The sequence below is a fragment of the Phyllobates terribilis genome, unplaced genomic scaffold (assembly GCF_046119375.1).
Source record: "Phyllobates terribilis strain yellow unplaced genomic scaffold, ASM4611937v1 Scaffold_11__3_contigs__length_659146591, whole genome shotgun sequence".
Lineage (NCBI taxonomy): Eukaryota > Metazoa > Chordata > Amphibia > Anura > Dendrobatidae > Phyllobates > Phyllobates terribilis.
Genome location: NW_027362771.1, coordinates 36,892,790 through 37,181,147, shown reverse-complemented (window position 1 = coordinate 37,181,147; position 288,358 = coordinate 36,892,790). Strand labels below are relative to the sequence as shown.

General features: G+C 47.4%; 1 protein-coding gene across 1 annotated transcript; it reads left to right on the top strand.

Annotated features, from left to right (window-relative positions):
* Positions 1-74,350: 74,350 nt before the first annotated feature.
* Positions 74,351-176,060, top strand: LOC141167215 (exocyst complex component 1-like). The gene is made up of 3 exons (XM_073654664.1): positions 74,351-74,483; positions 77,786-77,916; positions 175,758-176,060. Exons 1-3 carry the CDS (start codon positions 74,351-74,353, stop codon positions 176,013-176,015), a joined length of 522 nt encoding a protein of 173 aa, XP_073510765.1. The 3' UTR covers positions 176,016-176,060.
* Positions 176,061-288,358: the final 112,298 nt, after the last annotated feature.

Here is a 288,358-nt window from a genome sequence, read left to right as displayed (position 1 = left end):
CATGACCGCCATGAATTTCTAGTAAAGTATTTAAAAAAAACACAACACCCAGAATAAAGTCCTTTAATTGAAATAAACACACAATTCTTTATTGTTGTAAATTAAACCATACTTGCCATCACGCCCATTCCAGCTGAAGCCAATGATCTCCTGCAATAAAAGAAAAATAATAAAAAACCAACATCATCCTTACCTTTCCATGGTTCCCAGGACAGCTCCAGCTCTGCTACATCGAGATGACAGGCTGGATCGCAGCAGAAAGCTGCCATCCAGCCTGTCATCCCGCAGACACTGAGAAGCGCAGGCATGCTTGCTTTCCTCAGGGTCAGGCTGTGACGGCATCCATCTGGAGATGGTGACAGCTGTGCACGGCTGCTGTAAGTTCACGCTGCCGGGAACACGTCCGCTCCCGGCAGCGGGAGCCACTGACTGAGGTCACCGGAGTGCATTCAGGCAGCGCAGCTCCGGAGACCTCCTTTACGGCACTGCTGTACCGTGGGAATTTCTCACGGTACAGCAGGGCCGTAAAGGAGCTAACCGGCGCAGTGCTGCCTGAACTCCGGCGAACCCGCTTATGCAATGACGGGGCTGCTTTACGGCCCCATCATTCTAGCGGCGGCAGCGGTTTAGAGCGGTCACATTTTATGTGGCTGCTCTAAACTGGAGATCTTCGTTGGACACTCGTGGACTACTACGGAGGGGTAAGGATAAGGTTGTGGTTTATTATTTTATATTTTATTACAGGAGATCGATGGCTTCGGGGAATTAGGTGTCTAGGTGAGTATAGGTGTAGTTTTTTATTTTTTACTTTATTTTAGGTGGCGATCGGCGGGGACAGGTAATGTATAAACTAATTTATTTTAGGTAACCACTGGCCACCAATGACATGTATTTAAAATTTATTGGAGACACAGTAGGGCAATTTAAATAGCAGGATCAGGCTGATGGGAACTACTGCTCCCATCAAGCTGATCCTGCTGGCACGAGTGGACGGGGGACAGACATAGGCCGATGGGAGTAGTAGTGTCACATCGGCCTATGTCTGCCTGCACGCACACACACCCGCACAGACACCGCGCACACCCGCACACACTCACAGACACACGCACAGACACCCACACACACCAATCATGACGGGCTGATGGTCTGGGAGGTGAGGCTGACCTGTGCGGCCGTGGGAAAGTTCATGTGAGTTCATGCAGTCAAGCATGAACTCACATGAACCCTCTGAGGGCACCGCGGCGACTTCAAATAAACAGCTGATCGGCATCACCTGATACCTCAGCTGTTCATTTGAAATAACCGGCGGGAAAGCGCAGCACAGAACGGCAAAGCCCGCGGTGAAGTCTTTTCACTGCCGGCTTCCCCGCCCGGGTCCTTCGCTCCCTGCTCCTTGGTGCTGTGCTCCCCGCCCGGTACTAACTTACGATCGGGATGGGAGGTGGCGAGGGGAGCGGAGGATCGGGGTGGGAGGCTGCGGGGAAGCAGTATGGGGCTGTGTGATTGTTTAAAAGCCGGCGGCTTTTTACCGCCCGCCGGCTTTTAAACAATCAGGAGAATTCTCTCACGCTGGGATGGCATTCTGATGACAGGCTGGATCTCAGCTGAGCGCTGCCACCCAGCTTGTCATCCTTCAGAGACACTGCAGAGCGCAGGCATTATGGGAACTTCCGATTCCGGTATTCGATATTGTAAAAGTATCGGAATTAAGTATCGGAATTCCGATACCGCGAATATCGGCCGATACCCAATATTTCAGTATCGGAATGCTCAACACTAGTTGTGACTAAAAACTGAGACCGAGAATCACGTGTACTGTACGTGTTTTTCATGGACCCGTAGACTTGAATTGACCCTTGTCATCTGTGCTGCCAGAAAAAAATGGACATGTCTCTGTGTGGTTCACACGGGCACAAGGTCCATGTGAAAATCACGGACATGTGACGATCACCATAGGTTATAATGGGTACGTGTGGTATCTATGAAAAAAACGGATGCCACACGTACCGGAAGTACAGACATGTGAAGGGGGCTTTACAATACTAAGTTATGAATGATATTTATCTATGTCTCATTCCCAAACCTCTTTAAAACATCTGCAAAAATTGATGTGTGTTGTGGATTTGAAATCCATAGCATGTCACTTTATGCTTTTATGTCACTATGTACTTTGCCTTTTGAATTGCATAGCGTGAAATGTGCAGCAGTATTTACCACGGGGATACACATTGGAAATTTCACATGGGAATATACCCTGTATAGATGACCTTTCAGCAGTATGATTATCATCATGGAATTACTGACTATCTATGTGACTTCCAAAAAGGACAGGAAATACATGTTTAAACTTATTGGCCTGCATGAAAACTGCAAGAAGTCAGACTTTTATTTACTTAATTTTTCAAATCACTCTATCAGTCTATATTTTATAGGATTTTTAACATAAAAACCTGATTTAATGTGATAGCTTGGTTCAGAGGTTTATAGTGACAATAGATCTGATTTCAGACCTTGCCGTCAGGGTTAAACCATAACTTACTGGGCTTCTGGCCAATTACAGTGTGCAGTTAGTCCTTAAAACCAACAAGTGGGAAGAAAAGAGATAAAGCGTACCTGATATTTGACAGATATATTAACCCCTTAAAGACGAGGCACTTTTATCCTCATTTTATATTTTCATTCTGAAATTTCTACTTTATTTTACCACCGATGTAGCTGTATAAGGGCTTATTTTTTGCAGGCTCTATTCAGAACTCATATAGCAATGGAGAGAGACCATGCCCCGCCACCTGTACCTGTTCACTGGTGATCGATTGCCAACAGGAACGGTGGATCAGGGAAGCCTTGTTCTCGAGACACAAAGCTGCAATTACCAGGTGGGTGATGTCTGTGTAATACAGATGGCACTCACATGATACTGTGCCCAAGCCATCATTATTAGCCATCGCTTAGTTTTAGAGGATATGAGTGCTATATCCTAATAGAGTTGTACTGATAGATACAGTTGCATCCACTAAACCGCTCCCCAAAGTGTGAACAAGGTGACTGATCTCTTGCGCTAAAGTATTGTAGTTTATACTGAAAATAACAATCTCCTATGAAACTTAGCCGCCCATACAGGGAGCACTTTAAGCCTCGCTGTAGCGCCGGCATCCCTGCCCTCTGCTAGGCAGGGACGCTGTTCCCCTCACCCCTCTGCTCCGAGCCCGGCGTCCTCCTCCCGCTCTGCTGGCAGCGCGCGCTCCTTCCCGGCCACTGTGCTTAGGGCGCACGCGCTCCCTCCCTCTTAAAGGGGCCGCGCGCGCCGTCCTAAGGAGTCCCCGGCCAATGGCCGGAGGACTTCACCATATATAAGGCACCTCCTCCAAAATGGAGGTGCCCGAGCAATGTTGTTGCACTGTTCACTACTCTGCTTCAGCCCTCAGGTCCCGTTGCCAGTTACCTGCCAGTTACCTGCCAGAAACCTGCCAGTTTGCTGTCTGTTTCCTGCCTGACATTCCTCCTACCTGCTTGCTAGCCTGAGGTCCGACGGTCTGCCTTCCTACTCCTGTCAGTCTGTCTATGGACCAGCTTGCCCGCTCACCTGGGAGCGCACATCTGCTACCTGCCTGCTAGCCTACCTGGAGGCTCCGCCGTCACGTGCTGTGACCACCTGCCATTCCAGAGACTCCTGCCCGCTCACCTGGGAGCGCTCATCTGCTGCCTGTCTGTTGGCCTACCTGGAGGCTCCGCCGTCACATGCTGTGACCACCCGTTTATCCAGAGACTCTCGCTTGCTCACCTGGGAGCACACATCTACCATCTGCCTGCTAGCCTACCTGGAGGCTCAGCCATCACAGGTCGTACCTACCCTTTACCCAGAGACTGCCCCGGTCACTTGCCGTGACCTCCTGCCCGTTCATCCAGAGACTGCCCCGGTCACTTGCCGTGACCCCCTGCCCGTTCACCCAGAGACTGTCCCGATCACCTGCTGTGACTGCCTGCCCGTCTTCCCTGGTCGCCACCCGCTCCCTTACAAGGACCGCCCCCTTGTATAGTAGCTCAGAGGTTCCGCCTCCCAGACCCGTTACAGTTTGCTCGGGCCATGGAACCCGGTGGCACCCAAGCTCCCTCACTCTCGGACCTGTGTCATGAACTGTCCCGTCAGAGGTCCCAACAGGAGTCCATCCTGGGTCACCTGCGGAATGTGAATTCTCGCCTGGACACTCTGACTGCTCCACCAGCAACCACCGCCAGTGCCATGACTCGCAATCCGGCAGCTCCGCTGCCCACCAATACTATGGTATCCTACCCCGGACCCCGGCTTTCTGCACCTCCTCGCTTCGGAGGCGACTCCGCTCAGGCTCGGGGCTTTATAAATCAGTGCACCCTGCACTTTGAACTCCTTTCCCACCAGTTTAACTCCGACCGGGCCAAAATTGCCTTCATCATGTCCCATCTCACCGGGGAGGCCCTGGCCTGGCTAAATCCTCTATGGGAGAGAGGAGACCCCCTGGTGTCCGACTTGCCTGCCTTTCTCACGGCTTTCCGGAAAGTCTTCGACGAACCTGGACGGAAGACCTCATCCGCATCATCTCTGCTACGCCTCCGTCAGGGAAGTCTCACCGTGGGCCAATATGCCATACGGTTCCGTACCCTTGCCTCGGAGCTGGCCTGGGATAATGACGCTTTGGTATCTGTCTTCTGGGAGGGTCTGTCCGGCCGTATTAAAGATGAACTCGCCGGTCGAGACATTCCTACCACTCTCGATGACCTAATAACTCTTGCCACCCGGATTGACCTACGGTTCCAGGAGCGTGCCAAAGAAGTCACCCGTGAGAGGAGGTTTCCACGTCTAGCTCCTACTTTTCAGAAACCCGTCACTCCCTCCGTTTCTCCCCAGGTACACTCTCCTGAGCCTATGCAGGTCGACCAGACCAAGATGGTCAAAACCCGTCAGGACTTACGCTGTGCCGAGGGGAGCTGCTTCTACTGTGGCAGTAAGGAGCACCGGATCCGTACCTGCCTGGAGAGGTCGGGAAATGCCTGTGTCTAGGTTCGCTCAGAGAGGTCGACCTAGACAAGAATAAATCCTCTCCATCTCTGCTGCTGTCAGTCTCAATTATCTGCGGGGAGAATCGTTATTTCGAACTAGCCCAACTTGACTCTGGAGCGGCCGGGAATCTTATTTCACAGGCCCTGGTAGAAAAATACCGCATTCCCACCAAACCTCTGGCTATACCATTATCTGTCGCTGCTGTGGATGGGGGCCTCTTACCACGTCCCATCCAACTCATCACCGAATCCATAACTCTGCAGGTGGGAATGCTGCATTCTGAGAGCATCTCTTTTCATGTTCTGCCTGGACTCTCACGCCCTCTTACTAGGTCTACCTTGGCTCCAGAGACATGCACCCGTGCTTGACTGGCAGACCGGAGAAGTCCTTCGCTGGGGACAGGACTGTAATAAGACTTGTTTGGTTCCTGTTCATCCCGCCCATCCTTCTCCTACCCCAACTAATCTACCTGGACTTCCGATTCCCTATTGGTCATTTGCTGATGTTTTTAATAAAAAGGAGGCAGAGACATTACCCCCTCATAGACCATACGACTGTCCTATCGACCTGTTACCCGGTACTACGCCTCCCCGTGGGCGTATTTACCCATTGTCCGCTGCTGAGACCCGGTCGATGTCCGAATATATTGAGGAGAATTTGGCCAGGGGATTCATCCGGAAATCTACCTCCCCGGCGGGAGCAGGCTTCTTTTTCGTAAAAAAGAAGGACGGCTCTCTCCGTCCCTGTATAGACTATAGAGGCCTTAACCAGATCACGGTGAAGAATAAGTACCCCCTTCCGCTCATTCCAGAATTATTTGATCGTCTGAGGGGGGTTAGAATCTTCACCAAACTGGACCTCCGTGGGGCGTACAACCTGGTCCGTATCCGTCAAGGGGATGAATGGAAGACTGCATTCAACACCCGGGACGGCCACTATGAATATCTGGTAATGCCCTTTGGTCTCTGTAACGCTCCTGCCGTTTTTCAAGAGTTGGTCAATGACATCTTCTGGGACCTTCTCTACTCCTGCGTAGTGGTGTACCTGGACGACATCTTGGTCTTCTCTCCGGATCTCCAGACTCACCGGAGAGACGTTCGTCAGGTCCTGCTCAGGCTCAGGCAGAATCACCTCTTCGCTAAATATGAGAAGTGCCTCTTTGAGCAGACCTCGCTTCCGTTTTTGGGCTACATTATTTCTCAGACCGGCCTACGAATGGATCCAGAGAAACTGTCTGCCATCGAGAAATGGCCCCGACCGGAGGGGTTGAAGGCCATTCAGCGGTTCCTGGGCTTCGCCAACTACTACCGCCTCTTCATACCGCACTTCTCTTCCCGGACTGCCCCAATTTCCGCGCTCACCCGTAAGGGCACTAATCCCAGAGAGTGGCCGCCTGAAGCAGAGGAGGCCTTTCTTTCCTTAAAACAGGCCTTCTCTTCCGCCCCGGTGCTGCATCGCCCAGATGGCAACAAGCAGTTCTTCCTGGAGGTTGACGCCTCCTCCTCTGGAGCCGGAGCGGTACTTACCCAAAAATCATCTTCCGGGAGAATGGTAACTTGTGGCTTCTTCTCCAAACTCTTCTCCTCTTCTGAGCGCAACTATTCCATAGGAGATCGAGAGTTATTGGCCATCAAGCTGGCATTGGCGGAGTGGCGTTACCTGCTCGAAGGGGCTCTTCACCTGGTAATAATTTACACTGACCACAAGAACTTGGCTTACCTCCAGCATGCCCAGAGACTTAACCCGCGCCAAGCTCGGCGGTCCTTGTTTTTTGCTCGCTTTGATTTTATTCTTCATTTTCGCCCGGCTGACAAAAACATCAAGGCGGACGCCTTGTCCCGATCCTTTCTGGTGTCTGATCTCGAGGAAGAACCGAAACACATCATCGATCCCGCCAGAGTAATGCAGGTGGCTCCCGTGAGTCTAAATCGTCTCCCTCCCGGTAAGACGTTCGTATCAGTACCTGATCGGGAGAAGATCCTACACTGGGGTCACTCGTCTAAACTAGCTGGCCACGCCGGTCAGAAAAAGACCCTCCAGCTTATTACCCGGCACTACTGGTGGCCTACCCTGCACAAGGACTTAATAGACTTTGTTTCTGCCTGTGTGTCCTGCGCCCGCAACAAGGTTCCGAGACATCTGCCAGCCGGTCGCCTCCTTCCGCTCCCAGTACCTGCTGCCCCCCGGCAGCATATAGCAATGGACTTTATAACTGATCTCCCCGTCTCTGCCGGTTGTACGGTCATTTGGGTGGTCGCTGACCGCTTTTCCAAGATGGCTCATTTCGTTCCCCTGCCAGGCCTTCCGTCTGCACCCGAGCTGGCTAAAAACTTTATCCGCCACATCTTCCGTCTTCATGGCCTGCCCCTCCACATCGTGTCGGATCGTGGGGTACAGTTCACCTCACGCTTCTGGAGAGCCACTTGTAAACTGCTAGACGTCACCCTGGACTTCTCCTCCGCTTACCACCCACAGTCTAATGGTCAAGTGGAGCGGATCAATCAGAACCTGACCAGTTACCTCCGGCACTTCGTTAATGCCCACCATTCAGACTGGGTGGATCTCCTGCCATGGGCCGAATTTTCTTACAACAATCACGAGAGCGAATCTTCCTCCAAATCCCCGTTTTTTGTTGTCTTCGGTCAGCATCCTCGGATCCCATTTCCCGTCTCCACCTCGGTGGACAATCCGGCTGCGGAATCTCTTGTTAACAAATTTTCCTCCATATGGGAGAGTACCCGGTCCGCACTCCTTCTGTCGTCCGAGCGTATGAAAAGACATGCTGACAAAAAACGTCTGGATCCTCCTCAATTCCGTCCAGGGGATAAGGTCTGGCTCTCGTCCAAGTATGTCCGGCTCAAGATTCCTTCCTATAAGTTAGGGCCTCGGTTCATCGGTCCTCTGGAGGTCATCAGTCAGATCAACCGGTGGCCTATAAATTGAAACTCCCGGCCAACTTGCGGATCCCTAACTCCTTCCATGCATCTCTCCTCAAACCTGTGGTACTTAACTCTTTTTCCAAGTCTACAGGTATGCCTCCTGCTCCGGTTTCCGCTGAAAACGAATTTGAGGTAGAGAACATTCTGGCCACCAAAAGGGTAAGAGGGAAGACCTTTTTTCTAGTAGATTGGAAGGGGTTTGGTCCTGAAGAGAGAACGTGGGAGCCCCGGGAGAACATCCATGCCCCTCTCATCCTAGCTAAATTTCTCTCTGGCCTAAAAAAGGGGGGGCCTAAAGGGGGGGGTACTGTAGCGCCGGCGTCCCTGCCCTCTGCTAGGCAGGGACGCTGTTCTCCTCACCCCTCTGCTCCGAGCCCGGCGTCCTCCTCCCGCTCTGCTGGCAGCGCGCGCTCCTTCCCGGCCACTGTGCTTAGGGCGCACTCGCGCGCGCTCCCTCCCTCTTAAAGGGGCCGCGCGCGCCGTCCTAAGGAGTCCCCGGCCAATGGCCGGAGGACTTCACCATATATAAGGCACCTCCTCCAAAATGGAGGTGCCCGAGCAATGTTGTTGCACTGTTCACTACTCTGCTTCAGCCCTCAGGTCCCGTTGCCAGTTACCTGCCAGTTACCTGCCAGAAACCTGCCAGTTTGCTGTCTGTTTCCTGCCTGACATTCCTCCTACCTGCTTGCTAGCCTGAGGTCCGACGGTCTGCCTTCCTACTCCTGTCAGTCTGTCTATGGACCAGCTTGCCCGCTCACCTGGGAGCGCACATCTGCTACCTGCCTGCTAGCCTACCTGGAGGCTCCGCCGTCACGTGCTGTGACCACCTGCCATTCCAGAGACTCCTGCCCGCTCACCTGGGAGCGCTCATCTGCTGCCTGTCTGTTGGCCTACCTGGAGGCTCCGCCGTCCCGTGCTGTGACCACCTGCCATTCCAGAGACTCCTGCCCGCTCACCTGGGAGTGCTCATCTGCTGCCTGTCTGTTGGCCTACCTGGAGGCTCCGCCGTCACATGCTGTGACCACCCGTTTATCCAGAGACTCTCGCTTGCTCACCTGGGAGCACACATCTACCATCCGCCTGCTAGCCTACCTGGAGGCTCAGCCATCACAGGTCGTACCTACCCTTTACCCAGAGACTGCCCCGGTCACTTGCCGTGACCTCCAGCCCGTTCACTCAGAGACTGTCCCGGTCACCTGCTGTGACTGCCTGCCCGTCTTCCCTGGTCGCCACCCGCTCCCTTACAAGGACCGCCCCCTTGTATAGTAGCTCAGAGGTTCCGCCTCCCAGACCCGTTACACTCGCTTTTTAATATTTAAGTCTATATCAAGAAGATCAGCAGTTGTTTATTTTGTTACTTTGTACCATGTACTAAATTAGGAAAGCAGGTTAAATCTGCACCACATTTCCTGAATAGATACAGTAACTCATTCTAAAAATATTAATTAAAAAGACTTTTATGTGATGACATTTTCTTAAAAATGTAATATAATTTAAAGTAAATTGATATGTAATAAAGAGAATACATAAACTATATGTTTATGGCTGGGCTTCATAGTAGAACCACGTGGCAGCAATGGTGGCCTTCAGCAGATTACTGCAAGTAACAAAAGTACCTTATACCACTGTAAATAACAGGAAATGCCATAGACTACTTAGCCCATTCTAGCTAGTGCCAATCTGTTTGCCACCTTCAATAACAAACTCTTTAACCCCTTAGTGACCAATAGACTTTTTTTTTTACTGAACTGCGTTATTAGAGACTAGCATTCCCCGACAGGTGACAGTCCTGTAGCGGTCGACTGTACATTATAGCTGACAACGTGCTGCATCAACCACGATCAGTGTTGGCACCGACCATGGCTGTTTAACCCCTTAGATTCTGCTGTCAATAGTGACTACAGAATCTAAATAGTTAACAGAGTGTGGGGGCTTCCTTTTTAACCTCATCGGCACCCTGAGATCTTGATTGTGTGGTCCTCATGTTTGCCTTGGAAGTTCATGGACAAATAACGGCCTTAGAGTCTTCCGGCTCTAGCGGCCTGTTCAGAACTTATCAAAATTTAGGTGGTAAAAATAAACTTTTTAATTCTGGTCATGCCACTTTCCGTTACTTCTTGAAATGAACTGACACGCCCCCTGGGCCGTGTGTGCACGTGTGTGGGTTACCCAGAGTCGGGCCTCTGGGGGTTGTAGTCTCCGTGGCGGCGACCCGGTCCCGTGGCTCAGGGTGGTCAAACCAGTGGCAGTCTTTGTAGGGTTTTGTGGTTTAATGTCCGACTACGCCACCCGTGGATTGCGGTCAGGGTGTACCGCCGCTGCGAGGCAGACCGCTGAGGCTGGTGTGGTGTGCGCAGCAAAGGATGGGATAACTCCCCATGGGAAGAGTATAGCCTCAGGGCAGGGAATGTGGATGATGGGAGTGATGGTGCTCGGGCGCAGCAGGAACGACTCAGAGTCTTTGCAGTGCAGTTCAGAGTCTTTACTGGTGATAATAAGGCAGACCCTCCCGGGAGTACTGGCTAGCATAAGGGGCCTGGTCAGTCTGTGAGCAAACAGGAGTTCTCCTGACCAGGTGGAGTTGTAGGCCTCCCCTTCTGACTGCACTCTTCCTGGCTACCTTGCTGTAAGCGAGTGGAAGTAGCCCATGTCCCTGAGTGTACCGTGTGGTGCTCACCCGTATGACTGGTGACTTGGGGCCTTTTGATAGCCCCAACTCCTCGATGGCGGTGCTGGTCCCTTGCTCGTGACTGAGCCTCCGGGCTTCTATGGCCAGAGGACCTGAAATCCCCTGTCGGCGGGTTTCTGCTGCTGGGTATATATAAGTCCCCACAGCTTCAGACTCCTGTGTCCGGTTCTTAGCGTCTTCTGCCAGGACGAACTCCGCTTAGCTCAAGTCCCTGGTCTTCAGCTCCTGCTCCTACAGAGCTCCTCGCTGTTACTGTCCCTGTGTCTGGAATAAACTCCAGGCTCTGACTCTACTAACCCCGCCCCGATCCAGTTTATATAGGGCAGGTTCCTCCCCTATCTGGTCTGGGACAGGAGGTGTTGCATGTTTAAGGGCTCCTGACCAGGAAACCTCCCACTTGCTCTCAGACGTAATATTTCTATTACTGTGGTAACCAAACCCCTGGGGTGCCACATTCCCCCCTAGTGAATTTTAGTACTCCGGGACTAAACACATTTTTAAGAAAAACACAAATACAAGGGTATAAACAATAACAGGAAAAAGTACATTTTGTCTTGATGGTCACGGCATTTCCGTAACCAGGGTGTCCATATCACCCAAGGTGAAGTTTTAGAACGGACTAGGGGACCTGTCCAAATCAAACCCCAAACATTGGCCCTGGGCGTGGCTGCAAGGCGAAGCAAACTACTTTGGACCACACGGGACCACGCCAGACAGGTTTTTCTTCCGTGGCCGTCTTCGCAAGAAGCACCAAGTGTAACTATCTACAATGTAGTTCCGGTTATTCAGCGTCCATAACCTGTCAGTCCAAATAAACCTGAAGGGTAACTAGAGAAACATAATTAATAAACAGGCAGCAAACATAAACCATTTTCAACATTTGTAGTTTACAGGTAAATTCACATTATAGTTTAAATTCTCCAGCGAGCGGGCATCTGTCCTCTAGTGCTCCTGGTGGACCTATGTAACCCACTATCTGGCTCTGCACTACAGGGTGTAGGAGGTGCTGCGGGTAGGTCTGGCATCTTTCTGCGTACTCTTTGGCTTACTAGGGGCACGGCAGGCTCACTACTAGCAGAGGGTTGATTCTCCTGGGCTGCTGGTATGGATTCTTCTGCCTCCTGGGCCGGCTGCTCTCCCGACACTCCCTGTTCTTCTGTAGGCCCTTGAGGGGCTGGCTGGAGAAAAGTGAGGATGGGTACCACGACTGCGTTGTTAATTTGAGTCCAGGACCGGGAAAAGTCTCCGAGTACGGTACTGATCATTTCTTCCCTTTCCTCTGCGGGTTGAGGGTTCTCTTGATCTTCGTCAGTGCTTTGCAGCTGCTCGGGACACTTTTTCAGGTGGTCTCTGGAGACAATGGCTGTGGTTTCTCCTCCATCCTTACTAATTATACAGACTTTTGGATTCTCATGGCGTGAAGGCAGTACGGTGTACGGGTCCTTCTCCCACTGGTCATCCAACTTATGGAGCCGCCACTTTCTCTTCAAGACCTGCTCTCCAGGTACCAGGGGAACAGCGGGAGCATGCTGGTTATAAGTCTTCTCTTGCCTTTCTCTTGCTTGAGACAGACTTCGCTCGACGCTCTCTTGTACTTTCTGGTACTGCTGCTGCCGGTCTGTATCCCAGTCTGCCTCTGGCGAGGTGTCCTCGGGTGTCAGGACTAGTGTTGAGCCACCCCCGTAGTGTTCGAGTTCGGTTCGGTTCGTCGAACACCCGTGTGTTCGCCGAACTGTTCGTCGAACTGTTCGTCGAACACCTTCGAACACCGTTAAAACCAATGGCAGGCAAACAAAAACACATAGAAACACATAGAAAACACCTTCAAAGGTGTCCAAAAGCTGACAAACTGCTCAGAAGACACAACTAACACATGGAAAAGTGACAAGTACATATAGTCATGCGAAAAGAAAAGAGGTGGAGGAGTAAAAGGAGGGGGAGACACAGATATAGGCATGTCATGCCCTTCTAAAATCCAAAAAGTGAGAAGCCGAGACGGCCAGTCCGCTCCTGCCCGTGCCACCTCCGTGTCGCCGGGTTTGTGCCAGAGCCGCGGTGAACCCTGACGGCCAGCCCCCCTCTCCCAATACTGGTGCCTGTCCGCTGGTTGGTCGAGAGAGCCCCCCTGTGGTGGAGGCAGCTCTAAGCTTTTTAATTTAAATTGTCCCTCTAATTTGAATGAATACACTTTAAATCCATTTACAAGGATCTATTGGAGGGCAAGTCTCATGCCAGCAGCCGCGTAATTCCAGCTCCAGTAGCGTCCACTAAAGCTGCTGCAGTTAAAAAGCTTTTATAAGGATCGAGCTCGGCTGTCCACCGCAAGGCATCCTACTGCCAGTCCCAGCCCCTATGCCTTGGGGTGCCTCCTGATGCTCTTCACTAAGTATCCCGTGGTCCCGAAGCATTTCCTTTGAAAAAATTAAGTGTCCAAACTACAGGTGGTGTAGCTTGCTTAACAGCCAGGATAATCCGCTGACTAGCAGACACTGCTACTAGGCACAAGGTATTTCCTGGGCTAGATGCAGTTAAAAATTTGTAAGTAGATACTCTCGTTGGATGCTGAGAAAGCATTCCATAGAGTCTCCTGGCACGCCATATATGATTCTCTTAAAAAGCTTGGGGTAGGGGTCTAGGGGACCCTTTTATAGCCAAAATCACGGCCCTGTATCACAATACGTCACCTAGGCTGAAGATAAATGGAACTGTAGCACCGAGGGCTCGGTTGCTACAGACGTATTGCACCTCACCCAGAGGTGTGATATCTCACTCTCAGATAAGGATGGAGTGTGGATCAGGACCCGACACCTGCATGCATTACACCACATTGCCGTGGGGCAGGGCGACCAATATGCCCCTGAGATGGGCACGACAGTCCCTGTCCCTGGCTGGAGTGGGGGGAGGGAACACTGAGGAAGGGGAACCCTGCAGTGCAGGAGCAGGGAGGAAGCAGTTCCTGGGTGCATTGAGAAGGGAGTATAAAAGGTGGGCACCATCTTAGTTCAGTGCAGAGAAGTCTGAGCAGAAGTGGCAGGGAGCAGGGGCTCTGCATGAGCTCTGCTCCGGAGGCGGGCCTAGTAACAGAGGCCCAGGCCTGCAAGAGGGAGAAGGAAGGAAGAGGAGTGGAGAAGGCTCCAGGAACGAGGAATGAAGGGATCCCAGGGGTGCGGACGGGCGAGTCGCCACCGCACGCCCGAATCCACCTGCGTGGAGGGGTCAGGCCAAAGGGGGAGACCGGTCCCCGAACTAGTGGAGGCAGGAAACGACCCTCAGCTAGAAACCGGAGGCTCTGACATTTTATGTGGCGCAGCCCCTTGCTCCACCCGCTAGGAAGGCACCACATAGGGTCAGGGAAACTGGCGCCAAGTTTACCAAGAGGAGGCCCGAGGCAGCCGGACAGAAGTGTTGGTAAGAAAGGCCAGACAAAGGACACACAAAGGGGGTCCTGTGAAGCGCTCCAAAGTTATCTGGGAGTTGTCTGAGCCCCTCACCTGGTGAGCACAGTACGACGTGGGCAGCCGTTACCTGCAGACGTGGTCTGGATAATAAGAACTGTGAGTAAAGGCCCTGAACTGCATCACTGACTCCGTGTCGTTACTGCTGCTGCCCTGCACCATCACCCCCATCCTCCGCATACACTGCCCTGAGGCTATACTCCTCCCGTGGGGAGTTATGCTACGCTCTGCTGCACCCACAACACCAGCCTTAGCGGTCTGCCCTGTAGCGGCGGTTCACTCTGACCGCAATCCACGGGTGGCGTAGTCGGACATTTAAACATCAAAACCACATAAATAGTTCCGCCACTGGTTTGACCGCCCTGAGCCACGGAACCGGATCGCCGCCACGAAGACTACAACCACCAGCATCCACCAAAAAGGGTCCGGCTCCGGGTGTCCCAAGGCCCAGGGGGTGCGTCAGAACATTTTCATCACCTTTCACAATCACCAATGGGACAAGGCAGGGATGTCCTCTGTCCCCTCTCTTATACATCCTAGTGACGGAGCACCTGCTCTCATCAATTCGCCATAACCCCAATATTAGGTGGATTGAGGTGGGAGGCACCGAGTACAAGTGCTCTCTATTTGCTGATGATGTCCTAGTATATATCACTCAATCACATATATCCATCCCTGCTGTTATGGCTGAAATAGATCACTTTGTTACATGGTAAAATTTTAAAATCAATGCAGCGAAGTCTGAGGCCCTCGATGTCTCCCTCCCTAAATCCATATAGGATTCCATCCAGTCCAACTTTCCCTTTGCCTGGCCCTCACAGGGTATCAAATACTTAGGAATTCCTATTCATAGAGACCTCTCCCATCTATGTTATCTTAATTTTGGGCCCTTTATTGAACAATTCCATACAGACCACGGTTGGCAAGTTAGAACTGTAAGATTCACTACGTGAACCACTGGTGTTTTGTGGAAAAGCACATGTACACCGCGTTCCAAATTATTATGCAAAAAGTGTTTAGGAGTGATAAGGGAAGAATTTGTTTGTTTGTCAGTTAAACTCATTGATGGTGATGTGTGTCAGGGCTCTTTATATCACTGTAAGCAATTGCAGACACCTGTGCTAATTAGTTTGGCAGGTGTGTCCAATGAAAGGCAAGACTACTTAAGAAGGCTCTCTCACATTATTAAGCAGCCTACATTTTCTGCCAAAATGGGAAAGAAAAAGGATGTGTCGGCTGCTGAGAAGCAACAAATTGTGGAGTGTTTAGGTCAAGGCATGACTACAATCAACATTGTGCGATGATCAGGATGAAGTGTCTTGGCAATCAAGAAGTATGTAGCTGATTCACAGTACACACGTGTGCGTGCTGATAAGGGCAAATTGAGGACTCTTTCCTACAGGCAATTACGTCAGGTTGAAACAGCAGCGGCAAAAAAGCCTTGTCATAGCAGCAGACAAGTTTTTGAAGCTGCTTGTGCCTCCAACGTCCCCCGAACAACAAGATGCAGGGTCCTTCAGAGGTTTGCAGCTGTGCATATGCCATCCTGTCGACCTCCTCTATCCACTTCACACAAGCAGAAACGGCTCCAGTGGGCCAAACATTACATGAAGACTGATTTCAAAACTGTTTTGTTCACGGATGAGTGCCGTGCAGCGCTCGATGGTCCAGATGAATGGAGTGGAGGATGGCTGGTTGATGGACACCCCACGCAAACACGGCTACAGCGCCAACAAGGAGGAGGTGGAGTAATGTTTTGGGCTGGAATCATGGGGAGAGAGATTGTCGGCCCCTTTAGGATCCCTGAAGGCACTAAAGATGAACTCCATAATGTATGTGGATTTTCTCAAACAGCACTTCCTGCCATGGTTCAAGAAGAAGAACCGTGTATTTCACAGCAAGATCATTTTTCTGCATGATAATGCACCATCTCATGCTGCACATAAAACATCTGCATCTCTGGCTGATATGGGCATAAAAGGGGACAAACTTATGGTGTGACCCCCATGCTCCCCTGACCTCTACCCCATTCAGAACCTTTGGAGCATCATTAAAAGGAGTGTCTATGATGGCGGGAGGCAGTTCACATCTAAGCAACAGCTCTGGGAGGGTATTCTGTCCTCATGCAAAACAATTGAAGCAGAAACCATCCAAAACCTGACAAATTCAATGGACGAGAGAGTTCAGAAGCTCCTTTCGAACAAGGGGTCCTATGTGAAAATGTAACATCACCTAGAATAAAGTTTTGAGTTGAAAACTGTTTGATTTCAGTTTCTAACAACCTGCTAATGCTTATAATTTCAAAAATGACCATTTTTTTGGTCTTTATTAAAATGAAAAGGTTGATCGAAAAGTTTGGGGGATCTAAGAGTGTGGCAACCCAGTAGTCATGATTACTTCGAATTCTGACAATATGAGGGTCATGCTGCAGGTAGTGCAGCAAGAAGGCACTTATGTGTCTTGCGCATCTCGGAGCCCCAAAATTATTTTCCGGGCTAGATGCAGCTAAAAATTATTTTTAATTTTAAATCTGGTGAAGCTTATTATAGATGGCCTAATAGGATCAGTGCTGCACACTGCTACAAAGCCCAAATTATTTTCCAGTCAAGATACAGATAAACATGATTAGTAATTTGAAAGCTTAAAACGGTTGGTAGGGTGATTTTAACCAATCATCAAGCTTTTACTCTCCCCAGGATGACACAGGGGTAGAAAAGTCGTTTCGGATCCATGATTTGTTCATCTTTATGAACGTGAGTCTGTCTACATTATCAGTGGAGAGCCGCGTGCGCTTATCTGTCAGCACACCACCAGCAGCGCTGAACACACGTTCAGACAGAACGCTGGCTGCGGGGCATGACAAGATCTCCAAGGCGTAAGTGGCTAGCTCCGGCCATTTATCCAGATTGGAAGCCCAAAAAGAGCAAGGGTCCAGTGACACAGTCGTGGCTTCAATGTTTACTTGGAGATACTCCTGTACCATCGTTTCTAGGCGTTGACTATGTGTCAGACTTCTTGTCTCCTGTGGCCTTGCAAAGGATGGGCTAAAAAAGTGGTGAAATGATTCCGCAAAATTGATGTTACCAGCAGATACTGTGGTTCTGTTACGGTTTGAGTGCTGAACACTTGACGGTCCCACGGTTGGCAAGTTGGAACTGTGAGATTCACTACGTGCACCACTGGTATTTTGTGGAAAAGCACATGTAAGATTCTGCAACAGTCTCTGCTGATACTCCTGCATGCGTGCATCCCTTTCTATGGCAGGAATAATTTCTGCAAATTTACTTTTGTACCGGGGATCTAACAGTGTGGCAACCCAGTAGTCAGGATTATTTCTAATTCTCACAATTCGAGGGTCATGTTGCAGGTAGTGCAGCAAGAAGGCACTCATGTGTGTTGCGCATCCAGGAGCACCAAGTCCCTGTTGTGTTGGTGGCGAGGTAGCAATCATGCTTCCTTCCTCTGTCCTCTCCCCCCAACCTCGCACAACAGAAATGTGATCAAGGTCTCCCTCATCTGATGAGTCTTCCATCAGTTCGTCCTCCACTTCTTCCTGGGCTCCTGCACCTTCCTCACTAGTTTGGCTGCTACCATGCGCCCTGGTAAAATCATCTCCCCCACCCTCACATGCCTGCCGCCTTGGTGCTGCCGACCGTCTGGACCTTGCAGATGTTAGCCCTTCCGCATACAACTCCTCCTCCTCTACTTCCTCCACCTCCTCTTGTGCCACCACCTGACTCCGAATTCTGTTTAACATGTGCTCCAGCATGTAAATCACCGGAATAGTCATGCTGATAATGGCATCGTCAGCACTAAACATCTTCGTCGCCATTTCAAAACTGTGCAGAAGGGTGCATAGGTCCCTGATCTGAGACCACTCCTCCAGCGTGATTTGCCCCACCTCTGAATCTCGTTGGCCCAGGCTATACGTCAGAACGTATTGCACCAGGGCTTGTCGGTGCTGCCACAGTCGCTGCAACATGTGCAGAGTTGAATTCCACCGGGTAGGCACATCGCATTTTAGCCGGTGAAGTGGCAGGCCCAACGACTTCTGTAGAGATGTAAGTCGCTGAGCTGCGGGATGCGAATGGCGGAAGTGAGCACACAGCGACCGTGCCCTCTGCAGAAGGCCATCTAGTCTGGGATAGTGGGCTAAAAATTGCTGGACAACCAGGTTCAACACGTGAGCCATACAAGGCACGTGTGTGACATTGCCCCGGCGAAGGGCCGCACCCAGGTTTGCAGCATTGTCGCACACGGCCTTCCCTGGTTTCAGGTCCAGTGGAGACAACCATTCATGAAATTGGTTCTCCAGAGCTGACCACAACTCCTCAGCTGTGTGACTCACATTTCCCAGACATTTCAATGTAAAAACCGCCTGATGACGTTGAGCCCTACTGCCAGCATAGTAAGGAGGTGTGCAGGATCCCTTCTGCGCAGTTAGAAAGCTTGTGGCATGACCAGACAGGCTTTGGGTGCAGGTGGAAGACCGAGAGGAGGTTGAGGAGGCAGAAGCAGTGGAGGAACTTTGACATAAAGAGGATTGACGCACAACTCGTGGGGACGGCAAGACTTGGACAGCAGCCCCTTGTCCTGCTGTCACCATAGTTACCCAGTGCCCAGTCAGCGACATGTAACGCCCCTGTCCATGCCTACTCGTCCAAGTGTCTGTGGTGAAATGCACCCTGTCACACACAGAGTTTCTCAAAGAAGCGGTGATGTTGTGTGCGACATGCTGGTGGAGCGCAGGCACACCTTTCTTTGAGAAGTAGTGCCGACTGGGCATCTGGTACTGGGGCACTGCGACGGACATAAGGTCTCGAAAATCCTCTGTGTCCACCAGGCGGAAAGGCAGCATTTCTGTAGCCAAGAGCTTGCAGATGGTGAAATTCAACCTCTTAGCTTTCTCATGGCTAGGAGGAAATGGTCTTTTACTTGTCCACATCTGAGGGACCGAGGGCTGGCTATTGTGCTTAGACGGGGTTGATAAGGGTGTCCCCGGCAAACTGCCGGTCTGTGAGGAAGATGCAGGCGGACATGTTAGGTTGCCTTGATCCAAAGGTGGTGCTATCGATGTCGGACAGCGCTCAAGACCAGCTGGTGTTACCACCTCCAAAGAAAATGATGACCTGCCAATCACGCTGGCTGTTGCGGGTAAATAGGTGGCAGGTCTGCGCCCCAAAACAGGTGTGACTGCTGTCCCCCCAGTCACAGAGGATGAAGAGGCCGCGGATGCACAAGATATGGCAGACGGTGGTTGGCCCGGCCGGCTAGACCGCATTGTAGCACACTGAGCTTCCCACTGCAACTTATGCTTCATGTCCATGTGCCGGTTCATGCATGAAGTACTCAAACTATGTATTTTTTGGCCTCTACTTAGCTTTTGCTGACAAATGTTACAGATAACACGAGTTGGGTCATCTTTATCGATCTGAAAAAATGCCCAGGCTATGCAAGGCTTAGCACCCATGCGACCTGAAGAGCCACCACGACTTGTGGTGAGAGGCAGAGTTGTGTTTGAGGATGCAGTTGTTGACGTGCTTCCAGTACTACGTCTCTGTCCAGGAAGGCGCAACCTGACCTCGTCGTCACTAGCATCTTCCTCCACCTCCTCTGCTGACCTCATCTCTTGGCTGACTGTGGGTTGACAGTAAGTGGGATCTCCGACCTCATCATCATCACCCTGTGCGTTATCACACCCGTCGTCCTCAGAGCCAACCTGTTCCTGCCCTGACAAAAAACTAAAGTTGTCGCTCCAATCAGGTATTTGAGTCTTATCATCGTCTTCCTCATTGTCTCCACCAACAGGAGTTACAGTTTGGGAATGAGGGTCTACATTATGGTCAGAACCTTCTGCGTCTGGTCCTGGATCCGACTCATAAAGATTCTGGGCATCAGTGCAGATCATTTCCTCGTCTGGATTCACAGAAGCGCTGGAGTCGACCTCTGATTCCCAGGCTATAGTATGAGTAAACAGCTCTGCAGACTCAACCATCTGTTCTACCTCATACTCAGACGGGCAGCTGGAGATTTGGGAGCTGTGAGGAAGCAAGTGCGATTGGGGTGACACCTTTGAGGACTGGAGTATTTGTGATGTTGAAGTTGATGTGGAGGAGAGCCCACTTAAAGGAGCACTTGATATCCGTTGAAGCACCTGCTGTTTTTGTGCCTCATCTGGAATTTGTAGCGATTGGCGTGGCCGTAAGAAAGGGATCTTATCACATTGTCCGCTAAAAGAAGTAGACATTTTAGTTTGGCTGGAAGATGGTCTTTCTTCTGCACCTACCCCACGGACACAACCTTTTTTCCCCTTCCCAACACGCCTATTCCCCTTTCCACCAGCAGCAGGCCTTTTTCCACTCATTTTGGTGGTTAACTAATTCACAACTCTGGAGTTGTTTGCACAAAAAAACAATGGATGGTAACCGAGCAGAGCTGAGTGGCCAAACTGTGGTATTAGGCCAAAACTATTGGCTGGGTTAGATGCAGAAAAAAATTATTTTTAATTTGCAACCTGATGGAGGTCAGTATAGATGGACTAATAGACCAAGTCCCACACACCGCTAAAAGCCCAAATATTTTTTCAGAGCTAGATGCAGAAATTTTTTTTATTCAATTTGCAACCTGATGGAGGTCAGTATAGATGGACTAATAGACCAAGTCCCACACAATGCTAGAAGCCCAAATATTTTTTCAGAGCTAGATGCAGAAAAAAAATATTTTTAATTTGCAACCTGATGGAGGTCAGTATAGATGGACTAATAGACCAAGTCCCACACACTGCTAGAAGCCCAAATATTTTTTCAGAGCTAGATGCAGAAAAAAATTATTTTTAATTTGCAACCTGATGGAGGTCAGTATAGATGGACTAATAGACCAAGTCCCACACACCGCTAGAAGCCCAAATATTTTTTCAGAGCTAGATGCAGAAAAAAATTATATTCAATTTGCAACCTGCTGGACGTCAGTATAGAAGGACTAATAGAACAAGTCCCACACACTGTTAGAAGCCCAAATATTTTTTCAGAGCTAAATGAAGAAAAAAATTATTTTTAATTTGCAACCTGATGGAGGTCAGTATAGATGGACTAATAGACCAAGTCCCACACACTGCTAGAAGCCCAAATATTTTTTCAGAGCTAGATGCAGAAAAAAATTATTTTTAATTTGCAACCTGATGGAGGTCAGTATAGATGGACTAATAGACCAAGTCCCACACACCGCTAGAAGCCCAAATATTTTTTCAGAGCTAGATGCAGAAAATTTTTTTATTCAATTTGCAACCTGATGGAGGTCAGTATAGATGTACTAATAGACCAAGTCCCACACACTGCTAGAAGCCCAAATATTTTTTCAGAGCTAGATGCAGAAAAAAATTATTTTTAATTTGCAACCTGATGGAGGTCAGTATAGATGGACTAATAGACCAAGTCCCACACACTGCTAGAAGCCCAAATATTTTTCAGAGCTAGATGCAGCAAGAAATTATTTTTAATTTGCAACCTGATGGAGGTCAGTATAGATGGACTAATAGAACAAGTCCCACACGTTGCTAGAAGCCCAAATATTTTTTCAGAGATAAATGAAGAAAAAAATTATTTTTAATTTGCAACCTGATGGAGGTCAGTATAGATGGACTAATAGACCAAGTCCCACACACTGCTAGAAGCCCAAATATTTTTTCAGAGCTAGATGCAGAAAAAAATTATTTTTAATTTGCAACCTGATGGAGGTCAGTATAGATGGACTAATAGACCAAGTCCCACACACCGCTAGAAGCCCAAATATTTTTTCAGAGCTAGATGCAGAAAAAAATTATATTCAATTTGCAACCTGCTGGAGGTCAGTATAGAAGGACTAATAGAACAAGTCCCACACACTGCTAGAAGCCCAAATATTTTTTCAGAGCTAAATGAAGAAAAAAATTATTTTTAATTTGCAACCTGATGGAGGTCAGTATAGATGGACTAATAGACCAAGTCCCACACACCGCTAGAAGCCCAAATATTTTTTCAGAGCTAGATGCAGAAAAAAATTATATTCAATTTGCAACCTGCTGGACGTCAGTATAGATGGACTAATAGATTGATGCTATGCCCAAAAGATTTTACTTCACTAGGTGCAGTAAAAAAATTGGTATTCTATACACAGGTGGTATATCTTGCAACACAGATAGGCTACTCCACTGACTAACACACTCTGCAATAGGCCAAAAAGGATTAGCTTTGCTAGATTCAGCCAAATGCTGTGAAAAAAACTTGCACAGCACTGGCACAGACCTGCCTGGCAAAAACTGATAGGAACTGATGTAACCTAGTCCTGAAAAGGACTCCAATTACAATTAGTCTTTACTCCCACAATCTATCTATTTAAGAGCACAGACCTGCCTGATAAAAGTCGTAGGAAATGCTGTAACCTAGTCCTTAAAAGGACTGCAATCACAACTATTCCCTACTCCCAAGCTATCTGTATATTTGTGCGAAAATTGGCTTGAAATTAACAAGGTATAGCGCACACAGCAACAGCGGTGCCGTCTAACACGCAGCTGCAGCAGTGAGAAAATGGTGGCGACGGGGAAAATGGCTTGGTCTTATAGGGCAAGGACATGTGACATACACTGCCAATCACACATGCCCTTGCTTGTGTGAAAAAAAGCACTTCGCTCCGTGTGTGCGCTGCTGATAGGCTGACAGATTGCACCTCCCCACTGCAAATGCGGGAAAGAGAAAAAAAAATGGAGATCTTCATTGTTCCTGCAGAGATCCATCCCCTGCCCCTCCCCCCGCCCCGCTGTACACTCAAACTGCGTATTAACATTAATTTTCATCATTACTGAGAAAAAATCCAGTTATGATTTTGGTGCACGAACAGTTATCGAACATAACCTCGAACAGCCAAATTTTTCTCAAATTGTTCGTGTTCGCCGACCGGCTCGAACACCGCCCAAAACAGCTCGAATTTGAGATTGGCGAACAGTTCGAGTAGAACAACGCTCATCTCTAGTCAGGACTCCCATATCCAGGTCAATAGGCAGCTTACCAGGTCTTGCTCTCATTAGGTAAGCCGGGGTACAGTTGGTGGAACTCACCGGGATGTGGTTATACAGGTCCACCAGATCAGGCAGTTTCTCAGGCCACAGATTACGTTCTTCCAGGGGCAACGTTTTTAGCAAGTCTATCACCACCTGGTTCATTTTCTCACATAGTCCGTTAGTCTGAGGGTGATAGGGCGTTGTTCTTATCTTCCTGCAGCCAAACAGGTTGCAGAACTCCTGGAAGACCTCTGCTTCGAAGGCTGGTCCTTGGTCCGTCAACACTTGCTCCGGATACCCGTGTGGACGGCTGAAGTGCAGCTGGAAGGCTCTGGCTGCTGTTTGAGCCGTTAAGTCTTTGACAGGGACCACCACCAGGAACCGGGAGTAGTGATCTACGATTGTGAGGGCGTAGATGTACCTAGATCTGCTTGGAGCCAGTTTCACATGGTCCAGAGCTACCAGCTCCAGTGGCTGCCTGGTGATGATGGGCTGCAGAGGAGTCTTCTGGCTGGCACGGTCCTTCCTTTTTAGGTTGCACGGGCCACAGTCTCTGCACCATCTCTCGATGGCTCCTCTCATGCCTACCCAGAAGAACCGTCCACGCAACAGGAACTCCAGCTTCTTCCATCCGAAGTGCCCTGCTCTGTCGTGGTATGACTCCAGAACCATAGCTGCGTCTCGTCTCGGGACCACTACCTGCCAGGTCAGCTCATGTGTTCGGGAGTTGACCATTCTCCGGCATAGCTTCTCTTTGTAAAGAAACAGCTTACTTTTCTCTTTCCACAGTTGCTTGGTCTCCTCCGGAGCGTCTGGGTCAAGGCGGGCATCAACCTGTGTCAGCATTTCCTTCACCAGACGGACTGCGGGGTCACTGTCTTGAGTCTCTGCCCAGCTGTAGTGGGGTAAGGGATTGAACGTAACAGAGTGCCTGTCCCTTACACGGTGGGAATACTGGGTAATCCCACGACGGTGGAATGCAGGGAGTTCGATCTCTTCCAGTTCCTCTGGATCTTCCCCTCCGTCAAATAAGTTCGGCATCCTGGACAGGGCATCCGCATTGGCATTTGAGCGTCCCGCCTGGTATTTGATGGTGAATTCATAGTTGGACAGGCGGGCCATCCATCTCTGCTCCAGGGCACCAAGTTTTGCAGTGCCCAGATGTGTCAACGGGTTGTTGTCCGTGTACACGGTGAACTTGGAGGAGGCAAGGTAATGCTTGAAACGTTCCGTCACTGCCCACACCACTGCCAGGAACTCTAGCTTGAATGAGCTATAATTCTCAGGGTTTCTCTCTGTGGGCCGTAGTTTTCGGCTGGCATAAGCAATTACCCGTTCTCTCCCCTGCTGGATCTGGGACAGTACGGCTCCTAGCCCGATGTTGCTTGCGTCCGTGTGGAGGATAAAGGGCTGGCCATAGTCAGGGTACGCCAGGATTTCATCCCCCGTGAGGGCCATCTTCAGCTGACGGAAGGACTCCTCTTCCAGCTTTTCCCACCTGAAGGGTGGCTTCTGGTTTTTGGCCTTCCTGGAGTAGCCTATCAGGAGGTCCTGCATAGGAGCTGCCATTCTGGTGAAACCGGGAATGAATCTTCGGTAGTAGCCTACCAACCCGAGGAACTGCCGCACTTCCTTTATGCTTGAGGGTCTTGGCCAGTCCTTAATCACGGTGAACTCATCGGGGTCGGGAGCCACTCCGTCAGCACTCACCACGTGTCCCAGGTACTGTACTTTTGGTTTCAGTAGATGACACTTGGAGGGTTTCACCTTTAGGCCGTAGCTTGCCAGGGTGTCAAACACTTCTGCCAGGTGTTTCAGATGGTCCTCGTAGGTCTTGGAATAAACGATGACATCGTCCAGGTATAACAGGACCATCTCGAAATTCTGGTGTCCCAGACAGCATTCCATCAACCGCTGGAAGGTTCCTGGTGCGTTGCAGAGCCGAAACGGCATACAGTTGAATTCGCTGAGACCCATCGGGGTGGTGAACGCAGTCTTCTCCTTGTCCGGCTCTGCTACAGGTACCTGCCAGTACCCGCTAGTGTCGTCACTGAATTTTGGGTCTTCTATCCTTTGGATTACGAGCTCGGAGAGAATGAAGACACAGGACAGGATGTTTGTGTCTAAACATACTCTAAAAACTTTATTACAAAACACAGGGCTAATATACACCCTAAAGGCAGGAAACGGATTTGCCATATATGGTTCGATTATACAGTTTAGCTGAACAAGCGAAAAAAGCTAGTTTCTGTATGCTTTAAAATATTTAATTAGACTTATCTAGTTAGCAAGGTCATTTCATCTTTCTGCAAGAACACATTATTGCTACACTAGAAGAAACATCTGGCCAGGGAGAATCACGTTATCTTTTTAGCAAGGACACGCTATTGATACAAGAAGGAACATTTCAGCTTGCTGTTTTTTTACCTAAAATAACTGTCAGACTTATATAGCATAGATGAGGCCCTTAAACTTAAGCGACTCCATCTTCTTCTATAACATTCCATCCTTTTGTTCCTTCATTTATCAATACGAATCTCTATGTGTTCTTTTAGTACAACGCTGAATACACATTAGAAAAAGCTTAAAAACCAAATAAACCGCAAGACACATTAGCAAAACCTGTAAAATAGCTTGTACTATACCAGCCAACCACCCACCGATACCTTTAAACCAATTTGCGGGATTTAGAAAGGAAAATCTCTGTGTGGAATTATTGGCCAAAGTATCTGAACAGTTCACTCAAAAGTTTATCTCTTCCCATGAGACCGGGACAGCGAGAAAGGGTATGCTAGTGGACGTCACAGGGGCATGTGTACATATCCAACAATTAGCAATGGTCTGGTTTTGCTCCTTTAGTCCATCGATTAGAGCAAGATGGTGTCTAAGGAATCTATCCACGTCAAACCGTGGATCTAGGCTTTTCCTCACGTGTCTTTTTATAACCATCCAGTCTCCAGGTTGCAGCGTATGGCTGCTAGAGTCTTGATCTGGATCTGGAAGAGAACTGAAGACATTATCATGTACTTGCTTAATCTTTTTGTGTAAAGCCCTCACATAGGAACTTAGCACATGGTTGTTCATTTCTAATGCTTGCGGATAGAAACACCCTAGGCTGGGTACGTTGCCAAACAATATCTCATATGGAGAGAGTCCAGTCTTTCTATTAGGTGTGTATCTTACTGAAAACAGAGCAAGTGGTAAACAGTCCGGCCATGGTTTTCCTGTCTCAGCCATGGCTTTCTGAATTTTTAATTTCAATGTCCCATTCAGTCTTTCCACTTTACCACTACTTTGTGGGTGATATGGGGTGTGGAATGCTTGTTGAATTCCTAGAGCTGACATGACTTCATTCATTATTTCACCTGTGAAGTGTGTACCTCTGTCACTCTCAATTACCTCTGGTACCCCATACCTGCAGACCACCTCCGCAAGCAGCTTCTTTGCGGTTGCCACAGCCGTGGCTTTGGCAATCGGGAAAGCCTCTGGCCATCCTGAGAACAAATCAATACAGACCAACAAATATTCCCATGATCCTGACTTTGGCAGCTGAATATGATCAATTTGCAGTCTCTGGAATGGATAGAGGGGCCGGGGTGTGTGTTTGGGTGGTGTTTTAACTACTCTACCCTGATTATGTGTAGCACATATCATGCACCCTTGTACCAGGTTTTCAATACAGGTGGAGAATCCTGGTGCCACCCAATGTTTCTGCATCACACCCGTTTTAGATTGGTGTGTCGGCCCATGTAGTATCTGGGCAGCTGCTGGGTACAGTGCCCTTGGAAGGCATCGTCGTGTCCCTTTTCCCCATACCCCATTTGCTTCATTCAGGCATGCACCTTCCTTTAACCACTTATCAACCTCCTCCTTTTGAGCCTGAGCCTGTATTTGGGATAAGATGTCCTCCGACACAAAGGGGTTTTTAGGGGCACTTAACTGACGTACTGTTGACCCTTGTTGCGGCTTACAGGCTGCTGTTTTTGCCGCTGCATCTGCCATCGCGTTTCCTCTGCTTACCTGGTCGGTGCGTCTGGTATGTGCTCTTACCTTTATGACAGCTACTTGTTTAGGTAGTTGTAGCGCATCAATTAACTGCTGGACCGCATCAGCATTCTTAATGGGGTGTCCTGCTGCCGTCAGGAAACCTCTTGACTTCCATATTGGACCAAAATCATGCGATATATCGAATGCGTACCTAGAATCTGTGTAAATGTTAACAATACTACCTTCCGCTAGTTTACAAGCCTCGGTTAGGGCCCTAAGTTCAGCTTCTTGAGCCGACTGGTGTGGGAGCATTGGTTCTGCCTTGATTACTGCATTGAGGGAGACAACTGCATATCCAGTATGGAAGGTACCTGAATCGTCCTGATGACGGGATCCATCTACAAAAAATTCAAAATCTGCATTTTGTAATTCATGTTCAAATACAGTAGGTAAACCTGCCGTTTCTTGTGCCATCATTTGTACACAGTCATGAGGAACTTCCTCTCTTGGATCTTCCTTAAAAAGCACAGTACCTGACTCCTCCTTTAGATCCGAGAGAGGTAACAAAGTTGCTGGATACAGGGTAGTACACCTCTGTAAAGAAACATTAGGAGGCATTAACAGTGCACATTGTAACCTGAGATGACGTGCTGCTGAGAGGTGAGCGGGTTGCACTTGATTCAATATAGTGTAGACATGAGGTGTTAGAACGGTGAGCGGGTGGTCAAGAACAATGTCTGCAGATTTATGGAGTAATAGTCCAACAGCATGCAGAGCACGTACGCAGGATGGTGCACCTCTGGCTACCGCATCCAATCTGCCACTAAAGTAGGCAACAGGTCTCTGATTATCACCGTGTGTTTGAGTTAAAACTCCTGCTGCATGTCCAGCTTGCTCATGAAGGTACAGAGTAAATGGGAGCTCATAATTAGGGGTACCCAAAGCTGGAGCGGCCAAAATACGGTTCTTGAGAGAATAAAAACAGTCTATTGCCTCTGATGTTAGTACAAAAGGTGTTGGGGTAAGACAGTCATAGAGGGGCTGCATCAAAATAGAGACGGCATGAATCCACTGTCTGCAATAGGAAACAAGTCCAAGAAAAGTTCTGAGGGCTGCAACATTAATGGGGACGGTGAATGCCTGTACTGCTTGTTTACGTGCATTTGTTAAATGACGAGCTCCTGGTGTAATGCAATGTCCCAAAAAGGTGACTGAAGATTTACAAAACTGAAGCTTATCTTTCGATGCCTTGCAGCCAGCGCGATAGAGAAACAACATAAGCGATATAGTTGCACTATGACATTGTTTCCTGGAGGGGGCACAAATGAGCAGGTCATCGACATATTGCAGAACAACGATATGTGGTTCAGACCATCCCTCCAGTATTTCCTGCAGACTTGCAGTGTACATTGTGGGTGAATTCTGGGCACCCTGTGGCAACACTGTCCATGTATATTGACTACCCTGGAATGTGAAAGCAAACAGGTACTGGCAGTCAGGATGTAATGGTACACTGAAAAATGCATTTGCCAAATCGATCACTGAAAAACAAAGAGAGTTAGAAGGTATCTGTGACAGAAGAGTATGCGGGTTGGGCACAACTGGTGTTAGAAGTTCTGTGGCTTTGTTAACCAACCGGAGGTCATGGACCATTCTATATGCGGCTGGTTGTCCTGGCACACTCTTTTTCTTTACTGGGAACAGGGGAGTGTTGCAAGGGGACTGGGTTTTGACTAGGACTCCTCTCTGTAGAAATTTTTGGACCTGCTGGGCTATGGCATTCTCCTGAGCCGAGCTAAGAGGATACTGCCTCTGTTGAGGCAAGATGGCTCCTGGTTTTAATTTCACTATTACTGGTTGAACTCTTAACCTACCAACATCTGTTTTGTCTGAGGCCCAAAAATCATGTGGTACAGCCTGCTCCAATATCGGGGGAAACTCATTTGTCTCTTCTATGCTGGCAATATCTAGTGACATAATTTTGCAAAGGGTACTTGGTTTTAAACCTGGGGTCATGGTGACAGTGCCATCGGGATGATACTCTATATGTGCTTGTAATTGGGACAACACATCATTTCCCAAAAGGTTACATTGGCCTCGGGGCGATACCATGAGCTGGCTATGTACAGTAGCTCCTTGAATTTGCAGGGGAATTCTTTTAGTGACAGGAAGCAGGACAGACGGGGAATTGAAGGGGGTGGCAATGACATGATGTGAAAAATCAGTGTCAGTGTATGGCCAATCACCTTGCGTAATTACTGAATTGTCGGCCCCCGTATCTACTTGGAAATCGATTTCATGTCCCCCTGGTAGGTTCACCTGCACTATACAACTGGGAGTTGGGGGTAAGGAGATGAGGGGGTTCATGTGCAAGCTACCCTCATCCTATGGGGGCGTTGTTTGGTCGGCTGGAGGACCCGTACTCTGAGCATTTGGATACGGGTTGGTCCTACAGTTCTTTCTAAAATGTCCTGGCTTTTTACATCCGTAACATAGTCTCTGTCCCCCTCCTGCAGTCCGTCCTCTGTCTCTGTTGTTTCTGGGGGTCGTCTCTACTATATGTATTCTGGCAGCTCTTTTTGCCTGCGCTATGTCATGTTGTGCCCCCTGAGCTATTCTAGCTAAATCTTCTACCTTCACTGATCTCCAGTCCGGTCTACTTGCTTTTACCTTCTCTGCAATCTCTTTCTTTAGTCCATTCATGAAAGCACTTGCTAATACCCTCTCACTAGTCTTATTCCCGGGGTTGAACCCCATTTCTGACCAGGTTTTCTTTAATGCATAGAAATAATCCTTAGGATCTTCCTCCTTTCCCTGCACTCTATCTTCTAGTGTAACTTGCTTTTCTGCTTGCCTGTCTTGACATGCTTTTACCAACGCTGCTGCGAATAGGACGCCAGCTGCTGCATCATTAGATTCTGCATCTACGGGTCCGGTCCTATTGGCATACTGTTTTTTTGTCTCATCTATCAACCTATCATAGCGGGCTTCATCTGCCAATTTTCCCTTAATTACCCCCTGCAGATCTATTCTAGTGGCATGATACGTATCCTGTATGGTGGTGATCATTCTAGCGAAACCCATAGGGGACTGGGACGGATCTGGCAGCTGGGAGATCAGTGCCAACTGCTCTGAAGGACTCCATGGTCTATACATTAACATTGTACGAGCTTCGTGACCTGGAACCACTGCATCCCCCCCTGCTGCTGCTGCTGCTCCCAGTGCTCCTGGCACAACTACCGTCCTCATTGGGAATTGTCTAGCTGGGTGGGGTCTCGGTCCTCCACATGCCACACAGATGTCTACTGTCAAGGGATTCTGCTGTCCACATCTGGGGCAAACCCAACAGTTAGGTTCCTGGGAATTCTGGTACTGGGGTGGGGGTGACGTCGGGAGCGGACAGGGAGGAAAATCTGTCATTCCAGTTTTTGTCAGTCTGTAACGTCCATCTCCTAATTCTTCAATCTTTCCTTCAAAATAAGCGCATGCATTCATCCATACATCTACTGTCCCTAACAGACCCTTATCTTTCAACCATCCATGATAGGAGTTAAAGAAGGATTTTCCATTTCTCTCCATTCATCTCTCCATTCTCATTCATTCCCGCTTTACACAATATTTTGTCAATTCCAATCAATGCCTGTTTCCCTTCTCTGCGTACCACTAAGTCTTTGGCTATAATGCCTTCCTTGGCATTTTGGTTCCTCATTTTTTTCGGTTCTCCTCACCTAAAAGAGACTCCTCAGTCACTTAGACAATGGGCCACAAAGGTTTCTGAACCATTCCACTACTAGCCTCTCTAGGACTTATACGCCAACCAGAAAAACAGACCAAAAACATCAATCCCGGGACACATCCACAACACAATCATCGGATCCATACTTTCATTCTTAAATTCTCCAAAGGATAGAAGGCAGGACTGTCAATTTATCTGAGGGATTCTACTGGTTCAAAGGGACCTGAGCCAGACAACAATCTGTTGAATTACCTGGGGAGCCGACCGCTCGGGGGTGAGGGAGTCTCTTCTATGCAGTGATATAATTAGGTAGAATATAACAGTTATTCTTACCTCAGCGCTGTATATATCACCAACAGAGAGCTTCACTCGTCCCACGTCTCGGACCGATCGAGCACCCTTGGGTAGATTAACTCAAGGTCCCTGTTCGAGGCGCCAGCTGTCGTCACTGAATTTTGGGTCTTCTATCTTTTGGATTACGAGCTCGGAGAGAATGAAGACACAGGACAGGATGTTTGTGTCTAAACATACTCTAAAAACTTTATTACAAAACACAGGGCTAATATACACCCTAAAGGCAGGAAACGGATTTGCCATATATGGTTCGATTATACAGTTTAGCTGAACAAGCGAAAAAAGCTAGTTTCTGTATGCTTTAAAATATTTAATTAGACTTATCTAGTTAGCAAGGTCATTTCATTTTTCTGCAAGAACACATTATTGCTACACTAGAAGAAACATCTGGCCAGGGAGAATCACGTTATCTTTTTAGCAAGGGCACGCTATTGATACAAGAAGGAACATTTCAGCTTGCTGTTTTTTTACCTAAAATAACTGTCAGACTTATATAGCATAGATGAGGCCCTTAAACTTGAGCGACTCCATCTTCTGCTATAACACTAGTAAGATCCAAAGTGGAGAAGAAGTTAGCAGATGTTAATGCAGCTAAAGATTCTTCTATCCTAGGTAACGGGTACGCATCTTTGTGTGTGATTCGGTTGACCTTTCTGTAGTCTACACACATTCTCATGGTGTTGTCTTTCTTTTTCACTAGAACTAGTGGAGCTGCCCAGGGGCTACAGCTGTCCCTGATTACCCCAGCCTCCTTCATGTCCCGCAACATCCTCTTTGCATGCTGATAGTGTGCAGGGGGTACAGGTCGGTATCTATCCTTTATGGGTGGATGGTCTCCTGTGGGGATGTGATGTTCTACCCCCTTTACTCGCCCGAAGTCTAGCGGGTTTTTACTAAAGACTCTTTCATACTCCTAAACCACCCGGTAGACTCCCTGCTTTTGGTGTGAGGGAGTGGAGTCAGTACCCAAATGCAGTTGCTGACACCAGTCCTCCATTTGTTTCTTAGAGCCGTTACCTTCCTCTGGTTGAGATGGAGGCAAGGGTTCTACGGCCTTTACAGAATTTTGGTTTATGGTGAACAATTTGGCTAGCGTGGCATACCGGGGCAGGTATACTTCTCTCTCCCCGATATTTATGATGTGGACGGGCACCCTCCCATGGCGTACATTGACCACTCCCCGTGCTGTCAAAATGGTGGGCCTACTACAGAGTAGATTGGTTCGACCATTGCTTGGTAGTCTCTACCTCTTAGACCAATAGCTGCCCGGCACCATATCATCATCTCACTTTTCGGGGGCATGGCAATAGGGAACGGGTCACACATTCTCATGCTACCAATCTCACCACCAGGTAGTTCCACTTGTTGCCGTTTCATCAGTGCCCGAATCTCTTTTTGGAGAACACGCTGCTGTCTGGAACTGGCATTCTTGGCAACCTGCTGCAAAATGAGAATTAGCTCTGCAAGACAATTTTCAATCACGTTAGTTCCCAAGGTTATTTTAGGGTGACTCTCATGACGGTCAATGTCCACAATAATCAGTCCTTGTGCCGCCAGTTCGACTTTACCGACCTTAATGGTCACCTCTTTGAACCCCACCTGCGGCACGGGCTGACCATTGCTGGCGATGATACTCAGGTCGTCATCTGGGTAGCGGGTTATGTCCGAGTCATTCCAGTATCGCTTAAAGAGCACGTACGGGATGGTAGTCACCTGTGACCCAGTGTCTAGTAGGGCACTCATAGGAATGCCATCCAGTACCACAGGCAAGACCGGATGTCCCCCTACGTATTTATCATGCCAGTTCGATGGGCCTGATGATCTTATGCCTGGGGGTTGGCCCTCTGCCCCAGGTTGTGCCCATTTAAATGACAGTACCTTGCCATATGTCCGGGTTGATTGCAGCGGCGGCAGATGGGTTGTCCGTCCTCGTTTTATCTGTCGCTGGGTCTTCCTCTGGACGTTGGGATCCTCCTCTGTCGGCGCCACGGGACGTCCTCCGGTCCAGACGCCAGCTGGATCTTTCCTGGAAAGGATACCTGTAACGACTGCACAGTCCTGGTTAATGCGGCAACGCTTTTGGTCAGTTCTTGGACCTGATGGTGCAAGTCTGTAGTCGGGTCTTTATCCAAAGCCTGCGCACCAGCTCCCACAGGCTCTGCAGACAAGGGCGCCGCTTCCTGGTGATAGGCAATAGCAGGGCGCCGGTTGGTTACCGCGCCACCCAGTGTCGGTTCTCGGAGCACCCGGATGGCCCTGTCTTTGAACTTTGCAAAGTCTAGCCCAGGGTTCTGCAAGGCCATTGCCGGTAACTGGGTTCGGTGGGCGTTGGACAGCAGACCCTCAATGAATTGCTCAGTCAACAGTTCATCCGCATTCCGCACACTGTCAGGGTCTGCCTGTTTAATGGCTCCCAGAGCCTCTTTCAAATTCAAAGCATAGTCTCTTATACTGTCTTGGGCCCGCTGCTTGCACCCATAAAATTTCATTTTGATCTCTGCTGAGGTGCGGGTATCAAAAGTGTCCCTCAGACGGGCTAAGATCTCCTTCACGGTCTCCTTGTCCCTGACTGACCAGGACTTTACTTCGCGTTGGGCTGCGCCGATTAGCTGGCCTATCAATATGCTCACTTTCTGGCCCTCCGTCAGGGGGTATACCTTAAATAGGCTGTACAGTCTCTCTTTAAAGTCGCTTAGGGTATGCGACGGCCCTGAGTATTGGGGCAGCCAGGCCGCTCCGGGGATGTAAGGCATTGTGAACGGCATTACTGCGGCAGCGGCCGCGCTGATGGTAGAGGGTCCCTCAGTGTCAGTCATCTTCCTCCCCCCTAGTTAAGTGTGGCCTACCTTCCGTCGATTCTCTTCCGTAGGCCGCGGCTCCGCTGGAGCTGCTCCTGACGAGGACCTTGCGTCGCGTCCTTGTGACATCATCGTCGCTCTGTCTCCCTTCCAGGACCTTGCGCAGCGTCGGTGCGTGGGGCGGAGCTTCGGGTCTCGCACGCTTTCGGCGTCCACGCCCCTCTTCTTCCCGCGCGGCGTCCCGAAGATGGCGTCCGATGGCGGGAAAACGACTGCGGATGGCGGGAAAACAGCTGCGGATGGCGGGAAACTTCACCACAGCAGGTATGACAGTCTTTTGAAGGCGCGCAGTACCCTGGTTGCGGGCACTTAATCCTGCCGACTACGCCAAAGTTGACGTGCCCCCTGGGCCGTGTGTGCACGTGTGTGGTTTACCCCGAGCCGGCCCTCTAGGGGTTGTAGTCTCCGTGGCGGCGACCCGGTCCCGTGGCTCAGGGTGGTCAAACCAGTGGCAGTCTTTGTAGGGTTTTGTGGTTTAATTTCCGACTACGCCACCCGTGGATTGCGGTCAGGGTGTACCGCCGCTGCGAGGCAGACCGCTGAGGCTGGTGTGGTGTGCGCAGCAAAGGATGGGATACCTCTCCACGGGAAGAGTATAGCCTCAGGGCAGGGAATGTGGATGATGGGAGTGATGGTGCACGGGCGCAGCAGGATCGACTCAGAGTCTTTGCAGTGCAGTTCAGGGTCTTTACTGGTGATAATAAGGCAGACCCTCCCGGGAGTACTGGCTAGCATAAGGGGCCGGGTCAGTCTGTGAGCAAACAGGAGTTCCCCTGACCAGGTGGAGTTGTAGGCCTCCCCGTCTGACTGCACTCTTCCTGGCTACCTTGCTGTAAGCGAGTGGAAGTAGCCCACGTCCCTGAGTGTACTGTGTGGTGCTCACCCGTATGGCTGGTGACTTGGGGCCTTCTGATAGCCCCCGCTCCTCGATGGCGGTGCTGGTCCCTTGCTCGTGACTGAGCCTCCGGGCTTCTATGGCCAGAGGACCTGAAATCCCCTGCCGGCGGGTTTCTGCTGCTGGGTATATATAAGTCCCCACAGCTTCGGACTCCTGTGTCTGGTTCTTAGCGTCTTCTGCCAGGACGAACTCCGCTTAGCTCAAGTCCCTGGTCTTCAGCTACTGCTCCTACAGAGCTCCTCGCTGTTACTGTCCCTGTGTCTGGAATAAACTCCAGGCTCTGACTCTACTAACCCCGCCCCCGATCCAGTTTATATAGGGCAGGTTCCTCCCCTATCTGGTCTGGGACAGGAGGTGTTGCATGTTTAAGGGCTCCTGACCAGGAAACCTCCCACTTGCTCTCAGATGTAATATTTCTATTACTGTGGTAACCAGATCCCTGGGGTGCCACAGAACCAGAAGAGTTAATGAATTACCTGAAAGAAATTTTAAATACGTTGAGGGGTACGGTTTTTAAAATGGTATGACATTTGTGTGGTTTCTGACGCGCCCCCTGGGACATATTCCTTTTTGAGGGGAATACCCGGCACCGGATCAGATGGGGGGTTGTAGTCTCCGAGCGGCTGTGACCCGGCCCCGTGCCCAGGGCGTCAAGCTCAGTGTTATGTGGCAGCTTTACAGATGTTACTAAAGTTCTTTTGTGTCGACTACGCCACCCGTTGTGATGCGGTCACTGTGGCCGCCGCTGCTGCAGGGTCCGCTGAGGCTGATGGTGGGTGCGCAGCTTGGTGAGATAACCCCCAACGGGAGGGGTATAGCCTCAGAGGGGACAGGCGCAGAGGATGGGGGTTGTGGTGGTGCGATGCAGCCGGCAATGAAGACAGACTCGGGTTGTGCAGTTAAGGGTGTTTACTTACTGCTGATGTTGTACTGGTCACTCCAGCTGCTAGTGACCACCCGAGCCGTGCTGCGTCCACCAGGTCCTGGATCCAGCCAACCCCCAAACAAGTCCGGAGCGTGGCCCTGAGCTCTCCCTCTGTCCTTTCTTCAGCCGTCCCCACCAGTGATTCACCTAGGTCCAGCTCCCTCGGGCCTTCTTTTGGGACACCCTTGGCCCTGGGTTCCCTGACCCTTCATGTGGTGTGCCTTCGGGGTGAATGTGGTGGGTGACCGTGACAGACACTGCCCACGGTCTCCGGTCTCTGGCTGGGGAATGTCTTTGCCCCCACCAGCTTGGGTTCCGGTACCCTCTTGCTGACTCCTCACCCGGTGCTCTAATTTGGGTTCTTGGGTCCCTTCAGTCTTCCCCCTCTGGGTCTTTCTCTTTCTTTCTCCTCTCTCTCTCCAGGGCTGCTGTTTCCTTCTCTCTCCTCTCCAACTGACTTGTTCTCAGCGTCTGACCCTGATCTAAGTTGGTGCCCTCCTTATATATCCCTCTATGTGTGAGCTCAGGTGACCAGCACCCAATGAGCTCCTATCACTACCCAGACTGCTCCCCCTATCTGCCCCTACACTACATGGGATGTACCACCCCCCTCCCACTCCAGCCAGGAACAGGCTCGGTTGTACCTGCACATTTCTAAGTGGGAGTACCGTCGGCCTGCTCCTCTGGAATGGGATGTATGTAGTGCATGCAGTCTATCTGAGCTCAGTTCCACACTCCTTCCTTACCCGGGAGTGGAATATCACACCTCTGGGTTGAGGTGCAATACCCCTGTAGCAGCCGAATCCTCAGGGTGCTACATTCCCCCCTGGTAAATCACAGCACGTCCTCGGGCTGTAAGACAAAAACACCAAAACATACAAAATTTTTCATATAAACATATAAAACATATAAAACATTATATATATAAAACTTTTTTATATAAAACATTCTCGTAGACTTCTCTTGTCTCTGGTTCCTCCTCCGGACACTGGGCAACGTGTGTCCGGGAAAAGTGCGACAGTCTCTTAGAAAAACTGGTTTTCCTATAAAACCGGTAGGGGGCGCTTTAGGAAGCGCAACTATATACAGGGAAAGTTGGCCGCTCTCAGTCCTCGGCCAGGTAGAGGGAAGGGAATGGCTGCTCACAGTTCTCAGCCTGTGGGATGAAGGGGTTAACGGGTAACAGTTCACTGGTCCCAACGGGGACTATATATATATGTATCAACAGTTTCAGTTTCTTTATACCCCCCCATTGGGTAACTTATTTACATCACTTGCTCTGCCGCACTCAACGGCGTCTTCCTCCTGCTCTTTGCTTACAGCTGGTTGTTACTTCAGACCCGTCCGGGTCCTCTTGCTCCTCCTCCCAGACGCGGCACCCTTGGTATTGCGGGCGCGGGCGCGGTGGTGGTGGCGCCCGGGTTGCCCAGGCCTTGCGGCCAGGCCTGGGGCACCTGGAAGGTGAAGGGCACCGTTAATACGGCGGCGCCCTGGGCTACCTGGCCTTGCGGCCAGGCCGGAGGCTCCGCGGAGGTAGGGGGCGCTGTTGGTGATGCGGCGCCCGGGGGTACTAGGCCTTGCGACCAGGCTGGTGGTATTTCCTGCTTTGTCACGCTCCGGGTCGAGGCGCGTGACGTCACAGGGGTCGCGGCGGCGGCTTCCGGTTGGGGCCTAGTCTGCGTCGGTGACATGGCGTTTTCGGGCACAGCAGGGGGACTTTCGGGCTCTGCGACGGGGAGCTGGGGCAGGTAAGCGGTGTCACGGCTTGGGGTATAGGCGTCCCCTTTACCTGCCTCCATGCGTTCGGCTCCCTCCTCGGCGCCGTCTCCGGCCTTGGGTCCTCCCGCGCCATCCTCAGAGGCGGTCTGCTTCCTCTTCCAGGGTAGCGTGCTCCGCTGACTGGTCTCTGCGTGCTGAGCCATCTCCCGGCTCCACTCCGCCAGTATCTCCCGCTGTACCCGGGCCATCCTCCGTGCGAGGCCCTCCAGGGCAGTTTGTGCACACTCCCGGTCTCGGGGGAGCTGTGCAAGGACCTCCACTAGGCCTAGTGGGGTCGTGGTGTCCAGCAGGCTCCTGACCAACGGGTCGGTGCTGCTCTGCTCTTCTTCCAGCAGGCTCCTGGCCAGCGGGCCGGTGCTGCTCTGCTCTCTGGACATCTCCGGGTGAGCTTTTCTGCTGCTCCTTTCCAGGCTTCCTGCCTCCGGGTGCGCTCGCTCCAGACAGCTCCAAGCGACACCCATCTTTTCTCTTCTCTTTCGTCTCCTCCCACTTCGAGGGCGGTCCCGGGGCAACTCGGTGACTGTCAGCTCCAGGGGGAGTTCTTTCACGCTGACAGACACCTCCAGCATCACAGTCTCTGTTGGTGGGGGCGGTTTCCACTTTTGGCGCCATTTTCTGTCCTGGCCCACGATGGGAGGTGGCCTCTTGCCCTCCTTTGGCACGCCCATAATGGCGTCCGCTGCTCTTCCAAGGCGGGAAATCTGCGGTTTTGGCGGGAAGCGTCGCCCAGTGGCGGGAAACTCTGCAGATGGCGGGAACAAGTTGGAAATGGCGGACAATCGGCGGGAAACGACTGGTGATGGAGTCCGATGGCGTGGACCCTCCGGAACCGGCGGGAGACTTCTTTCTGAGGTAAACTTGCACTTTTCTTCAGGCACGCAGTACCCGGGTGTTGCGGGCACGTAATCCTGCCGACTACGCCAAAGTTGACGCGCCCCCTGGGACATATTCCTTTTTGAGGGGAATACCCGGCACCGGATCAGATGGGGGGTTGTAGTCTCCGAGCGGCTGTGACCCGGCCCCGTGCCCAGGGCGTCAAGCTCAGTGTTATGTGGCAGCTTTACAGATGTTACTAAAGTTCTTTTGTGTCGACTACGCCACCCGTTGTGATGCGGTCACTGTGGCCGCCGCTGCTGCAGGGTCCGCTGAGGCTGATGGTGGGTGCGCAGCTTGGTGAGATAACCCCCAACGGGAGGGGTATAGCCTCAGAGGGGACAGGCGCAGAGGATGGGGGTTGTGGTGGTGCGATGCAGCCGGCAATGAAGACAGACTCGGGTTGTGCAGTTAAGGGTGTTTACTTACTGCTGATGTTGTACTGGTCACTCCAGCTGCTAGTGACCACCCGAGCCGTGCTGCGTCCACCAGGTCCTGGATCCAGCCAACCCCCAAACAAGTCCGGAGCGTGGCCCTGAGCTCTCCCTCTGTCCTTTCTTCAGCCGTCCCCACCAGTGATTCACCTAGGTCCAGCTCCCTCGGGCCTTCTTTTGGGACACCCTTGGCCCTGGGTTCCCTGACCCTTCATGTGGTGTGCCTTCGGGGTGAATGTGGTGGGTGACCGTGACAGACACTGCCCACGGTCTCCGGTCTCTGGCTGGGGAATGTCTTTGCCCCCACCAGCTTGGGTTCCGGTACCCTCTTGCTGACTCCTCACCCGGTGCTCTAATTTGGGTTCTTGGGTCCCTTCAGTCTTCCCCCTCTGGGTCTTTCTCTTTCTTTCTCCTCTCTCTCTCCAGGGCTGCTGTTTCCTTCTCTCTCCTCTCCAACTGACTTGTTCTCAGCGTCTGACCCTGATCTAAGTTGGTGCCCTCCTTATATATCCCTCTATGTGTGAGCTCAGGTGACCAGCACCCAATGAGCTCCTATCACTACCCAGACTGCTCCCCCTATCTGCCCCTACACTACATGGGATGTACCACCCCCCTCCCACTCCAGCCAGGAACAGGCTCGGTTGTACCTGCACATTTCTAAGTGGGAGTACCGTCGGCCTGCTCCTCTGGAATGGGATGTATGTAGTGCATGCAGTCTATCTGAGCTCAGTTCCACACTCCTTCCTTACCCGGGAGTGGAATATCACACCTCTGGGTTGAGGTGCAATACCCCTGTAGCAGCCGAATCCTCAGGGTGCTACATTTCCAACATATAGGACCCCTAAAGTGGCTTCAAAACTGAACAGGTCCCTATAAAAATAAGATTTGTACTGTAAATTTCCTTGAAAAAATGAAAAATCACTGCTACATTTTTAAACCTTCTAAAATACTAACAAAATAAAACAACATTTTACAAATGGTGCTGATGTGAAGCAGACATGAGGGAAATGTTATGTACTAATGTTTTTGAGTGGTATGGCTATTGGGATTAAAGGGATAGTCATTCAAAGTTTGAAAATTGCAATTTTTAAAATATTTTTTCAAATTTCTGATATTTTTATAAATAAACGCAGAACATATCAACCTAAATTTACTATTATTATAAAGTATCGTGTCACAAAAAAAAACAGTCTTAAAATCAATAGGATATGTTGAAGCATTCCAGAGTTATTACTACATAAAGTAACACTGGTCAGATTTCAAAAAGTTGGCCCGGTCACTAAGGGGTTAAAGGGAAGCCGTCAACTGCCAAACCATGGGCAGCATGAATCCCAGCCTGCATGAAAGAATCTGACTATCAGCTGGAGAGGGCGATGAGAAGCTGGCTTGGGGCGTCATCAGACTAGTTGGGTCTTTCCCGATCTGCTCTTCAAACTATATTTTCTATGAAATGCCAGAGTGTTTTGAGGAAAATATACCTGGCTGCAATTGTGCAACCAGGTCTAATTCATGCTACCTGCGATTTAGGCAGCATGAATCGAATGAAAGGCTCCCTTTCCCTTCCCTTCTTTTCTCACCAGAAATTCTATTATTTCTTCAATGCTACTAGTAGCATTTCTGGGTAAAAAAAATGGCGTCACTTTTGCAGAATTTGACAGGCGGTCTTAGCCATACCCTGTCCTGCCCCAGCGCCTCCCCTATGCCCATTTTAGCAGATTTGCTTCACACTGGAATGAAAATGCCAAAAGTTCCACAAATTTTTTGCAACTTTTAAAAGCTTTTTACACAAGTTTTCTGGCGTAAGAACTTTGATGAATCCGCACATAACTTTATGTTTTTCAATATTTAAGCCTATATCAGAAAGATCAGCAGCTGTTTTCTTTACTTTGTACCCTGTACTACATTAGGTAAACAGATACAATCTGCACCACATTTCCTGAATAGATAACTCTAATCCTCTTATTTTACAAATATTAATTTAAAAAAACTTTTGACATTTTCTTAAAAATTCAGTATATAATTTAAACTAGCTGCATATGTATTAGGAGATGTATCAAAAGAACAAAAATACCACTGTAGTGTGGAGAGGATGACGTGGCACCTCTTGACCCGTGGGACCCTGTACCCAGAAGATGGAGTTTCCCAAATTGTCCTGCTGTTCATCTGTAACGTCCACCACAAATATTGTGCTGCCATCTAGAACAAATAAGAATGTGCCTTTGTATTGTGCCTTTGTATTGTCAGTTAAAAGGACTTTATTTTTATAAACTTGTCTGTTTTCCTCATCGTGAGTTTAAATGGGTCCGGTGCCACACAAATTGTGGCAGAGTTGAAGTTGAAGGTGTCAACAGCAGTAATACAGTGCTGGCCAAAAGTATTGGCACCCCTGCAATTCTGTCAGATAATGCTCAGTTTCTTCCTGAAAATGATTGCAATCACAAATTCTTTGGTATTATTCTCTTCATTTAATTTGTCTTCAATGAAAAAACACAAAAAGAATTGTCCTAAAGCCAAATTGGATATAATTCCACACCAAACCTAAAAAAGGGGGTGGACAAAAGTATTGGCACTGTTTGAAAAATCATGTGATGCTTCTCTAATTCGTGTAATTAACAGCACCTGTAACTTACCTGTGGCACCTAACAGGTGTTGGCAATAACTAAATCACACTTGCAGCCAGTTAACATGGATTAAAGTTGACTCAACCTCTGTCCTGTGTCCTTGTGTGTACCACATTGAGCATGGAGAAAAGAAAGAAGACCAAAGATCTGTCTGAGGACTTGAGAAACCAAATTGTGAGGAAGCATGAGCAATCTCAAGGCTACAAGTCCATCTCCAAAGACCTGAATGTTCCTGTGTCTTTCGTCCGCAGTGTCATCAAGAAGTTTAAAGCCCATGGCACTATGGCTAACCTCCCTAGATGTGGACGGAAAAGAAAAATTGACGAGAGATTTCAACGCAAGATTGTGCGGATGGTGGATAAAGAACCTCGACTAACATCCAAACAAGTTCAAGCTGCCCTGCAGTCCAAGGGTACAACAGTGTCAACCCGTACTATCCGTCGGCGTCTGAATGAAAAGGGACTGTATGGAAGGATACCCAGGAAGACCCCACTTCTTACCCTGAGACATAAAAAAGCCAGGCTGGAGTTTGCCAAAACTTACCTGAGAAAGCCTAAAACGTTTTGGAAGAAAGTTCTCCGGTCAGATGAGACAAAAGTAGAGCTTTTTGGGAAAAAGCATCAACATAGAGTGTACAGGAAAAAAAAAGAGGCATTCAAAGAAAAGAACACGGTCCCTACAGTCAAACATGGCGGAGGTTCTATGATGTTTTGGGGTTGCTTTGATGCCTCTGGCACTGGACTGCTTGACCGTGTGCATGCCATTATGAAGTCTGAAGACTACCAACAAATTTTGCAGCATAATGTAGGGCCCAGTGTGAGAAAGCTGGGTCTCCCTCAGAGGTCATGGGTCTTCCAGCAGGACAATGACCCAAAACACACTTCCAAAAGCACTATAAAATGGTTTGAGAGAACGCACTGGAGACTTCTAAGGTGGCCAGCAATGAGTCCAGACCTGAATCCCATAGAACACCTGTGGAGAGATCTCAAAATTTCAGTTTGGAGAAGGCACCCTTCAAATATCAGGGACCTGGAGCAGTTTGCCAAAGAAGAATGGTCTACAATTCCAGCAGAGCATTGGAAGAAACTCACTGATGGTTACCGGAAGCGGTTGTTCGCAGTTATTTTGGCTAAAGGTTGTGCAACCAAGTATTAGGCTGAGGGTGCCAATACTTTTGTCCGGCCCCTTTTTGGAGTTTTGTGTGAAATGGTCAATGATTTGATTTTTGCTTCATTCTCTTTTGTGTTTTTTCCTTGCAAGCAAATTAAATGAAGATAATAATACCAAAGAATTTGTGATTGCAATTATTTTCAGGAAGAAACTGAGTATTATCTGACAGAATTGCAGGGGTGCCAATACTTTTGGCCAGCACTGTACAACCACACACACCCAGTCATGACCCTCGTTTTTATGTTTCGTGCCAGGGCGTGGAAGATGGAAGAAGAGTACCTTGCCCATGGCTACCGCCCCGTGCCACGTTACAACACTATACATGGAGTTTGGCTCCTTCAGAGTGATCACTAGTTCTTCCATGCTCAGCTCATGGTAGCTGTCTGACAGCACACAGCTGGCACAATGTATAACCATGGCCTACTAATAGGGAGCCTTCAGAGAGGCAGGACTTAAATTTGTCCCTTGCACGTGTATCACCCATTATAAAGCTCCCATCGGATGTGAGCAGTAAGCAGAGGCTGCAGAGAAATGTGTTTTTCTGCATCAGATGCTGCCTTTCACTTAGTACCTCCATTTCATAGTTACATAGTTACATAGTTAGTAAAGCCGAATAAAGACTTGCGTCCATCAAGTTCGACCTGTTAGTTCTGTAATTGCTAAAGTTGATCCAGAGGAGGGCAAAAACCCCAAATGATTTAGCCAATCTTCACCTGAGGAAAAATTCCCTCCCGACTCTGAAACCAGCAGTCAGAATAAATCCCTGTATCAACCTACTATTTTATTTTATTTTTAAGTATATGCAGAAATCTGCCTGGTATCTAGAAATGCATCCAGTCCCCGCTTGAACTGGTTTAGTGAATCCGACATTACCGTCTCCTCACTCAGTGAATTCCATATTCTCACTGCTCTTACCGTAAAGAACCCCTTCCTATGCTGGTGCTGAAACCTTTTCTCTTCCAGTCTTAGTGAATGCCCTCTTGTTACCGTAATATCCCTCCTTTTGAACAAATCCCGGGCAAGGTCTCTATACTGTCCCCTAACATATTTGTACACATTTATTATGTCCCCCCTCAACCTTCTCTTTTCCAGGCTGAATAGTCCTAGTTTTGCCAACCTCTCTGGGTATTGCAGTCCCTCCATTCCCTTTATTAATTTTGTTGCCCTCCTTTGTACCTTTTCAAGCTCATTTATATCCTTTCTATATATTGGGGCCCATAACTGAGCACAGTATTCCAAGTGTGGTCTGACCAGTGCTTTGTACAGTGGAAGAACAATGTTCTCATCCTTTGCAGCTATACCTCTTCTGATACATCCCATTACCCTGTTTGCCCTTACAGCAGCGGCCTGACTTTGGGCACTCCAATTTAGTTTGCTATCAATCAAGATGCCCAAGTCCTTCTCCATCTCTGAATTCCCCAATGATTTCCCATTCAGTGAGTACTGGTGACTTCCATTTTTCCTTCCCATATGTATGACCTTACATTTCTCCTCGTTAAACCTCATTTGCCATTTAATGCTCCACCTACCCAGCTTATCCAAATCCCTCTGTAGGTCTGCACTGTCCTCTTTTGTATTAATTGTTTTACATAACTTTGTGTCATCTGCAAATATTGATATTTTACTATTTATCCCGTTGACCATGTCGTTAATAAAGATATTAAATAACATTGGGCCTAGTACAGACCCCTGTGGTACCCCACTAGTGACGCTTACCCAATCTGAGTATATTCCATTTATAACCACCCTCTGCCTTCTATCCTTTAGCCAGTTAGCTACCCACTTGCAGACATTTTCCCCCAGCCCCATCATTCTCATTTTGTATACCAACCTATTATGTGGCACGCTATCGAACGCTTTTGAGAAGTCGAGATACACGACATCCACTGGTTCCCCCTGATCTACTCGAGAGCTAACCTCCTCGTAGAAGTCAATCAGGTTTGTTTGGCAGGAGCGATTCCTCATGAATCCATGTTGGTTCGGGGTTAATAGATTATTAGCATCAAGATGCTCCATGATTGCCTCATTAATAAAGCCTTCAAAAATTTTGCCCACAACGGACGTCAGACTCACCGGCCGATAGTTTCCGGCGTCACTTTTCGCTCCCTTTTTGAATATTGGCACTACATTCGCCTGTCGCCAATCAAGTGGTACAGACCCAGTCTCAACAGAGTCCTTAAATATAAGATATAACGGTCTGTCTATCACATTACTTAGTTCCCTTAGTACCCGTGGGTGTATGCCATCAGGTCCTGGTGATTTGTTTATTTTAATGTTACTGAGGCGTTTCTGTACCCCAGCTTGGGTTAGATTTGTCATACTTAGTGGAGGATTAAGTTTGTCACTTCTCATTTCGCCTGTTAGTTCTTTTTCCTTTGTGAAAGTTGACGAAAAAAATTTATTTAATAGATTAGCTTTATCCTCATCTTTCTCTATGATTTTGCCTTCATCACTTTTTATCGGTCCAATATTATTCGATTTAATCCTTTTACTATTTATATACGTAAAGAACAGTTTGGGATTTGATCTACTTTCCCTAGCAATACGTCTCTCTGTTTCCTCCTTTGCTATTTTTATTTGTTTTTTGCAGGTTCTCGTTTTTTCCTTGTAACATATTAGTGCTTCCTTACTGTTTTCCTGTTTTAATCTCTTGAATGCCTCTTTTTTGCTATTTAACGCCCCTTTTACGTTCTTGTTCAACCATATTGGTTTCCTCTTATTTCGGGCCCTTTTATTCCCATACGGTATATACCTCTCGCACTGAGTATTCAGAATTATTTTGAAGGTTTCCCATTTACTATTCGTATTTCCTTGATTAAGAACTTTGTCCCAGTCTATAAGTTGAAGGTTTTCTTTCAGCTGATCAAACTTCGCCCTCTTAAAGTTTAATGTTTTAGTTGTTCCCTTATTGATAACCCTACTGAAGGGCATTTTGAAATTGATAATATTATGATCACTATTACCTAGGTGCCCTCCTATCTGTACCTCAGTTATTCTATCAGGCCTATTAGTCAATATTAAGTCCAACACGGCCTTCCCTCTCGTTGGTTCCTGCACTAGTTGGGAGAGATAATTATCCTTGATATTTGTCAAGAACCTTTTTCCTTTCTGCGATCTACAGGTTTCTGTTTCCCAGTCAATATCCGGGTAGTTGAAGTCCCCCATTACAATCACCTCATTATGTTTTGCTACTTTGTCTATTTGTCCTAATAGCAGTTTCTCATTCTCCTCTGTTATATTGGGTGGCTTATAGCAGACCCCCAGTAATATTTTATTATTATTTTTTGCCCCCTCTATCTCTACCCACATGGACTCGACCCCCTCTTCTCCCTCTCCTATATCTTCCCTTAGTCTGGGCTTTAGACGTGACTTTACATATAAGCAGACTCCTCCGCCCTTCCCCTGTTTCCGGTCCCTTCTAAATAAACTATAATCTGTTAAACTTACCGCCCAGTCGTAGCTATCGTCTAGCCAAGTCTCTGTTATACCTACGATGTCATACCTCTCCTCCGATATAAGTGCCTGCAGCTCATCCGCCTTATTGGTCAGGCTTCTTGCGTTGGTCAGCATGCAAGATAAAACTTTGGGGTTATTTAGCATCCTATTCTTCTCTAACGATCTAACTGTACTATCCCCACCCCCCTCTCCACCCTCATTATATTCACTTCTCCCCTTCCCCCTTGCTTGCCTCACATCCCACCTATTTCCTTGGTTCCCCCCCCCCGTCTCTAGTTTAAAAACTCCTCCAACCTATTAGCCATCTTCTTCCCCAGCACCGCTGCACCCTCCCCATTGAGGTGCAGCCCGTCCCTACGGTAGAGCCTGTAGCCGACAGCGAAGTCGGCCCAGTTCTCCATGAACCCAAACCCTTCTGCCTTGCACCAACTCTTTAGCCACTTATTCACCTCCCTAACCTCCCGTTGGCGCTCCTGTGTGGCTCGCGGGATTGGTAGTATTTCTGAGAAAACTACCTTGGAGGTCCTTGCCCTAAGCTTCCTACCTAGATCCCTGAAATCATTTTTAAGGACCCTCCATCTACCACTCACTTTGTCATTGGTGCCAATGTGGACCATGACCGCTGGGTCTTCGCCAGCCCCACCCAGTAACCTGTCAACCCGATCCGCGATGTGCCGGACTCGAGCGCCAGGGAGGCAGCACACCGTTCGGCGATCCCGGTCTTTGTGACAGATTGCCCTGTCTGTCCCCCTAATAATAGAGTCACCCACTACCAGGACCTGTCTAGCCTGCCCTACACTTCCCCCCTCCCCCTCATTACTGGAGCATACACTCCCCCGGCGGTCAGAGGATCTGTCGTGCTCCAATAATGCCGGTTCTGAACCAGCCTTCCTATACTTCTTCCCTCTATCCCTTCTAACTGTTACCCAGCTCCCTGCCTGTTCAGCCTGCGCTTCCCCACTAAGCTCCACCCCCAGTGTTGACCCATTGAGTGTCTGCTCGGTGAGCAGCAAACTCCGTTCCATGTTGTCGATGCTCCTCAGTACCGCTATCTGAGCACTTAGATCCAGGATTTGGGCTTCCAAGTGCACGATATGCTCACATCTCTCGCAGCAGTATGGATCCCTGAGCGGTAGCTCAGGGAATGCATACATTGCGCAAGATGTACACTGCACGGCTCCGGCCAACATGGACGTCATTCTAAATATGGGGATACAGTCAGTATATATGTACAAGTACAAAACACAATTATTTATATATAGGTGTATGGACGGGGATCAATTAGGGATGTGCAAGTGTATCGATTAGATATCGGCGCGGGATCAGTTAAGTATGGACGGGGGATCAATTAAGTATCAATTAAGTATGGACGGGCATCAGCTGAGTGGGTCAGGTGGATTAATTAAGTATGGACGGTGTGTCAATTAACTATGGACTGGGATCAATAAGTATGAACTGGGGAAATAATTAATTGTGGACTAGGGAATCAATCAATTAATTATGGACAGGGGGTTTAATTAAATAGGATGGAGGGTAAAGCAAATAAATAGGTATGGACGGTGGGTCTATTAACTAAGGACTGGGGATCAATAAGTATCAATAATATCAATAAATATGGACTGGGGAAATAATTAATTGTGGTCTGGGGAATCAATCAATTAATTATGGACAGGGGTTAATTAAATATGGTGGGGGATAAGGCAAATAGATAGGGACTGGGGATGAGTAAAAGTGGACAAGGGGAATCTATTAAATAGGACAAGGGGGATCACTCAATTATGGGCTGGGGGGGTCAATCATTTAAATGTGGTCAGGGGGATCACTTTAATATGGACGGGGGGTGGTCGGGGATCAATTAAATGAGGACGGGGGGGTCAATTTAATGTGGTCAGAGGGATCAGTTAAATATGGACAGGGGTGTTCAGGGGAATCAATTTAAATATGGACGGGGGTGATCAATTAAATATGGACGGGGGGTAATCAATTAAATATGGACTAGGGAATACAATACAATTACAATACAGATACAAATACAATACAGTACAGTACACACTTGGGTTCAGTAGGGCCGCTTATCGCGGCCTCCTGCCCCTCACTCACCTCCTCTAGGGACGCTGCACGCTATCACAGCGCGCTTGTCCCTCCGGTCGCCTCTTACCGGTCCTCCTGATCACCTCCTGGTCACCACCACCTGGCACCCTCCGCTGGCCGGCACTGCACGCTGCCACAGCGCTCTCTTGCGCTCGTCCCTCCGGTCGCCTCCTACTGGTCCTCCCGGTCCGCTCGGTCACCTCCGCCTGGCTCTCCTCCCTTCCCAGGAGCTCTCTCCACACACAGCACAACTCTTGCAGCACACGGCAGGCTCCGCCTCCACCACTTCCAAGCAGAGCAGAGGCTGCAGAGAAATGTGTTTTTCTGCATCAGATGCTGCCTTTCACTTAGTACCTCCATTTCACTAGCCTACGGCAAAATACAACAATGTATTCATATTTATAATAGATGAAGGAATCAGACACAATCAGAATTTGCCTGTCTTTTCCCGGGAAATTCAGTATGCAGAGAAGTTATTCCCTGCACATTTAATGTCCCTTATTATACTCTGGGGTCTCTCCAGACCCTAAAGCATAATAAACGTAATATGTAAAAAATAACAGAAAATCCTTATACTCACCTTTCTGCTCTCCCCTCTGGCCCCTCTGCTCCTCACCGTCACCTGTATGGTCCACATCTCATCTTCTGATCACCGCTGCGAGCGTTTAAATTCTGCATAGGGTCCTGCACACTAAAAGTCATTATGTCACGACATGCGCTATGACCTTGTGCATGCATCAGCACAACCATAACAGGCCTTATCAGAGCCGGAAGTCCCAGCCTTAATGACAGGCCTGGATATTTCCATGAGATACCTGGAAATTTGTGCAGAATTCAATTCCACTCGAATATATTTGCTCATCTCTAATATTTATGCATCTTTCATCTCTTCTTATTTTATGATGCTAGATTTATGTTTAATTAATTTTCAGTACATTGAGTATTTATTTTTAGTATTTTGGTGGCAGCCATCTTGACTGAGCTGTTGACAGCTATCAGAGATATGCTTTACAGCAGCCACATTGCCCATAGGATTTTGTAGACTGGAGGAGATCATTGACTTCTTCAAGAGTATTTTCGATGCATAGTCTGTGACCTGCGCAGAGGTCACTGTGCAAGGAGGGTGAGGAGGTGAAATGTTACTATCAGGGGACAGCCGGGAGATCATGCCAATATCCCACCGCTGTCACCAATTTGTCAGGGAACAGCCAAGGGACCAAACAGAGATCCCATCGCTGCCACCAATTTGTCATGGAACAATCAGGGGTTTTGCAGATATCGCCATCAGTTTGTCAAGGAACAGCCAGAGGGCCATGCAGAGATCACACCGCTGCCACCAATTTATCAGGAACCAGCAATCCACTGTCTCCAATCGTCATGACAAGTATGCATTGATTGATGGACGAGGCCACAGCTGCTTTCGCTACTACGCAGGTTATTGTGTGATTCACAGTGAACATATAGTATATACACATCTGATTCCAATGCACAAAATACATATTAATACAGTCACCGTTAAGCTTCTCAATAACCCAAGAAAAACTAGATGCCACCACCGTTTGTTTATACAGGCCGATTGTACACCCGTGACCGTTAACGTATAACCTCACGAGACTTCAGTGATGCGGTTTATAGAGCAATGATGCAATTCAAATTTCATATACATTACATACTATAGCACTACAGAGTGCAATTTTATTTGTTTCTTATGTTTGAGATGGCTACTCTTAGTTTGCACCTGTACACACCAGTTTTCTGTTTGAAAATGACAAGTCAGTCTTTTGTTATTTGTATATTGGCTCTCTGTCTGAGCACTCCACCCAACAGCCCCGTGCAGTTTTAATTGCAGCAGGATCCTACCTACCCATAAGTGCAGGCTTCAGCCTAGGAGAGAATTCACATTAGATAGGTTCCCAGCAACTGGAGATCGCCTTGTCTTTGGCTGCTAGGCATGCATGAATTTACCAAATTATGTGCTAAGCATCTCAATTTTTTCTTATTATCTAGAGCAGTAATGCAATTCAAATTTCATATATTTTATGTTTACATGCTATAGGACTACAGAGTGTAATTTTATTTGTTTGATATGCAAAGAAATGTACTAAATCTGATGTTGCAGGAATGATCTCATATGTTACTGGTCCATGGGATGTGGTTCCGGTCCCCAAAAATTATGAGATTCCCAACCCTCAGAATATCTGCCTTCACCGGAATGTCACAGGCGGGAGATAGTAATGCCATACTTCCCATCATTATTTTAGCTTACTATAGATAGGAAACATGTGGGCACCTACCCCATTCCTAGAACTAAGGGCGACCTAGGCTATGCCTGTCCCTTAGATTACCCCGGATGGTAAAGATGTCGGGGTCTCGTACCTTGCTATGCTCCTATCTTAACCTTATCTGTTCCCTCCCCCATGCAGGGAGATGTGAGGCGAAGTGTATAGGCAAACACTAACCAGACAGACAGGAGTAAACATACAGGGATAAAAGAAAACTACAATCATGCAAATACACTCACAAAATAACAGAGTGGGAAACGGGAGGAATAGTAAGTAAAAAAAAAATTGGGAGAGGATAAGGATTAGCATGCAAACCAACTCCACGTAGCAATCTCCTGAAAATCTCGCCAACCGCCTACTGCAAACACTGAACTGTCTCTTTCAACTCCAAACCAGGTAGTGGTAACTATCACTGGCAAGGTCAGAATCAAGGAGGAGGATTCTTATACCTGCTGGGAGTAATGAACTCAGAATAGCTGATACAACCCAAGACGGAGAACTCCAGGAGTCCAACTAAGCAGTTTAACCCTTACAGCACCAGAGCAAAGAAAGTCAGAGCTGCTAATAGGACGGTGAAGCCTTTCTAACTACCGCAGGTGTAATTGTCACCAGACTCTGCGATTGTCTGACCCCACTCTGCCACGCTATCTCAGTGACACATGGCATATATAAAGTTATCCATTTGGCCAATATTTATTCGGGATTGATCGACAGGCCGCACTGTGATGTAATTAAATGTGTTACATTCACCTCTTCGTCACAACGCCGAAAATATGCCTGTCACAAAAAAAAACAATATGTATATATGGACTTTGGCTGCAAAGGGTCTGCTTGTAGTTCTTTTGAGCATAACAAGCTTTATATCCACAGGCGCTAAAGTGTCACCTCAACCCTGTTGTACACACTGTGCCTGGACTTCGTGTCTATTCTCCAGCAGATAGCCCATTTCAATTACCTGTTCACAGCAGAAGTTCAAAACTGAACAGGGGTCATGTGGAATGTTTAGAGTGATAGCTCTTTTTTCCTTTCCAAGTTATAAATTAAGCCATGCTTCAAGGCTCAATATGAAGGTTACACGTCCTCGCTCAAGAAACAATTTAGATATTGGTCCCATTTTACCATTACATCTATGGTAGTTACCATAACTTATTGTGAATAGTGTGATCCTGCTTTTGATGATAATGTCATGGCCACTGAAAATTATCTCTTCAATAGTGATGAGCGAAGCCATGGAAGTTCAGGTTTCGCAGGTTCGGCTAAACTTAAAAGTTTGGTTCAGGTCTGAACTTGACCCCAAACCCAAACCCAATAGACATCAATGGGGATCCAAACTGTGGTGCTGTAAAATGGTTGTAGTAAGGGCTAAGGGCTGCAAAAGGAAGACAAATGCGAGTAAGAGCCTGACAATTGCCCTGCAAACAAATGTGCATGGAATAATGACTTCATTCCCCTAAATTAGTCAGTAAACATTGAGATAATTAGTTTACCCAACAGGCTGGATAGAATCAATAGGATAGTGTGAGGCTAGACAACACACAGTTCAAAATCAATATAATTCAATGTAGACTATTCTTATCAATGTCATGTGTAAATATTCATCCATTCATTGAAACATTCACATTAGTAAGAAAAGCAGACAGCTGTGAGCTGGGAAGGGGCCAATATCCATAAAGGTTCCGAGCCTATTAATATCAGCTCACAGCTGTCTGTTTAGCCTTTACTGGTTATTATAAAGGGGGACCCCCAAAAAATAAAGTGAAGTCCCACCCAATTTTTAATAACTAGCAAAGGCTAGGCAGACAGCTGCAGGCTGATCTTAATAGGCTGGGAAGGGGCCATGGATATTGGCCCCCTCCCAGACGAAAAACTCCGCGGGCGGGTAAATGAACACGCCAGCGTCCCTGCTGAGAAGAGGAAGGGGGCTAGCTGCTGCAGCGCCGGCGCTGTTCTAAGAATCAAAACCTTGAAATTGCAACATCAAGAAAGAGAAATCGTGGAAATATGGAAATCAAAGAATCAATAGACATGTTAATGATATGCAAAAGATGAAAAAGTGGAAACAAAATTTTCAAAACATCTCGACTTAATCTGTATTGAGTGAGTGCCAAGCCCAGAAATACATGCACTTACACACCTTGGCATGCTGTCGATAAGGTTATTAATGTATGTCTGAGGAATGATGAGCCATGTTGAATGCACTTGGCTATGCAGATCATCAAGATATGCTGCTGGCAGCTCCTTTTGCATTTGCTGACCAATGCCATCCCAGATGTGCTCAATGGGAGAAAAGTCCAGAGAAGCTGAAGGCCATGCTAGGACATTTAGGTCACACAGCCTGGCTTTGTGTTGAGAAATGGCTTCAGGGACACTTACAAATTTCCTCATCTCTTCATGATGTTGCCAAAGTGGTCTCCATACCATTCTCCAGCTATCATTGTGTAGATGACAAAAGTGGGACTCCTCACCGAAGAGAATAGATGTATTTTCCAGCCTACACTGTCATCTTGCTCTGCACCATGAGAGTAGTAGCTTGAGGTCAGTAGAACACCTGTAGCTGTACATCTGTCTTGTAGCCCAATGTCATACAAATGCCTACTAATGGTTGCAGACACTGTTTGACGCACTAGGTTCGCCAAATGACATCCTTATAACATCCAATTTTACTTGCAGTGCAAATTGAATCACTGGAAATCTTTTGTTTAAGACAACAAGGGAAATGCCAAGAAAGGGCCTTTACAAGGAAGCATCACATGTCCTATTCCTGGGATTATGGTGTATGGTAGTTTAATGTACAGTAGCTGGACCACTCTAGTCTTCATTCCAGATATACAACAACTCATTGTTATATTTATTTGGTTGTGGAACCTGTGGTATAGCCGTTCCTCAGGTCCCAGGAGCCTGTTATTCAACAAATACATGTTGCTCATGCTACTGTGAGAGGCCTGTGTGGCCTAAACGTGCTACTATGGCCCAAAAGAATCTTCAAACTTATCTCCCATCGAGCACATCTGGCATGTCATTGGTAGGCAATTGCAAAGGGTGCTGCCAACAGTGGATGTTGATGATTATATTGCTAAAGTGGATTCAGAATTGCATAACAACCATTGATAAATTCATTGATAGCATGCTAAGGCTGTGTGCCCACAATGCGTTTTTTAAGCGTTTCCGCAGTAGCAATTCCGCTGCAGAAACGCTTAAAAAACGCTTGATATAAGGTCTGCCATGGTCCCCAATGATAATCTGCATGTGCTATGCACATGCTGCGGAAATTTCCGCTGCGGATTATCATTGCGGAAAAATCCGCAGCACTACCAATTATTTTGCAGAAGAGCGGCGTTTTTGCCGCCATTGACTTGCATTGAAAGGCATGGAATCTGCATCACTGGATCTGTACATGCGGATTCCATGCGTTTCAATGTGCGGATGGTTTGGAGAAGAGGAGACTCTCCTCCGGACTCGGGTACCATAGTACCTGTAAAAAAAAAAGAATGAAATAAAAAATAAATATTTTACTTACCTTCTGATGGACCCCGGTGTCTTTGTCCTGGCTTGCCGGCAGCTTGCGGTAGACTAAAGGACCTGCGCTGACGTCATTTAGTTATGTGATGGGTCATGCGACCGCTGACGTCGGCAGGTCCTTAAATCTACCGCGAGCTGCTGGCAAGCCAAGACAAGGACACCGGGGGCCATCAGAAGGTAAGTATAATATTTATTTTTTACCATTCTTTTGGTCACACTATATAAATCTGACGCGCCCCCTGGGCCGCGTGGGGAACCCGGAACCGGGCCTTTTGTGGGAAGCTGTGGGTTGTAGTCACCGTGGCGGCGACCCGGTCCCGTGGCTCAGGGCGGTCAAACCAGTGGCAGTCTTTATAGGGTTTTAAGTTAATTGTCCGACTATGCCACCCGTGGATTGCGGTCAGTGTGGACCGCAGCTGCAAGGTAGACCGCTGGGGCTGATGGTGTATGCAGCTGAGGTAGCGTGACTCCCCACGGGAAGAGTGCAGCCCCAGGGCAGTAAGAGTGGATGATGGGAGTGATGGTGCACGGGCGTCCCAGCACTAGTAGTGCTGGTGCGGCGATGAAGCACAGAGACGTGGGGTTGCAGTTCAAGTTCTTTACTCACAGTTCTTTATATTCCAAGTCACTCCGCCGACAATGACTGCCCGAGCCGTTCTGCGTCCACCAGATGCGGGGCTCGGTCAACCCCCAGGCAATTCCAGAGTGTGTCACAGGATTCCCTTCTATTCCTTTCTCTGGCCGTGCCCCACCAGTGACACTACGTCTGTCCAGCTCCCGCGGGCCTTCTCTTGGGAGGGCTTCGTGCTCACCTCCCTGACCCTATGTGGTGTGCCTTTCTAGTAGGTGTAGCGAGGGGTCGCACCAAGATATGATCACGACCGCCGGTCCTTGGCTGAGGATTAGTCACCTCCACCAACTTGGGATCCGGTACCCTGTTCTGCCAACCCGTCACCCGCAATCTCCTGGGTCCTTAGGGTTCCTTCTGCCTTCGTGTCTCTGGGCCTCTCTTGGTGTTCTGTTCCTTTCTGTTTCTGTTCCTTTCTTCTGGCTCTGGCCTTCACTCTAGGCCTGCCTCGTGGAGCTGGGCCCAGACTCCCTGTCAGCCCTCTCTGGCTGAACTCCTTCTCTTCTCCAACTCTCTGCACTGACTTCTTCTCTTTCAGTGCTGGCTGGGCCTCACAGGCTAGGCCCGCCTCCGGAGCAGAGCTCCATAGAGGCCCTGCTCTGTCACTTCCTCTCTCAGACTGAACACTGTTCTAAGATGGTGCCCACCTTATATACCTCCCTCTCTGTGTATGAGCCCAGGTGACTTGCAACCAATGGGCTCCTACTTATGCCCAGAAACCTTCCCCTCCTGCTCCTACATCACTGAGTTTTCTTCCCCCCTCCCCACTCCAGCCAGGGACAGATTCTGTCGTGCCTGCATTACTGTCTAATGGGAGCACCATTGAGCTGTCCCCCGGAAATGGGGTGTGTGTGATGCATGCAGCCTACCGAGCCCTGGTCCACACTCCATCCTTACCCGGGAGTGGAATATCACACCTCTGGGTGAGGTGCAATACCTCTGTAGCGACCGAACCCTCGGGGTGCTACATTTCCCCCTGGTAAACCACAGCACGTCCTCAGGCTAGAAAAGAGTAAAGACAATTCAAAAACATGCAATACTTTTTCAAAACTTTTCACATTAGAAACCGGCCGGCATTATTCAACTTCCCTTTATGGGAAACACTTTCTCTTTACTAGACATTATACTGCACTTTTAATATTACGGGAACTCTTTTGTCATATAACATTTTCTAGCAGCATATAAAACTATTCAGTATGTCAAACTTTTTCAGGTAAAACATTTTAGTAAATTCTCTTCTTCACTGGCCACTGTGCAACTTGCGACCAGGTGTCCATTTTTCTATTAGGGGAATGGCTGCTCTCAGTCCTCAGCCAGGTAGGGAAGAGGGATGACTGCTCTCAGTCCTCAGCCAGGTAACAGTTCAATCAGGATCAACTTTGTATCAGACAAACAGTTCCTTTTACCCTGACGGGCAACTATGTACACAGGTACTCTGCCATTCACTAGTAGCGGTATCCTCCTGATGCTCCTTCCTCATATTGATCTTCAGACCCGTCTGGGTCCTCTGAAGTGTGACTCTCTGCGCCCACCCGGTGGATGTTGAGTAGTGTTGAGCCACCCCCGTAGTGTTCGGGTTCGGTTCGTCGAACACCGGGATGTTCGAGGAACTGTTCGTCGAACTGTTCGTCGAACACCTTAGAACACCGTCGAACACCGTTAAAACCAATGGCAGGCAAACAAAAACACATAGAAACACATAGAAAACACCTTCAAAGGTGTCCAAAAGCTGACAAACTGCTCAGAAGACGCTTTCTTTAAAAAAGCCGGCCGGCAATTCAGCAGCGGCATACACCGGTACCCGACAATTTAGACAAGAAGGAATAGAGCCTCACACATAGATTAGATAGATAGAAACATGTCAGTCACATATATATGAAGTACAGTGACAGTGTTGCTTACTGTACTTGTCATTTAGTGTAAAGGATTTATTAAAAAATATAATAGTGTTTTCATGCACCGTCTCTTTAAAAAAGCCGGCCGGCAATTCAGCATCTGTACCCGACAATTTATAACAGACAGAATAGAGCTTCACACATAGATTAGATAGATAGAAACATGTCAGTCACATATATATGAAGTACAGTGACAATGTTGCTTACTGTACTTGTCATTTAGTGTAAAGGATTTATTAAAAAAAATAATAGTGTTTTCATGCACCGTCTCTTTAAAAAAGCCGGCCGGCAATTCAGCATCTGTACCCGACAATTTATAACAGACAGAATAGAGCTTCACACATAGATTAGATAGATAGAAACATGTCAGTCACATATATATGAAGTACAGTGATAGTGTTGGTTACTGTACTTGTCATTTAGTATTAAAATAAAGGATTTATTATTAAAAAAAATTGGCATGGAGTTCCCCTTAATTTTAGTCTCTAGCGGAGGTTAAGCAGACAGCTGGGGCAGATGTTTGAAGCCTGGGAAGGGGGTAATACCCATGGAGCTTCCCAGGCTACTAATATGAGCCCCCAGCTGAATACATAGCCTTTACTAGCTATTAAAATGGGGGACCCCCCAAAAAAAATGACGTGGGGTCCCCCCTAATTTAATAGCTAGCAAAGGCTAGGCAGACAGCTGGGGGCTGATATTAATAGCCCAGGAAGGGAGCCATGAATATTGGCCCCCTCCCAGGCTAGAAACAGCAGCCGTCAGCCGCCCCAGAAATGGCGCATTCATAGGATGCGCCAATTCTGGCACTTAGCCTCGCTCTTCCACGCTGCCCTGTAGCGGTGGCAGGGGGTAATAGGGCTGGGGTTGATGTCAGCTTATAATGCCAGCTGACATCAAGCCCAGGTTAGTAATGGAGAGGCGTCTATAAGACACCCCCATTACTAACCCCATAGTCAAAGTTAAAAGAAAACACAAACACCCAGAATAAAGTCCTTTAATTGAAATAAAGACACAATCCTTTATTGTTCTAAATTAAACCATACTTACCATCACGCCCATTCCAGCTGAAGCCAACGATCTCCTGCAATAAAAGAAAAATAATAAAGCAACATCATCCTTACCTTTCCATGGTTCCCACGACAGCTTCAGCTCTGCTACATCGAGATGACAGGCTGGACCGCAGAAGAACGCTGCCATCCAGCCTGTCATCCCGCAGACACTGAGAAGCGCAGGCATGCTTGCGCTCTGCAGTGTCCGGCTGTGACGGCATAAAGATGAGACGAGTTCATGTCCAATGAACTCGGCGCACCTCATGCACGTCACTGACAGCGTGGGAAAATTCTCACGCTGAAGTGCTGAGTGCAGGAGAATTCTCCCACGCTGTCAGTGACGTGCATAAGGTGAGCTCATGTCCAATGAACTCAGCTCACCTCCTGCACGTCACTGACAGCGTGGGAGAATTCTCCTGCACTCAGCGCTTCAGCGTGAGAATTCTCCCACGCTGAAGCGCTGAGTGCAGGAGAATTTTCCCACGCTGTCAGTGACGTGCATAAGGTGAGCTCATGTCCAATGAACTCAGCTCACCTCCTGCACGTCACTGACAGCGTGGGAGAATTCTCCTGCACTCAGCGCTTCAGCGTGAGAATTCTCCCACGCTGAAGCGCTGAGTGCAGGAGAATTTTCCCACGCTGTCAGTGACGTGCATAAGGTGAGCTCATGTCCAATGAACTCAGCTCACCTCCTGCACGTCACTGACAGCGTGGGAGAATTCTCCTGCACTCAGCGCTTCAGTGTGAGAATTCTCCCACGCTGAAGCGCTGAGTGCAGGAGAATTTTCCCACGCTGTCAGTGACGTGCATGAGGTGAGCCGAGTTCATTGGACATTAACTCGGCTCATCTGGATGCCCTCACAGAGAGACACTGTGGAGCGCAAGCAAGCCTGCGCTTCTCAGTGTCTGCGGGATGACAGGCTGGATGGCAGCGTTCTGCTGCGGTCCAGCCTGTCATCTCGATGTAGCAGAGCTGAAGCTGTCATGGGAACCATGGAAAGGTAAGGATGATGTTGCTTTATTATTTTTCTTTTATTTCAGGAAATCGTTGGCTTCAGCTGGAATGGGCGTGACGGTAAGTATGGTTTAATTTAGAACAATAAAGAATTGTGTGTTTATTTCAATTAAAGGACTTTTTTCTGGGTGTTGTGTTTTTTTTAAATACTTTACTAGAAATTCATGGTGGTCATGTCTAATATTGGCGTGACCCCATGAATTTTGGGCTTAGGGCCAGCTGATAATGCCAAGCTGGCCCTAACCCCTTTATTACCCAGTGAGCCACCGCATCAGGGCCCTGGATGAGTTGGGTACAGCGCCAGAAGATGGCGCTTCTATGAACGCGCCATTTTCCGGGGTGGCTGCGGACTGCAATTTGCAGCGGGGGTGGCCCAGAAAGCTTGGGCCTCCCTGCGCTGCGGATTCCAGCCCCCAGCTGCATAGTTGTACCTGGCTGGACACAAAAACAGGGCGAAGCCCCACGTCAATTTTCTTTAAATTATTTCATGAAATAATTAAGAAAAAAAGGGCTTCCCTATATTGTTGTGTCCGGCCAGGTACAAATAGGCAGCTGGTGGTTGGGGGCAGCCCGTTCCTGCCTGCTGCACCTGACTGGACACAAATATAGTGCGAAGCCCCACGTCAATTTTTTTTTAATTATTTCATGAATTTCCTGAAATAATTAAAAAAAATTGAAGTGGGGCTTCGCACTATATTTGTGTCCAGCCAGGTACAGCAGGCAGGAACGGGCTGCCCCCAACCACCAGCTGACTATTTGTACCTGGCCGGACACAACAATATAGGGAAGGCCTTTTTTTCTTAATTATTTCATGAATTTCATGAAATAATAAAAAAAAAAATACGTGGGGCTTCGCACTATTTTTGTGTCCAGCCAGGTACAACTAGGCAGCTGGGGGCTGGAATCTGCAGCGCAGGGAGGCCCAAGCTTTCTGGGCCCCCCCCCGCTGCAAATTGCAGTCCGCAGCCACCCCGGAAAATGGCGCGTTCATAGAAGCGCCATCTTCTGGCGCTGTACCCAACTCATCCAGGGCCCTGGTGCGGTGGCTCACTGGGTAATAAAGGGGTTAGGGCCAGCTTGGTATTATCAGCTGGCCCCAAGCCCAAAATTCATGGGGTCACGCCAGTATTAGACATGACCGCCATGAATTTCTAGTAAAGTATTTAAAAAAAACACAACACCCAGAATAAAGTCCTTTAATTGAAATAAACACACAATTCTTTATTGTTCTAAATTAAACTATACTTACCATCACGCCCATTCCAGCTGAAGCCAACGATCTCCTGCAATAAAAGAAAAATAATAAACCAACCTCATCCTTACCTTTCCATGGTTCCCACGACAGCTTCAGCTCTGCTACATCGAGATGACAGGCTGGACCGCAGCAGAACGCTGCCATCCAGCCTGTCATGCCGCAGACACTGAGAAGAGCAGGCATGCTTGCGCTCCTCAGTGTCTCGCTGTGACGGCATCCAGATGAGCCGAGGTCATGTCCAATGAACTCGGCTCACCTCATGCACGTCACTGACAGCGTGGGAAAATTCTCCTGCACTCAGCGCTTCAGCGGGAGAATTCTCCCACGCTGTAAGTGACGTGCATGAGGTGAGCCGAGTTCATTGGACATGACCTCGGCTCATCTTTATGCCGTCACAGAGAGACAATGTGGAGCGCAAGCAAGCCTGCTCTTCTCAGTGTCTGCGGGATGACAGGCTGGATGGCAGCGTTCTGCTGCGGTCCAGCCTGTCATCTCGATGTAGCAGAGCTGAAGCTGTCGTGGGAACCATGTAAAGGTATGGATGAGGTTGCTTTATTATTTTATTTTTATTACAGGAGATCGTTGGCTTCAGCTGGAATGGGCGTGATGGTAAGTATGGTTTAATTTAGAACAATAAAGAATTGTGTCTTTATTTCAATTAAAGGACTTTATTCTGGGTGTTTGTGTTTTTTTTAACTTTGACTATGGGGTTAGTAATGGGGGTGTCTTATAGACGCCTCTCCATTACTAACCTGGGCTTGATGTCAGCTGGCATTATAAGCTGACATCAACCCCAGCCCTATTACCCCCTGCCACCGCACCAGGACAGCGTGGAAGAGCGAGGCTAAGTGCCAGAATTGGCGCATCCTATGAATGCGCCATTTCTGGGGCGGCTGACGGCTGGTGTTTCTAGCCTGGGAGGGGGCCAATATTCATGGCTCCCTTCCTGGGCTATTAATATCAGCCCCCAGCTGTCTGCCTAGCCTTTGCTAGCTATTAAATTAGGGGGGACCCCACATCATTTTTTTGGGGGGTCCCCCATTTTAATAGCTACTAAAGGCTATGTATTCAACTGGGGGCTGATATTAGTAGCCTGGGAAGCTCCGTGGGTATTACCCCCTTCCCAGGCTTCAAACATCTGCCCCAGCTGTCTGCTTAACCTCCGCTAGAGCCTAAAATTAAGGGGAACCCCACGCCAATTTTTTTAATAATAAATCCTTTATTTTAATACTAAATGACAAGTACAGTAACCAACACTATCACTGTACTTCATATATATGTGACTGACATGTTTCTATCTATCTAATCTATGTGTGAAGCTCTATTCTGTCTGTTATAAATTGTCGGGTACAGATGCTGAATTGCCGGCCGGCTTTCTTAAAGAGACGGTGCATGAAAACACTATTATTTTTTTTAATAAATCCTTTACACTAAATGACAAGTACAGTAAGCAACACTGTCACTGTACTTCATATATGTGACTGACATGTTTCTATCTATCTAATCTATGTGTGATTCTCTATTCCTTCTATTCTAAATTGTCGGGTACCGCTGCTGAATTGCCGGCCGGCTTTTTTAAAGAGACGGTGCATGAAAACACTATTATTTTTTTTGATAAATCCTTTACGCTAAATGACAAGTACAGTAAGCAGCACTTTCACTGTACTTCGTATATATGTGGCTGACATGTTTATATCTATCTAATCTATGTGTGAAGCTCTATTCTTTCGGTTCTAAATTGTCGGGTACCGGTGTATGCCGCTGCTGAATTGCCGGCTTTTCATGTTTCATTGTGAGCACTGTTCCCATCGATTTGGGCAATCACTGTAATGCCACAACCACCATGACTGTGGCATTACAGTGAGTGGCAGACAATCCCTGCATGATTGGTGCTCTAAATAGCACCAGACATGCAGGACACGCTTTTGGTGCACGAACAGTTATCGAACATAACCTCGAACAGCCGAATTTTTTGCAAATCGTTCGGGTTCATCGAACAACTCGAACACCGCCCAAAACAGCTCGAATTTGAGATTGGCGAACAGTTCTAGTCGAACACCGCTCATCTCTAATGTTGAGGGCATACCAGCCCCTTGCGCCGCGGTGCAGTGGGCCTTGCGGCGGGGCCTGGAGAGGGCCGCTGTTGATGACGCCCGGGGTCAGAGGGCGCGGGCTGGTGGTGGCAGCGCCCAGGGCTTGAGGGCTCGGCTGCAGGGCTTGTTGCAGGGTCTGGAGCAGGTCGGTGTCTGCAGCGCCCAGGATCGGCGGCTCCACCAGGGGGCCCGGGAGCAGGCTGACGCTGGCAGCGTCCGGGACAGGGAGACTCCTCTTACCTGCTCCTGCGACCGCTCCTGCATCACACGTCTTCTCCTGGCGCTGGTCGGGACCCGCGACGGCTGGGGCACTGCCGATGCTGGGAAGCTTAGTCTGCTGCTGGTCCGCCATCTTGCTCTCCGTTCCTGAGGTCTTCCTCCCGCCCGGTTAACCGTGGCCTACCTTCTGGCGATTCTCTTCTGTAGGCCGCGGCTCCGCTCGCGATGGTCTGCGTTGAGGACCTGGCGTCGCACGCTGCTGACGTCAGCGCTCGCTGGGCTCCTTCCAGGACCTTGTGCGGCGTCAGCGCGTGGGGCGGGGCTTTGGACTTCGTGCGTTTTTGACGCCCACGCCCCTCTTCTTCCCGCGCGGCGTCCTGAAGATGGCGTCCGATGGCGGGAAAACGGCTGAAGATGGCGGGAAACGACTGAAGATGGCGGGAAACTGCTCCGGATGGCGGGGAACCTCTCTCAGGTAAGTGCAAAGTCTCTTTCAGGCACGCAATACCCGTTTGTGGCGGGTTGGTAACGATCCTGCCGACTACGCCAAAGTTGACGCGCCCCCTGGGCCGCATGGGGAACCCGGAACCGGGCCTTTTGTGGGAAGCTGTGGGTTGTAGTCACCGTGGCGGCGACCCGGTCCCGTGGCTCAGGGCGGTCAATCCAGTGGCAGTCTTTTTAGGGTTTTAAGTTAATTGTCCGACTACGCCACCATGGTGGATTACGGTCAGTGTGGACCGCCGCTGCAAGGTAGACCGCTGGGGCTGATGGTGTATGCAGCTGAGGTAGCGTGACTCCCCACGGGAAGAGTGCAGCCCCAGGGCAGTAAGAGTGGATGATGGGAGTGATGGTACACGGGCGTCCCAGCACTAGTAGCGCTGGTGCGGCGATGAAGCACAGAGACGTGGGGTTGCAGTTCAAGTTCTTTACTCACAGTTCTTTATATTCCAAGTCACTCCGCCGACAATGACTGCCCGAGCCGTGCTGCGTCCACCAGATGCGGGGCTCGGTCAACCCCCAGGCAATTCCAGAGTGTGTCACAGGACTCCCTTCTATTCCTTTCTCTGGCCGTGCCCCACCAGTGACACTACGTCTGTCCAGCTCCCGCGGGCCTTCTCTTGGGAGGGCTTCGTGCTCACCTCCCTGACCCTATGTGGTGTGCCTTTCTAGTAGGTGTAGCGAGGGGTCGCACCAAGATATGATCACGACCGCCGGTCCTTGGCTGAGGATTAGTCACCTCCACCAACTTGGGATCCGGTACCCTGTTCTGCCAACCCATCACCCGCAATCTCCTGGGTCCTTAGGGTTCCTTCTGCCTTCATGTCTCTGGGCCTCTCTTGGTGTTCTGTTCCTTTCTGTTTCTGTTCCTTTCTTCTGGCTCTGGCCTTCACTCTAGGCCTGCCTCATGGAGCTGGGCCCAGACTGAGCCACAGCTCCCTGTCAGCCCTCTCTGGCTGAACTCCTTCTCTTCTCCAACTCTCTGCACTGACTTCTTCTCTTTCAGTGCTGGCTGGGCCTCACAGGCTAGGCCCGCCTCCGGAGCAGAGCTCCACAGAGGCCCTGCTCTGTCACTTCCTCTCTCAGACTGAACACTGTTCTAAGATGGTGCCCACCTTATATTCCTCCCTCTCTGTGTATGAGCCCAGGTGACTTGCAACCAATGGGCTCCTACCTATGCCCAGAAACCTTCCCCTCTTGCTCCTACATCACTGGGTTTTCCTCCCCCCTCCCCACTCCAGCCAGGGACAGATTCTGTCGTGCCTGCATTACTGTCTAATGGGAGCACCGTTGAGCTGTCCCCCGGAAATGGGGTGTGTGTGATGCATGCAGCCTACCGAGCCCTGGTCCACACTCCATCCTTACCCGGGAGTGGAATATCACACCTCTGGGTGAGGTGCAATACCTCTGTAGCGACTGAACCCTCGGGGCGCTACAAATCCATGCCGGTTGCATGGATTTATATAGTGTGACCAAGTTGTCAAGCACTTTCCAAGTGATGCTAAAATTGCATGCATTTTTTTCTGCCAGGGAGATGCAGAAATGCTCAGTAAAAAATCCGGAGCATTTCTGCATCATGGGCACATAGCCTAAGGCATGTATTTCTGAGCTTGGTGCTTTTACTAGATTTTAATAATTTAGTTTATATTTTTTATAATTTGCATATCATTAACATGTCTAACTATACCCTGAGTTCCATAATTCCTCAACTTTTCTTCTTGATGTTGCAATTTCAATATTTAAGTGTGTATTCTATGTGGGACAGCCAATTCATGAGGTCAATATAGGAAAGGTTTATTTGCAGTTAAACAGAAAAGCCCTATCACAAACAGTAGTAATGGGAGATATAATGACAGCATTAAAAAAAAAAGAGCTAGATGCCTATCTAATAATGAATGGCATTGAGGGGTTAAATGATTTAGCAATGAATTATTTTTAATTAATCTGAGATAGATTGAACTTAATGGGCATGTATAGTGTGTACCTGTTTGTTGCTTTTGTAGCGCCCAGGGGATGGGGACTACTCGGCGCCCGGGCCTTAATGCCTGGTCTTGGGGGATGTCGCGGTGGTCGGCTCCTGGGCCCGTACCCTGGGGTCTCTCTTAAAAAGGGGGAAAAAGGAAAATGAAATGTCGAAGTTCGTGACGCCACCTGTGGTGTCTAGTGAGGACCACCAGCGCTGCGGCAGTCCACTGAGGCCGGTGTTACGGCAGCTATGATGGTGTAGCTCCCCACAGGTGGAGCTAGGCCTCAGGGCAGCGGTGTTTGGTAAGGTGCACGATATGGCGGTGACCCAGCCGGGTCCAAGGAAAAATGGGAGACACACTCACGTTTGGCTTCAGTACCTTTTTACTGGTGGAGTTGCGGTACCGCCCAGAGCACTGTAGGGTGAGGGGTGCACTGCAGGTCTCTCCCCAGTGAGCAGGTATAGGGCCTCCTGTATCCTTGCCGCTTCGTGTAGTTTATGGCCCGTCTGAAACTAGGCCCAACTTAGTCCTTGTGATGCGCCAGCTGACTTGGTGTTAGGGCCTTTTGCTGAAGAGCACGCTCCTGGTATGGCGGAGCCTCCTTGCCTCCTGGTCCTGCTACGTGTCAGCTCCTGGGCTATCCTGAGACCTGAAGTCTTCCAGGAAAGATCCAGCTGTTTTCCACAGAGGGTATACTGCTCTGCAGACTCGGAGCCGGTGTCTGGTATATTTCTGGGGTGAGCCTATGAACCTCCTCTGTCCCCAACACTACTATTCCACTAGCCATCGGCCTACTCTGGGCCCTCACAAGGCTATACACACTGGCAGTTAGCTGGCTGCCTCTTCTGCCGCTCTCCAGAGCGTCGGCAATGCTCCTAGCTGTCTCCTCCTCTGCTCAGGCTGCAGCAGACTCCAGACTCCTCTCTCACTGCAGAAACCTGCTGAGTCTCCTCCTGCCTAGCTCCACCATCCCTATTTATATCTCCTTGTAGGGCTCCCTCTAGTGGTTCTGAGGTAGGGTGGAGGTGTGTGCATGCTCTGAGGGCCTCTTGTGGAGAAAACCTGAAATGCACCCCCCTTGGGTCTGTGACTCCATGCGCAGCAGGGCGTCACATTCCCCCCTAGTTGAACTCAGCACTCCCGGGCTGAAGCACATTTTGTAATAACAAAAATAACAAGCTTCCCTTTATGGGAGGTTAGGACACTCGAACGTTGCATAACAAGTTAGTAATGAATACATATATATAATGCAATAAATAATTGGCAATGAGCAACTAGAAAGTTCAAGTCTCTTCCGGAGAGGTTGCTCAAAGGGGCACTCCAGGGAGCGCAAATATTTACAATACAAAGTCTTTGGGCTGCACAAAGTCCTCAACCTCAGAGTTCATATATGAGGAATAAGCAGGTTAGGGTTAAAGTGTCCATTTCAGTTAGATTGTCCAATCAAAGGGAAGAAATATAAGTTAAATACACACATGAATACAATATGCAGTATAATACATAATACCCCAGGGGTAACTATCTACATGAATCATTGCTTCTATTTTAGATTCTATATCTAGCAGGGGTTTGACCTTGTGTGGTGTGGGTTGATCTGCGCAGAAACGGGGTGCGTGAGACACTAGTGTTTGCACTATTTCCCATGTGGTCAATACTAGATATAGATGGACTGCTGGTGTGTTTTGACCTCCCTAACCGACTGGCAAGTATACCGTTTGCTGGGCCTTCTTGCTCTGCTCCCGCCGGTGAACCTTCTTGAGCAGGCTCTTCTCCAGTATTAGCAGGTTCAACTTGCTGTGGGGAGTTTTCTGGTTGTTGGAAGAAGTGGAGTACTGGGACGATTACCGCTCCTCCTATTTGAGGTCAATCTGCCTGGAAGTCGCCTAAGTCAGTATGAATTACTGCTTCTTCAGGTTCCTCCTGGATGATGAGAGGCACTTCTTCTTGGGGTTTAAGCAGATCCGGACACAACTTCAGGTGGTCCCGAGATACTGTTGCAGTGGTTCTCCCTCCATCTTTGCTGATCAAACACGTCTTCCTGCTGTCAAACCTTGAATTCAACACAGTGTAGGGTTCTCTCTCCCACTGGTCATCAAGCTTGTGGTTCCTCCGCTTCCTTTTCAATACCACTTCTCCTGGTGTGAAGGGTTCTGCTGGTGCACTTCTGTTGTATTGTGCCTCTTGTTTATCCCTCACCCGAGTGAGACTGTCTTCGACACAGGCTTGGATTCTCCTGTACTGCTCCTGTCTGGTCGTGTCCCAGTCCTCAGTGGTCACATTAGCTTCAGGTTCTACAACACCAAGCTCCAAGTCCATGGGCAACTTCCCTGGTCTTGCCCGCATGAGATATGCCGGAGTGCAATTGGTGGAACTTACTGGTATGTGATTATACAGATCCACTAGGTCAGGTAGTAGGTCTGGCCACTGGTTTCTCTCTTCTAGTGGTATGGTCTTCAGTAGATAGATGATGATGTTATTCATCTTTTCACAGAGACCGTTAGTTTGGGGGTGGTACGGTGTAGTCCTGATCTTTTTACACCTGTACAGATGGCAGAACTCTTTGAACAATTCAGCCTCAAAGGCCGGGCCTTGGTCAGTCAGTACCTGCTCAGGGTATCCATGGGGTCTGCAGAAGTATGCTTGGAACGTCTTCGCTGCTGTCTCTGCTGTCAGGTCTTTGACAGGGGCGACCACCAGGAACCTGGAGTAGTGATCCACCATGGTCAGGGCATAGGAGTGTCCTGACCGACTGGGTGACAACTTGACATGGTCCAGGGCCACGATCTCCAGAGGGCGAGTCGTCTTGATGGGTTGCAGGGGTGCCTTCTGGCTGCTGTAGTCTTTTCTTCTGAGGCTACAGGGTCCACAGTCTCTGCACCACCTCTCAATGGAGCTGCGCATCCCCACCCAGTAGAATCGACACTTCAACAGGGTCTCTAGCTTTTTCCAGCCAAAGTGCCCCGCCTGATCGTGGTAGGCCTCCAACACCATCTGGATGTCCGTCTTGGGGACCACTATCTGCCACACCATCTCGTGGGTTTTGGGATTGACGTACCTCCGGCACAACTTCTCACGGTAGATAAACAACCGGCTTCTCACATTCCACAGCTGCTTTGCTTGGAGAGACGCATCCTTCTCCAGGGAGGAACCTTCTTGGGTTATCAGCTCCTTGATATGGCTGACAACCGGGTCGCTGTCCTGAGTCTCTTTCCAGCTGTGGTGAGGCAAGGGGTTTAACATCTTACCGCGTTGCTTCCTGGAGGCTCGTAGCTCATGGGCCATCCCATTCCGGTGGAAGGCAGGTAGTTCAACCTCTTCCAGGTCATCCACTTCTTCTTCTGTGTCTGACTGGTGATTCATCCTGGACAGGGCATCGGCGTTGGCGTTCTTGCGGCCCGCCCGGTACTTTATGGTGAATTGGTAGTTTGACAGCCGAGCCATCCATCGTTGTTCCATGGCTCCCAGCTTGGCTGTTTCAAGATGAGTTAAGGGGTTATTGTCAGTGTAGGCAGTAAACTTGCTGGAGGCTAGGTAGTGCTTGAACCTTTCTGTGATGGCCCAGACCAAGGCCAGGAACTCCAACTTGAAGCTGCTATAGTTCTCTGGGTTCCTCTCGGTCGGACGGAGCTTCCTGCTTGCATACGTGATGATTTTCTCCTGGCTATTCTGCTTCTGACTTAGGACAGCTCCCAATCCTTCATTGCTGGCATCAGTATACAACAGGAACGGTTGGCTGTAGTCAGGGTAGGCTAGGATCTCATCACCTGTCAAGATCTCCTTCATTTCTTGAAATGATTCAGCCTGTTCTTTACCCCAGTAGAACGGGGGATTTCTGCCTTTGGGGGACTGTCCTACCAGGAGGTCTTGCAGAGGTGCTGCTCTCTTGGTGTAATCTTTTACAAACCTCCGGTAGTATCCTATCAGTCCCAGGAACTGACGCACCTACTTGAGGTTCTTCGGCTCCGGCCATTTCTGGATGGCAGTGACCTTCTCCGGGTCTGGTGCTACCCCTTCTGGACTGACAATGTGTCCCAGGTACTGTACCTTCTTCTTGAGCAGGTGGCACTTGGAGGGCTTCAACTTCATCCCATACTGGGACAGTGACTCAAATACCTCCGCCAGGTGCTTCAAGTGGTCCTCATACATCTTGGAGTACACAATCACGTCATCTAGGTATAGTAACACAGTCTCGAAGTTGCGGGGTCCCAGGCAGCACTCCATCAATCTCTGGAACGTTCCGGGGGCATTGCAGAGTCCAAACGGCATACTGTTGAACTCGCAGAGTCCCATCGGGGTAGTGAAGGCCGTCTTCTCCCGATCCTCCTCAGCCACAGCTACTTGCCAGTACCCACTAGTGAGGTCAAGGGTGGAAAAGTAATTTGCAGACTTCAAGGCAGCCAGTGATTCCTCAATACGTGGTAAAGGGTATGCATCTTTATGTGTAATGCGATTTACTTGTCTGTAATCTACACACATTCTCATGCTTCCATCCTTTTTCCTGACTAGAACTAGGGGAGCTGCCCAGGGACTACAACGATCCCTTACTGCCCCTGCCTTCTTCATGTCATGCAACATCTCCTTGGCTTTCTGGTAGTGTGCTGGAGGTATAGGCCTGTACCGTTCTTTGATGGGGGGACGGTTGCCTGTGGGGATGTGATGTTGTACCCCCTTAATCCTCCCAAAGTCAAGTGGGTGTTTGCTGAATACCTGCGCGTATTCCTGAACCACCCGGTGTACTCCCTGTTTCTGGTGGGCAGGAGTGGTGTCTGTCCCAACGTGGAGCTGTTGACACCAATCCTCCACCTGTATTGTAGGGTCATTATCCTCCACTTGGTCTGGGGAGGTTAAGGACTCCGCCGTGTGAATAGAGTTATTATTTACAGTGTAGAGTTTGGCAATAGTGGCATAACGTGGTAATCTGACCTCGTCTTCCCCATAGTTAAGAAGGCGGACGGGCACCCTCCCATTGCGTACATCTACTACCCCCCTCGCAGTCAAGAGTGTAGGTCTGTGCTCTGAGCTAAGGGGTTCTACTACCGCCTGGTAGCTCGCCCCTTTAATACCTATTGCTGCTCTACACCAGATAAGCATTTCACTCATTGGGGGAATTACAATGGGTATCGGGTCTGTTACCCGCACATTACCAATCTCACCACCGATCAGCTTCACTTGCTGCTGGTACGTCAGGGCTCGGATCTCCTTCTGGATCGCTCTCTTCTGCCCTGGTCTGGCAATGTCAGCGAGCTGTTGGAGTAAAAACACAACCTCCTCCAAACAGTTACCAACAATGTTAGTGCCTAGTACCATATTCAGTCCATTTTCCTCATGGGCAGTCTTCACCACAATGAGTCCCTGGTCCTTTAACTCCACTCTCCCCACTTTTACTGCTACATTCTTAACCCCAAGTAGGTCAAGAGGGAGGCCGTTAGAGGCATATACTGAAAAGTCTGGGTTTGGGGGCTGGAGACTGTCCATGGACCAGTATTTGCTATAGAGGATATCAGGTATGATTGTTACCTGGGATCCGGTGTCCAGCAGGGCAGGTATCGCAATGCCGTCCAGTATGATGGATAGGAAAGGTCTTCCTCCCACGAACCTGCGGTGCCAGTATGAGGGGCCTGCTGAGTCTATTCCTGGGTGCTGGCCCTCGGACCCAGGGTTCGCTCTTTTAAAGGACACTGGTGCACTGTGTGACCTGCCTTCTGGCAGCGGTGGCAGATGAACTCTTGGCGAGGATGATGCTGGTTGTTTGCCCTTCCTGGGGGTGGCGTTGTCCTCCTCCGGGGTGGTGACGTCCTCCTTCTCCTCCGGTTCATCCAGGGGACGTCCTCAGGGCGGACGGCTAGCAGGATCTTTCCCTCCGTCTCTGGCTCCGTCCGTAGTTGCAGGGCACTCATCACAGTGGCCAGGTTTTTGATCAGCTGGCGCACTTCTGAGCGCAGACAGTCCAGCTCAGTAGGGGGTGCAGCCTGGACTTTGGCTTCAGCAGCCAGCGGGAAAAAGGTGGGTGCTGCTGGTGTTGGAGTGGCCCCACCCTGGTAACGCTGGATAGACGTATCTGCTATCTCCAGGGGTTGTAGTCCCTTGATAGCCATGTCCTTAAGGGTGTCAAAGGTAGCATCTGGATGGTCCAAGGACCACCAACGCACAGTCTGGCTCTCCGCTTGGGACCTCAGCCCCCGGACAAATTGTTCTTTTAGCATTTTACTCTCATTAGTTATGCTAATTGGACTAACCTGTTTTACAGCCCGCAGGGCCCCTTGTAAGCGGCAGGCGTAGTCCCGAACGCTGTCCTCCGGTTTCTGAGAGCATTGGTAGAACCTCATCCGGAGATCTGCTTCAGTGCGGTCCTCGAAGGCAGTCTGTAACTTTTCGAAAATTACGGACACTGATTCCTGGTCTGCGGCCATCCAAGTCTCTACTTCCCTCTCCGCAGCACCAGTCAATTGTCCCACAACTACTGCAGCTCTTTGTTTGCCCGTCATAGAATACATGTCCAGGATGCTGCATATTTTGCGCTTGAATCCAGACAGGGTGTCCGGCTTGCCGCTGTACTGGGTGAGCCACTTTGCTCCAGGCATGTACGGTAAAGTCAATAGTACGATAGGGGCTACAGGCCCTGGTAATGGGGCGGCTGCTCCGTCCTGCGCGGAGGCGGCTGCGGGTGCATCATCGGGGCTGTCAGCCTGGGCAGCGACGTCGGGCTGTTGCTGCAACATCTTGGCGCCCCCCTAGTGAACCGTGGCCTACCTTCCTTCTGTAGGCCGCAGCTCCGCAGGTGACGGTCTGCTGATAGGACCTTGCGTTTCTTAAGTTCCACGTCAGCGCGTTCGCTGGGTTTTCCTGCCAGGACCTGACGCTGCGTCAGTGCGTGGGGCGTGTCCTCAACTTCACGCACTTTCAGCGGTTACGCCCCCTAGTTTTCCCGCGGTTACGCCCTTCTTCTCGCGCGGTGACCGGAAAGATGGCGGCCAGTGGCGGGAAACTCCAGAAAATGGCGGGAAAAGCTTCACCACTGTGAGTTTTACAGTTTCTTAAGGCGCACAGTACCCGGTGGCAACTGGCACAACTCTTTCCGTTGCCGCGGGCATGCAATCCTGTTCGTGACGCCAGTTAGAGAGATGTAGCGCCCAGGGGATGGGGACTACTCGGCGCCCGGGCCTTAATGCCTGGTCTTGGGGGATGTCGCGGTGGTTGGCTCCCGGGCCCGTACCCTGGGGTCTCTCTTAAAAAGGGGGAAAAAGGAAAATGAAATGTCGAAGTTCGTGACGCCACCTGTGGTGTCTGGTGAGGACCACCAGCGCTGCGGCAGTCCACTGAGGCCGGTGTTACGGCACCTATGATGGTGCAGCTCCCCACAGGTGGAGCTAGGCCTCAGGGCAGCGGTGTTTGGTAAGGTGCACGATATGGCGGTGACCCAGCCGGGTCCAAGGAAAAATGGGAGACACACTCACGTTTGGCTTCAGTACCTTTTTACTGGTGGAGTTGCGGTACCGCCCGGAGCACTGTAGGGTGAGGGGTGCACTGCAGGTCTCTCCCCAGTGAGCAGGTATAGGGCCTCCTGTATCCTTGCCGCTTCGTGTAGTTTATGGCCCGTCTGAAACTAGGCCCAACTTAGTCCTTTGTGATGCGCCGGCTGACTTGGTGTTAGGGCCTTTTGCTGAAGAGCACGCTCCTGGTATGGCGGAGCCTCCGTGCCTCCTGGTCCTGCTACGTGTCAGCTCCTGGGCTATCCTGAGACCTGAAGTCTTCAAGGAAAGATCCGGCTCTTTTCCACAGAGGGTATACTGCTCTGCAGACTCGGAACCGGTGTCCGGTATATTTCTGGGGTGAGCCTATGAAGCTCCTCTGTCCCCAACACTACTGTTCCACTAGCCTTCGGCCTACTCTGGGCCCTCACTAGGCTATACACACTGGCGGTTAGCTGGCTGCCTCTTCTGCCGCTCTCTAAAGCGTCGGCAACGCTCCTAGCTGTCTCCTCCTCTGCTCTGGCTGCAGCAGACTCCAGACTCCTCTCTCACTGCAGAAACCTGCTGAGTCTCCTCCTGCCTAGCTCCACCATCCTTATTTATATCTCCTTGTAGGGCTCCCTCTGGTGGTTCTGAGGTAGGGTGGAGGTGTGTGCATGCTCTGAGGGCCTCTTGTGGAGAAAACCTGAAATGCACCCCCCTTGGGTCTGTGACTCCATGCACAGCAGGGCGTCACACTTTACTACTGATATGGTACATAACCAGCTTGACTGCCATTTACATATGCAAAGTGTACTAGGGACCTCACCTGGGCCATTACCAAGCTGTTATCTGGGTAATCCAGAAATGTCATGACTGTACTGTATGTTGGTATTTTTGTTAATTACATTGCTTAGTTGCTATTTTTCATGCTATTATTAAATAGTGATGTGTACTATCCTCTCTATTAAATGGAAACAGAGTCCTTCACTGATAACAATTTTTCTTTTTATACTTTTTACTCTGGATAAGGATGCCCTCTCCTGTAAGGCTATGTGCCCATGATGCAGAAATGCTCCGGATTTTTTCCGCTTCTCCCTGGCATGCGGATTTTACATGCGTTTTTCCCGCCAGGTAGAAGCGTTTGTCAAGCGTTTTTGCATGCATTTCGACATGCGGGTTATCAAGCGCTTTTCCAAGTGATTTTAGCATCACTTGGAAAAGTGCTTGACAACTTGTTCATACTATATAAATCCATGCAACTGGCATGGATTTATAGTAGCGTGACCAAATTAGTTAAACAAAAAAGAATAAGAATATACTTACCTTCCGATGTCCTCCTGGTGTTTTCTCTGCTGCGTCCGGTGTCTTGGGCGGCTCGCGGTGGTGTGAAGGACCTGCGGTGACGTCATTGAGTCATGTGGCAGGTCCTTCACAACACCGCGACCCATAGAGCAGACCAGACGGAGGGGAGAAAACACCGGGAGGACATTGGAAGGTGAGTATAATCTTTATTTTTTATTTTAAATTCTTTTTTTTATAGTTTCTATGGTACCTGGGTCTGGATGAGAGTCTCCTCTTCTCCAGACCCGGGTACCATCCGCACATTGAACCGTGTGATATCCGCATGTGCACATGTAGTGATGCGGATGTCACCCTGTCCAATGCAAGTCAATGGCGGCGACTACGCTGCGTGTCCGCAAAATTAATGGACATGCTGCGTATTTTTCCGCAATGATAATCCGCAGCGGAAATTTCCGCAGCATGTGCACAGCACATGCGGATTATTATTGGGGACCATGGGGCACGTATTAGCAAGCGTTTTTTAAGCGTTTTCGCTGCGGAAATTCAGAGGCAAAAACGCTTGAAAAACGCATAGTGGGCACGCAGCCTAAGAATATACACTCTGCAAAGGTGATATTCATACTCCCTTATCCTGACAACTTTACTTCTATGGTTTCCTTTCCTAATTACTTGCATAATATATCTTTTAGCTTCACTGAATTGACAGAGCATTGATCTAGTGGTCTGGAAAATATTGAGTGGAACTTTAATATGGAGAGCTATGGGAGCATGTTATATTACACACAATATATTTCAACATAAGCACTGAGCTTATATTCTACGTCTTCTTATCATTTCACCGGCATCATGACATTAGTATCTGTCCTCAAAAGTAACCTGCAGAAGGAAGTCTTCCGGAACAAAGGCGATAAACTTATCCATATCCTGCCACTGGCGAAGCTAAATAAGGAGGATGAGGGTAATTATCTCTGTGTGTCGGGTAAGTATTTCTGCTTCTGTTTTTTCTATGATCAACATAATTCATGTTTAGTTTTAAGGAAGAATCTGAGTTGGGATATCAGCTAACGTGTGAAAAGGCATTTGAGGTTTACAGTTTTGATATGAACTATATGCAAATAGTTTGAGTTTACTGTGTCATTTAAGTGTAAATAGGCTCAAAAGACTGGAGGTGAAGGGATATCCTTTGATCATTGTTATGCCAAATGTCCTTTACAACTGTGAGTATCTGTTTTATAGTAAATTACAGGATTTCTAGCATAATACATTTATTAATATTGTTTTGCTTCCATGTGTAACTCCTCGGTGCTGCTGATCTGTGATGCTGGGCTCCAGCCCTGGACAGTATCAGTATCCTTTCCCATCTGACAGCTAACAATATACCATAGTTCCTTCTTACTTCCCCTGCATAAGGAGTATGTACTGCCATGCTGCTGCAGAGACTGGTAGTTTTTTGACAAGAGCAGAAAACTATTTCTGTTGACTGCTTTGCAGTGAACACAGGATCACCATGTAGACTTAGGGCTCATTCAGATGTTAGTTATTTTTCTTGTATCCAAGAAAGTACTGATTTTCTTTTAATTTTTTTTTATTAAATTCTCATCAGTGTTTGGTCCATATATCAGATCATATCATCAGATTTTCATCAGTATTTTTTTTTTTGCTTATGAGATGGTTTCTCATACTTCTAAAACTAAGGATGACATCCAAGTTTTTCACAAAGTGCTGACTGAGTATTTGGCACACCCATAGATTAGCAATAAAGAGTTTGATCCATAAGTGGGATCAAAATTGGACCAGTCTTCATTTTTTTTCAGTCCGCAAAAAAGCTTAGACATCTGAACAGACATATTAACTATAAGGGCTATGAGCAGGGTCTGACTGGGTTGACTGGGGCCCACATGACGAATTGACTCCCACCCTACAAGTATATGCGAATACCAGATGGCCGTTGTCCCTGTAATAGTGGAGCATCCACAGTAAAACACAGGAGGCCCCTGCACATCTACTGTGCACACACCATAACTGGGACGTACAATCAAAGTAGTTTGGGCCGACCATTGGAAACTGCACCGATCGGAAGAATGGGGAACTTTTATCCCTGACATGGAACTTTTATTCCCATTTTAAAATGAAGGGGCAGGTCGGATGTCTGACTGCAGCCCCTTTCATCGTTTTTGGGGCTTCCAGAAAAAGCCAAGTGCAGCCACTTAGGGAATGAATGGATCAGTGAAAGTGATTGAGTCGTACATATGCCGCTCCATACTAATGGGGATAAATGTTGCATAGTCTGCCGATCTGTGCGAGTCTCAGCGGTTGGACCTCCACCAATCAATAACTTATTACTTATCCTTCAGTGTGCTGCCTCTGATAGAGACTGCGGTTACCGGCGTGCCCACTCTGTTTCCAGCACGGGGGCCCACCGGAGGATTGTCTGGTGTCCTGCCGGTCTAGTCTGATGCTGGCTATGAGTTCTATCAGTGAAAATCATGGAAAGAAATTGTATGAAAAAAAACAACAGATTTCTGAATGAACTGACTGCAGGGGAAGTGACGGTTCACGTTTGAGTTATCCAGGTTTGAAATTAATGCATATTCCTTGCTCTTTCCTCTGATCCCCTGTGTATTCTCCTGTGGTTCAAAGGGTTAAGGTTTTACACCAACTTTAATGCACACCAGAGTTTTACTGTACATCGAATCAATTTTATAAACCACTTTTTGACATAAAGGTTGTTAACCTAAACAGATAATGTATGTGAATACACTAAGCCACTGAAAAAAAAATTAAAGGGATGGGCCAAAGCTAACATTGATTTTAATTCTAAATATCTGTCTATTTAATGTAATAATCTAATAGCTTTTCTAATATACTTTACTTAAAAAGTCCCTACCATTCCCTTTCTACACTAACAGGTTTTTTGTTCACCTACTTCCTGTTTCATGACATTTCGCTTCAAAATCCCCTGGGATACTTACAGTTGAAACCAGAAGTGTACATACACTATATAAAAAGACACATATGCATGTTTCTCAAAATCTGACATGAAATCAGAATAAATAAATCAGAATAAACCTTTCCCCTTTTAGGTCAGTTAGGATTACCATAATTTTTAATATTTGCCAAATGCCAGAATAATGAGAGAGAGAGAGAGAGAGAATGTTTTAAGGCATTTTTATTACTTACTGCAAAGTCAAAAGTTTACATACATCCATACATACCATTAGTATTTGGTACCATTGCCCTTAAGCTGAATGACTTGGGTCAAACGTATGGGATATCCTTTCACAAGCTTCTGACAAAACCGGTGTAACTGATCCAGGTTTGTAGGTCGCTTTGCTCACACCTGCCTTTTCAGCTTTGCCCATAAATTTTCAATAGGATTGAGATCAGGGCTTGGTGATGGCCACTCCAAAACACTGACTTTGTTATCCTTAAGCCACTTTGTTACCATTTTGGCAGTATGCTTTGGGTCATTGTCCATTTGGAAAACCCATTTCCGCCCAAGCCTAACTTCCAGGCTGATGTCTTGAGATGTTGCTTCAGTATTGCCACATAATCTTCTTTTCTCATGATGCCATCTATACTGTGATGTGCACCAGTCCCTCCTCCAGCAAAACAACCCCAGACCGTGATGCTGCCACCCCCGTGTTTCACAGTTGGGATGGTGTTCTTAGGCTTCCAAGTTTCTTTCTTTTTCCTCCAAACGTAACGATGGTCATTAGGCCAAAAAAAGATCAATTTTAGTTTCATCAGACCACAGGACATGTCTCCAAACATTGATCTGGCTTTATGTTTCTTTTGGAATTGACAATTGATGCATGCTCAAAAGAGCAGGGACTAACAAAGCCCTTCAAATGGACGACACTTATTATGCTTTGTTTCAGGGTGGGGATAGTGAACGCAGCCTCTGCCCCCTGATGATGTTTCGTTTCAGTATCCCTACATCAAACGAGAAGTAGGCAAAAAACAAAAACAGTTAGATAGGGTAGAGAGGGAACGGTAGCGACTTTTTAATCAAGGTATATTAGAAAAGCTATTAGATTCTTAAATTAAAGATAGACATTTAGGATTAAAATAAATGTTACTTTCGGATCACCCCCTTTAGTAGTATTATTTCAATAAAAACGTATTACCACTCTTATTAGAATAATGGATTTTTGGCATTACCATAAATGTTGGTATTGTTATAGAAATGTATTATTTTCTGGCTGGATGAATGATTTATATCTGACATGTCATAATCTGCACATAAAAATAGTGCTGACAAACTGTTTGTAATTACAGTATCTTCTACGAATGATGTCCACATAACTGTGTTAACTGTATTGGAAGAGAAAATGCTGTTAAAATGTGAATCAAGTAAGATGTGGATTCTAAAGGATCTAAAACTTATAGATGGAATAGATCATTCACAGGTAAATATCTTCAATGTTATATTCAGCTGCTGTAGCAAAAGGTCATTAGATCAATATGGTATCAGATTTTTTAATTTGGTAAATTCTCATAGAGCTAGAGGCAGATTGTTCTCAATAGTCACTTCACTGAGTTACTTTCTATGTTTTGTGATCTTGTTTAATGTATTGTGAGAGTGTACAATGGAAGATTCCCCAGCGGTATGCACAATTTTTGATTGGAGACTGCCATCTACTGCTCAAATGGAACCCTGCAGAACTAGAAGAAAGAGGAAGTGTTGCAGGGAGGGCGGGTCCAAAGAGCACCAATGACTTCCGTGACGCAGCTCTCCGATAGAAAAGATCGGAGTGACCAGTTTGGCGCTAATAAGTGAGACTAGCGGGACATATGCTGAGAGAGATGCCGCAGCCGAGTCACCAGTACGGCACTGGGGACACTGAGTGTCAGTGAGCGGGACCCAGACAATGACAGTCGAGACCCCCAAGCAAGACTACGCCTGTGAAGACCTTAGGCTTAGTTCTGCGCTGGTCAAGACCCACGAGCCAGTCTATGCCTGTCAAGACCCGAGGCCTAGCCCTCATCCGTCCTGGCCCTATGCACAACTGTTGCAAGTCAAGCACAGAAGACCATGTGTGGACTCTAATCCAGAAGTGGACGTCCACTGCTATGATTTGGAGGCACGACTGAACCGGGCCGTTACTTCCTACGCTAAAGTATGGTACAGGGTTCGATCTGGGGCTGTGCAGCTGATGGGATGGGGACCAACCAGTGTGAGGAAGACCCAGAAAGCTTTAATTGACTTTGTTAGAAAGACTTGCGGCCTAGCGTGAAAACCCATTGACCCACATTAGAGCCTGTAACTTGAGTAGAACCATGTTAATGACACCTTTATTCCTGTGCACTCTACACTCACTGGGAATCAGCTAGATAGGGAAGAGGAATTTTGCTGTACAAGTTATTTTGTGTTTGATGTCAACTTTGCTGATATTGTATTCTGACATTCTGTTATTACACGATTTACTTCCTATTCAAAACTATCCCTCCCTATAACTGTATTAAGAAGAATAAATTGTTAACTTTATTACTTCCACTTTGTCCCTATCCACGTGTTGTATCCCAATAACCTGCTTACAGTACTACTACTGTTTGTAGAAGAATTACATTATATCCCAAACTTTTTCTGACATTGATCATGCTAAAGTGCTCATATACCAAGAATTTTATAGTCCATTTTAAAAATATTATACTATATTATATAGTAATATTACACTGCTCAAAAAATAAAGGGAACACTTAAAAAACAGAATATAACTCCAGGTAAATCAAACTTCTGTGAAATCAAACTATCCACTTAGGAAGCAACACTGATTGACAATCAATTTCAAATGCTGTTGTGCAAATGGAATAGACAATAGATGGAAATTATTGGCAATTATCAAGACACCCTCAATAAAGGAGTGGTTCTGCAGGTGGGGACCACAGACCACATCTCAGTGCCAATGCTTTCTGGCTGATGTTTTGGTCACTTTTGAATGTTGGTTGTGCTTTCACACTCGTGGTAGCATGAGACGGACTCTACAACCCACAGAAGTTGCTCAGGTAGTGCAGCTCATCCAGGATGGCACATCAATACAAGCTGTGGCAAGAAGGTTTTCTGTGTCTGTCAACGTAGTGTCCAGAGGTGCTACCAGGAGACAGGCCAGTACACCTGGAGACGTGGAGGGGGCTGTAGGAGGGCAACAACCCAGCAGAAGGACCGCTACCTCCGCCTTTGTGCAAGGAGGAACAGGAAGAGCACTGCCAGAGCACTGCAAAATGACCTCCAGCAGTCCACAAATGTGCATGTGTCTGCACAAATGGTTAGAAACTGACTCCATGAGGGTGGTATGAGGGCCCAACGTCCACAGATGGTGGTTGTGCTCACAGCCCCACACAGTGCAGGACGCTTGGCATTTGCCACAGAACACCAGGATTGGCAAAGTCGCCACTGGCGCCCTGTGCTCTTCACAGATGAAAGCAGGTTCACACTGAGCACATGTGACAGACGTGACAGAGTCTGGAGACGCCGTGGAGAGCGATCTGCTGCCTGCAACATCCTTCAGCATGACCGGTTTGGCAGTGGGTCAGTAATGGTGTGGGGTGGCATTTCTTTGGAGGGCCGCACAGCCCTCCATGTGCTCGCCAGAGGTAGCCTGACTGCCATTAGGTACCGAGATGAGATCCTCAGACCCCTTGTGAGACCATATGCTGGTGCGGTTGGCCCTGGGTTTCTCCTAATGCAGGACAATGCCAGACCTCATGTGGCTGGATTGTGTCAGCAGTTCCTGCAAGATGAAGGCATTGAAGCTATGGACTGGCCCGCCTATTCCCCAGACCTGAATCCGATTGAGCACATCTGGGACATCATGTCTCGCTCCATCCACCAACGTCACGTTGCACCACAGGCTGTCCAGGAGTTGGCGGATGCTTTAGTCCAGGTCTGAGAGGAGATCCCACAGGAGACCATCCGCAACCTCATCAGGGGCATGCCCAGGTGTTGTAGGGAGGTCATACAGGCACGTGGAGGCCACACACAATACTGAGCCTCATTTTGACTTGTTTTAAGGACATTACATCAAAGTTGGATCAGCCTGTAGTGTGTTTTTCCACTTTAATTTTGGGGGTGACTCCAAACCCAGGCCTCCATTGGTTAATAAATTTGATTTCTATTGATGATTTTTGTGTGATTTTGTTGTCAGCACATTCAATTTTGTACAGAGCTAAGTATTCAATGAGAATATTTCATTCATTCAGATCTAGGATGTGTTATTTGAGTGTTCCCTTTATTTTTTTGAGCAGTGTATAATAGACTCTATAATTAATTATTATATAATATTCACCTTAATATTCACCTGAAGTGAAGCAAAAATATTAATCTCAAAGAAATTAACATTTTCCAATTATTGTTACAAGATTTATCAGTGGTGTTAAAATCTCATTTTTCAAATTTAGAGTTGTAACTGGTCCCTAAAAAACACCCAAATCAGACAGTTTGCAAGTAAGGGCTAAGGCTATATGCACACGATGTGGTTTTAATGCATTTCCGCGGCTGTTTTTCCGCCGCAGAAATGCATTAAAACCGCTTGTTAATAATAGGTCTGCTATGTATAGCAATGGTAATCCGGATGAAATTTCTGCTCCGGATTACCATTGCAGCAAAAATCACAGCATTACCATTGTTTGGGCGTTTCTAGTGCAAATTCGCGTCCATTGACTTGCATTGAATTGCAGAAAACCCGCAGGTATAATATCTATACCTGCGGATTTACTGCGTTTCAATGAAAGTGAACGGACGTAAATTTGCGCAAGAAACGCGCTGCGGGTGGTACCTGGGTCGAGAGAGGAGGTTATTACTCCTCTCATCCGACTGCCGCTCTGGCTGATAACAGCGTTATCAGCCAGCTCTTCCCAGCCCGCCGTGCCCACTGTAAAAAAAAAAAGAATAAAAAAAAGAAAAAAGTAAAAATAAAATAAACCTCTATACTCACCTGTCTGGTGGCCCCCGGTGGCGATGTCTTCAGCCCGGTGGCCAGTGGTATACTGCGGGGCGTGGCCTCGCGCTCCGCAGTATACTGTGCTTCCAGGACCTGCGCTGACGTCAGCGATCAGCTGATGGTCATGTGACCCCAGTTCTTATGGTAATCCAAGGGTTTAAGCAATGTCCCACCAAATAACTTTATTTAGCTCCAAAAAGCATTCATTGATGTACAAAAATGTTTAAAAAAAACGCATGTAAAAAACGCATCAAAAACGCATGTAAAATCCGCATGCCTTTTTTCTGCCAGGGAGAGGCAAAAAAGCTTAGAAAATTTCTGCTTCAAATCCGCATCGTGTGCACATAGCACTTGTACATGAAAAACTGACGTCTGAATAAAGCTGTTTCTTTCCTGAATAGAACTCGTACCTATGACCAGGGTCATAACGATCGCAATCGCAGAGGGTGCATCGCGACTGGGCCCAGCAGGAGGAGGGCCTGCTGATGCCAGTGCCAGTTTCACCTAGATGCGCGTCTTCGGACTCAAATGAAGCTGAAATGTCTTGTGGTACATAGACCAGCCGGCTCCATGCCCTTCAATACATGCTGCCAGCCAATCAGAGGTCTGAGCAGACATTGAATTGCAAATGTTGTCGCCACATAATGTGGGTCGTTCTGAGACATTGCGCCTGTTCCAAATTAAAATGTAAAATCCAAATACGTGCACGTAAGAACTACACTGATACATTGAGAATCAGGGCAGGTCTCTCTTTATTTCCTCATATGGTCAGGGTTTTATAGGTTGTTAATAGTCATACATGGTAACAATATAATTGGCTTAGCTTATCTCTAAATATGTGTTGGCATTAGCATTCATACATTTCATTGGCTAAAGGTAATTCTGTCTACACCCATAAGAACAGTCTAGGTGTCTCTCTCACTTAAAGTTTAGTTTCTTCTACTTTCCTATGCTTTCTCTAAGTCTTTAGACAAAGACGTTCCTAAGAGACCCCTTATCTCACAGATACATACTGGCTCAAACTGCATTTCAGAAAGCAGAAGATGGACTTAGAATATCCAAGATGGAGTCAGGATAGATGATAAAGTATAAATCCTGCTCTAACACAAGTGACAGGCGGCACATGGCAGTGATGTCATGCATTGCCTGCACTGACACACCGAAGTCAGCTGCCGGCTCCTGCACATGTGGGAGCCGGGAAAGGAAAGAATACCGTAATTGTTTGTTTCTTTTTAAAATGTGCTAGAGAAAAACAAAAGCGGCCCAGGATGAGGGACATTGTTAGAGGATGTAGCCCAGGATGAGGGACATTCTTATCGGATGGGGCCCAGGATAGGGGGCATTACTGGAAGTACCAAGGACAGTGGACATTATTACTGGTAGGGGCCAGGATGGGGGAAAATTGTTACAGGATGGGGCCCAGGATAGGGGGCCTAACTAGAAGCCAGAACGGGGAACATTATTACTGAAAGGGGCCCAGGATGGGGGACATTATTACATGATGGGGGACATTATACCAGGAAGGCACCCACGATGGGTGATATACCAGGAAGGGGCCCATTGTTATACCATGTGGCCCATGATGGAAGGCATTATTACTTGAAGGTTCCAGGATGAGGGAGATTATTACAACAAACAGCCAAGACGGGTGACATTATTACATGGAGTGTGAACCTGTGAGGGGTGCAGTGTGGTAGTGTAGGTGACGCGCCCCCTGGGCCGTGGGGTACTCGGTGCCGGGCCGGTCGTTGCTAGGGGAGATGTCACAGTGGTGGTGACCCAATCCGTGACCCAGAGCTGTCAATCAAAAGGGGAATATTTACAGGGGATTATAGTTTATATACAAAGTTTGTGACGCCACCTGTGGTATGCGGCTAAAGGGAGCCGCCGCTGCGGAGCAGGTCCACTGGAGCTGGTGTGGCTCTCCACAGGTAGAGCTTAGCTCCAGGGCAGTGTAGATGTTATAGGTGATGCTGGGTGTTGTAGTGCAGGGGTGATGGCGCAGATAATAATCACAGAGACAGTGGGGTGCAGTCTTCCAAGTTTACTCACAGTTCTTAAGTTCCTCAGGTTACAGGTTCCGGACTACCACCTCCCATGTCGTGCTGCGTTCACCAGGCAGGGGTTCAGCAATCCCTCAGGTAGTTCAAGAGTGCCTGACAGGACCCCTTTCTATGTGCCATCCTCAGTTGTCTTCCTGCGCTGGCTCTTGCCCTCCTGCCCTGCGCCTCACAATCAGTGTCCCAATCCGGTAGCCTCGGGTCTTGTCAGGCGACCTGCAGTCCCCTGGACCCTCTGTGGCCACCTTCTCAGCGATATAATTGCGGATGTGGCCACTGCACCTTACAAGTACAGCAGCCTCCAGTTCCTACCTGAGCCTTGTATTTCTCCACTAGTTTAGGGGCCGGTCCCCTCTGCGGCTCGATCCCTCCACCGTCTGGCAGATTCGGGCGTACGGGTGGCCTCCAGCACTGCCCGTACCCCTGGGATCCTTTCTGTTCCTGGAGTCTTTCTCCTGCTCCCTCTCCTCTCTCAGTCCTGGGCCTCTCACTAGGCCCGCCTCCGGAGCAGAGCTCCTGCAGAGCCTCTGCTCCCCTCACTTTCCTCCTCTGACTGGCTTGTCCTTCTAAGATGGCTCCCCTTTTTATACAGCTTCCTTTCATGTGCTCCCCTGATCTATGTCCTCCACCCACACCCACTACATGGCTCCCCTCCACTCCAGCCAGGGACCAGGGACTGTGCTCTCCCTTAGGAGCAATCTCGCCCTGCCCTCCTGAAGTGGACATGTTGGATGCAGGTGTTAGGGTCCCGGGCAGCACTCTATTCTTACCTGAGAGTGGGATACCACACCTCTGGGTGAGATGCAGTACCTCTGTGGCGACTGAACCCGCAGGGGCGCCACATAGGCGAGGGGCTGCTGTTCTCCTCCCACACCCTGGCACCCCACAAATAAAAGATAAATTCCTATTCTTCGTGTAGTTTGTGTGTATTCGATAACACTCAAACTTTTCCTTGAGGGTCCCACCTGCTCCGGGACGCCGACCTCAGCTGCAGGTAAATAATCAAGCACAGTCTCTTGTTAATTATTTAACAGTTCAACTTTACTTAAACCGTTCAGTTCTGCTTTGGTCTCAGTTACAGAACATTGGAGTACCACAGACAGTTTCAGCCTTTTTCAATACCCTTTCACTCCTAACTTTTTGTTCCCCAGGTATGATACACCTAGTACGGCAGCTTTCCAGAACCCGGTTCTGCTTCCTACAGGGACGTCCACGTCCATTTCCCCTTCTTGGGAAGTGAGTAAGGCTGGCTCCTCCACGCCTTCTCTGGGCCGTTGACCCCGGACGTTTAGGGAAGTTTCCTTGCAGTTTACCGCTCCTTTTTTCATAGTGCTGCTTCTCTCTTTTCTGCCTCTTGCTGCATCATTGTCGACCTTCAGCCCACTGACTCTGAACTTCGCCCTCCGGCACTTACTTTAGCATTTCAACCAACAACTACATCCCTGACTGACTGAAAAAAAACATTGCTCTACTCTGACCCAAACCCCTCACACTTTTAACTGGACCAATCACCAACTGTCTCCGTTGGTTGCTGGGAATACTTTACCCTTCACTACTTAACTGCAGTCACTACCCTGTAACATACACTGAGCTTCTTATGTCCTAAATGATGCCTTAAATCTTATACACTAATAGGCCCACCACTGCCTATCAGCCCTAATGTTTTTATCTGTCACTAACTAAACCCTAAACTATATCCAACAGAAGAATGGAAAAAATCTTCAGGCAACACTGTGTGATATTTATGTTGTTGAACAACAGCAGTGGTAACGGACAATAATGGTGGTGCAAAGGTTAAAGTATGGCATCTATGCAACAAGTAGAAAAATGAGTAGCAGCACTCACCAAGTCATTTGGCTAAAAAGTCCTTTATTTCATAGTATTCTGGACAATCAGATGGACCAGTAGAAGCGTTTGTAAGGCGCGGAACACCCGTCGTCCTCTCATCTCCCCGAATTTCTCCCCAGCACCTCAGATAGAGCTCTGCATCTGATTGTCCAGAATACTATGAAATAAAGGAATTTTTAGCCAAAGGAATTTGTGAGTGATGCTATTCATTTTTCTACTTGTTGCCTAAACTATATCCTATGCTTTCCCTATACACTATACATGAATAACATTATACATTAATCACATTACATTGCATTAACTGTGTACATTAGTGCCTATGAAACAATGCATATTCACATAATATAGTTACAAAAATATAATAAAACCATGCACTTGGTATAAACACTGTTTAGAGAGGGAGAGGCATATGACAGCCTCTGTCACGCTCTTACAAACCACATACATCTGACCAATATGCAGGTACAAATTTTGCATCGGGGCCCGTCAGAGCCCACGTGGGCCCATTGGACTAGTTAAGCCGCTTCCTATGACAGTCTAGGGGGCTATTCACATCTTAGATTCTTTCTTTGGACTGAGTGGTCCATGCAAAATTATGGAGACATCCAATATTGATTCGAGTGTTGGATCAAAATTTTCAATGCAAATCTATGGGTCAGTGAAAAAAATCTTAAAGCACTCGAATATCATCCATGTGCTGTTTGTTTTTCACTGGCTGATAGAAGAAGGTTGAGAAACTTTTTTTCTTCTCATCAGTGAAAAAAACTGATAAAACTTGATAAAACTCTGACCAAACTCTTCTGAAAATCTGATGACACTCTGATAAAAATCACTGGTGAAACTCATTGTCATGATTTATGATGGCAAAATTGCATGTGACCTGTGTTTGAACAAGTGACCCAGCTCTCTTGATCCTCAGTATAACTCACATTGCCAACTGTCATATGTAGCTGGATTGACAGCTGGGCTGTGGAGTGGTCGAAAGCTTACTACAAGCACCACTAGCCCTGCACAGAGGGTGGTATCTTTATAGTGCTATGCACCCAGCATGCTCTCTTGAAACCACCCATGTAGATGTGTCCATCCAATAAACCTCAGGGATCTCTGTTTTGGTAGTGACCCTTGATGTTCCTAATCGGGCACAGCAGTACATCCCATGATCGTGGGCTGTTGTCAAAATTGGCTGATAAAGTGGGCTCAACTCACTGGCCCTTCCAAAACATGTGTGTGAAAATCTAGAGGGAATGTAGCTCCGGTTGGCCATATAAGGTGGTAGCATATCTCCTGCATTGACAACACTATAGGTCAAGAGACTCTGCCACATTGCAAGCATGCTATCTGACAAAAATGAAAATCTTTCTTTCAATCCTAAAATAATATTCAGCATTGGTATAGGTCTTTCACAGAGAATGGGAGGTGTTTCCAGCTGTTCTTTTATGGGCAAGGACCTGAGAAACTATTAGGGTGAAAGAAGGAAAAAACCTGAAGGTGTGAACTGGAACATAAATTGATGTGCATGCAAAATGTAAATGCATGTTCACACAAGGCCATTAGACAAAGAGAAACCAAAGACAAGAAAAATACCCAAATGATTAAAAGTGAATGTATAAATCGCACAGTGCAAAAATAATAATAAATAATAAAGGGTATTTAGTTAACATAATTTTGATCAAAATAATGTAAAAGCTGTCCCGCCACGTCACGGCATCCCTTGTGGGACAGTCCTAACTCTAATATTAAAAACCTTACCATTTGTCAAGTGACATACATATGGACAAGGACAGAGAGACTGGATCCCTGGTGCAAGCATAAAACCGAGGCAGGATCAGCGTCCCAGCCCAGACAAAGGGCGGCCACACCCTTTTATATGCACTCAAGCATACTAACTGCAAAGAAAAAACCTGAAGGTGTGAACTGGAACATAAACTGATGTGCATGCAAAATGTAAATGCATGTTCACACAAGGCCATTAGACAAAGAGAAACCAAAGACAAGAAAAATACCCAAATGATTAAAAGTAAATGTATAAATCGCACAGTGCAAAAATAATAATAAATAATAAAGGGTATTTAGTTAACATAATTTTGATCAAAATAATGTAAAAGCTGTCCCGCCACGTCACGGCATCCCTTGTGGGACAGTCCTAACTCTAATATTAAAAACCTTACCATTTGTCAAGTGACATACATATGGACAAGGACAGAGAGACTGGATCCCTGGTGCAAGCATAAAACCGAGGCAGGATCAGCGTCCCAGGGTGAAAGAAGGGCCTGCATTATTACTCCGAACTATTGTGACTGTCCTTTATGGTGCTCTTTGCATGCCCATTCCCATGAAGTTCTCCCTGGACTGCATCTTAGTATGGGGAGATCTAAATTATTTTGTGAAACATACTATGACTCCCCCTAAAAGATAAACATATTGCTTCTATACTACTGTACCATGTAACATTATGGTCTACTTCAATGCTTAAAAGTGTTTGGAACCATAACGCTGACTTGTGAAAGAGTCCTCATATGTTTGGATTTTTGGGGAATTTTCTTTTGTATTTTTTTTTTTTAAACAACTATTCCCCCTTCAAAACAAGAATTGCACAAGAAATGCAAAAACTCAGTACCGTCGCTTGTGACAATCAAGCGACACAGTTTTTTTTGTCCAAAAAATATTGTGCTTTGCTGACGTTTTCTTGTGCATTAATAATGAAATAAAATATTTCATTATAATTCAAATGCAGCCGGACAGATGCCAGCTACACCATATCATTGATCAATCACACTGAGTCTGACTTTGATTCTGGCACCTCTTTTGTCCTGTACTTGCCCCCTATCTTATGTCATGAAAATAAAATTTAAATCTAGGAAAAGAAAATGTAAACACATAGATGAAATAGTAAATATGTGTTACTGTTAGAACCCTCCTGTTAGTTTTTTCTATTTTGCTGGTCACATGACTTTTTGCCTATTTTATCCAGCTCCGCCCTCCTGGCCTTGCTGGACTTCAGTGTTACAATTACTCTTAAGCTAGCCAGGTGCCTTGTACCATACTCTGTAGTTTGCTTGGTCTTTTGACCACTAGTACTTCTGTTTGTTTGTTTGTCTTTGCTCTGCTACAATTTCTGCTAAGAGGTGTCCAACTATATCCCAGTCCTTAGTTCTTGTAGGGACCCCTCCCTTATATCTATAGGTCTGCGTTCAGACTAGCCGAGGACTTAGGTGGGTCTGTTCACAAGGAACAGGTCCCCCGCTGCCTCGTAGGGAATCAGCTTAGTCCTACTGTAGGGACAGTTTTCCTATCTTTCCTTAGTGTTTGTAGCAGTTCTTAACAGTAAGTCCAGCCCAAAAAATAAAACACTCTTAGGAAAGAAATCCTGATTTCAGCATGGTGTCAGTTCAGGAGTTGGCTCAACGCCTGCAGGGACTGTCTTTGGAGGTGGCCGAGCTCCAGCAACACGTGAGTAGCTGTCCTGGAGCGCATTTTGTCGAACAGAAGGTAGGACTGCCAGATTTTTTTTATGGTAAACGGCAAGATTTTTTTTTCTTTAAAAACGCTTGTTTATTATATTTTCGTTTAAGACCCAGATCCTCGGGGAATGAATCACAGCGCATTGGGTTTATAATGTCACTTTTGCGCAAAGAACCACAGGGATGGGCCTTTTCTCTACAACCTAATGATCCGTGTTTTAGATCAGTGGAAGATTTTTTTTCTGCTATGGGGTTGTTGTGTGATGATCCTGATCGAGTCTCATCTGCTGAAACTGAATTAAGATGTTTGAAGCAGGGATCAGGTGATGTGGAAAATTATTGTACATACTTCAGAAGATGGTCGGCTGAAGTGGAATGGAATGACTCCGCATTAAAATGTTTGTTTCTTGATGGTCTTGGTGAAAGGGTTAAGGATCTGCTGATTGCCTTCCCAAAACCTGGAACCTTGCAGGAGGCAATGCAATTAGCCATACGTGTGGACAGGAGACTCCGTGCTAGGATTAATGAAGAGAAATCTACTGCTATGGCAGCTCCTAGTTTTCAGAGGGTCTGTTCAGAGGGTGGTGAACCGATGGAGATTGGGGCGATGTCACCCCACTCTCAGGAAAAAGACCGCAGGTTTGCTAAAGGATTGTGTTTTTATTGCGGTAAATCTGACCACTTTATTAAGAACTGTGTGCTTCGTTTGAACAAAGAAAAAAAAAAAATGTCAGTTACGCCCGCATAGCTTGTTTAAACTCAAAAGGAGTATTTCTTTCTGGAAGCACCTCATTCCAGGAGGAGTTGATTGATTTTCGGGTATTTGTGGATTGTGGTTCTACACGCAATGTGATTGATGAGGGTTTTTTGGAAAAATTTAAATTAGAATCCAAACTTTTGTCATCTCCTATTTCTGTGGTTGCTGTTGATGGCTCTCCCTTGAAATGTATTACTCACAAGGTTTTTGAATTTCCCCTCACCATTAATGGTATCCACCAAGAGAATTTGGATTTGGCGGTATTAAATAATTTGCCTGCTCCAGTGGTTTTGGGATTACCTTGGTTAAAATTGCACAATCCTGTACTGGACTGGTCTACCAATGAAATTAAGTCTTGGAGTCCTAAGTGTTATGATAGATGTTGCAACGGTCGCATTGCTGTTGTGGAAAGAGGGGAATTACCTGTACCTATTCAGGATTTTTGGAAGGTATTTTCTGAGGAGGAGTCGCAAGTTTTGCCTCCTCATAGGGACTATGATTGTACTATTGAGTTTGTCCCTGGAGCAACTCTTCCCAAGAGTCGCTTATTTAATCTTACTATCCCTGAGAGAAAGGCCTTGGAGGAATACATACAGACAAGCTTGGCCGCCGGTCACGTTAGACCTTCTAAGTCACCTGTGGCTGTTGGATTCTTTTTTGTAAAAAAAAAGGACGGCGGTTTACGTCCATGTCTGGACTTTCGCGAAATTAATAAAATTACAGTACGCAATTCCTACCCACTGCCATTAATTCCTGACTTGTTCAACCAGTTAGTGGGGGCCAAGTGGTTCTCTAAGATTGATCTCCGGGGGGCATACAATTTGTTACGTATGAAGGAAGGTGATGAGTGGAAAACTGCTTTTAACACTCCAGTGGGTCATTTTGAGAATCTGGTTATGCCCTTTGGTCTTACCAACGCACCAGCGTTTTTTCAGAACCTTATTAATGACATCCTAAGACCGTTGATCGGTAAGAATGTGGTGGTGTATTTGGATGACATTTTGATTTTTGCGCCGGATCTGGAGTCTCATTGGCAGAGCGTACGTGAGGTATTGCAGTTGTTAAGCGACAATTCACTTTTTGCTAAGCTGGAGAAATGTGAGTTCGCTGTGCAGAGAATTAGTTTTTTGGGCTACATTATCTCCAGCGAGGGCTTTGAGATGGACCCGGTGAAGGTTCAGGCGGTTCAGGAATGGCCTAGGCCTATTGGTTTGAAACCAATACAGAGATTTTTGGGTTTCGCCAATTATTACAGGAAATTCATTAAGAATTTTTCTATAATTGTTAAGCCGCTGACCGATCTCACCAGGAAAGGTGCGAATACGGTCCAGTGGACTACTGAGGCCATTGAAGCTTTTGTGTATCTCAAGGAGAGGTTCAGTTCTGCTCCTATCCTTTTGCAGCCTGATGAGACCAAGCCTTTTTTGGTCGAGGTTAATGCTTCTTCGGCGGGCTTCGGTGCTGTTTTGTCTCAGGAAAACAAGGATGGAGTACATCCCTGTGCTTTTTTTTTCAAAAAAATTTTCTGAGACCGAACTTAATTACGATGTCGGTAATTGGGAATTGCTGGCGATTAAACTCGCATTTGAACATTGGCGTCATCTCTTGGAAGATGCTAAATTTCCCATTCAGGTTTTTACTGATCATAAGAATCTGATCTATCTTGATGCTGCCAAGCGCTTGAATGCCCGTCAAGCTAGGTGGGCACTTTTTTTTTCGCGGTTTAATTCTTCTGTTACTTACATTCCGGGTACCAACAATGTAAAAGCTGATGCTTTATCTCGCAGTTTTTCTCCCATGGTTGGTACCGAGGAGGAGGAGAGCATTTTACAGGAAGGTGTTGTGATAGCAGCATTGGACTCCGTTTTGGAAGATGGGATTCTGAAAGCCCAGTAGGATGTCCCATCTAACACTCCCCATGGGAGGTTGTTTGTGCCTAGGAACTTTAGGAGAGATTTGTTTGTGGAGTGTCATGAGTCTCGGTTGGCAGGTTATCCAGGAATTTCGGAGACTAAGAGACTTGTAGGTCGCAGTTTTTGGTGGCCTGGGTGGCAGAAGGAAGTCATTAAGTGGGTGCGTCAATGTACTGTGTGTGCTAGATCTAAGTCTTCACATGCTCCTGCTGCGGGGTTGCTTTGCCCTCTGGAGGTTCCTAGTGCTCCTTGGACGCATCTTGCTATGGATTTTATTACTGACCTTCCTGCCTCTGAGGGTTTCACTGTTATCTGGATGGTCGTGGACCCTTTTAGCAAGATGTGTCACTTGGTTCCCTTCATCAAACTGCCATGCGCCAAGACACTCGCTAAGGCTTTTGTTAAAGAAATTGTCAGGCTCCATGGCGTTCCTACCGACATTGTTTCCGATAGGGGACCTCAGTTTGTGGCTCGTTTTTGGCGTGCCTTTTGTGACAGGTTGGGAGTCCATTTGTCATTTTCATCTGGTTATCATCCTGAGTCTAATGGACAGACAGAAAGAAAGAACCAGGATGTTGAACAGTTTTTGCGTTGTTTTGTGGCTGACAATCAAGAGGGGTGGTCTGAGTTTCTGCCACTGGCTGAATTTGCTCTTAACAACCATACATCCTCTTCTGCTGGGTGTTCTCCTTTTTTTTGTTGTACTGGGAGACATCCGTCGTTTGGGTCATTCTCCAAATTGGTATCGGCTGTGCCGGAGGAGGAGAATTTTTCCGGTGATTTGGAGAGAGTTTGGACTGATGTACGTCGTAACCTTCAAGAGGCTCACAAAAAATCCAAGAGGTACTTTGACAGGAAACGTCAAGAGGTTTTGTTTACTGTTGGTGACATGGTTTGGTTGTCCTCTATAGTGTTGAGCCACCCCCGTAGTGTTCGAGTTCGGTTCGGTTCGTCGAACACCCGTGTGTTCGCCGAACTGTTCGTCGAACTGTTCGTCGAACTGTTCGTCGAACACCTTCGAACACCGTTAAAACCAATGGCAGGCAAACAAAAACACATAGAAACACATAGAAAACACCTTCAAAGGTGTCCAAAAGCTGACAAACTGCTCAGAAGACACAACTAACACATGGAAAAGTGACAAGTACATATAGTCATGCGAAAAGAAAAGAGGTGGAGGAGTAAAAGGAGGGGGAGACACAGATATAGGCATGTCATGCCCTTCTAAAATCCAAAAAGTGAGAAGCCGAGACGGCCAGTCCGCTCCTGCCCGTGCCACCTCCGTGTCGCCGGGTTTGTGCCAGAGCCGCGGTGAACCCTGACGGCCAGCCCCCCTCTCCCAATACTGGTGCCTGTCCGCTGGTGGGTCGAGAGAGCCCCCCTGTGGTGGAGGCAGCTCTAAGCTTTTTAATTTAAATTGTCCCTCTAATTTGAATGAATACACTTTAAATCCATTTACAAGGATCTATTGGAGGGCAAGTCTCATGCCAGCAGCCGCGTAATTCCAGCTCCAGTAGCGTCCACTAAAGCTGCTGCAGTTAAAAAGCTTTTATAAGGATCGAGCTCGGCTGTCCACCGCAAGGCATCCTAGTGCCAGTCCCAGCCCCTATGCCTTGGGGTGCCTCCTGATGCTCTTCACTAAGTATCCCGTGGTCCCGAAGCATTTCCTTTGAAAAAATTAAGTGTCCAAACTACAGGTGGTGTAGCTTGCTTAACAGCCGGGATAATCCGCTGACTAGCAGACACTGCTACTAGGCACAAAGTATTTCCTGGGCTAGATGCAGTTAAAAATTTGTAAGTAGATACTCTCGTTGGATGCTGAGAAAGCATTCCATAGAGTCTCCTGGCACGCCATATATGATTCTCTTAAAAAGCTTGGGGTAGGGGTCTAGGGGACCCTTTTATAGCCAAAATCACGGCCCTGTATCACAATACGTCACCTAGGCTGAAGATAAATGGAACTGTAGCACCGAGGGCTCGGTTGCTACAGACGTATTGCACCTCACCCAGAGGTGTGATATCTCACTCTCAGATAAGGATGGAGTGTGGATCAGGACCCGACACCTGCATGCATTACACCACATTGCCGTGGGGCAGGGCGACCAATATGCCCCTGAGATGGGCACGACAGTCCCTGTCCCTGGCTGGAGTGGGGGAGGGAACACTGAGGAAGGGGAACCCTGCAGTGCAGGAGCAGGGAGGAAGCAGTTCCTGGGTGCATTGAGAAGGGAGTATAAAAGGTGGGCACCATCTTAGTTCAGTGCAGAGAAGTCTGAGCAGAAGTGGCAGGGAGCAGGGGCTCTGCATGAGCTCTGCTCCGGAGGCGGGCCTAGTAACAGAGGCCCAGGCCTGCAAGAGGGAGAAGGAAGGAAGAGGAGCGGAGAAGGCTCCAGGAACGAGGAATGAAGGGATCCCAGGGGTGCGGACGGGCGAGTCGCCACCGCACGCCCGAATCCACCTGCGTGGAGGGGTCAGGCCAAAGGGGGAGACCGGTCCCCGAACTAGTGGAGGCAGGAAACGACCCTCAGCTAGAAACCGGAGGCTCTGACATTTTATGTGGCGCAGCCCCTTGCTCCACCCGCTAGGAAGGCACCACATAGGGTCAGGGAAACTGGCGCCAAGTTTACCAAGAGGAGGCCCGAGGCAGCCGGACAGAAGTGTTGGTAAGAAAGGCCAGACAAAGGACACACAAAGGGGGTCCTGTGAAGCGCTCCAAAGTTATCTGGGAGTTGTCTGAGCCCCTCTCCTGGTGAGCACAGTACGACGTGGGCAGCCGTTACCTGCAGACGTGGTCTGGATAATAAGAACTGTGAGTAAAGGCCCTGAACTGCATCACTGACTCCGTGTCGTTACTGCTGCTGCCCTGCACCATCACCCCCATCCTCCGCATACACTGCCCTGAGGCTATACTCCTCCCGTGGGGAGTTATGCTACGCTCTGCTGCACCCACAACACCAGCCTTAGCGGTCTGCCCTGTAGCGGCGGTTCACTCTGACCGCAATCCACGGGTGGCGTAGTCGGACATTTAAACATCAAAACCACATAAATAGTTCCGCCACTGGTTTGACCGCCCTGAGCCACGGAACCGGATCGCCGCCACGAAGACTACAACCACCAGCATCCACCAAAAAGGGTCCGGCTCCGGGTGTCCCAAGGCCCAGGGGGTGCGTCAGAACATTTTCATCACCTTTCACAATCACCAATGGGACAAGGCAGGGATGTCCTCTGTCCCCTCTCTTATACATCCTAGTGACGGAGCACCTGCTCTCATCAATTCGCCATAACCCCAATATTAGGTGGATTGAGGTGGGAGGCACCGAGTACAAGTGCTCTCTATTTGCTGATGATGTCCTAGTATATATCACTCAATCACATATATCCATCCCTGCTGTTATGGCTGAAATAGATCACTTTGTTACATGGTAAAATTTTAAAATCAATGCAGCGAAGTCTGAGGCCCTCGATGTCTCCCTCCCTAAATCCATATAGGATTCCATCCAGTCCAACTTTCCCTTTGCCTGGCCCTCACAGGGTATCAAATACTTAGGAATTCCTATTCATAGAGACCTCTCCCATCTATGTTATCTTAATTTTGGGCCCTTTATTGAACAATTCCATACAGACCACGGTTGGCAAGTTAGAACTGTAAGATTCACTACGTGAACCACTGGTGTTTTGTGGAAAAGCACATGTACACCGCGTTCCAAATTATTATGCAAAAAGTGTTTAGGAGTGATAAGGGAAGAATTTGTTTGTTTGTCAGTTAAACTCATTGATGGTGATGTGTGTCAGGGCTCTTTATATCACTATAAGCAATTGCAGACACCTGTGCTAATTAGTTTGGCAGGTGTGTCCAATGAAAGGCAAGACTACTTAAGAAGGCTCTCTCACATTATTAAGCAGCCTACATTTTCTGCCAAAATGGGAAAGAAAAAGGATGTGTCGGCTGCTGAGAAGCAACAAATTGTGGTGTGTTTAGGTCAAGGCATGACTACAATCAACATTGTGCGATGATCAGGATGAAGTGTCTTGGCAATCAAGAAGTATGTAGCTGATTCACAGTACACACGTGTGCGTGCTGATAAGGGCAAATTGAGGACTCTTTCCTACAGGCAATTACATCAGGTTGAAAGAGCAGCGGCAAAAAAGCCTTGTCATAGCAGCAGACAAGTTTTTGAAGCTGCTTGTGCCTCCAACGTCCCCCGAACAACAAGATGCAGGGTCCTTCAGAGGTTTGCAGCTGTGCATACGCCATCCTGTCGACCTCCTCTATCCACTTCACACAAGCAGAAACGGCTCCAGTGGGCCAAACATTACATGAAGACTGATTTCAAAACTGTTTTGTTCACGGATGAGTGCCGTGCAGCGCTCGATGGTCCAGATGAATGGAGTGGAGGATGGCTGGTTGATGGACACCCCACGCAAACACGGCTACAGCGCCAACAAGGAGGAGGTGGAGTAATGTTTTGGGCTGGAATCATGGGGAGAGAGATTGTCGGCCCCTTTAGGATCCCTGAAGGCGCTAAAGATGAACTCCATAATGTATGTGGATTTTCTCAAACAGCACTTCCTGCCATGGTTCAAGAAGAAGAACCGTGTATTTCACAGCAAGATCATTTTTCTGCATGATAATGCACCATCTCATGCTGCACATAAAACATCTGCATCTCTGGCTGATATGGACATAAAAGGGGACAAACTTATGGTGTGACCCCCATGCTCCCCTGACCTCTACCCCATTCAGAACCTTTGGAGCATCATTAAAAGGAGTGTCTATGATGGCGGGAGGCAGTTCACATCTAAGCAACAGCTCTGGGAGGGTATTCTGTCCTCATGCAAAACAATTGAAGCAGAAACCATCCAAAACCTGACAAATTCAATGGACGAGAGAGTTCAGAAGCTCCTTTCGAACAAGGGGTCCTATGTGAAAATATAATATCACCTAGAATAAAGTTTTGAGTTGAAAACTGTTTGATTTCAGTTTCTAACAACCTGCTAATGCTTATAATTTCAAAAATGACCATTTTTTTGGTCTTTATTAAAATGAAAAGGTTGATCGAAAAGTTTGGGGGATCTAAGAGTGTGGCAACCCAGTAGTCATGATTACTTCGAATTCTGACAATATGAGGGTCATGCTGCAGGTAGTGCAGCAAGAAGGCACTTATGTGTCTTGCCCATCTCGGAGCCCCAAAATTATTTTCCGGGCTAGATGCAGCTAAAAATTATTTTTAATTTTAAATCTGGTGAAGCTTATTATAGATGGCCTAATAGGATCAGTGCTGCACACTGCTACAAAGCCCAAATTATTTTCCAGTCAAGATACAGATAAACATGATTAGTAATTTGAAAGCTTAAAACGGTTGGTAGGGTGATTTTAACCAATCATCAAGCTTTTACTCTCCCCAGGATGACACAGGGGTAGAAAAGTCGTTTCGGATCCATGATTTGTTCATCTTTATGAACGTGAGTCTGTCTACATTATCAGTGGAGAGCCGCGTGCGCTTATCTGTCAGCACACCACCAGCAGCGCTGAACACACGTTCAGACAGAACGCTGGCTGCGGGGCATGACAAGATCTCCAAGGCGTAAGTGGCTAGCTCCGGCCATTTATCCAGATTGGAAGCCCAAAAAGAGCAAGGGTCCAGTGACACAGTCGTGGCTTCAATGTTTACTTGGAGATACTCCTGTACCATCGTCTCTAGGCGTTGACTATGTGTCAGACTTCTTGTCTCCTGTGGCCTTGCAAAGGATGGGCTAAAAAAGTGGTGAAATGATTCCGCAAAATTGATGTTACCAGCAGATACTGTGGTTCTGTTACGGTTTGAGTGCTGAACACTTGACGGTCCCACGGTTGGCAAGTTGGAACTGTGAGATTCACTACGTGCACCACTGGTATTTTGTGGAAAAGCACATGTAAGATTCTGCAACAGTCTCTGCTGATACTCCTGCATGCGTGCATCCCTTTCTATGGCAGGAATAATTTCTGCAAATTTACTTTTGTACCGGGGATCTAACAGTGTGGCAACCCAGTAGTCAGGATTATTTCTAATTCTCACAATTCGAGGGTCATGTTGCAGGTAGTGCAGCAAGAAGGCACTCATGTGTGTTGCGCATCCAGGAGCACCAAGTCCCTGTTGTGTTGGTGGCGAGGTAACAATCATGCTTCCTTCCTCTGTCCTCTCCCCCCAACCTCGCACAACAGAAATGTGATCAAGGTCTCCCTCATCTGATGAGTCTTCCATCAGTTCGTCCTCCACTTCTTCCTGGGCTCCTGCACCTTCCTCACTAGTTTGGCTGCTACCATGCGCCCTGGTTAAACCATCTCCCCCACCCTCACATGCCTGCCGCCTTGGTGCTGCCGACCGTCTGGACCTTGCAGATGTTAGCCCTTCCGCATACAACTCCTCCTCCTCTACTTCCTCCACCTCCTCTTGTGCCACCACCTGACTCCGAATTCTGTTTAACATGTGCTCCAGCATGTAAATCACCGGAATAGTCATGCTGATAATGGCATCGTCAGCACTAAACATCTTCATCGCCATTTCAAAACTGTGCAGAAGGGTGCATAGGTCCCTGATCTGAGACCACTCCTCCAGCGTGATTTGCCCCACCTCTGAATCTCGTTGGCCCAGGCTATACGTCAGAACGTATTGCACCAGGGCTTGTCGGTGCTGCCACAGTCGCTGCAACATGTGCAGAGTTGAATTCCACCGGGTAGGCACATCGCATTTTAGCCGGTGAAGTGGCAGGCCCAACGACTTCTGTAGAGATGTAAGTCGCTGAGCTGCGGGATGCGAACGGCGGAAGTGAGCACACAGCGACCGTGCCCTCTGCAGAAGGCCATCTAGTCTGGGATAGTGGGCTAAAAATTGCTGGACAACCAGGTTCAACACGTGAGCCATACAAGGCACGTGTGTGACATTGCCCCGGCGAAGGGCCGCACCCAGGTTTGCAGCATTGTCGCACACGGCCTTCCCTGGTTTCAGGTCCAGTGGAGACAACCATTCATGAAATTGGTTCTCCAGAGCTGACCACAACTCCTCAGCTGTGTGACTCACATTTCCCAGACATTTCAATGTAAAAACCGCCTGATGACGTTGAGCCCTACTGCCAGCATAGTAAGGAGGTGTGCAGGATCCCTTCTGCGCAGTTAGAAAGCTTGTGGCATGACCAGACAGGCTTTGGGTGCAGGTGGAAGACCGAGAGGAGGTTGAGGAGGCAGAAGCAGTGGAGGAAAAATGACATAAAGAGGATTGACGCACAACTCGTGGGGACGGCAAGACTTGGACAGCAGCCCCTTGTCCTGCTGTCACCATAGTTACCCAGTGCCCAGTCAGCGACATGTAACGCCCCTGTCCATGCCTACTCGTCCAAGTGTCTGTGGTGAAATGCACCCTGTCACACACAGAGTTTCTCAAAGAAGCGGTGATGTTGTGTGCGACATGCTGGTGGAGCGCAGGCACACCTTTCTTTGAGAAATAGTGCCGACTGGGCATCTGGTACTGGGGCACTGCGACGGACATAAGGTCTCGAAAATCCTCTGTGTCCACCAGGCGGAAAGGCAGCATTTCTGTAGCCAAGAGCTTGCAGATGGTGAAATTCAACCTCTTAGCTTTCTCATGGCTAGGAGGAAATGGTCTTTTACTAGTCCACATCTGAGGGACCGAGGGCTGGCTACTGTGCTTAGACGGGGTTGATAAGGGTGTCCCCGGCAAACTGCCGGTCTGTGAGGAAGATGCAGGCGGACATGTTAGGTTGCCTTGATCCAAAGGTGGTGCTATCGATGTCGGACAGCGCTCAAGACCAGCTGGTGTTACCACCTCCAAAGAAAATGATGACCTGCCAATCACGCTGGCTGTTGCGGGTAAAGAGGTGGCAGGTCTGCGCCCCAAAACAGGTGTGACTGCTGTCCCCCCAGTCACAGAGGATGAAGAGGCCGCGGATGCACAAGATATGGCAGACGGTGGTTGGCCCGGCCGGCTAGACCGCATTGTAGCACACTGAGCTTCCCACTGCAACTTATGCTTCATGTCCATGTGCCGGTTCATGCATGAAGTACTCAAACTATGTATTTTTTGGCCTCTACTTAGCTTTTGCTGACAAATGTTACAGATAACACGAGTTGGGTCATCTTTATCGATCTGAAAAAATGCCCAGGCTATGCAAGGCTTAGCACCCATGCGACCTGAAGAGCCACCACGACTTGTGGTGAGAGGCAGAGTTGTGTTTGAGGATGCAGTTGTTGACGTGCTTCCAGTACTACGTCTCTGTCCAGGAAGGCGCAACCTGACCTCGTCGTCACTAGCATCTTCCTCCACCTCCTCTGCTGACCTCATCTCTTGGCTGACTGTGGGTTGACAGTAAGTGGGATCTCCGACCTCATCATCATCACCCTGTGCGTTATCACACCCGTCGTCCTCAGAGCCAACCTGTTCCTGCCCTGACAAAAAACTAAAGTTGTCGCTCCAATCAGGTATTTGAGTCTTATCATCGTCTTCCTCATTGTCTCCACCAACAGGAGTTACAGTTTGGGAATGAGGGTCTACATTATGGTCAGAACCTTCTGCGTCTGGTCCTGGATCCGACTCATAAAGATTCTGGGCATCAGTGCAGATCATTTCCTCGTCTGGATTCACAGAAGCGCTGGAGTCGACCTCTGATTCCCAGGCTATAGTATGAGTAAACAGCTCTGCAGACTCAACCATCTGTTCTACCTCATACTCAGACGGGCAGCTGGAGATTTGGGAGCTGTGAGGAAGCAAGTGCGATTTGGGTGACACCTTTGAGGACTGGAGTATTTGTGATGTTGAAGTTGATGTGGAGGAGAGCCCACTTAAAGGAGCACTTGATATCCGTTGAAGCACCTGCTGTTTTTGTGCCTCATCTGGAATTTGTAGCGATTGGCGTGGCCGTAAGAAAGGGATCTTATCACATTGTCCGCTAAAAGAAGTAGACATTTTAGTTTGGCTGGAAGATGGTCTTTCTTCTGCACCTACCCCACGGACACAACCTTTTTTCCCCTTCCCAACACGCCTATTCCCCTTTCCACCAGCAGCAGGCCTTTTTCCACTCATTTTGGTGGTTAACTAATTCACAACTCTGGAGTTGTTTGCACAAAAAAACAATGGATGGTAACCGAGCAGAGCTGAGTGGCCAAACTGTGGTATTAGGCCAAAACTATTGGCTGGGTTAGATGCAGAAAAAAATTATTTTTAATTTGCAACCTGATGGAGGTCAGTATAGATGGACTAATAGACCAAGTCCCACACACCGCTAGAAGCCCAAATATTTTTTCAGAGCTAGATGCAGAAATTTTTTTTATTCAATTTGCAACCTGATGGAGGTCAGTATAGATGGACTAATAGACCAAGTCCCACACACTGCTAGAAGCCCAAATATTTTTTCAGAGCTAGATGCAGAAAAAAATTATTTTTAATTTGCAACCTGATGGAGGTCAGTATAGATGGACTAATAGACCAAGTCCCACACACTGCTAGAAGCCCAAATATTTTTTCAGAGCTAGATGCAGAAAAAAATTATTTTTAATTTGCAACCTGATGGAGGTCAGTATAGATGGACTAATAGACCAAGTCCCACACACCGCTAGAAGCCCAAATATTTTTTCAGAGCTAGATGCAGAAAAAAATTATATTCAATTTGCAACCTGATGGAGGTCAGTATAGATGGACTAATAGACCAAGTCCCACACACTGCTAGAAGCCCAAATATTTTTTCAGAGCTAAATGAAGAAAAAAATTATTTTTAATTTGCAACCTGATGGAGGTCAGTATAGATGGACTAATAGACCAAGTCCCACACACTGCTAGAAGCCCAAATATTTTTTCAGAGCTAGATGCAGAAAAAACTTATTTTTAATTTGCAACCTGATGGAGGTCAGTATAGATGGACTAATAGACCAAGTCCCACACACCGCTAGAAGCCCAAATATTTTTTCAGAGCTAGATGCAGAAAATTTTTTTATTCAATTTGCAACCTGATGGAGGTCAGTATAGATGGACTAATAGACCAAGTCCCGCACACTGCTAGAAGCCCAAATATTTTTTCAGAGCTAGATGCAGAAAAAAATTATTTTTAATTTGCAACCTGATGGAGGTCAGTATAGATGGACTAATAGAACAAGTCCCACACGCTGCTAGAAGCCCAAATATTTTTTCAGAGATAAATGAAGAAAAAAATTATTTTTAATTTGCAACCTGATGGAGGTCAGTATAGATGGACTAATAGACCAAGTCCCACACACTGCTAGAAGCCCAAATATTTTTTCAGAGCTAGATGCAGAAAAAAATTATTTTTAATTTGCAACCTGATGGAGGTCAGTATAGATGGACTAATAGACCAAGTCCCACACACCGCTAGAAGCCCAAATATTTTTTCAGAGCTAGATGCAGAAAAAAATTATATTCAGTTTGCAACCTGATGGAGGTCAGTATAGATGGACTAATAGAATGATGCTATGCCCAAAAGATTTTACTTCACTAGGTGCAGTAAAAAAATTGGTATTCTATACACAGGTGGTATATCTTGCAACACAGATAGGCTACTCCACTGACTAACACACTCTGCAATAGGCCAAAAAGGATTAGCTTTGCTAGATTCAGCCAAATGCTGTGAAAAAAACTTGCACAGCACTGGCACAGACCTGCCTGGCAAAAACTGATAGGAACTGATGTAACCTAGTCCTGAAAAGGACTCCAATTACAATTAGTCTTTACTCCCACAATCTATCTATTTAAGAGCACAGACCTGCCTGATAAAAGTCGTAGGAAATGCTGTAACCTAGTCCTTAAAAGGACTGCAATCACAACTATTCCCTACTCCCAAGCTATCTGTATATTTGTGCGAAAATTGGCTTGAAATTAACAAGGTATAGCGCACACAGCAACAGCGGTGCCGTCTAACACGCAGCTGCAGCAGTGAGAAAATGGTGGCGACGGGGAAAATGGCTTGGTCTTATAGGGCAAGGACATGTGACATACACTGCCAATCACACATGCCCTTGCTTGTGTGAAAAAAAGCACTTCGCTCCGTGTGTGCGCTGCTGATAGGCTGACAGATTGCACCTCCCCACTGCAAATGCGGGAAAGAGAAAAAAAAATGGAGATCTTCATTGTTCCTGCAGAGATCCATCCCCTGCCCCTCCCCCCGCCCCGCTGTACACTCAAACTGCGTATTAACATTAATTTTCATCATTACTGAGAAAAAATCCAGTTATGATTTTGGTGCACGAACAGTTATCGAACATAACCTCGAACAGCCGAATTTTTCTCAAATTGTTCGTGTTCGCCGACCGGCTCGAACACCGCCCAAAACAGCTCGAATTTGAGATTGGCGAACAGTTCGAGTAGAACAACGCTCATCTCTAGTCCTCTAGGAATCTGCGGTTGAGGATTCCTTCTAAGAAATTGGGCCCGAAGTTTGTGGGTCCGTTTAAGGTACTTCAGGTAGTTAACCAGTCTGCTGTTAGGTTGGAGGTTCCTACCTCCTGGAAGATTAATCCGGTGTTTCATGTTTCCTTATTGAAAAAAGCTGATGTTTCTGATAGGGACGCCACTGTCTCTGTTCCTCCGGTGGAGGAAGACAGTGAATATGAAATTTCTCGCATTCTTAATTCCAGATGGCATAGAGGGAGATTGCAGTATCTCGTCGTTTGGAAAGGTTTCGGTCCTGAGGATAACTCCTGGGTAAGGGCGGATGATGTCTCTGCTCCTAGACTTGTCGGAGCCTTTCACAGGAGGTTTCCAGATAGACCTGGACCTGGAGGATCCGGAGGATCCTCATAGAAGAAGGGGTACTGTTAGAACCCTCCTGTTAGTTTTTTCTATCTTGCTGGTCACATGACTTTTTGCCTATTTTATCCAGCTCCGCCCTCCTGGCCTTGCTGGACTCCAGTGTTACAATTACTCTTAAACTAGCCAGGTGCCTTGTACCTTACTCTGTAGTTTGCTTGGTCTTTTGACCACTAGTACTTCTGTTTGTTTGTTTGTCTTTGCTCTGCTACAATTTCTGCTAGGAGGTGTCCAACTTTATCCCAGTCCTTAGTTCTTGTAGGGACCCCTCCCTTATGTCTATAGGTCTGCGTTCAGACTAGCCGAGGACTTTGGCTGGTCTGTTCACAAGGAACAGGTCCCCCGCTGCATCGTAGGGAATCAGCTTAGTCCTATTGTAGGGACAGTTTTCCTATCTTTCCTTAGTGTTTGTAGCAGTTCTTAACAGTTACACCCTTGAGTATAACATGTAGAATCATTTAGGGAACCCAAAGCGTACTAATAAAAGTTTCAATCTGTGATAAGTCCTTGATTGAAGCCTCAAATTTGAATATCTAATTTGTAGACTGAAGAATTTTACAAGTTTCATACCCCTTTTGCTTCAATCTCCAAGATCTACAAACTTTCATAAAATCTTCAAACTAATCTATTTTAAGATATGATGATTTCATTAAGAAAAACGTGAGTGTAAGGCACATGTACAAAACAGTCACATCATTGTTAATAGAAGTTATTATTCTATTATAATTAACCTAAAATATCCAAAACCAAATGTTGCATGTTTTTGGCGATGTTAAAAAAAAGCACAAAGCAAGCTTTGCACCAATTTCTAAATTGGTTCCTAACACTAAAATACACTAATATACCAATAAGCATTGTTCTTTTGGTAACTTTGAACTTTTGACATGTTATAAATTCATTACACATGGAACACACTTAGGCCATGTTAACGCGTTCAGTATTTTACATCAATTAGTAAGCCAAAACCAGGAGTGAAAAAAATCAGAGGAAAAGTATAATAGAAACACATCACCACTTCTGTATTTATCACCCACTTCTGGTTTTGGCTTACAAATGCTGAGATAAAATACTGACCAAATACTGAATGTGTGAATGTGGCCTTAGTAGTACTTCTCTCCCATGACTGATGAGGTGCAATGACTTCTCAAGCCAGGCTTTGTTCATCATTTTTATTTTTAAACTTTGCTTTCATTGCATACTTTTTATTATTCTTGCCTTGATGTTTATGCAAGCTAAAACTGCATCAGTCACCTCTCATGTGGTCTAGCTGTGAAATATGATAAGATCTGAATTCACGATAAGTGGTATGAAGATGATATGGAAATCTGTCCTCATATCTCATTATTGCATGAGCTGTCATGTACAGTATCTCTCTTCCAAGATTAATGATTTAATTTTGAATATTACATTTTACACCCAAGTGCCCTTGTCTATAATAAAAAGTCATTATATTTAGAAGAAGATTAAGGCTATGTGCGCACGATCAGGATTTGAAGCAGAAATTTCCTGAGCGTTTCTGTATCTCCTTGGCAGGAAAAACACTGCGGAAATTCTGCACGTTTTTTTGAAGTGTTTTTGTAGATCAATGAATGCTTTTTGGAGCTAAATAAATTTATTTGGTGGGACATTGCTTAAACATCAGAACTACGGTGAGTATATTGGTTAATTTAAATGATTAAAGAAAGTGTCTGTTTTATTTCAAATAAAGTGTTTGCTCCATGTTTGTGTGTTTATTTAACTCTTTACTTTAATTAGGTTTGATCATGAAAAGGTCTGATTGACACCTTGTCATCACCAAGAAAAAGAGCTAGGTGTCGGCTAGTACCATTCACCCAATCTTCATTAGCATTTCTATTCATGTAATTTATGCGGATGCTGTGAGCTGCTATTTTTAGCCTAGGAAGGTGCCATTTGAAAGCATGGTCACTGGCTATAATTAACAGCTCACAGCTGGTTCGCTAGCCGCTACGTCCCCCCGATCAGCACTCAGCAGCGCTTTGGACACAGCGCATTTTTGTTGCGTCCAAAACGCGGTGTCCTAATGCCGCACTTTTGTTGTCGGTAAATATGAATCCACCGCATATGACACTTCAATCGGTCAAAATCTGCAGCGGAGACTAGCGTGTCCACTACAGGAATTGATATGCTGCGGGTAAGTTTGGGTACGTGGCCACAATCAGGAGCCGCTGCAGGTTTGACGTTGCGTGTTTATACAGCGTCAAACCTGCAGCGTCCAGATGTTACAGCATAGTGGATGGGGTTTCAAGAAATCCCATGTCCACTATGCATGCACCAGAGGCTGCGAATCACTGGTGGACACTGACATGCGGCGCGTCTTTCAGGACCGCAGCATGTCAAATTCTCTTGCGGAGTCGCTTGTCTCTACAACAGAAATTTGACCACTAGAATGTATTGAATGCTGTAAATACGCAGGGTTTAGTGAACACGTGTGGATTTACCTGCGCTCAATAGAATGTAAGGTTTTGGACGCAACAAAAATATGCATCCAAAGCGCTGCTACGTTCGGATCGTGGGCACAGAGCCTAAAATGGCGTGGGCTCCTGCGTCATTTTTATGACCAGCAGAGGGAAAGTCGACCACTGGGGGCTGATATTACTAGCCGGGGAAGGGGCCATTAGCCAACAATGTTCCCTGGCTATTAATATCAGCCCACAGCTGTTTGTTTAGCCTTGACTGGCTAGATCACAGGGGGACCCAAGAAAATAATTGACATGGGGTCCCCCTATAAAATCTAACCAGAAAAGGCTAAACTAGACAGCTGTGGGCTGATATTAATAGCCAGGGAAGGGGCCATGAATACTAGCTCCCTCCGCGGCTATTAATATCACCCCTCAGCAGTCCCAGAAATGGCGCATCCATAAGATGCACCAAATCTGGCGCTTAGCCTCCACTCTTCCCACTGCCCTGTAGCGATGGCGAGTTGGGTAATGGCGGCTGACGTGAAGCCCAGGTTAGTAATGGAGGGCGTCTATGAGAAGCACCCATTACTAACTGCGTAGTAAAATGGTGGCCGCTTTTCAATAAATATACGGCCAGAATAAAGTATTTTAATGAAATAAAAAAAAACACACACGTTTTTTTATATTTTTTTTTATTGTACTAGGTCCATGAAGCCATCGATCTAATGAAAAAAAAAGTAAAAAAAAACAGCCATATTCCTCACCTGTCCGCCGTCAACGACAGTCCAGATACCGCCAATGATTGTCCCACTGCGATCCGGGTCACTTCTATAGCAGTGACATCAGCAATCACTGATGTCACTGATGTAGAAGACAGCATTGTATACTGACAGGAGTGTAAAATCACTATCAGTATACATTGCTGTGCAGCTGGTCACTGATCAGCCTTGGTGAGCTCTCACCACCATCACCCTGGGAACATTCTTCAGAATGCTACTACGGTGAGGTCATGAGAGCAATCAGCTGATCGCTCACCTGACCGCAGGTCCTGGAAGCACAGTATACTGCTGGGAGAGAGCGCGCTCCCTGCAGTATTGCGCTGGCCGCCGGGGAGAAAGCAGCACCGGAGACCAGGAGGACACTGGAGGGCGCCGGATAGGTGAGTATAAGGATTTTTTTTTTTTTTACAGCGGGCATGCCGACTTGGCTGGGAAGACTACTACTCCCCCCAGCAGTAGTAGTCCTCCTCTTCCGACCCGAGTACCACCCGCACCGCGTTTCTGCCACAAATTCATGACCATTGGCTTTAATTCAAACGCAGCAAATCTGCAGGTATAAATAAATTATACCTGCGGTTTTGTTGCAGTTCAAGTCAATGGGCGCAAAATTGCAGCAGAAACGCCCGCACATTGGTCATGTTGCGGTTTTTACCGCAATGGTAATCCTGAGCGGAAATTTCTTCACCATGTGCACAGCACATCAGGATTACCATTGCTATAGCTGGCAGACCTATTAACAAGCATTTTCGCAGCTTCTCCACAGCAGGAAAACCTCCGCAAAGACGCATCAAAAACGCTTCATGTGCACATAGCCTTAAGAGGTATTTTCAGCCTGATCATCATGATGTATAGCTAAAAGCATTAAGGGGGTTGTCTTGGCAAAATAAAAATCTTAGCCCAGGGGATTGGGTATGTAAAAAATAGCTCAGCCATATTTACCTACTGGCAGGGCTGCCACTAGGAATTTCAAGGCCCCATACCGGCAAAATTTTCGGGCCCCCTTGAGACTCTGCCCAGGCTCCATTGCAGCTCCACCTCCACCCTTCGAATCTTCCACAGTCCCGCCAACCACTCTTGGAAAAACTCTTTCTGCCACACCGTGACCAGACCACATTACCACCACATAGTGATTGAATAATACCACATACAAGGGACAAATACCGCCACACCATGCCCAGATCAAGTCTATGAGAGAATTGTTCAGGCTTTCAGACTTGCATTGAGAGATCGTGATGTAGCTTTTGACTTCCAGCTAGTCAGAAGCTGCGCTCACAAGATGGTGCCGCAAGACCGGAGCGGTGCTGAAAATTGATGAAGACGCCAGAAGGTGAGTATGACTTATGTTTAAAGGGACTCTGTCAGCACAGGATGACTGTCAGGGAGATATTAAGAAAATATGAACCATTTCTCCCAAACCCATCTTCACCCCTCCCTTATCTACCATTTGTCACAAGAGAAAAGCTGACAGTCCAGCATCTGTCTCTCTGCAAATTATCACCTACAGCTGAAGTGATTTGTAAAGCTATAACCTAATTAAAATGCGAGGGTCTTTCTCACTGGCAGTGGCAGGGGATGATTAGACACAGGATTGTGATCAATTTACACGTATCTGTTGAAGCTTGCTTCAGAGGACGAAAAGGGAATTTAATAGAGGGTCCCAGGACGCCCGGCACCGATACAAAATATGGAATAGCTCAAGTTTCATAATTCTGATAATAATGGGACCCATATTTTTAGTGGCAGGGTCAGTCAAGGAAAAAGATGCTTATTTTTTCGTAGCCGTAAGCCCATCCGGGGAGCTGTAGCGCAAGAGCACCAGAATAATGGACCGCAGCTACACCATGTGTGGTCTCTAAATTAAGGTAAAATCATAATAGAAAATATGGCATCACTTTTGGGCTTCTGGGATCAACCAGTGATAAGTTATCCCTAAAACCAGATATCTTAAATAAAATGTGCAGGCTAAGGTCCAGCCCCGTGATGTCAGTGCAGGGGCTGTGTGGGCAGATCTTTCCTTAGGCATAAGAGTCCAAGGAGGATAGATGAGCATTCTTTGCCAGGGGGGTATAGATACTATAAGCAATGGATTGCGTTCGATAACGCTCAAATCAAATCGGGGTGACCCTCCTCCAGCTATACTGATTCGTCTCTGCGAACTAAATAGTAAGTTTCTTCTGTAATCCTGTTTATTTTATGTAACTGTCTATTCTGTATTGTAAATGTCCATTTGTAAAAGGTTGTATATTTTTCATAACACTGCCTCCCTTTTGGATTAAATATAAAATTTAATAGTTCTGTTTCTTTTGTCCTGTAATCGTTCCCTCCCCCGTAGCCATATAAGCTACCAGAACGCAGGCGTCCGACCAGGCCTGTATTATATTTCAAATCTGGCCGGTGGTGGCAGAGAATAATAATAATTGGGCTATTGTGAAGCTGACAGTGACCGTACGAGGGGCGTATACACATATTCCATGCGTTGGAATCCGGAGGTGTGACGCCATATGCTCACTGGTCGCTTGCCGATACCTACGTAGTGAGTAGTGGATACCGTGTGCTTGCGGATCCCTGACAAAATCCTGACAGTGTGACGGCAACGGTGAGATATTGTGTCATCTCCACAGTGTCGTCCCTGTGGAATACCTGACAATGACTGTTCAAACAAAGTCCTGCCACTCGGGACTTCACAGCAGAGCTAATCCTTTAAATTCACCTGCCCACCTGTTAGAGGAAAAACAATCTTCACCCCCTCTTTTGGCCAGGAGTCTGCATTTCACATTCTTGAAGCCACATGACCCCTGTTCCTGGCTCTGACACCGGCGATTGCTCACAGCGCACAGTGTGTACGATGCAAGGATTCACAAGTCTGCAGTCAGTAACACAGAGGAACTGCAGGCTTGTGAATTTAGACTGGACAACCTCTTTAAGGCTCATTCAGTCGTTGGTGAATATCGGTCTGTGCTTGGACCGCAGTGCATGGACTGACCGTGGGTCTTCTGAACTGAGCTCAGCAGCCTCTCAGCATGTATGAGGATGGGGGTCAGGAAATTGGCGCCCAGTCCATGCACTGCAGCCCGAGCACAGACTGATGCCCCCCCCAATAATTACACTGCCATAATAAAGATGTTTCCCAATCCTATATACCCACCTATAGCAATCATTCCGTCCTCTCTCCCCTTCCAGGAAGGGAGGAAATGATTGTATCAAACAATCACGTACTGAAATAGTGGACAAATTAATACATGGACTTAAGTTAGCTACTCACACAGCCAGTGGCACCGCCACGCCTGCCGTCTAGTTAAGAAGAATCTAATGGCCACCTTAGCCTGCCCACCGCCGCCACCTGCGATCATCGAATTAATAAATGTTAACATTACATACAGTACAGACCAAAAGTTTGGACATACCTTCTCATTTAAAGATTTTTCGGTATTTTCATGACTATGAAAATTGTACATTCACAATGAAGGCATCAAAACTATGAATTAACACATGTGGAATTATATACTTAACAAAAAAGTGTGAAACAACTGAAAATATGTCTTATATTCTAGGTTCTTCAAAGTAGCCACCTTTTGCTTTGATGACTGCTTTGCACACTCTTGGCATTCTCTTGAAGAGCTTCAAGAGGTAGTCACCCGAAATGGCTTTCACTTCACAGGTGTGCCCTGTCAGGTTTAATAAGTGGGATTTCTTGCCTTATAAATGGGGGTGGGACCATCAGTTCTGTTGTGCAGACGTGTGGTGGATACACAGCTGATAGTCCTACTGAATAGACTGTTAGAATTTGTATTATGGCAAGAAAAAAGCAGCTAAGTAAAGAAAAATGAGTGGTCATCAGTCAGTGCGAAAAATTAGGAAAACTTTGAAAGTGTCCCCAAGTGCAGTTGCAAAAACCATCAAGCGCTACAAAGAAACTGGCTCACATGAGGACCGCCCCAGGAAAGAAAGATCAAGTCACCTCTGCTTCTGAGGATAAGTTTATCCGAGTCACCAGCCTCAGAAATCGCAGGTTAACAGCAGCTCAGATTAGAGACCAGGTCAATGCCACACAGAGTTCTAGCAGCAGACACATCTCTTCAACAACTGTTAAGAGGAGACTTTGTGCAACACGCCTTCATGGTAAAATAGCTGCTAGGAAACCACTGCTAAGGACAGGCAACAAGCAGAAGAGACTTGTTTGGGCTAAAGAACACAAGGAATGGACATTAGACCAGTGGAAATCTGTGCTTTGGTCTGATTAGTCCAAATTTGAGATCTTTGGTTCCAACCACCGTGTCTTTGTGCGACGCAGAAAAGGTGAACGGATGGACTCTACATGCCTGGTTCCCACCGTGAAGCATGGAGGAGGAGGTGTGATGGTGTGGGGGTGCTTTGCTGGTGACACTGTTGGGGATTTATTCAAAATTGAAGGCATACTGAACCAGCATGGCTACCACAGCATCTTGCAGCGGCATGCTATTCCATCTGGTTTGCGTTTAGTTGGACCATCATTTATTTTTCAACTGGACAATGACCCCAAACACAACTCCAGGCTGTGTAAGGGCTATTTGACCAAGAAGGAGAGTGATGGGGTGCTACGCCAGATGACCTGGCCTCCACAGTCACCAGACCTGAACCCAATCGAGATGGTTTGGGGTGAGCTGGACCGCAGAGTGAAGGCAAAAGGGCCAACAAGTTCTAAGCATCTCTGGGAACTCCTTCAAGATTGTTGGAAGACCATTTCTATTGACTACCTCTTGAAGCTCATCAAGAGAATGCCAAGAGTGTGCAAAGCAGTCATCAAAGCAAAAGGTGGCTACTTTGAAGAACCTAGAATATAAGACATATTTTCAGTTGTTTCACACTTTTTTGTTAAGTGTATAATTCCACATGTGTTAATTCATAGTTTTGAGGCCTTCAGTGTGAATGTACAATTTTCATGGTCATGAAAATACAGAAAAATCTTTAAATGAGAAGGTGTGTCCAAACTTTTGGTCTGTACTGTATATATTCATAGATTATACACTACTAAAAATATCTTTATTGGTATTCATCAAAAACCTATGAATTCTACAATACAAATACACCTCAAAACATAACTCAAAAAGTAATAATAAAAATTAAAAAAAATAAGTAGTCAAGATTAAGAGGGTGGGGGGGAAATCACCCTGTTTGTCAACTACTCTTGTTCCTTATACCTTTCCGGGGAGGTTGGCATCCTCTTGATATGTAATTGGCTCCCCCGTTCCTCATCAACTAGCCCTGGTAGTCCTTGGCGGTGCCTCCTCAGCCTCACCCTGCCAGAGGCAGCCTCCCCTCAGCACCAGCCTCGCTCTGCTGGAGGCAGCCTCCCCTCAGCACCAGCCTCGCCCTGCCGGAGGCAGCCTCCCCTCAGTACCAGCCTCGCCCTGCTGGAGGCAGCCTCCCCTCAGCACCAGCCTCGCCCTGTCAGAGGCAGCCTCCCCTCAGCACCAGCCTCGCCCTGCCGGAGGCAGCCCCCCCTCAGTACCAGCCTCGCCCTGCTGGACGCAGTCCCCCCTCAGCACCAGCCTCGCCCTGCCGTACGCAGCCCCCCCTCCGCACCAGCCTCGCCTTGCCGAACGCAGCCTCCCCTCAGTACCAGCCTCACCCTGCTGGACGCAGCCTCCCCCTCAGCACCTCACCCCCTTCAGAACCACCAGACCCCCCTCAGCATCAGCAGGCCCCCTCTCACCATCACCAGCAGGCCCCCCCCATCATCACCAACAGGCCCCCCTCACCATCATCAGCAGGCCCCCCCCATCATCACCAACAGGCCCCCCTCACCATCATCAGACCTCCCATCATCACCAGCAGCCTCCTCTGACCATCAGCAGGTCCTCCATCACCACCAGCAGGCTCCCTCGTCACTAGTGATGAGCGAGTATGCTCACTATTGCTCGGTGCTCGCCCGAGCATCTCACTACTTGAGATGCTCGGTGCTCGCCGAGTATTTCCGGGATTGCTCAGTATGAGCTCAGGTCCCCTCCCTGCATGTTAGGCGCTCTTTAGAGCGCCAATCAACATGTAGGGATTGCCTGCCACTCACTGTCATGCCGTAGCCAAGTTGATTCTGGCATTACAGTGATTGGCTGGCTGCACAGCGTCATCAGGTGTATATCAGACCTGATACCGCCGTGCTCGTCACAGTCACTCTGGATCAGACAGTGTAGGGAGAGTTGCTGCTGCGTCAGGGAGAGATTTGCTTGTGTATTAGGTAGTGTAGGGAGAAAAACCGTACATTACACATATCCATCTTAACAAACAGTCCTTTTGAGGACTAACTAATCCATCTGCAGAGATATCAGGCAGGCAGTGTACATATGCAGGCAGGCAGGGTATATAGCAGACTGCAGTGCATATAGCACAAGAGGCTCCATTCCAATTCTGCCTTCTGCTGCTGTTAGATATTTCTATACAAATGCCCAGGTCTCAGGGGCCAGGACTACTTTTCTTTGGATCTTAATCCTCATTATTTGCTTAAGGCTATGTGCCCGTGATGCAGAAATGCAGAGCCGTGGGGTACTCAGCAGCCGGGCCTTTGGATGCTGGTGGGGGATATCATGGCGGCTGGCCCAGTCCGTGGCCCAGGGGAAATATTTATAGGGGATTATAAGAGTTCGTGACTCCACCTGTGGAATGCGGCTAAAGGGAGCTGCCGCTGTGGAGCAGTCCTCTGAGGGAGATGTTAGGGCAGCTTATTATGGAACGGCTCCCCACAGGTAGAGCGGGCCTCAGGGCAGCATGGGGGTAATGGATGGTAGTGCAGGGGAGAGACGGCCGGGACGGTTCAGGAAGAAATGACAGACACTCACACGGGGGTGCGCTTTGGTACCTTTACTGGTGTCGGTGCAGGTATGGTCCAGGGTACTCGGTGGCAGGCTGCACTCCTGGACCTCTCCCCAGTGAGCAGGTATAGGGCCTCCTGATCCTTTTGCTTCCACTTGCTAAGCTTCTGACCTGCCTGTAGCTAGGCCTGGCTTGACTACTGTCTCTTTCTCTTGCACCTGCTGACCTGGTGGTAGGGCTTTCTTTTGGAGATCACTCTCCCTGGACGCTGGGGCCTCCGTGAATCCTAGCCCTGGTGCGGTAGTCAGCGTTGGTAGACCTGGGACTTGTAGTCCTCCAGGTATCCGGTGAATCCTACTGGGTATGAAGGGGCCCTGTAGGCGCGGACCCGGTGTCCGGTGTATAGTTCGGGGTGAGCCTGGTACGCTCCTCTGCCCCCATGTTGCTCCTTTCTCCTCTCCTCTCGCCTTCGGCCACACTCGGGGCCCTCACTAGGCTTCAGTGCGTGCTGGAGGCCTAAACTTTCCTCACACAGCAGCCTGCGTGCTGCTCTCTCACTGAGCACACTCTCTCACACTGATCTCTGAACACTAACTGAGCTGCCTGGCTCCACCTTCCATATATATCTGTCCCTAATGGGCTCCCTCTGCTGGTGTGAGGTGGAAGGGTGGAGGTGTATGAATGAAGTGAGGGCCTCTTGTGGAGAAGTCCATCCATGCACCCTACTGGCTTCTGTGGCACCTAGGCGTAGCAGGGCGCCACATTCCCCCCTAGTACAATTCAGTACTCCTGGACTGAAGCATTTTGTTTCAAAACAGGTAACAACAATAATAACAATAACAAGTATAATAACATTAAAGTTACAGCAAGTCCCGTAACCTGGTGTCCATTTCACCGAAAGAAGAACATGAGGGACCCGCCTGAAAACCCTCAACGTAGGCCCTGGGCGTGGCTACAGGGCATAAGTGATCCAGGTGATGGACCACGTCTTCGGCCACGCCAAATGGGTTTTTGTTCAGTGGTCACTTACGAGGCACTCCAGGGAGTGCAACTATTTACAGGACAGTTTTTGGGCTGCTCACAGTCCTCAGCCTACAAGTCTTTATACCCTTACGGGTAACTAAATGCACATATAAATTTCAGTTTATATAATAAACAATGACAGTAAGCAGTGCACAACTGGGTAACTATTTACACTGCAGGTATTTCTAACTTATTCCTTATACCTGACAGGGACCTGGCCTTTTGTACTGCGGGTTGACCTACGTAGTACTGGGATGTTGCTGATGTCCGTGTTTTCACTGTCTGCTACCCTGTCAGATCTACGTGTGGGTAAATTGCAGAACTGTCTTAACCTCTCTACGGGACTGGTAAGTCCACTGGTTACTGGTCCTACTGGCTCTACTTCTACCAGTGATCCTTCTTCCGGGGATTCATCCTGAGCAGGCTCTTCTGGGGCACTTACAGGTCTTACTTGCAGTGGAGGGTCTTCTGGCTGTTGGCAGAAGTGCATCACACGTATTATTACAGCTCCATCCAGTTGAGGCCAATCTGCCGGGAAATCTCCTAAGACAGTATGGAGTACATCTTCTTTGGGTTCTTCAGTCACTGTAAGAGGTTCTTCTTCCTGTGGCTTCAACAGACCTGGGCACAACTTCAAGTGGTCTCTTGAGACTGCTGCAGTTGTCTTACCTCCATCTTTACTGATTAAAAAGGTTTTTCTATTGTCGAACCTGGAATCCAACACAGTGTAAGGCTCTCTTTCCCGCTGGTCATCGAGCTTGTGACTTCTTCTCTTTCGCTTCAGCACAACTTCTCCAGGTGTTAAGGGTTCTGCTGGTGCACTCTTGTTGTACTGTGCTTCCTGCTTATCTCTCATCCTATTTAGACTGTCTTCGACACAGGCTTGTACTCTCTTGTACTGCTCCTGTCGGGTCATATCCCAGTCCTCAGTGGACATATCTGCTTCCGGCTCTACCACTCCAAGCTCCTGGTCCATGGGCAACTTTCCGGGTCTAGCTCTCATGAGGTACGCTGAAGTACAATAGGTGGAACTCACAGGTATGTGATTGTACAGATCTACCAGGTCAGGTAGTTTGTCTGGCCACTGATTCCTTTCTTCTAGAGGTAAATTCTTCAGCAGGTCTATGACAATATTGTTTATAGACCATTGGTTTGAGGGTGGTACGGTGTAGTCCGAATTTCTTACACCCATACAGAACAGCTCGGCTTCAAATGCAGGACCTTGATCCGTCAGCACCTTATCCGGGTATCCATGGGGCCTGCAGAAGTATGCTTGAAACGTCCTTGCTGCAGTTTCTGCCGTCAGATCCTTGACGGGGGCTACCACCAGGAACCAGGAGTAGTGATCCACCATGGTCAGGGCATAGGAGTATCCTGACCTGCTGGGTGACAGCTTGACGTGATCCAGAGAGACGATCTCCAGGGGTTGGGCTGTCTTGATGGACTGCAATGGTGCTTTCTGGCTGCTGTAGTCTTTTCTTCTACGGCTACAGGGTCCACAATCCCGGCATCACCTCTCTATGGAACTCCGCATTCCAACCCAATAAAACCGACTCTTCAGGAGGGTTTCCAGTTTCTTCCAGCCAAAGTGCCCTGCTTGGTCATGGTAGGCCTCCAACACCATCTGGATGTCTGTCCTGGGCACTACGATCTGCCATACCATCTCATGGGTCCTAGAGTTTACATACCTCCGGCACAGCTTCTCTCTATAGATGAACAGCCGGCATCTCTCATTCCACAGTTGCTTGGCTTGTGGAGGAGCGTCCATCTCCAAGGAAGAACCTTCCTGGGTTATCAGTTCTTTGATATGGCTGACAACCGGGTCGCTGTCCTGGGTCTCCTTCCAACTGTGATGAGGTAACGGGTTTAGTGTCTTACCGCGATACCTCCTGGAGGTGCGCTGCTCGTGTACCATCCCATTTCTGTGGAAGGCAGGTAGCTCAATCTCCTCCAGGTCATCCACTTCTTCTTCAGTGTCCGACTGGTGAGGCATTCTGGATAGGGCATCGGTGTTGGCGTTCTTTTCGCCTGCCCTGTATTTGATGGTGAACTGATAGTTTGACAGTCGGGCCATCCAACGCTGTTCCATGGCTCCCAACTTGGCTGTCTCTAGATGCATCAAGGGGTTGTTGTCAGTATAGGCCGTGAACTTAGTGGAGGCCAGGTAGTGCTTGAATCGTTCAGTGATGGCCCAGACCAAGGCCAAGAGCTCCAACTTAAAGGAGCTATAGTTTTCTGGATTCCTCTCAGTAGGACAAAGCTTCCTACTGGCATAGGCTATCACCTTCTCTTTGCCATACTGCTTCTGGCTTAACACAGCTCCTAGTCCCTCGTTGCTGGCATCAGTGTACAGCAGGAAAGGTTGGCTGTAGTCAGGGTAGGCCAGGACCTCTTCGCCAGTCAGGATTAGTGTTGAGCCACCCCCGTAGTGTTCGAGTTCGGTTCGGTTCGTCGAACACCCGTGTGTTCGCCGAACTGTTCGTCGAACTGTTCGTCGAACACCTTCGAACACCGTTAAAACCAATGGCAGGCAAACAAAAACACATAGAAACACATAGAAAACACCTTCAAAGGTGTCCAAAAGCTGACAAACTGCTCAGAAGACACAACTAACACATGGAAAAGTGACAAGTACATATAGTCATGCGAAAAGAAAAGCGGTGGAGGAGTAAAAGGAGGGGGAGACACAGATATAGGCATGTCATGCCCTTCTAAAATCCAAAAAGTGAGAAGCCGAGACGGCCAGTCCGCTCCTGCCCGTGCCACCTCCGTGTCGCCGGGTTTGTGCCAGAGCCGCGGTGAACCCTGACGGCCAGCCCCCCTCTCCCAATACTGGTGCCTGTCCGCTGGTGGGTCGAGAGAGCCCCCCTGTGGTGGAGGCAGCTCTAAGCTTTTTAATTTAAATTGTCCCTCTAATTTGAATGAATACACTTTAAATCCATTTACAAGGATCTATTGGAGGGCAAGTCTCATGCCAGCAGCCGCGTAATTCCAGCTCCAGTAGCGTCCACTAAAACTGCTGCAGTTAAAAAGCTTTTATAAGGATCGAGCTCGGCTGTCCACCGCAAGGCATCCTAGTGCCAGTCCCAGCCCCTATGCCTTGGGGTGCCTCCTGATGCTCTTCACTGAGTATCCCGTGGTCCCGAAGCATTTCCTTTGAAAAAATTAAGTGTCCAAACTACAGGTGGTGTAGCTTGCTTAACAGCCGGGATAATCCGCTGACTAGCAGACACTGCTACTAGGCACAAAGTATTTCCTGGGCTAGATGCAGTTAAAAATTTGTAAGTAGATACTCTCGTTGGATGCTGAGAAAGCATTCCATAGAGTCTCCTGGCACGCCATATATGATTCTCTTAAAAAGCTTGGGGTAGGGGTCTAGGGGACCCTTTTATAGCCAAAATCACGGCCCTGTATCACAATACGTCACCTAGGCTGAAGATAAATGGAACTGTAGCACCGAGGGCTCGGTTGCTACAGACGTATTGCACCTCACCCAGAGGTGTGATATCTCACTCTCAGATAAGGATGGAGTGTGGATCAGGACCCGACACCTGCATGCATTACACCACATTGCCGTGGGGCAGGGCGACTAATATGCCCCTGAGATGGGCACGACAGTCCCTGTCCCTGGCTGGAGTGGGGGGAGGGAACACTGAGGAAGGGGAACCCTGCAGTGCAGGAGCAGGGAGGAAGCAGTTCCTGGGTGCATTGAGAAGGGAGTATAAATGGTGGGCACCATCTTAGTTCAGTGCAGAGAAGTCTGAGCAGAAGTGGCAGGGAGCAGGGGCTCTGCATGAGCTCTGCTCCGGAGGCGGGCCTAGTAACAGAGGCCCAGGCCTGCAAGAGGGAGAAGGAAGGAAGAGGAGCGGAGAAGGCTCCAGGAACGAGGAATGAAGGGATCCCAGGGGTGCGGACGGGCGAGTCGCCACCGCACGCCCGAATCCACCTGCGTGGAGGGGTCAGGCCAAAGGGGGAGACCGGTCCCCGAACTAGTGGAGGCAGGAAACGACCCTCAGCTAGAAACCGGAGGCTCTGACATTTTATGTGGCGTAGCCCCTTGCTCCACCCGCTAGGAAGGCACCACATAGGGTCAGGGAAACTGGCGCCAAGTTTACCAAGAGGAGGCCCGAGGCAGCCAGACAGAAGTGTTGGTAAGAAAGGCCAGACAAAGGACACACAAAGGGGGTCCTGTGAAGCGCTCCAAAGTTATCTGGGAGTTGTCTGAGCCCCTCACCTGGTGAGCACAGTACGACGTGGGCAGCCGTTACCTGCAGACGTGGTCTGGATAATAAGAACTGTGAGTAAAGGCCCTGAACTGCATCACTGACTCCGTGTCGTTACTGCTGCTGCCCTGCACCATCACCCCCATCCTCCGCATACACTGCCCTGAGGCTATACTCCTCCCGTGGGGAGTTATGCTACGCTCTGCTGCACCCACAACACCAGCCTTAGCGGTCTGCCCTGTAGCGGCGGTTCACTCTGACCGCAATCCACGGGTGGCGTAGTCGGACATTTAAACATCAAAACCACATAAATAGTTCCGCCACTGGTTTGACCGCCCTGAGCCACGGAACCGGATCGCCGCCACGAAGACTACAACCACCAGCATCCACCAAAAAGGGTCCGGCTCCGGGTGTCCCAAGGCCCAGGGGGTGCGTCAGAACATTTTCATCACCTTTCACAATCACCAATGGGACAAGGCAGGGATGTCCTCTGTCCCCTCTCTTATACATCCTAGTGACGGAGCACCTGCTCTCATCAATTCGCCATAACCCCAATATTAGGTGGATTGAGGTGGGAGGCACCGAGTACAAGTGCTCTCTATTTGCTGATGATGTCCTAGTATATATCACTCAATCACATATATCCATCCCTGCTGTTATGGCTGAAATAGATCACTTTGTTACATGGTAAAATTTTAAAATCAATGCAGCGAAGTCTGAGGCCCTCGATGTCTCCCTCCCTAAATCCATATAGGATTCCATCCAGTCCAACTTTCCCTTTGCCTGGCCCTCACAGGGTATCAAATACTTAGGAATTCCTATTCATAGAGACCTCTCCCATCTATGTTATCTTAATTTTGGGCCCTTTATTGAACAATTCCATACAGACCACGGTTGGCAAGTTAGAACTGTAAGATTCACTACGTGAACCACTGGTGTTTTGTGGAAAAGCACATGTACACCGCGTTCCAAATTATTATGCAAAAAGTGTTTAGGAGTGATAAGGGAAGAATTTGTTTGTTTGTCAGTTAAACTCATTGATGGTGATGTGTGTCAGGGCTCTTTATATCACTGTAAGCAATTGCAGACACCTGTGCTAATTAGTTTGGCAGGTGTGTCCAATGAAAGGCAAGACTACTTAAGAAGGCTCTCTCACATTATTAAGCAGCCTACATTTTCTGCCAAAATGGGAAAGAAAAAGGATGTGTCGGCTGCTGAGAAGCAACAAATTGTGGAGTGTTTAGGTCAAGGCATGACTACAATCAACATTGTGCGATGATCAGGATGAAGTGTCTTGGCAATCAAGAAGTATGTAGCTGATTCACAGTACACACGTGTGCGTGCTGATAAGGGCAAATTGAGGACTCTTTCCTACAGGCAATTACATCAGGTTGAAAGAGCAGCGGCAAAAAAGCCTTGTCATAGCAGCAGACAAGTTTTTGAAGCTGCTTGTGCCTCCAACGTCCCCCGAACAACAAGATGCAGGGTCCTTCAGAGGTTTGCAGCTGTGCATACGCCATCCTGTCGACCTCCTCTATCCACTTCACACAAGCAGAAACGGCTCCAGTGGGCCAAACATTACATGAAGACTGATTTCAAAACTGTTTTGTTCACGGATGAGTGCCGTGCAGCGCTCGATGGTCCAGATGAATGGAGTGGAGGATGGCTGGTTGATGGACACCCCACGCAAACACGGCTACAGCGCCAACAAGGAGGAGGTGGAGTAATGTTTTGGGCTGGAATCATGGGGAGAGAGATTGTCGGCCCCTTTAGGATCCCTGAAGGCGCTAAAGATGAACTCCATAATGTATGTGGATTTTGTCAAACAGCACTTCCTGCCATGGTTCAAGAAGAAGAACCGTGTATTTCACAGCAAGATCATTTTTCTGCATGATAATGCACCATCTCATGCTGCACATAAAACATCTGCATCTCTGGCTGATATGGGCATAAAAGGGGACAAACTTATGGTGTGACCCCCATGCTCCCCTGACCTCTACCCCATTCAGAACCTTTGGAGCATCATTAAAAGGAGTGTCTATGATGGCGGGAGGCAGTTCACATCTAAGCAACAGCTCTGGGAGGGTATTCTGTCCTCATGCAAAACAATTGAAGCAGAAACCATCCAAAACCTGACAAATTCAATGGACGAGAGAGTTCAGAAGCTCCTTTCGAACAAGGGGTCCTATGTGAAAATGTAACATCACCTAGAATAAAGTTTTGAGTTGAAAACTGTTTGATTTCAGTTTCTAACAACCTGCTAATGCTTATAATTTCAAAAATGACCATTTTTTTGGTCTTTATTAAAATGAAAAGGTTGATCGAAAAGTTTGGGGGATCTAAGAGTGTGGCAACCCAGTAGTCATGATTACTTCGAATTCTGACAATATGAGGGTCATGCTGCAGGTAGTGCAGCAAGAAGGCACTTATGTGTCTTGCGCATCTCGGAGCCCCAAAATTATTTTCCGGGCTAGATGCAGCTAAAAATTATTTTTAATTTTAAATCTGGTGAAGCTTATTATAGATGGCCTAATAGGATCAGTGCTGCACACTGCTACAAAGCCCAAATTATTTTCCAGTCAAGATACAGATAAACATGATTAGTAATTTGAAAGCTTAAAACGGTTGGTAGGGTGATTTTAACCAATCATCAAGCTTTTACTCTCCCCAGGATGACACAGGGGTAGAAAAGTCATTTCGGATCCATGATTTGTTCATCTTTATGAACGTGAGTCTGTCTACATTATCAGTGGAGAGCCGCGTGCGCTTATCTGTCAGCACACCACCAGCAGCGCTGAACACACGTTCAGACAGAACGCTGGCTGCGGGGCATGACAAGATCTCCAAGGCGTAAGTGGCTAGCTCCGGCCATTTATCCAGATTGGAAGCCCAAAAAGAGCAAGGGTCCAGTGACACAGTCGTGGCTTCAATGTTTACTTGGAGATACTCCTGTACCATCGTCTCTAGGCGTTGACTATGTGTCAGACTTCTTGTCTCCTGTGGCCTTGCAAAGGATGGGCTAAAAAAGTGGTGAAATGATTCCGCAAAATTGATGTTACCAGCAGATACTGTGGTTCTGTTACGGTTTGAGTGCTGAACACTTGACGGTCCCACGGTTGGCAAGTTGGAACTGTGAGATTCACTACGTGCACCACTGGTATTTTGTGGAAAAGCACATGTAAGATTCTGCAACAGTCTCTGCTGATACTCCTGCATGCGTGCATCCCTTTCTATGGCAGGAATAATTTCTGCAAATTTACTTTTGTACCGGGGATCTAACAGTGTGGCAACCCAGTAGTCAGGATTATTTCTAATTCTCACAATTCGAGGGTCATGTTGCAGGTAGTGCAGCAAGAAGGCACTCATGTGTGTTGCGCATCCAGGAGCACCAAGTCCCTGTTGTGTTGGTGGCGAGGTAACAATCATGCTTCCTTCCTCTGTCCTCTCCCCCCAACCTCGCACAACAGAAATGTGATCAAGGTCTCCCTCATCTGATGAGTCTTCCATCAGTTCGTCCTCCACTTCTTCCTGGGCTCCTGCACCTTCCTCACTAGTTTGGCTGCTACCATGCGCCCTGGTAAAATCATCTCCCCCACCCTCACATGCCTGCCGCCTTGGTGCTGCCGACCGTCTGGACCTTGCAGATGTTAGCCCTTCCGCATACAACTCCTCCTCCTCTACTTCCTCCACCTCCTCTTGTGCCACCACCTGACTCCGAATTCTGTTTAACATGTGCTCCAGCATGTAAATCACCGGAATAGTCATGCTGATAATGGCATCGTCAGCACTAAACATCTTCGTCGCCATTTCAAAACTGTGCAGAAGGGTGCATAGGTCCCTGATCTGAGACCACTCCTCCAGCGTGATTTGCCCCACCTCTGAATCTCGTTGGCCCAGGCTATACGTCAGAACGTATTGCACCAGGGCTTGTCGGTGCTGCCACAGTCGCTGCAACATGTGCAGAGTTGAATTCCACCGGGTAGGCACATCGCATTTTAGCCGGTGAAGTGGCAGGCCCAACGACTTCTGTAGAGATGTAAGTCGCTGAGCTGCGGGATGCGAACGGCGGAAGTGAGCACACAGCGACCGTGCCCTTTGCAGAAGGCCATCTAGTCTGGGATAGTGGGCTAAAAATTGCTGGACAACCAGGTTCAACACGTGAGCCATACAAGGCACGTGTGTGACATTGCCCCGGCGAAGGGCCGCACCCAGGTTTGCAGCATTGTCGCACACGGCCTTCCCTGGTTTCAGGTCCAGTGGAGACAACCATTCATGAAATTGGTTCTCCAGAGCTGACCACAACTCCTCAGCTGTGTGACTCACATTTCCCAGACATTTCAATGTAAAAACCGCCTGATGACGTTGAGCCCTACTGCCAGCATAGTAAGGAGGTGTGCAGGATCCCTTCTGCGCAGTTAGAAAGCTTGTGGCATGACCAGACAGGCTTTGGGTGCAGGTGGAAGACCGAGAGGAGGTTGAGGAGGCAGAAGCAGTGGAGGAACTTTGACATAAAGAGGATTGACGCACAACTCGTGGGGACGGCAAGACTTGGACAGCAGCCCCTTGTCCTGCTGTCACCATAGTTACCCAGTGCCCAGTCAGCGACATGTAACGCCCCTGTCCATGCCTACTCGTCCAAGTGTCTGTGGTGAAATGCACCCTGTCACACACAGAGTTTCTCAAAGAAGCGGTGATGTTGTGTGCGACATGCTGGTGGAGCGCAGGCACACCTTTCTTTGAGAAGTAGTGCCGACTGGGCATCTGGTACTGGGGCACTGCGACGGACATAAGGTCTCGAAAATCCTCTGTGTCCACCAGGCGGAAAGGCAGCATTTCTGTAGCCAAGAGCTTGCAGATGGTGAAATTCAACCTCTTAGCTTTCTCATGGCTAGGAGGAAATGGTCTTTTACTTGTCCACATCTGAGGGACCGAGGGCTGGCTATTGTGCTTAGACGGGGTTGATAAGGGTGTCCCCGGCAAACTGCCGGTCTGTGAGGAAGATGCAGGCGGACATGTTAGGTTGCCTTGATCCAAAGGTGGTGCTATCGATGTCGGACAGCGCTCAAGACCAGCTGGTGTTACCACCTCCAAAGAAAATGATGACCTGCCAATCACGCTGGCTGTTGCGGGTAAAGAGGTGGCAGGTCTGCGCCCCAAAACAGGTGTGACTGCTGTCCCCCCAGTCACAGAGGATGAAGAGGCCGCGGATGCACAAGATATGGCAGACGGTGGTTGGCCCGGCCGGCTAGGCCGCATTGTAGCACACTGAGCTTCCCACTGCAACTTATGCTTCATGTCCATGTGCCGGTTCATGCATGAAGTACTCAAACTATGTATTTTTTGGCCTCTACTTAGCTTTTGCTGACAAATGTTACAGATAACACGAGTTGGGTCATCTTTATCGATCTGAAAAAATGCCCAGGCTATGCAAGGCTTAGCACCCATGCGACCTGAAGAGCCACCACGACTTGTGGTGAGAGGCAGAGTTGTGTTTGAGGATGCAGTTGTTGACGTGCTTCCAGTACTACGTCTCTGTCCAGGAAGGCGCAACCTGACCTCGTCGTCACTAGCATCTTCCTCCACCTCCTCTGCTGACCTCATCTCTTGGCTGACTGTGGGTTGACAGTAAGTGGGATCTCCGACCTCATCATCATCACCCTGTGCGTTATCACACCCGTCGTCCTCAGAGCCAACCTGTTCCTGCCCTGACAAAAAACTAAAGTTGTCGCTCCAATCAGGTATTTGAGTCTTATCATCGTCTTCCTCATTGTCTCCACCAACAGGAGTTACAGTTTGGGAATGAGGGTCTACATTATGGTCAGAACCTTCTGCGTCTGGTCCTGGATCCGACTCATAAAGATTCTGGGCATCAGTGCAGATCATTTCCTCGTCTGGATTCACAGAAGCGCTGGAGTCGACCTCTGATTCCCAGGCTATAGTATGAGTAAACAGCTCTGCAGACTCAACCATCTGTTCTACCTCATACTCAGACGGGCAGCTGGAGATTTGGGAGCTGTGAGGAAGCAAGTGCGATTTGGGTGACACCTTTGAGGACTGGAGTATTTGTGATGTTGATGTTGATGTGGAGGAGAGCCCACTTAAAGGAGCTCTTGATATCCGTTGAAGCACCTGCTGTTTTTGTGCCTCATCTGGAATTTGTAGCGATTGGCGTGGCCGTAAGAAAGGGATCTTATCACATTGTCCGCTAAAAGAAGTAGACATTTTAGTTTGGCTGGAAGATGGTCTTTCTTCTGCACCTACCCCACGGACACAACCTTTTTTCCCCTTCCCAACACGCCTATTCCCCTTTCCACCAGCAGCAGGCCTTTTTCCACTCATTTTGGTGGTTAACTAATTCACAACTCTGGAGTTGTTTGCACAAAAAAACAATGGATGGTAACCGAGCAGAGCTGAGTGGCCAAACTGTGGTATTAGGCCAAAACTATTGGCTGGGTTAGATGCAGAAAAAAATTATTTTTAATTTGCAACCTGATGGAGGTCAGTATAGATGGACTAATAGACCAAGTCCCACACACCGCTAGAAGCCCAAATATTTTTTCAGAGCTAGATGCAGAAATTTTTTTTATTCAATTTGCAACCTGATGGAGGTCAGTATAGATGGACTAATAGACCAAGTCCCACACACTGCTAGAAGCCCAAATATTTTTTCAGAGCTAGATGCAGAAAAAAAATATTTTTAATTTGCAACCTGATGGAGGTCAGTATAGATGGACTAATAGACCAAGTCCCACACACCGCTAGAAGCCCAAATATTTTTTCAGAGCTAGATGCAGAAAATAATTATATTCAATTTGCAACCTGCTGGAGGTCAGTATAGAAGGACTAATAGAACAAGTCCCACACACTGCTAGAAGCCCAAATATTTTTTCAGAGCTAAATGAAGAAAAAAATTATTTTTAATTTGCAACCTGATGGAGGTCAGTATAGATGGACTAATAGACCAAGTCCCACACACTGCTAGAAGCCCAAATATTTTTTCAGAGCTAGATGCAGAAAAAAATTATTTTTAATTTGCAACCTGATGGAGGTCAGTATAGATGGACTAATAGAACAAGTCCCACACGCTGCTAGAAGCCCAAATATTTTTTCAGAGATAAATGAAGAAAAAAATTATTTTTAATTTGCAACCTGATGGAGGTCAGTATAGATGGACTAATAGACCAAGTCCCACACACTGCTAGAAGCCCAAATATTTTTTCAGAGCTAGATGCAGAAAAAAATTATTTTTAATTTGCAACCTGATGGAGGTCAGTATAGATGGACTAATAGAATGATGCTATGCCCAAAAGATTTTACTTCACTAGGTGCAGTAAAAAAATTGGTATTCTATACACAGGTGGTATATCTTGCAACACAGATAGGCTACTCCACTGACTAACACACTCTGCAATAGGCCAAAAAGGATTAGCTTTGCTAGATTCAGCCAAATGCTGTGAAAAAAACTTGCACAGCACTGGCACAGACCTGCCTGGCAAAAACTGATAGGAACTGATGTAACCTAGTCCTGAAAAGGACTCCAATTACAATTAGTCTTTACTCCCACAATCTATCTATTTAAGAGCACAGACCTGCTTGATAAAAGTCGTAGGAAATGCTGTAACCTAGTCCTTAAAAGGACTGCAATCACAACTATTCCCTACTCCCAAGCTATCTGTATATTTGTGCGAAAATTGGCTTGAAATTAACAAGGTATAGCGCACACAGCAACAGCGGTGCCGTCTAACACGCAGTTGCAGCAGTGAGAAAATGGTGGCGACGGGGAAAATGGCTTGGTCTTATAGGGCAAGGACATGTGACATACACTGCCAATCACACATGCCCTTGCTTGTGTGAAAAAAAGCACTTCGCTCCGTGTGTGCGCTGCTGATAGGCTGACAGATTGCACCTCCCCACTGCAAATGCGGGAAAGAGAAAAAAAATGGAGATCTTCATTGTTCCTGCAGAGATCCATCCCCTGCCCCTCCCCCCGCCCCGCTGTACACTCAAACTGCGTATTAACATTAATTTTCATCATTACTGAGAAAAAATCCAGTTATGATTTTGGTGCACGAACAGTTATCGAACATAACCTCGAACAGCCGAATTTTTCTCAAATTGTTCGTGTTCGCCGACCGGCTCGAACACCGCCCAAAACAGCTCGAATTTGAGATTGGCGAATAGTTCGAGTAGAACAACGCTCATCTCTAGTCAGGATCTCTTTCATCACTGCAAAGGACTCAGCCTGCTCTTTTCCCCACTGGAAGGGGGGGTTCTTGCCTCTGTTGGACTGTCCTACCAGGAGATCTTGCAAAGGTGCTCCCTTCTTGGTGTAGTCCTTTACAAATCTCCGGTAGTACTCGACAAGTCCCAGGAACTGACGTACCTCCTTGAGATTCTTTGGTTCCGGCCATTTCTGGATGGCAGTGACCTTCTCCGGGTCTGGTGCTACTCCTTCTGGACTGACGATGTGCCCCAGGTACTGAACCTTCTGTTTGAGCAGGTGGCACTTGGAAGGTTTCAATTTCATCCCATACCAGGACAATGCTTCAAATACCTCCGCCAGGTGCTTCAAATGGTCCTCATACTTCTTGGAGTACACTATCATGTCATCCAGGTATAGCAGCATGGTCTCGAAGTTACGGTGTCCCAAACAGTACTCCATCAATCTCTGGAACGTTCCAGGGGCATTGCAGAGTCCGAACGGCATACTGTTCAACTCACAGAGTCCCATCGGGGTAGTGAAGGCCGTCTTCTCCTGGTCCTCCTCAGCAACTGCTACTTGCCAGTACCCACTAGTGAGGTCAAGGGTAGAGAAGTAATTTGCAGACTTTAGTGCAGCCAGGGATTCCTCTATACGGGGAAAAGGGTATGCATCTTTATGTGTTATGCGATTTACCTGTCTGTAATCTACACACATCCTCATGCTTCCATCCTTTTTCCTGACCAGGACCAGGGGAGCTGCCCAGGGGCTACAGCTATCTCTTATTACCCCTGCCTTCTTCATGTCATGCAACATTTCCTTCGCTTTCTGGTAGTGTGCTGGTGGTATGGGCCTGTAACGTTCTTTGATGGGTGGATGGTCACCTGTGGGTATATGGTGTTGTACCCATTTAATCCTCCCAAAATCAAGTGGGTGTTTTCTGTATACCTGTTCGTATTCATGAACCACCCTGTGTACACCTTGTTTCTGATGGACAGGAGTGGCGTCAGTCCCAACATGGAGCTGTTGACACCACTCCCCCACCTGGGTTTCTGAGTCATTACCCTCCACAGTGTCTGATGAGTTCAAGGACTCTACTGTGTGTATGGCATCATCATTCACAGTATACAACTGGGCAACAGTGGCGTATTTTGGTAATTTAACTTTGTCATCCCCACAATTTAGGAGACGTACGGGTACCCTCCCATTGCGTACATCAACTACCCCTCTGGCCGTTAAGAGTGTAGGTCTGTGCTCTGAGCTAATGGGCTCTACTACCGCCTGGTAGTTCTGTCCTCTTAGACCTATTGCTGCTCTACACCAAATCAACATTTCACTCATTGGGGGAATCACAATGGGTATTGGGTCTGTCACCCGTACATTACCAATTTCACCACCTGATAGCTTTACCTGTTGCTGGTACATAAGGGCTCGGATCTCCTTCTGTAACACCCTCCTCAGCTCTGGCTTGGCAGTGTCAGCCATCTGTTGGAGCAAGAATAACACTTCTCCCAAACAGTTACCAACAACATTAGTACCAAGTACCATGTACAAGTCTGTATCACTAGGATTAGTCTCTACTACAATTATTCCCTGGTCCTTCAGTTCCACTCTTCCCACCTTTACTGCCACATCCTTAACCCCGACTAGGTTAAGGGGAAGGCCATTGGAGGCATACACGGAAAGGTTTGGATCTGGCGGGTGAAGTTCGTCTATAGACCAGAACCTTTTGTAGAGGACATCAGGCATAATGGTTACCTGAGATCCAGTGTCCAGCAGGGCAGGTGTCGCGATGTCATCCAGCACAATGGACAGGAAAGGTCTGCCGCCCACGAACCGATGGTACCAGTTTGATGGGCCTGGTTGGTCTACTCCTGGGTGTCGGCCCTCGGCTCCAGGGTTTCCGCGTTTAAAGGACAGTTCCGCGCGGTGTGGCCTGCCTTGTGGCAGCGGTAGCAGATGAAGTCTCCTGGAGGGCGACGTTGGTCGTTGGTCCTCCCACGGGGTGGCGTTGTCCTCCTTCTTCTCCTCATCCAGGAGACATCCTCAGGGCTGTCGGCGAGTAGGATCCTTCCTTCCGGCTCGGGCTCCACCTGTAGCTGCAGGGTGCTCAGGACAGTGGCCAGAGTTTTACTTAGCTGACGCACTTCAGAGCGCAGGCTGTCCAGCTCACTAGGGGGCACTGTTTCCATCTTTGTTTCAGCCGTCAATGAAGGAGCAGCGGGTGCTGCGGGCACTGGGGTGGCCCCACCCTGGTAACGCTGGATAGCAGTATCTGTTGTTTCCAGGGGCTGCAGAACCTTTATAGCCATGTCCTTAAGGGTGTCAAAGGTGGCATCTGGATGATCTAAGGCCCACCACCGTACGGTTCTGCTCTCCTCCTGGGACCTCAACTCCTGGATGAACTGTTCCGTCAGCATTTTATTTTCATCTTGTATGCTGGCTGGACTAAGCTGTTTCAGGGCCCGCAGGTCTTCCTGTAAGCGCCAGGCATAGTCCCGGATACTGTCCTCAGGTTTCTGGACACAGTGGTAGAACCTCATCCGGAGATCTGTATCAGTGCGGTTTTCAAACACAGTTTGCAGTCTTTTAAAGATGATGGATACTGATTCCTGGTCTGCGGCTGGCCAGGTTTCAACTTCCAGCTCTGCGGCACCAGTCAATTGTCCTAACACAACAGCGGTTCTCTGCTTGCCAGTCATAAAATACATGTCCAGTACACCGCATATTTTTCTCTTGAATCCAGACAGGGTGTCTGGTTTGCCATTATACTAGGGAAGCCATTTCGCTCCAGGCATATACGGCAGGACCATGGGTATCAACGGGGTCACGACCCCTGCTGGTGGAGCGGCCGCTCCGGCCTGTGTAGCGCCGGGCGCAGGTTGGGCATCAGGAGCGTTAACCGGTGCTCCGGCGGCTTGCTGGTCGTCGGCCATGGTTGCGCCCCCCTAGTAAACTGCAGCCTACCTTCTTCACTTCTTATCAGGTAGGCCGCAGCTCCGCGGGCGATGGTCTTCTTCCAGGACCTTGCGTCGCTCACGTCTGACGTCAGAGCGTCGTCTGGACTCCTTCCAGGACCTGACGCTTCCTGGTTCAACGTCAGGGGCGGGGCGTGTCCTAGGCTTCGTGCGCTTACAGCGATTACGCCCCTCTTCTTCCCATGCAGCGACAGGAAAATGGCGTATAATGGCGGGAAACTTTGGGAATGGCGGGAAACCTTCACCACAGTGAGTGTTCTTTTAAGGCGCACAGTACCCGGTGGCAATGGGCACGGAATCCTGTTCGTGACGCCAAAAGATGACTCGTCCCCAGAGCAGTGGGGTACTCGGCAGCCGGGCCTTTGGATGCAGGTGGGGGATATCACGGCGGCTGGCCCGGTCCGTGGCCCAGGGCGGTCAACAAAAAGGGGAAATATTTATAGGGGATTATAAGAGTTCGTGACGCCACCTGTGGAATGCGGCTAAAGGGAGCTGCCGCTGCGGAGCAGTCCTCTGAGGCAGATGTTAGGGCAGCTTATGATGGAATGGCTCCACACAGGTGGAGCGGGCCTCAGGGCAGCGTGGGGGTAATGGATGGTAGTGCAGGGGAGAGACGGCCGGGACGATTCAGGAAGAAATGACAGACACTCACACGGTGGTGCGCTTCGGTACCTTTACTGGTGTCGGTGCAGGCATGGTCCAGGGTACTCGGTGGCAGGGTGCACTTCTGGACCTCTCCCCAGTGAGTGGGTATAGGGCCTCCAGATCCTTTTGCTTACACTTGCTAAGCTTCTGACCTGCCTGGAGCTAGGCCTGGCTTGACTACTGTCTCTCTCTCTTGCACCTGCTGACCTGGTGGTAGGGCTTTCTTTTGGAGATCACTCTCCCTGGACGCTGGGGCCTCCGTGAATCCTAGCCCTGGTGCGGTAGTCAGCGTTGGTTGACCTGGGACTTGTAGTCCTCCAGGTATCCGGTGAATCCTACTGGGTATGAAGGGGCCCTGTAGGCGCGGACCCGGTGTCCGGTGTATAGTTCGGGGTGAGCTCCTCTGCCCCCTTGTTACTCCTTTCTCCTCTCCTCTTGCCTTCGGCCACACTCGGGGCCCTCACTAGGCTTCAGTGCATGCTGGAGGCCTAAACTTGCCTCACACAGCAGCCTGCATGCTGCTCTCTCACTGAGCACACTCTCTCACACTGATCTCTGAACACTAACTGAGCTGCCTGGCTCCACCTTCATATAAATCTGTCCCTAATGGGCTCCCTCTGCTGGTGTGAGGTGGAAGGGTGGAGGTGTATGAATGTAGTGAGGGCCTCTTGTGGAGAAGTCCATCCATGCACCCTACTGGGTTCTGTGGCACCTAGGCGTAGCAGGGCGCCACAAATGCTCCGGATTTTTTCCTGAGCGTTTCTGCTTCTCCCTGGCAGAAAAAACGCATGCGGATTGTACATGCGTTTTTCCTGTCAGTGACATGCGGATGTGAAGCGTTCTTCACATGCATTTCCGCATGCGGGTTGACAAGTGCTTTCCAAGCGATTTTAGCATCACTTGGAAAGTGCTTGACTACCTGGTCACACTATATAAATCCATGCAAACGGCATGGATTTATATAGTGTGAACGAAAGAATGGTAAAAAATAAAAAATAAATATTATACTTACCTGTCCTGGCTTTGCTCTGTCCTGGCTGCCGACAGATCGCAGTACACTGAAGGACCTGCCGTCACATGACTATGACGTCAGCGCAGGTCCTTCAGTCCATCGCGAGCTGCCGGCATAGGAGGACGAGCGCAGCTGGGGGGCCATCAGAAGGTAAATATAACATTTATTTTATTCTTTTTTTCACAGGTTCTATGGTACCCGGGTCCGGAGGAGAATCTCCTGTCCTCCCCACCCGGGTACCATCCGCACATTGGAACGCTTGGAATGCACATCTACATATGCAGTGATGCGGAATCCATGCGTTCCAATGCAAGTCAATGGTGGCAAAAACGCAGCGCTTCCGCAAAATTAATGGACATGCTGCGTTTTTGTACGCAATGATAATCCGCAGCGGAAATTTCCGTAGCATGTGCACAGCACATGCGGAATATCATTGGGGAACATGGCAGGCCTTCTACCATGCGTTTTTTAAGCGATTCTGCAGCATTTTTGCTGCTGCGGAAACGCTTAAAAAATGCATCGTGGGCACACAGCCTTAAAAGCAATCCAGAGAACACCGTTTTTCTGCGCCATTTGCTTGTTGGCACTGCAGAATACAGCCAGGTCCTTTCCATATTACAGCGCTAGAAATCCAGCTATTTAAAACTGTGTTTTCTCCCTCACACGGATCACATATACGTTGTTAGAAAATACTGGCGTTCCTGGCCTCCATTAAAAATTTCTTTCAGTGTGTCAGTGAAGCAATTCACACTAGTTTGCTGCTCAAACTACTTACCTACAGGTCAGGTATTTAAAACTCTGTTTTCTCTGTCACACGGGTCACATATAAGTTCGCTCCAAACTCAGTCATTTGTAGTGAGCGTGGAAGATACTGTCCTCCATTTAAAATGGGCAAGGCACGTGGCAAGTGACGGGGAACTGGACGTGATGGTAATGGTGCATGCAGAGGCCGAGGACAAGGCCGTGGGCAAGCTGAAATTGTGCCACAACAAACACCCACATCTTCTCGCCTGACCTTCCTGTCCCAATTTCTAGGGGACCGCAGCACACCACTATTGAACCCAGAGCTGTGTCAAAACGTTGTTGGTTGGATAGCGGATAATGCTTCCAGTCACTTAGCCACCACCACCACCACCACCCTATCTTCCACATGGTCAAGTCTCAGTAGCCGTGAGTCTGGACCGCATATTCCTCACCCAGATCCTCCTTCCTCCCACCATGCCGAGTGCCCTGAGACAACTGATCCCACACTTGGACACTCTGAAGAACTGTTCACTTTTCCATTTATAGATTCGGGCCTCTCGCCCGGTCCACTTGAAGCGGGGCAAGAGGAGATGCAGCGTGCAGCGATGCCCAAATATTTGAGCAGCCACGGTCACACGAAGGCGACGGTGGGAAAGTGTCACAAGAGGTGGACAATGATGAGACACAATTGCCAGAAAGTCAGGAGGAGGACCAGGGTGCGGAAGTGGAAGACGAGGTGGTGGATGATATAGTAACTGACCCAACCAGGCAGGAGGACATGCAGAGTGATGACAGCAGCACACAGGGGGAGGGAGGCAGAGCACCCCAACAGGCAGGAAGAAGCAGTGTGGTGGCCGCAGACAGAAGGCAGGCAACCATTCCCCGTAACACAAAATCAAATGAAGTTGCCAGTACAACTTTTAGGTCTTCCCGAGTCTGGTTGTTTTTTAAAGACTCTGCCGATAACCCCAAAAAGGCCATTTGCACCACCTGCCAGGCCAGCATCAGCAGGGGCGGCAAAACGACCAGCCTGACCACCACCAGCATGATCAGGCACATGGCAGCAAAGCACCCGACTTTGTGGGAAGAACCCCAGGGTCCAGGAACAGTGACTGCAGGTCGCACCATTGCTTCTTCCGCTGTTGTGCATGCAAGCCAATCCCCTGTCCATGGTGCATGCGAAGATGCCTCCTGCCCTGCACCTGTCGTTGCGCATTCTCAAGTAGCGGCATCAGGAAGCACATCCATGTCCTTGTCCCAGCGCATCGCTCAGTTGTCCATACCCCAGTCCTTGGAACGCAAGCGCAAATATGCAGCCAACTCCCCACAGGCCACACTACTAAATTCTCACATTTCACGACTGCTTGCACTCGAAATGTTGCCTTTTAGGCACGTGGAGACAGAAGCATTCCGCAACCTCATTGTGGCGGCCGTCCCTCGGTACTCGGTCCCTAGCCGCCACTATTTCTCCCGGTGTGCCATCCCCGCATTACACAAGCACGTGTCACAAAACATTGGCCGTGCCCTCAACAACGCAGTTACCGGGAAAGTCCACCTAACCACGGACACGTGGACAAGTGCTTGTGGGCAGGGATGGTACATCTCGCTGACGGCATACTGGGTTAACATAGTGGAAGCCGGGACCCAGTCGGACCTTGGGACGGAACACGTCCTCCCGACGCCAAGGATTGCGGGCCCTAGGTCAATCAGGGTTGCCCCCACAGTCTACAGTTCCTGCACCTCATCCTCCTCAGCCTCCTCCTCCTCTTCAGCCTCCATCTCCAAAATTACCACATCAGTCACAAGCTGGAAGCACTGCCTCGGCCAAGTGGCAACAGGCTGTGCTGAAGCCAATATGCTTAGGTGACAAACCGCACAATGCTGAAGAGTTGTGGACAGCTCTGAAACAGCAGGCAGATCTGTGGCTCACACCGCTGAACCTACAGCCAGGCATGGTCGTGTGTGACAATGGCTAGAACCTGGTGGCGGCTCTGAGGCGAGGCGAGCTCACACACGTACCATACCTGGCCCATGTGCTTAACCTCGTGATTCAGCGGTTTCTCAAATCCTACCCGGAGCTGCCGGATCTGCTTGTTAAGTTACGCTGCCTGTGTGCCCATTTTAGAAAGTCAGCTACAGCTTCCGCCGCCCTTGCCGTGTTTCAGCAGCGTTTCCAGCTTCCGGCTCACAGACTGGTGTGTGATGTCCCCACGCGTTGGGAAGGATTTGTGAGCAGAAGAGGGCAGTTGTTGAGTACCAGCATCAACAAGGCCGTCGGTATTCAGTTCAGACTGCACACATAAGACCTCAGGAGTGGACATGGATGTCAGACATATGTACCATCCTCCAAACTTTGAGGACTCCACCAAGATGGTGAGCGGCGATGATGCCATAATTAGCATCACCATCCCGCTTCTCTGTCTTCTGAAACGCTCTCTGCTCACAATCAGAGGATGCATTGCAGGCGGAGCACGATGAGATGGAGCAAGGAACCATACAGGGTTGATTACACACAGCCAAGCCTCATCTCATCCCAACGTGGATTGGGTGACAATGAGGAAGAGTGTAACGGGTCTGGGAGGCGGAACCTCTGAGCTACTATACAAGGGGGCGGTCCTTGTAAGGGAGCGGGTGGCGACCAGGGAAGACGGGCAGGCAGTCACAGCAGGTGACCGGGACAGTCTCTGAGTGAACGGGCTGGAGGTCACGGCAAGTGACCGGGGCAGTCTCTGGATGAACGGGCAGGAGGTCACGGCAAGTGACCGGGGCAGTCTCTGGATGAACGGGCAGGAGGTCACGGCAAGTGACCGGGGCAGTCTCTGGATGAACGGGCAGGAGGTCACGGCAAGTGACCGGGGCAGTCTCTGGATGAACGGGCAGGAGGTCACGGCAAGTGACCGGGGCAGTCTCTGGATGAACGGGCAGGAGGTCACGGCAAGTGACCGGGGCAGTCTCTGGGTAAAGGGTAGGTACGACCTGTGATGGCAGAGCCTCCAGGTAGGCTAGCAGGCAGATGGTAGATGTGTGCTCCCAGGTGAGCAAGCGAGAGTCTCTGGAATGGCAGGTGGTCACAGCACGTGACGGCGGAGCCTCCAGGTAGGCTAGCAGGCAGGTAGCAGGTGTGCGCTCCCAGGTGAGCGGGCAGGAGTCTCTGGAATGGCAGGTGGTCACAGCGCGTGACGGCGGAGCCTCCAGGTAGGCTAGCAGGCAGGTAGCAGGTGTGCGCTCCCAGGTGAGCGGGCAGGAGTCTCTGGAATGGCAGGTGGTCACAGCGCGTGACGGCGGAGCCTCCAGGTAGGCTAGCAGGCAGGTAGCAGGTGTGCGCTCCCAGGTGAGCGGGCAAGCTGGTCCATAGACAGACTGACAGGAGTTGGAGGGCAGACCGTCGGACCTCAGGCTAGCAGGCAGGTAGCAGAAAAGCGCTCCCAGGTGAGCGGGCAAGCTGGTCCTTAGACAGACTGACAGGAGTCGGTAAGCAGACCGTCGGACCTCAGGCTAGCAGGCAGGTAAGCGGAATATCAGGCAGGAATCAGACAGCAACTGGCAGGAATCTGGCAGGTAACTGGCAACGGGACCTGAGGGCTGAAGCAGAGTAGTGAACAGTGCAACAACATTGCTCGGGCACCTCCATTTTGGAGGAGGTGCCTTATATATGGTGAAGTCCTCCGGCCATTGGCCGGGGACTCCTTAGGACGGCGCACGCGGCCCCTTTAAGAGGGAGGGAGCGCGCGCCCTAAGCACAGTGGCCGGGAAGGAGCGCGCGCTGCCAGCAGAGCGGGAGGAGGACGCCGGGCTCGGAGCAGAGGGGTGAGGGGAACAGCGTCCCTGCCTAGCAGAGGGCAGGGACGCCGGCGCTACAGTACCCCCCCCTTTAGGCCCTCCCTTTTTTAGGCCAGAGAGAAATTTAGCTAGGATGAGAGGGGCATGGATGTTCTCCCGGGGCTCCCACGTTCTCTCCTCAGGACCAAAGCCCTTCCAATCTACTAGAAAAAGGTCTTCCCTCTTACCCTTTTGGTGGCCAGAATGTTCTCTACCTCAAATTCGTTTTCAGCGGAAACCGGAGCAGGAGGCGTACCTGTAGACTTGGAAAAAGAGTTAAGTACCACAGGTTTGAGGAGAGATACATGGAAGGAGTTAGGGATCCGCAAGTTGGCCGGGAGTTTCAATTTATAGGCCACCGGGTTGATCTGACTGATGACCTCCAGAGGACCGATGAACCGAGGCCCTAACTTATAGGAAGGAATCTTGAGCCGGACATACTTGGACGAGAGCCAGACCTTATCCCCTGGACAGAATTGAGGAGGATCCAGACGTTTTTTGTCAGTATGTCTTTTCATACGCTTGGATGACAGAAGGAGTGCGGATCGGGTACTCTCCCATATGGAGGAAAATTTGTTAACAAGAGATTCCGCAGCCGGATTGTCCACCGAGGTGGAGACGGGAAATGGGATCCGAGGATGCTGACCGAAGACTACAAAAAACGGGGATTTGGAGGAAGATTCGCTCTCGTGATTGTTGTAAGAAAATTCGGCCCATGGCAGGAGATCCACCCAGTCTGAATGGTGGGCATTAACGAAGTGCCGGAGGTAACTGGTCAGGTTCTGATTGATCCGCTCCACTTGACCATTAGACTGTGGGTGGTAAGCGGAGGAGAAGTCCAGGGTGACGTCTAGCAGTTTACAAGTGGCTCTCCAGAAGCGTGAGGTGAACTGTACCCCACGATCCGACACGATGTGGAGGGGCAGGCCATGAAGACGGAAGATGTGGCGGATAAAGTCTTTAGCCAGCTCGGGTGCAGACGGGAGGCCTGGCAGGGGAACGAAATGAGCCATCTTGGAAAAGCGGTCAGCGACCACCCAAATGACCGTACAACCGGCAGAGACGGGGAGATCAGTTATAAAGTCCATTGCTATATGCTGCCAGGGGGCAGCAGGTACTGGGAGCGGAAGGAGGCGACCGGCTGGCAGATGTCTCAGAACCTTGTTGCGGGCGCAGGACACACAGGCAGAAACAAAGTCTATTACGTCCTTGTGCAGGGTAGGCCACCAGTAGTGCCGGGTAATAAGCTGGAGGGTCTTTTTCTGACCGGCGTGGCCAGCTAGTTTAGACGAGTGACCCCAGTGTAGGATCTTCTCCCGATCAGGTACTGATACGAACGTCTTACCGGGAGGGAGACGATTTAGACTCACGGGAGCCACCTGCATTACTCTGGCGGGATCGATGATGTGTTTCGGTTCTTCCTCGAGATCAGACACCAGAAAGGATCGGGATAAGGCGTCCGCCTTGATGTTTTTGTCAGCCGGGCGAAAATGAAGAATAAAATCAAAGAGAGCAAAAAACAAGGACCACCGAGCTTGGCGCGGGTTAAGTCTCTGGGCATGCTGGAGGTAAGCCAAGTTCTTGTGGTCAGTGTAAATTATTACCGGGTGAAGAGCCCCTTCGAGCAGGTAACGCCACTCCTCCAATGCCAGCTTGATGGCCAATAACTCTCGATCTCCAATGGAATAGTTGCGCTCAGAAGAGGAGAAGAGTTTGGAGAAGAAGCCACAAGTTACCATTCTCCCAGAAGATGATTTTGGGTAAGTACCGCTCCGGCTCCAGAGGAGGAGGCGTCAACCTCCAGGAAGAACTGCTTGTTGCCATCTGGGCGATGCAGCACCGGGGCGGAAGAGAAGGCCTGTTTTAAGGAAAGAAAGGCCTCCTCTGCTTCGGGCGGCCACTCTCTGGGATTAGTGCCCTTACGGGTGAGCGCGGAAATTGGGGCAGTCCGGGAAGAGAAGTGCGGTATGAAGAGGCGGTAGTAGTTGGCGAAGCCCAGGAACCGCTGAATGGCCTTCAACCCCTCCGGTCGGGGCCATTTCTCGATGGCAGACAGTTTCTCTGGATCCATTCGTAGGCCGGTCTGAGAAATAATGTAGCCCAAAAACGGAAGCGAGGTCTGCTCAAAGAGGCACTTCTCATATTTAGCGAAGAGGTGATTCTGCCTGAGCAGGACCTGACGAACGTCTCTCCGGTGAGTCTGGAGATCCGGAGAGGAAGACCAAGATGTCGTCCAGGTACACCACTACGCAGGAGTAGAGAAGGTCCCGGAAGATGTCATTGACCAACTCTTGAAAAACGGCAGGAGCGTTACAGAGACCAAAGGGCATTACCAGATATTCATAGTGGCCGTCCCGGGTGTTGAATGCAGTCTTCCATTCATCCCCTTGACGGATACGGACCAGGTTGTACGCCCCACGGAGGTCCAGTTTGGTGAAGATTCTAGCCCCCCTAAGACGATCAAATAATTCTGGAATGAGCGGAAGGGGGTACTTATTCTTCACCGTGATCTGGTTAAGGCCTCTATAGTCTATACAGGGACGGAGAGAGCCGTCCTTCTTTTTTACGAAAAAGAAGCCTGCTCCCGCCGGGGAGGTAGATTTCCAGATGAATCCCCTGGCCAAATTCTCCTCAATATATTCGGACATCGACCGGGTCTCAGCAGCGGACAATGGGTAAATACGCCCACGGGGAGGCGTAGCACCGGGTAACAGGTCGATAGGACAGTCGTATGGTCTATGATGGGGTAATGTCTCTGCCTCCTTTTTATTAAAGACATCAGCAAATGACCAATAGGGAATCGGAAGTCCAGGTAGATTAGTTGGGGTAGGAGAAGGACGGGCGGGATGAACAGGAACCAAACAAGTCTTATGACAGTCCTGTCCCCAGCGAAGGACTTCTCCGGTCTGCCAGTCAAGCACGGGTGCATGTCTCTGGAGCCAAGGTAGACCTAGTAAGAGGGCGTGAGAGAGTCCAGGCAGAACATGAAAAGAGATGCTCTCAGAATGCAGCATTCCCACCTGCAGAGTTACGGATTCGGTGATGAGTTGGATGGGACGTGGTAAGAGGCCCCCATCCACAGCAGCGACAGATAATGGTATAGCCAGAGGTTTGGTGGGAATGCGGTATTTCTCTACCAGGGCCTGTGAAATAAGATTCCCGGCCGCTCCAGAGTCAAGTTGGGCTAGTTCGAAAAAACGATTCTCCCCGCAGATAATTGAGACTGACAGCAGCAGAGATGGAGAGGATTTATTCTTGTCTAGGTCGACCTCTCTGAGCGAACCTAGACACAGGCGTTTCCCGACCTCTCCGGGCAGGTACGGATCCGGTGCTCCTTACTGCCACAGTAGAAGCAGCTCCCCTCGGCACGGCGTAAGTCCTGACGGGTTTTGACCATCTTGGTCTGGTCGACCTGCATAGGCTCAGGAGAGTGTACCTGGGGAGAAACGGAGGGAGTGACGGATTTCTGAAAAGTAGGAGCTAGACGTGGAAACCTCCTCTCACGGGTGACTTCTTTGGCACGCTCCTGGAACCGTAGGTCAATCCGGGTGGCAAGAGTTATTAGGTCATCGAGAGTGGTAGGAATGTCTCGACCGGCAAGTTCATCTTTAATACGGCCGGACAGACCCTCCCAGAAGACAGATACCAGAGCGTCGTTATCCCAGGCCAGCTCCGAGGCAAGGGTACGGAACCTTATGGCATATTGGCCCACGGTGAGACTTCCCTGACGGAGGCGTAGCAGAGATGATGCGGATGAGGTCTTCCGTCCAGGTTCGTCGAAGACTTTCCGGAAAGCCGTGAGAAAGGCAGGCAAGTCGGACACCAGAGGGTCTCCTCTCTCCCATAGAGGATTTAGCCAGGCCAGGGCCTCCCCGGTGAGATGGGACATGATGAAGGCAATTTTGGCCCGGTCGGAGTTAAACTGGTGGGACAGGAGTTCAAAGTGCAGGGTGCACTGATTTATAAAGCCCCGAGCCTGAGCGGAGTCGCCTCCGAAGCGAGGAGGTGCAGAAAGCCGGGGTCCGGGGTAGGATACCATAGTATTGGTGGGCAGCGGAGCTGCCGGATTGCGAGTCATGGCACTGGCGGTGGTTGCTGGTGGAGCAGTCAGAGTGTCCAGGCGAGAATTGACATTCCGCAGGTGACCCAGGATGGACTCCTGTTGGGACCTCTGACGGGACAGTTCATGACACAGGTCCGAGAGTGAGGGGGCTTGGGTGCCATGGCCCGAGCAAACTGTAACGGGTCTGGGAGGCGGAACCTCTGAGCTACTATACAAGGGGGCGGTCCTTGTAAGGGAGCGGGTGGCGACCAGGGAAGACGGGCAGGCAGTCACAGCAGGTGACCGGGACAGTCTCTGAGTGAACGGGCTGGAGGTCACGGCAAGTGATCGGGGCAGTCTCTGGATGAACGGGCAGGAGGTCACGACAAGTGACCGGGGCAGTCTCTGGATGAACGGGCAGGAGGTCACGGGAAGTGACCGGGGCAGTCTCTGGATGAACGGGCAGGAGGTCACGGCAAGTGACCAGGGCAGTCTCTGGATGAACGGGCAGGAGGTCACGGCAAGTGACCGGGGCAGTCTCTGGGTAAAGGGTAGGTACAACCTGTGATGGCAGAGCCTCCAGGTAGGCTAGCAGGCAGATGGTAGATGTGTGCTCCCAGGTGAGCAAGCGAGAGTCTCTGGAATGGCAGGTGGTCACAGCACGTGACGGCGGAGCCTCCAGGTAGGCAAGCAGGCAGGTAACAGGTGTGCGCTCCCAGGTGAGCGGGCAGGAGTCTCTGGAATGGCAGGTGGTCACAGCGCGTGATGGCGGAGCCTCCAGGTAGGCTAGCAGGCAGGTAGCAGGTGTGCGCTCCCAGGTGAGCGGGCAAGCTGGTCCATAGACAGACTGACAGGAGTTGGAGGGCAGACCGTCGGACCTCAGGCTAGCAGGCAGGTAGCAGAAAAGCGCTCCCAGGTGAGCGGGCAAGCTGGTCCTTAGACAGACTGACAGGAGTCGGTAGGCAGACCGTCGGACCTCAGGCTAGCAGGCAGGTAAGCGGAATATCAGGCAGGAATCAGACAGCAACTGGCAGGAATCTGGCAGGTAACTGGCAGGTAACTGGCAACGGGCCATGAGGGCTGAAGCAGAGTAGTGAACAGTGCAACAACATTGCTCGGGCACCTCCATTTTGGAGGAGGTGCCTTATATATGGTGAAGTCCTCCGGCCATTGGCCGGGGACTCCTTAGGACGGCGCGCGCGGCCCCTTTAAGAGGGAGGGAGCGCGCGCCCTAAGCACAGTGGCCGGGAAGGAGCGCGCGCTGCCAGCAGAGCGGGAGGAGGACGCCGGGCTCGGAGCAGAGGGGTGAGGGGAACAGCGTCCCTGCCTAGCAGAGGGCAGGGACGCCGGTGCTACAAATAGGAGTAGGAGGAGGGAGGAGAGGAGCTAGTTTCATGCACTATAGACGGTACTACCTGCACAGCTGTCATACCATCTGTTCAGCGTGGATGGCCAGAGGACAGAGAGGAGGAGGAGGAGGAGAGCATGGTCAGTCATCCTCTTGGTGAGGACACGGAAGTCTTGCCTGTTAGTAGTTTGGCACGCATGGCTGAGTTTATGTTACGCTGCCTTTACCATGACCCTCGCTTTCTCAAAATTTTAGGTGACAGTCATTACTGGTTGGTGACACTTCTAGACCCACGCTACAAGGAGAACTTTATATCTCTTATTCCTGAGGCCGACAGGTCTACAAAAATGGGGCTGTACCAGAAGGCCCTTGTTGCGGAACTATTAAAAAAATTCCCATCTGAAAATGCTGGCGGCAGAGGGCACACTTCGTTGGACAACCAAGGAGTACAGGCGAGAGAGACACAACTCCAATCCAGCAGAGGCAGGGGAACACTGTCAAAGTTCTGGGAGAGTTTTCTCAGACCCTCCCATCGCCCAGGCCCTGAGGCGCGGGGTACTCTCACAAGGAGTGCCAATGTCCTCCGTGATTCCTCTGTGCCTTTTAATTATTGGGTATCCAAGCTGGATACATGGAATGAACTAGCTCTCTATGCCTTGGAGGTCCTGGCCTGCCCTGCCCCCAGCGTTTTATCAGAGCGGGTTTTTAGTGCCGCTGGTGGAATTATAACTGATAAGTGCATCCGCCTGTCAACTGAAAATGCTGACAGGCTGACTCTTATAAAAATGAACAAGGGCTGGATTGGGCCAGACTTCTCAACACCACCGAATTATAGCAGCGTAACATTAACTCAAATCCAGTGTCTTTTCTTGGGAGGTGTATTCCCATGCACCTTTTCACACCCAGACATGGGTATACACTTCCTGATTTTGGCTATTTGCTCTTGTCCTCCTCCATCTCCTCATCCTTCACCACCATATCACCAGGGTGACCGTGGTCCGTGATGCAACACCCACATAATTTTTTTAAAGGGTGTTTATGATGTCCGTAAAAAAATTTTTTATACAGTATGTTCATGTATACCCCCCAGGGGTAAATGTTTGTCAGCCCATACACTTAGTGCATGGGCATTACAAGTATAGGAGACCCGCTCCTTTCTAATGGGAACATTTTTTTATGAGGCCCTCCTCCATGTCTCTTCCAAGGGGCATTGAAGTGCCTCCAAATTTTTGGCAGCCCTTGCATTCACTGCATAGGCCAACACTATGGGAGACTCTCTCCTTTCTAATGGGAATTTGTTGTTACTGTGGCCCTGCTCTATGTGTCTTTAAATTCTTAGTGGGGCTTTTCCTAAAATTGTTCAGCCGTTGGACTCACTGCATACCCTATAACTGTATAGCAGACCCTCTCCTTTCTAATGGGAACATGTCGTACTTGTTACTGTGGCCCTGCTCTGTGTGTCTTTAAATTCTTAGTGGGGTTTTTCCTAAAGTTGGTCAGCCCTTGCAGTCACAGCATGGGCATTACCACTATAGGAGACTCGCTCCTTTATAATGGGAACATTTTTCTTTACTGAGACCCTCCTCTATGTCTCTTCAAAGGGGTATTGGGTTGCGTCCAAATTTTTGGCAGCCCTTGCAGTCACTGGATACTCAATAACAGTATAGGAGACCCACTTGTTAATAATGGGAACAACAAAGCATAGCCGGCTGATGGCTCTCTCACAATAGCGAGGGCCGACTGCTGGCCTTTTAAGAATAGTAAGGGCCGTCTGATGGCCCTATAAAAATAGGCTTTATGACTTTCAGAGTCCCTCCATCATAAATAAAACAGGATGTGTCTGATGTGTCACATGACTTGCCCAGGGGGATATGGGGGACTCTCGGTACCCAGGCCTTTACCTTCTGTGGGATGTCACGGCAGTCGGCTCCCGGGCCGGTACCCTGGGGTCACTCTTTAAAAGGGGCTTTGTTACTTGATGGGATGAATAACAGTTTTGTCTCGTGACGCCACCTGTGGTTCCCGGTAATGGGTACCAGCGCTGCTGCAGACCTCTGGGCCAGATGTTAGGGCAGCTGGGTTGGTGCGGCTCTCCACAGGCAGAGCACAGCTCCAGGGCAGTGTAGGTGCAGATGGTGATGCTGGGCATTGTAGTGCAGGAGCGATAGCATGGTAGAAATAACTGACAGAAACAGTGGGGTGCAGTCATCCGAGTTTACTCACAGTTCTTTAGGTTCTTCAGGTGGCACTGTACAGGTGTCAGCCTCCCACGTCGCGCTGCGTTTACCAGGCAGGGGTTCAGCACTCCCTCAAGTATTTCAAGAGCACTTAACGGGACCCCTCTCTTTATGTTCCTTTCTTAGCCTACTTCCCGCGCTGGGTCTCTCCCTTCTGCCCTGTGCCTCGCCACACAAAGTCCCAAACGGGTACCTTGAGATCCCTCTGGGCAACTTGAAGTTCCCGGACCTGACTTGGTGCCCTTTTCTGCAGCTTAGGTGCGAATGTGGCAACTGCACCCTGAAAGTGCAGAAGCCTCCGGTTTTCCAGTCGAGACTTGAAGTACAGTCATATGAAAAAGTTTGGGCACCCCTATTAATCTTAAGCTTAATGTTTTATAAAAATTGGTGTTTTTGCAACAGCTATTTCAGTTTGATATATGTAATAACTGTTGGACACAGTAATGTTTCTGCCTTGAAATGAGGTTTATTGTACTAACAGTAAATGTGCAATCTGCATTCAAACAAAATTTGAAAGGTGCATAAGTATGGGCACCCTTATCATTTTCTTGTTTTAAATACTCCTACCTACTTTTTACTGACTTACTAAAGCACTTTTTTTGGTTTTGTAACCTCATGGAGCTTTGAACTTTATAGCCAGGTGTATGCAATCATAAGAAAAGCTACTTAAAGTGGCCACTTGCAAGTTGTTCTCCTATTTGAATCTCCTCTGAAGAGTGGCATCATGTGCTCCTCAAAACAACTGTCAAATGATCTGAAAACAAAGATTATTCAACATAGTTGTTCAGGGGAAGGATACAAAAAGCTGTCTCAGAGATTTAACCTGTCAGTTTCCACTGTGAGGAACATAGTAAGGAAATGGAAGAACACAGGGACAGTTCTTGTTAAGGCCAGAAGTGGCAGGCCAAGAAAAACATCAGAAAGGCAGAGAAGAAGAATGGTGAGATCAGTCAAGGACAATCCTCAGACCACCTCCAGAGAGCTGCAGCATCAACTTGCTGCAGATGGTGATTCTGTGCATCGGTCAACTATACAAGGCACTTTGCACAAGGAGAAGCTGTATGGGAGAGTGATGCGAAAGAAGCCGTTTCTGCAAGCACGCCACAAACAGAGTTGGCTGAGGTATGCAAAAGCACATTTGGAGAAGCCAATTTCTTTTTGGAAGAAGGTCCTGTGGACTGATGAAATCAAGATTGAGTTATTTGGTCATACAAAAAGGCGTTATGCATGGTGGCAAAAAAACACAGCATTCCAAGAAAAACACTTGCTACCCACAGTAAAATTTGGTGGAGGTTCCATCATGCTTTGGGGCTGTGTGGTCAATGCTGGCACTGGGAATCTTGTTAAAGTTGAGGGACGCATGGATTCCACTCAGTATCAGCAGATTCTTGACAATAGTGTTCAAGAATCAGTGATAAATATGAAGTTACAAAGTGGATGGATCTTTCAGCAAGACAATGATCCAAAACACCGCTCCAAATCTACTCAGGCATTCATGCAGAGGAACAACTACAATGTTCTGGAATGGCCATCCCAGTCCCCAGACCTGAATATCATTGAACATCTGTGGGATCATTTGAAGAGGGCTGTCCATGCTCGGCGACCATCAAACTTAACTGAACTGGAATTGTTTTGTAAAGAGGAATGGTCAAAAATACCTTCATCCAGGATCCAGGAACTCATTAAAAGCTACAGGAAGCGACTAGAGGCTGTTATTTTTGCAAAAGGAGGATCTACTAACTATTAATGTCACTTTTCTGGTGAGGTGCCCATACTTATGCACCTGTCAAATTTTGTTTGAATGCAGATTGCACATTTTCTGTTAGTACAATGAACCTCATTTCAAGGCAGAAACATTACTGTATCCAACAGTTATTACATATATCAAACTGAAATAGCTGTTGCAAAAACACCAATTTTTATAGAACATTAAGCTTAAGATTAATAGGGGTGCCCAAACTTTTTCATATGACTGTAACTCGGCTAGTCCAGAGACCGGTTCCCTTCTTGCAGCCTGATCCCTCTGACACTTGGCAGATTCGGGCGTACGAGTGCCGTCCAGCACTCACCGTACCCCCTGGGATCCCTTTTATTACTGGAGCCTTCCTCCCTGACTCCCCTCTCACTCGTGGACCTCTCTTACTAGGCTTCACTTTGGAGCAGAGCTCCTGAAGAGACTCTGCTCCTCAGACTGCTCCTCTCCTCTTCTCTCTCTCTGAATCCCCCCTACACATGATGGCTTCCCTTTATATACTACTCCTGACAGTGCTCCCCTGTTCTACGTCCTCCACCCACACCCACTATTTGGCACCCCCTCACTTTTGGTTCCTCCCACTCCAGCCAGGGACGGGGCAGCAAAAGAAGTGCATAATGCCCTTCCAGCCGGCCTGGAGTAGTGTAGTGTTGAGTGCAGGTGTTGGGGTCTGGGGCAGTACTCCATCCTTACCTGAGAGAAGGAGATGCCACACCTCTGGGTGAGGTGCAGTACCTCTGTGGCGACTGAACCCTCAGGGGCGCCACACACACACCGCATTGCCAGATAAGGTTGTAAAATGTTAAAATGACATTTCCCGGTGAATGCATTTGTCTTAAAAAATAACATAAAAACCCCAAAACAATAGGATATTTCTTTAGTATCAAAAACAGCGTCACCAATTTAACCTCAATGTAATCACATTGTTCAGCTCCTGCACCTTCTCTTCCATCTCCGAAATGACCACATCAGTCACAAGCTGACAGCACTGCAGCACTGCCTTGGCCAAGCGGCAACAGGCTGTGCTGAAGATAACATACTTAATGCTTAGGTGACAAACCGCCCAGAGTTGTTGAAAGCCGTAACACAGCAACCTGATCTGTGGCTCTCACCGCTGAACATAGAGCCAGGCATGGTCTTGTGTGACAATGGGCGGAATCTGGTGACGGAGAAATGACACCCAGAGTAGATATGGTTTCCCTCTATGCCAGTCCTTTCACCGAGCTAAATACAACTCTCATCAAAAAAAACTGTGGGCTGGCTCCGTACCGTCCCTGGCCACATTTACCTGTCCACGTGTTTTGTGGGTAGGCGGTCATTCCCAGTAAGTGCACTGGGGAGGGCACGGATAATGTTGTGGGACCCGTGCTTGTGGAAGGCGTTGATGACACCTGGGAAAACAGTGGCGGCTGGGGACCGAGTATGGACACCCGGCCGCCGCCGGCATGAGGTTATGAAAAGCTTCCGCCTCCACGAGCCTAAAAAGCCACATTTCAAGTGCAAGCAGCTGTCAAAAAATTGGCAGTATAGTATTGCAGCCTGTGGGTGGGTGGGTGGCTGGCTGCATGCTTGCACTTGCATTCCAAGGAATGGGGTAGGGACAACTGAATGCTGCACTGGGACAAGGATGTGGACAGTGATTATTGCAAGTCTGCAATGACAGGTGCATGGCGGGAGGCGTCTTCGCATGCGCCAAGGATCACTTATGATGGGCACACTTTTAGGCAGTGACCTGGGAGTCAGAAATGCTTCCAGAGGTCTTCCCCATGCTGTTCCCATGTCTTTTCAGCACTGTATGCATGTGTCTGATGATGTGTCACACACCACATGGCCAGATAAGGTTGTAAAATGTTCAAATTACATTTCCCAATGAATGCATTTGTCATGGTTGAAAGCAATGCAAAAGTGAAAAAAGGCATCAAAAACGCTACATGTGAACATAGCCCAAGGTGTGGAGGAGTATTTTTGGTTTTGGTTAATTATTTTGCCTTATATACAAGTCGTAATCCCTGGAAAGGATGTTCCTTAATATATTTCCCAGGAAAATCCATTTTGGTTTTGTATGTTTTATTGTGAGTCCGTAAAAGTGGTGTAATACTCTGACAACGTTGTTGACCGCAGTGACCTGGGAGTCAGAAATGCTTCAGGGGTCTTCCCCATGCTGTTCCTATGTCATTTGAGCACTGTTCCCATCGATTTGGGCAATTTTTAGGCCCTCTGCAGACCGCTGTGGGGAGCTGCCTGAAAAATGCTCGAGTTTCCCATAGACTTACATTGGGCTCCTTGCTCGGGTCGAGCACCCGAGTATTCCAATTTGCTCGACCTGAGTAATGAGTACCCGAGCAATTTAGTGCTCGCTCATCACTACTCCTCACCATCAGCAAGGCCCCCCCCTCACTATCAGCAGGGCTCCCCCATCATCACTAGCAGGACCCCCCCTCCTCACCATCAGCAGGCCCCCCCTCCTCACCAGGCCCCCTCCTCACCATCACCACCAGCAGGCCCCCCCTCTCTCACCACCAGCAGGCTCCCCCTCCTCACCAGGCCCACTCCTCACCATCACCACCAGCAGGCCCTTGCCTCTCAGCACCAGCAGGCCCCCCCTCTCAGCACCAGCAGGCCCCCCACCCCTCTCAGCACCAGCAGGCACCCCCCTCTCAGCACCAGCAGGCCCCCCACCCCTCTCAGCACCAGCAGGCCCCCCCACCCCTCTCTGTACCAGCAGGCCCCCCACCCTCTCTGCACCAGCAGGCCCCCCACCCCTCTCTGCACCAGCAGCCCCCCCCCTCTCTGCACCAGCAGCCCCGCCCCTCTCAGCACCAGCAGGCCCAACTCACCCCCAGACTCAGCAGCCTCTTCCTCCTCCTGCTCACACACTGCCTGCAGCCGAGGCACGCTGCTCTGCTCAGGAATGAAGATGAGCGTGCAGCGTGACAGGAGATTGGCGTCAGGACCATGATGCACCCGACCGCGGCTTAAACGTACAACGCCCATTTCCGTCTGCTGGGTGCATCATGCATCTGGCATGCGATGGCTCTGAACTGTTGCCCCTGAGGCCTGGTGAGGAGAAGCAAAGAGTGGGGGGGCCCCGGGCTGCCAGCATTACCGGGCTCCCCCTTCTTGCTTCTTCTCACTGGGCCCCATACAGTAGTAAGGGCAGTAATGCCCTGATGGCGACCCTGCCTACCGGCACTTGAGTCCAGCGCAGGCAGCACCATGGTCTGCACAGAGACAGGCAGTGTTGATGTCATAGTTGCATTAGCTGATGAATTGCTGCAACCTGTGATTGGCTGCAGCTGTCAGTTGACTTTAAGTAGGACAGCATTATAAAATATCCAATGACACGTTGCATAATCCACCTGCCCTCTGTTGACAATCACAGACTGCAGCGGACTGTCTGCTGTTGGAATGGTGACATCATCATTTACTGCCCTTGTGCAGACTATGGAATGGCCTGTAATTGTCATTCACAGAGCACACATTACAATGCCAACCACACAGTCAATATTGGACTGGGGAACATTGGAGCTACCAGAGGATATGATTCTGAGGGCCCACCTTTCATCTTTATAAACCCAATGCATGATTATTAAAGGGGTTTTTCAGACCAGGGCTAGTTCCCATCAGGCACTGTATCTTACTGTATTGCCATAAGATTTACCACGTTAGGATTTGGCTGTTCTTGCCGGTTCGACCAGTCATCACATGAATGCTAATATGCGATTTTGCACACTTGTGGTCACATGCCAACTAGTTCTCTTCCTGCTTCTCCGAAAGTTAGTGTTGAGGCTATGTGCCCACGTTGCGGAAATGAAGCAGAAAATTTCTGCTGCATTTCCGCATGTCCTCTCCCGGAAAAACGCATGCGGAATTCCGCACGCGTTTATTGCACGTTTATCGCGCGCTTAACGCGCGTTTACCACATGCGGAATTGCCTTGCGTTTTTAATGCATTGCACAAGGCAATTCCGCTTGCGGAAACGCAAAATTAATGAACATGCTGCGGATTTTTGAACGCAGCATAAACGCTGCGGAAAAATCCGCAGCCTGGGCATAGAACTTGTGGAATCCCCTTGGGGACCATGGGGAGCGGATTACCTAGTGTTTAACAAGCGTTTCCGCTGCGGAAATTCCGCAGCGTAAACGCTTGAAAAACGCTACGTGGGCACGCAGCCTGAAGCGTTGAAAGAAGCAGGAAGCACAGTTAATCAGCATATGACCACAAGTGTGCAAACTCATACCTCCCAACTTTTTAAGAACAGAAAGAGGGACAAATAATGCGGTGCGCATAGTGCGCTGCGGCAAATTTTGGCCACGCCCCTGGCCACACCCCAATCCACGCTCATTTACCATTATCTTTTCCCCCTGCAGGCAAGAACACTCCGCATTTATTTTAGTGCCGCCACACACATGCAGCCACTGCGGCTCAAACGTAGATGTCAAACACTCCGAAAATACTCGGCGAACACCCGAGCATGCTTGCCGAAAGGGTTAACAATACACACTCGCTCATCAATACTCTGCGTTTTTGGTGCATTTTCTCTCTAATAATAATCTTTATTTATATAGCCCAACATATTCCGCAGCGCTTTACATAAGGTTCATATTCAACAGTCATAGGTAACATAGCTAAAGATGATACAACAATTAAAGCAAAAATAATGACGACCCTGCTCGTAAGAGCTTACAATCTACAATGAGGTGGGGGTGACACAAAGTACAGTGGCCTATTTACAATGATGGTCCAGTCATCTTGAGGGGGATGAGGGCTAGATAAAGGTTGCACAAGCTCATCACCAGCCAGTACCTGTAGTGCTTTTGGGTTCGCTGGAGATTTATGTTTGGAGAAATGAGCGATGGGCTATAAGAATATAAAAGGACTTTGATAAGGGAACGTGATAGGCCGCCCTAAACAGGTGCGTTTTTAGGGAGTGCCTAAAACTGTGTAAGTTGTGGTTCGTCCTAAATTCTTGGGGTAGAGCATTCCAAAGAATAGGTGCAGCTCGGGAGAAGTCTTGAAGCCGGGAGTAGGTGGTACGGATTAGTGCGGATGTTAGTCAAAAGTCGCTTGTGGAGCGTAGAGAATGGGTAGGCCGATAAACAGAAATGAGGGAAGAGATGTAGGGGGGTGCCACACTGTGGAGAGCTTTGTGGGTGAAAACAAGTAATTTAAATTGGATCCTATAATTCATGGGCAGCCAGTGCAATGACTGGCACAGAGCGGAGGAGTCTGAGTAACGGTTAGCCAAATAGATGACCCTGGCTGCAGCATTAAGGATGGACTGGAGAGGGGAAAGTCGAGAGAGGGGGGGGCCAATTAATAGAGAGTTACAGTAGTCAAGGCGGGAGTGGATCAGGGCAACAGTGTTGTTTCCAAGGTGAGAAAGGGGCGGATTCAACAGATGTTCTTCAGATGCAAGCGACAAAAGCGGGCAAGAGATTGTATATGGAAGGCGAAGGAAAGATTGGTGTCAAACACAACGCCCAGACAACGCGCCTGCTGGCTTGGCGTTATTGTGGTGCCACACACGAGAGAGATGTCAGATTTAGAGAGGTGAGCAGACGGCGGAAGCAGAAGAAGTTCAGTTTTGGAAAGGTTGAGTTTCAGATAAAGAGCGAACATGATGTTAGAAACTGCGGCCAGACAGTCACTGGTGTTCTGTAGTACAGTGGGGGTAAGGTCAGGGGATGAGGTGTATAGTTGTGTGTCATCAGCACAAAGATGGTACTGAAAACCAAATTTGCTGATGTTCTGTCCAATTGGGGCTGCGTAGAGAGAGAAGAGGGCCAAGGACTGAACCCTGAGGAACCCCAAAAGTGAGAGGAAGGGGCGGAAGAAGTGGAGCCAGCGAACAATACACTGAAAGAGTGGTCAGATAGGTAGGAGGAGAACCAGGAGAGAGCAGTGTCCTTTATGCCGATTGAATGGAGCATAGAGAGTAGGAGGTGGTGGTCAACAGTGTTAAAAGCTGCAGAGAGGTCAAGAAGAATGAGCAGAGAGTAGTCACCATTACGTTTTGCTGTCAGAAGGTCATTGGTTACTTTGATGAGTGCAGTTTCTGTAGAATGTAGGGGCCGGAAGTCGGACTGTGATGGGTCTAGAAGAGAGTGAGTGGAGAGGTAACTGATAAGGCGGGAGTAGACCAGGCGCTCCAAGAGTTTATAGAAGAAGGGAAGATTGGAGACTGGTCTGTAGTTTGTGCAGGAAGGGTCAAGGAAGGTTTTTTTTTAATAATGGAGTAATGATGGAGTGTTTGAAGGAAGAGGGGAAGATACCAGAAGAGAGGGAGAGGTTGAAGATTTTAGTTAGGTGAGTAGTGACAACTGAAGAAAGAGACTGGAGTAGATGTGAGGGGATGGGGTCAGTGGTGCATGTAGTGGGACGAGAAGAAGAGAGGAGCCTGAAGACTTCTTCTTCTGTGACTGGGTCAAATGTGGAGAGTGATCCAGAGTGGTTGTGGGGAGGGATGGGAATCATGGCACTTGGTGGCTGGGAGCTGATTTCCTAACGGATAGTGTCTATTTCTCTGTGAAGTAGGAGGCCAAGTCCTCAGCTCAATTGTCCATGATGGGGGTCTGGGCTTTAGGACTGAGGAGGGAGTGAAAGGTGTCAAAGAGTTTTTTGGGGTTGCTGGATAGTGAAGAGATCAGGGTGTTGAAGTAGGTCTGTTTGGCGAGGTGAAGGGCAGAGTTATGTTTTTAACATAAATTTATAGTGGATAAAGTTTTATAGTGTGCGAGTTTTCCTTCATAAGCGTTCGGCACTTCTAGAGCATCGCTGGAGAAATCGGGTTTGCGGTGTGAGCCAGGGCTGTTTTACTCTGTGTTTAGAGGTTCTGAGGGTGAGGGGCGCTACTTGGTCAAGCATGCTTCTGAGAGTGTCATTGTAGTGGTTTACAGCCAGATCAGGACAGAGAGGAGATTGGAGACAGTGATGAGTGAAGGGAGTTTGTAAGTGTATGAGGGTTAATGGCTTGTAGATTTCTGAATGAGTGATAGGTAGGAGTGTGCTGGGGCAGGCGAGGATTTGTGAGCGTGAAGGAGAGAATGTTATGATCAGAGAGGGGAAGAGGGGAGTTATCTAGGTGGAGGATTGAACAAAGGCCAGATCAAGGGTGTTTCCATCTTTGTGTGTCTCAGAGGTTGAAAGCTGTGAGAGGTCAAGAGAAGTGGCTAAAGATAGAAGCTGGGATGCGGATGAGGAGGTGGGGCTGTTTATGGGGATGAGAGGATAAGAGTTGGTAAATCTGAGGACATGAAGTGCGTCAGCCAGGCAGAAAAATGGTCAAGGAACTGGGTGGGTGAGCCTGGGGGACAGTATACGATCGCTACTCTGAGGGAGAGGAGGTGGAAGATGGTGTGGACATCAAAAGAAGGGAATGAGAGTGATGGAACTGGGGGGGGTGGTGAAGTGGAAGGTGCATTGTGGGGACAGATGTATGCCGACTCCACCACCAACTCTGTTCGCAGGTCTCGGGGAATGGGAAAAATGCAAGCCGCCATGAGAAATAGCGGCATTGCGTTTTTCAAGCGTTTTTGCTGCGGAATTTCCGCAGCAGAAACGCTTTAAAAACGCTTGGTAATACGTGCCCATGGTCACCAATGATAATCCGCATGTGCTGTGCACATGCTGAGGAAATTTCCGCTGCAGATTATCATTGCGGAAAAATCCGCAGCATGTCCATTATTTGTGTGTTTCCGCATGCGGATTTGCCTACACAATGCATTTGAAAAACGCATGGCAAATCCGCAAGTAAAAACGCTTCAAAAACGCGTGTAAAATCTGCATGCATTTTTACTGGCAAGGACATACAGAAATGCTGCAGAAAATTTCTGCTTCAATTCTGCATCGTGGGCACATAGCCTCAGAATCCTGGATCCAGGTTTCAGTAAGGGCCAGCAGATTGAGAGAGCCGGTCAGAAAGTAATTGTGCAGGAAGGGAAGCTTGTTGCATACAGACCATGGATTCCACAGTGCACAATTGAAGGAGGGAAATGAAGGAGTACAGCTGATTTTTAATAAAGGTTCGCAGGGTTTCGATGTGAGGTGAGGGAGAGGTTGAGGTTGGCAGAGGGTGGACAGGGGTTAGGAGAGATATCCCCTGAAATGAGTAGTAGCACTAAAAAGAGAAAGAGCAGATAGTTTTTGGATTTGTGACATGGTTTCTTGTTCAATATCTTTGGATAAGACAGAGTGAGATTTTTCAGGAAGCTCAGAAGAGCATGGGAGCTGTACATAGGAGAGGGAAGGAGTGAGGGGCAGATATGGATGAGTGGTGATGGGGCCATGAATGTGGATGAAAAAAAGCAAACAGGAATATGGATGCAGGAATAAAGTACATAGTTAGAAGAGAGTACAAAGTGTGGGTTACCTGACTCCTGCCCTGAATGACTGCCATTGAAATGACTGTCAGACACTTGTCGACTAGGACACTTTGCTGAAGAGGACACGATCGTGCACCCCTTATGGTGCATCTAGATTTATAGGAAGGACTAAAGCATCAGGTGAGAGGGATTGTGGGAGCTGCTTGTGACTAAATTGGCAGCTGCTCAGCTCACCAGGGGGTCAGGAGATGATCAAAGACACAGACCTAACACCTTATGCCTGACACAGTATATTACCTCCCATCAGATAGAGTTTACAATGATGGAAGGACAGACATATATCAGTAAATATTGAATACAATGCATCAAATAACAGAGTGTAATGACCGGAGGTCCGAGAGAGATCCAGTGAGTCACAAACTGAGACAGAGACAGAAATAAACAACACTTTCTTTACTAAAACAGGGATTAGACTAAAATTCAGTATTGCATGAATCAGTCTCAGGTTCTACCTGGGACTCTGTCCCTACTAAATACACACAATCAGCAAAAGCTGATATCAATGTGCCAATCTCAAGGTTTCCAGTTTATGTGAATTATTCTAAAGATCTGGAACAATTTTACCTAAACACTGGGTCAATCTAGTGAGGGTGTTCTAGGGACCCCTGAGATGGCACACTGAGTACAATCCTACGACTATTAACAATAACAATGCATGAAACTATACAAATTGCTCTTATTCCTCTAGTATAGGGATACCCGGGTATCTTAAAGTTACGTTACAGTTAACCTCAGATGTGGTCTATCACAGGCCTGTGAATCGTGGTGGCTGCAGCTAGTCCCGAAAAACTTTGGCGCCATATAAAAAGCAACGTTCACAAAAACAGCAAAGGTTCCTTGTCTTGTTGGCCAATGCCGAGCCCACACGCCGGGGACTTTAGTCCTGTAGCCTCAGGTTAAGGTCTGGGAAGAACTCTTCACAAGGCTTGTCAGTATCCTCTCAATGTGAATGGCATCGGACCCCTTCTCTCCTCTCGCAGTCACTCACTGTTTTCCAGACCACCGACCACGCGCTCCGTCACAGAGATGATATCCTCAGTCTCTTTCCCTTCTCACTCAACACTTGGCTCTTTCAGCACAAAATCTCTAGTCACTCAGCATGGTCTTCCACAAAACTCCAAAGAGCCACACAACTTTCGCCAGCTCAGCACTCGTTCTTAAGCAGGGACACAGCTTCACCAGGGCCAGGGGTTATCAACCCCCACAGGAAAGCTTGTAAAGAGAGAGTCTTATTGCAGTTCAGTCCTTGCAGTTCCCCTCACACGCCCCGTCCAACGTCTCACACAGCAGACACCCTCAGAACACACAGGGTCTCCTGCTCTGCCCCTGCTCTGAGCTCAGCCAGGCAAAACTCACAGGGTCCTAATGCTCTTCTGCTGCTATCACAGTTCACACTCTCACAAAAGCACAAATACAGCAAGCAGACACATTATACCATAAAATTCTTTCAAGATGAGAATTCAGCAGATGACATAGATACAGCAAGCAGAGATGTTATACCTGTGTGAAGATAGAAGAGATAGATGGACGTTAGTCATTTGCCATTGAAATGACTGTCAGACACTTGTCGACTAGGACACTTTGCTGAATAGACTTCTTCTGAAAAAAACGAATGAAGAAAAAAAACGCCGCTTCATTTTTAAGCGCAGAATTAAAGCTTTTCTGTACTATTAAAAAGCTTTAAAAATTCGGCTACACATCTTCCCCAAAATCATATCAAATAAGCGGGAAAACGCATAAAAGAAACGCAGCAAACACACAATAGTCAGAGAAGATTGTTATTGTGCCTGGGGTGCGAACACCTGCATAAAAAAAGCATAAAAAAAGAAGGCGGCATTAATGCTACATGTGAACATGGCTTCAGCATTACAGTTTTATTACATTTTTTATGGTTTTAATATATAAAAAAAATCAATCACGCCATTTTTTTTACGCCATTTACCGATCCCCATAAATAATCTGATCGCTGTGTTCTGCGGGTCGTTACGATTACAGGGACACCAAATATGTCCATGTTATTTGCTGATTTGTGATGTTTATTATTCTTTACAAAACTCATTAAAAATGACTATTTCATTATCAAGAGTTTTTCTTTATTATTTTTTGGCAATTTTATAGGATATAAAAAAAACTCTTATTCTGCTGTGTACAATGTATGTATAAAATACATTCATTGTACACAACAGTGTTTTTCTAGCCTAGGCTGAGCCTGCAGTACAGCTGAAGTAGACAGAATTCTAGCAGTAATCTCAATAGAGCTGTTGGCTCAGCAGGTTGTGTCTGTGTCCGTAACATTTTAAGGTTGTGGGTTCAAGATCAGGGACTCACAGAAATAAAAAAAAAACATTTTTAATTGCTCATAAATTCACTACTTTTATTTATAGGACCAAAAAAAAAATTTTTCTTCAGCTCAGTATATAGGCACAATGTATTTCTATGGACTTATATGAGCAGCTTCTGGATGCATTGACTGCATTGTAGAGTCAAGTTAATTTCAACCTCTGGATACTGAGTTACTGGTGAGAGTCCTGGGAAGGATCACAAAGAGGTGAGTAATATAATTTAATTTATTCACTGACCAGTGAGTGGCCCCACCCACCGAGGAGGAGGAGCTACACCCCCACATGGGTGAGCATAAATAGAAGCTAGGAGAACAGCTGAGCCATGACGGGACAGTCCCGCAGGATATCGGTTGGTTGGGAGCTATGCAAACTGCATATGAGCAATCACATGACAACTGATCAAACCAGCGAGCAGAGTTGAATCCTAACAGTGTATATTATATAAATTGATGGATCAGTGTTACACACTGTTAGGATTCAGCATAATACAGTGTCTAAAGATGATTAGCCCTGGTCTGGAAAACCCCTTTAATGACAATACAAAATTACACTTTGGTGAGAGCTGTGAATTGTAGCTCCAAAATTATTTATATCCGGCAAGTGCCAGAGGATTTTGCAGCTAATTGACACCCTGGCAATCTATGGTTTTTGGAAGAAATACAGTAAAAAGCCAAAGCACAAAAAGGAAAATGTTATTCTTTACAGCTTGTTGAAAAGGGAATAAGGCATAGATGTAGCCTGGCAATGGTGACCGAATATGCAAAGTGCTTGTAAGCATGAGTGAGCTTGTAAGCACTGCACTGAGGCTGGCTGGGATAATTGGAGATCACTCTCACCTCCTGATCCTTGCCAGCTTCAAACCCCACTGCGCTTTTGATTCTGCAGAGGCAGAAGTACACATTTCAGGTTGCTACTTAGACAGCAGTGCCCGCCCCCCAGCAATGCCTACCTTCCTAAAGACAGCAGATAAAAATAACCTTTTAGAAGTTGGCAATACAGATCACCATAATGTGAAATAAAAATTATACTTAGTTACCGATATCCCACTGGTCTTCATGCTTCCATCTCTGGCATCTTCTATCATTGAAGCAGCCAATGACTGACTGCAACGGTGTCCGTGCATCCAGAACAGGATGTACATAGAGAAGCTCTGTACATCCTCACATATGAATAAAGAGTCCAGATTTAGAAATATGTGAGGGAGGGGTGTAATAGAGTTGGGGCTCAGGGCTTATTGTTAATCCTCTCTTGGTAAATATCTAGTTAATTTAATCATTTGAAATGTAGTTTTGCCAAACCTTTACTATAGCTTTACCTATGACATAAGCCATGCTTACACTGGTGTTGGGTTCTAGTTCATCATGGTTCTGATGCCAAGAATATCTCAGAGTGCAGCACTATACATATGCATTGGACACCATGATGGTGGTGTGGAAAGACCTTTTTGGACGATTTTATATTTTGAGTGAAAATTCTATTTAATGAAGATAGAAAATTAACACCAATTAAATCAAAGTTTTTAGAAATGGAACACATTTTTTAAGACTGTGGCCCTACATTTTCCGTTTAAAAAACATAAGTCAGGAGGGGAGTAGCTAGCCATGGCGGAGTGAGAACGCACACTGCTCAGCTCCGCACTATTCCTCTCAAAAATCATCACAGGCTAACTCACCAAGATGGGCCAGGTGGGCAAAAAATCCAGGGCGCGATTCTCATCCTGCACCCCAGCCTCCCGTTGGGACATTGAGAGTTTTCTGTGCCACCAAAGACCACAGCAAGACCGCACGTGTTGAGGACACGGAGAATCTGAGGGACAAGATGGCGGTGCGACCGACGGATCCCCACCCTTCCTGACCTCCCAGATGGTGATAATCGGCTCCCCCCAGACCCGAGGGCAGACGCCGGTCTGAAGGTAACTCAGCCAGCTCCCAGCGCCATGTCTGTCCTCTGGGATCCCATAATGCTGTCACCGGAGCATACCACTGCAAGTCCACAAGATTGCCGCCATCTCCATTGCGGCGGACCCCCTCTGGGCGCTCGGGAACCTGCGAGTTCCCCCCTTCAGTGTCCTCCCCGATAACAGAGGGCTCGCACCCTCTTTCCGTGTTCCCTGGGGAGACGCTGAATAGCTCTGCCTAGGGCGCTGCTCCTGTCCTCTATGAGGGGATTACACAAAATGGCTGCTGCTGTGGAAGCCAAGAGCTACCTCACGGCTCTATGAGGTGTCCAGATGAAGAGGCTTCACCCTCCTTAATAAAGTCTCATCTAGAGCCCTCACTTGCTCATCAAGTTTCACCTCAAAGTTCAGTTATATATGATCCCAATTTGCATTTACCAGAGACTTCACCATCATTTCACCACTGCCTTAAAGGGGAGGCTATCCTCCAGATGTCTGTCTCCCATACAACTGAGGAAAGTTTGCTAAGCACAACATTAAATGAGCAAAAACCTGGTCCTTGCCCAGTTCCATCAGTCTGGGGAGATCTACAAGATCAACCTCCTGCACTAGTTCCCCTGGGCCAAACTGTCTCGCCAACCTGATCCACTGGATCTTCTTGGAGTGCCGTGTCCCCACTTCACTCCTTAAGGGACCCACCCTCTCCAGAATGTGCCCCTATTGTCTTTTCACAAACTAACCTGGGCTCACCTGCTTCACAGCTTTGGCTTTCTACTGCATCTACACATACTGTAGCCATACAGGATGGAAATATTACTCATTGCAATCAACAAATATCCTACGGCCCTTTTTTCCAAATTCTATTCCTATACCACTAATGGACGACAGCAGACCGGCCTCTCTGGCGGACCTCCATGCACTTTTGCAATCCATTCCAACGAGAAATGACATACTAGCGCTTGCCAACCAAGTAGTCTCAGAGTGCAACCAAGAATTTTCCTTTTTTCGTTCAAAACTGTCTTCAGTTTCAACTAGAGTCGATGCTTGCTCAATCTCAGGCCACTGATGCTTCTGCCATCCAAATTCTTCAGGAATCAGTTCAGGCGCACTCGGCACAGCTTTCTTGCTCTTGGAAACTGAGCACTTTGTCCTGTAGACCCTGATGATTCTCGTCCTAGGGATATAATCTGTAGAATACATTTTTACTCTCTCAAAGACCAAATTCTCCAGACTGCAAGGAGGAAACTAGTGATTAAATACAAACAACACCCTGATTCGCATTCTGCAGGACCTCTCCCGCCATACACTGGCGCAACGGGCAGCCCTCAAACCGGTCTGGATGTGCTAAAGTCCAAAGAAATTCCTTTCCTTTGGGGTTTTCCTTTCTCTTTAAACTTGCAAAGAGGATCCAAGATCTACACTATGCGATATCCAGGGGATTTACCATAATTTTTACAGGATCTGAATCTACCCAAGATATGTCTCCTGTTTTGGCCGACTTTGTCTCTTGATTCCCTGGGTCTGGGAAGGAGAATGAGACAATCAACCTCCCCGCCTACCGCTGCTGCACAGAAGGGCCTTCCTCCACGTGAATCCCGTTGTGATAGTCAAAGGAGAAGCCAGCCACTGTCCCAGAGACCTCAGGACGCTGATTGATTGACTCTGAAGGGTGTTATGCTGCATCTGTTTACTTCTTCCTCCCTGAGTCCTAATACTTCAGTATTGTGGTATTTGCCCTATTCCTTGCCTTCAGAGACTAATTTTATGACTAGCCAATAATACTTTGCCTTCCCTTAGGTTGAGTTTATATCTCGCCGATATTCATCCTTATATGTTGGTTGTGTGATAGTATCTCATATGTCATGTCATCTGTCGGAGCTGTGCCCCTATCCCTGTCATGGCTTCCATTTTTTCCCCTTAATAGGTTGGGAGCCTGCGTCGCATCCGTTAGCGACCCTCATGCATCTACTGTAAGTGTTGAATTTTCCTTCTTAGCTTATGCTATAGCAACTGTTCTACTGCTTTTGTTTTATTGTCTTAATGTTTGTTTTTCTTTTTTCTTACTTTCCCTTCATCGTTTTCTATGTAAAGACGAGGCCCACCCCAAACGAACACCCCTCCCCAAGGTGTATTTAAGAGAATTCCCGGATAAAAACACAGCCTAAACCTAAACATTGTCTCTTTCAATGTGAAGGGTCTCAACACCCCGGAAAAAAGAGCCCAGATCCTGCACCACTGCCACAGATGAAAGGTAAACATCATCTGTTTCCAAGAAACCCACTTTAAAACTAACCATGGCCCCAAGATCAAAAATAAACTTTATACAAACTGCCACTTTGCAAACAATCCTGCCTCACGCTCAAAAGGGGCTATTGGTATTCATAGATCCCTCCCCACAAAACAATTAACTGCTTTATCGACCCCAATGCCAAGTTCATAATTCTATCTGTATCCATAGAGGGCCAAATCTTGACCATTATTAATGTCTACTCTCCAAACCAAGACCAAATAACCTTCTTATCTAATTTAATTGACCAATCTATCCCATTAGTAAAAGGCTCCGTCGTTCTCTGTGGTGACTTTAACATCATCCTAGATCCAACTTTAGATAATTCTAAGGGCAAATCTCACCTCTCCTATACAGCTTTAAAACGAGCCAAAAATCATTTTCTCAGTTGCAACTATTTGACACCTGGAGAATCCAGCTCTCCTCTGACAGAGACTATAGTTTCTATTCAACCCCACACGACTCGTACAGTCGCTTAGACTATATATTATTACAACAAGGGGCTTTACCTTGGTTGGTCTCTACCAGGATAGGAAACATCCTTTGGTCCGAGCACGCTGCAGTGTATTGTTCACTAAAAATCCCCTCTGCTCCTTCCAAAACCATATGGTCTTGGCGGCTGAATGAGTCCTTACTCCTGGATCCACTATGTAACTCTGAGTATGGAAATAAGCCAGCCAGAATGTTGGCGAGAGCATTGATAGCTAAAACAGCACAAAATTATATCCCTTCCATTAAAGACGTTCATGGTTCCCAGGTCCATACTTCCTCTGGAATTGCTAAAGTATTCCAAGCCTACTATTCTAAGCTCTATAATCTTAACGCACAAAAATCGAATCATATCCCAGCTGATGCTTCCTCTTCACCTTGCAATAAATTGTCCAGTGAGGTCCTTGAGAGTTTGGAGTCTCCCTTCAACCCGGGCCCTGATGGCCTTACCACCAAATTCTATAAAACATTTCCTCTCCCAGTTAATCCCCTTGATGCTTCAAGCTTTCAATCACATCTCGGACACATCTTCCTTCCCATCCCAAACCTCCTCTGCACATATTACAGTTATCCCCAAACCTGGAAAAGACCCTCTTTTGTGTGCCAGCTATCGGCCAATCTCACTATTAAAGTTAAAAGCCAAATTATTTGTGAACAGACTAAATCCACTCCTTCCAAAGCTTATTCATTCGGACCAGGTTGTCTTCATTCCAGGATGGGAGGCCTGGGATAATAACCCCAAAACCCGAGATAGCATCTATTATGCCACTTCACATAAATCCCCACTTATGATTTTATCGTTAGATGCCGAAAAGGCCTTTGACAGAATCTCATGGCATTCCATTGAGCAGACTTTACACCTCATAGGTCTAGGCCCAGTATTGAAATCTAGAATATTAGCCTTATATAAGTCCCCTTCTGCCAGAATTAAAATTATCGGCTCCCTTTCTGACCAGTTTTCAATCCGTAATGGTACACGCCAGGGCTGCCCTTTATCGCCATTACTATATATTTTGGTCATGGAAAGTTTGTGTGCTATTTGGAATAACTCTAACATTGGAGGGGTCATCATTGGAGATCATGAATACAAATGCTCTACATTTGCGGATGATCTTTTGGTTTATCACTCTAATCCCCACATATCTCTTCCATTCCTGTTGGTAGAGCTAAACGAATTTGGGAACTGGTCTAATTTTAAAATTAACACAGACAAGTCTGAAGCGCTCAACATATCATTATCCCCTCAGACAATCCAATACTTGAAGCGTAATTTTCCCTTTAGATGGCCTTCCAATATATCAATCACGTATCTGGGAGTTCGCGTCTCTTCTGACCTCACCAAGCTATTTGATTTGAATTTTCATCCATTTTTGTTCAGATTGGAGAGAGAGTTGACTTCATGGTTCTCATGGTTTGGAAGGATCAACATTATAAAAATGACAGCCCTTCCTAGGCTGTTGTACCTTTTTCAGACCATTCCAATCTATATTCCCTCTCCTTTCTGGAAAAGAGTTCAACGTTTATTTAGCTGCTTTGTGTGGTCCTCGGGCCATCGTAGGATTAAGTTTAACATATTATCTAGATCTAAAAACACAGGTGCCACTGGTTTACCTGATTGCCATAAATATTTCTTAGCAGCTGCTTACGCACGGGTCTTGGACTTGGCTCAGGGGTTGACCTCCAAGTGTTGGGTCACTATTGCCCAGGATTCCTGTCCCTTTTCCATTCCTGCCCTCCCCTGGATCTGGTCTCATGTCCCCTGTAATAGGGATGTCTCACTTTCTTTTAGTACAAGACATACGCTCAAAATTCTACGTCTTACCAGCAAAGTCCCCTGATTGATCCCTCTGGTCCGCTATCCTCTATTATAGATAACCCTGGATTCCCTCCTGGTAATTCATCTTGTTTATTGCTAAATAGTTAAAAAAAGAAGCCCCTGGGCTTTTTCCAGATTGCTCCTCAGGGTCGGCTCCTACCCCTCACATCCATTCTCCATGGAACCCCTTCCACACAGCATCATAGCTTTCAATACATCCAACTACAACACTTTTTTTGATCTATAACTAACAGGTCGGAAATGACAAGATCCCTGTCTTCATTTGAAAAGCTGTGTATCTCCTCAACAACAGTGAAACATGCAATCTCCATTTTATATAAATTACTTTCTTCTTCGGACCTAGAGTCTCTTTCCCACTTTTGTAGAGCCTGGGAGTCAGAACTACAACAATAACTATCAAGTGACCAGTGGCATAGGTGTTTTCAACACATAGGTCGCTTGTTGCAACTAAAGCCCAAGAGATAAATTATAAGACTGTCTCAAGGTGGTATCAGGTCTCATCAGTTCTACACAAGTGGTTCCCAAACATCTCTAACTTATGTTTGCGCTGTGAGGTTTGCGAGGGTACTCTGGTCCACATCTGGTGGTCCTGTGGGACTCTGGAAGCATTCTGGAAAGATATTCTCAGGGTAATCCGGGAGGTGACTGGCATAGCTATTCCTAACAAACCAAAAACTACTCTTCTATTAATGTTCCCCATGTCGGGATCTAATTTTAAAAAATCCCTCCTAAGGCATCTGCTCCAGGCAGCAAAAACAATTATCACACGACACTTCTGTCTCTTGAGGAGTGGTTCGCACAATTTGCAAGAATCCACCAAGTGGAATTATTAATTACACATTGTTACACGCACGCCACTAGGTTCAGATAGTCAGATAGGGTGAGACAGGTTTCATGAATTTGTTGGAATCCTGGGGGAACCCTTACTCAGGGTGACCATAGGCTGCAGCTTCTCTCAGGCACACGATAGATTCAATTGCTGACCGAACACATCTGACACTAATCTTTTTCAACAGTTTAACAGTGGAATTTAATCTGAAGCACGGCCAATGCAATTTATGGATATTGCAGCAACAATCTTCATTATAGTACAGTGTAATAAAGCTGACACAGTAACATCAGTCTCTTCAGTAGCATAATTCAGCACAGATTAGATCTCTTAGCAGCACACTTTTATGTATACACAACCACAGGCTTTTCCTTCACAAGGGCTCCATAGTACACAGCATTCTTTATCCTACATGGAGATGAAGGCGGGGAGGGTTTGATGAGGGAGAAGATCCCTATGACACAATTCCTTCCAGTCCTTATCTTTCTACCCGATAATACTCCACACTGTTAGCTCAGGGAGTCTATCTGACCTGTTTAGCTTCCCTCCTGACCTGAATTCTGTTCCCTTGCCTTCTGTGAGATACAGATCACACACCACCTTTCTCTTCGGCCAGACAGTAAACAACTTCCCCACAATCCCTCTGGGGCTCTGCTAAAACACTCCCAGTCTCCTGTGACTGTGTTAACTCCTCTAGTTGCTGAATGCTTCTGGAGCACAACACTTCCTGTCTCCTGTGCTTGTGTTACTTCTAATAGTTGCTGGATGCTTTTGAAGCAACAGCAATATTTCTGCATGTCACAACATACTCAGGAAGAGAGGAATAAAATATCCACCAAGTGGTTAAATTGGGACTCCTTTTTAGCTTCTTCCTTATATAGATCCATTGGAAACCAGTACTCTTAATATATCCCTATTCTAAATCCTTGCACCTCATCATTATAGCTTCCTTGCGAAGCCTGCTTTTCACCTGTGGCCCCTACCATTTTGTTTCTTTGTATGTCTCCTACCCTTTTCTACCCTTCTCTCCTTTCCTTTTTATTAAGGTTATTCTACACTTTCTTGTTATGTGTGGTCTGTTTCAGACCATCCTTCAGGTTATTATCAACCCTTAAAATATTTTCCTCTTGATGTTTTATTCGGATACGCGGTATAAGAGTTTTAATGTCTATCACTACATGTCTCTCTAATCCTAGTGATTATTACAGTTAATTTGCCGATAATGTGGTGTCCTCTTGTTTCGATGTTACCTTGTTTATTATCTGTTAAGAAATTCCTTTCTTTCTAATAAACTTTGAATTTGAAAAAAACCCCAGAAGTCAGATTGCAATCAATTGCTTCTTCTTTATGTCACATCTTAGTTATGGCTTTTTGTAAAGGCACAGCCTTTTTTGTTTGCTTTTCCCATACAGTAAGTTTCACCTTCAGTCACAAACAGTTATTTTTTTCCATGCTAATTAAAGTGCAAAAAGGCATATGAAGAGGCTGAATGAGTCACTTCCAAGAATTGTCTCTAATTGTGACATTTTCCATGTTTTGATGCTACTATTTTGCATTATTAAAAAACTCAGTTTATGCCATCATCTAAGTAACCGCAGAAGGGCAACTCGCACAATTCACATGGCACTATGGAAACTAACAGTTGTAAGTGCTCAGTGTAACATCATGGTACACACAATAACGTGCTTACTTAGTGGTCCTTTTCAAAGTATTTCGGTATCTCTTAGTAGACATTAGTGTGTATTTTTGGCATTATTCTATTCAACCCTTGTGTGAATAGACCTCCTGAAGGGTTGTTCCCCTTTGGGGAGATAACTTTTTACTTACATACATGTATTTGGGGCTAAAAATAATTTTTACTACTAGGTATTATTTAAACTTTTACACCATTTTTCTTCTATAGCCTCTGTGTTAGGGCTCGCTCACACCACCATATTAATTGGATGAGTGCTATCCGATTTTTAATCGGACAGCACTCGGACCAATGATATGTAATGGGGAAATGCTGATCAACATTTTTTTTCTCATACTGATTTAGTATGAGAAAAAAATTGCAGCATGCAAAACTTGCCCATTCAAGTTTATGGGTGTGTGCACATCCAAGTGCCGTCCGATTTTCGTGGACTCACACAATGGAGAAGATGGAGAAATTTTGTTCTCCATTTACTCCACAAAGTGTGCTCCAATTCTTACATGCGAGAGAATCTGATCACACTATGCGGACACTCGGCTCAAACTCTGATCAGAGTTTGATCGGAGTGTCAATAGCATAATCGGCCTTATTCTCTCAGATGAGAAAATCCACGGTCGTGTGACTCTGGCCTTATACTATCTATTGTTAGCTGTAGAATGAGTTAGCTGAGAATCAGTCAGCCTTTTTTATTTGTCTTTGAGTGCCTCTTTGCTGCTTTATGCTCACAGACGACATCAAAGCTGAATGTGCAGGGAATCAAACAGTCTGTAAAAGGCAAACGGTCCAAAATTTTTTAATGAAAACCAACTGCTAAACTGATTTTAGTCCCAAGTACATGCTTGTAAGTAAAAAGAAGTATCTCCCCAAAGGTGGTAAATCCCCTTTACGCTACAGACATATTAAAGAGGACCTATCACCTCCACACATATTATGGTATATTACAGTAAGGAGACTGTAGATATAAATAAACATGAAATAAATTACCTTTGGAAGAATTACTTGCGTTATGAAATAAGAGAATCACAGTTATGGGAGCGGCCATCTTGGGATTGGCAGCTCAGCGTGCTGTGTTCTGAGACACGTCCCCTGATGCTGGTTGCTAGGCAGCGCCTCTGATCAGAAGCAGTGTAGTGACCCTAAGAGCTCATTTATCAAGTGGTCGTAATAGAAAGGGGGACAATCTATATAAGGGACCTCCTGTCTGTATATACTGTGTGTAGAGCCAGAGAAAAGGCTACAGAGTAACCATAGTGTGACACCCTGCTGTTCACCACAGGGACCCAAAAGGGTGCATGGATGGACTTCTCCACAAGAGGCCCTCACTACAAACAAACACCTCCACCCTTCCACCTCATACCACCAGAGGGAGCCCTGTTAGGGATATATATATATGGAGGGTGGAGTTAGGTAGTTAGTTGAGTCCGAGGAGAGCGTGCTGACGCTGAGAGCAGTGAAGATGCAGCACGTCTGCTGCTGTATTGAGGGCCCCGAGTGTGGCCAGAGGCAAAGAGGAGAGGAGAGAGGAATTGAGGGTGCAGAAGAGCATCATAGGCTCACCACAAGACACAAACCGGACACCGGGTCTGCGCCTACAGGGTCCTCTATACCCAGTAGGGACTACCAGCATACCAGGAGGATTACAGATCCCTGGTCAACCTGAAACTAAACCCTTTACAGGACTAGGAACCACGAAGGCCCCGGCGTCCAGGGATAGTGGTTGCCAAAGAAAGGTCCTTCTACCAAGCGGTCAGGTGAGAGAGCAACACAACACAGAAGCTAGGCCAAGTTCCAGGCTGGCCAGAAGCTTAGAGAGAGGAAGACACGGATCAGGAGGCCTTATACCCGCTCACTGGGGAGAAGTCCTGAAGTGCACCCTTCCTAGCAAGTACCCTGGACCATACCTGCCGTTACACCAGTAAAGGTACTGAAGCGAACCCCCCCTGTGTGCGTGTCCGTCATTCCCCCTGACCTGGCCATCTCTCACCTGCATCCCTTCCATCAACTCTGCCCCGGGGGTCTGCTCCGCCTGTGGGGAGCAGAAACATCCCAGCTGCCATCTCATCACCCCCGGAGGTCTGCAGCAGTGCCGGTAACCATTACCGGAAACCACAGGTGGGGTCACGAAACAAACTATACACTAAAAACCCCTTTTTCAAGAGAGACCCCAGAGTACAGGCCCAGTAGCCGACTGCCGTGACATCCTAAGAAAGGTAAAAGGCCCGGGTACTGAGTCCCCTATATCTCCCCCTGGGTGACACAATAGCATGTATCACCCATATCAAAAAAATAAAGGGAACACTTAAACAACAGATAACTCCAAGTAAATCAAACTTCTGTGAAATCAAACTGTACACTTAGGAAGCAACACTGATTGACAATCAATTTCACATGCTGTTGTGCAAATGGAATAGACAATAGATGGAAATTATTGGCAATTATCAAGACACACTCAATAAAGGAGTGGTTCTGCAGGTGGGGACCACAGACCACATCTCAGTACCAATGCTTTCTGGCTGATGTTTTGGTCACTTTTGAATGTTGGTTGTGCTTTCACACTCGTGGTAGCATGAGACGGACTCTACAACCCACAGAAGTTGCTCAGGTAGTGCAGCTCATCCAGGATGGCACATCAATGCGAGCTGTGGCAAGAAGGTTTGCTGTGTCTGTCAGCGTAGTGTCCAGAGGCTGAAGGCGCTACCAGAAGACAGGCCAGTACACCAGGAGATGTGGAGGGGGCCGTAGGAGGGCAACAACCCAGCAGCAGGACCGCTACCTCAGCCTTTGTGCAAGGAGGAACAGGAGGAGCACTGCCAGAGCCCTGCAAAATGACCTCCAGCAGGCCACAAATGAGCATGTGTCTGCACAAATGGTTAGAAACCGACTCCATGAGGGTGGTATGAGGGCCTGACGTCCACAGATGGGAGTTGTGCTCACAGCCCAACACCGTGCAGGACGCTTGGCATTTGCCACAGAACGCCAGGATTGGCAAAGTCGCCACTGGCGCCCTGTGCTCTTCACAGATGAAAGCAGGTTCATACTGAGCACATGTGACAGACATGACAGAGTCTGGAGATGACGTGGAGAGCGATCTGCTGCCTGCAACATCCATCAGCATGACCGGTTTGGCAGTGGGTCAGTAATAGTGTGGGGTGGCATTTCTTTGGAGGGCCGCACAGCCCTCCATGTGCTCGCCAGAGGTAACCTGACTGCCAATAGGTACCGACATGAGATCCTCAGACCCCTTGTGAGACCATATGCTGGTGCAGTTGGCCCTGGGTTCCTCCTAATTTTCTTTCTAATCTCCTGAGACAACTCTTTCCTTTACTTCCTCTGGTCCATGTTGAGTGTGGTACACACCATGTCACCAAACAGCACAGTAAGTATCTGTAGCCCTATATACAGGCCCACTGACTGATTACAAGATTGTAGACACCTGTGAAGCTAATTAGTGGACACAACTTGATTTAACATGTCCCTTTTGTCACATTATTTTCAGGGGTACCATCATTTCTGTCGAGGCCTATTTCATGAGTTTAATTTTTTTTATAATTCTGTGGAGGCAGGGTTGAAAAGCAATGTCTGACTTTCATTTGTTCATTTTCATAGATTTCTAATTTATTATTACTTTTGTAAGATTCAAGTTATTTCTGTGACCATTGTGGGTTTTTCTTTCATTAAAAGAGGGGTACCAACAATTTTGACCACGTGTGTATATGTGTATGTGTGTGTATATATATATATATATATATATACACTGCTCAAAAAAATAAAGGGAACACTCAAATAACACATCCTAGATCTGAATGAATGAAATATTCTCATTGAATACTTTGTTCTGTACAAAGTTGATTGTGCTGACAACAAAATCACACAAAAATCATCAATGGAAATCAAATTTATTAACCAATGGAGACCTGGATTTGGAGTCACCCCCAAAATTAAAGTGGAAAAACACACTACAGGCTGATCCAACTTTGATGTAATGTCCTTAAAACAAGTCAAAATGAGTCTCAGTATTGTGTGTGGCCTCCATGTGCCTGTATGACCTCCATACAATGCCTGGGCATGCTTCTGATGAGGTTGCGGATGGTCTCCTGTGGGATCTCCTCCCAGACCTGGACTAAAGCATCCATCAACTCCTGGACAGTCTGTGGTGCAACGTGACGTTGGTGGATGGAGCGAGACATGATGTCCCAGATGTGCTCAATCGGATTCAGGTCTGGGGAACGGGCTTGCCAGTCCAAAGCTTCAATGCCTTCATCTTGCAAGAACTGTTGACACACTCCAGCCACATGAGGTCTGGCATTGTCCTGCATTAGGAAGAACCCAGGGCCAACCGCACCAGCATAATGGCAGTCAGGTTACCTCTGGCGAGCACATGGAGGGCTGTGTGGCCCTCTAAAGAAATGCAACCCCACACCATTACTGACCCACTGCCAAACCGTTCATGCTGAAGGACGTTGCAGGCAGCAGATCGCTCTCCACGGCGTCTCCATGGCGTCTCCAGACTCTGTCACGTCTGTCACATGTGCTCAGTGTGAACCTGCTTTCATCTGTGAAGAGCACTGGGCGCCAGTGGCGACTTTGCCAATCCTGGTGTTCTGTGGCAAATGCCAAGAGTCCTGCATGGTGTTGGGCTGTGAGCACAACCTCCATCACTGGACGTCAGGCCCTCATACCACCCTCATGGAGTCGGTTTCTAACCGTTTGTGCAGACACATGTACATTTGTGGACTGCTGGAGGTCATTTTGCAGGGCTCTGGCAGTGCTCCTCCTGTTCCTCCTTGCACAAAGGTGGAGGTAGTGGTCCTGCTGCTAGGTTGTTGCCCTCCTTCGGCCCCCTCCACGTCTCCTGGTGTACTGGCCTGTCTCCTGGTAGCGCCCCCAGCCTCTGGACACTACACTGACTGACACCGCAAACCTTCTTGCCACAGCTCGCATTGATGTGCCATCCTGGATGAGCTGCACTACCTGAGCAACTTCTGTGGGTTGTAGAGTCCAACTCATGCTACCACGAGTGTGAAAGCTGTGACATACCTGGTGGCGGGCTTGCATAGTGCACCATCTCTCACTATGCAAGATCGCAAACTTGATCATCAGTCCTGTCTGTTAGCCTGGCTTCTTTCCATGCTGTCTGTTTGTCTCTGTTCTGACTGCTTAGGGCGGCGGCCCGGTTACTTCCTAATTCTTGTAGCTGCTGTGGGCACACCCCTAATGCGTCCTCAGCCTATTGCTGTCTGTCACTGGATATTTAAACCAGCTTCACTTGGAAGCTGATGCCTGAGCAACTTTAACATTCAGTGTGCTCTTTGACTCTGAATGTGCCAGGTCCTGTTCTGTTTTCTTGCCTGCCTGTCCGCCTTCCTGGAGGCTGTATTTCCAGGCCTGTCTGAATACGCTCCTAGCCTGTTTGTCTCTGCCTCTGGGGGCCATATATCCAGGCTCGTTCCTGTATTTCGCTGCAGTAACAGTTCCTGTCTGAACTGTCTCCTAACCTGTTACTTGGTTGTCTCTATGTCCGTTTCCTTCCTTTTGCTGCAGTGTCTGAACCAGCACTTGGCTATACCTAGGCTCGTTCCTGTATTTCGTTGAAGTACAGTTCCTGTCTGAACTGTCTCCTAACCTGTTACCTGTTTTATCTCTTTGTCCGTTTCCTCTCTTTTTCTGAAGAGTCTGTACCTACACCTAACTCCTACTCGTTGTCGCTGTACTTCTGTTTGTGAGTTTGGAGTCCACTCGCTACTTCCTTGCAAGTACCTTGTGTGTATCTGGTTCTGCCTTTCCCTTCCAGTCGGTTCCGTGTGAACAGAGCCCTGTCCCCTCTGCTCTGTTTTTGCTCACCGCTTTGGCGGTTTATCTTTGTTCTGCCTTACTTACCACTCTGGTGGTTTCTGCCCGCTCTCCTCTGCTTTGTTCACCGCACTTGCGGCCTCACTCTGCTCAGGCTTGTCCACCGCGCCTGCGGTTTCGCTCTGCTCAGCCTTGTCCACCGCATCTGTGGTTTCGCTCTGCTCAGCCTTGTCCACCGCATCTGTGGTTTCGCTCTGCTCTCTCTGCCTTGTCCACCGCATCTGCGGTTTCGCTCTGCTCAACCCTGTCCACCGCACTTGCAGTTTCGCTCTGCTCAGCCCTGTCCACCGCACTTGCGTTTCGCTCTGCCTTGTCTACCGAATCTGCGGTTTCGCTCTGCTCAGCCTTGTCCACCGCATCTGCGGTTTCGCTCTGCCCAGCCCTGTCCACCGCACTTGCGGTTTCGCTCTGCTCAGCCCTGTCCACCGCACTTGCGGTTTCGCTCTGCTCAGCCCTGTCCACCGCACTTGCGGCCTCGCTCTGCTCAGCCTTGTCCACCGCGCCTGCGGTTTCGCTCTGCTCAGCCTTGTCCTCCGCATCTGTGGTTTCGCTCTGCTCAGCCTTGTCCACCGCATCTGCGGTTTCGCTCTGCTCTGCCTTGTCCATCGCATCTGCGGTTTCGCTCTGCCTTGTCCACCGCATCTGCGGTTTCGCTCTGCTCAGCCCTGTCCACCGCACTTGCGGTTTCGCTCTGCTCAGCCCTGTCCACCGCACTTGCGGTTTCGCTCTGCTCTCTCTGCCTTGTCCACCGCATCTGCGGTTTCGCTCTGCTCAACCCTGTCCACCGCACTTGCAGTTTCGCTCTGCTCAGCCCTGTCCACCGCACTTGCGTTTCGCTCTGCCTTGTCTACCGCATCTGCGGTTTCGCTCTGCTCAGCCTTGTCCACCGCATCTGCGGTTTCGCTCTGCTCAGCCTTGTCCACCGCATCTGCGGTTTCGCTCTGCCCAGCCCTGTCCACCGCACTTGCGGTTTCGCTCTGCTCAGCCCTGTCCACCGCACTTGCGGTTTCGCTCTGCTCAGCCCTGTCCACCGCACTTGTGGTTTCGCTCTGCTCAGCCCTGTCCACCGCACTTGCGGTTTCGCTCTGCTCAGCCCTGTCCATCGCACTTGCGGTTTCGCTCTGCTCGGCCTTGTCCACCGCACCTGCGGTTTCGCTTTGCTCTGCTTGATTACCGCATCTGCGGCTCTGAATCCGTCTCCTATTCTGTACTGGACCCTACCCAGCCAGTGCTCTAACCTGCCTGTTCCTGTATTCCCCGGTGTGGGTCAACAGCCGTGTCCGGGGTCTGACCTGGAGTCGCACCTGGTCCCTCTGCTCGGTTCCTTCCTGGTGCACTGGTGTCGTTAGCCGTCGTGCGACCTTGGTCGGATCGGTAGATACTTAGTTACGCCCCTCCAGGCACTCTCCGGTTCATGGTCCAGTGGGATCACTAAACACGCACACGCCAGTCAGTCCGGGCGTGTGCATAACAAAAGCACAACCAACATTCAAAAGTGACCAAAACACCAACCAGAAAGCATTGGCACTGAGATGTGGTCTGTGGTCCCCACCTGCAGAACCACTCCTTTATTGAGGGTGTCTTGATAATTGCCAACAATTTCCATCTATTGTCTATTCCATTTGCACAACAGCATGTGAAATTGATTGTCAATCAGTGTTGCTTCCTTGATTTCACAGAAGTTTGATTTACTTGGAATTATATTCTGTTGTTTAAGTGTTCCCTTTATTTTTTTTGAGCAGTGTATATACACACACACACGCACTGCATATATGTTTACATACAGTTCTCACACGCACCATACACTCATACATGCACTTTTCACATACATGCAGGCATTTCACACATGTATACACACAATTATACATACACTGACCATATGAAATAAATAACACCCCTCTTCCACATATCTACCTCAGGTTTAGTTTCTGTTGCAGGCAACATCTTTCTCCTTTCAAGGTGATTGTGGTGACAGTGGAGGTGGGGCACAAACAATCACTACTACAGCAGGCTTCATTGCTGGACAGTGTGAGCAAGGGAACTGGGAGGTGAAGGAGGAAACACAAGAGCAGTCTCCAGCTCTCTGCCTGGTGAGTTATGGAGCACAGCACATACCCATAGCTGCAGGCTGGACTGATCACATCCAGCTCAGTCACAGTGTCTGGGCTCAGATTGGCAGACTGAGTTCACTTTCCTTGATGCACTGCATTATGGGAGAGTGACATCAGCACAGCAGAGAAGAGGGAATTCCCCTGCCTGGCTGCCACTTCTGCTGAAGTCCCTTAGTTGAGTGGAGGCTCCTGCCAAGAAAGGGAGTTTTTCTCCCACTTGGTATATGCCTTGTTTATAATGTTTTGGTCAAATGATAAATGTTATTACATCTGTATTTAATTTAAATAATAAAAAATTTAGTGATCAGTGCACTTTAAGTTTATGGTCACTGTCAGGAGGTGTAAAGTGGCGACAGTCTGCATTAATGCCTATATTCCTATCAAGATGGGGCTACAGAGCTCCATTATTGAGGTTCCAAAGCCCAGATCTAGGACCACTGGGGGTTTCAGTGATTGGACCACTAGTGATCAGCAAGTTACCCCATATGCTGTGGATAGACAATAACTTGTGATTTGGAGAACAATGCTTTAAACAGATGATAATAAAACACATACCAGCCTGGCAGAAGCCAAAAAAGGACCAGTCATGTCTGCAAACACTATTAATCTGCGGGTTAATAACATTACAATGCTGTAAGTGCTGAAAGTGCATCTGCTGGGGCAAAAGGAACTTTATTCTCCCCCGGAGTTGCTGGCTTAAAGCTATTGAGGCGTGCCTTAAGTGGCTATAGCCACAGCTGTAAGTGTAAGGGGTATGGACTAGACTGTCACGTTCCTACCTCTGAAGACCCAAATCACATTTTGTGTAATGTGTCATGTGTCTTTTGTATATATTATGTAATGTGATATGTTCCCGTGTGATGTAGTAATGCTGCTAATGTATAGTGTAGGACATAGTGTACAGCATACGGTAAGACATAGTTTAGGACTTAGGACATAACATTGGTAGGATAGATAATGACTACAGTTAGGTTGAAACATTAGGGTACGCTAAGAGTTAATGTTCGGCACTAGCCCATAGTGAAAGGGGATTAGTGTTAGGGCAAATGGCTGCTTCCTGTATATAGTGAGTTAGGGACAAGTTCATATTCAAGTAGAAAGTGTTTGTGAACAGTGCTGCCGTTGTGGGTGAACTACAACAAGGAGACTAAGGGACAAGGGACTAGCGCGACCTTGAAGTAGATGAAGGGACAGCGTTGTCTTCCAAGGAAAAAGGCATCCTTGTATGGGACGATGAGTCATGAGAAGCTGAGCTTGAGCTTGGTGAATGCCGAAGGTAACAGTCCTGAATTCGTGGGACTGGTGGGGGTCCCGAGCAGTAGATTCAGGGCGCCAGCAGTGGAAGAAATAGGATGCGGAACAGCTGAGCAGGTGGAGAGACTTGCTGATCAGGACTGTGACGAGCTGGGCTGTGAAGAAGTAGGGCAAAAGTGTAATTCACCAACCCTGGAGTAGACTACAGCGGAAGAATACTGTGTATGTGAAAATGCATTACACTGTGAAGGAAATGTCCATAAAACTTTGTACTCGCTACCCCTTGTACATAGCCTTTACCACGTTATTATTCAGTAAAGACTGTGTTTTAGAACAGGAGTCTCCTTTATTGAACTATGAAGCCTACGGTCCTGGCTGGCCAACACCGTCGACTACATGTGACCCTCTGAGCACCAATACCACTCAACCAGTAGCCACTGTTTCATGTAGCGCCGGGGTGTCACAGGAGCTACCTTCCTGCTCCGCATTACATAAGCATACCCTGGCACTATGATCAACTGCCTGCTCTGCACGGATGCACTGCAGACCGAGCTGTCAATCAAAGTGTTGGGGTGTGATTACAGCTGCCCCTCACTGTGTACTGTACTGACTGTAGCCACTCTATGCATGCCTCTATGACTGAAAACTGACGACTCCTGGGAGAAATAAATTCTATCTTCTTCCTATAGCTGTGCTTTTAGTAAAGTGGGTGGACAGCATTGCAATGCTATTAACCTGACATCATTTCATCGCACAGCTGCAGAGGCTTGGTGCAAAGAAGACAGGAGCAGAGTGCCAGGGAACGGGAGCGAGGTGAGTATATGTTGTTGTTTTTTTCATGTGTATGGAATATTTGTATGTATATAGAAGGCTATGTGTGTCTCACACTATATATATGGAGGCTCTCTCGGGCTCACACTGTATATATGGAGTCTAAGCAGGGGGATCATACTGTATATATGGAAGCTATGTGGGGCACATGCTGTATATCAGAGGCTCTGTGTGGCTCACGCTTTATATAGTGAGGCTATGTGGGGGCTCACACTGTATGTAGAGAGGTTATATAGGGCTCAAGCTGTATATAGGAGGCTATGTGGTGCTCATGCTGTATATGGGAGGCTATGTGGGGGCTTACTTTGTAAATATGAGTTTATGTGGGGGCTCACATAGTATATAGGAGTCTTTATATGTGGGGTTCATACTGTATATAGGAGGCTAATTATAATGATTATAATTAATGTTAAAATTAATATTGAGCAGAATTAATTTCAGCCTATTGGTTCTACCCTCCACAACAGTCATGGTCTCTCATGTGGCCCCTCGGGAAAATTAATTGCCCACTCCTGCTTTAAGTTATTAATGTAGTTGATTGTTACCTTTAGAGTGCCTCCAGGGCTTTGCTAGAAATTGTCATAATAATAACATAAAGTGTTGCATATGTTTATTAGACTATTAGAGTAAAACAAAACCTTCTTCTTGCAGGACAATGCTGAATTCTCTATGCATTTTGATACTGAAATCTATAGCTTGGAAGCCCACAGCACTGCATCTAAATATGCCTTCCTCCGTTGTCTGTGCAAGATGAGCCGTAAATATCTCCAACATGATCTACAGTGGATTAATTTTGACCACGACTTTGCAGGAAAAAGCCACTCTTTTCTGGTACCTGATGATATTATAGTATCCATGCGGATATGCCTTGAGGTTTTTACTTGTGCTTGTCTATGTAGCTGTTTTTAAAGGCCTGCCATCCACTGAAGTATTGGTTACAGACAAAAGTATTTTTTGTACAGTGAGCCTATCGATCATTAATTTTCTTCCTCAGGGCTTGTTTAAACCATGTAGTCTGGAATTTATTAGTTTCTAACTTTTTTGACATCTGCTCCTGAATTTTCTTAAAATGTGAGCAAGCCAATAATGAGACGGCCAGTAGTAAAATATAGCTATTAAATCCCAGCTGATAAAGATGTAGCCTTTCTTAAAATGACAAAGATACTACAATGCAGAAAGTGATCCCGATTGAAAAGTGCAGCTGAACATCTAACAAAATAAAACTCCATGGCTTTTTTGTGTTTAAGGGGTATTCTAGTTTCCATGATTCCTAAGGGACCATAAGAATTAGTACTGAATAAAAAGGCCTATGCCATGTGTCTGTAACCATACGAGGGATTAAAAAAAACAAAAAAAAAAAACAGAATACTCGGGGGAGAAGCAGGAAAATCATAAGAGCAAAAAACGAGTCACTTGTAACATGGTGACAAGTCTTCTTTAAGAAAGGCCACATCTGTAGTCATATTACCGATTAGTTGGAAGATATAGTTGTAATCACTCTTGTAACGTTGCATAAGCATGGCATGATACTGCGTACATAATAGTTTAAATAAAATATTATGTAGAAAGAATCTTAACAAGCGTTATCTCCTCATTACAGCTGTTTGTTCTGTTTTGACAAGCTGATTTTGTTCCTACAATCAGGGGTATACATAGAAATCATGTGGCCTGTAGCAAAAGTCCTAATTTGCCCTTCCCCCCTCCTCCCACAAAAATATATATACAGTACAGACCAAAAGTTTGGACACACCTTCTCATTTAAAGATTTTTCTGTATTTTCATGACTATGCAAATTCTACATTCACACTGAAGGCATCAAAACTATGAATTAACACATGTGGAATTATATACTTAAAAAGTGTGAAACAACTGAAAATATGTCTTATATTCTAGGTTCTTCAAAGTAGCCACCTTTTGCTTTGATGACTGCTTTGCACACTCTTGGCATTCTCTTGATGAGCTTCAAGAGGTAGTCACCGGAAATGGTTTTCACTTCACAGGTGTGCCCTGTCAGGTTTAATAAGTGCGATTTCTTGCCTTATAAATGGGGTTGGGACCATCAGTTGTGTTGTGCAGAAGTCTGGTGGATACACAGCTGATAGTCCTACTGAATAGACTGTTAGAATTTGTATTATGGCAAGAAAAAAGCAGCTAAGTAAAGAAAAACGAGTGGCCATCATTACTTTAAGAAATGAAGGTCAGTCAGTCTGAAAAATTGGGAAAACTTTGAAAGTGTCCCCAAGTGCAGTTGCAAAAACCATCAAGCGCTGCAAAGAAACTGGCTCACATGAGGACCGCCCCAGGAAAGGAAGACCAAGAGTCACCTCTGCTTCTGAGGATAAGTTTATCCGAGTCACCAGCCTCAGAAATCGCAGGTTAACAGCAGCTCAGATTAGAGACCAGGTCAATGCCACACAGAGTTCTAGCGGCAGACACATCTCTTCAACAACTGTTAAGAGGAGACTTTGTGCAGCAGGCCTTCATGGTAAAATAGCTGCTAGGAAACCACTGCTAAGAACAGGCAACAAGCAGAAGAGACTTGTTTGGGCTAAAGAACACAAGGAATGGACATTAGACCAGTGGAAATCTGTGCTTTGGTCTGATGAGACCAAATTTGAGATCTTTGGTTCCAACCACCGTGTCTTTGTGCGACGCAGAAAAGGTGAACGGATGGACTCTACATGCCTGGTTCCCACCATGAAGCATGGAGGAGGAGGTGTGATGGTGTGGGGGTGCTTTGCTGGTGACACTGTTGGGGATTTATTCAAAATTGAAGGCATACTGAACCAGCATGGGTACCACAGCATCTTGCAGCGGCATGCTATTCCATCCGGTTTGCGTTTAGTTGGACCATCATTTATTTTTCAACAGGACAATGACCCCAAACACAAGTCCAGGCTGTGTAAAGGCTATTTGACCAAGAAGGAGAGTGATGGGGTTCTACGCCAGATGACCAGGCCTCCACACTCACCAGACCTGAACCCAATCGATATCGGTATGGGGTGAGCTGGACTGCAGAGTGAAGGCAAAAGGGCCAACAAGTGCTAAGCGTCTCTGGGAACTCCTTCAAGATTGTTGGAAGACCATTTCCGGTGACTACCTCTTGAAGCTCATCAAGAGAATGCCAAGAGTGTGCAAAGCAGTCATCAAAGCAAAAGGTGGCTACTTTGAAGAACCTAGAATATAAGACATATTTTCAGCTGTTTCACACTTTTTTGTTAAGTGTATAATTCCACATGTGTTAATTCATAGTTTTGATGCCTTCAGTGTGAATGTACAATTTTCATAGTCATGAAAATACAGAAAAATCTTTAAATGAGAAGGTGTGTCCAAACTTTTGGTCTGTACTGTATATTTTTATGTTTTTTGGCAGGGCCACAGAAGAGCATATCTCACAACCTTGAAGCCCTTACAAAGTAATTTTGACCCTATGGAAGCCCATTAGTGTTCCCACGCACTAAGACACCCCTTTCATAGCCCCCATAAAGTATGATACAATCAAAAGTGCCCCCCAAACACAGTAAGATACCCCCACAGTGAATTCCTCCACAGTACACTCCATACGCACAATACTAAAGTACCTCCCGCAAATATGATACCCCACAGTGACCCCAACACAGTATGATGGCCCCACAGACAGTATGATGGCCCCCACACAGCTCTCCATGCAGTATGATGGCCCTCCATAGAGCATAATGGCCCTCCATACAGTATAGTGGCCCCACATAGCCCTCCACATAGTATGATGGGCCCAATACATCCCTCCACACTGTATAATGACCCGCACACATTATAATGCTTCCCACTATTCCTCCAAACAATATAATGGACCCCACACAGCCCCCAAAAAGTATAATGGCCACCACATAGCCCTCCAAACAGTATAATTGGCTCCCACATAGCCCTCCAAATAATATAATGGCCCCCACATAGCTATCTAAATAGTATAATGGCCTACACAGAGCCTTCCAAATAGTATAATGGTCTCCACATAGCCCTCCAAATAGTAAAATGACCCCTACATAGCCCCCAAATAGTATAATGGCCTACACGGAGCCTTCCAAATAATTTAATGGTCTCCACATAGCCCTCCAAATAGTAAAATGACCCCTACATAGCCCCCAAATAGCATAATGGCCCCCACAAAGCCCTCCAAATAATATAATGACCCCCACATCGCCCTCCAAATAGTATAATGGCCCCCAAATAGCCTTCTAAGTAGTATAATGGGACCCACATTGCCCTCCCAATAGTATGATGGCCCTCCATAGAGCATAGAGGCCCTCTATACAGTATAATGGCCCATGCATAACCCTCCACATAGTATGATGGGCCCAACACAACCCTGCACACAGTTTGATGGACTCAACACATCTCTCCGCACTGTATAATGGCTGCCCACATTATAATTCCCCGCCCACTAGTTCTCCAAACAGTATAATGGACACCACACAGCCCTCCAAACAGTATAATGGCCACCACACAACCTTCTTAACAATATAAAGGCCAGCACACAGCATCTCTAAACAGTATAATGGCAACACATAGCCCTCCAAACAGTATATTTGTCCCCCACATAGCCCTCCAAACAGTGTAATTGTCCCCACATAGCCCACCAAACAGTATAATGTCCCCCACACAGTTATCCAAATAGTATAATGGCCCCCACACAGGCCTTCAAATAATATAATGGTCTACACATAGCTGTCCAAATAGTATAATGGACCCCACATTGCCCTGCAAACGGTAAAATGGACCCCATATAGCAATTCAAATAGTATAATGGCTCCCACATAGCCGTCCAAATAGTATAATGGCCCCCACATAGCCGTCCAAATAGTATAATGGTCCCCACATAGCCCCCAAATATTATAATGGCCCCCACATACCCCCCAAAATAACCTTCTGAATAGTATAATAGGGCTCACATTGCTCCCACACAGACCTTCAAACAGTATAATTGCTTCAACAGAGCCCTCAAATCAGTATAAAAGTGGCCCTTCATACAGTATAGTGGTACACACATAACACTCCACACAGTATGATGGGCCCAACACATCCCTCCACACGGTATTTTGGCCGCACACATTATAATGCCCCCCACTAGCTCCCCAAACAGTATAGTGCCCCCATACAGCCCTCCAAACAGTATAATGGCCCCCATACAGCCCTCAAAACAGTATAATGGCCCCACGTAGCCCTCCAAACAGTATAATGGCCACCTCACAACCTTCTTAACAATATAATGACCAGCACACAGCATCTGTAAATAGTATAATGGCCACCACATAGCCCTCTAAACAGTATATTTGGCCCCCACGCAACCCTCGAAACAGTGTAATTGGCCCCACAAAGACCACCAAACAGTATAATGGCCCCCACATAGTGATCCAATAGTATAATGGCCCGCATATAGCTGTCCAAATAGTATAATGGCCCCCACATAGCCCTCCAAATAGTATTATAATGGTTCACATATAACCCTCAAAATAGTATAATGGACCCCGCATAGCCCTACAAATAGTATAATGGTTTCCACATAGCCCTCCAAATAGTAAAATGACCCCCTCATAGCCCTGAAAATAGTATAACGGCCCACACATAGCCCTCCAAAAAGTATGATGGCTCCACATAGCTCCCCTTGTTCCATCATTGCTTTCAACTGTATCTGTATCCAGGATGCAAATACAGTTGAAAGTGTGATGCTGAGCCCAGAACCTGGAAATATACACTATGGACAAGTTTATACACTGTTTTCTATGTTATTTTCACTAGTGGTGTACCATTCATGATCCACACATAGCCACCCAATTAGTATAATGGACCCCACATTGCCCTGCAAATGGTATAATGGTGTAAGAGAATAAGAAGTTCTAATATTCTGAACAGCCATGTTAAACCTAGCAGCCATCTTGTTCAGAAGTTTGAGCTAAGTTTTGCAGCTAATGAGATGCATGTTCTGTGCGCTCTCCCCACAATGCAGCCATAAAATGATGTCAGCGCCATTAGCAGGTCTAGTTAGTATACACAAAGGTTAATAGCAGCAGCTGCAGGGTAATGTGAGAGTAAATAAGTGGTGTTATAAGGTAGTAAATAATGTCCTTGTAATTGTCGTATGGAAATTAGGACAATACAGTTGTCAATATGTGGAGAATTATTAGGAAACTGTCATTACTTAAGTAAGACATGGGGATTTATGGATTGTAATGGAGTTTGGTAAAAATCATAAATATTGTCATGTTGCATTATCACATTGTTGTTCCCTGCAGTATGATCTTATCATGTATAAGCCTTTTGCCGCAATATGTAGTTCCTTTGTTTAACCTATGTATAAAAAGGCTCTGATACTGTTGTTTGGGGCCATTCTATCGCCAGTCTACAGGCAGTCCATGCCAGTCCATTGCCATCTCCAGACCAAAGCCAGACTAAGGCCAGACCATCGCCAGATATCCTAATGCTGTGTTTGGTCACCTGCGAGTGCCAGTGTATTTTCCCTGCCTGCCTTCTGAACTGTTCTGCCGCGTATCTCTGAATAAACTTCATTCTCTGCTTTGAAGAATTATCTACACTGTTTTCCCAGCACTTCCAGCTCTCAATAAGGTCTTTCTTACAAGTGGTGTAGCCAGCCAAGAGGAGCGGCTCAGGAGAGCTGCCTCCAGAAGAACCAAAGGAGAGGATTGTAGATGAGAAGCTAGAGACTGGAAGGGTAAAAAGGCGTGTAAATCGCTCAACGTAAGTCAGACGGATAGAGGACTACTCCTGAGCTCTCCAAATCTATCAGATATTATAAGAAAACTACAAAAGCAAAGGACTATAAAAATATATGTGCAACCAAGAAGAAACCTCTACTTGAGTTATCTACAAGGATGTGAAGAAGACTTTGTGAGCTCGGTAAAAGGCTTTAAAAGGCGGAGGGAGACGCCTGGCAAGCCTAAGGAGAAAGGCTGGAAATGCGGCCACACCTCTTTTGGTTGACTCAGGCCAGCAAAGGGCCTTCCAGACAGAAAGATGTGAGTATCTAACTTTTGCTTAAATTGCACTTGTTAATACCAGAACAGAGAAAACGTGTCCTTGTAGTCCTCCAGTATGGAGTGGTTATGAAGGTAGGCAGATAAGCATACTGGCGAATCCCAGCTGGAGGGGGTTAATGTTGAAACCACGTGGTTAAATTGTATATGTTGGTTCACTGAAGAAAGCAGGGAACTAGCCAAGAAACAGGCGTTAGGGAAAACTAGAAGCCGAACAGCTGCTCTGTGCAAGACAGTTGTAGCCTTTGATCAGGTTATTGATAGGCAGCCTGTAAAATATGTTAATGTGGTAACCCGGGGAGCTACAGCATATGGGGATAGAGTGGAGATGTTGAATGACATGCTGAAAGATGAAGATGCAGTGGAGGAATGGAGAAAAGAAATAGGAGAATGGATGAGGGAGTATACAAAAAAAAACAAGAGAGAGTGTCACAATAGCTCCACTTTAAGAACAGTTGAGAGGGGAGTTTGCAAATGGTGAAGACAGAGATGATTCATCTGAGGCAGAGTTTAAATTTGGTGCTGCCTCTACCCCCGGCCAAATGTCCCTGGTACATCTTAAATTTGTTAAAAATGTACCTAATTGGGAGGAAGGTAAAGGAGTGTTTCGTAATGTTCTTGGTTTTGAATCATGGTTAGATAAATTTCAGATTAAATGTAAGGAAGATGCTTCCGTTATTTTTTGTCTTTTGTGCCCCCTGAGTTAATTTCCCATTTGAAAGCCCAACAAGCAAAGGGGATTCAGTATGATCTCACAGAAACCCCGGGGAGAATGAAGTTTGTGATCTTTCAGAAGTTAGGGGGTAGGAAGCCTTCTCCAGCATTGTTGGATTCTTTTAAAATTAAAAGAATAGAAGCAGATAAGTGGGTTACTGCTTGGTGTGTTGTGTTTGATAAGACCTTGGATACCATCGATCAGGGTGATAAATTTGCTATAATGGAACAATTTGTAAAAAAAAAGTACCCTTGGAAGGGGTTTTCAAATCAGGAGTTTTGCAGAAAGCAGAATCTATTGAAGATGTTGTGGAGGCTATGTTGACCAATGTTAGGACGATGCAGTCCGAGGCGAAGGGTGATGAGTCTAATGTTTTCGCTTACCATTCACCTCGGGTTGCATCTGCTGATACAAGGGGACCAGAAATTCCTAGGGGGTATGGCCAACTGCCGAGAATGGGCCAGTCCCAGTCGGCAGAGCCCCCCCGGAATCCCATTAGGGGTCCTTCTGTGTGTTTATTTTGTGGTCAGCTTGGACACATTAGATGTATGTGTCCTCATATTGTGCTAGGGAATGAGCAACAACCCGAAGAATCCCGAGAACCCCAGGAGTTCTCTAGATCCCCTCTTGGAGTTAGACCTCCGTATCCAATTATGAACGACCATAGGCCGTATCAGCAGTATAATGGCCTTCAAATGGTTAACCCAGTCTCTCAGGAGCCTTCTGCTCCTGCTTCCTCGCCCTTGGTTCCCATCCATTCAAGCCCGGAGATCAATGCTATTCAGGGAAGAATAACCCCTCCTCATCCTTATGCTCCTTTGATAAGGGAGCTGCAGGAGCACGAGGACCGGGCTCTTACTCAGGATCTCTTTGGGGCAGAGGTGGGAGCTGTGGGAAGGAAGCCATGCCCAGATGGGGATGACGGATTTTTTGGGTTTCCCACCGCAGGTAACTCCGACTGATGGGGTGCTCCCCCTGTTCCCCTTGCCCTCCTTGCCCCTTTTTCCCTGGGCAAGGACGGAAGACCTTATGTCAGAGGGAAAATAGAGGGGCTGCTGTGGTAAGACATCCTCATTGATACAGGAGCCTCAGTTTCAGTAACAGGACACAAATTGCAGTCACCCCCTGGACTGCCTGAGACTACCACTTTGGTAGGATTTGAGGGCTCCTGTATTCAAGCAGTAAAAAGCTGTCCAGTGAACCTGAGATTTCAGGATACAGAGGCATCGAAGAAAAGGGGTGTTCGATGTACTTTTTGGGTGAATACACAGTTAGATTCCACTATTTTGGGTACTGATGTTTTGGGAGCAATGGGGATTATTGTTGATTTGTGTAACAAAGTTCTGTGGCGGAACAAAGAAGCTAATATTTGCTCTGTAATTGTACCTGTGGAGGAGGAGTTGGAGAGTCACAAATTACCCATTGCCAGTCTAGGTTCATGTACTTATGAAAATAATGACAATGTTAACAATGATGTTCTGAAAAATGAGTTGAAGCAAAGGTTCCCTGAAATGTGGATTTCAAAGAAAACTGATTGTGGATTAATGCAAACTCAAGTTAAAATTGATGGTTGAAAAGCTACCACTTTTCCAGTGTCAGTATAGAATTCCTGAGGACGCAATTCCCTACATAAGGGTTGCGGTCAGTGAATTAGAAAAACAAGGTGTTGTTGTAAAAGGTAATTCCCCATGTAACAGTCCAATCTTGTTCACGTGGTTGCCCATGGGATTCCACAGTTCCCCTGTGTACTTTCCATCAGGCATTGGCTCAGGTTTTAGAACCCCTTGGTTACGGAGACAAAGTCTTACAATATGTTGATGACCTGTTAATTCAAACTGTTGATCAATATGAACACAAAGAGACCCTTGAAACTGTGTGCCAGACTCTGCATGAAGCAGGACTTAAAATGAGCCTTGACAAAGTACAACTGATGAAGTCAGAGTTTACATTTCTGGGTGTGTCAATTTCAGCAGAAGGGAAGAAACCAGTGCTTGACAGGGTTAAAGCTATTCTAGCTGTTCCCATACCAACTAATATTACGGAGCTCAGAAAATTTTTGGATCTTGTCAATTTCTCCAGAGAATTTATTGAGGACTTTGCTCATTTGGCTAAACCACTGTATGATTTGTTAAAGGACGTTGACAATGATTAAGCTCCTGTCAGAGGGAGAAGCCTTACAGGCTTTTGAAGGTCTGAAGCAAGCCATTATGTCAGCCACTGCATTAATTAGTCCTGACCCATCCCAGCCCTTTTATATTCAAGCTCACACTGGAGATGTATCTATTTCCTCTGTGCTTTTACAAAAATTGCCCAAAGATAGTCCTGAAGTGTCCAGTCAATTGTATGCCCTGGGATACTACTCAAGGTTGCTTACCCCCGTGGAGAAAGGTTTTACTCCGTGCATGAAGCACTTACTGGGCGTGCACTGAACAATGAATCATGTAAGACACATAGTGGGATTTGCTCCGTTAATTCTACAAACCCCACATGTGACTCTAAAAACTCTGTTGAAAGGAAAAGCCTGGGGGGTAAATTCACGGAGAATGGCTCAATGGATCATTGACTTTGAGACCAGAGACTTACAAGTTGAAGTGGGTGAAAAATATCATTTAGCCCAGATGATGCAGTACGCAGGAAAATATCACGATTATCAAGTTGAACAGGCTAATGTCACTCCCTCCCCCTTCCGAGCAGACTTTCAGGAGGGCGTCCCTTGTGCCTATATCGACGGATCTCGATACTGGTATAATGAACGCTATGCCACAGGTTACGCTGTATGGTTTCCCGATAAACAGTTGTTGCAGCAGTACAGACTCCCAGGTCACTTTTCTGCCTAGAGAGCTGAATTAGAAGCAGTTCTACAAGTTATTCTAGCGTTCACCGAACCTATGAATATTTTCAGTGACAGTGCCTATGTTGTTTCCTCCCTCACTTTGTATCTAAATGTTTGGGCCCTGAGGGGGATGGTTGATTCACAGAACAAGCCCTTACAACATGCAGAGATTCTCAGACAAATTGTGCAGTGGGGCAAAGAATTCCCAAATTTATGGTCCTTTTGTAAAATCAAAGGACACCAAAAACTAATTCCCGACCACCACATCCTTGGCAATGCATATGTAGATCACACAGCCAAGGAAGCCGCCCTTACAGGGGAGGAAAAATATCCTCATGAAGTGATTGCTGCTGTCACGTAGAAGCCTCAAGAGCTCCCCCTTGTTTTTTTTCCTTGTCAAGACCTCAAACAGGCACAGGAGGAGGATGGAGACTCATCCTTGTTTTATTCCCTCGAGTCTCTGCCCATGAAAAAAGGGTAGAGTCTTCTTGGGCAGAGCCGATGTTTTGGCGCGAGCAAGCCGGAACCTCGAACACGAACCCGAATTTAAAATGCCGAACAAATTCGCTCAACACTAGTTATGACCCACCTTTGTGTTCTGCTGGGGATCAAGCAGTGGTTTCATGTCCCCTATCATCGGCAGTTTGCAGGAAAGGTAGAGCGCATGAACAGAACTCTAAAGTCGAAAATGTCCAAGATGATTCAGGAAAAAGGCAATGATTGAGTCAATCATTTACCGGCTATTCTGTTAGCCATCTGTGCTGTGGCATACAAGTCCACCAGCATTTCCCCATTTGAATTAATGACTGGAAGACAGATGCCTGTTCAGTTGGCAAGTGACATTGTACTTCCTAGTCTTGAGCAAGCCGTAGTGCAGAGGGATCAGTGGTTACAATAAATACAACAACACATTAAGCACCTTCAGCATTACGCTGCTTTTCAGATGGCAAAGAGTTGTGCAGATCCTACTGAAAAATCCTACGAGTCTAAATTTGTTGAAGGAGCTCAGGTGATGATTAAGAATTTCAGAAAAACAGGACCCTGGGAAGCTAATTGGGAAGGTCCCTTTGTTGTTACTCAAATAATGAACCCCACAGTTTTAGGAGTGTGGATGGTTAAAAAAAAAACAAGAGATAAAGAAATCAAAATTGTTCATATTGATCAGTGTAGACGTCTTAATTATCTTATTGAAATTTATGGTAAGGATTGATACTCCACCTTTTTTTTTCTCCTCAGGTCAGCCGAAGAGTTTCATATTTGACTCCTGTGGCCATGAACCTACCAGATGATCTGAAGATGCTGTTTCACACTATACAGTGGGAATCTGATAGTGTGAGAGGGGTAGAAGACCAGGAAAATCCGGAATCCAAAGTATAAGAAGAAAAAGAGAAGACAGGGATCGAAAGACAACTATTATGGGACTTATTATTTTGGGACTAATACTTCAATGATTTTTTTGTTGTTGCTTTTTTTAGGGATTTTTGCCGCTCCAGACACAAGTTTATAAAATGATGAATTACCGCAATAATCATGTTTATCATAATTCACCTTTGCATATTACATCAATGTAAAGTTGTACTCTGGAAAGAGTACAAGAGGGGAACTTGTAAGAGAATGAAAAGTCCAAATATTCTGAACAGCCATATTAAACCTAGCAGCCATCTTGTTCAAAAGTTTGAGCTAAGTTTTGCAGCTAATGAGATGCATGTTCTGTGTGCTCTCCCCACAATGCAGCCACAATGATGTCAGCGCCATTAGCAGTTATAGTTAGTATACACAAAGGTTAATAGCAGCAGCTGCAGGTCAATGTGAGAGTAAATAAGTGGTGTTATAGGGTAGTAAATAATGTCCTTGTAATTGTGATATGGAAATTAGGACAATACAGTTGTCAATATGTTGATAATTATTAGGAAACTGACATTACTTAAGAAAGAACATGGGGATGTATGGATTGTAATGGAGTTTGGTAAAAATCATAAATATTGTCATGTTGCATTATCACATTGTTGTTCTAAAATGCATGTCTTTCCCTGCAGTATGATCTTATCATGTATAAGCCTTTTGCCGCAATATGTAGTTCCTTTGCTTAACCTATGTATAAAAAGGCTCTGATACTGTTGTTCAGGGCCATTCTATCGCCAGTCTACAGGCAGTCCATGCCAGTCCATCGCAAAGGCCACACCATCGCCAGACCAATGCCAGACTAAGACAAGACCATCGCCAGATATCCTAATGCTTTGTTTGGTTACCTGAGAGTGCCCGTGTATTTTCCCTGCCTGCTTTCTGAACTGTTCTGTTGCGTATCTCTGAATAAACTTCATTCTCTGGTTTGAAGAATTATCTACACTGTTTTCCCAGCTCTTCCAGCTCTCAGTAAGGACTTTCTTACAATGGGACTCCACATAGCCCTCCAAACAGTATAATGGCCCCCACATAGCAATCCAAACAGTATAATGGCTCCCACATAGCAATCCAAATAGTATAATGGCCGTCACATAGCCCTCCAAACAGTATATTTGTTCCCCACGTAACCCTCCAAACAATATAATGGCCCCCCACATAGCGAGCCAAATAGTATAATGGCCCCCACATAGCTGTCCAAATAGTATAATGGCCCCCCTATAGCCATCCAAATAGTAGTATAATGGTTCATATATAACCCTCAAAATAGTATAATGGAACCCACATAGCCCTGCCAATAGTATAATGGTCCCCACATAGCCCTTCAAATAGTATAATGACCCCCACATAGCCTTTCAAATAGTATAATGGCCCACACATAGCTTTCCCTGTTCCATCATTGCTTTCAACTGTATCTGTATCCAGGATGCAAATAGGATGCAAATACAGTTGAAAGTGTGATACTGGTCCCAGAACCTGGAAATGTACACTATGGACAAGTTCATACATTGTTTTGTATGTTATTTTCACTAGTGGTGTACCATTAATAATGGAAGGCCTCAGAACTACTATGGGACCTCTTTACGCCCCTGCATTGTGATCACTGGTACCTAGTGGGTTGTTTATGGGGCTCCTGCATTTCTATGGATCCCCTTATTCTCATATAAAGGTATGAAATTAAAGTGGTTGTCTGTTGAACACAATATAGCACCTATCCTGCAGAATACGTATTGATCGATGTGGGTTTGACTACTGGGATCTGCATCGATCAATAGATCAGGGCACCTTTAGCTCCATTGGAATGGAACAACAGTGCGCTTGCTCAACCACCACTTCATTCATTCCAAATGGGGTTGCTGAGTGATGCGCTTTGCTTTTTCCAGTAGCCCTATAGACAATAAATGGAGTGACAGTTGGGCATGCATACTGCTGCTCCATTCTAACAAGGATAAAAGTGCCCCCATTGAGAATAACTTTTCTGCCAATCAGTGCTGGACCCCACAATCAATAAGTTATCACCTACGTATCACCTCGTATCTTATTTATTTCTGAGAACAACTTTAACCACTCATCACCTACTGTATGACATACATTTTCATAATGGTAAGGAATGTATGAAGCTGAGACTGCTTTATGACAGGCAGATGCTAGCTGTGTTATATAGCCGGCATATGCCTTTAACTAGAGTCACCTGGAGCATTCTCCGATCGCTGTAGTTAGTTTAACCATTTAAATGCCACCCTCAATCTCTGACAGTGACATTCACATGCAAAACGATGGGTTACCATGGCAGCCAGGGGCCCACTGAAGCTTGGTGCTCCAATGAAGCTCCGCAACAAGCTAAGCTCCATAGGAGAGCAACAATTTCCAAATATACTGCAATACCATAGCATTGCAACATACAGTATGTGATTGAACAAACGGAGGTTCAATTTCCCTAAGACAACCAAGAAATAAAGTAAAAATAAAAAAAGTAGAAAAAATATAACAACTTTTTCCCCATAAAAAGTAAAAAAAATTAAAAAATAAAGATATTTGGTTTCGTTATGTCTCAAAAGTCCAATCTATTAAAATATAACATTATGAAATCCTACATTAAACCTCACAAATTTAAAGAAAATCAAATCGCCTGAATTGTGGTTTTTATGTCTCCACATTTCCTCAGACAAATACAATAAAAAGTAATTTTCATGACACTGTTGTCAGATATCCCGAACCTAGGGGATCCTTCCCTATCACTAAAGCTAGAGGCGCCCTAGCTATCCCTGCTCCTCGGATTGCTTCTAATGGTGAACGCCGGGGCCACATGCCTTGCGAAGCTCCTAAATCAGCCCTTATCTGTCCCCTCACCCATCCAGGGAAGTGGGGAGTTGTAGTGTATACACAAACCAGACTAACAAGGGAAGACGTACAGGAATATATGAAAATACCAATCATACAAATATGAACTCACAAACAACAGAGTTTAACACCAGGAAGGATAGGAAGGAAAAAACACCAAACGCCTCCTCAAACAACCAACATCTCCACCTCCAGAACCAGGCAGTATGAAACTAACAATAACAATCCTGATTGTCAGATGTGAGTATATATAGCAGAGGGGAGGGGCCAATACTGGACAGCTGAGACCATCAAAACAGGAAAGCTCCAGGAGCTCTCAACTGAGCAGTTTAACCCCTGCACTGCTAGCAGAAACCTACACTGTTTAATATGATGGTGATATTATTCTAATCAGTGCAGGAGTACGTGAAATCAGACACCGCGGTCTTCTGACCCCTCTCTGTCGCAGTAAACCCGTGACCGTAATTATAAAGTTCCATGTACCCCAAAATGATATCAATAAAATGGCAGCTCAGCACACAAAAACAGTCTCTTACACAGCTCCATGGATGGGAATATAAAAAAATTTATGGGTCTCAGAAAATAGCGACACAAACAACATTTTTTTTTTTAAATTTCAGATTTTTTTTACCATTGAAAAAAAACAAAATAGCTAGATATGGTTGGTATTGCTGCAATCGCATTGACTTGGAGAACCATGACCAACAAAGAAAAAAAGGGTGCAAACAAATATAGGGGATCAACCTATAGCATACTCAATAACCATAGAATAGCAGGAAGAGAAAAGAAAGTATGCAAGTGTGGCGCCCTGCTGCGCATTGGTGCCACAGAGCCCAGAAGGGTGCATGGATGGACTTCTCCACAAGAGGCCCTCACACATTCACTCACCTCCACCCTACCACCTCAGACCAGGGAGCCCTGATAGGGATATATATAGGGAGGGTGGAGCCAGGCAGCTCAGTTGTAGTTGTTGTTCAGTGAGTCAGAAGTGAGTTTAGAGTCAGACAGAGAGAGTCTGAGAGCGTGCTGAAGCTCAGAGAGCAGCGAAGAGGCAGCAAGCTGGCTGCAGTGCTTAGGCGAGCCGAGGCCTACAGCACGTGTGAAGGCCTAGTGAGGGCCCTGAGTGGCCGAAGGCGAGAGGAGAAGGAAGAAGTAGCGAGGGGGCAGAGGAGCATACCAGGCTCACCCCGATATATATACCGGACACCGGGTCTGCGCCTACAGGGATCCTTTATACCCAGTAGGGACCACCGGAACCCCTGCAGGACTACAGGTCCCAGGTTTGCCAAACGCTGACTACAGTACCATGGCTAGGAGTCACGGAGGCCACAGCATCCAGGGAGAGTGATCTCCAAGGAAAAGCCCTACCACCAGGTCAGCAGGTTCAAAGAGAGACAGTAACCAAGCTAGGCCTTGCTCCAGGCAAGTGTGAGTGTCCGTTTTTCCTCCGGGACCGTCCTGCCGTCTCTCCCCTGCACCACCATCCATTACACCCCACGATGCCCTGGAGGAAGCTCTACCTGTGGAGAGCCACACCATCCCTGCTGCCGTAACACCAGCTCCAGGGGACTGCTCGGCAGCGGCAGTACCCCCTTAGCCGCATTCCACAGGTGGCGTCAAGAACACTATAAATCCCTTATAAATATCCCCCCTTTTACTTACTGCCCTGGGTCACGGACCGGACCAGCTACCATGATATCCCCCGGCAACCAGAGGCCCGGCTGCCGAGTACCCCACGGCCCAGGGGGCGCATCACAAGGGATCAGCCAAATATAATCAACTAGATGGTGGCCCGATTCGAACGCATTGGGTATTCTAGAATATGTATGCGGCCGACGGGGCGCAATTAGCAGAGCTGCGTTTAAATTTGGCGCCCAAATCGCTGATTGGTCGCGTTAGGCAACCGCGATCAATCAGCAAAGCGGTGTTTAAATTTGACGGCAATATCGGTGATTGGTCGCGGGCGTCGGCCGCGACCAATCTGCGAACCGTGTTAGTGAGGACTGGAGAGCGTGTTTAAATTTGGCACCAAAATCGCTGATTAGTCGCGACCAATCAGCAGAGCGGTGTTTAAATTTGGCGCCAATACTGCTGATTGGTCGCGGCCGCCGACCGCGACCAATCAGCAGAGCGATACAGAGCGCGGTTTAAATTTGGCGCCAAAATCGCTGATTGATCGAGGCCGCCGGCCGCGACCAATCAGCGATTTTGGCGCAAAATTTAAACAACGCTCTGCTGATTGGTCGCGGCCGTCAGACGCGACTAATCAGCGACTTTGGGGCCAAATTTAAACCCCACTCTGCATCGCTCTGCTGATTGGTCGCGGTCGCCGGCCTCGACCAATCAGCAGAGCGTTGTTTAAATTTGGCGCCAATCTCGCTGATTGGTCGCGGATGGCGGCCGCGACCAATCAGCAGAGCGGTGTTTAAATTTGGGGCCAAAATTGCTGATTGGTCGCGGATGGCGACCGCGACCAATCAGCAAAGAGGTGTTTAAATTTGGCGACAATACTGCTGATTGGTCGCGGCCGGCGACCGCGACCAATCAGCAGAGCGGTGTTTAAATTTGGCGCCAAAATCGCTGATTGGTCGCCGGATGCGACCTATCAGCAGAGCGTTGTTTAAATTTGGCGCCAATCTCGCTGATTGGATGCGTCTGGCGTCCGCGACCAATCAGCAGAGCGTTGTTTAAATTTGGCGCCAAGCTCGCTGATTGGTCGCGGCTGGCGTCCGCGACCAATTAGCACAGCAGTGTTTAAATGTGGCTGCAAAATCGGTGATTGGTCGCGGCTGCTATTTAAATGTGGCGCCCAAATCAGTGATTGGTCGCGGGCAGCGGCCGCGACCAATTAGCAGAGCGGTGTTTAACTTTAGCGCCAAGATCACTGATTGGTCGCGTGCAGAGAGCGCAACCAATCAGTGAATCGTATTGGTGAGGAGCGGGGAGCGCCGCTGCCTGTGCGGCTACTTCCGCTGCGAGAACCCGGGATATGAGCGACTGCTCGCAGCAGAAGTATCCCGACCCGCAGCGCCGCTCCCCGGTCCTCCCTTCACACCCTAGCTGCTGATCTCCCCACAGTATCCGCATGGTGTTACAAAGGTCCGGACATTTGTGTTAAAAATCGCTGATTGGTCGCAGGCGCTGCCCGCGACCAATCACCGATTTGGGCGCCAAGTTTAAATATCGTCCGCGACCAATCACCGATCTTGGCTCCACATTTAAACACCGCTGTGCTGATTGGTCGCTGACGCTGGGCGCGACCAATCACCGATTTTGGCGCCACATTTAAATAGCGTCCGCGACCAATCAGTACAGCGGTGTTTAAATGTGGAGCCAAGATCGGTGATTGGTCGCGGCCCATATTTAAATTTGGTGCCCAAATCGGTGATTGGTCGCGGGCAGCGCCAGCGACCAATCAGCGATTTTTAACACAAATGTCCAGATCTTTGTAACACCATGCGGATACTGTGGGGACATCAGTGGCTAGGGTGTGAAGTGAGAACTGGGGAGCGGCGCTGCGGGTCGGGATACGTTTGCTGCGAGCAGTCGCTCATCTCCAGGCTTCTCGCAGCGGAAGTATCCGCACAGGCAGCGCCGCTCCCCGGTCTTCACTAATACGATTCCGCTCCCCGCTCCTCACCAATACGATTCGCTGATTGGTCGCGCTCTCCGCACGCGACCAATCAGTGATGTTGGCGCTAAAGTTAAACACCGCTCTGCTGATTGGTCGCGGCCGCTGCCCGCGACCAATCACCGATTTGGGCGCCACATTTAAATAGCGGCCGCGACCAATCAGTACAGCGGTGTTTAAATGTGGAGCCAAGATCGGTGATTGGTCGCGGCCGATACTTAAATTTGGCGCCCAAATCGGTGATTGGTCGCGGGCACCGCCAGCGACCAATCAGCGATTTTTAACACAAATGTCCGGATCTTTGTAACACCATGCGGATACTGTGGGGACATCAGCGGCTAGGGTGTGAAGGGAGGATCGGGGAGCGGCGCTGCGGGTCGGTATACTTCTGCTGCGAGCGCCCGCTCATGTCCCGGGTTCTCGCAGCAGAAGTATCCGCACAGGCAGCGCCGCTGACATCCATGCGGCTAGGGTGTGAAGGGAGGACCGGGGAGCGGCGCTGACATCCAATTGGTCGTGGCCGCTATTTAAATATGCCGCACAAATCGGTGATTGGTCGTGGTCTTGGCCCGCGACCAATCACTGATCTTGCGGCTAAAGTTAACCACTACTGTGCTGATTGGTCGCGAACGCTGCCCGTGACCAATCACCGATTTCGGCGCCAAATTTAAATATCGGCCGCGACCAATCACCGATCTTGGCTCCAGATTTAAACACCGCTGTGCTGATTGGTCGCGGCCGATATTTAAATGTGGCGCCCAAATCGGTGATTGGTCGCGGGCAGCGTCGGCGACCAATCAGCACAGCGGTGTTTAACTTTTGCGTTAAGATCAGTGATTGGTCGGGTCCGAAGACCGCGACCAATCATCGAATCGTCTTGGTGAGGACCGGGAAGCGCCGCTGCCTGTGCGGGTACTTCCGCTGCGAGAACCCGGGACATGAGCGGACGCTCGCAGGAGAAGTATCCCGACCTGCAGCGCCGCTCCCCGTTCCTCTCTTCCGCATGGAGGTCAGCGACGCTGGCGGTCCATCCGCTGCTACCGGCCGGGAGATGAGCGCCTCGCGCCGCTTATCTCCCGGCTGCATCTCCATCCCGCAGATGGGTCCGGCGGTCGGGTTCCTTCTGCTGTTGCCGGCCAGGAGATGAACGCCTCGCGGCGCTCATCTCCCGGCTGCATCGCCGCTCAGCTCCGTCCCGCAGATGAGCCGCTAACGGCCGCCATCTTTTTTCAGAAATCCCGCGGCGCTGATTGGCTGCTGCCGGACCAATGAGCGACGCGGGATTTCCTGGACAGACAGACACACAGACAGACAGACAGACAGACAGGATAAGACGATTATATATATAGATACATTTTTTATTAAACAGCAGAGCCAAAAATGCATAAAAGAAACACTTAAAATGGGTATCCAACAGTAAATAACACACAGATACAGACACTGTCTCAATAAGACAATATAATATCAAGAGAATTTTTATGGTCAATATTTAAGTGCAATGGCAAAAAAGAGATATCATTATAGGTATAAAAGTGTGCCTGAAAAAATGTACAAGGCAAAGTACAGCTTCAATAAGATGCAAACCCGATCATCATGCAATAATGGAATAAGTAAACCTGCAGGTAGATAGAATGTGAGACCTATAGCACATAAATGAATGAAACCAATAGTGCCATATACAACAAATATACCTTAAAATGACACCAACGCTTGCTGAATAATAAGAGCGATATCAAAACAAGCCGTGATAACCGGTATAGAGAAAAGAAAGATGCACAGATGGGGGAAGATGTACCCCATGCGTATCGCCACAAGACAGTGGCTTCTTTAGGCTATGTGCCCACGATGCAGAAATGCTCCGGATTATTCCTGAGCGTTTCTGCATCTCCCTGGCAGAAAAAAACCCATGTGGATTGTACATGCATTTTTCCTTCCAGGGACAAGAGGATGTGAAGCGTTCTTCACATGCATTTCCGCCTGCGGGTTGTCAAGCGCTTTCCAGGCGATTTTAGCATCACTTGGAAAGTGCTTGACAACTTGGTCACACTATATAAATCCATGCAAACGGCATAGATTTATATAGTGTGACCGAAAGAATGGTAAAAAATAAATCTATACTTACCTTCCGATGGTCCCCGCAGTCTTTCTTCGCTCCGTTCTGGCTTGCCGGCAGCTCGCGGTACACTGAAGGACCTGCCGTCACATGACTATGACGTTAGCGCAGGTCCTTCAGTCCACGGCGCGCTGCCGGCAAGTGAAGACAAGGAGACCGAGGGGCATCAGATGGTAAATGACGCGCCCCCTGGGCCATATTCTTTAGGGGAATACCCGGAGCCGGATCAGATGGGAGTTGTAGTCTTCCGAGTGGCTGTGACCCGGTCCGTGCCCAGGGTGTCAAACTCAGTTGTATGTGGCAGTCCTACAGATGTTATTAAGTTCTTAATGTCGACTACGCCACCCGTTGTATTGCGGTCACTATGGCCGCCGCTGCAGCAGGGTCCGCTGAGGCTGATGGTATTGGTGCAGCTTTTGATAGTATAACCCCCAACGGGTGGGGTATAGCCTCAGGGGGTCAGGTGCAGAGGATGGGGGTTGTGGTGGTGCAGCATGGATGTTAAATGAAGACAGAGTCGGGTTGTGCAGTTTAGGGTATTTACTCACTGCTGATGTTCCGGTCACTCTAGCTTCAAGTGACCACCCGAGCCGTGCTGCGTCCACCAGGTCCTGGATTCAGCAAACCCCCAAACAAGTCCGGAGCGTGACCCTGAGCTCTCCTTCTGTCCTTTCCTCTGGCCGTCCCCACTAGTGATCCACCTAGGTCCAGCTCCCTCGGGCCTTCTGTTGGGACACCCTTGGCCTTGGGTTCCCTGACCCTCCACGTGGTATGCCTTCGGGGTGGATGTGGTGGGTGGCCGTGGCAGACACTGCCCACGGCCTCCGGTCTCTGGCTAGGGTGTGCTTTTGCCCCCACCAGTTTGGGATCCGGTACCCTATTGCCGACCCTTCACCCGGGGATTGAATTTGGGTTCTCAGAGTCCTCTCTTTGCTCTCTCTGGGTCTTTCCTTCTCTGCTCCACTCTCTCTCTCTCTGGGGCTTCTCTGCTCCTCTTCCTCCTCTGACTTCTCTCTGCAAAAGGCTGACAGACTGACCCTGTTCTTTGATGGTGCCCACCTTATATACACCCTCTATGTGTGAGCTCAGGCGACCAGCACCCAATGAGCTCCTATCTTTACCCAGGCTGCTCCCCCTATCTGCCCCTACACTACTTGGGATGTACCACCCCCCCTCCCACTCCAGCCAGGAACAGACTCGGTCGTACCTGCACATTTCTAAGTGGGAGTACCGTCGGTCTGCTCCTCGGAAATGGGATGTGTGTAGTGCATGCAGCCTACCGAGCTCAGGTCCACACTCCATCCTTACCCGGGAGTGGAATATCACACCTCTGGGTTGAGGTGCAATACCCCTGTAGCAGCCGAATCCTCAGGGTGCTACATTCCCCCCTGGTAAATCACAGCACGTCCTCGGGCTGTAAGAACAAAACACCATAAAACATACAAATTTTTGCATAAACATATAAAACATATAAAACAACATATATTAGCAGCATTATAAAACTTTTCATATAAAACATTCTCGTCGCCTCTGCTCCTCCTCCGGTCACTGTGCAACGTGTGACCGGGTAAAGTGCGACAGTCTTTTCTTGAAAAATGGTTTTCCTATAAAACCGGTAGGGGGCGCTTTAGGAAGCGCAACTATATACAAGGGATAGTGGCCGCTCTCAGTCCTCGGCCAGGTATTAGGGAGGAATGACCGCTCTCAGTCCTCGGTCAGTGGGATTTAAGGGAAATACGGGTAAACAGTTCACACTTGCTGGTCCCAACGGGGACTATATTAGCAACAGTTACAGTTCACTGTGCCCCGACGGGCAACTATATACAGCTTGTACTCTGCTGTACTTAACGACGGCGTCCTCCTGCTCTTTCTTTATGTTTTCCTTTAGCTTCAGACCCGTTCGGGCACGTATGCTGGGCAAACAGGTCCTCACCCAGGTGCGGTACTTTAGGTGTTATGGGCGCAGTGGTGTTAGCGCCCGGGTTGCCCGGGCCTTGCGGCCAGGCCTGGGGTATCTGGAAGGTGAAGGGCACCGTAAGGACGGCGGCGCCCTGGGCTACTTGGCCCTGCGACCAGGCCGGGGGCTCCGCGGAGGTAGGGGGCGCTGTTGGTATTGCGGCGCCCGGGGGTACTAGGCCTTGCGACCAGGCTGGTGGTACTTCCTGCTTGGTCACGCTCGGGGTCGAGGCGTGTGACGTCACAGGGGTCGCGGCTCCCGTTTGAGGCCTAGTCTGCGGCGGTGACGTTGCAGCGACGGGCACGGCAGGATAGACTTCGGGCTCTGCGACGGGGAGCTGGGGCAGGTACGCGGTTTCCCGGTTTGGGGTATAGACGTCCCCTTTACCTGCCTCCACTCGTTCGGCTCCCTTCTCGGCGCCGTCTCCGGCCTTCAGTCCTCCCGCGCCATCCTCAGAGGCGGTCTGTCTCCTCGTCTTGGGTGGCGTGCTCCGCTGACAGGTCTCGGTCTGCTGGGCCATCTCTCGGCTCCACTCCGCCAACGTCTCTCGCTGCACCCGGGCCATCCTCCTTGCGAGGCCCTCCAGAGCGGTCTGTGCACACTCCCGGTCTCGGGGGAGCTGTGCTAGGACCTCCACTAGGCCTAGTGGGGTCGTTGTTTCCAGCGGGCTCCTGACCAACGGGTCGGTGCTGCTCTGCTCTCCTTCAGTTGTCTCCAGCAGGCTCCTGACCAACGGGCCGGTGCTGCTCTGCTCTCCCTCTTCTGTTGTCTCCAGCAGGCTCCTGGCCAGCGGGCCGGTGCTGCTCTGCTTTCTCGCCATCTCCGGGTAAGCTCCTCCGATATTCTTCTCCAGGCTTCTTGCCTCCGGGTGCGCTCGCTCTAGACTGCTCCAAGCGACACCCATCTTTGTTCTCTTCTTTCGTCTCCTCCCACTTCGAGGGCGGTCCCGGGGCCACTTGGTGATTGTCAGCTCCAGGGGCAGTTCTTTCACGCTGACAGACACCTCTAGCATCACAGTCTCTGTTGGTGGGGGCGGTTTCCACTTTTGGCGCCATTTTCGGTCCTGGCCCACGATGGGAGGCGGCCTCTTGCCATCCTCTGGCACGCCCATAATGGCGTCCGCTCTTCCAAGGCGGGAAACCTTTGGAAATGGCGGGAATCGTCTCCCAGTGACGGGAAACTCTGCAGATGGCGGGAAAAAGCTGTTAATGGCGGACAACCGGCGGGAATCGACCTGTGATGGGGTCCGATGGCGGGGACCCTCCGGAACCGGCAGGAGACTTCTTTTTGAGGTAAACTCGTTCTTTTCTTCAGGCACGCAGTACCCGGCTGTTGTGGGCACGTAATCCTGCCGACTACGCCAAAGTTGACGCGCCCCCTGGGCCATATTCTTTAGGGGAATACCCGGAGCCGGATCAGATGGGAGTTGTAGTCTTCCGAGTGGCTGTGACCCGGTCCGTGCCCAGGGTGTCAAACTCAGTTGTATGTGGCAGTCCTACAGATGTTATTAAGTTCTTAATGTCGACTACGCCACCCGTTGTATTGCGGTCACTATGGCCGCCGCTGCAGCAGGGTCCGCTGAGGCTGATGGTATTGGTGCAGCTTTTGATAGTATAACCCCCAACGGGTGGGGTATAGCCTCAGGGGGTCAGGTGCAGAGGATGGGGGTTGTGGTGGTGCAGCATGGATGTTAAATGAAGACAGAGTCGGGTTGTGCAGTTTAGGGTATTTACTCACTGCTGATGTTCCGGTCACTCTAGCTTCAAGTGACCACCCGAGCCGTGCTGCGTCCACCAGGTCCTGGATTCAGCAAACCCCCAAACAAGTCCGGAGCGTGACCCTGAGCTCTCCTTCTGTCCTTTCCTCTGGCCGTCCCCACTAGTGATCCACCTAGGTCCAGCTCCCTCGGGCCTTCTGTTGGGACACCCTTGGCCTTGGGTTCCCTGACCCTCCACGTGGTATGCCTTCGGGGTGGATGTGGTGGGTGGCCGTGGCAGACACTGCCCACGGCCTCCGGTCTCTGGCTAGGGTGTGCTTTTGCCCCCACCAGTTTGGGATCCGGTACCCTATTGCCGACCCTTCACCCGGGGATTGAATTTGGGTTCTCAGAGTCCTCTCTTTGCTCTCTCTGGGTCTTTCCTTCTCTGCTCCACTCTCTCTCTCTCTGGGGCTTCTCTGCTCCTCTTCCTCCTCTGACTTCTCTCTGCAAAAGGCTGACAGACTGACCCTGTTCTTTGATGGTGCCCACCTTATATACACCCTCTATGTGTGAGCTCAGGCGACCAGCACCCAATGAGCTCCTATCTTTACCCAGGCTGCTCCCCCTATCTGCCCCTACACTACTTGGGATGTACCACCCCCCCTCCCACTCCAGCCAGGAACAGACTCGGTCGTACCTGCACATTTCTAAGTGGGAGTACCGTCGGTCTGCTCCTTGGAAATGGGATGTGTGTAGTGCATGCAGCCTACCGAGCTCAGGTCCACACTCCATCCTTACCCGGGAGTGGAATATCACACCTCTGGGTTGAGGTGCAATACCCCTGTAGCAGCCGAATGCTCAGGGTGCTACATAAATATAATATTTATTTTTTATTTTATTCTTTTTTTCACAGGTTGTATGGTACCCGGGTCCGGAGGAGAGTCTCCTCTCCTCCACACCTGGGTACCATCCACACATAGAAACGCATACTATCCGTGTGTGCAAATGTGCTGACAGGGATAACATGCGTTTCAATGCAATTCAATGGTGGCAATTATGCTGCGTGTCCGCAAAATTAATGGACATGCTGCTTATTTTTCCGCAATGATAATCCGCAGCGGAAATTTCCGCAGCATGTGCACAGCACATGCGGATTATCATTGGGGAACATGGCAGGCCTTCTACCATGCGTTTTTTAAGCTTTTCTGCAGCGTTTTTGCCGCTGCGGAAATGCTTAAAAAACGCATCGTGGGCACACAGCCTCAGGGGAAAGTGCAATGTCATATCTACTGTGATATTTACGGTTGGATATCCGTTCATTTATTTTTTGTATTTGCTATTTTTGTCAGATAGGGGGACTTATGCCATAACGAGCGATTTGTCTGATTATCATTTGTGCTAGCCTTTTGGCCTTTTAAGTGTTTTTATATGTATTTTTGGCTGTGTTGTTTGACTCGCCCCCTGGGCCGTGGGGCACTTGGATCCGGGGAATAGGGGAACGATGGGGGTAGTAGTGGCTACCCGATTCCGTGGCTCAGGGTGGTCAGACCAGTGGTAGTCCCTTTATAAGTTTTAAGTGATGTCCGACTACGCCACCCGTTGATTGCGGTCAGCATGGACCGCCGCTGCCAGGTAGACCGCTGGGGCTGATGATGTATGCAGCAGGGATGGTGTGACTCTCCACGGGAAGAGTGCGGCCCCAGGGCAGTATAATAGATGATGGGGGTGATGGTGTAGGGCGTCCCAGTACCGTTAGTGCTGGAGAAGCAAGGAGCACACAGACAACAGGTTGCAGTCCATGGTCTTTACTAGAACAGGTGAACTGACCCACAAACAGTCCCGGCTAGGAGGGGACCTGGATGTCTGAGAGCAATTGGGAAATTGGCACTGGTCAGGGTGAGGGTGTAGGCCTACCGTGCTCTCTGCACTCCTTCTGGCTATCTCCTCCTGGTAGGGTAACAGCCCACGGTCCCGAGCTCACCGTGTCTTCTCGCCCGTTTGGTTTGCAACGTGGGTTCCTTTCTACTCCCGGCCTCGTACGGCTCTGCTGGTCCCTTCTGGTGTGGTGGAACCTCCGGGCTTCTTAGGTCAAGGAACATGCAGTCCCCTGCGGACTGGTTATCTGCTGTAGGACGTGGAATCCTCACAGCCTCAGACGCCAAGGTCTGGTAAATTTGGTTCTTTATCTGCCAGGACAGGCGTACTTCACCTCTTGTCCCTGGCTTGTGGCTCTCCTACTGCCACACGTCCTCTTAGGGTGCAATACAACTGTCCCTCACTGCTCTGGGACACCTCTCAATCCTGAAACAGGTCGTCCAGTTCTCCCTAACCCTGCCCCCAGTTCCAGCTTTTATAGGGGCAGCCTGCTCCCCCTACTGGCCTGAGACAGGAGGTATTGCATGCTAATATTCCCCTGACCAGAGAACTTCCCCCTTGCTCTCAGACACAGCTTTATTATATTTGTGGCATCCAGGCCAGGGTGACACATTGTTTAATAAAAAACAATTATATTTGGGTGATCCCTTCTCCATTGCATACTTTCTTCTCTGTTCCTGCTGGACTTGGAGAATCATGATGCCAGGTAGTGATGAGTGAGCACTAAAATGCTCGGGTACTCGTTGTTCGAGTCGAGCAAATTGGAATGCTTGAGTGATCGGTCTGACTAACGAGCGGCGGCTACCCCCAGCGGTCTGCAGGGGGCCTAAAAATTACCAAAATCGATGGAATCAGTGCTCAAATGACATGGGAACAGCATGGGGAAGACCCATGGAAGCATTTCTGACTCCCAAGTCAATGCTGTTAACAATGTTGTCAGAGGTATTACGCCACTTTTACGGACTCACAATAAAACATACAAAAACGAAACCAAAATGGATTTTCCTGGTAAATATGTTAAGGAACATCCTTTCCAGGGTAATGACTCATATATAAGGCAAAATAAATATACGAAAACAAAAATGCTCCTCCACACCTTGGGCTATGTTCACACGTAGCTTTTTTGGACTTTTGCATTGCTTTCAACCAAGACAAATGCACTCACCAGGAAATGTCATTTTAACATTTTACAACATTATCTGGCCATGTGTTGTGTGACACATCATCAGACACATCCTATTTAATTTATGATGGAGGGACTCTGAAATTCACAAAACCTACTTTTATAGGGCCATCAGTCGGCCCTTACTATTCTTAAAGGGCCAGCAGTCGGCCCATTTCTATTGTTAGAGTGCTATCAGCCGGCTATGCTGTGTTGTTCCCATTATTAACGAGTGCGTCTCCTATACTGTTATTGCGTATGCAGTGACTGCAAGGGCTGTCAAAAATTTAGATGCAACCCAATACTCCTTTGAAGAGACATAGAGGAGGGTCTCAGTAAAAAAAAATGTTCCCATTATGAAGGAGTTGGTCTCCTATAGTGGTAATGCCCATACTGTGACTGCAAGGGCTGCCAAAATTTGGGAAAAACCCCACTAACAATTTAAAGACACATACAGCAGGGCCACAGTAACGAGTACGACATGTTCCCAATAGAAAGGAGAGGGTCTGCTATTCAGTTATAGGGTATGCAGTGAGTCCAATGGCTGCCAAAATTTAGGAAAAACCCCACTAACAATTTAAAGACACTTGGAGCTGGGCCACAGTAATGACATGTTCCCATTAGAAAGGAGAGGATCTACTATTCAGTTATAGGGTACGCAGTGAGTCCAACAGCTGCCAAAATGTAGGAAAAACCTCACTAACAATTTAAAGACACATAGAGCTGGGCCACAATAACGACATGTTCCCATTAGAAAGGAGAGGGTCTGTTATACAGTTATAGGGTATGCAGTGAGTCCATCGGCTGCCAAAATATAGGAACAACCCCACTAACAAGTTAAAGACACATAGAGCTGGGCCACAGTAACAACATGTTCCCATTAGAAAGGAAAGGTTCTGCTATTCAGTTATAGAAAAAGATTTGGGCAGTATCAGTGTAACAATATTCTTATACTCCATCATTCACATCTGCCCACCTAGGACCTCAAATATAGAGGAATCATCATGAAGCAATAGATAATCGGGGAGAGACACCAGGCTCAAGAAATGATGATCCAACAAAAATATTTTATCAAAATATATGAATTTTATTATGCAAATACAATTACGTAATTTAGTGGATAAACATACATAGAAACCACAAAGTGTATTAAAATGACGCACATAATGGAAGCAGTCTCTCCATAGTCCTGTGAAAAATCATTAGGACTCCTGAGGGTAACTGATTAAAGTATGGTGAAATGTGACGCCACCAGGTGTCATAACAATGACAGGTGCTTAATTAATACATACTTATACATCATGCACATATATGAGAAATAGTATACCCATAATATACCTGTCAATAGAGAAGCCACCCTTCAGTCACTGCCACCTGCGCACCAGCCCCGACGCGTGTTTCCGCAAACGAGCCTTTGTCAAGGGGTATACATAAAAGAATGAACGTGTGCGGTATAAGAAGGGACCGCCAACCAATAAGATTGCCCCGTCAGTAACAAGCCTCCATGCGTCTGCAGCTGAGGATATACTGTGGCGCCAAGAAATTACCCAAGGGTGCTATGCGCCGACCAGAAATGACGTCTGGTACCCATGGCGACCAGAATGCCTGCCAGCAGAAAAGTGAATTCTGATGGAGCCACCCACATTACCCAAGAATGCAGTGCGCCGGCCGGAAGTGATGCGTGCGTACCCATGATAACCGGGACGCACACCTGCGGCGGCATCAACTGAATGACAGTAGAGTCACACAGGATGGAGATGCCGCAAGCGGGCGGGCGCACCGGGACCATGGGACACACGCGTCGCCTGTACTAATGTTGAGAGATCTGATGAATTTTATGACTCGAGTGGTAAGAAGAAATGCAAAATTAAGAAACACATTAATTGCCTTACTAAAAATGTTGTATATTATGACACATATCCCTGTGCACTTATATATGTAGGTTTAACTACACGCCAATTTAAAATAAGGATAAGGGAACATGTATTGGGGATAACAGCAGCATCAGAACAGACGGATGTGTCTATTCTAAAAACCATCCCACGACACATTAAACTGCATCATCAATGTAATGGTAACTTATTGAGAGTAAGAGGAATTGATTGCGTTGATATGGGTATTCGTGGGGGACAGATTTCCAAATGGACTTTGAATACCATCCACCCCAAAGGATTAAATGAGAGTTTAAGCTTCGTACCATTTCTGTGATCGCCTGCTTCCTATAATATCTATATTCATACATGGTGACCCACTGTGATTTCTTGATTTTAATTATGTGTTTTTTATATATCAGGTACGCCTTCTAATTTAGTCCAGTTCAGTTAGTCTACTGTCTTCATGTGTCTGCATGGCCGATGACAATCTATCAAGACTGAAAAGTATATATCATTCCATCGATTGGATAAAACCAATATTACTTTGTTTTGTGTGATTTATTATTATAATGATACAGTTGTTTATGGATAATGCTATGACTCGTTTGTACTATGCATATTTATAATATTCTGGTGGGTGGGGTACTAATAACATTATGTCTACTGCAAGTTTTATGGAGTGGGGATTTATTCACTTATTGACCATATATCCATCTGCTTCCCTTTATAAATATATATATGCCTACAACAATTAATATTTTTGTGATGTGTTTTATGCAGAGGATTTAATATGATGTACTGACAGTTTACATATATATATGATTTGTATTGGTGCCACTGCATATAATGCCACTCATATTGTTCTTGTGGCCGTATGTCTAGATTATCTATATATAGGATTGTATGGAGTAACATACATGAGGGATGATTTAATCTAGTTGGATAATGGTGAGATTGAGCGTGAAAAATACCCCCATGGCCTTAATAGCTATAATATCATCTTATTGTTCCTAGATTCCCCACTCATGTGGTTGTAGTCTTGCCCATCCGCACGCGTGTGTCCCATGGTCCTGGTGCGCCCGCCTGCTTGTGACATCTCCATCCTGTGTGACTCTACTGTCATTCAGTTGATGCCGCCGCTGGTGTGCGTCCCGGTTACCATGGGTACGCACGCGTCACTTCCGGCCGGCGCACTGCATTCTTGGGTAATGTGGGTGGCGCCATCAGTATTCACTTTTCTGCTGGCAGGCATTCTGGTCACCATGGGTACTGTACCAGACGTCATTTCCGGTCGGCACATAGCACCCTTGGGTAATTTCTTGGCGCCACAGTATATGCTCAGCTGCAGACGCATGGAGGCTTGTTACTGACGGGGCAATCGTATTGGTTGGCGGTCCCTTCTTATACTGCACACGTTCATTCTTTTATGTATGCCCCTTGACAAAGGCTCGTTTGCTGAAACGCGCTTTGAGGCTGGCACGCAGGTGGCAGTGACTGAAGGGTGTCTTCTCTATTGACAGGTATATTATGGGTATACTATTTCTCATATATGTGCATGATGTATAAGTATGTATTAATTAAGCACCTGTCATTGTTATGACACCTGGTGGTGTCACATTTCACCATACTTTAATCAGTTACCCTCAGGAGTCCTAATGATTTTTCACAGGACTATGGAGAGACTGCTTCCACAATGCGCGTCATTTGAATACACTTTGTGGTTTCTATGTATGTTTATCCACTAAATTACGTAATTGTATTTGCATAATAAAATTCATATATTTTGATAAAATACTTTCATTGGATCATCATTTCTTGAGCCTGGTGGCTTTCCCCGATTATTCAGTTATAGGGTATGCATTGAGTCCAACGGCTGCCAAAATTTAGGAAAAACCCCAGGAAAAATTTAAAGACACATAGAGCTGGGCCCAGTAATGAGTACAACATGTTCCCATTAGAAAGGAGAGGGTCTGCTATTCAGTTATAGGGTAAGCAGTGAGTGCAATGGCTGCCAAAATTTAGGAAAAACCCTACTAGCAATTTAAAGGCACATAGAGCTGGGCCACAGTAACATCATGTTCTCATCAGAAAGGAGAGGGTCTGCTATTCAGTTATAGGGTATGCAGTGAGTCCAATGGCTGCCAAAATTTAGGAAAAACCCTACTAACAATTTAAATACATATAGAGGTGGGACTCAGTAACGACATATTCCCATTAGAAAGGAGAGGGTCTCCCATACTGTTTGCCTATGCAGTGAAGCAATGGCTGCCAAAAATTTGAAGGAACTCCAATGCCCCTTGCAAGAGATGGAGAAGATTCGGAGGGCCTCCTGAAAACAATGTTCCCTTTATTAGGAAGTGGGTCTCCCATACTGTTTGTCTATGCAGTGAAGCAACGGCTGCCAAAAATTTGGAGGAACTCCAATGTCCCTTGCAAGAGATGTAGATATGTTGATATGGTGCATATGGTGGTGATATGGTGGTGGAGGATCAGGATGCAGAGAAGGAGGAGGACAAGAGCAAATAGACAAAATCAGGAAGCATATACCCATGTCTGGGTGTGAAGACAGAGGTGCATGGGAATAGAGTTAGACCTCCCAAAAAAACCACACTGTATTTGAGTTTGTTACGCTGCTATCAGCCTGTCAGCATTTTCAGTTGACAGGCGGATGTGCCTATTGGTTATAATTCCACCAGCGGCACTAAAAACCCGCTCTGACAAAACGCTAGCAGCAGGGCAGGCCAAGACCTCCAAGGCATAAAGACCCAGTTCATGCCACGTGTCCAGCTTGGATACCCAATTATTATAAGGCACAGAGGAATCACGGAGGACGTTGGTACGGATGACAAGGTACTCCCTCAGCATCTTCTGCAACTTTTCCCTTGGGAGAGTATCCTGTGCATAAGGGCTTGTGTGATGGGAGAGTCTGAGAAAAATGTCGCAGAACTTTGACATTGTTCTCTGCCTCTGCTGGATTGCATTTGTGTCTCTCTCGCCTGTATTCCTTGGTTGTCCAACGAACTGTGAACTGTGACCTCTGCCGCCAGCATTTTCAGATGGGATTTTTTTTAATAATTCCGCAACAAGGGCCTTCTCGTACTGCCCCATTTTATTAGGCCTGTCCTGCGCAGGAATAAGAGACAGAAAGTTGTCCTTGTAGCGTGGGTCTAGAAGTGTCACCAACCAATAATGACAACGTGAGGGTCACGGGAAAGGCAGAGTAACATAAACTCAGCCATGTGTGCCAGACTGCAAAGAGGCAAGACTTCCGTGTCCTCAGCAAGAGGACGACTGACCATGCTCTTCTCATCCTCCTCCTCCCTGTCCTCAGGCCATCCACGCTGAACAGACAGTATGACAGTTGTGCAGGTAGTACCGTCTATAGCGCAGGAAACTAGATCCTGTTCTTCCTCCTCCTCCTCATTGTCATCCAATCCACATTGGAATGAGATGAGGCTGGGCTGTGTGGAATCACCCTGTATGGTTCCTTGCTCCATCTCATCGTGCTCCGCCTGCAATGCATCCTCCTTAATTGTGAGCAGAAAGCGTTTCAGAAGACAGAGAAATGGGATGGTGATGCTAATTATGGCGTCATCGCCGCTCACCATCTTGAGTCCTCAAAGTTTTGGAGGATGGTACATCCATGTCCACTCCTGAGGTCTTATGTGTGGAGTCTGACCTGAATACCGACGGCCTTGTTGATGCTGGTAGTCAACAACTGCCCTCCGCTGTTCACAAATCCTTCTAAACATCTGCAATGTAGAGTTCCAACGTGTGGGGACATCACAGATCAGTCAGTGAGCTGGAAGCTGCTAACGCTGCTGAAGCACGGCAAGGGTGGCGGAAGTTGTAGCTGACTTTCTAAAATGGGCAAACAGGCGGTGTACTTTGACAAGCAGATCTGGCAGACTCGGTTGGTTGGTTTTGAGAAACCACTGAACCAAGGGGTTAAGCACATGGGCCAGACATGGTATGTGTGTGAGCTTGCCTCAGAGCCACCACCAGGTTCCAGCCATTGTCACACACGACCATGCTTGGCTGTTAAGTCAGCGGTGTCAGCCACAGATCTGCCTGCTCTTTCAGAGCTGTCCACAACTCTTCAGCATTGTGTGGTTTGTCAACTAAACATATTAGCTTCAGCACAGCCTGTTGCCGCTTGGCCGAGGCAGTGCTACAGTGCTTCCAGCCTGCGACTGATGTGGTCATTTCGGAGATGGAGACTGAAGAGGAGGAGGAGGTGCAGGAGCTGTAGAATGTGGGGACAACCCTGATTGACCCAGGGCCCGCAATCCTCAGCGTCAGGAGGACATGTTCCGTCCCAAGGTCCGACTCGGTCCCGGCTTCCACTATATTAACCCAGTGTGCTGTCAGCAAGATGTACCGTCCCTGCCCACAAGCACTTGTCCACGTGTCCGTGGTTAGGTGGACTTTCCCAGTAACTGCGTTGTTGAGGCCACGTCTAATGTTGTGGGACACGTGCTCGTGTAATGCGGGGACAGCACACCGGATAAATAGTGGTGGCAGGGGACGAGTACCAAGGGACGGCCGCCGCCATCAGGATGCGGAAAGCTTCCATCTCCATGAGCCTAAAAGGCAACATTTCGAGTGCAAACATTCGCAAAATGTGTGAATCTAGTAGTGTGGCCTGTGGAGCATTGGCTGCGTATTTGAGCTTGCGTTCCAAGGACTGTAGTAGGGACAACTGAACGCTGCGCTGGGACAAGGACGTGCTTGCTGATGCAGAAGCTAGTGCTAGTTGAGAGTGTTCAACGACAGGTGCAAGGCAGGAGGCATCTTTGCATGCACCATGGTCAGGGGATTGGCGTGCATGCACAACAGCGGAACAAGCAGTGGTGTCACCCGCAGACACTGTTGCTGGACCCTGGGGTTCGGCCCACTTAGTCAGGTGCTTTGCTGCCATGTGCCTGATCATGCAGGTGGCGGTCAGGCTGCTAGTTTTGCTACCCCTGCTGATGCTGGCCTGGCAGGTGGTGCCAATGGCCTTTTTGGGGTTATCTGCAGAGTCTTTAAAAAATAACCAGAATCGGGAAGACCTAACAGTTGTACTAGCAACTTAAGTCGTGTTGGTGTTACGAGGAAAGCTTTCCCACCTTGTGTCTGCGGCCACCACACTGCTTCTTCCTGCCTGTTGTGGTGCTATGCCTTCACCCCCCTATGTGCTGCTGTCCTCGCTCTGTATGTCCCGCTGCCAGGTTGGGTCAGTTACTATATCATCCACCACCTTGTCTTCCACTTCCGCACCCTGATCCTCCTCCTGACTTTCTGGCACTTGTGTCTCATCATCATTTTCATCCACCTCTTGTGACAGTAATTGCACTTTCCCACCGTCGCCTTCGTGTGACCTTGGCTACATTACACGCTTTCTCCCCTTGACTCGCTTGAAGCTGGCTGGGAGAGACGCCCGAATCGACAAATGGAGAAGTGAACAGCTCTTCTGAGTGTCCAAGTGTGGGATCAGTTGACTCTGGGCACTCGGCATGGTGGAAGGAAGGAGGATCATGGTGAGGAATATCCGGTCCAGACTCACGGCTACTGAGACTTGACCGTGTCGAAGACAGGGTGGTGGTGGCAAAGTGACTGGAAGCATTATCTGCTATCCAACCAACAACCTTTTGACACTGCTCTGGATTCAATAGTGGTATACTCCGGTCCCCTAGTAATTGGGACAGGAAGGTTGAGCGACATGATGTGGGTGTTTGTTGTGGCACAATTTCAGCTTGCCCACGGCCACGTCCTCTGCATGCACCATCACCATCATGTCCACTTCCCCGTGCCTTGCCACGCACCTTGCCCATTTTTAATGCACTATTCTATACAGAGACCTAGTGTGAATAGCTTGACCAACATACTGCAACAAAATGAAAATGGAAGAAATGGCTGATTTTGGAACACTATTATAGGTGATATGTCTGACAGAGAACCACGGTTTTAAATAGCAGGCCTGTAATTTACTAATACTATTCTTCACAGACACCTAGTGTGAATAGATTGGCCAGCACACTGCAACAGAATGGAAAAGGATGCCAGTATTTTCCACGTTCAATTTAAATTTCTGGATTTTTATCACTGAAATATGGAACAGATCTGGCTTTATTCTGCAGTGAGAACAAGCAAATGGAGCAGAGAAATGGTATACTCTTGATTGCTTTTTAAGCAAATAACCAGGATTAAGATAAAAAAAAAAAAACTTGCCCTGGCCCTTGATATCTGGGGCTATGTCTACAAATATCTTTAATTATTACAGCAGCAGCAGACAGGACGTTCAATGGACCCTCTTGTGCTGTATCATTCACTGCAGTCTGCCACATACACTGCCTGCCTGCCTAGCATTGATTATATGCAGCTGGATTAGTCCTCAGAAGAACTGTTTGTTCAGTTGGATATAAATATGTTGTGGAATACCTATACTAACTATAAAGAAGCAAATCTCTCCCTGACGCAGCAGCACCTCTCCCTACTCTGCCTGATTCCGGGGTAGACTGTGACGAGCATAGTGGCACCAGGTCTTATACAGACCTGATGATGCTGTGCAGCCAGCCAATCACTGTAGTGCCCACAACCAACATGGTTATGGCATTACAGTGCATGGCAGGCAATCCCTGTATGTTCATTGGCTCTCTAAAGAGCACCAAACATGCAGGGAGGGGACCCGAGCAACCCGGAAATACTCGTCGAGCAAAGTGATGCTCGGGCAAGTACCGAGCCGTGGTGAGCACCTTCGCTCATCACTAATGCCAGGTTATTTTTACTGCAAAATGAATGATGAAATTACGTTTTTTATTTATTTCCAAATTTTACTGCATTTTGAAATTTTTTCCCATTCTTCAATAAACTATATAGTAAAATGAATGGTGTCGATCAAAATTACAACTTGTCCTGCAAGAAACAAGCCCTCATTATGTCAATAAAAAACACAAACTATGGCTCTTGGAAGAATGTGAGGAAAAAGCAAAACGAGTAGTTTATGTTCAGTCATCTTATCATTTGTAACATAAGAGTGCTCGTAAACGAAGTCCACAGTTGATATCATTACCTTTTCTTGCCTGCAGAACTATTTTAGTAACCTATATTGTAAAATAAATGACACTTGTCAAGCTGATATACGGAGACAAACATGCTTAACGCAAGGAGAATAGTTACAAATTTTTTTTTCATCATTTAATATTTAATAAAAGAAACAAAAGTGTAAGAATTTAATTAGATGCCTGTTAATATTGAATCTGTTATCCCCTTTAAAATATAGTACAGGAATATTATAAAAATTATGGATGTACTATATGGGTTTCTAGTAATGCACTTTGTAATAGTGTCACAATTATGTTGATAGGAGCTATAGAAGATTTTTTTTCTTAAATTATGCATGTTACTAACTGTCCTGATGTCATTGCTGATAACATGGTAGAGATGAGGGCTGTCAACTTTAGTTTCAGGCCTCTATATCTCTTATGATCTTAGTTGCTCAAACACTGCAGCCACTATATACACTGCTCAAAAAAATAAAGGGATCACTTAAACAACAGAATATAACTCCAAGTAAATCAAACTTCTGTGAAATCAAACTGTCCACTTAGGAAGCAACACTGATTGACAATCAATTTCACATGCTGTTGTGCAAACGGAATAGACAATAGATGGAAATTATTGGCAATTATCAAGACACACTCAATAAAGGAGTGGTTCTGTAGGTGGGGACCACAGACCACATCTCAGTACCAATGCTTTCTGGCTGATGTTTTGGTCACTTTTGAATGTTGGTTGTGCTTTCACACTCGTGGTAGCATGAGACGGACTCTACCACCCACAGAAGTTGCTCAGGTAGTGCAGCTCATCCAGGATGGCACATCAATGCGAGCTGTGGCAAGAAAGTTTGCTGTGTCTGTCAGCGTAGTGTCCAGAGGCTGGAGGCGCTACCAGGAGACAGGCCAGTACACCAGGAGACGTGGAGGGGGCCGTAGGAGGGCAACAACCCAGCAGCAGGAGCGCTACCTCCGCATTTGTGCAAGGAGGAACAGGAGGAGCACTGCCAGAGCCCTGCAAAATGACCTCCAGCAGGCCACAAATGTGCATGTGTCTGCACAAAGGGTTAGAAACCGACTCCATGAGGGTGGTATGAGGACCCGACATCCACAGATGGGGGTTGTGCTCACAGCCCAACACTGTGCAGGAAGCTTGCCATTTGCCACAGAACACCAGGATTGGCAAAGTCGCCACTGGCACCCTGTGCTCTTCACAGATGAAAGCAGGTTCACACTGAGCACATGTGACAGAGTCTGGATACGCCGTGGAGAGCGATCTGCTGCCTGCAACATCCTTCAGCATGACCGGTTTGGCAGTGGGTCAGTAATGGTGTGGGGTAGTATTTCTTTGGAGGGCCGCACAGCCCTCCATGTGCTCGACAGAGGTAGCCTGACTGCCATTAGGTACTGATATGAAATCCTCAGACCCCATGTGAGACCATATGCTGGTGCGGTTGGCCCTGGGTTCCTCCTAATGCAGGACAATGTCAGACCTCATGTGGCGGGAGTGTGTCAGCAGTTCCTGCAAGATGAAGGCATTGAAGCTATGGACTGGCCCGCCCAATCCCCAGACCTGAATCCGATTGAGCACATCTGGGACATCATGTCTCGCTCCATCCACCAACGTCACGTTGCACCACAGACTGTCCAGGAGTTGGCGGATGCTTTAGTCCAGGTCTGGGAGGAGATCCCACAGGAGACCACCCGCAACCTCATCAGGAGCATGCTCAGGCATTGTAGGGTGGTCATACAGGCACGTGGAGACCACACACAATACTGAACCTCATTTTGACTTGTTTTAAGGACATTACATCAAAGTTGGATCAGCCTGTAGTGTGTTTTTCCACTTTAATTTTGGGGGTGACTCCAAATCCAGGCCTCCATTGGTAAATAAATTTGATTCCCATTGATGATTTTTGTGTGATTTTGTTGTCAGCACATTCAACTTTGTACAGAACAAAGTATTCAATGAGAATATTTCATTCATTCAAATCTAGGGTGTGTTATTTGAGTGTTCCCTTATTTTTTTTGAGCAGTGTATAATATATAATAAAGAGTAATTTTAGAGAGGATTTTTTTTCTGGTTTTGTGTACTGATTAAGGGCCCCTGTATTTATCTGTTTTGGTTTTCTGCCAAAAAACAGAAGCCATAGGTTCTTCTAAGCAGCAGCCTAGCACTCTGAAAATGGTGGAGGCCCACAAAGCAGGAGATGGCTATAAGAAAATAGCAAAGTATTTTCAAGTTGCCCTTTCCTCAGCGTGAAATGTAATTAAGAAATGACAGTTAACAGGAACAGTGAAGTTCAAGATAAGGTCTGGAAGACCAAGCACAATTTCAGTGAGAGCTGCTCTTAGGATTGCTAGAGAGGCAAATCAGAAGCCCCGCTTGACTGTAAAAGACCTTCAGAAAGATTTAGCAGACTCTGGAGTTGTGGTACATTGTTCTACTATTCAAAGACAGCTGCACAAATATGGCCTTTATGGAAGAGTCATCAGAAGAAAAACTTTCCTGCGTCCTCATAAAATTCAGAGTCAGAAGTATGCAAAAGAACATCTAAACAAGCCTAATGCATTTTGCAAACAAGTCATTTGGATTGATGGGGTTAAAACACAACTTTTTGCCCACAATGATCAAAGGGTATGTGTAGAGAAAAAAAGGGCACAGAATTTCAGTAAAAGAACATCTCGCCAACCACTAAGCATTGGGGGTTGATCAATCATGCTTTGGGTTTGTGTTGCAGCCAATGGCATGGGGAACATTTCATGGGTAGAGGGAAGAATGGATTCACCGAAATTTCAACAAATTGTAGATACAAACATAACACAATCTGTAAAAAAGCTGAAGTTGAAAAGAGGATGGCTGCTCCAAATGGATAATGATCCTAAACACATGTAAAAATCCACAATAGACAAGACTATTACAAAAACAACCCATGAATCTCACAAAGCTGGAAGGAAGAATGGATGAAAATCAGATGATAATCAGATAAGAATTGAAAGACTCTTGTCTGGCTACAAAAAGCGTTTACAAGCTGTGATACTTTCAAAAGGGGGTGCTACTAGGTACTAACCATGCAGGGTGCCCAAAGTTTTGCATTGGCCCATTTTCCTTTTTGTAATTTTTAAAATGTAAAAGATGATAAAAGATGACAAATATATATCTGCCTAAAATACAAAGGAAATGTGTAACTTTAGGCCTTTTAGAGATCATATCATCTTCAACTTGCTTAACTGTTCACAATAACAGTAATTTTGACCACCTATTGAAGCTCATCAAGAGAATGCCAAGAGTGTGCAAAGCAGTCATCAAAGCAAAAGGTGGCTACTTTGGAGAACCTAGAATATAAGACATATTTTCAGTTGTTTCACACTTTTTTGTTAACTATATAATTCCACATTTGTTAATTCATAGTTTTGATGCCTTCAGTGTGAATGTACAATTTTCATAGTCATGAAAATACAGAAAAATCTTTAAATGAGAAGGTGTGTCCAAACTTTTGGTCTGTACTGTATATGTACATGACTTCTTTGTTCTGCAAGCGCAGCTGCGGGAGGTCTTTTTACTGATACGGAAGCCACATGCAAAATTATCATTTTTAGTTACTTTTTTTTTCAACTGCCTCACGGTTTCCGGACCCTGAAGAGGGAGAAGTAACAAAACACTTAAAATGTAGATACCAATGTTCTTTTAACATTGCTGTGCATTATGTTAATTTTTACCAGCTGTTTTGGACTTTTTCAGGCAGGTTTCAAGTGAAATCCACCTAAAAAGGAAGTTGTGTGCGCATACCCTTATTTGAGACTTTCATTGATTTGCTTTCCTTACACCGACAGAAATGTTACTCCATAGTCCAAAAATTGCACTATAGTCTGCAAGAGAAGTGAATTACATTTGATTTCACATGGTTTTTACGCTTCGACTTTGGAGGTAAAGGTCCTAAATTTTGACAGCTTGAAGCTCAAATTTTAGACCTATTTATTAAGTGTTTAAAACACCTTTTGAACCTCACGTGTCAAATTTGTGTAGCTTTCTGTGGAGGGGCATAGATTAGCAGGTACTCTGCATTGCTTAAAATACTACATTTTGGTGCTAAAATTGGATAAAAAGCAACCGTGATGTCATGTAAAATTAGACAAAAAACATCTATGGATACGCCAAATTTATCATCCATGATGAGTCACTCTGATAAATTTGGTGCATGTTTAGGGCTGTCTAGATAATTTTATTAGATGCCTGTTCAATTTTTTTTGCCAATTCTGTGGAACAACAAAGAATAGAAGTGACCCTAGTTTTGATTGTACATTGTTATGTGCAGCTCCAGTGCTCAATCTATGAAAAACCTTGTAGGCAGTACACAAGACTACTATTTCTTCTCCAGGTACAGCCTATTAGTCTGCTATCGGGGGATCTGGCTAACCTGAAATTGCAAGTGATTGCTGGACTTGGCTTGGTGATGTATTCCTGTACTGATGGTGGTGTTGAATCTTGTACTGACAGTGGTCCTGGTGTTGTATTCATGTACTGATGGTGGTTCTGTATTCCTGTTCTGTTATTAGGTCTGTACCCACACACATGTTGCAATCCACAACTTGTCAAATAACGTGCTACATGGCTATGCTAATAAAGTATTGTCCAATCTGCCAAGTTAATAATTATTACATTTATACTTATATTTCAAGCCCCCCCCTCACTGCCATTTTGGCTCTCCTGTAAAAGTTAGACACAGGATGAGGTTCATAGGAGACCGTGATTTGACCTATATATACTACAATACTGTAGTATTTCATTATATATTAAAAGCAATCAGATAATCGCAGGTTCAATCTCCTCCAAGAGGAAAAACAAAACAAGATAAAAAATAACAAAGTTTTTAAAAAAGATGTAATCATAACCCCTTTGCCTTCGTTAATGTACAGTGGGTATGGGAAGTATTCAGACCCCTTTAAATTTTTCACTCTTTGTTTCATTGCAGCCATTTGGTAATTTCTAAAAAGTGCATTCTTTTTTTCTCATTAAAGTACACTCTGCACCCCATCTTGACTGGAAAAAAAAACAGAAATGTAAAAATTTTTGCAAATTTATTAAAAAAGAAAAACTGAAATATCACATGGTCATAAGTATTCACTCATATTTAAGTAACATGCTGTCCATTTCCTTGTGATCCTCCTTGAGATGGTTCTACTCCTTCATTGGAGTCCAGCTGTGTTTAATTAAATTGATAGCACTTGATTTGGAAAGGCACACACCTGTCTAATAAGACCTCACAGCTCACAGTGCATGTAAGACCAAATGAAAATCATGAGCTCAAAGGAACTGCCCAAGGAGCTCAGAGACAGAATTGTGGCAAGGCACAGATATGACCAAGGTTACAAAATAATTTCTGTATTACTCAAGGTTCCTAAGAGCACAGTGGCCTCCATAATCCTTAAATGGAAGAATTTTGGGACCACCAGATGTCTTCCTAGACCTGGCCATCCAGCCAAATTGAGCAATCGTGGGAGAAGAGCCTTGGTGAGAGAGGTAAAGAAGAACCCGAAGATCACTGTGGCTGAGCTCCAGAGATGCAGTAGGGAGATGGGAGAAAGTTCCACAAAGTCAACTATCACTGCAGCCCTCCACCAGTCGGGGCTTTGTGGCAGAGTGGCCAGACGGAAGCCTCTCCTCAGTGCAAGACCTATGAAAGCCCGCATAGAGTTTGCTCAAAAACATATGAAGGACTCCCAGAGTATGAGAAATAAGATTGTCTGGTCTAATGAGATGAAGATAGAATTATCACCAAAAGTTCTAAGGGGTATGTGTGGAGAAAACCAGGCACTGCTCATCACCTGCCCAATACAATCCCAACAGTGAAACATGGTGGTGGAAGCATCATGCTATGGGGATGTTTTTCAGCTGCAGGAACAGGATGACTGGTTGCAATTGAAGGAATCATGAATGTGGCCAAGTACAGAGATATCCTGGATGAAAATCTCTTCCAGAGTGCTCTGGACCTCAGACTTGGCCGAAGGTTCACCTTCTAACAAGACAATGACACTAAGCACACAGCTAAAATAACAAAGGAGTTGCTTCAGAACAACTCTGTGACCATTCTTGACTGGCCCAGCCAGAGCCCTGACCTAAACCCAATTGAGCATCTCTGGAGAGACCTGAAAATGGCTGTCCACCAACATTCACCATCCAACCTGACGGAACTGGAGAGGATCTGCAAAGAAGAATGGCAGAGGATCCCCAAATACAGGTGTGAAAAACTTGTTGCATCATTTCCAAGAAGACTCGTGACTGTACTAGCTCAAAAAAGTGCTTCTAATCAATACTGAGCAAAGGGTCTGAATGCTTATGACCATGTGATATTTCAGTTTTTCTTTTTTTAATAAAGAAATAAATAAATTTGCAAAAATTTCTACATTTCTGTTTTTTTTTTCTTTCAGTCAAGATGGATGCAGAGTGTTCATTAATGAGGAAAAAAATGAACTTTTTAGAATTTACCAAATGATTGCAATGAAACAAAGAGTGAAAAATTTAAAGGGGTCTGAATACTTTCCGTACCTTCCGTACTTTCCACTGTATATACAAATAAAGAAATTTAAAAAAACCTGGTATTGCTTCATCCATTAAAATCCAGACTATCAATATTATTATAAAAAAAATTCAAATACCAGAGTTGCAGTTTTTGACATCTCATCTCCCTAACAAAATCCAATAAAAAGCAATCAAAAAGTTGAAATGACCCCCATATTGGTGTCAATAAAAACATCAATTCATCATGAAAAAAACCAGCCCTCATGCGGCTCCATAAATGAAAAAATAAAAATGTTACAGGTCTCAAAATATGGCATCAGAAACCCAATTTATTTTTTCCTCTTCTATACAGAAAAAAAATCTATGAAGGTCTAGTATCACGATAATCAAATTGACAGTCCTGCTTAACAGCATCAGTGTCTTACATGATGCTTCAGTCTTTGCTGTTGTCACAACTACAGTACACAGTAAGGCTGCAGCCAAATATTGGGCCTAGCAGTGATGCCAAGGTAATCCACGTAAGAGTGCTGAGCCTTGTGTTTGGCTGCCAAGACAAGAGACGCGACACACAGGCAGTGCTGGAGCAGGTGTAGTTGGGTAAATTCGTTTGGTACTTTATACAGCTGAAGCTTAAGGAGTGAAAAAAATGTCATAACTGAAAAACGTATTTAAACCTATAGTACATTGAACACCTTTCCATATAAACCCATATCCATATAAATTAGATTGATTTAAATAGTAGCTGATGTTAAATATCGAGGAACTTATGATTGAGTGGTCGTGTTTCCCTCCATTCACTGTTTCTGACCTCTATCAGAGCTGGTAACAGATCAGTTGGGGTGTCAGGTGTTGGACCTCCACTGATCTGATATTAATGACCTATCCTAATGTCATGTTAATGACATGTTTCTTCTAATAATGGATTGTAAACCTTCAATTACTATTATTTGGTAGAATGCTTAACAGAAAATACTTAAACATGGAGCAATTTATTACTTTAATGCAGTACAATAGGCAAAATAATGGTTGATTTCAAGCAGTAAAGACCAAACCATAGATTAATAACAGCAGTTGGCTTTGGTACAAGTAATCTACTTCACCCTAAAATTTTAGTTTATTCCCAGACCATAAGGTTTAACAAGCAGGGAGTAAATCATTCCCATCATAATAGTTTTTGTAATGCACAATATTATGACACATATTCTCACTATCAAGGAAATTGGAAAATGCAAGCATTTTTATCATGAATGCTTTTATGCTTCTTTGTTTTGTCTCATTTTCACACCTTTCAGTATGGTGCTTTTTTTTCTGAAATACAAAACATAGAAAATATTATTGTTTTTTTTTATTCCATATAATGTTAAATTGTTACAAGTCAGAACTGTTTCATTTGTTAAAAGCATGATCTCCTGTGTTTTCACTTCTTTGACATTATGCAGATCTAATAGTAAGATAGGAAGTGTGAGAGGAAATTGACACAAACACAGAAAGAAAATAACACTATGCAAATGTAGTCCTTTGTGAAAATCAAACCCTACTAACATGGTAAGGGTATGTTCACACAAGGCATTTTTGCAGCATATTTTTTTCTGCACCAAAAACCAGAGTGGTGACAGGCAAAACGCTGCATACAACACGTGTTTTGTCCTGTATTTGCATGCATTTTTGCAGTGTTTTTACTTGCATTTTTTATTCAATCATTTTTATGGTTGAAAAGTGCTGCAAAAATGCTGAAAAAATTGGCATGCTGCCTTTTGGTAAGATTACAGTATAATGTGGTGAGGGGCGGTAGCTGTGGGCAAGGTGCTTGTCTTCCACGCCCCGGTTCGCTACATGAAAATGGGTGTCCTGCCTGGGTGTGGATTTGTGTTACTTTGGCGATATGCCTCTGCAGACTGCATGGTGTCGGTTGGCCAGGACCAGGTGTTACAGAGTTAAAGGGGTTGTCCAGTACTTTATATTACCCCCAATGTATCCCCCTGGGGCCCCTAAGGATTTTTGTAATTACCTTACGTTGCAGATAATGCCTGTGAGCTGCAGTGGCTGCTCACAGGCATCACGTGACCCCGGCTGCAGCCGGCTCTGACATCCGCTGATGTCACGACAAGTGCTGGCAGCAGCTGGGGGTCTTTGTCTTCCGTGTTCCAGGTGGATGCCAGGCTGTGTGCGGCATCCACTGCATGCTCTGCCTCTCCCCGTTCATTGGGAAAGCGCGCGGTGGATGCTGGGTAACCCCGCCCACAACCCAGCAGCCACCGCGGGGACCTCAGTGCTGAGTCACACCTCACTTGTCGTGACGTCAGCGCGGGGTCACGTGATGTCTGTGAGCGGCCACCGACAGCGCCGCTCACAGGCATTATCAGCAATGTAAGGTAATTACAAAAAGTCTTAGGGGCCCGGGGGGATACATTGGGGGGTAATATAAAGTACTGTACAACTTCTTTAAGTGAGGGAGACCACAGTTCAAAAATAAACTTATTTTTACTGAAGAATAACTTTAATAAGAACTATATACAGCGAAGTGTAGGTATACATCTTCATGGACGTTTCTTTGGTAGCACACAGCACACACATTTCCTGCCTAGCTGAAATCACTCTGTCTCTCTGGGTTCTTCTCTTAGCTTTTAGTACAGCCCAGCACAATACATTGGGAGCTTCCATCTTCCCCAGATAACTTCACTAAAGTCCAGTAAACAATAGTTCTAAACTTCAACCCGCGGTATTACGTCTTTCTTTCCGTAGGAGAGTTCTCTATCTCAATATGGCGATGCCTCAGCCTCCTTTTTCTATTGACGCCTCAGAACCACAACGTGTTGTGCTTTAACTTCTTTTTGCTTCCCTCTCCCTCTCTTGTTCCTTTAGTTTCCGGCTGAAAAATCCGTTATGTTCTACTGGGCTTTCTGACCCGGACCTCAATATACTTCGCTTCTTTCTCTCGGTCTCTGTTCTGACTCTAGACTGCTAGAGGATTTCTGGATCACTTCTCTTTCTCTGCAGGGTCTTACTATCTGCTTCTGTCATCTCTCTCTTGCCACAGGATCACCTAATCCATGCAGATCTGCCAACTAATATGACCTGAGGTCTGCTGTAGTTGCAAGCTGGGTCCTAACTGCCTCACTACCAGGAAGTCATGTCCTGTGTCCGCATGTAGCTCCTCCCTTGCTGGGCTAGTCCCAACTATTATTAACTCAGTCTATCCCTACTAACTACCTGTTGCTGGGCAGAATACAACTTCATCACATGATGATGCAGATTACTAAACATGCAAACATGTTAACACATCACATACACTATCTTCAAGGGGGGTTGTGGGCAACACCACCACTTCCTTACAGCAGTAGGGCTCAAAATACATGAGTTAAAAAAAACAGAGTGAGTGTATTAGAGTTTAGAAATCTCATTGAATAAGCTTTTATTGTAAAAGGCTGAATATTTTATACACCAAATAAGCTGCATAAAAAATGCAGCAAAAATGTCACGCATGAATATACCCTAAAGTACTAGTTGCATATCATTTAACTAAAAAATTGTGTGAACAGCGGCTATTGGTTGTAGACAAAAACTAGTGGGCTCAACAACTATATCTCCTTTTCTATTCCAATATTTTTTATTAACATTTAACAAATAAAAGGAAAAATGTAGGAAGGAAGGGGGGAAAGGATGAATGGGGTGAAAAAGGGAAGGAACAATACAATAAACCTGAGATAGAGAACTTGGTTACAATAGTAGAGTTAAAATAAAAATAAAACCATTATAAATCATAAATTTAAATATCAAATTCACCTGAATGTAAATTATCAAGTAGTAGGATCTAAGGATATAGTTTCATCCAACTAGACCATTTTTTTAACATATTTGTTAAAACATTCATTAGTTATGGCAAACTTTTGTTCGAAGGTTCTATGTCATTTTATTCTTTCTAAAATATTATGGAAAGAGGGAGGTTCAGACTTTTTCCAATGGAAGGCGATCGCATTTTTGACAGTCAAAAATATATGAATAATGATTGGTCTATCAGATGTATCAAAACATTCCAATCCAATGGACAACAGAGCCATTTGTGGAGTAAGATTAATTGTCTTATTGGAAATTTTCCCATTAAGTTCAGAGGTTTGAGACCATAGTGATTTAATTTTCAGGCATCTCCAAAAAATATGTAATAAATCTCCATTTAGTCCACAATTTCGCCAGCAATTTGGATGAAATTCTGAATTGATGTGTGATAACCTAGATGGGGTGAAATACCATCTTGAGAGCAGTTTAAAATAAGACTCATGGAGAGACATGGATATATTTGAGGAGTATGTATGAGTAATTACATTCTCCCATTCTTCTGGCTGAAGAGAGAAATTCAATGTTATTTCCCATGAAAAAAACATATACAGAATGGGAGGAATAGAGCTAAGCAACAGTACATGTGAAAAAGACTTAGGTATACTAATAGATCATAGACTGAACATAAGTCAACAGTGTGATGCAGCAGCAAAAAAGGCAAATACAATTCTGGGATGTATTAACAGAAGCATACAGTCTAGATCACGTGAAGTCATTATCGGTCTTTACTCCTCTTTGGTCAGACCTCATCTGGAATACTGTGTACAGTTTTGGGCACCACATTTTAAAAAAGACATAGACAAACTGGAGCAAGTTCAGAGAAGAGTGACCAGAATGGTGACTGGTCTGCAAACCATGTCCTATGAGGAACGGTTGCAGGATTTGGGAATGTTTAGCTTGCAAAAAAGAAGACTGAGAGGAGACTTAATAGCTGTCTACAAATATGTCAAGGGCTGTCACATTGTAGAAGGATCATCTTTATTCTCATTTGCACAAGGAAAGACTAGAAGCAATGGGATGAAATTAAATGGGAGGAGACACAGATTAGATATTAGAAAAAACTTTTTGACAGTTAGGGTGATTAATGAGTGGAACAGGCTGCCACAAGAGGTGGTGAGTTCCCCTTCAATGGACGTCTTCAAACAGAGGCTGGACAGACATCTGTCTGAGATGATCTAGTGAATCCTGCTTTGAGCAGGGGGTTGGACCAGATGACCCAGGAGGTCCCTTCCAACTCTACCATTCTATGATTCTATGATTCTATGATTTAGACATATAGGAATTTGTAATCATTTTTGTGTCATTGTTATACCATTTGTAAATATAATTAGTACTCCAAAAAATCTTATGATTGTGATTATTTAAAAGATTAGAGGAAGCTTCAGAACAATATGGTTTGTTGACAATAAAGTTATGGATAAGGTCCTTTAATAGTAAATATGATAAAAAATCATTTGTATTTAGGTTGAATTTCTCTTTAAGAACTTTGAAAGAGAAAAATTTTTCCCTCATGATGGATGTCTTTAAGATTTTTAATTCCTACCTTCAGCCGTCGTTGGGATATTGAGGAACCAAATAGGGAGGCAATAAAAGTAAGCGAAAAGTTTCTTAAGTGGTTGGTTCTGTCTGAACCTCTATAGAATTTCTCCAGGCTAGGATGAGAGTGCTGAAGATGGGATGCGAATAGTTCAAATGTTTGTTAGTAAGAATGTGACTAAAAAGTAAATGGCGGGGATGAGAGTTATTATTTAGCAACATTTCAAGGTCGAGCCAAGCCGGAGTTTCTAGGGGAGAGAACCAATATGAGTTTTGTTTAATGAGATTTGCATAATAATAAGCCGAAATATTTGGAAATCCAAGACCACCATGTGATTTGCTCTTGAATAAAATATTAGTGGCAACTCTCGCCTTTTTATAGTTCCAAATGAAGGAATTTAATAAAAGTTGGAGATTCGCTAAATGAGTGGTGGAAATTGAGAGGGGAAGTGACCTAAAAATATATAGGATTTTTGGAAGAATAAAATATTTAACAGTTACATTTTTACCGATCCAAGAAAGATCTTGGGTACGAAGTGATGTTAAATCTTTTGTTATAACGTTCGTCAAATGCGTCAAGTTTACTGAAATTATGGAGCTTAAATCTTTAGTAAGTTTAAGTCCTAGATAATTAAAATCTTTATCTTCATAAAATGATGAGATGTTGATTATTTCATTAATTACTTCTTTTTTTACATAAAAAAATAATATTTTGGATTTGTCATTGTTAATTTTAAAGTATGAGATATCGGAATAGAGTTTCAGCGTATTAATCAGCTCTTTAATTGAATTCAGTGGGTCTGAGAGGGTCAGAAGCATATCATCAGCGAATAGGCTTAATTTAAAAAGTCGGAATACCAGAAATAATGTGATTCTCTCATTTTTTGAGCTAATGGCTCTATAGCTATAGCGAAAAGAAGGCGAGAGAGGGGACATCCCTGTCTGGTGCCATTAGTAATTGAGAAAGATTCTGATAGGTGGTTATTAATATAGATTTTGGCACTGGGGTTAGTATATAAAGCCATAATGTTAGTTAGAATTTGATTATTGAAGCCAAATTGCAACATTGTACATCTCAGAAACTCCCAATTCAACCTATCAAATGCATTTTCTGCATCAAGAGCAACTAGAATAGATTGCAATTTAGATGAGTTGATGAGTTTAATAATGTTGAGTATTCTTCTAGTTCCATCTATGATTTGTCTATTTTTTATTAAGCCAATTTGGTCATTGTTGATAATATATGGAAGAATATTGCTAAGCCTATTAGCAAGAATTTTGGCATATATTTTAATATCCGAGTTTATCAGTGAAATGGGCCTGTAATTCTTGACATTGACTGGGTCGCTGTTTGGTTTGGGAATTAAAATAATAGTTGCCTCTAGCATCTCTGATGGAAACGAACCTTGTAATGAAACTGTGTTAAACAGATGAACCAGATGTGGTGCAAGTATATCTTTAAAATTTCTGTAATACTCATTATTAAATCCATCTGGCCCTGGTGACTTAAAGGCCTTTAAATTGCATATTGTATCGAGTGTTTCTTCCAATGTAAAAGGAGCTGAAAGATATTCTAAATCATCTGATTTTACTTTTGGTAGGTTAATGGACGATAAAAATGCTTCCATAGTGCCCTTTTCGGGATGAACAAAAGAGGGTTGATTATTTAAATGATAAAGTTTTTGATAAAATTTAGCGAATAATTCAGCTATATCTTTCGGATGGGAGTAAAGGGTGCCATCTTCGGAGGAGATCCTATCCTGTTCTGCAATCTTCTTTGTTTGATACTTTGCATCATGAATCTGATGGGCTTATTCAAACCAGAATAACATTTAAATTTTGAAGTTTTGATTATGGAGTCATAAGGAGAATATAATTCTGTCTTTAATTTTTGTCTCAATTCAAGAAGATTGCGTTGAATTTGAACAGAGGGAGAAGTTAGACTAGATTGTTGGAGTTCCTTATTATAAACTTGAGATTGGATTTCCTTGACTTTTTTTCTATTAAGTTTTTTGTGTCTGGCTGAGATTTGCATTAATACTCCTCTAATAAACGCTTTATGAGCATTCCACCGAGTAAAAGGATTAATGGATTCAGAACCATTGTCAATAAAATAATTTTTTAAAGCCCTCTCAATCTCAAGCCCATAATTTGGATGTTGTAGCAAGAATGTGTTGCACTTTCACAGAAAATTATTTTTAATGGGGACACCCAATGCTATTTCCCCCATGACTGGGGAGTGATCATATATCGTTTTGGGGCAAATAGTGGAAGATTTGAATTTAGGGAGAGCAAATATATCAGTAACAATAAGATCTATGCGTGACGCTGATTGATGGACGTCTGAAAAATGAGAGAATTCTCTCGAAAAAGAATTAAGGCACCTAAAAATGTCAAACATTTCATTATTGAACAGCCAATTATTGAGGGTTGCAGAATGATGACAAACTTTGGAGGTAGAGTCTAAAAAAGCATCTGGTACTATATAAAAATCCCACATCATGATAAGATCTCCTCTTTTAACCTGTGACAGTTTCCTAGATAATTTGTTGAGAAAATCTATCTGCCCTCTGTTTGGAGCATATAAGTCAACAATAGTACATAGTATATCATTAAGATGACAAATTAAAATATGATATCTGCCAGAAGTATCTTTATGTTCTTCAATCAGTTTAAAGGAAGTTGAGTTTTTGATTAGAGTCGCCACTCCTGCTTTTTTCTTAAAGTTAAGTGACTCAAAAATATGCGGGAAGTATTTGTGTTGAAATTTGGGGTGGTTATTTTCCGTGAATTTAATTTCTTGAAGACAGATTATAACAGCTTTATGGTTCACAAGTTCTCTCCATAATGCAAACCTCTTATGTGGGCTATTAAGTCCTCTAACATTATATGATATTAACTTAAGGCTCATATTGGAGAATAATTGGATATGGTAATGAAAGTTTTATGAAAAGGATTGGTTCCTCAATATAAGAATACTATTCAGGTGAATATTGATATAACTACCAAAATAAAACAAACAACCAAATATCAAGTGAACAAATATTAAACTTAAAAGAAGAAAAGAGAAATTAGCAAATGTAAATAAATGATTCCAGAGTTCCCTTGAAGAAATCCAAAACTCCTATGGATTCTCCTTCTACTTGTGGGGAATAATTCGTGTAGAGTCCGCAAAGGCTACATTTTTAACGAGGATAATAAAACAAAAACATTTAATAAAATACTCTCACATATTTCCGGGATCAACCTTATGGCAGATAAAGATAATAGGGTACTATTAAAAGGACCTGTAAAGGAAAAATAGATAACTTAAAGTTATTATAGAACGTTAATACCACAAAAATCTGGAAGAGTACCCTCAACGAGTATCATTTGGAGAGTGAATATTTTTAGCCGGGGAGACATTCCCTATGGATGAAATAAAGTCGTGACCTTTCTTTAGAGAATGAATAAGGATGGTTCTCCCTTTATGAAAAATAATTAGCTTAAGGGGAAATCCCCATTTATAAGAGATACCATTTCCTCTCAAAAAATTAGTGATTTCGTTAAAAGATTTCCTGCCATCAATTGTATATTTGGACAAATCTGGAAAAAAATGTAATTTATTATAGGGCTCAGGAAAGTGTTTGTTCTCCCTAATATAGTTTAGGATTTTTTCTTTGGTATTGTAAAAGTGTACTGGAACTATGGAATCTCTAGGAATATTTGGAGAAATAAGAGGGCCGCTGGAGTCTATGAATTCTATCCACCTTTAAATCCAAGTTTGTTAGCGAAGGGATAGCTTTTTTCATAACTGATTTAAAATAATCTGAAAGATCTCTTGAAGCCACATCCTCAGGAATTCCACAAATCTTAATGTTATTTCTGCGGCTCCTGTCCTCGAGGTCAGCTAATTTCAATTTTAAATTATGAATCTCTTGGTCAACGTTTTGCTTTGACCTAGAGAGTTTTTCGGAATTTACTTCCATTAACCCTAGTCTTTTTTTATGATCCTCCAATCTATTATTAAAAAGTTCAAAAGTAGACTGGAAGATCTCTGCCTGTTTGTTAAAAGCAAGTTTCATATTAGAGTTAATTCTGTCAGCTAGATCTTTCAAATATAGTTCTGCACCGTCTTTGACAGGAGGTGAAAGCTCATTTATTTTATTAGGAAGATTAATTTCAAAATCTGGATATGGGGTAAATTCAGAACTCTTTCTAGAATGAGTTCTTTCTGGGCTTAAACCTGAGGAATTGTCCTCTTCAACCTCTTCACTAACTTCAGAAGATGACCTGTATCCCCAGTTACCTGGCTCCTTTCTTTTAGAAAAGATTGACATATCCATTTCTTCCATTTGGGCTGTACCTTAAGTAGTTGGAGTTTGACTATCTTTTCCCGACAGATTGGCAGACAAAGTCTTAGATTTTATTAGAGGTTTATTCAGTCCCTCATTTTTGTTATCATTGCTCTTAACTATGTTTTTTTTGTAGTTATTAGGAACTGGCTTTTCCATATCTCTTTTAATTGGAGATCTAGATTTCATGGGACTCGAGAGATTTTGGGTATCATCTAAGGAGTTAAAGCAAGAGTTTCTTGGTAACTGCAGAATTTACTTTAGAGATTGCCCCTGATTTACTCATTTTTTTAAAAAGTGAATTAAAGTCCCGGAAAATTGTAGGTAATGAAGGAGGGACAGGTACACCAATCCCTAGAAATAAATAATATACCGCTTTCTTTCGTATTAAGATAAAAGGAAAAGAAAGTAATCACTTAGACTTAACCCTTAATAACTACTTAGGGAAGGTATGAAATAGGGCCTGAAAGTGAACCAGAAACATAAAATACCGCACAGTACAAGACCTTATAATAAAGTTTAAACCTCTTAAGAGCAACTAATGTTCGAGTCAGTCGGTAGTCAAAATGAAGAATTAGCAGTATTCTAATAGTATTTCCTCAGACCCGTCCTCCCCTTCCGCATCAAAAATCGTAAAAGACTTGAGAGATGTAGTTTAATGAGAGCAGAAGAACTTCAGGTGAAGTGATGATATGTGCTGTACCACTTATTCACCTCAGATGATCAAAAGATAAATGTTCCAGGTAGCAGTAGAGGCACCCCAGCTGTAGATTTTAAAATCCTAATATATCTTGACTAGGAGATGAGGCGGAGAAGATGATGTTATTATCTGTAATGCCAGAAGTGAGGAGTCACGGAGGTATGTTAACAAGACTTGCGCTATGCTTATTCAGTGGCCGGAATTATACAGAATTCCCAAATGGACCATATGTGCTCTACATCAGGATCCAGAGCTGTAAATCCAAGGGTCCAGGAAAGTCCAAAAGAAACCAAAGGAGACCAAAGGCTTACAATGACTAGTAAGGATCAGCCTCGGGTAGGTATAGATCCACAGGTGTCACCGCAATCATATAAGTAGATAGGTGTCTGATGGGAATCACACAATATCGCCCTCCCCTCCACTTGTGCCTACTTTGTGCCACCTTATCAAGTGAACCCAGATAAGTCAGGTTACCAAGGGGTTAAGACAGAGATCGATTATTAAAAAATCTATGCTGCCAGATAGTTCAGGAGTGCTGTCAATCAATTCAATGGAGCCGCAGGTACTGCTGTCTGAGAGGCGCTCCGCGCGCCACAAGTAATGAAAAAGAGACTGACATCGCCGACTTTCTCCCCTAATAACACATTTGAGCTGCCTTTAATATGGGAACATGGGGTATCAGATTTTTCAGTAGGGACCCCTTAATCGTTTCATGAAGAAATTAGAGTGGACCAGGACTTGTGGAAGGAGCACGCAGTCATAATATAAGGTCCCCCTATCCAATATTTGCGCTCCTTTCTAATAGCAGTTTTATCAGGTGGACAGGTGCTGCCTCTATAGAGGTGAAACAAATGAGAGACGATCCCATAGATGGGCCCAGATGTGACAGGATATCAAAATGGCTTTCCAACATCTATTTAGTAAGAAGTTTCCGCAGTGCTATCATTAAGAAGAGCTGTCACTCGGGATAACAGAGCCCCGGGTACCACTGCCTGAGGGATGCTCCGCAAAAACAAGTGTAGTAAGAAATCGCCGGCTTTTACCCCTGACAGCTCAGTTGTGTCCCCTCAATATAGGGTCATGAAGTATTGAAACGTTCAGCAGGGACCCCTGAATCTTTTAAAAGAAGAATCAGAGTGGACCGCTATATATAGAGGGAACATGCAGTCAATAAATGAGGTCCCCCTATCCTGCGCTTGCGCTCCTACCTAGTAACGGTCGTTTCAGGTAAAATGGCGCCGCCTCCACGCAGGTGACAAGGGGGGAAATAAGTCCCACAGGTAATCCTGAGTCCAAAGAGGAGAATTATCCTTTTTAAGGTAGAGTTTTATCTAACCTCAGATTTAATGCCAGGAATTACCTCCCTCCCCCCCCCCATTGAGGTAATTGCAATATAATGAGTCTTCCGTCAGCTTTCACCAGCTCGCGCTGACCGTTAAGAAGAAACAGGCTAGTAAAATATGTCCAAATGACCCAAAATTGAGATCAAAGTAATTCTGGTGTGTTCCCAAACTTGGATAAAAGGGTTTTCCAAAAATTAATCCTCTCCTGGTAGCAATGAAAGTAGGTTTTGAAGTAGCCTCCACAGAGCTCTGGATTTCTGCGACTTGACATGGCAGAGTCCAGGCCACGCCCCAACTATATCTCCTTTTCAATCTCCTAAACCACATTTTTTCTTTGAAGGCTTTACTATTGTGCAGCATAGGCTATTCTTGAATTCTTGTACTATGAATTATATATAAGACGGTGGCTCTGGTAAGTATATCTAGTAGGCATGCTGCAAATAAGACAAATACCACAGGTTGTCCATAAAGATTGGGCTTATAAAAGTAAAAAGGTTATTTGTGCTGGGCTGGTAGATAAGGTGCAGGATCAAATGGGGAGGTTGATTAAATAAAAAACTAATTTATTGAAGAATTAGTAATAAAATGGTAAAAAATCGATATAAAATGATATTGATGGCGAAAACGTGGAACAGTGTTAAACTTTCGCTGGAGTGGCCGGCCAACTAAAATTACCCCAAGAGCGCAGCGACGATTCATCCACTAGGTCACAAAAGACCCAACAACAACATCCAAAGAACTGCTGGCCTCACTTGCTTAAGTTAAGGTCAGTGTTCATAACTCCACCATAAGAAAGGCTCAGGGCAAAAATGGCATGCATTGCAGAGTTCCAAGACAAAAAACACTGCTGAGTAAAAAGACCATAAAGGCTTATCTCAGATTTGCTAGAAAACATCTTGATGATCGCCAAGACTTCTGTGAGAATACTCTGTGGACTGACGAGGAAAAAGTTTAACTTTTTGGAAGGTATATGTCCCATTACATCTGGCGTAGAAGTAACACTGCATTTCATAAAAGGAACATCATACCAACAGTAAAATATGGTGGTGATAGTGTGATGGTCTGGGGCTGTTTTGCTGCTTCAGGACTGGGAAAACTTGCTGTGTTAAATGAAACCATGAATTCTGCTGTCTACCAAACACTTGGGTTATGCAGCAGGACAATGATCAAAACACACCACATCAGCAAGTCCATCTCTGAATGTCTTAAAAAAAATAAATGAAGACTTTGGAGTGGGCTAGTCAAAGTCCTGACCTAAATCCAATTGAGATGCTGTGGCATGACCTTAAAAAACAGGTCATGCTCGGAAACCCTCCAATGTGGCTGAATTAAAGCAATTTTGCAAAGATGAGTGGGCCAAAATTCCTCCAGAGCGTTGTAAAAGACTCATTGCCATATATATATATATATATATATATATATATATATATATATATATATATATATATATATATGGTGTTCTTGCGTTATGCTGAAGATAGTTCTTAGTGACATTGGCTTTATGTTTGGGGGCATTATCCTGCTGCAGAATAAATTTGGAGCCAATCACATGCCACGCTGATGGTACTGCATGATGGATTAGTATCTGCTTGTATTTTTCAGCATTGAAGACACCAAGAAATAGACGGTGTTGAAGATTGTAGATGCAGTGGTTGGTCAATGAAACTTAGTGCAGAAGATGAAAGACACTTCATACTTACTTTTCAAATCAGGAGATGTCCAACAATGCCATCACAACAGAACTGGCCACAGCCAATGGGACCCAGTTATACTCATCTACTGTTTGGAGAAGTCTGGCCATAAGTGGTCTTCAATGAAGAATTGTGGTCTTCATTGAAGAATTGTGGCCAAAACCAACACCTTTCACACGGAGACAAGACCAATCTACTCAACTATGCATAAAGACATAGCAACTGGGGTACAGGAAAATGGCAGTGGGTGCTTTGGACTGATGAGTCCAAATCTGAACTATTTGGCTGTAACAGAAAGCAGTTTGTTTGCCAAAATAGAGTGGTACAATACTGAGTGTCCACAGACAGCAGTGAAGCATAGTGTTTGTTCTTTGCAAATTGAGTGAGGGATTTAGTCAAGATTAATAGTGTCCTCATTTCTTTGAAATGGAGGCAGATGTTAGTCCATCATGCAATATCAGCAGCAAGGCATCTGGTTACAAATTTAATCTGAAGCAGGACAACAAACCTTAATATACAGACAATGTCATTGACCCCTTCACAACATGCACCTCACATGTATGGTGATAATTGGGCTGGCTCATTAGCAGAGCCGACGATATCATCAGCGGTAGTAATGCCCATGATCGGCACCAACTAGAGTATTAGATAGATCAGACCAGGCAAAGCTGATGTAACATCCTGGGACTAAGTAAAAAAATAAAATAAGTGAAATAAAGTTTGTAAGAATTGAAAAAATAAAAGTCAAAGTATGAAAAAAATGTTTTGCAAGTAAAAACAGTTTTTCACAAAAAAATGAAGGAAAAATAGTATACATATTTGGAATCATGGCTTCCAGAACAAAGCAATCTATAAAATTTTCATATTATTTAACCCATTTGGTGAACACGGTAAAAAAAAGAAATTAGAAACACAACAAAAAATAATGCTTTTTCATCATACTGACACACAAAACATGGAATAAAAAGTGATCAAAAAATCATATACAAAAAAAAGGTATAAATATATTTGCAAAACACAAGCCCTTATATAGCTCTGTCAACAAAAAAATAAAAAAGTTACAGCTATCAGAGTATGATGATGGAAAAACGAATTATTGTTTGTAAAAAATGTATTTTAGGCTTCCTTCACACATCCGTGTTTCCAGTACGTGTGGTGACAGTGACACCTCTCCATTACTAACCCCTGGGCTTGATGTCAGCGGACATAAAACAGCTTACATCAACCCCAAAACTATTTCCCCACTTGCCACTGCATCAGGGCAAGTGGGAAGAGCTGAGGCCAAGCATCAGATTTGGCGCATCTAATGGATGCGCCATTTCTGAAGTGGCTGAGGGCTGATGTTTTTAGTCTGGGAGGGGGACAATATCCATGGCCCCTTCCCAGCCTATTAAAATCAGACCGCACCTGTTTAGCCTTTGCTGGTTGGTAATACGGGGACACTATGTCATTTTTTGGGGGGTTCTCTCTTTACTAACCAGTAAAGGCTAAGCAAACTGCTGTGAGCTGTTATTAATAGGCTGGGAACCTTTATGGCTATTGGCCCCTTCCCAGAATATTAACACCAGCCCCCCGCTGTCAGTTTTCCCTCAGCTGGATAGGAAAATAAAGGGGGACCCAATGCCATTTTTTTTTAATTATTATTTATTTAATACACCCTATACACAAACAGCGGGTGTTGACTCCAACTCCCATCATTGTTGCCTGGTCGCACTAATCTCAGGGAGACCAGGCGACAAAGAAGAGAGCTGGATTGAGCACCCAGCGCCTGGGAACAGCGCTAACTGTACTGCTTTTTCCCAGGTACACTCATACTGATGCATCACACGGATATTGCACATGGACACACAGACACGGATAGCACTGGTACTGTTTTTTCTAGTACTGGAAATATCAGGAGGTGTGAAGGGGGCCTAACTGTGCAAAAGTAGCAAAACATTGAAAAACCTTTATAAATTTGGTATTACTGCGATTGTAATGACCTGAAGAATAAAGTTACTTGGTCACTTTCACTGTGCAGTGAATGGTAAATATTCATTTATGAATTTCTGTTTTTTGTTCACTCTGCCACCCAAAAACAATAAAAAAAAAACGATCAAAAAATGTTATGTAGTCCAAAATGGTAAGAATAAAAACGTCAACTCATCCCGCAAAAAATAAGCCCCAACACAGCTTATTCAGCTAAAAAATAGAAGTCACAGATCTCAGAATATGACAATGGCAAATACTTTTTTTCTAAATCAGTGTTTTAGTGTGCAAAAATAACAAATTATAAAAATACTAAATAACCCTGGTTTCACTGTAATTACACTGACCCAAAGAATAGTGTCACCTTATCATGTTTATCGCATGGTGAACAGCGTTAAATAATGTAAAAAATAAATAAAGACAATTCCTGAATAGCTTTTTATTTGTTCATTCTGTTTGTACAGGGGGGACACTGCAAAGAGATGTATACCATGCGATATACATCTCTTTATAGTGGGTCCCTATGGTGGACGGATGCTTTGGGATCTATCCTGACAGTGTACACTATTGGGCGCTTATCTCCCAAGCATATGCACCCAACAGTGTCCACAAGCACAGTGTGGAGTTAGCCTTAGTTCGGACCACCACCGATGCAGTTTCAGTTGATTGTGAGAATGTCGGACCCCCACCAATCTTATATTGAGATGAGTCGTCAATTGTTATGTCCTAGACATCTATTTTAACAATCAACGCAGCACATGCCTCTGGAAGCACAAGCCGAACACTATGTATTGGGCACTAAAATAGCATATTTGTAATTTTCACTCTGAAACATCAATTGCATACTAATTTCTGGAGAATGCCACCCAGGGAGATCAAAATTGTCACTACACCCCTAGATGATTTTGCTGAGTGTAACTTGGAAACTTGCATCACTTTTTGGGAATCTCTTCTGTTTTGAAAGCTTATGGACTCTGCAAATGGTGCCCACTAGTGTTGAGCGAGCATGCTCGACACTGCTCGGTACTCGCCCGAGCATCTCACTACTCGGGATGTACGACGAGCACCGATAATTTCCGGGTTACTTGGGCGGGAGCTCGGGTCTCCGCCCTACATGTTTGGCGCTCTTTACAGAGCCAAAGAACATGCAGGGATTGCCAGCCAGTCACTGTAATGCAGCAGCCATGTTGTTTGTGGGCATTACAGTGATTGGCTGGCCGCACAGCGTCACCTTGAGTATTTAAAACCGGGCGCCGCCATCTTGGACACAGTCGCCCGGGATCAGACAGTGTAGGGTCAGTGCTGCTGAGTTAGGGAGAGATATATAGTGCGAAATAGGTAGTGTAGGGTCTCTAAAGCCTGCCAAATCAAACAAACAGTCCTTCTCAGGACTAATATCCATCCCAGATATCAGGCAGACAGGCAGGCAGGCTGTATAGGAGACGCCGTGGTTATACCAACAAACAGTGCATTACAGTCTTGTGTGCTTCTGCTGGTAAAATTGCTAGACTTATCCCCCGGTCTCAGGGGCCAGGAAAAATCCTTTTTTTTTCATCTGAATCCTGTATTTTTTTTTTTCCTCAGTCAGACTGTACAAATACGCATCTTATTAACCTTTTGTTATTCCCCCCCCCCCAAAAAAAAAATTGAGTGTGTCTGTGACTGTTCAGACACCAATATATCTGTTTAAAAGAGTCTGGCGTAGGCCAGATAACTAGAACTTGGGTTTTGCAGTTCCACGGTTCAAATCTCTGTATTATCCAGCTTTTGGACATTTTTCCGTAAAAAAAAACAGTAATAGTGTCTCCCTGACTGTTCAGACACAAATATATCTGTTTAAAAGATTCTGGTGTAGGCCACATAACTATAACTGTGGTTTTACAGTTCCACGGTTCAAATCTCTGTATTATCCAGCTTTTGGACGTTTTTCTGTAAAAAAAAAAACAGTAATAGTGTCTCCCTGACTGTTCAGACACAAATATATCTGTTTAAAAGATTCTGGTGTAGGCCAGATAACTAGAACTGTGGTTTTGCAGTTCCACGGTTCAAATCTCTGTATTATCCTGCTTTTGGCATTTTTTCCGTAAAAAAAAACAGTAATAGTGTCTCCCTGACTGTTCAGACACAAATATATCTGTTTAAAAGATTCTGGCGTAGGCCAGATAAATAGAACTGTGGTTTTGCAGTTCCACAGTTCAAATCTCTGTATTATCCACCTTTTTGCCTTTTTTACATAAAAAATAAAAAAATTGAGTGTCTCGCTCAGTGTTCAGACACAAATATATCTGTTTAAAAGATTCTGGTATAGGCCAGAGAAATAGAACTGTGGTTTTCCTCTTCCACGGTTCTAATTAGAGATGAGCGTTGTTCGACTCGAACTGTTCGCCAATCTCAAATTCGAGCTGTTTTAGGCGGTGTTCGAGCCGTTCGGCGAACACGAACGATTTAAGAAAAATTCGGCTGTTCGAGGTTATGTTCGATAACTGTTCGTGCACCAAAATCATAACTGGATTTTTTCTCAGTAATGATGAAAATTAATGTTAATACGCAGTTTGAGTGTACAGCAGGGTGGGGGGAGGGGCAGGGGATGGATCTCTGCAGGAATAATGAAGATCTCCATTTTTTTTTTTCTCTTTCCCGCATTTACAGTGGGGAGGTGCAATCTGTCAGCCTATCAGCAGCGCACACACGGAGCGAAGTGCTTTTTTTCACACAAGCAAGAGCATGTGTCATTGGCAGTGTATGTCACATGTCCTTGCCCTATAAGACCAAGCCATTTTCCCCGTCGCCACCATTTTCTCACTGCTGCAGCTGCGTGTTAGACGGCACCGCTGTTGCTGTGTGCGCTATATCTTGTTAATTTCAAGCCAATTTTCGCACAAATCTACAGATAGCTTGGGAGTAGGGAATAGTTGTGATTGCAGTCCTTTTAAGGACTAGGTTACAGCATTTCCTACGACTTTTATCAGGCAGGTCTGTGCTCTTAAATAGATAGATTGTGGGAGTAAAGACTAATTGTAATTGCAGTCCTTTTCAGGACTAGGTTACATCAGTTCCTATCAGTTTTTGCCAGGCAGGTCTGTGCCAGTGCTGTGCAAGTTTTTTTCACAGCATTTGGCTGAATCTAGCAAAGCTAATACTTTTTGGCCTATTGCAGAGTGTGTTAGTCAGTGGAGTAGCCTATCTGTGTTGCAAGATATACCACCTGTGTATAGAATACCAATTTTTTTACTGCACCTAGTGAAGTAAAATCTTTTGGGCATCTAGCTCTGAAAAAATATTTGGCCTTCTAGCAGTGTGTGGGACTTGTTCTATTAGTCCATCTATACCAGGGGTCTCAAACACGCGGCCCGCGGGCCGCATGCGGCCCCTGAGGCTGCTTTATGCGGCCCGCAGGCACAAACCCCTTGACGATCCCGACCTGGTCCAGGAGGAGCCGCCGACAGCAGCGCTGCATTGCCGTACACAGAGACTGTCTCCCAGCACAGCATTTCCAATGACAGCCGCTGGCCAATCAGAGGCCAGCAGCTGATATCTGCGTGTCGGCGCAGTGAGTATGATGTCATTGCCATATGCAGATGTCAGCTGCTGGCCTCTGATTGGTCAGCGGCTGACATTGGAAATGCTGTGCTGGGAGACAGTCTCTGTGCGGCAATGCAGCGCTGCTGTCGGCGGCTCCTCCTGGACCAGGTCGGGATCGTCAAGGGGTCGGACTCTGTGGTGCCTGCGGGCCACATCTGCAGGAAGGCCGCCGAGGGAACGGAGGACAGGTGAGAATCATCTTTTTTTTTTTTATGTGTGTGAAGAACAGCACAGGGGGCACATAGCCACAGGATGGGGCACATAGCCACAAGAGGGGACCTGGATGGGGCACATAGCCACAAGAGGGGACCTGGATGGGGCACATAGCCACAGGATGGGGACCTGGATGGGGCACATAGCCACAAGATGGGGACCTGGATGGGGCACATAGCCACAAGAGGGGACCTGGATGGGGCACATAGCCACAAGAGGGGACCTGGATGGGGCACATAGCCACAAGATGGGGACATGGATGGGGCACATAGCCACAAGATGGGGACCTGGATCGGGAACATTGCCACAAGATGGGGACCTGGATCGGGAACATTGCCACAGGATGGGGACCTGGATGGGGCACATAGCCACAGGATGGGTACCTGGATGAGGCACATTAGTACAAGATGGGGGCCAGGATGGGAACATTGCCACAAGATGGAAACCTGGATGGTCACATAGCCACAAGATGGGGACCTGGATCGGGAACATTGCCACAGGATGGGGACCTGGATCAGGAACATTGCCACAGGATGGGGACCTGGATGGGGCACATAGCCACAGGATGGGGACCTGGATGGGGCACATAGCCACAGGATGGGGACCTGGATGGGGCACATAGCCACAGGATGGGGACCTGGTTGGGGCACATTAGTACAAGATGGGGACATTACTACAAGATGTTTGCCATTATTACTATATGATGCTAATGGTATGACAATTTTACTGTATGTGGCCAATTGGAGGAAAGAAAATTGTAAAAATCAAAAAAATAAAAATAAAGCATGAAAAAATATTGGGCACTAAAAATGCTGTTTAATATGTAAACTAAAGTAAACACAAAAAAGTACACGTTTATTATCGCCACATCCATAACGACCCAAGCTATAAAAAAATAAACACGGGAAAAATGTTCAAAAGGTGTATACAAAAAAAAAATGGTATCACTAAAAATGTCACATTGAACATAAAATGCGGCCCCCCAAATTCAAATTTTTTCCATTTGTGGCCCATATACCCAGCCGAGTTTGAGACCCCTGATCTATACTGACCTCCATCACGTTGCAAATTCAAAATAATTTTTTGTCTGCATCTAGCTCTGAAAAAATATTTGGCCTTCTAGCAGTGTGTGGGACTTTCTCTATTAGTCCATCTATACTGACCTCCATCAGGTTGCAAATTAAAAATAATTTTTATCTGCATCTAGCTCTGAAAAAATATTTGGCCTTCTAGCAGTGTGTGGGACTTTCTCTATTAGTCCATCTATACTGACCTCCATCAGGTTGCAAATTAAAAATAATTTTTATCTGCATCTAGCTCTGAAAAAATATTTGGGCTTCTAGCTGTGTGTGGGACTTGTTCTATTAGTCCATCTATACTGACCTCCATCAGGTTGCAAACTGAATATAATTTTTTTCTGCATCTAGCTCTGAAAAAATATTTGGCCTTCTAGCAGTGTGTGGGACTTTCTCTATTAGTCCATCTATACTGACCTCCATCAGGTTGCAAATTAAAAATAATTTTTTGTCTGCATCTAGCTCTGAAAAAATATTTGGCCTTCTAGCAGTGTGTGGGACTTTCTCTATTAATCAATCTATACTGACCTCCATCAGGTTGCAAATTAAAAATAATTTTTTGTCTGCATCTAGCTCTGAAAAAATATTTGGCCTTCTAGCAGTGTGTGGGACTTTCTCTATTAGTCCATCTATACTGACCTCCATCACGTTGCAAATTAAAAATAATTTTTATCTGCATCTACCTCTGAAAAAATATTTGGCCTTCTAGCTGTGTGTGGGACTTGTTCTATTAGTCCATCTATACTGACCTCCATCAGGTTGCAAATTGAATATAATTTTTTTCTGCATCTAACCCAGCCAATAGTTTTGGCCTAATACCACAGTTTGGCCACTCAGCTCTGCTCGGTTCCCATCCATTGTTTTTTTGTGCAAACAACTCCAGAGTTGTGAATTAGTTAACCACCAAAATGAGTGGAAAAAGGCCTGCTGCTGGTGGAAAGGGGAATAGGCGTGTTGGGAAGGGGAAAAAAGGTTGTGTCCGTGGGGTAGGTGTTAAAGCAACAGTAACATCTGCAGAAGAAAGACCATCTTCCAGCCAAACTAAAATGTCTACTTCTTTTAGTGGACAATGTGATAAGATCCCTTTCTTACGGCCACGCCAATCGCTACAAATTCCAGATGAGGCACAAAAACAGCAGGTGCTTCAACGGATATCAAGTGCTCCTTTAAGTGGGCTCTCCTCCACATCAACTTCAACATCACAAATACTCCAGTCCTCAAAGGTGTCACCCCAATCGCACTTGCTTCCTCACAGCTCCCAAATCTCCAGCTGCCCGTCTGAGTATGAGGTAGAACAGATGGTTGAGTCTGCAGAGCTGTTTACTCATACTATAGCCTGGGAATCAGAGGTCGACTCCAGCGCTTCTGTGAATCCAGACGAGGAAATGATCTCCACTGATGCCCAGAATCTTTATGAGTCGGATCCAGGACCAGACGCAGAAGGTTCTGACCATAATGTAGACCCTCATTCCCAAACTGTAACTCCTGTTGGTGGAGACAATGAGGAAGACGATGATGAGACTCAAATACCTGATTGGAGCGACCACTTTAGTTTTTTGTCAGGGCAGGAACAGGTTGGCTCTGAGGACGACGGGTATGATAACGCACAGGGTGATGATGATGAGGTTGGAGATCCCACTTACTGTCAACCCACAGTCAGCCAAGAGATGAGGTCAGCAGAGGAGGTGGAGGAGGATGCTAGTGACGACGAGGTCAGGTTGCGCCTTCCTGGACAGAGACGTAGTACTGAAAGCACGTCAACAACTGCATCCTCAAACACAACTCTGCCTCTCACCACAAGTCGTGGTGGCTCTTCAGGTCGCATGGGTACTAAGCCTTGCATAGCTGGGCATTTTTTCAGATCGATAAAGATGACCCAACTTGTATTATCTGTAACATTTGTCAGCAAAAGCTAAGTAGAGGCCAAAAAATACATAGTTTGAGTACTTCATGCATGAACCGGCACATGGACATGAAGCATAAGTTGCAGTGGGAAGCTCACTGTGCTACAATGCGGCCTAGCCGGCCGGGCCAACCACCGTCTGCCATATCTTGTGCATCCGCGGCCTCTTCATCCTCTGTGACTGGGGGGACAGCAGTCACACCTGTTTTGGGGCCCAGACCTGCCACCTCTTTACCCGCAACAGCCAGCGTGATTGGCAGGTCATCATTTTCTTTGGAGGTGGTAACACCAGCTGGTGTTGAGCGCTGTCCGACATCGATAGCACCACCTTTGGATCAAGGCAACCTAACATGTCCGCCTCACAGACCGGCAGTTTGCCGGGGACACCCTTATCAACCCCGTCTAAGCACAATAGCCAGCCCTCGGTCCCTCAGATGTGGACAAGTAAAAGACCATTTCCTCCTAGCCATGAGAAAGCTAAGAGGTTGAATTTCACCATCTGCAAGCTCTTGGCTACAGAAATGCTGCCTTTCCGCCTGGTGGACACAGAGGATTTTCGAGACCTTATGTCTGTCGCAGTGCCCCAGTACCAGATGCCCAGTCGGCACTACTTCTCAAAGAAAGGTGTGCCTGCGCTCCACCAGCATGTCGCACACAACATCACCGCTTCTTTGAGAAACTCTGTGTGTGACAGGGTGCATTTCACCACAGACACTTGGACGAGTAGGCATGGACAGGGGCGTTACATGTCGCTGACTGGGCACTGGGTAACTATGGTGACAGCAGGACAAGGGGCTGCTGTACAAGTCTTGCCGTCCCCACGAGTTGTGCGTCAATCCTCTTTATCTCAAAGTTCCTCCACTGCTTCTGCCTCCTCAACCTCCTCTCGGTCCTCCACCTGCACCCAAAGCCTGTCTGGTCATGCCACAAGCTTTCTAACTGCGCAGAAGGGATCCTGCACACCTCCTTACTATGCTGGCAGTAGGGCTCAACGTCATCAGGCGGTTTTTACTTTGAAATGTCTGGGAAATGTGAGTCACACAGCTGAGGAGTTGTGGTCAGCTCTGGAGAACCAATTTCATGAATGGTTGTCTCCACTGGACCTGAAACCAGGGAAGGCCGTGTGCGACAATGCTGCAAACCTGGGTGCGGCCCTTCGCCGGGGCAATGTCACACACGTGCCTTGTATGGCTCACGTGTTGAACCTGTTTGTCCAGCAATTTTTAGCCCTCTATCCCGGACTAGATGGCCTTCTGCAGAGGGCACGGTCGCTGTGTGCTCACTTCCGCCGTTCGCATCCCGCAGCTCAGCGACTTACATCTCTACAGAAGTCGTTGGGCCTGCCACTTCACCGGCTAAAATGCGATGTGCCTACCCGGTGGAATTCAACTCTGCACATGTTGCAGCGACTGTGGCAGCACCGACAAGCCCTGGTGCAATACGTTCTGACGTATAGCCTGGGCCAACGAGATCCAGAGGTGGGGCAAATCACGCTGGAGGAGTGGTCTCAGATCAGGGACCTATGCACCCTTCTGCACAGTTTTGAAATGGCGACGAAGATGTTTAGTGCTGACGATGCCATTATCAGCATGACTATTCCGGTGATTTACATGCTGGAGCACATGTTAAACAGAATTCGGAGTCAGGTGGTGGCACAAGAGGAGGTGGAGGAAGTAGAGGAGGAGGAGTTGTATGCGGAAGGGCTAACATCTGCAAGGTCCAGACGGTCGGCAGCACCAAGGCGGCAGGCATGTGAGGGTGGGGGAGATGGTTTTACTAGGGCGCATGGTAGCAGCCAAACTAGTGAGGAAGGTGCAGGAGCCCAGGAAGAAGTGGAGGACGAACTGATGGAAGACTCATCAGATGAGGGAGACCTTGATCACATTTCTGTTGTGCGAGGTTGGGGGGAGAGGACAGAGGAAGGAAGCATGATTGTTACCTCGCCACCAACACAACAGGGACTTGGTGCTCCAGGATGCGCAACACACATGAGTGCCTTCTTGCTGCACTACCTGCAACATGACCCTCGAATTGTGAGAATTAGAAATAATCCTGACTACTAGGTTGCCACACTGTTAGATCCCCGGTACAAAAGTAAATTTGCAGAAATTATTCCTGCCATAGAAAGGGATGCACGCATGCAGGAGTATCAGCAGAGACTGTTGCAGAATCTTACATGTGCTTTTCCACAAAACACCAGTGGTGCACGTAGTGAATCTCACAGTTCCAACTTGCCAACCATGGGACCGCCGAGTGTTCAGCACTCAAACCGTAACAGAACCACAGTATCTGCTGGTAACATCAATTTTTCGGAATCATTTCACCACTTTTTTAGCCCATCCTTTGCAAGGCCACAGGAGACAAGAAGTCTGACACATAGTCAACGCCTAGAGACGATGGTACAGGAGTATCTCCAAGTAAACATTGAAGCCATGACTGTGTCACTGGACCCTTGCTCTTTTTGGGCTTCCAATCTGGATAAATGGCTGGAGCTAGCCACTTACGCCTTGGAGATCTTGTCATGCCCCGCAGCCAGCGTTCTGTCTGAACGTGTGTTCAGCGCTGCTGGTGATGTGCTGACAGATAAGCGCACGCGGCTCTCCACTGATAATGTAGACAGACTCACGTTCATAAAGATGAACAAATCATGGATCCGAAACGACTTTTCTACCCCTGTGTCATCCTGGGGAGAGTAAAAGCTTGATAATTGGTTAAAATCACCTCACCAACCGTTTTAAGCTTTCAAATTACTAATCATGTTTATCTGTACCTTGGCTGGAAAATAATTTGGGCTTTGTAGCAGTGTGCAGCACTGATTCTATTAGGCCATCTATAACAAGCTCCACAAGATTTAAAATTACTAATCATGTTTATCTGTATCTTGGCTGGAAAATAATTTGGGCTTTGTAGCAGTGTGCAGCACTGATCCTATTAGGCCATCTATTCTAAGCTCCACCAGATTTAAAATTAATAATAATTTTTAGCTGCATCTAGCCCGGAAAATAATTTTGGGGCTCCGAGATGCGCAAGACACATAAGTGCCTTCTTGCTGCACTACCTGCAACATGACCCTCATATTGTCAGAATTCGAAGTAATCATGACTACTGGGTTGCCACACTCTTAGATCCCCCAAACTTTTCGATCAACTTTTTCAGTTTAATAAAGACCAAAAAAATGGTCATTTTTGAAATTATAAGCATTAGCAGGTTATTAGAAACTGAAATCAAACAGTTTTCAACTCAAAACTTTATTCGAGGTGATGTTACATTTTCACATAGGACCCCTTGTTCGAAAGGAGCTTCTGAACTCTCTCGTCCATTGAATTTGTCAGGTTTTGGATGGTTTCTGCTTCAATTGTTTTGCATGAGGACAGAATACCCTCCGAGAGCTGTTGCTTAGATGTGAACTGCCTCCTGCCATCATAGACACTCCTTTTGATGATGCTCCAGAGGTTCTGAATGGGGTAGAGGTCAGGGGAGCATGGGGGTCACACCATAAGTTTGTCCGCTTTTATGCCCATATCAGCCAGAGATGTAGATGTTTTATGTGCAGCATGAGATGGTGCATTATCATGCATAAAAATGATCTTGCTGTGGAATACACGGTTCTTCTTCTTGAACCATGGCAGGAAGTGCTGTTTGAGAAACTCAACATACATTATGGAGTTCATCTTTACCCCTTCAGGGATCCTAAAGGGGCCGACAATCTCTCTCCCCATGATTCCAGCCCAAAACATTACTCCACCTCCTCCTTGTTGGCGCTGTAGCCGTGTTTGCGTGGGGTGTCCATCAACCAGCCATCCTCCACTCCATCCATCTGGACCATCGAGCGCTGCACGGCACTCATCCGTGAACAAAACAGTTTTGAAATCAGTCTTCATGTAATGTTTGGCCCACTGGAGCTGTTTCTGCTTGTGTGAAGTGGATAGAGGAGGTCGACAGGATGGCATATGCACAGCTGCAAACCTCTGAAGGACCCTGCAGCTTGTTGTTCGGGGGACGTTGGAGGCACCAGCAGCTTCAAAAACTTGTCTGCTGCTATGACAAGGCTTTTTTGCCGCTGCTCTTTTAACCTGACGTAATTGCCTGTAGGAAAGAGTCCTCAATTTGCCCTTATCAGCACGCACACGTGTGTACTGTGAATCAGCTACATACTTCTTGATTGCCAAGACACTTCATCCTGATCATCGCACAATGTTGATTGTAGTCATGCCTTGACCTAAACACTCCACAATTTGTTGCTTCTCAGCAGCCGACACATCCTTTTTCTTTCCTATTTTGGTAGAAAATATAGGCTGCTTAATAATGTGAGACAGCCTTCTTAAGTACTCTTGCCTTTCATTGGACACACCTGCCAAACTAATTAGCACAGGTGTCTGCAATTGCTTACAGTGATATAAAGAGCCCTGACACACATCACCATCAATGAGTTTAACTGACAAACAAACAAATTCTTCCCTTATCACTCCTAAACACTTTTTGCATAATAATTTGGAACACAGTGTACATGTGCTTTTCCACAAAACACCAGTGGTTCACGTAGTGAATCTTACAGTTCTAACTTGCCAACCGTGGTCTGTATGGAGTTGTTCAATAAAGGGCCCAAAATTAAGATAACAACATAGATGGGAGAGGTCTCTATGAATAGGAATTCCTAAGTATTTGATACCCTGTGAGGGCCAGGCAAAGGGAAAGTTGGACTAGATGTAATCCTGTATGGATTTGGGGAGGGAGACATCGAGGGCCTCAGACTTCGCTGCATTGATTTTAAAATTTGACCATGTAACAAAGTGATCTATTTCAGCCATAACAGCATGGATGGATATATGTGATTGAGTGATATATACTAGGACATCATCAGCAAATAGAGAGCACTTGTACTCGGTGCCTCCCACCTCAATCCATGTGAGGGCCAGGCAAAGGGAAAGTTGGACTGGATGGAATCCTGTATGGATTTGGGGAGGGAGACATCGAGGGCCTCAGACTTCGCTGCATTGATTTTAAAATTTGACCATGTAACAAAGTGATCTATTTCAGCCATAACAGCATGGATGGATATATGTGATTGAGTGATATATACTAGGACATCATCAGCAAATAGAGAGCACTTGTACTCGGTGCCTCCCACCTCAATCCACCTAATATTGGGGTTATGGCGAATTGATGAGAGCAGGTGCTCCGTCACTAGGATGTACAAGAGAGGGGACAGAGGACATCCCTGCCTTGTCCCATTGGTGATTGTGAAAGGTGATGAAAATGTTCTGATGCACCCCCTGGGCCTTGGGACACCCGGAGCCGGACCCTTTTTGGTGGATGCTGGTGGTTGTAGTCTCCGTGGCGGCAACCCGGTTCCGTGGCTCAGGGCGGTCAAACCAGTGGCGGAACTATTTATGTGGTTTTGATGTTTAAATGTCCGACTACGCCACCCGTGGATTGCGGTCAGAGTGAACCGCCGCTGCAAGGCAGACCGCTGAGGCTGGTGTTGTGGGTGCAGCAGAGCGTAGCATAACTCCCCACGGGAGGAGTATAGCATCAGGGCAGTGTATGCAGAGGATGGGGGTGATGGTGCAGGGCAGCAGCAGTAACGACACGGAGTTAGTGATGCAGTCCAGGACCTTTACTCACAGTTCTTATTATCCAGACCACGTCTGCAGGTAACGGCTGCCCACGTCGTACTGTGCTCACCAGGTGAGGGGCTCAGACAACTCCCAGATAACTTTGGAGCGCTTCACAGGACCCCCTTTGTGTGTCCTTTGTCTGGCCTTTATTACCAACCCTTCTGTCCGGCTGCCTCGGGCCTCCTCTTGGTAAACTTGGCGCCAGTTTCCCTGACCCTATGTGGTGCCTTCCTAGCGGGTGTAGCGAGGGGCTGCGCCACATAAAATGTCACAGCCTCCGGTTTCTAGCTGAGGGTCGTTTCCTGCCTCCACTAGTTTCGGGGACCGGTCTCCCCCTTTGGCCTGACCCCTCCACGCAGGTGGATTCGGGCGTGCGGTGGCGACTCGCCCGTCCGCACCTATGGGATCCCTTCGTTCCTCGTTCCTGGAGCCTTCTCCGCTCCTCTTCCTTCCTTCTCCCTCTTGCAGGCCTGGGCCTCTGTTACTAGGCCCGCCTCCGGAGCAGAGCTCATGCAGAGCCCCTGCTCCCTGCCACTTCTGCTCAGACTTCTCTGCACTGAACTAAGATGGTGCCCACCTTTTATACTCCCTTCTCAATGCACCCAGGAACTGCTTCCTCCCTGCTCCTGCACTACAGGGTTCCCCTTCCTCAGTGTTCCCTCCCCCCACTCCAGCCAGGGACAGGGACTGTCGTGCCCATCTCAGGGGCATATTAGTCGCCCTGCCACACGGCAATGTGGTGTAATGCATGCAGGTGTCGGGTCCTGATCCACACTCCATCCTTACCTGAGAGTGAGATATCACACCTCTGGGTGAGGTGCAATACCTCTGTAGCAACCGAGCCCTCAGGGTGCTACAGTTCCATTTATCTTCAGCCTAGGTGACGTATTGCGATACAGGGCCGTGATTTTGGCTATAAAAGGGTCCCCTAGACCCCTACCCCAAGCTTTTTAAGAGAATCATATATGGCGTGCCAGGAGACTCTATGGAATGCTTTCTCAGCATCCAACGAGAGTATCTAATTACAAATTTTTAACTGCATCTAGCCCAGGAAATACTTTGTGCCTAGTAGCAGTGTCTGCTAGTCAGCGGATTATCCCGGCTGTTAAGCAAGCTACACCACCTGTAGTTTGGACACTTAATTTTTTCAAAGGAAATGCTTCGGGACCACGGGATACTCAGTGAAGAGCATCAGGAGGCACCCAAAGGCATAGGGGCTGGGACTGGCAGTAGGATGCCTTGCGGTGGACAGCCGAGCTCGATCCTTATAAAAGCTTTTTAACTGCAGCAGCTTTAGTGGACGCTACTGGAGCTGGAATTACGTGGCTGCTGGCATGAGACTTGCCCTCCAATAGATCCTTGTAAATGGATTTAAAGTGTATTCATTCAAATTAGAGAGACAATTTAAATTAAAAAGCTTAGAGATGCCTCCACCACAGGGGGGCTCGCTCGACCCACCAGCGGACAGGCACCAGTATTGGGAGAGGGGGGCTGGCCGTCAGGGTTCACCGCGGCTCTGGCACAAACCCGGCAACACGGAGGTGGCACGGGCAGGAGCGGACTGAATGTGTCGGCTTCTCACTTTTTGGATTTTAGAAGGGCATGACATGCCTATATCTGTGTCTCCCCCTCCTTTTACTCCTCCACCTCTTTCCTTTTCGCATGACTATATGTACTTGTCACTTTTCCATGTGTTAGTTGTGTCTTCTGAGCAGTTTTTCAGCTTTTGGACACCTTTGAAGGTGTTTTCTATGTGTTTCTATGTGTTTTTGTTTGCCTGCCATTGGTTTTAACGGTGTTCGAAGGTGTTCGACGAACAGTTCGACGAACAGTTCGGCGAACACACGGGTGTTCGACGAACCGAACCGAACTCGAACACTACGGGGGTGGCTCAACACTAGTTCTAATCTCCTTTTTATTACGCTTTTTCCATTGATAGTGTGAGTGTAAGCTATTTTACTTCATTTACAATGGGCAAGGCGTGTGGCAAGGGATGTGGAACTGGACGTTCTGGTGATGGTGCGTGTAGAGGACGGGGCCGTGGCCAAGGTGAAAATGTGCCACAACCAACAGCCACATCTTCTCGCTCCCACTTCTTCACCAAATTACTAGGGAAGCACACTACAACACCAGTATTGCGAACTGATCAGTGTGAACAGGTTATTAATTAGATAGCAGATAATACTTCCAGTTACCTGGGCACCACCTCCTCCGGTCTGTCTTCCACACGGTCAAGTTTTAGTAGCCGTGAGTCTCGACTACATACTCCTCCTCACCCTGATGTTCCTTCCTCCCACCATGCAGAGTGTCGTCAGACAGCAATTGATCCACACTTGGACACTCTGAAGAGCTGTTCACTGGTCCATTTCCATATTTGTGCCCCTCGCCTGCTCTGCTTGAAGTGGTGGAAGAGGAGATCCCATGTAGCGATGCCCAAATATTTGAACAGCCATGGCCACAGGAAGTCGACGCTGGCAATTTGTCACAAGAGATGGACGATGACGAGACACAATTGCCACAAAGTGCGGAGGAGGATCGTGGTGCGCAAGTGGAAGAGGAGGAGGTGGTGGATGATCTAGTAACTGACCCAACGTGGCAGGAGCACACGCAGACCGAGGCCAGCAGCACACAGGTCGAGGGAGGCAGAGTACCCCAACAGGCAGGAAGAAGCAGTGTGGTGGCCGCACACAGAAGGTGGGCAACAGTTCCCCATAACACCAACACGAGGGACGTTGCCAGTACAACCGGTAGGTCTTCCAGAGTCTGGAATTTTTTAAAGACTCTGCTGATAACCCCAAAAAGGCCATTTGTACCACCTGCCATTCCAGCATCAGCAGGGGTGACAAAAGTACCAGCCTGACCACCACCAGCATGATCAGGCACATGTCAGCAAAGCACCCGACTTTGTGGGGCGAACCCCAGGGTCCACGACCAGTATCAGTGGGTGTCACCACTGCTTCTTCCGCTGTTGTGCGTGTAAGAGAACCCCCTGTTGTGCGTGCAAGGCAATCCCCTGTCCATACTGCATGCAAAGATGCCCCCTCCTCTCAGTCTTCACTTGTTGTGGCAGTTTCTCAAGAAACAGCATCAACGTCCATGTCTACGTCCCACCGCAGCGTTCAATTGTCCATATCCCAGACCTTTGAATGAAAGCTCAAATTCGCAGCCAACGCCCCACAGGCCACAGTCCTAAATTCGCACATTTCATGACTGCTTGCGTTGGAAATGCTGCCTTTTAGGCTGGTGGAGACAGAATCCTTCCGCAACCTTATGGTGGTGGCCGTCCCTCGGTACTCGGTCCCCAGCCGACACTATTTTGCCCGGTGTGCCATCCCCGCACTACACAAGCACGTGTCCCAAAACATCTGCCGTGCCCTAAACAACGCAGTTACTGGGAGAGTCCACCTGACAACGGACACGTGGACAAGTGCTTGTGGCCAGGGATGGTACATCTCCCTGATGGCACACTGGGTAAACATAGTGGAAGCCAGGACCCAGTCGGACCTTGGGACGGAACACATCCTCCCCGCACCGAGGATTGCGGGCCCTATGTCAGTCAGAGTTGCCTCCACAGTGTACAGCTCCTGCGCATCATCCTCCTCCTCCTCCTCATGTTCAGCCTCCATCTCAGATATCACCACATCAGTTACAGCTGGAAGCACTGCAGTACTGCCTCAGCCAAGCGGCAACAGGCGATGCTGAAACTCACAAGCTTAGGTGATAAACCTCACACTGCTTGTGAGTTGTGGACAGCTGTGAAAGAGCAGGCAGATCTGTGGCTGATACCGCTGAACCTACATCCAGGTGTAGCGCCCCGAGGGTTCGGTTGCTACAGGGGTATTGCACCTCAACCAGAGGTGTGATATTTCACTCCCAGGTAAGGATGGAGTATGGACCAGGGCTCAGTAGCTGCATACACACACTCACCCCATTTCCCGGGGACAGCTCGATGGTGCTCCCATTTATTGCAGGCACAACTGACCATGTCCCTGGCTGGAGTTGGGAGGGGGAGAGAACCCAGTGATGTAGGAGCAGAAGGGATGGTTTCTGGAGCATAGGAAGGAGCTCATTGGGTGCTGGTCACCTGGGCTCAGACAGTTGGTGGAGGTAAATTATCCCTCAGCCAAGAACCAGAGGTCGTGATCATCTATTGGTGCGACCCCCCGCCAAACCTGCTAGGAAGGCACCATATAGGATAGCGGGAAACGGGGGCCAACGTTTGCCCGCAAAGATCCGCGGCAGCTGGACAGAAGTTTAGTCACTGGTGGGGCATGAGAGGCCAGAGAAAGGACAGAAGGGGGTCCTGTGCCATACTCCTGAATTGCCTGGGGGTTGACCGAGCCCCTCACCTGGTGGACGCAGCACGGCTTGGGCAGTGACATGGATAACAACTGTGAGTAAAAACCCTGGACTGCATCATTGGACTCAGTGTGATCTTTGCTACGCCTGCACCATCACCCCCAGCATCCTATTACACTGCCTTGAGGCTACACTCTTCTCGTGGGGAGTTATCCTATCCCTGTGCTGCATACCAACATCAGCCTCAGCGGTCTGCCTTGCAGTGGCGGTCATCCCTGACCGCAATCGACGGGTGGCGTAGTCGGACATTCAAAACCCTACAAATAGACTGCAACAGCATTTGGTCTGACCACCTTGAGCTACGGGATCGGGTTGCCACTACTACCCCCAACATTGCACTGAAACCCGGTTACGGGTGCCCCACGGCCCAGGGGGCGAGTCACAGGCATGGTCGTGTGTGACAATGGCCGTAACCTGGTGGCGGCTCTGAGACAAGGCGAGATCACACACGTACCATGCCTGGCTCATGTGCTTAACCTCGTGGTTCAGCGCTTTCTTAAATCGTATCCCGAGTTGCCAGATCAGCTCATCAAAGTACGCCGCCTGTCAGCTCATTTTTGCAAGTCGGCTACAGCTTCCGCCGCCCTTGCTGTGTTGCAGCAGCGTTTGCAGCTTCCGGTACACCGACTGGTGTGTGATGTCCCCACACGTTGGAACTCTACCCTCCACATGTTGCAAAGAATTTGTGAGCAGAAGAGAGCAGTTGTGGAGTACCAGCTGCAACAAGGCCGTCGATATTCAGGTCAGACTCCACACATAAGACCTCAGGAGTGGACCTGGATGTCTGACATATGTACCATCCTGACAAACTTTGAGGAGTCCACCAAGATGGTGAGTGGTGATGATGCCATCATTAGCGTCAGCATCCCACTTGTCTGTCTTTTGTAACGCTCTCTGCAGAGAATTAAAGAGGAGGCATTGCAGCCAGAGTATGATGAGATGGATCAAGAAGCCGTAACGGGTGATTACACACAGCTCAGCCTCATCTCATCTCAACGTGCATTGGGGGAGAATGAGGGAGAGGAGGAGGAGGAGGAAGAACAGGAGCTGGTATCATGCGCTGTAGACGGTAGTACCTGTACAACTGTCATACCATCGGTTCAGCATGGGTGGCCTGAGGACAGGGGGGAGGAGGAGGAAGAGGACCAAGGGGCTTTGATATTGTCTTTTTATTCCACGCTGAACTCCACGTCTCTTCTAAGGGGCGTTAAAACCATCTTGTTAAGCTACTGTGACCTCCATGTCTCTTCCAAGGGGCATTAAAACCATCTTGTTAAACCACTCTGACCTCCACGTCTCGTCGAAGAGGCATTAAAACCATCTTGTTAAACCACTCTGAACTCCACGTTTCTTTGAAGGGGCATTAAAACTGTCTTGTTAAGCTACTGCGACCTCCACCGCTCTTCCAAGGGGCTTTAAAACCGTCTTGTTAAGCTACTGTGACCTCCACGTCTCTTCCAAGGGGCATTAAAACCATCTTGTTAAACCACTCTGACCTCCACGTCTCTTCCAAGGGGCATTAAAACCGTCTTGTTAAGCTACTGCGACCTCCACCACTCTTCCAAGGGGCATTGATATTGTCTTTTTATTCCACTGTGACCTCCACGTCTCTTCCAAGGGGCATTAAAACCGTTTTGTTAAGCTACTGTGACCTCCACGTCTCTTCCAAGGGGCATTAAAACCGTCTTCGTTAAGCTACTGTGACCTCCACCGCTCTTCCAAGGGGCATTAAAACCGTCTTTTTAAGCTACTGTGACCTCCACGTCTCTTCCAAGGGGCATTAAAACTGTCTTGTTAAGCCACTCTGACCTCCACGTCTCTTCCAAGGGGCATTAAAACCATCTTGATAAGCTACTTCGACCTACACCACTCTTCCAAGGGGCATTAAAACCGTCTTGTTAAGCTACTGCGACCTCCACCACTCTTCCAAGGGGCATTGATATTGTCTTTTTATTCCACTGTGACCTCCACGTCTCTTCCAAGGGGCATTAAAACCGTCTTGTTAAGCTACTGCGACCTCCACCACTATTCCAAGGGGCATTAAAACCATCTTGTTAAGCTACTGCGACCTCCACCACTTTTCCAAGGGGCATTAAAACCGTCTTGTTAAGCTACTGTGACCTCCACGTCTCTTCCAAGGGGCATTAAAACCGTCTTGTTAAACCACTCTGAACTCCACAGCTCTTCCAAGGGGCATTGAAATGTTGCTTTTAATTAACTCTAACCTCCACGACTCTTCCAACGGGCATTGAATTTCCTCCTAATTTTAGTCAGCTTTTGCTTTTCAATGCATAGGCGAACACTAAGGGAGACCCACTCCCCAATAATGGGTAGAAGGTTTTTAGTACGCTGTAATCCACGTCTGTTTCAAGGGGCATTGCAGTTCCTCATAATTTTTGGAAAGCCTTCCATTCACTGCTTAGGCCAACAGTGTAAAGGAGACCCGGTTGCTATAAATGGAAAAAACGGTTTAGTTAAGGCCCTCTGACCTCCATGTCACTTCCAAGGGGCATTGGAGTGCCTCGAAATTTTTGGTAGGCATTGCACTCACTGTATGCCCTATAACTGTGTAGCCGAATTGCTCCTTTTGGTACAGAAACATATCCTACAAGACATGTGTGGTTGACTGGCCTGATATTGATGTGAATGGTCCCTGTTCCTCCTGCTCTTTCTCCTTTGCCACCACCTCATCCATCATTCATCACCTGAAGCTTTGCTTTAACGGGAGTCATAGAACTGGGATAGTAGCAGGAAAACATCCAGCAATCCTCGGAAGAGGTAGGATATGCGCCAAAACGCTGACCACCTCAAGCCTAGCCGCTACTACATATATGCGCTTGCATTCCAAGGAACAGAAAGCTAAGGAGATGGATGGTCTCATGATCATGAATAATTTACTCGTTGTGTAGGAGGCCGACCACTGCTGCTGTCTACCTTCTGAACTTTGTGTTTAAGCCTGATTGACCCAGGACCCGCAATCCTCTATGTCTGGAGGACGTCCAACTGTGTCCCGGCTTCCACAATATTAACCCAGTGTGACAGCGTCAGTCAGATGGACCATCCCTGGCCACATTCACTTGTCCACGTGTTTGTGGTTAGGCTGTCCTTCAAATAGGGGTGGCTGGGGACCGTTTATGGACACCCGGCCGCCCCCAGGCGGCTGGGGACCATGTGTGGGCACCCTTCCGTGGGGCAGCTGGTGACCGAGTATGGACACCCGGCCGCCGGGCGGTTGGGGACTGAGTATGGATACCAGGCCGCCGACGCAGCCATGACGTGGTGGCCAGATTCCGCCTCCACATGCCTAAAAGGCCCAATTTCGAGTGCAAGCAAGCAGTATGGTATTGCAGCCTGGGGGTGGGTGGGTGGCAGGCTGCATACTTGCGCTTGCATTGCAAGGAATGGGGGAGGTACAATTGAACACTGCCCTGGGACAAGGACTTGCAAGTCTGATGCGGCAAGAATCACTTCTGATGGGCACACTTTTAGGCAGTGACCTGGGTGTCAGAGATGCTTCCAGGGGTCTTCCCCATGCTGTTCCCACGTCTTTTCAGCACTGTATGCATGTGTCACACAGCACATGGCCAGATAAGGTTGTAAAATGTTAAAATGACATTTCCCGGTGAATGCATTTGTCACGGTTGAAAGCAATACAAAAGTGCAAAAACGCATAAAAAATGCTACTTGTGAACATAGCCCAAGGTGTGGAGGAGTATTTTTGTTTTTGATTATTTATTTTACCTTATACACAAGTCTTTACCCTGTGAAATATGTTAAGGAACATCCTTTCCAGGAAAGCACTTTCGGTTTCGTTTTTGAACGTTTTATTGTGAGCCCGCAAAAGTGGCTTAATACCTCTGACCACGTTGTTGACAGCAGTGACCTGGGGGTCAGAAATGCTTCCTGGGGCGATCCCCATGCTGTCCCCATGTCATTTGAGCACTGTCACTATCGTTTTGGGCACTTTTTAGGCTTTCTACAGACTGCCGGGGGTGCCGCTGCAAAAATGCTCGGGTCTCCCATAGACTAACATTGGGCTCATTGCTCAGGTCGAGCACCCGAGTATCATGGTGAGCTCGGCCCGAGCTTCGAGCACCCGAGCATTTCAGTGCTCGCTCAACATTAGTGCCCACAAACCACTCCAGAAAACTTTGCTTCCTAAAAGCCAAATGGCGATCTTTCTTTCTGAGCTCTGCAGTACGCCCAAACAAAAGTGTATGACCACATATGGGGTATTGCTGCATTCAGAAGATATTGCTTTATAAATGTTTGGGTCCATTTTCCCCTATTATTCTTGGCAAAATTACAAATTTGAGGCTAAAGTGAAAAAACTTCATTTTTAATTTTCACTGTTCAATGTTTTAAAATTCCGTGAATCATCTGTGTGTTCAAGATGCTCACCACACCTCTACATAAATTCCTTGAGGGTTGTAGTTTTGAAAATGGGGCTATTTCAGGAGGGTTTCCACTTTTACACTCTCTCCTTTTTTTTAAAACCAGTAAAGCCTTGTTTAAAAAAAACAAACTAAAAACCTATACTCACCCACTGATACCGCCGGTCTCCTTGCTTCTTCATTGCCGAAGAAGCAATTAGTGGCTGTAGTGGTCATGCACTGTACCAGCCTGGAAGAAGAATTATTCAGACCAGCCACAAAACTGTAAAATGAGGATCAAGGATCGGTAGGCAAGTATAGATAATTGTTTTATTTTTTAACCATGCTGCACCTCATAAAAAAAACCTTTTAGTCACTGTCAGCTTTCCATGACTTGTGTCATGAAGATATGCATCTTACTTATAGCACTTCTAAATATTCCATGACAAAATGGATAAAAGTGACGTGTTAACAACAACAGAGACTTGTGAGCCTTTACTGTCTATTGAGCTCTCACTGCAGAATTTGAAAATTGAACTGAATTGTGCTGTGTGCAGATACAAATAGAGCTTTTGCCCCTATAAGAAATCTAGACTGATATGTATTGCATAAAATTAAAATATAAGTACACTATCCTGCCCTAAAACACCACCCCTTCACCTGTACCATGTAATAATAAACTATATATTGATTTTATTATATAATTTATGTTAACCACTAAGCCACCTTAGATCCCCAGGGATATTTGCTATTAACCCAACCAAGCCTGTATTAATGAGGAAAAAGGGATATTTTGCCGTCTTTGTTGCAGGCACCACCACACTTGGAAAATACAGCAAAAAATATATTGTGGATGTTTTGCCATCAACTTACCTTTAGTTTATCACAATGGTCTTTCAGTTCTGTTGTACAGTTTGTAATGTGTTCGAGGATGGAGATCACTTCATCATTGTGGGTGATATTTTTGGAAATTGTTTTCACTCCATTTTCAAAGGTTTCTAAGTAATTTCTCAAACATCCATGAGGTTTATTCTGGAGAAATGCAAAGAAAATGTTTTTTTTTTTTTCAGGAGGCTTTTTTTTATGTCTATGTAACCTATATTTTTGGAAGACATGCTCTGTTTGTTTTGTCTTTCTGTAATATGCAGGACAAATTTAATAAAATAAGTAAAAAATATATGTGGCTAAACAATTAACAATAGTTGTGCAAATTTTATTATTGAGTATTTTGGGGGGAAATTACCAATTCATATATAACCATAGCCAGGTCATATTGGTCTAGGACAGTGTTTCCCAAAACTCCACTCTTCATGGGCCCCAACGTATCATGTTTTCAGGATGGAATCCGAGTGGTGTCAAGTTTTTTTCACATACCCGATTTTCGGATGAATATCAGACATATTTCCGCGATTTTGCACAGACCGCTCGGTCTCCAAAAAATAACTTAGATGTGAATAGCCCTATAGACTATCACAGGTATGAGTGCAATCTGTGAAAATCATGGATTGGTTGATACCTATTACTTTAACCTAATTGATAAAGGATGATATTAAAATAGATGATAGAAGATATTATTTAACCTGCTGCTACTACTCTGAAAGTGGCAGCCTCTAACTGTAAATCAGGGGTCTCAAACTCGGCTGGGTATATGGGCCACAAATGGAAAAAATTTGAATTCGGGGGCTCACATTTTTTGTTCAATGTGACATTTTTAGTGATACCATTTTTTTTTTGTATACACCTTTTGAACATTTTTCCCGTGTTTATTTTTTTATAGCTTGGGTCGTTATGGATGTGGCGATAATAAACGTGTACTTTTTTGTGTTTACTTTAGTTTACATATTAAACAGCATCTTTAGTGCCCAATATTTTTTCATGCTTTATTTTTATTTTTTTGATTTTTACAATTTTCTTTCCTCCAATTGGCCACATACAGTAAAATTGTCATACCATTAGCATCATATAGTAATAATGGCAAACATCTTGTAGTAATGTCCCCATCTTGTACTAATGTGCCTCAACCAGGTCCCCATCCTGTGGCTATGTGCCCCATCCAGGTCCCCATCCTGTGGCTATGTGCCCCATCCAGGTCCCCATCCTGTGGCTATGTGCCCCATCCAGGTCCCCATCCTGTGGCTATGTGCCCCATCCAGGTGCCCATCCTGTGGCAATGTTCCCGATCCAGGTCCCCATCTTGTGGCAATGTTCCCGATCCAGGTCCCCATCTTGTGGCTATGTGACCATCCAGGTTTCCATCTTGTGGCAATGTTCCCATCCTGGCCCCCATCTTGTACTAATGTGCCTCATCCAGGTACCCATCCTGTGGCTATGTGCCCCATCCAGGTCCCCATCCTGTGGCTATGTGCCCCATCCAGGTCCCCATCCTGTGGCAATGTTCCCGATCCAGGTCCCCATCTTGTGGCTATGTGCCCCATCCATGTCCCCATCTTGTGGCTATGTGCCCCATCCAGGTCCCCTCTTGTGGCTATGTGCCCCATCCAGGTCCCCTCTTGTGGCTCTGTGCCCCATCCAGGTCCACATCTTGTGGCTATGTGCCCCATCCAGGTCCCCATCCTGTGGCTATGTGCCCCATCCAGGTCCCCTCTTGTGGCTATGTGCCCCATCCAGGTCCCCATGTTGTGGCTCTGGTCCCCATCTTGTGGCTCTGTGCCCCATCCAGGTCCCCATCTTGTGGCTCTGTGCCCCATCCAGGTCCCCTCTTGTGGCTATGTGCCCCATCCAGGTCACCTCTTGTGGCTATGTGCCCCATCCAGGTCCCCATCTTGTGGCTCTGTGCCCCATCCAGGTCCCCATCTTGTGGCTCTGTGCCCCATCCAGGTCCCCTCTTGTGGCTCTGTGCCCCATCCAGGTCCCCTCTTGTGGCTATGTGCCCCATCCAGGTCCCCATCTTGTGGCTATGTGCCCCATCCAGGTCCCCATCTTGTGGCTATGTGCCCCATCCAGGTCCCCATCTTGTGGCTATGTGCCCCATCCAGGTCCCCATCTTGTGGCTATGTGCCCCATCCAGGTCCCCATCTTGTGGCTATGTGCCCCATCCAGGTCCCCATCTTGTGGCTATGTGCCCCATCCAGGTCCCCATCCTGTGGCTATGTGCCCCATCCAGGTCCCCTCTTGTGGCTATGTACCCAATCCAGGTCCCCTCTTGTGGCTATGTGCCCCCTGTGCTGTTCTTCACACACATAAAAAAAAAAAAGATGATTCTCACCTGTCCTCTGTTCCCTCGGCGGCCTTCCTGCAGATGTGGCCCGCAGGTGTGACACCCCAGGGGTCTGGTTGCCACAGTGATAGAGATGTTATGTCTGAGAGCAGGTGGGAGGTCCTTTGGTCAGGGATCCTGTGCATGCCACACCTCCTGCCCAGTGTTGGGAGGGGAAGAACTTCCCCTATATAAACCCGGGGCTGAAGCAGGGTTAGGAGTCAAGGAGAGTAGAGACAAGAGACAGTCATAGGAAGAAACAGCTGGAGCTCAGTGGGAGCAATACTACTACGAGTCAGGGGCTAGCAGCTGCAGAGCTCGCCCTGACTGAGAAGCTTTCTTACCGGACCCGGCGTCCGAGGCTGTGGGGACTAACTCTTACCCAGCAGCAGAAGCCGACCGGCAGGGGATTTCAGGTCCTCAGGCCCAGAAACCCGAAGGCACGGTCACACGTGTGGGACCAGCACCGCCATCGTGGAGCGGAAGCCAATAGAAGGCCCCGAGTCACCGGCCATACGGGTGAGCACCACACAGTACACTCAGGGACGTGGGCTACTTATATCCGCTTCTAGCAAGGTAGCCAGAAGAGTACAGTCAGTTTGGGAGGCCTACAACTCCGCCTGGCCAGGGGAGATCCTATCTGCTCAAGGACTGACCAGGCCCCGTTCGCTAGCAAGTACTCCGGGAGGGTCTATCGTTGTTACCAGTAAAGACCCTGAATTACACCGCACCGTCTCTGAGTGGTTCCTGCTACCCCCATCTTCCACGTCGGCTGCCCTGAGGCCATACCCCTCCCGTTGGGGGTTATACTATCACGCTGCACAATTCTACACCGGCCTCAGCGGTCTGCCCTGCAGCGGCAGCTCCATAGCTGCAAATCAACGGGTGGCGTAGTCGACACTCAAATAACATCTATCAAGACTGCCACACACTGAGTCTGACTCCCTGGGCACGGACCGGGTCCCCGCCACTCGGAGACTACAACCCTCATCTGATCCGGTTCCGGGTAAGCCCCCGTGCGCGAGACGCTGCGCGACACAGCAGGCCCAGGGGCGCGTCAACTTTGGCGTAGTCGGCAGGATTTCGTGCCCGCAACCACCGGGTACTGCGTGCCTGAAAAGCAAAGACTGTTCAAACTTACCAGTGGTGAGGTTTCCCGCCATCCGGCGCCATCTTCTGCCTTCTTCCCGCCATCCGCGAAGTTTTCCCGCCATCCGGCGCCATCTTCGGCCTTCTTCCCGCCATCCGTGGAGTTTTCCCGCCATTGGATGCCATCTTGAGGACGCCGCGCGGGAAGAAGAGGGGCGTGGACTTCGAAAGCGCGCGAGAACTGAAGCCCCGCCTCACGTCCGGACGTTGCGTAAGGTCCTGGAAGGAGCCCAGCAGACGCCGACGTCACCGGAGCGCGACGGAAGGTCCTCAACCCTGACGATCTACTGCGGAGCCGCGGCCTACGGAACAGGATCATCGCAAGGTAGGCCACGGTCCACTAGGGGGGAGGAAGATGTCGGATACGGAGGAGAGCTTCACTGCCTCAACCCCCGCCAGCGCCACCGCTGCTGCAGTTATGCCCTTCACCATGCCCTATATCCCGGGAGCCGCTTGGCTACCCCAGTACTCAGGGGAGTCACATACCCTGCATGACTTTAGAGAAAAGCTGGATAGCCTCTTCCAGGTGTACCCCCTCACAGAAGAGCAAAAAGTGAGCATCCTGGTGGCCCAACTAACCGGGGCAGCCAAAAGGGAAGTAAAATCCTGGCCACCTGGGAGGAAGACTGTCGCAGGGATACTAACCCGGCTGAAGGATACCTTTGATACCCGCACCTCAGCCGAGATTAAGCTTAGATTCTACGGGTGCAAGCAGCGAGCGCATGAGAGTATAAGGGACTATGCACTAAACCTACAAGAGGCCCTGAGGGCCATTAAGCAGACCGACCCTGATGGAGTGGGAAACGAGGACAGGCTGTTGACCGAACAATTTATAGAGGGACTGTATTGTAATGCCCACCGAACTCAGTTGCGGGCGATGGCCTTACAGGATCCCCATCTGGGCTTTGCACAGTTCAAGGACAGAGCCATCCGGGTGCTCCGAGAACCGGCACCGGGTGGCGTTATGACCCACAGGCGCCCAGCTATTACTTACCACCAGGAGGCGGCGCCCTTGTCGGCAGGGCCTGTGGGAGCTGATGCGCAGGCTTTGGACAATGACCCGGCTCCAGACCTACACCATCAGGTCCAAGAGCTAGCTAAGAGCGTTGCTGCGCTAACCCGAACTGTGCAGTCTTTACAGGTTTCCACCCCAGGGAAGATCCAGCTGGCATCCGGACCGGAGGACATCCCGTGGCGTCGACCAAGGAGGACCCCACCGGCCAGAGGAAGACCCAGTGACCGATACAGCGAGGACGGACGACCCATCTGCCGCCGCTGCAATCAACCCGGACATATGGCAAGGTACTGTTCTTTAAACGGGCACAACCTGGGGTAGAGGGCCAACCCCCAGGAAAAAGATCACCAGGCCCATCGAACTGGCGCGACAGATATGTGGGAGGACGTCCAGTCTTGCCTGTGGTACTGGATGGCATTCCCATGAGTGCCCTACTGGACACCGGGTCACAGGTCACCACCATCCCGTACGTGCTCTTTAAGCAGTACTGGAATGACTCGGATATTACCCGCTACCCTGACGACGACTTGAGTATCATCGCCAGCAATGGCCAGCCCGTGCCACAGATCGGATTTAAAGAGGTGACCATCAAAATCGGTAGAGTCGAACTGGCAGCACAGGGACTGATCATTGTAGATATTGACAAACATGAGAGTCACCCAAAAATAACTCTAGGAACTAATGTAATTGAAAATTGTCTTGCAGAGGTGATTTTCCTTTTACAGCAGGTTGCCAAGAACGCCAGCTCCGGCGAGCAGCGGGTGCTCCAGAAAGAGATCCGGGCACTGATGCGACGGCAACAGGTGGAACTCTCCGGCGGTGAGATTGGTAGCGTAAGAATGTGTGACCCTTTTCCTATTGCCATGCCCCCAAAAAGTGAAATGATGATTTGGTGCCGGGCAGCTATTGGTCTGAGAGGTAGGGATTACCAGGCAATGGTAGAACCAGTTTACTCGGACAGTAGGCCCACCATTTTGACAGCACGGGGGGTGGTTGATGTACGCCATGGGAGGGTGCCCGTTCGCATAATAAATATCGGGGAGAGGGAAGTGTATCTGCCCCGGTATGCCACGCTAGCTAAATTATATACCATTAACCAAAATTCTATACAATCTGTGGAACCCTTGCCTCCATCTCACCCGGAGGAAGGTAACGGCTCTAAGAAAAACATGGAGGACTGGTGTCAGCAACTACATCTGGGTACTGACTCCACTCCCGCACACCAGAAACAAGGAGTCTATCGGGTGGTTCAGGAGTACGAGAGAGTGTTCAGTAAACACCCGTTAGACTTCGGGCGAGTCAAGGGGGTAGAACACCACATCCCCACGGGAGACCATCCTCCTATAAAAGAGAGGTATCGACCCGTACCCCCTGCCCACTACCAACACGCCAAGGGGATGCTTAGAGACATGAAGGAGGCTGGGGTGATCAGGGATAGCTGTAGCCCCTGGGCAGCTTCACTAGTCTTAGTCAGAAAAAAAGACAACACCATGAGGATGTGTGTAGATTACCGGAAAATCAACCGTATCACACACAAGGATGCGTACCCCTTACCAAGGATAGAGGAGTCATTGGCTGCTTTAAGATCTGCTAACTTCTTCTCTACCTTGGATCTCACTAGCGGGTACTGGCAGGTTCCTGTAGCAGAGGCGGACCGGGAGAAGACCGCATTCACCACCCCGATGGGACTTAGCGAGTTCACCTGCATGCCGTTCGGACTCTGCAACGCACCAGGAACCTTCCAACGACTAATGGAGTGTTGTCTGGGCCACAGAAACTTCGAGACGGTCTTGTTGTACCTGGACGATGTCATCGTATATTCCAAGACGTATGAGGACCACCTGAAAGACCTGGCGGAAGTGTTCGAAGCTCTGGCGAGTTACGGCCTAAAGGTGAAACCCTCCAAGTGTCACCTCCTGAAACCAAAGGTGCAGTACCTGGGACATGTGGTGAGCGCTGACGGAGTGGCTCCCGACCCTGATAAGATCACCGCAATTAAGGAATGGCCAAGCCCCTCCAGCGTAAAAGAAGTGCGGCAGTTCCTCGGGTTGGTAGGCTACTACCGAAGGTTTATTCCCGGTTTCACCAAAAAGGCAGCACCTATGCAGGACCTCCTGATAGGCCAGTCCCGGAAGGCCAAGAACCAGAAGCCGCCCTTCAAATGGGAGGAGCTGGAAGAAGAGTCCTTCCGCCAGCTGAAGATGGCCCTCACGGGGGACGAAATCCTGGCGTACCCGGATTATAGCCAGCCCTTTATCCTCTACACCGACGCCAGTAACATCGGGCTAGGAGCCGTACTGTCCCAGATCCAGCAGGGGAAGGAACGAGTAATCGCCTACGCCAGCCGAAAACTGCGACCCACCGAAAGGAACCCCGAGAATTACAGCTCATTTAAGCTAGAGTTCCTGGCCGTAGTATGGGCAGTCACCGAGCGCTTTAAGCATTACCTCGCTTCTTCCCGGTTCACCGTGTACACGGATAACAACCCGTTGACACACCTGGACACGGCAAGACTCGGTGCCCTGGAGCAGAGGTGGATGGCCCGTCTGTCCAACTACGAGTTCACAATCAAATACCGGGCCGGACGCTCTAATACCAACGCGGATGCCCTGTCCAGGATGCCCAACCTGCCGGACGAAGGAGAAGATCCGTCATGGGACTATCCAGTATTCCCACCGGGTAAGGAGTAAGCAGGCTGCTACGTTGAACCCCTTACCTCACTACAACTGGGCGGAAACGCAAGACAGCGACCCTGCCGTCCGACTGGTGAAGGAGATGCTGACTCGCCCGGAGGCTTGCCTTGAACCAGACGCTCCGGAGGAAGCCAAACAACTATGGGCAGAGAAGAGTCGACTGTTCCTTTACAAGGGGAAGTTGTGCCGCAGAATGGTTAACTCCCGGACGCATGAACTACTCTGGCAAGTAGTGGTGCCACGAAGAGACGCAGCCATGGTGATGGAGGCATATCACGACGGAGCTGGACACTTCGGGTGGAAGAAGCTGGAGTTCCTGCTGCGCGAGCGATTCCACTGGGTAGGCATGAGGGGAACCATTGAGAAGTGGTGCAGAGACTGTGGCCCGTGCAACCTGAGAAGGAAGGACCGTGCCAGCCAGAAGACTCCCCTGCAGTCCATCGTCACCCGGCAACCGTTGGAACTGGTAGCCTTGGATCATGTAAAACTGACCCCAAGCAGAAGTGGCTACGTCTACGCGTTAACCATCGTGGATCATTACTCCCGGTTCTTGGTTGTCGTCCCCGTCAAGGACTTAACGGCTCAAACAGCAGCTAGACCCTTCCAGCAGCACTTTTGCCGTCCACACGGGTACCCGGACCAAGTGCTGACGGACCAGGGACCTGCCTTTGAAGCGGAGGTCTTCCAGGAATTCTGCAATCTGTATGGCTGCCGGAAGATAAGGACGACACCCTACCATCCGCAAACTAATGGACTTTGTGAGAAAATGAACCAGGTGGTAATGGATCTTTTAAAAACGTTGCCCCTGGAAGAACGCAGTCTGTGGCCTGAGAAGTTGCCCGATCTGGTGGACCTATACAACCACATCCCGGTAGGTTCCACCAACTGTACCCCGGCTTATCTAATGAGGGCAAGACCTGGTAAGTTACCTGTTGACCTGGAAATGGGAGTCCTGACACCCGAGGACACTTCACCAGAAACAGACTGGGACACGGAGAGGCAGCAGCAGTACCGGAGAGTACAGGAGAGCGTGGAGCGAAGTCTCTGTCAGGCTAGGGAAAGACAAGAGAAAACTTACAACCAGTATGCTCCCGCTGTTCCCCTGGTACCTGGAGAGCAGGTCTTGAAGAGGAAGAGACGGCTCCACAAGTTGGACGACCAGTGGGAAAAGGACCCGTACACCGTACTGCCCTCAAGCCACGAGAACCCGAAGGTTTGTACCATCAGTAAAGACGGAGGGGAAACCACAGCTATTGTATCCCGGGACCACCTGAAGAAGTGTCCCGAACAACTGAGGAACCCTGAAGAGGAACAAGAAGACCATCGACCCGTAGAGGAAAGGGAAGATATGGTTAGTACTGTGCTCGGGGACTTCCCTCGGTCTTGGACTCAAGTCAATGGTGCAGTTGTGGTACCCGTACTCACCTTCCTCCAACCAGCATCCCAAGCACCTACGGAGCAACAGGTAGAGCTGGAAGAACAGCCGGTCCAGGAGGCAGAAGACCCCACACCCGCAGACCAGGAGGATCAACCCTCTGCTTGCAGTGAGCTTGCCATATCCCTAGTGAGCCAAAGAGCCGGTAGACAGCTGCCCAGTTTACCCTTGACAGCTCCTACACCCTGTAGTTCAGGGCTAGGCAGTCAGCTCCGTAGGTCCACTAGGGCCACTAGAGGCCAGTTACCCGCACGGTGGAGGATTTGAAGTGTATAAATTGTTTTATTTATGTTTACCTGTGTATTGTTGCTTGTGTATAATTTTGTGTTTCTAGTTATTTGTAGGAGTCCTTGGTGGATTTACCGGGAATCCTTGTACATAGTTGGAGCGTAACCCAGAACGGACTAAAGACTGTTAAGGACTCGGGGTAGGACAAACCCCTACCTGGTTACGTCTCCCTGTTTTGGTGAAATGGACACCTTGCTTTTCTTCAAAGACTGCACCCGGTTACGGACATGCCGTAACCATCTTTATATGTTTTTCTTATTGTATTATTATTGTTTTTATCTTGTTATGTTTTTCTAAAATATGTTTAGTCCCGGAGTACTAAATTTCACTAGGGGGGAATGTGACACCCCAGGGGTCTGGTTGCCACAGTGATAGAGATGTTATGTCTGAGAGCAGGTGGGAGGTCCTTTGGTCAGGGATCCTGTGCATGCCACACCTCCTGCCCAGTCTTGGGGGGGGAAGAACTTCCCCTATATAAACCCGGGGCTGAAGCAGGGTTAGGAATCAAGGAGAGTAGAGACAAGAGACAGTCATAGGAAGAAACAGCTGGAGCTCAGTGGGAGCAATACTACTACGAGTCAGGGGCTGGCAGCTGCAGAGCTCGCCCTGACTGAGAAGCTTTCTTACCGGACCCGGCGTCCGAGGCTGTGGGGACTAACTCTTACCCAGCAGCAGAAGCCGACCGGCAGGGGATTTCAGGTCCACAGGCCCAGAAACCCGCAGGCACGGTCACACGTGTGGGACCAGCACCGCCATCGTGGAGCGGAAGCCAATAGAAGGCCCCGAGTCACCGGTCATATGGGTGAGCACCACACAGTACACTCAGGGACGTGGGCTACTTATATCCGCTTCTAGCAAGGTAGCCAGAAGAGTACAGTCAGTTTGGGAGGCCTACAACTCCGCCTGGCCAGGGGAGATCCCATCTGCTCAAGGACTGACCAGGCCCCGTTCGCTAGCAAGTACTCCGGGAGGGTCTATCGTTGTTACCAGTAAAGACCCTGAATTACACCGCACCGTCTCTGAGTGGTTCCTGCTACCCCCATCTTCCACGTCGGCTGCCCTGAGGCCATACCCCTCCCGTTGGGGGTTATACTATCACGCTGCACAATTCTACACCGGCCTCAGCGGTCTGCCCTGCAGCGGCAGCTCCATAGCTGCAAATCAACGGGTGGCGTAGTCGACACTCAAATAACATCTATCAAGACTGCCACACACTGAGTCTGACTCCCTGGGCACGGACCGGGTCCCCGCCACTCGGAGACTACAACCCTCATCTGATCCGGTTCCGGGTAAGCCCCCGTGCGCGAGACGCTGCGCAGCACAGCAGGCCCAGGGGCGCGTCACAGGCACCACAGAGTCTGACCCCTTGACGATCCCGACCTGGTCCAGGAGGAGCCGCCGACAGCAGCGCTGCATTGCCGCACACAGAGACTGTCTCCCAGCACAGCATTTCCAATGTCAGCCGCTGACCAATCAGAGGCCAGCAGCTGACATCTGCATATGGCAATGACATCATACTCACTGCGCCGACACGCAGATATCAGCTGCTGGCCTCTGATTGGCCAGCGGCTGTCATTGGAAATGCTGTGCTGGGAGACAGTCTCTGTGTGGCAATTCAGCGCTGCTGTCGGCGGCTCCTCCTGGACCAGGTCGGGATCGTCAAGGGGTTTGTGCCTGCGGGCCGCATAAAGCAGCCTCAGGGGCCGCATGCGGCCCGCGGGCCGCGTGTTTGAGACCCCTGCTGTAAATCATGCTTTCTCCATGTTGCCACTGAAGGAAAAATAGTATTTTGAGAGTTAAAAGTTATATTAATTGCCAAAACTCATGCTAATATTGAAATTAAAGAATTACGGCTGTTTTCATTTTTTTCCTATTAATAAATAGTACACATAAAAATAATAAACTTTGTAATATATCTGATCAGATAAATCTGCTTCATTCTCCTCCTCGACTAATCTTTCTTTCTTAATATTCACAATTCACAAGCAAAATGTATATTCAGTGAATACAAACTTTCACTGATATATGAGATGGCAGTTCGTGCTCATAAAATTCTATGTAGAGAGTAGGAGCTAATGGCAGACACAGACATTTTGCTGCAAATCCACATGAAACAACAGTTACACTTTAACTATTTCTGGACTACCCATAGGCTATAAATGTCTACGCTTCACTCTAAAGTGACATTCTAAATTGTCACTGCATAATAAGCAGCTTACAGGGGATTGTGCTGCTGTGGGTATCAGTAGCAGGCTGTCAGTCACAGCCAGACTCATCACAATGAAGGTAAACATGATTTATCATGTTTGCCTTCCTGAGAGCTACGTATACAATATTGTAAATACAGATTAGGAAGCACTGACATTGTTTCCTCTTCTGGACCCTGCAGTCATGTGATCATTGAGTGTAAGCTGATTTTATCCTGTAACTGGGGCTAATGTACGGGCCTCGGTTACAGAAGAAATCATCAATAAACAGAATATATTATTATGTTTAAATGCCGTCAAAAGTTTTTTTTAAGTCCTCATGTGAGAAACATTGTGTAAAATAAATGAAAAAAGAATTAAACAAAAAAAAAAACAAGAAAAAAACAAAAACAAAACTAAGAAAAGAAACATCGCCAGTTCAAATTCCTAATTATTGCCCCATTGAAACAAAATATGTTCAATTTACTGTGTAAAAATAATGTCTATGGAGTTTTCTAAGTGGTCAAAAAAACCAAAAAATAAAAAAATGTGAAAAATTGACGCATATTTATGACATAAAAAATAAGCTCCAAGTATTTGTTAAAAAAAAGACAAAAAATATTTGAATAACTGAATGAGAAGTGTTTAGAGCCATTAAGAAGGTATGCATGATAAAACCCAGAAATGTGCCTGGTCAGCTGTGTAAAATGGTCCGGTTCTGAACTGGTTAAAGATGGGTGTCATGGCTGAATATTCTATTTATCCTTCACATAATATATTTGTTAGACTCTGAAAAGCCACACCCAAAAACTACACCCTTTTTTAATCTTGAGCAAGGAAAAAGAGAGAGCACCAGGTATACAGCGGATTTTCATTAAAATATAGCTTTTATTGGAAACATATAAAAGCAGCCATGTCACAAGGACAACACACGGTGTACTAATCCACAGAGCATGGTAGTCCCAACGCGTATGGTGATTAAGGCGAACACCTAGCTGAAACGCGTTGGGACTACCATGCTCTGTGGATTAGTACTCCGTGTGTTGTCCTTGTGACATGGCTGCTTTTATATGTTTCCAATAAAAGCTATATTTTAATGAAGATCCGCTGGATACCTGGTGCTCTCTCTTTTTCCTTGCTCTATATTCCTAGTGATTGCCTGGAACCAAGGCTATTCGGCTGTCGGATCACCTCTAACACAGAGCTTCCAGCTGTCTACTAACAGGTGAGATGATATTTTTTCCCTCTCCCTCTTCCTTGCTATTTTGCCAAGACTACTTTTTTAATCTTAGCTTGCATTTTTTTTTTATTGAAAGATGGTAGCTGGTAACCCTTTTTCAGTTCAGTTTATAATGGATGATACACTGTTGGGCTACATACGATAGACAACAGACAAAAGTTGCATATAACAATGGTTATGACTTATAATAGGATCTGTTACTTTCTTCTGAAGTGTCTGTTATGATGGCAAAAATAGCTCTATACACAGCGCTATAGGATATTACACAGAGCATGGTAGTCCCAACGCGTTTCAGCTAGGTGTTCGCCTTAATCACCATACGCGTTGGGACTACCATGCTCTGTGGATTAGTACTCCGTGTGTTGTCCTTGTGACATGGCTGCTTTTATATGTTTCCAATAAAAGCTATATTTTAATGAAGATCCGCTGGATACCTGGTGCTCTCTTTTTTTCCTTGCTCTATATTCCTAGTGATTGCCAGGAAACAAGGCTATTCGGCTGTCGGATCACCTCTAACACAGAGCTTCCAGCTGTCTACTAACAGGTGAGATGATATTTTTTCCCTCTCCCTCTTCCTTGCTATTTTGCCAAGACTACTTTTTTAATCTTAGCTTGCATTTTTTTTTATTGAAAGATGGTAGCTGGTAACCCTTTTTCAGTTCAGTTTATAATGGATGATGCACTGTTGGGCTACATACGATAGACAACAGACAAAAGTTGCATATAACAATGGTTATGACTTATAATAGGATCTGTTACTTTCTACTGAAGTGTCTGTTATGATGGCAAAAATAACTCTATACACAGGGCTATAGGATATTGGCCCTTGTTAGTAGGATGGTTCTTAACTCAGGGTTGGTGGAAGGAAGCAGGTGAACACAGATAATTCTTCAATAACTTTACTCCACAGGGGGTTATGTGCTTGCTGATTACACAGTTTCACATGAGGAAACAAACTTGATGGTTTTAATGATCTCAAAAGAGGCAACTTGAAATGTGCTAAAATATTTGCAGTACCCAGTTCCATCCACTGATTTAATCTTCTGTTGCAGTTGAACTTCACTTCTGAAACATACTCAACTAAGCCTCATGCAACAACTTTCGGACTACCGTCCGGATGTAGCATCATGACATCTCAGGGCATAGGAAGCATCAAAAGCGCCCTGGAGATACCAGATCGAGGATGCTGGCCACAAAAGTGATGTGCGACTGCAAACAACAGACCAGACAAGAGGTTAGAACTGGATGCTGAAAATCTTTTTGCTCATCTCTAGACTCAACATGTTTCCTTTAACAGAGATTGACACTGTCAACAGTGAGTTTTATAATTTATTGACACTTGCAACAATTTGCTGGAAGTGTCATCAGCAGCACCTTCTTTTCTCTGCAACAATTTTTGCGTAATTCTTTCGTTTGTCCCTCACTATCACCTCTATTAGATGTAGCGTCCTGCAGTAACTTGTCTGCCACTTTCGCGCACATTTATGGCTTATTCTTCACATTTACTTAGCAGTCCATATGTCTGGTCCTCACAAGCAATCAGTTTCCCAGCTGTCTCTGGCATGGCACGAACCTTCACACGCAAACATCAGTTTACACACTTTAATCTAATTTGAACAATCCAAATAATCTGACCAATAATCAATAATCTGTCCAACCTCCCGCCGCTTGTAACTGCACATCCGCCTCCCATTCAATTGAATGGGAGGCGGATGTGCAGTACCCCGCGCTGGCTACTACAACTTGACGGCCAAACACCGCAGGTAAGGAATTCCGTCTGACGGCTACTGCCGCCGGCCCCGACATCAGCTGATTGGCAGGGGTGCCGCTTGCGGGACCTCGGCTGATCATACATTGATGCCCTATCTTAAGGATCGGGCATGAATGTCAAAGTAGCGGACAACCCCTTTAATTACACTGCTCAAAAAAATAAAGGGAACACTCAAATAACACATCCTAGATCTGAATGAATGAAATATTGTCATTTAATACTTTGTTCTGTACAAAGTTGAATGTGCTGACAACAAATCACACAAAAATCATCAATGGAAATCAAATTTATTAACCAATGGATGCCTGGATTTGGAGTCAACCCCAAAATTAAAGTGGAAAAACACACTACAGGCTGATCCAACTTTGATGTAATGTCCTTAAAACAAGTCAAAATGAGGCTCAGTAATGTGTGTGGCCTCCACGTGCCTGTATGACCTCCCTACAATGCCTGGACATGCTCCTGATGAGGTTGCGGATGGTCTCCTGTGGGATCTCCTCCCAGACCTGGACTAAAGCATCCGCCAACTCCTGGACAGTCTGTGGTGCAACGTGACGTTGGTGGATGGAGCGAGACATGATGTCCCAGATGTGCTCAATCGGATTCAGGTCTGGGGAACGGGTGGGCCAGTCCATAGCTTCAACGCCTTTATCTTGCAGGAACTGCTGATGACGCGCCCCCTGGGCCGTGGGGTACTCGGCAGCCGGGCGTATGGGTGCCGGTACGGGGGATATCACGATGGCTGGCCCAGTCCGTGACCCAGGGCGGTCAGTAAAAAGGGAAGATTTCTATTTATATGGGGTTATTGGAATAGTGTTTGTGACGCCACCTGTGGATTGCGGCTAAAGGGTGCCGCCGCTGCGGAGCAGTCCTCTGGAGCTGGTGTTATGGCAGCAGGGATGGTGTGGCTCTCCACAGGTAGTGCTAGCTCCAGGGCAGTGTAGGTGGTGTAAGTTGCGCTGGGCGATGTAGTGCCGGGAGGAAGAGCTGGCGCAGATGAAAGAAGGGACGGAGGCAGTACGGTGCAGTCATCCGAGTCTTTACTCACAGTTCTTATGACAGTTCCACTGGTGCACTGTACGGGTGCCAGCCTCCCACGTCGCGCTGCATTCACCAGGCAGGGGTTCTGCTCTTCCTCAGGCAGATTGGAAGCACCTGACAGAGCTCCACTTTCTCGTGTTCCTAGCTAGACTGTCTTCACGCTGGGTCTTTCTCCCTCCAGCCCTGCGCTTCCCACTCACAATCCAGCTCGGGTGCTCTGAAGTCCCTCCTGTACGTTGGAGTTCCCGGACCTGCTTGACCCTCACGGGGATTAGAATGAGACTTCGGCAATTGACTATATACTGTAAGCCAGAAGCCTCCGGTTTTTCCAGCCGAGACTTGAAGTTACACGACTGGCCCATGGGCCGGTCCCCTTCTTGCGGCTTACAATCCCTCTGTCTTCTGACAGATTTGGGGCATACGGGTGCAGTCTCTCACTCGCCGTACCCCTTAGGATCCCTTCTTTAGATCGGAGCCTACTCCTCTGCTCCCCTCCTGGGCATCTAGGACTAGGCCCTACTTGTGGAGCAGAGCTCCTAACGAGACTCTGCTCCCGGACTGACTGTCCTCACTCACTCTTCTTAATGAACTCAACTGCCACCCTAAGATGGCTTGCCTTTACATACCTCACTCTATAGTGCTCCTCTAAACTCCTTCCTCCACCCACACCCACTACTGGTTCCCCCTACCTCTGGGTTCCCCCCACTCCAGCCAGGGACAGGGCTCAGCAGGAAACACATTGCATCTTGCCCTTCCAGCCGGCCTGGAGCAGTGTAGTGTTGGGTGCAGGTGTTGGGGTTCCGGGCAGCACTCTCTCCTTACCTGAGAGAAGGAGACACCACATCTCTGGGTGAGGTGCAGTACCTCTGTGGCGACTGAACCCTCAGGGGCGCCACACTGACTGTTACACTCGCGCCCGGACTGACTGGCGTGAGCGTGATTAGTGATCCCACTGTACCATGAACTGAGGAGTGCCTGGAGGGGCGTAACTAAGTATCTACCCAATCCGACCAAGGTCGCACGGCGGCTAACGACTCCGTGAACCAAGGAGGAACCGAGCAGAGGGACCAGGTGCTACTCCAGGTCAGTCGCCGGTCACAGCTGTTGACCCACACCGGGGAATGCAGGAACAGGCAGGTTAGACTGGCATACAGACAGGTGGGTATTGGCAGGCACGTCTGGTATGCAAACAGGTGGGTACTGGTAAGCACGGCTGGCATGCAGACAGGTGGGTACTGGCGAGCACGGCTGGAGTGCAGACAGGTGGGTACTGGCAAACACGGCTGGTATGCAGACAGGGAGACACTAGCAGGTTGGAGCGTAGGCTGGATAGGGTCCAGTACAGACTAGGAGGCAGGAACAGAGCCACAGATGCGGTAGACAAGCAGAGTAAAGCAAAACCGCCGGAGCGGTGAACAAGGCAGAGCAAAGCGAAACTGCCGGAGCGGTGGAAAAGACAGAGCAGAACGAAACTGCAGGTGCGGTGGACAAAGCAGAGCAGAGCAAGACCAACAGATGCGGTAGACAAGCTGAGTAGAGCAAAACCCGCAGATGCGGTAGACAAGCTAAGCAGAGCAAAACCCGCAGATGCAGTAGACAAGCTGAGCAGACTAAAACCCGCAGATGCGGTAGACAAGCTGAGCAGAGCAAAACCCACAGATGCGGTAGACAAGCTGAGCAGAGCAAAACCCGCAGATGCAGTAGACAAGCTGAGCAGAGCAAAACCCGCAGATGCGGTAGACAAGCTGAGCAGAGCAAAACCCACAGATGCGGTAGACAAGCTGAGCAGAGCAAAACCTGCAGACGCGGTAGACAAGCAGAGCAGAGCAAAACTGCAGGTGCGGAGAACAAGCAGAGCGGAGCAAAACTGCAAGCGCAGTGAACAAGCAGAGCAGAGCAAAACCGCAGGTGTGGAGAACAAGCAGAGCGGAACAAAACCGCAAGCGCGGTGAACAAGCAGAGCGGAGCAAAACCGCAAGCGCCGTGGACAGACAGAGCGGAGCAGAACCGCAAGCGTGGTGAACAGACTGAGCAGAGCAGAACCGCAGAGCAGAACCGCAGGCGCGGTGGACAAGATAGAGCAGAACAGGGCTGAAAGTGCAAGCAGAAAGGACAGGACAGGACTCTGTTCACATGGAACAGATAGGAAAATACAGAAAAATGACTAGAACAAAGAAGGTAGATACGGAGGAAGGGAAAAGAGACAAGCAGAACCAGATACACACAAGGTACTTACAATGAAGTAGCGAGTGGACACAAAACTCACAAACAAAAGTACAGAGACAACGAGTTGGAGCTAGGTGCAGGTTCAGACAATGCAAGAAAAGGGAGGGTACGGACATAGAGACAAAACAGGTAACAGGCTAGGGTACAGTTCAGACAGGAACTGCTACTGCAATGAGATACAAGAACGAGCCTGGGTATATAGCCCCCAGAATGGCGGACAGACTAGAAGTCAGAGATAACAGGCCTGGGTATACAGCCCCCAGAGATGGCAGAAACGGACAAGAAGTCACAGATAACAGGTCTGGGTATGCAGCCCCCAGAGATGGCGAAAACAGACAGAAGCAGAACTGGACCTGGCAACTTCAGAGTCAAGGAGCACACTGAATAATAGTGTTGCTCAGGCCCCTCCTACTGGGTGGAGGGGGTTTAAATATCCAGTGACTGACGCATTAGGGGTGAGTCCACAACAGCTATAAGAATCAGGAAGTAACCGGGCCGCCGCCCTAAACAATCAGTCAAGAGACATGCACACAACATGAACTGGAGCACGGTTTACAGGCTGGACTGACAGGTAAAATTGCGTTCTTGCATAGTGGGAGGTGGTGCACTATGCAAGCATTCCGCCAGGGATGTTACACTGACACTCTCCAGCCACATGAGCTCTGGCATTGTCTTGCATTAGGAGGAACCCAGGGCCAACCGCACCAGCATATGGTCTCACAAGGGGTCTGAGGATCTCATCTCGGTACCTAATGGCAGTCAGGCTACCTCTGGCAAGCACATTGAGGGCTGTGCGGCCCTCCAAAGAAATGCCACCCCACACCTTTACTGACCCACTGCCAAACCGGTCATGCTGAAGGATGTTGCAGGCAGCAGATTGCTCTCCACGGCATCTCCAGACTCTGTCATGTCTGTCACATGTGCTCAGTGTGAACCTGCTTTCATCTGTGAAGAGCACAGGGTGCCAGTGGCGACTTTGCCAATCCTGGTGTTCTGTGGCAAATGCCAAGCGTCCTGCACGGTGTTGGGCTGTGATCATGACCCCCTTCTGTGGACGTCGAGCCCTCATACCACCCTCATGGAGTCGGTTTCTAACAGTTTGTGCAGACACATGCACATATGTGGCCTGCTGGAGGTCATTTTGCAGGGCTCTGGCAGTGCTCCTCCTGTTCCTCCTTGCACAAAGGCTGAGGTAGCGGTCCTGCTGCTGGGTTGTTGCCCTCCTACGGCTCCCTCCCTGTCTCCTGGTGTACTGGCCTGTCTCCTGGTAGCGCCTCCAGCCTCTGGACACTACGCTGACAGACACAGCAAACCTTCTTGCCACAGCTCGCATTGATGTGCCATCCTGGATGAGCTGCACTACCTGAGCAAATTCTGTAGGTTGTAGAGTCCGTCTCATGCTACAATGAGTGTGAAAGCACAACCAACATTCAAAAGTGACCAAAACATCAGCCATAAAGCATTGGTACTGACATGTTGCTGTGGTCCCCACCGGCAGAATCACTCCTTTATTGAGTGTGTCTTGATAATTGCCAATAATTCCATCTATTGTCTATTCCATTTGCACAACAGCATGTGAAATTGATTGTCAATCAGTGTTGCTTCCTAAGTGGACAGTTTGATTTCACAGAAGTTTGATTTACTTGGAGTTATATTCTGTTGTTTAAGTGATCCCTTTATTTTTTTGAGCAGTGTATATAGTTAAGCCCTGCGATAGAGCAGGGAGTGCACTACCGCACTCCATTCTGTAGACTACGGGTCACTTTAAGCCTGCGGCCTATATAATTGCAGGGTAACACATTGGCCGAAGCGTCGGCAAATGCACAGGGCATCAGAGTCCCGGCATGATGATGTCATCACGCCACACCAGGTCTCTGACATCCTGGCATGCGCTGGCGTTTTGCCGGTTGGACTTGTCAGGATCATGAATTAGGTGAGTAAAACTTGTGTGACTGTGGGGGCATCATCAAGTATGAGAGACCTCATATAGTGTGGGGGTTACTGTGGGGACCCTTATAAAAAGTGTGGAAGCCATCATACAACGTGGGAGCTTATTTGGGGTCAAAAATACAGTTTGGGGGCTACTGTGGGGTCCTCTCTTACATTGTAAGGGCTACTGTGAAGGGCCATTATAAAGTGTGAAGACCATTATACAGCATGGGAGCTAAAGTAGGGGTTATTATACAGTTTGGGGCCTACCCATGGGGGTCATCATTCGGTGTTGGAGCTAATGTGGGGGCTAATATACAGTTTGGTGACTACTGTGGGAGACCCCTAAACAATGTGGGGGCCCTCATGAAGTGGGGAAACAACTGTGGGTGCAATTATACGTTGTGGGGGCTACTGTGGGAGTCTATCATAAAGCGTGGAAGCTAATTTGGGGGCCAATATACTGTTTGAAGGCTTATGTCTGGGGCCCGCATACATTGTAAGGACTACTGTGGGGGGGCCCTCAGAGTGTGGGGGCCATTGTAAAGCATGGGAGCTAATGTGGGAGCCGTTATACAGTTTGGGGCCTACCTGTGAGGGCCATCATACGGTGTGGGAGCTAATGTGGGGGCCACTATACAGTTTTGTGACTACTGTGGAGGACCCTCACACAGTTGGGCGGCCATTAAAAAGTATGGTAACAATTATACAGTTTCGGTGATACTGTGGGGGCCAACATACAGTGTGGGGACTACTGTGGAGGGCATTATACAGTGTGGGGATATTATACGCTATGAGGGCCATTATACAGTGTGGGTGCTACTGTGGGGCCTATTAGTGATGAGCGAACGTGCTCGCCACTTCTCGGTACTCACCCGAGCATCATGGTACTCGACAAGCTCGGTGAGCATTTCCGGGTTGCTCAGGCGGTAACTCGGGTCCCCACCCTGCATGTTTGCCGCTCTTTAGAGAGCCAATGAACATGCAGGGAATTGCTTGCCACGCACTGTAATGCCGTAGTCATGTTGGTTGTGGGCATTACAGTGATACAGTGACTGGCTGGCCACAGAGCGTCATCAGGTCTATATAAGACCTGGCGCCGCTATGCTCGTCACAGTCTACCCCGGAAACAGGCAGAGTAGGGAGAGCTGCTGCTGAGTCGGGGAGAGATTTGCTAGTTTATAATTAGTAAAAGTATTTCACATAATATATACAGGTGCATCTCACAAAATTAGAATATCCTCAAAAAGTTACATTTATTTCAGTTTTTCAATACAAAAAGTAAAACTCAAAAAGTAAAACTCATATGTCATTACAAACAAAGTGATCTAGTTCAAGTGTTTATTTCTGTTATTGTTGATGATTATGGCTTACAACCAATGAAAACACAAAAGTCATTATCTCAGTGAATTAGAATACTTTATAACATCAGCTTGAAAAATGTTTTTAAAATCCGAAATGTTGGCCTACTGAAATGTATGTTCAGTAAATGCACTCAGTACTTGGTCGGGGCTACATCAATTGCTGCATCAATGTGGCGTGGCATGGAGGCGATCAGCCTGTGGCACTGCTGAGGTGTTATGGTATGTGAACTTTTGATCAGTGTCATTTGAATGTTTTTGGCTGTCAGTAAGATTTAAAAAGAGAAAACACAGTAGTTTGACAATAAATGGCTTCACCCAACCAATAACCCTGAGTGGAGAAAAAGTATTTTTGTTATCAGTCATATTCTCTGAAACAAGGCCAAGAAAGGAAAAATTCTGCTGGGGTGTGTAAACTTTTGAGCACAACTGAATAGCCATCTGAACTAACAGTCCTTCTGAGAACTAATCCAGCTGCATATATTCAGTGGTGATAGCAGGAGTTAGGCAGGCAGTGTATGTGGCAGACTGCAGTGCATATAGTGCAAGAGGGTCCATAGCACGTTCCTGCTGCTGCTGTTCTTACAGATATTTGTAGACATAGCCCCAGGTATCAGGGGCAATTTTTTTTTTATCTTAATCCTGGCTATTTTCTTAAAAACCAAGGCAGGCAGGGTATGTGACAGACTGCAGTGCATGATACAGCACAAGAGGGTCCATTGCATGTTCAACTTCTGAGTGATCCTGCTGTGACAAATCTATGTAGACATAGCCCCACGTATCAGGGGCCAGGGCAATTTTTTTTTTATCTTAATCCTGGTTATTTGCTTAAAAAGCAATCCAGAGTACACCATTTTTTCGCTCCATTTGCTTGTTAGCACTGCAGAATACAGCCAGATCTTTTCCATATTAAAGCAATAAAAATCCAGAAATTTGAACTGAACATGGAAAATGTTGGTCTCCTTTTCCATTTTGTTGCAGTGTGTCGGTCAAGCTATTTACACTAGGTCTCTGTGAAGAAAAGTATTAGTAAACTACTGGCCTGCTATTTAAAATCGTGGTTCTCTGTCAGACGTATCACATATAACAGCATTCCAAAATCAGCCATTTCTGCCTTCCATTTCCATTTCGTTGCAGTGTGTTGGTCAAGCTATTCACATGAGGCCTCTGTGAAGAATAGTATTAGTAAACTACAGGTCTGCTATTTAAAACCGTGGTTCTCTGTCAGACGTATCACGTATAACAGTGTTCCAAAATCAGCCATTTCTGCCTTCCATTTCATTGCAGTGTGTCGGTCAAGCTATTCACACTAGGTCTCTGTGAAGAATAATATTAGTAAACTACAGGCCTGCTATTTAAAACCGTGGTTCTCTGTCAGACGTATCACATATAACAGCATTCCGAAATCAGCCATTTCTGCCTTCCATTTCGCTGCAGTGTGTTGGTAAAGCTGTTCACACTAGATCTCTGTGAAGAATAGTATCATTAAACTACAGGGCTGCTATTTAAAACTGTGGTTCTCTGTCAGACGTATCACATATAACAGCGTTCCAAAATCAGCCATTTCTGCCTTCCATTTCCATTTCGTTGCAGTGTGTCGGTCAAGCTATTCACACTAGGTCTCTGTGAAGAATAGTATTAGTAAACTACAGGCCCGCTATTTAAAACCATGGTTCTCTGTCAGACATATCACATATAACAGTGTTCCAAAATCAGCCATTTCTAGTGAACGTGGAAAATATTGTCCTCCATTTAAAATGGGCAAGGTGCGTGGAGGGATGGGGAAATGGACGTGGCCATGGGCAAGCTGAAATTGTGCCACAACAAACACCCACATCTTGTCGCTCGACCTTCCTGTCCCAATTACTGGGGGACCGCAGCACATCACTATTGAACCCAGATCAGTGTCAAAGGGTTGTTGGTTGGATAGCAGATAATGCTTCCAGTCACTTTGCCTGTCTTTGACACGGTCAAATCTCAGTAGTCGTGAGTCTGGACCACATATTCCTCACCTTGATCCTCCTTCCTCCCACCATGCTGAGTGCCCGGAGACAACTGATCCCACACTTGGTCACTCAGAAGAGCTGTTCACTTTTCCATTTGTAGATTAGAGCCTCTCGCCTGACCAGCTTCAAGCGAGTCGAGAGGAGAATGGCTCGTGTAGTTGTAGCGCCCCGAGGGTTCGGCCGCTACAGGGGTATTGCACCTCTGCCAGAGGTGTGGTATTCCACTCCCAGGTAAGGATGGAGTGTGGACCAGGGCTCAGTTAGCTGCATACAGCACACACACCCCATTTCCGAGGGACAGCTCAACGGTGCTCCCACTAGACAAAAGTGCAGGCACGACCGACTATGTCCCTGACTGGAGTGGGGAGGGGGATGGAACACCCAGTGCTGTAGGGGCAGATAGGGGTTGGTTCCTGAGTGTAGGAAGGAGCTCATTGGTTGCTGGTCACCTGGGCTCATGGTCAGAGGGCGGTATAAAAGGTGGGCACCATCTTAGATCTAGGTTTGTTCGTTCTGTCCAGAGAGGAGAAGACAGGGAGTAGAGGCTCTGTATGAGCTCTACTCCAGAAGGGCCTAGTGAGAGGCCGAGGAGGAGGTGAAGGGGAGCTGAGATTGTGGCTCATCCCAGCTCCAACAGAAAGGAACAGGAAGGAACAGAAAAGGAGAAGAAGAGACAGAGAAACAGAAGGGCTCAGGAACAAGAAGGTGGAAGGGACCCTAAGAACCCACGAGAATCCAGGGTGAAGGGTCAGGCAGATTAAGGGTACTGGATCCTAAGTTGGTGGAGGAGAAACTACCCTCAGCCAAAGACCAGTCGTCGTGATCATTTATTGGTGCGACACCTCATCAAACCTGCTAGGAAGGCACCATATAGGACAGCGGAGGACGGGGCCCACGTTTAACCGCACAAGTCCGCGGCAGCTGGACAAAAGTGGGTCACTGGTGAGGCAGGCCAGAGAAAGGACAAAAGGGGGTCCTGAGCCATACTTCTGAACTGCCTGGGAGTTGACCGAGCCCCACACCTGGTGGACGCAGCACGGCTCGGGCGGTCACTACCTGTACAGAAGTGACCTGGAGTACCTGAACTGTGAGTAAAAGACATTGGACTGCAGTACGTTGTCTGTGTGCTCTTTTGCTCCTCCAGCACTATCGGTACTGGGACTCTCATCACCATCACTCCCACCATCCACTACACTGCCCTGGGGCCGCACTCTTCCTGTGGGGAGTCACACCATCCCAGCTGCACACATCATCAGCCCCAGCGGACTGCCTTGCAGTGGCGGTTCCTAATAACCGCAATCCACGGGTGGCATAGTCGGACATTATCTAAAGTACAGTAGCAGACTACCATTGGTCTGACCACCCTGAGCCGCGGGACCGGGCCGCCACTACTACCCCCATCGTTCCCCTATCGCCTGGATCCGCGTGCCCCACGGCCCAGGGGGCGAGTCATAGTGATGCCCAAATACTTGAGCACCCACGGTCACACGAAGGCAACGGTGGGAAAGTGAAATTACTGTCGCAAAAGGTGGCTGATGATGAGACACAACTGCCAGAAAGTCAGAAGGAGGACCAGCGTGAAGAAGTGAAAGACGAGGTGGTCGATGATATAGTAACTGACCCAACCTGGCAGGGGCACATGCAGAGCGAGGACAGCAGCACACAGGGGGAGGGAGATGTAGCACCACAACAGGCAAGAACAAGCAGTGTGGTGGCTGCAGACACAAGGCTGGAAAGCATTCCTTGTAACGCCAACATGACGGAAATTGCCAGTACAACTGTTAGGTCTTCCCGAGTCTGGTTGTTTTTTAAAGACTCTGCCGATAACCCCAAAAAGGCCATTTGCACCACCTGCCAGGCCAGCATCAGCAGGGTAGCAAAACTACCAGCCTGACCACCACCAGCATGATCAGGAAAATGGCAGCAATGCACCTAAGTGGGCCGAACCCCAGGGTCCAGAAACAGTGTCTGCGGGTCACACCACTGCTTCTTCCGCTGTTGTGCGTGCATGCCAATCCCCTGTCCACAGCGCATGCAAATATGCCTCCCGTCCTGCACGTATCGTTGCACACTCTCAATTAGCACCATCAGCAAGCAAGTCCACGTCCTTGTCCCAGCGTAGTGTTCAGTTGTCCCTACCCCAGTCCTTGGAATGCAAACGCAAATACGCAGCCAATGCCCCACAAGCCACACTACTAAATTCACACATTTCGCGAATGCTTGCCCTCGAAATGTTGCCTTTTAGGCTCGTGGAGATGGAAACTTTCCACAATCTGATGGCGGTGCTGAAACTTGGACAAGTGCTTGTGGGCAGGGGCAGTACATCTCATTGATGGCACACTGGGTTAATATAGTGGAAGCCGGGACCCAGTCGGACCTTGGGACGGAACACGTCCTCCCGACGCCGAGGATTGTGGGCCCTGGGTCAATCAGGGTTGCCCCCACATTCTACAGCTCCTGCACCTCTTCCTCCTCCTCTTCCATCTCCGAAATGACCACATCAGTCACAAGCTGGAAGCACTGCAGCACTGCCTTGGCCAAGCGGCAACAGGCTGTGCTGAAGCTAATATGCTTAGGTAACAAACCACACAACGTTGAAGAGTTGTGGACAGCTCTGAAAAAGCAGGCATATCTGTGGCTGACACCACTGACCCTACAGCCAGGCATGGTCGTGTGTGACAATGGCCGGAACCTGGTGACGGCTCTGAGGCGAGGCGAGCTCACACAAGTACCATCCCTGGCCCATGTGCTTAACCTTGTGGTTCAGTGGTTTCTCAAAACCTACCTGGATCTGACGGATCTGCTTGTCAAAGTACTCCATGTGTGTGCCCATTTTAGAGAGTCAGCTACAGCTTCCGCCGCCCTTGCCTTGCTTCAGCAGCATTTGTAGCCTACAGCTCACCGACTGGTGTGCGATGTCCCCATGTGTTGGAACTCTACATTGCAGATGTTAGGAGGAATTTGTGAGCAGAAGAGGGCAGTTGTTGACTACCAGCATCAACAAGGCCGTCGGTATTCAGGTCAGACTCCAACATAAGACCTCAGGAGTGGACATGGATGTCAGACATCTGTACCATCCTCCAAAACTTTGAGGACTCCACCAAGATGGTGAGCAGCAATGATGCCATAATTAGCGTCACCATCCCGCTTCTCTGTCTTCTCAAATGCTCTCTGCTCACAATAAAAGAGGATGCATTGCAGGCGAAGCACGATGAGATGGAGCAAGGAACCATACAGGGTGATTCCGCACAGCCCAGCCTCATCTCTTCCCAGCATGAATTGGGTAACAATGAGGAAGAAGAGAAGCTAGTTTTCTGCGCTATAGATGGTGCTACTTGCACAACTGTCATACCGTCTGTTCAGCATGAATGGCCTGAGTACAGGGAGGAGGAGGAGGAGGAGGAGCGCATGGTCAGTCGTCCTCTTGGTGAGAACACGGAAGTCTTGCCTGTTAGCAGTCTGGCACACATGGCTGAATTTATGTTACGCTGCTTTTCCCGTGACCCTCGCGTTGTTCAAATTTTGGATGACTGTCATTACTGGTGGGTGACACTTCTAGACCCACGCTATGAGGATAACTTTCTGTCTCTTATTCCCATTTCGGACAGGCCTAATAAAATAGGGCAGTACCAGAATGCCCTTGTTGTGGAATTACTAAAAAAAATTCCCATCTGGTGGCAGAGGTCACAGTTCGTTGGACAATCAAGGAGTACAGGCGAGAGAGACACAAATGCAATCCAATTCAGTTCTGGGACAGTTTTCTCAGACCTTCCATTCACACAGGCCCTGAGATGCGGTGTACTCTCACAATGAGGGAAAAGTTTCAGAAGATGCAGAGGGAGTACCTTGCTGACCGTACCAATGTCCTCCATGATTCCTCTGTGCCTCATAATTATTGGGTATCCAAGCTGGACACGTGGCATGAACTGGCTCTCTACGCCTTGGAGGTCCTGCCCTGCCCTGCCGCGAGCGTTTTGTCAGAGCGGGTTTTTAGTGCCGCTGGTGGAATTATAAATGATAGGAGCATCCGCCTGTCAACTGAAAATGCTGACAGGCTGACTTTTATAAAAATGAACAAGGGCTGGATTGGGCCAGACTTCTCAACACCACCGAATGATATCAGCATAACATAAACTCAAATACAGGGTATTTTTTTTGGGAGGTGTAACTCTTTCCCATGAACCTCTGTTTTCACACCCAGACATGGGTATACGCTTCCAGATTTAGTCTATTTGCTCTTTTCCTCCTCCACCACCATATCACAATATCTACGTCTCTGGCAAGGGGCATTGAAGTTCCTCTAAATTTTTGCCAGCCGTTGCATTCACTGCATAGGCAAACAGTATGGGAGACCCACTTCCTAATACTGGAAACATTGTTTTCACGAGGGTCTCCGACCTCTACGTCTCTTGCAAAGGGCATTGGAGCTCCTCCAAATTTTTGGCAGCCCTTGCAGTCACTGCATACCCAATAACATTATAGGAGACCCACTCTTTAATAATGGGAACAACAAAGCATAGGCGACTGCTGGCCCTTTAAGAATAGTAAGGGCCGCCTGATGGCCCTATAAAAATAGTGTTTGTGACTTTCAGAGTCCCTCCTCCATAAATGAAACAGGATGCGTCTGATCATGTCTTACACACCACATGGCAACATAAGGTAGTAAAATGTTAAAATGACGTTTACCGGTGAATGTATTTTTCACCATTGAAGGCAAAGCAAAAGTGCAAAAACGCAACAAAAACGTTAGGTGTGAACATAGCCCAAGGTATAGAGAAGCATTTTTGTTTTTGTTTATTTATTTTCCTTGTATACAAGTCTTTACCCTGGAAACGATGTTCCTTAACATATTTCCAAGGAAAATCCATTTTGGTTTCGTTTTTGTATGTTTTATTGTGAGTCCGTAAAAGTGGCATAATACTTCTGACAACATTGTTGACAGCAGTGACCTGGGAGTCAGAAATGCTTCCAGGGGTCTTTCCCATGCTGTTTCCTTGTAATTTCTGCACTGTTCCCATCGATTTAGGCAATTTTTAGGCCCTCTGCAGACCGCCGGGGAGGGTGGCGCTGGAAAAATGTTCGAGTTTCCCATAGACTTACACTCAGGGACACTCAGGATACTGTGAGTGTTAAAGGTGCACATGGGGCTTTATTACTTTCTCGGGGAAAAATGTGGACACTGTTTTCTAGTGTTATTTCACTGGGCATTAATATTTTCTAGGCAGTAATTTTACTATCTAGATGGCACAGAGGATGCATTTTACTTTGAACAGGGCACAAAAGAGGCATTTTACTTTGTAAGGGGCACATTGGTGGGAATAACTATGTAGGGCACTAAGAGAAGCACTGTTATTGGGCCATACAGCAAGTGCTGTAATAGTGATACACATCATTATGAGGAGCTTGTGAAGGTTGAAAATAGATGGGGATGGTGCTGGATATGTGAGTAGTCAAAAGTGCCTTTGTTGAAATTTCAGTAGACGAGTCGTGGCTGAAGAAGTTGTCATGTCGGTCTGGGCCAGATAGCAAAGACTGGAAAAGGGAACGACTTCATCAGAAAGAACATCAGCTGTAAGTCACTATCTATAACTGTACGGTAATCTCTTATGGTCTGCAGGACTGGTATTTACCACTATATGCTCACCATATGGTAGTAAAATAGATGTTGGTCTTTGTATAGAGATTTATTTTGAGCAATATCATGGTCATCTGCTGAGGTTCCCCTATACCCACAATTAAGGTGCGCCACTGTAGTTGTAATCAGGGTTACCTGGTTAGGGGCCCAATCAGATGTTTCACCCCCCTGAGTAAATGCAAATCATATATCAGGAAGGAGTTAAAGATGAGCAAATTGATTTGCATAATAATAATAATAATAGGTAAGGGAAGGAAGAGTTGATATTGGGATATACATACGTATGTTGGGTTGTGTCTCCATATTTATTAGAATTTAGTTGCTTAATATTTTAAATATTGTGAGGTTTGAGCGTGTGGGCTGACAGTGGATTCTAAAAAATAATGTAGATGTGATAAAACGATCAGATTTTCCACTAGAGCTTATTAAATATAACACGTTTTAAGGCTATGTGCCCACGATGCAGAAATGAAGCAGAAAATTTCTGCAGCATTTCTGCATCTCCCTGGCAGAAAAAAACGCATGCAGATTGTGCATGCGTTTTTCCTGCAGAATACATGCGGATCCACATGCGGATTCACATGCGTTTCCGCATGCAGATTGACAAGCGCTTTCCAGGCGATAGCATCACTTGGAAAGTGCTTGACAACTAGGTCACACTGTATAAATCCATGCAAGCAGCATGGATTTATACAGTGTGAACCGTAAAAATTAAAACAAATAAAGCTATACTCACCCCCGAGGCCCTGGCGTGGCTGCAGCGCTGCTTCCTGGCTGGTTCCCGGCTGCCGGCATATCGCGAGACAGAGCGGTGAAGGGCCTGCGGTCACATGACTGTGACGTCACCGCAGGTCCTTCAGCGCTGCTGGCATTCAGAGAGAAGACGCCGGACAGGTGAATATAAACTTTATTTGTTATTTTATTCTTTTTTTACAGGTACAATGGTACCCAGGTCTGGATGAGAGTCTCCTCTCCTCCAGAACTGGGTACCATCTGCACATAGAGACGCATAGAAGCCGCTTGTAAAAATATACAGTCGCGGTTTCTGTGCGTCTCAATGCAAGTCAATGGCGGGAGTTCCGCTGCGCTTCCGCAAAATTAAATGACATGCTGCGTAAATAGCTAGTTAAATGATTTTACACGACTAAGTCTTGTGATACCTTAGAGCAGGGGTCTCAACACGCGGCCCGCGGGCCGCATGCGGCCCCTGAGGCTGCTTTATGCGGCCCGCAGGCACAAACCCCTTGACGATCCCGACCTGGTCCAGGAGGAGCCGCCGACAGCAGCGCTGAATTGCCACACAGAGACTGTCTCCCAGCACAGCATTTCCAATGACAGCCGCTGGCCAATCAGAGGCCAGCAGCTGATATCTGCGTGTCGGCGCAGTGAGTATGATGTCATTGCCATATGCAGATGTCAGCTGCTGGCCTCTGATTGGTCAGCGGCTGACATTGGAAATGCTGTGCTGGGAGACAGTCTCTGTGTGCGGCAATGCAGCGCTGCTGTCGGCGGCTCCTCCTGGACCAGGTCGGGATCGTCAAGGGGTCGGACTCTGTGGTGCCTGCGGGCCACATCTGCAGGAAGGCCGCCGAGGGAACGGAGGACAGGTGAGAATCATCTTTTTTTTTTTTATGTGTGTGAAGAACAGCACAGGGGGCACATAGCCACAAGAGGGGACCTGGATGGGGCACATAGCCACAAGAGGGGACCTGGATGGGGCACATAGCCACAAGAGGGGACCTGGATGGGGCACATAGCCACAGAATGGGGACCTGGATGGGGCACATAGCCACAAGATGGGGACCTGGATGGGGCACATAGCCACAAGAGGGGACCTGGATGGGGCACATAGCCACAAGAGGGGACCTGGATGGGGCACATAGCCACAAGATGGGGACATGGATGGGGCACATAGCCACAAGATGGGGACCTGGATCGGGAACATTGCCACAGGATGGGGACCTGGATGGGGCACATAGCCACAGGATGGGGACCTGGATGGGGCACATAGCCACAGGATGGGGACCTGGATGAGGCACATTAGTACAAGATGGGGGCCAGGATGGGAACATTGCCACAAGATGGAAACCTGGATGGTCACATAGCCACAAGATGGGGACCTGGATTGGGAACATTGCCACAGGATGGGGACCTGGATCGGGAACATTGCCACAGGATGGGGACCTGGATGGGGCACATAGCCACAGGATGGGGACCTGGATGGGGCACATAGCCACAGGATGGGGACCTGGTTGGGGCACATTAGTACAAGATGGGGACATTACTACAAGATGTTTGCCATTATTACTATATGATGCTAATGGTATGACAATTTTACTGTATGTGGCCAATTGGAGGAAAGAAAATTGTAAAAATCAAAAAAATAAAAAAGCATGAAAAAATATTGGGCACTAAAAATGCTGTTTAATATGTAAACTAAAGTAAACACAAAAAAGTACACGTTTATTATCGCCACATCCATAACGACCCAAGCTATAAAAAAATAAACACGGGAAAAATGTTCAAAAGGTGTATACAAAAAAAAAATGGTATCACTAAAAATGTCACATTGAACAAAAAATGCGGCCCCCCAAATTCAAATTTTTTCCATTTGTGGCACATATACCCAGCCGAGTTTGAGACCCCTGCCTTAGAGCGTACATATCAAACTCTGGCCCACGGGCCCAATCTGTCCTGCATGGTGGTTTTAATTGGCCCGCGACACCAGAACCACAACCCCTATGTGCTGCCATTATTCTGTATGGAGGACTATATGGTGCCTATAATACTGTATTGGAGGACTATGTGGAGCCCATTATTCTGTATGGAGGACTATGTGGGGCCCATTATCCTGTATAGTGTTTGGCCCAAGACTTTGTCCAAGTTTTTCATTTTTGCCCTCTGTGTGTTTGAGTTTTATGTCCCTGCCTTAGAAGTACTGGTTTATTCTAAACCGCTGAACTGTACTGAAACTATTCTCTTCCTCTTCCCCCATGTTTCCCCCTTCCTTCTAATTCTCTCTTTTCCTCTAGTGTCCTTTCCCTCATCCCCTTGACTCAGATGGTAATGTTTTGTGTGTCTTGTTTAATTTAGTAATAATATTGATTAATGTTTTTTTTTCTTACTTCATCTTTGCTTATCCTCTATTGCACCGAGCTTAATGATTTTAAGCCAATGATATAATAAGCTGTGTGCAGTATGCGGCCAATGTGTGAGTGCTGTGTGTGGTAAACATCCAGTGTGTAAGAACTGTGTGTAGTATACGCCCAGAGTAGGAGTGCTGTGTGGGGTATACTGCCAGTGTGTGAGGGCTGTGTGTGGTATATGGTTAGTGTCTGAGCGGTGTATACGGTATACGACCAGTGTGTGAGAGCTGTGTGCGGTATACGGACAGTGTGTGAGAGCTGTGTGTGGTATACGGCCTGTGCGTGAGGTTTTTGTGCAATATACGGCCAGTGTGTAAAAACTGTGTTCGGTATATGGCCAGTGTATGAGTGCTGTGGGCGGTATACTGCCAGTGTGTGAGTGCAGTGTGCGATATATGGCCAGTGTTTTAGAGCTGTGTGCGGTATACTGCCAGTGTCTGAGAACTGTGTGCGATATACGGCCAGTGTGTGAGGACTGTGTGCGATGTACGGCCAGTGTGTAAGAACTAGGTGCGGTATATGGTCAGTGTATGAGTGCTGTGTGCGGCATACTGCCTGTGTGTGAAGGCTGTGTGCAGTATACTGCCTGTGTGTGAGGGCTGCATGTAGAATACGATCAGTGTGTGAGGGTTGTGTGTGATATACAGCCAGTGTGTGAGGACTGTGTTTGATACATGGCCAGTGCGTGAGGACTGTGTGCGATGTACGGCCAGTGTGTAAGAACTAGGTGAGGTATATGGTCAGTGTATGAGTGCTGTGTGCGGCATACTGCCTGTGTGTGAGGGCTGTGTGCAGTATACTGCCTGTGTGTGAGGGCTGCATGTAGAATATGATCAGTGTGTGAGGGTTGTGTGTGATATACAGCCAGTGTGTGAGGACTGTGTTTGATACATGGCCAGTGTGTGAGGACTGTGTGCGATGTACGGCCAGTGTGTAAGAACTACGTGCAGTATATGGTCAGTGTATGAGTGCTGTGTGCGGCATACTGCCTGTGTGTTAGGGCTGTGTTCAGTATACTGCCTGTGTGTGAGGGCTGTGTGCAGTATACTGCCTGTGTGTGAGGGCTGCATGTAGAATACAATCAGTGGTTGAGGGTTGTGTGTGATATACAGCCAGTGTGTGAGGACTGTGTTCGATACATGCCAATGTGTGAGGGCTGTGTGAAATATATGGCCAGTGAGTGAGGGCAGTGTGCGAGATACGGCCAGTGTGTGAAGGCTGTGTGTGAAATACAACTAGTGGGTGAGTGCTCTGTGAGATATACGGTCAGTATGTGAGAGCTGTGTGCGATATACGGCCAGTACGTAAGAACTGTGTGTAGTATATGGCCAGTGTATGTGAGGGCTGTGTGCAATATAGGGCCAGTGAGTGAGGGCTGTGTGCGATATACAGCCAGTGTATGAGGGCTGTGTGCGATATACGGTAAGTATGTGAGAGCTGTGTGCTGTATACGGCCAGTATTTAAGAACTATGTGCAGTATACGGCCAGTGAATGAGGGCTGTGTGCGATGTACGGCTTGTGTATGAGAGCTGTGTGCGATATAAGGCCAGTGTGTGAGAACTGTGTGTGGTATACAGCTAGTGTATGAGTGCTGTGTGCGGCATACTGCCAGTGTGTGAAGGCTGTGTGCAGTATACTGCCTGTGTGTGAGGGCTGCATGTAGAATACGATCAGTGTGTGAGGGTTGTGTGTGATAT

Coding starts and splice junctions, on each gene's coding strand:
- LOC141167215 (XM_073654664.1), top strand. CDS start 74,351: ATGACATTAGTATCTGTCCTCAAAAGTAACCTGCAGAAGGAAGTCTTC. Junction 74,484..77,785: donor TAATTATCTCTGTGTGTCGG/GTAAGTATTTCT, acceptor TTGTAATTACAG/TATCTTCTACGAATGATGTC. Junction 77,917..175,757: donor ATGGAATAGATCATTCACAG/GTAAATATCTTC, acceptor TTCTTCTTGCAG/GACAATGCTGAATTCTCTAT.